Source organism: Brassica napus, chromosome C9 (genome assembly GCF_020379485.1).
Source record: "Brassica napus cultivar Da-Ae chromosome C9, Da-Ae, whole genome shotgun sequence".
Taxonomy (NCBI): Eukaryota; Viridiplantae; Streptophyta; class Magnoliopsida; order Brassicales; family Brassicaceae; genus Brassica; species Brassica napus.
In genome coordinates, this window is record NC_063452.1 from 60,984,698 (window position 1) to 61,226,050 (window position 241,353).

Genomic DNA, 241,353 nt, shown 5'->3' on the forward strand with positions numbered 1-241,353 from the left:
TAAAGATGGGGGTTTGGGTTTCGGGTTTCGAGTTTGGGCTTTCGGGTTTCGGGTTTGGGGGTTGGGGTTTGGGGTTTCGGGTATGAGGTTTCGGGTTTCGGGTTTCGGGTTTCGGGGTTGGGGTTTCGGGTTTCGGGTTTGGGTTTTCGGGTTTCGGGTTTCGGGTTTCGGATTTGGGGGTTGGGGTTTCGGGTTTCGGGTTTGGGCTTTCGGGTTTCGGGTTTCGGGTTTGGGGATTGGGGTTTGGGGTTTCGGGTATGGGGTTTCGGGTATGGGGTTTCGGGTTTCGGATTCTAGGGATTTAAACATAACACTCGTTAATTCCACGTAGGATGAAATCGTCGTAAATACCACGTAAGCATAAATCATCGTAAAGACCACGTAACCAGAAATCGTCGTAAAGACCACGTAAAAAGATTTAAACATAAAACACGTTAATTCCACGTAAGCATAAATCGTCGTAAATACCTCGTAGTGTAAAAACTAGAAAAAAAGGAAAATGATCAAAATACCAGAATAAAATGTGGCAAGACTTCCAGCAATTATAATACGTAAGTCTCGCCCACATGAATTCTAATATCTTATCCTTTTCCTATTTTTTTCAAATAATTATAATTTGAATATGATTTTGCTGAGGAATGTGATTTCAGATAGGTGTGTGATTTGGGAGTTTATGTGTGGTTTGAGAATGAGAGTTGTGGGTATATTTATAGGAAAGCAAGCCTCGTTAATTCCACGTAGGCAAAATCGTCGTTAATACCTCGTAAACAAAAACACGGACCTTTGTGATTCCTCGCAATTTCCTCGTAAAAAAAACACGGGCCTTTGTAACTGCTCGCTATTTCGTCGTAAACTTACGACGAATTTGCGACGATATGTAATCTTATATATACACCCGAGCGCTCACTCTTTCTTTCCTCTCTACTTCCTCTCTACTTCCTCTCCATTTCGTAGCAATGGTAAGCCTCTCTGATTCCTCTCTAATTTAGTTAGTTTAGGATATATTAGGTGGTTTGTATAGGGAATTTAGATAGGTTTGCGGATTTTATGTTATTTAGTGTTGATTAGGTGGATAATGTTGGGAAATATATTGTTGATGTTAATTTTAAAAATTTCATTTTTTTCCCAGGTTCGAAAAGGAAGACTTACTGCCCATTACAGAGAGATCTTCGGTGAGCCGGGTAGTCGTTTAGACCCGGCCTCTTCTTCTGCTCCAAGTTCTTCGGGCCAGGAGACTGTCCCCGAGACTCAGTACACTCAGAGAGTCTCTGGGTCTACTTCTTCTAGTGCACCATCGGCTCCTCATGTGCCTCCTCCGATGCCTCCTCCTGTGCCTCCTCCGATGGCACCTCCGATGGTCGCCGATATTCATCCTGATCTGATGGTGCCTCCGAGTGCTCCTTAGTCGCAGTACACTGTAGAGGACATTCTCAGTCTGCCAGGCAGAGAAGGTTTACCAGTCATCGACCCAGACCGACCGGACGGAACGTTGTGGTATGTTGCATTAATTTTTTTTTAATTCGTTTAAATTTCTTTTATAACATTAAAAATAATTTATATTTTAAATTTGTATTTTCCAGGTGGGGGGTTGACGGATGTCTTGCATCGGACGTAACCGACACGATCAACGGTTACTTCTCCATGGCACATCCAAACTGGAGTAAGACGCCTCACTACGTCAGAAAGACGTGGTTCAAAATTTACGCTGTAAGTTTCTATTAATTAATTATATATATTTTAATTTTTTCATGATTTATATATATACTTTCTTAAAAACTAATTGTTAATTTATTTTTTCCAACAGCAAAAATATAATTGGGCCTTGGGGATCACTGAGAGGGTGAGGAAGAAGTTTAACGCGAAAGCGAAAGTTCGCTTGTTGGACACGGTCTCCAACTGGAAGGGTGACTGGATCGTGAAGGGGTATGAGCGTGGCAAACCCGCTGAGCTCACCACGGATGTGTGGGATGGCCTCATCCGTTATTGGCGCCTTCCTGATTCCATTAGAATCGCCCAGGCTTGCTCTAACTCCCGTAACACGGTCGATGAGCACGGGAACGGGCCGATGCTTCACACTACGGGCCAAAAACCCCACGCCGGTGTCCGTTTGGAAATGGTAATTAAATATTTTATTAAATAATTTTTTTAATACATATATTAATTTATTCTAACTTTCTTAACTGTTTTTTAGGCCAAAGAGACGGGACATCTCCCGTCTCTTATGGAACTTTACGAGAGGACCCACAAGAACAAGGCGGGCGTATTTGTAGATGGCAAGTCCGAGCAAATCTACAACGACGTAGTTGCTCGGGTTGAAGACCGCCAGACTCAGCTGACCCAGCAGTCTACCGACGGATTACCCGTCACCTTATCCACACTTGAAGTGGATAAGATTTACGAGGAGGTAAATTTTCAAAAAAATTAATTTTTAATTATTCATTTAATTTAACTTTAAATTTTTACTTACAATATTTATTTTTTATTTTTAAGGTTGTCCCTAAAAAAAAGGGACGGACGTTGGGTATTGGTTCCGTCCACGATGTTCCGAGAGCGACATCGTCTTATGGTCAGCGACGGGATGATGAAGTCACGGAGCTGCGTAGAGAGTCCGCTCAGCTGCGTAACGAGTTGACCGCGACAAAATCTCGTATGGGTGGAGTCGAGGGCTTCTTGGACGTTATTGCGGCCACAAATCCGGAATGGGAGTCCATGTTGAGGAACATGCGACAACAACATCCCATTCAAGGCGAGTCATCCGACGTACATAACGAGGCGGATGTTACGAGGAGGAGTGATGAATTCTACCGGGCGATGAACGACCCTTAGTTTTTTTTTTGGTTGTTGTATTATATAAATTCAAAACTTATTTATATATAAAATATAAAATATTTTCATATTGATTTATTTTTATTTTGAATTTTAATTTATTATTAAATTAAATAATTTTAATTATTTTTTAATTATATTTTTAAATTCTGTAAAATAATAAAAACGAAGTAAATTCGTAGCCAATGTACGACCTCTTTACGTGGAAACCTTACGAGGAAATGACGAGAAACATTTAACGAGTAGTTTACGAGGAATCATTTACGAGGAAATAACGAGGAAAAGTTTACGACCATTTTACGAGGAAATCATTTCGTGGTTGTTACGTGTATTTTCCGAGGAAACTCTTTCAAGGTATTTACGTGTAGGTTACGAGGAACTATTTTCGAGGTATTTACGAGGTATTATAGCGACGTCCTTACGTGGAATATTGACGTGGTCTTTACGACAAATCGTCCTACTTCGTCTTTACGACGAAATATATTCCTCGCTAAGTTACGACGAATTAGCGAGGAAATATGTGTTACGACAGACGTGTAACGAGCTAACGCGTTTCCTCGCTAATTCGTCGTAAAGCCTTTTTTACGACGAATTAGCGAGAAAAACCGCCCTCGTTAAGATTATGTTTTCTTGTAGTGTTATTTCTCCATTAACCGATAATTCGAAACCTAATTACACATAGACCATGGTTTGGGCTGGTATATTATTAACCAAACAACTTTAACCGATTAAATGAATTAAACCAAATAAATATAATTTAAAATAAAAACCAGACTGAGAGACAATCCTACCGGGTTTCTTTCTTCTTCACCCGACTCAAGTTGTTTTTTTCTTTTTCAATTTCTTCTTCTTTAGCCAAAAAACAAGAATAATAATTTGACTCAACAATAATTCGAACTCTTTTTCTTTTCCTTTGAATCTAAACCCATTCAATCTATAAATGGAATTAGCCCGTGTAATAGACACATCAACACAATGATTGATCAAACATAGAAGAAAAATAATGGTAGATTAAGAGCACAAGATATAGCTCGTGAGTCGTGAATCACATATTAAAGATTTGAGAAAAATCTTCGAACTTTAGTTTTGCAATTGGGGCTAACAACGAGAGGTTGAAAAAAGTGTGAGTCGGGTGAAGAAGAAACAAACCGGATCAGACTGTTTTTGGGTAGTGTTTTCTATTTAAAATTGGTTTTTCTTTGGTTTAGTTAAATTTAACCGGTTAAATATTGTTTAGTTAATAATATACCGGTCCAAACCATGGTTTATGGTTAATTAAGTTTCGAATTATCAGTTAATAAAAAAATAAGTTTGTAACTTTCAATTCGGAGAGAAATAAGTTTACAATTTTTAGTTCATGGAGATCTTATACTAGGTGATAGGGTGATAGTTTGGTGGGGATCTGATCCTATATGATAGTTATGGTCGCCGACCCGTAACTAAACTATAGTATTCCAAAAAGTTAAAAAAAAAGCGAGTGAATATTGTCAATGATAAACTGCTCTGGACAGGGTTATAGAAAAGCTCGACCCTCAAAGCGGGGGCCGGTTCCCAAAACACACACGTGTGACAAATTTACGGGAGCTCCAGAAAATAAGACCAGCCCTCTTCTTCATTCTGACAACATGCAAGTTGTATATATTAAATAAAAATTTATTTAAATTGAAAAGGGTGAACAAGAAATAACAGAAAAATTTTCCCCTTTAACTCTTTTAAGGCTTTTGATTATGGACAAACCAATAATCGTTTAGATCTATTGATCAACTTTTGAGTGACCAACTCAGAAGATGCATTAAGAATACTCTACTAGCAAGGAACAAAAATGATCTACACTAAAACATCCTAGAACTAACCTAATCACCCTTAATCTCCCTAACTCATGAATTCAAAAGGTGATTACTCACTAATCTCCATGATTCCTCTTAAACCCATATTGGATTTCAGATTAATCATGTAGAGAAATAGATAAGAAATCAACAAGAACACAAGAACATAACAATCAAAAATCCAAGAGATGAACTTCTCTAGAGAGTTTTTGTGTATTTTTCAATAGATCCAAGATAGTCTGCCTGGTGGCTACAAAAGATGTTTAAAACATAGGTTTTTCCAAGTGCAAAACGTCCAAAATAAATTGCAAAAAGGTCCTCGAGAAATCATGATTTTCGGCAGCAAAATAACGCGGAGCGACTTGCAGGCGTCGCTCCGGAAGGTCGCTCCAGGGCCGATTTTTGGTGTCTCCGGGCGAGAGGTCCCGAGCGACTTTGGTGTGTCGCTCCAACGGGTCACTCTGGATCGGGAGCGACTTTGGTAGGTCGCTCTGAGAGGTCGCTCCAGGGTCATCTAAGACTGTTCGGAGTAACGAGAACGCGAGCGACTTCATGGCGTCGCTTTAGGAAGGTCGCTCTGAGAAGTGGGACACAGCGACTTCGTGATGTCGCTCCGGGAGGTCGCTCTGGGCAAGTCGCTTCACGGGGTGAGTATGGCGAGCGACTTCACGGGGTCGCTCCAGCTAGGTCGCTCTGAGAGGTGCTTTGGAGCTACCTCATGACGTCGCTGCGGAACCTCGCTCCCCTGCTCTGCTCGTCCAATGATCGCTTTAAACACTTCTTTTGAGCTCCAAATGCACCCAAATGCCTCCAAGAACTCCATGTGGTACTCCAATACCTGATAAAGACTCATGTATGCAAAATGCAACCTAAACATGGCTAAATCTTAGTCTATATGATCAAAATGCACATGGGTGAATGGATAAAACAATGTAAATAAGCAAGATATCACAAACCAATGTAGACAAAAATTAAAACCAAAACATTGTAACTCATCTATTTTTCTTCTTTTTTTTGGTTTAAACTAAAGCCAAGAAAAACTAATAAATTTATTGAAAACGATCACCAAAAATAATACATAATTAGAACCAAAAGTTTCAAAATAGTCAGAAACAAGCAATAAAAATATAAAAGATATATTTGCGTGAATAGTGAGAAACTCTGTAAAATAGAAAAAAATGAATGATGTAAAGCACAAATCTGAATTTATTTTTCCATCTTTAATTATCTAAAACATACTCCATTTATGTATTCAAAACATATAAATATATAACTTAAGTTGTTTTCGTTAATCAAGTAAACACGATGCTAATGAATGACAATAATTTAAAAGAGATGATATGAGAGCAATTTTTTGACAAAAAATTAAAAACAAATCACATCCATATAAAACATTTGTGAAATGATAAACTTAAATAATTAAATAAACTCTCACGAAACGTGGACACACCTCAAGAGAAAAAATGTTCAATAAGAACATTCATCATGCTTGATCATCCTAAGTAAATTTAGAGTAAAATTCACTTAGTGTTTGTATACTTCATTTGAAATGTTTTAACTCAATATAGTCTCAATAAAAATTCAAAATGCGGTAACTATTATGTACTATGCAGATGATACTTAATAGTTTATTTATGTTCTATAAATAAAATATTTATTCACTATGCAAACCATAACAAGCTCATCATCATCGTGGATGGCAAAATATTGGCTGCTAATTTCCATGAAATGTTAGGAATTGAAATCATGTTTGGTATAAATTCTTTATGGATTTTGAATATTTCGGGTTCTATCAAATATTCATTTAGATTCGGATTCGGTTCGGATAAAACTCATAACCCAAAATACCATAAAAGAATATCCATTCGGTATTTATGTAAGGTTCAGATCAATTCAGATTAATTTTATCGGATCGGATTCGGTTCGGATTTTCGGGTCCAATTTATTTTCACAACCCTATATTTTTCTTTTTCGAACATCAAATTTACTTTATGTTTAAAGTTCAACTATATTAATTTTATTACGACGATCAGCTATTTATTCTATTTTTATTGAATCGATCAATGAAAACTACTTATGCTATTCCTCTTTGACCTAACCAACTTCAAAACAAATTGATACACCACTATCACTATTCACTATCAAATGAATCGGAAAAGTTATCATTCTCTTTCAACATCTTTTCATCTTCATATATTTGAAAATATTTTATTTACTAAAACCATAAAATTAATTTAAAATTCATTAAAAAATAAAACATCCGACTACGCGCCGGAATAGCTCTAGTTATATATAAAGTATGAGATTTGTGGTGTGAAGAGTCTTAACGATCACCAATAATTGCGACTTGAAGGCTAAATCAAATCTATATATATAAAGTAGACTTTTATCTCTTCTTATGACATGTGGAATGAGGGTTTGTTGACATGTGTCCTTTTTTTTTTTTGTCTTTGTACATTTTAGATCCTTCTTCTTTTAAACTATTGCAATTTGGTTCATTATTTTCTAATTATGCACTATTTAATCCTAGTTACACTAACTATCATCATTTGAAATTTGATAATCTATTTTATTGTTTAAAAAATTGCAAAACGAATAAATAAATAAGTAAAAAAATATAAATGTATTTTAATATTTAATTTATTCACTGCTAAAATAACATAAACTTTCGCTATTTTATTATTTTTTACTATTTTCTATTATTTCATTTACAACTATATATTTATCTTAATATTAACCAAACTAAAGCAAAACACATAATCTAAACATAAAACCTTCATTGTCATAGAGAAAAAAATACCAAAGTAACACTAACTCAATAAAGAACCAGAGCTCAAAGGCGATCAAGAACGAAAATTAACTTACCCCACTTTATCATTGAGTGTCTTGGTCAGAACAATCAAAAGTCAGAAAAATGTATAAAGATAATCTTGAGATAAAGCAATCGCTCGAACACAAAGGAGCGTGATCAAAGACCAATGCAAAGAACCAAGAAAGCGGGTTAGAGGAAAAATAATCAACAGAAGGCTAAAATCACCACGAAGCAGGAAGAGATATACATAACGAATGATAAGGACAACCACCAGCTAAGAGGTAAGAATTACCTCACAAACTAAACAAGCACAAACAAGACGTCTATGCAAGTGAAGAACCACAAAACTCTGGATAGAATGAACCAAAACTCCAAGAGACAAATACCACACACTTATACTAAGGGAAGCAAGGGAAGAAGAGAACAACCTGAGTGAGGGAGAACGGAAACCAACCCCCGAGAAACCAGAGCCCAGACTTGAGACCAAAAACAATCTTCCAAATCTACAGAGCATATTCGGAGGAGAACACTATCCAAATCTGGAGTGGCAAACATGGCAAAAGGGAGAGTCACCGAGACGCAAGCAGCCATGAAAGTTGCAACGAGATGAGGGAACATAGATGGAAGGGTAGACAAAACGAAATCATTCAATCGCGGAGCTGTCCTCGAGCTGTAGAAGTCAGATCACCAAAAACCATATCTTGAAAACTAAGACGAGAAGGGACTATCGATGGTAAGCCAACGACGAGGAAAACAACTTCAAAGACGACTAAACTCTGACCCAACCCAAGGAGATGCAGTTCCTAACATGAGCCGAAATCTAAGGAAAAAGAGGAGAAAAAAGTGAGGAAAAACAAGAGCACATATGTGAGTCTTTTTCGGTGATGGCGAGAATCACATCATAACGGAAAGGTAAACGAAATGCATAGATGGTGACGGCTCAATGTAAAAATATAGGGAGAGAACACAAAACATCTTTAAAAAGTAATGTTCAAATAATTAGAAAAAATATTAATTTTTACCCTGAAACTATTAGCCTTAAATTCAACAAATGCCTAAATGTCAAATTATTGAAATTCAATATGCATTACATTACAAACTCACTCCACCACTAATAAGGTACTATTATACCTACACCAACACACTATTAAAAAAACAAACACATAATGTGTTAGCATATCACCTATTACTACATAACATAATAAAAATACCAAATAATGTTCTTAGCAAATAAAGACGATTACATAATTAGCTAGCTATATCATCCGAAAAATAATAATTAACAACAAAAAAATAATATTCCGATGCCCCTAGTAATTTTATAAAGTTAACAACTAACTAAATGTTAGCCTAGAGTGCTAAGTGTCATCCAATGAGAGTGATTGAAGAGAAAGCAAAGAGTGGAGTCCATCTTTCCACGTTCAAATAAAGCGAGGAAGTGAGTTTAGGTTGACAACACTCTGGAAATGTCTTGTTGTTTTATTGAAAATTATTTTTTCAAACGGTTCTCGAAAATTTTGTTTGGTTTTTAGGGCAGATTGGATTTTATATTGGTTTTCGGACATCGCGTTAAGAACCATCCGAGTATATGGACCAGGTCTGATAGAGTACGAGAATTTGATTTTCGGTTTGATTCCAAGTTGGGTTTTTTGGATACGAATATTTTTGACGAATTATGTTAGATAAATATTAAAAAAATATAATATATTGCAAAACTTTAGGATAAAACTTTAAAAATAATTTTTGAAATATATATGGTACAAATGTACAGTTATGCAACCTCAACAGAAACATGAGCTATTGATATAGTTGTGATCCAACTATTTTAATACAACTATTAAAATCTTTTATTAATCATTTAGGAAAAATATTATACAAAGAACATGAACATAACTGAAAAGATACAAATATTAAAATTAAATTTATATAAAAAAAAATATACCTAGACGGGTCCGAATCTGGGACCCTAATAGAAAAAAAGGAACCCCTTGCCCGAGGAAAGAAAAGTAGAAGTATATGGACACAAAAATAGAATGAAATAAAAGGAAAAAAGCAAAAAGAAAACATAAAACACTCAGTATCTCCGGCTAGTGGAAACCGGACCTCAAGATCAAATTAGGGCGCAAAGCCCTGTTGGAGACAGAAGCCATGGGGAGAAAGAAACTTGAAATCAAGCCGATTGAGAACAAAAGTAGCCGACAAGTTACCTTCTCCAAACGACGCAACGGTCTCATCGAGAAAGCTCGTCAGCTTTCCGTTCTCTGTGACGCATCCGTCGCTCTTCTTGTCGTCTCCGCCTCCAGAAAACTCTACAGCTTCTCCTCCGGTGATAAGTACGACTTTTCCTATTCTGGGTTTTCCATTATTATTGTTAATTACTAACTTTTTTTCAGAAAAAAATATAATTATTTTTAAAAAATATTTCCTGCGAATCTTGTGTGGTTTTCTTGGTTTGTGTGTTGCTAGATACATGAGACAACCAAATCAAAGGACGAACAATGTTACAACTTTTCTGCATGGATTTTTTTTTTATTTCAAAAAAAAATTGCATGTCCTTCAAGATCTTTGACACGCTGTGATGCATACTTGATGTTACTTCGTGAAGTTTATATCCATCTTTGATTGTTAGTTCATCAGCTTTTTAGCTTTAGGAACTCCTTATGTTGCAGAAGAGTTTTATGTCAAAATAATTGTTGATTCATGTTTCTCTTTGTAGAGTAATTAAATCCATTGGATCTCTCAGATTTGTATGCAATGAAATGCACTTGGGGGAGATCTGTAGAATCGCTGTGAGGTTGATGCTGAATAATAGATAGAGTGTAGATTATTGTAGATCGATTCTTTTTTTTTGCCAAAATAGTAGATCAATTCTTGTAATTTCTCTTTTTAACGTGAGGTTATTACTTGAAGCTTACATCCGTAACCCGAAATCCGAACCGAACCCGAACCGAAAAACCCGATCCGTATCCGGTCCAAAATGTAAAAAATATCCGAACGGATCTTGTAAGGTGGTACAAAACATATCCGAACCCGAAGTGTTATTAACCGAACCCGAACGGATAACCCGAAAAACCGAAAAAACCGATCCGAATGTCCAAAATAATATACAATATAATTATATGAAATATGAATATTTACTTCAAATATTCAATTTAATATTTATTTTGATATGTTATCTAGCAATAAGTATTTAAAATGTGGTTGGACTATACCTGTTGATGTTTTAATAGAATATATTAAATTAAGTTTTCTCTTGAATTTTCGTACAATACAAATATACAATTTAAACCCATGTAGATAAAGTTAGTGGGATTGATGGTATATTAATAGATCAACAAGTCTGGTTTAATTATAGGTATGCCAGTGTGCGACTATGGACTAAAATATTTTAGGTATAAATGATTTTCTAGAAGTTTTTCTCCCTTTTATTGATTTGTTGCTATAAGATTATCCCAAGCGTTTAGTTTCGCACTCTAGTAGTTACGGCACATGCATATGCTACATTATGTGATTGGATGATAGCTTTTAATCGAACTTTGTAGCTTTGTTCATTTGAATTGACAACCCACAACATTGTAGCTTTTTTTATGGAAATGGACGATCACACAACCTTGCATCTCGTTGTGTTTCTTGTTGTGGGCATTGACAATAACATAACGTATTTCCTTTGGTGCCTCTTGGAAACCAACCCACCTCACCAAAACCTTTCTTCATGGAGAAAATTCCAACCCCTTGTCAATTTTAAATTGGGTGAAGTGTTAGCTTAACCCTATAATATTAACCAACTGATTGTACAGGTTTGGCGATGTTAGTGAAGATCGCTGGTCATGTCTCAATTATTTAATACTTGTTCACTCCTCAACACTGAATATTAATTAGGTCCAGCCTTGGAATAGCTAATCGAGATTAGTTGTTGAGCAAAAGAAGAAAGGTTTTAGAACCTGGAATATGACCTTTAGTTACTCAATAACGCAATCAGGGCCGGCTCAAACATTTTACAGGCCCTGGGGCAAAATAAAAAAAGAGACCCTTTTATATATAAAATTGAAATGTTGATATTGTAGGTACAAGATAAAATAAAATCGTTTTTGTTTAAAAAGATAAGCACAAACCATAAAAATAAAATAAAAAACTCTTGCTCTTCCTATAGCTTCATTTTCTTGAGAATGAAATCATTTGTTTCAACAAAAACCATCACAGTATAACATCTTCCTGCAAATCTGAAAAAAAAAACAGTAGTCATCCTAAAAAGAAATGCAATCATAAGAAACGGTTTTTTCGAGCTTTACTTGATGCAAAATCATGTATAACAGTTTCAAAATCAATGCTTTCTAAGATGTTCTTTTCAATACATAAAATAGCTAAACCATTCAATCTTTCTTGAGACATTGAAGATCTTAAATAATTTTTCAACAACTTTAATTTTGAAAAGCTTCTCTCTGCTGAGGCTACCGTCACAGGTGTAGTCAAAAGAATTCTATAAGCAATTGAAACATTTGGATAACAGCCTACACTTTCAACAAACTCTAGAACTTCACTAGGTTCTATAGATACATCGGGTAAAGTCGTTTGCAGCATTCTCAATTCAGAAAAAAGATCATTCAAATCAACATCAGAAGAATCACCATTAGAAAAGGTATTGTAAAAGTTTGTGCAATGACTTCGAAGTTCACTTTCATCTAACACTTTTAATCTCAAAGAATCAAATAAAAACCCAAAAACACTTTTAAAATTCATCATTTGATCAAACCTGTTCTTCACCGAAGTTGTTGCCATGTCCACAACAACTAAAAAATAGTCAACTCTAAAAGCATCCTCACCTGATAATTGTACTTGTTCACCTGAATCAGTTTCATCAAACTGCTTTTTCCTAAAGACACGACGCTTATTTGGAAAAACAGGATCAACATCCATCTCATGAGCAATATTTTGAGCTATTTTCAAGCTAGAATTAAACCCTTCATTTCTATATTTCTCAAAAAACAGCAGAACACCTTCAAGTTGTTTTAAAGCATTGTCAATGCACATAGATTTAGACTGTAAGTTCTTACTGGCCGAGTTAATAGCAAACAAAATTTCATACCAAATGACCATGCCAAGTAAAAATTCAAAATTATCAAATGCCATAATTAAACTTTCAGCATCACTTTTTGTCATAGCATCTTCACATGATTCATACAATTCTAATAAAGCTGACCTTACTTGTAAAGCTTGAAATCTGATAGCTTTCACGCTATTAATCCGGCTTTCCCAACGAGTATTGGATAATGATTTCACTGTAAAAAAAGGAACATGGTCAAGCAAAATCTTCCATCTCTTTGTAGAACTAGAAAACAAAGTATATATGCGTTGCACAACTCCAAAGAAAGAAATAGCTTTCAAACATGAATGAGCCATATCACTAACCACAAGATTAAGACTATGACAAGCACATGGCATATACAAAGCTTTTGAGTTTATATCAAGCAATCGTCTTTGAACACCTTGATGTTTTCCTTTCATATTAGAACCATTGTCATAACTTTGACCCCTCACATTATCAACATCAAGAGTAAGAGACTTTAGAACATCTAATAATTTTTCAAAGAGCCCTAGACCAGATGTGTCATCTACCTTTAGAAACTCTAAAAAATACTCTTCTACTCTAACTTTTTTATCAGACATGTTCACACATCTTATTATTAGAGTCATTTGCTCTTGGTGGCTCACATCTGGTGTACAATCAAGAATCACTGAAAAGTATTTTGCCTCTTTGATATTAGCAACAATGGAAAACTGAACATTATGAGCCAAAAGAGAAATAAACTCATTCTGAATATTATGGCCAAGATAATGATGATGAATTTCATGATTTTGAATGCGCCTGATATGATCTTGGATTATCAAATCAAATTCTGCAATCATTTCAATAGCTCCTAAGAAATTACCATTGCTATCTTGGTAAAGTTTCTCATTTTTTCCTCTAAAAGCTAAGCACCTTTTAGAAAGAAATTTCACAATAGCAATTATTCTAGTTAAGACCAGCCTCCAACGTTCTTTTTCTCTAGCAATTTCTTTTTGGAGTTCTTTATCAATTGTTAGATCTTTTTCTAATCTAATTTTTAGTTCATTCCAAGTTTTCATATTAATCATGTGTTCTATACTTCTCTCATGATCTTTAAGCCTCTCACTAAGATGCTTCCAATCTTTAAATCCATCTTTTGCTAGCATATTTGAGCAGCCAATGGATTTAAACAATTTGCAACAAAAGCAATAGACTTTGTCCACATGTTTTGAATAAACCAACCAATTTCTATCACTAGTTTCTCCATTACTCAACTTTCGAGAATAATAACTATATGAGAAATGTCTAGAATACTTATCTAAAGGAAACACAAGATTCATTTCTCTTTTAGGCCCTTTTTCAATTAGCACATCTCTCATTTTGTTGTCAAGATTTTCCCAAGACCTAGGATCATAAACATCAAGATAAGAACTTGGTTCTTCACAAAAATTTGGACTTTCAACAGTAGATGCATTTATCACATTATCATGCTCACTTAAACGACTATTCCCATCACCAAAATGATCATTTGATTCATGAATATTATCCACACAATCAGATTTCAAATTTTCATCAGCATTTTTTTTTATCACAAATTTATCTAAAGAACCTCTTTGTGATTCAATAAACAATTCACGAAGTCTTTTTTTCTTCCTCTTTTGACATCCAGAATTAGTTCCATTCATGATGCAAGCAAAAAGTTAAGTAAAAGGAAAAGTACACCTGGATTTTAGAAGCAAAAACTGAATTGATGAAGCCTGGATGAAGCTGAAAGAGAAAGTGAAGAATCCAGGAAGAACCAGCGGTCTTGAAATCTTTTAAACTTGTATCGTCTCACCACTCACCAGAACTGATCGTCGCTGGAAATATCAAATATGCAGGGGAAATATGAACAGTCTTTTCAGAAGAGAAGAAGACGCTTTAGTGAATATACTCATATCCCTAAATAAACTCCCATTAACGGTAACTATTAATTATAATATTTTACTAGTTAATTATAATTTGGTAAAAAATTATACAGATTAACATAAATAAGATATTGTTTCCATAAATTTAGATTTATAAATTTCGTATTTATTAATTTCGTTTTACAAAAAACTTTAGGTTTATAGTTAAAAAAAAAAAAACCTATACTAGTACATTCAAAAAAAAAAAAAAATATGGGCCCCCTCCAGTAATGGGCCCTGGGCGGGTGCACTGCTTGCCCCTGGTCTTCAGCCGGCCCTGAACGCAATTGTGCATCCTTGATTTTGTTGCAAAGAGCTTAACTTCACGGTGGAATTGAAACCTTTTAACAAAACTGTTGAATTAGTGGAACTGTTTTTCAAATTTGCTGGGACTTCTATAAAGTCATAAATAGGATTTTTTTACTGTGTTCAGCTGTTGCTTCTATGGATTACCTCAAATTGTTTGTTTGCATTTACATTTACGATTGCGTTTCCATGTTCTAGTTTTCTAATTACTAAAATGTCGATGGACAATTTCCTTGAGTGACAATTTCTTTTTCGTTATATCAGTTTACAATTTACATGTAAAGCCATAAGATTCATGAGACAACCAAACTTAGGGTAATTCGTGGTAAATACTAGAGTTCCTTTTTTCCTTGGAAGAGGTTTTTTTTGGAACACGCCTTGGAAGAGATTAAAAGATCATCTGACCATTAAAATACTGCTTAGAAAGCATAAGAGTGAAAGTTATAAAATAAGAAATGGAAAACCAAATGTGGTTCTGCTTAAACGTAAATACTAATTTTTCTGGAATGTTAATGAAAACTATGTGTGTGAAAATTGAACTTTTGTCTCTAATTGTCTTCTGTGCCCTATACATGTTTCATAGTTTCCAGTTCATTCTTTCAAGGGTTAGCTGGTAGTTTTGATCCTAACATACTTTGATTTTTTCTCGTCTTCTCTCCAGCCTGGTCAAGATCCTTGATCGATACGGAAAGCAACATGGTGATGATCTTAAAGCCTTGGTAATACAGGCGACACTAATCTTCTATTTGATGTAGTTTCTTAGGATTAAATTTACCAAATGCCTATATAGTTTCTACTGATCAGTAGCAATTCATGTAGGTTTGATTTTTTTTTTGGGGGTGGTGGTGGGGGGGTTGTTAGAATGCATTGGCATGCCCGCACTTAACGGTACACATATAATTACTATTTTGGAGCTGTAGTTATCAAAAGTTTGTTTTCAAGATCATCAAATTGGTTATACAGAGATTGATGATCATCAAATTGGATAGGAGTGGGTAAAACACATGTTTAGCACCTTAAATTTGTGGAGATCTTGTTTTAGGAATTGCGGTATTAATCCATTTATTATCTATTAGTTCCCTTAGTGATCCCTATATATGAGATGATGGATCCTCGTGCACAACCAGATTTTTAAGCTTATATTACTTCTCCATGGACAGGATCGTCAGTCAAAAGCTTTGGACTCTGGTTCACACCATGAGCTGCTGGAACTTGTGGAAAGGTTAATACTAACTAAAACTCTTCTCTCTCTTTTGATCACAGAGGAATTAGGGTTTCTTGTCAATCTATGAATATATGCAGCAAGCTTGAGGAATCAAATGTCGATAATGTAAGTGTGGGTTCCCTGGTTCAGCTGGAGGAACACCTTGAGAACGCCCTCTCCGTAACAAGAGCTAGGAAGGTACGTTACTTCCGTGATGTCTTCTCTTTTCTTACTTTGTTTTTCAAGAACAACCGTGCGCTTATATTTAATTACTTTGTTGCAGACAGAACTAATGTTGAAGCTTGTCGAGAACCTTAAAGAAAAGGTTAGATATATGCTTCCAAGTTTATAGCTAGCACTTTAGTTATATTATGGTCGTGTTGTCTTAGTTTATCTAAGTCTGCTTCATGAGGTCGCAAGCCTATCTCTAACCTATTGCCAATGTATCCTAGTCTTTTCAGGACCATTAGAATGTTTTGAATTAAAAATCTGAAGTTAAGTCTATAAACTTTATATATGAGTAAATTGATGTGTTGATCTTTAAACCAGGAGAAGTTGCTGGAAGAGGAGAACCATGTTTTGGCTAGCCAGGTAACTAAAGTTTTTTTTTTGTTACGGTTTAAGTTTCGATCCGATTGGCACAGTTCAAGTATATAGTTCTTACTTTTACTTTCTCAAGGGTAATTATATAACTTGAAAAAGGGAAGATTACATTTTATCTGGGGAGCCTAAACCAAAGTGAAGCTTGTAGGCTAGTAGAGAATGCTATTTTGCAGGTTGAAACATGCTTGCAAACTTGAAGTTAAAAGGTCAAAAGTCAGAAACACAAATTATGAAAGCGAGATTCATATGTTATCAGTTTAAATTTGTGGTGGGAAAATAATATTCCTCGGGTAATTAAAAAATACTAATGATAGAGAGAGAGAAGTGAATAGTGTTGAATTATTTCTAAAGCGATAAAAAGTGGGTTTGACCTAATAATAATATGTATTTATGTTACAGATGGAGAAGAGTAATCTTGTGCGAGCCGAAGCTGATAATATGGAGGTGTCACCTGGACAAATCTCCGACATCAATCTTCTGGTAACGCTCCCACTGCTTAATTAGTTACCGTTAATCGGCGAATAAATAAAATCCAAAACATATAATTAAAACAAACAAGATGTGTAATTATCCCCTTGTAAAGGGTGTACGCTGTATAATCTTAATACTCTCTCCGGCTCGAGAGGCTTCGGGTGTAAAACTATTTCAGATTTATGTAAGATAGAAAATCTATGCAAGACACAGGGCCGGCTGAAGACCAGGGGCAAGCAGTGCACCCGCCCAGGGCCCATTACTGGAGGGGGCCCATTTTTTTTTTTTTTTTGAATGTACTAGTATAGGTTTTTTTTTTTTTAACTATAAACCTAAAGTTTTTTGTAAAACGAAATTAATAAATACGAAATTTATAAATCTAAATTTATGGAAACAATATCTTATTTATGTTAATCTGTATAATTTTTTACCAAATTATAATTAACTAGTAAAATATTATAATTAATAGTTACCGTTAATGGGAGTTTATTTAGGGATATGAGTATATTCACTAAAGCGTCTTCTTCTCTTCTGAAAAGACTGTTCATATTTCCCCTGCATATTTGATATTTCCAGCGACGATCAGTTCTGGTGAGTGGTGAGACGATACAAGTTTAAAAGATTTCAAGACCGCTGGTTCTTCCTGGATTCTTCACTTTCTCTTTCAGCTTCATCCAGGCTTCATCAATTCAGTTTTTGCTTCTAAAATCCAGGTGTACTTTTCCTTTTACTTAACTTTTTGCTTGCATCATGAATGGAACTAATTCTGGATGTCAAAAGAGGAAGAAAAAAAGACTTCGTGAATTGTTTATTGAATCACAAAGAGGTTCTTTAGATAAATTTGTGATAAAAAAAAATGCTGATGAAAATTTGAAATCTGATTGTGTGGATAATATTCATGAATCAAATGATCATTTTGGTGATGGGAATAGTCGTTTAAGTGAGCATGATAATGTGATAAATGCATCTACTGTTGAAAGTCCAAATTTTTGTGAAGAACCAAGTTCTTATCTTGATGTTTATGATCCTAGGTCTTGGGAAAATCTTGACAACAAAATGAGAGATGTGCTAATTGAAAAAGGGCCTAAAAGAGAAATGAATCTTGTGTTTCCTTTAGATAAGTATTCTAGACATTTCTCATATAGTTATTATTCTCGAAAGTTGAGTAATGGAGAAACTAGTGATAGAAATTGGTTGGTTTATTCAAAACATGTGGACAAAGTCTATTGCTTTTGTTGCAAATTGTTTAAATCCATTGGCTGCTCAAATATGCTAGCAAAAGATGGATTTAAAGATTGGAAGCATCTTAGTGAGAGGCTTAAAGATCATGAGAGAAGTATAGAACACATGATTAATATGAAAACTTGGAATGAACTAAAAATTAGATTAGAAAAAGATCTAACAATTGATAAAGAACTCCAAAAAGAAATTGCTAGAGAAAAAGAACGTTGGAGGCTGGTCTTAACTAGAATAATTGCTATTGTGAAATTTCTTTCTAAAAGGTGCTTAGCTTTTAGAGGAAAAAATGAGAAACTTTACCAAGATAGCAATGGTAATTTCTTAGGAGCTATTGAAATGATTGCAGAATTTGATTTGATAATCCAAGATCATATCAGGCGCATTCAAAATCATGAAATTCATCATCATTATCTTGGCCATAATATTCAGAATGAGTTTATTTCTCTTTTGGCTCATAATGTTCAGTTTTCCATTGTTGCTAATATCAAAGAGGCAAAATACTTTTCAGTGATTCTTGATTGTACACCAGATGTGAGCCACCAAGAGCAAATGACTCTAATAATAAGATGTGTGAACATGTCTGATAAAAAAGTTAGAGTAGAAGAGTATTTTTTAGAGTTTCTAAAGGTAGATGACACATCTGGTCTAGGGCTCTTTGAAAAATTATTAGATGTTCTAAAGTCTCTTACTCTTGATGTTGATAATGTGAGGGGTCAAAGTTATGACAATGGTTCTAATATGAAAGGAAAACATCAAGGTGTTCAAAGACGATTGCTTGATATAAACTCAAAAGCTTTGTATATGCCATGTGCTTGTCATAGTCTTAATCTTGTGGTTAGTGATATGGCTCATTCATGTTTGAAAGCTATTTCTTTCTTTGGAGTTGTGCAACGCATATATACTTTGTTTTCTAGTTCTACAAAGAGATGGAAGATTTTGCTTGACCATGTTCCTTTTTTTACAGTGAAATCATTATCCAATACTCGTTGGGAAAGCCGGATTAATAGCGTGAAAGCTATCAGATTTCAAGCTTTACAAGTAAGGTCAGCTTTATTAGAATTGTATGAATCATGTGAAGATGCTATGACAAAAAGTGATGCTGAAAGTTTAATTATGGCATTTGATAATTTTGAATTTTTACTTGGCATGGTCATTTGGTATGAAATTTTGTTTGCTATTAACTCGGCCAGTAAGAACTTACAGTCTAAATCTATGTGCATTGACAATGCTTTAAAACAACTTGAAGGTGTTCTGCTGTTTTTTGAGAAATATAGAAATGAAGGGTTTAATTCTAGCTTGAAAATAGCTCAAAATATTGCTCATGAGATGGATGTTGATCCTGTTTTTCCAAATAAGCGTCGTGTCTTTAGGAAAAAGCAGTTTGATGAAACTGATTCAGGTGAACAAGTACAATTATCAGGTGAGGATGCTTTTAGAGTTGACTATTTTTTAGTTGTTGTGGACATGGCAACAACTTCGGTGAAGAACAGGTTTGATCAAATGATGAATTTTAAAAGTGTTTTTGGGTTTTTATTTGATTCTTTGAGATTAAAAGTGTTAGATGAAAGTGAACTTCGAAGTCATTGCACAAACTTTTACAATACCTTTTCTAATGGTGATTCTTCTGATGTTGATTTGAATGATCTTTTTTCTGAATTGAGAATGCTGCAAACGACTTTACCCGATGTATCTATAGAACCTAGTGAAGTTCTAGAGTTTGTTGAAAGTGTAGGCTGTTATCCAAATGTTTCAATTGCTTATAGAATTCTTTTGACTACACCTGTGACGGTAGCCTCAGCAGAGAGAAGCTTTTCAAAATTAAAGTTGTTGAAAAATTATTTAAGATCTTCAATGTCTCAAGAAAGATTGAATGGTTTAGCTATTTTATGTATTGAAAAGAACATCTTAGAAAGCATTGATTTTGAAACTGTTATACATGATTTTGCATCAAGTAAAGCTCGAAAAAACCGTTTCTTATGATTGCATTTCTTTTTAGGATGACTACTGTTTTTTTTTTCAGATTTGCAGGAAGATGTTATACTGTGATGGTTTTTGTTGAAACAAATGATTTCATTCTCAAGAAAATGAAGCTATAGGAAGAGCAAGAGTTTTTTATTTTATTTTTATGGTTTGTGCTTATCTTTTTAAACAAAAACGATTTTATTTTATCTTGTACCTACAATATCAACATTTCAATTTTATATATAAAAGGGTCTCTTTTTTTATTTTGCCCCAGGGCCTGTAAAATGTTTGAGCCGGCCCTGGCAAGACACTTTCAAACTTTGTACCTTGCTTTGTCGACAGAGAATCACTTCGAGCTTGCTTGTGTATCCCTCTGTTCGGTTAAAATCTGTGTTTGCACTTTGACCCAAAACAACTTTGTTTGCTTCTAACATTTGCACCCAACAATAAAAAAACTGTGTTTGCTTCACGGCGAAGAAGAATACGGCTTACTTTGCAAAGGAGACTTGGGGACTCCTTCCCTAGAGGCATCCCTTCCATGTCCCACGCCTGCATCCTCATCTTCGTACTCCTCCCTCCTTAATCACATGTTCAAAGAATGTTTCTCACACGGCTTTCCAGACTTGGTGTCTCTCTGGCGCTTTCTCTTTTGTGGACTATTTTGTTTGTATTTAAGACGTGTAGTGGCTGTCATCGGTTTCTCTGGGCCCATTAAGTCTAGTTCGTAAGATCAATTGCTGCTAATGTGACCGACCATCAATTGGACAAGACTTACTAATCCAGCACTCACTTTCACCTTCCAAGTACCAACGTTTTTCCTGTTATTATAAGCCATGGTTAACGTCAAAACTGAATTTAATCAAGAAAAAATTAATTAGACATCACTATTTATAATTTTTATTTAAATTAAATAATACTGTACATAACCAACCTACGATACAAAATCATGGATCAACATGGTTACTCGCTAGTGTTAAAATGATCTCTTTCGTTAAGACGAAACAAAAGCACGTTGTGGATCGGACCGAAACAACAGCTATATCATCGCTCTATGTTACAAACTAAACACGTATCCTAATTACGGTATGGAAAAGCCATTACGCAATTTGAAGAGGAAATTTAATATTTTTTATCTAATAAAAACGTATTGTTTTCTTAGTCTTGTACTTAAAAATAAAAATCAATGCCTTTGATTCAGTCTAGAAAACTCTGTGAAAACGATTTTTTTTTTGTTATTTTTGAATGAATGTTAAATTTATTCTGATCAAAATTTTTTTTTACAACCTATGTAACTTTGTTTTGAGTTGTGTTTATAGAAACTATTTTAAAAACTGATTCTAAAGCTCCCATCTTCTCTCATCAGCTTGCAAACCAAGCCTGCAAGTGTGTGTCAAAGCTGCCATTTGCAGAGCCTCGGAATGAGTCAATGCGTCTAGAGATGTCAATTGGGCTGCCCAAGTCCAAATGGGTTGTCCAAATGGACACAACAGTCCAAATAGACATTATTTTTTTAAGCCCAAATTATACCAGACCAAATTGTCCAGACCAAATTGGCCCAAGTCCAAATGAGCATTCCACAAACCCCAAATACAATTTCTGCTTTAATATGCTAAATCCATAAAAAAAACATTTTTTTTGTGAAACATCCATAAAAAACATAAATTTCAAGTTTTACACATTAAGTTTCATAAGTTTTACATATCCAAAGCATAGAAAATTCATATATTAGTTCATACATAATGGTTCATACATAAAAATAAAAAATCCAAAGCATAAGTTTTGATTGCCCTTCTCTTCTTTATCTTCTCAGCCACTCCTATCAAATTAAAACACATAAGTTATCACACAACAGATAGTAAAATACATTGGTTTAAACATGACAGTAACATCAGTTCAAACAAAGTAACATGACAGTACATATCACACAAACATCAGTTCAATGTATAAAACACTACTCAACAAGGCATCAAACATTTTATAGATTCATATCACACAAAGTAACATGACAGTAATCAGTTTACACAGAGCGACAGAGAGAAGAGACATACGAGAGAGGCAGATCGGATCGAGAGTCGCGACTCGCGAGAAAGAGAGATGATCGAGACGCCGAGAGAGAGAGTGGTGGATCGAGACGCCGAGAGAGAGAGAGAGAGGGAGGATTAAGACGCCGAGGGGAGAGAGAACGGAGAGTCGCCGTGAGTCGACTTCATCGAGAGAGAACGGGAATCAGAGATGAGAGTCGTAGAGACGAGAACCGAAAAAAGAGAGTGATTTCATTGGAAACCCTAGGATTTTTTATACATTGGGCCGCCCATGTCCATTTGGTTTAAGCCCATTGGATTTGGAGTTTATTGGGTTTCGACCAACTGGACAGCTTTATTTATTGGTCTAATTTGGTTAGTCCAAATGGGCTTGGACATCGGTAACCAATAGACAGTGTGTCCAATTGACATTTCTAAATGCGTCAATGCGGTCCCTGACCAGTCTGTCTATGTAGTTACTAAGGCGGCCTTGATCTTGTAGATGTTCACCATGTTTCGTTCTTTTCACGTAGACAGAAGAAATGATAAACTAATAACTAGTGAAAATAATCCTGAAAATAACAATCTATACTTGTCAAAAAAATAAACTGTAGCTCGAAACGTAGAGGTTGTCAATGTTCACCTGTAACTATGTAGTTACTAAGGCGCCTCTATCTTGTGGATATTCACCATGTTTGGATTTTTGCATCTCTTGCCGGCCAAGCAATCATTGTCAATGCCTTCTCCTGACTTTGTTAACTGTTTTTCTTTAGAGGTTCTACCGTCGACGATTATGTGTGTAGTCCTATTCCGGCAATTTCTCTGCACTTCACTGTCACTGCAACGTCGGGAGATCCATGCATTTTCAGAGACGGTTTTCAACTGTTCTCAAAACCCATTGGTTGGGTTCTTCAACGTCAATTTCGACTTTGGTATGTTCTTTCGAACGCGGGCTTTTGGACATCAAGTGAAGATTTTCTACGGGTTTCTTTTCTCCTTAGCCACATCTATCTTTTTTTATGTTTTAGTTATGTTTGCTTATCATTTTACCGTCGAAAATCTCTTCGGTTGCAATCGACTTAACCCATTGGGCGTTTAATTTTAATATAAGCATTGGTTGTTCAAAAAAAAGCTTAAAACGTAGACTAGAATTAACAAGAACCGTACGAGTTGACATGCGGAGGAGGCAACACAAACTCTATCCCCATTTGCCGTAGACGGCGGAGGAAGACCCGCAAGTGGATCTAGCCGACACTAAGTAAGCTTTTTCTTTTAATTCGCACACGATGCGATACCCTTACATCTTTGATACATGTGCCTTTCAGCTTCCTTCTTATATATACTACGTAGCTCGCAAATAATTAATTGACAAAACCCCTTCACAAACAACAAACTCTCAAAAAAAAAAAAAACTCCAAAAATTATAGTATCATTCTTCAGTTGTTTATGGAGATGGCTAGATCATATGCACCTCTGCTCGCCGTGATGTGTGTTTTGCTACTGCCACTTGCGGCCATGGCGGCTGGAACGCCATTTCATATAGAAGGATGTGTTTACTACGACACTTGCCGCTTTGGATTTGAGACAATCGCCACCAAATATATCACCGGTGCGTATATTTTCATACTCGTTCGCCTCGTATTTTTCACTGCGTAATTATCAATTAATCATTTGGATCTGATAGTAACATGCAAAGTGACACAATATTGTATTTTACATGAAAATTACATTAATCCCAAATATATAGACTGGCGTTTGAAAGTAAGACTAACGATTATATTTTCGGCTACTTATATTTTCTTCTACTAATCATATACCTTGAGTCCTTACTCAGTTTTTTTGTTGTATGTTACATTGTTAGAAACACGGATTAAAACTTTGAATATTTGGGGGTGCTGTTTGAATAATAGGGGCAAAAGTGAAAATAGTGTGCAAAGACAGTGTGACATTGAAATCGGAGGTTGTGGGTGAGGCGGTGACAGGACGCCGAGGAAGATACAGAGTTGCCGTCGAAGGAGACCGACAGGACCAGCAATGTCTGGCGGTGCTCGTCAATAGTCCTATCTCCAACTGCCAATTCCCTGATCCTGGTCGCAACACTGCCACTGTAATCCTCACACGTTCTAACGGTATCGCCTCTACTCGCCACTTCGCCAACGCCATGGGCTTCTTCCGGGACTAGCCACTCCGTGGTTGTGCCACTCTCCGCAAACACTACCTCCGGTGATTATCGAGCTATTTGAGTCATTTGACTCACCTTATGTTCATGCAACAAAAACAAAATGTTTATTTTTTTTTGCGTAATACTCTAGTTGAGTCTCTAGACACATATAAGAAACTATATAAAATAAACTTGCAATTTTAACTTTTCTGTTGTGATGTTAATGAAGAAGAGAAATTTATAAACAATTTCATCGTCCTTGCCTGATGTTTGGCATTATTCATACTTCAGCTGTGATAGACTGATATCTATTTCTATGTTGGCTCTTTTCTCCTGCTTTTCTAACATCTACCTTTTTTGTTTGTATCTTTGGTTCGTGTTTAATTCCTATTAAACATTTTTTTCTTTCAAGTAAGTTTAACAAGGAAAAACTGTTGGTAAAGAAGAAAATTATTTGTTGTACATTTGTACATCATATTTTTACTTACAAGAGAATTATATAATGTTACAAAGCTTTCGTATGAGAGCTTACACAAGATTCTTACTGTAGGTAAAAGTTAGTGATAGAAGATGTTTATCAAGTTCACAAAAAAAACATATGATTAGATAAAATTTATAACATTTCTATCTTCCATCATTGTTTAAAGTTTCAGTTAACTAAGAAGTGTGAGTTGCACCAAGAAAAACTAAGAATTGTGAGAACTGTTGTGTGTTGACAATAAAAAAACAATATTAAGAATTTATGATACTTTTTGTTATTGATGAAATGTTTATAATAGGCCACTAATCTATTAATATAATGGGCTTGAATTTTTTAATAATATTGAGCTTCATTGAACTTCATATACATTGAGACCACACGTCGTTAGCCAAATCACGTTCGCAAAACTGAAGTTAAAAAAAAATAGAGAACGGAAAAAAAAATCCAGACGGTTTCCCGCCTCAACGAAATCAAAAACCCTAATTTCTCCACTCTTCAAATCTCCCACCGGGTGCTTATCATCTTAATACAATTCAACACAGTTTGATTTATTGAAAGTATCGATCTTTCCTTTTGTGTAAAATGAGTGAAGATAGCAGCAAATCAGTTTCCGAAGAAACCTCCGTCTCACTTTGTGTGATTTAACCAATCTTCCAAAGAAGAGAGATGATCTGTTTTGAACATGGTGACAGATACGTGGATCAGCAAACTTATGGTACTATTATAATAAGCAGTGATACCGAGATAAGGGAAGTATTTTCTCAATGTCATAATTTAACAGTGAAGACTTGCTAAAGTCTTGCTCTTGTTCTTTTTGCCTTGTAGCTGCTTCTTGGGCTTATGTGTAATCTATGTTGATTCAAGTAAAGTTATTTAACTATGGGATTTGTTTCAGCTGCTTGTATCTGGTCGGATCTTCATTACCAGGATATCAAAGGTTGATTATTCGGTAAGTCAGTTATAAACTATGTATAAGTCGCATGCTCATCAGGACACCTAGTAAGTAGGAGTGTCGAAATGAGCTAACTCGCTCAACTCAGCTCAGCTCATGGTAAGCTCGGCTATTTCACGAACTAGCTCGCTCAGCTCATTTAATAAATGACTTTCAATATGTAAACTCGAACTTAGATCACCAAGATCATGAGTTAAATGAGCTAACTCGTGATCTAATATAAAAATAAAATAAAATAGTGATAAAATTACTTATATAATATTGTTCAAAATTTAGATATTAAAAATATCCAAAACATAAATATTAAATACTAAATAAAAGTCAACACATACAAAAATAAAAAAAAACAACACATAATATAAATTAAATTAATGCAAAACCAATGATCCAAATCTCTATTCTTCATGAGAGTCTTGAGAAAATTCATCTTCAATGTTTTCATATGTTTAAATTATAAAATTAAAATAACATTTATAAATATTTTATGTTAAAGTAATAAAAAAGTATAAATAAATAATCTAAGATAGAAAATATTTTATCATTGTCGTCCGTCATAAAACAAAACAACCAAGATCAGGTGCAAACTTATATGTATGTTTTACATTTTAGTTTTAGAAGATAAATATGATAAATATATAAATTATTTTTTTTACATAATAAAAATAGAAGTTATCCAAATATATAACATATATATAATATATGTATTATATATAATTTTTAGTATAAAAATGAATAAGCTCATGATCATTAAAAATCGTTCATATAACTCGTGATCTAATTTAAGCTCGATCATTAAACTCATTTATTAAATTATCCTAAAATATAGAGATCATGCACGTGAAAAAATGAGCTGAGCTGAGCCTGAGCTACAGCTCATTTTGACACCCCTACTAGTAAGTACTCTTGATCAAACGTTGTATGGATTCAAATTCTCTTTAATGTTCGCAGCTCCTCGTGTGAAACTTATATATATGTAATATATCTCGATGTAATGTATATATGCTTAAAAGAAAAGAACTATGTATATGGACAGCTGCTCTTTGTATTAGTTCTTCCCTCAAACTCTTTGTATCAAGTGGAATATAAGGTTGCAATTAGTGAGATGTCGGCTCTTGCTGATAATCTACAAAGCTTAAACCACTGTTAAATAACAAAATAACAAATCTTTAACATTGATGAGCTGCATAGTCATTGGTTATTAGCCCTGTTCAAAAACGCGGCCGTCTAGGCGTTGTTCAGAGGTTGACCGCGGCGATTATGCCTAAATCGGTGTAGCCAGACGTTGACTCGCGTTGATCCGCGTAAAATCGCCTAATGTCCGCGTTGACCACCTAATTCCCGCCTAATCCCGCGTTGACCGCCTAAGTTTTCTTTCCCGTCCATGTAAATTAAAACACAGTTGATTATATTTTACTCATCATTGACTGATTTTGTGTAATTATTCATTACTAAATAATTATAATTAGCTATCAAACCCAAAACAAACACATACATACTATATTTAGGGATTTTTTTTCGTACCAAACCCACCATTTACGAATCAAAAAGAGATTGTTTAAAATTATATATAGAAAATTATATAATTATGTCTAAGAACTTGTATCATCATGTTTAAAATTAGCTAAATATATTATAAATATATTAAATTAAATTTAAAACTAGGTTCCGCGTAATCCCTGAACACTCCCTGATTTTTCGGTAACTCGCTAGGCCTGGAGTTACCGCCGGACTAGCGCCTAGCGTAGTTCCGAACAGGGTTATTAGTTATTACAAATTACATATATTTCTTGCTTTGACTTGAAAAGTCTATGTACTTTTGAGGTACATTGCACGTTTGTCAAATCTGAACGTTGTCAATATTGGTGATGGGCTCTTTAGAATTTTGTAAACAATAAGCTGACCCTATAAATTTGGCTTAAGGGTTAATCGACAAAAAAGCTTAGTAACATTAGTGAAGGTGAACCCAACACTTTTGGGCTTCTAATTGTTAATAATATGGATATATTTTCCGCCATCCCAAAATAAATATTTAAAATATCATTTCAACAAATTCCAGTAATATGGAAATATTTATCACCAAAACAATAATCATTCTATTTAATTAATAAAAAAAAGTTTAGAAAAACTATACAGTTATGTATCCTGCTGCTACTATCTAAATATTGTGAGAGTCTCATTAAGGTTTAAGCTGATATGTTTTTAATTTGCACATGGATGCATATGGCTATCAATACTGTAGACTGACTTATGATATATAGTTTTGGAGAAATTTTACTTTTACACTTTGTTTGGTACCATTATTCAATTTTACCACCAATCAAAGGACATTTTCATAAACACCACATTCATTAATGTGTAAAAGCTTAACTAACATTACTTTATCTTCAACGTATCTTCCTCTTTCTCTCTCGCTGAGATCCATAGTCTCCATCAAGCTTCGCCGTCGAGATTTCATCAAGTTTCGTCGTCGTCTTCATCGAACCTTTCCGCCGTCGTCGTCTTCATCAAACCTTTCCGTCGTCTTCATCAAGCTTTGCCGCCATCGTCTTCATCGAGCCTTGCCGCCGTCGTCTTCATTGCTGACTGTCCGAGAAGTGTTCTGCTGAGGTAAGAGAAAGTAGATGAGCTTCCGCCGTCGTCATCTTCATCGAGCTTTAATGTGTTGTTTCTGGTTTCTTAATGGATTGCTATGTGATCAAGCATATGATGGAAAATATCCAGAACCACTTTTTCATGACTAGCAGATTTTCAATCACACACGCGTTTGAATTGATGATGAGTTTCAGTCTTTCAATCACACACACATTTAGACGACCTTTCTTATTTGTTTAGTATTATCTAATCATATATAGATTCCTTAAAGTTTGGATATTTAATTGATGTGTTCGTTAATCCAATCAAATGTGTATATTTTCTTTTTATCACTCTCTATAAATCTTTGATTTTCCAGTTATTTTTTGCATGTTGGATAAGTTTGGGCAAGTTTTGTCTGCAAGATTCATGATTTTGAATGAAAGTTTATACTTTTTCTGATTTATGTTGATCTATGATGCTTTTGATTTGATTAGTATATGTTATAGCTTGGTCTCTTAAGGTTTGATTCTCTAGACATTGATTTGATTTAGACTATAATCAATAGATCACTTTTTATTGTGTGATTTTATATTGTTCGTCTGTTATGAAACTAATTTGATTTGTTAATACGGTGTGTTTTTAGATTCAAGAAGCAAAGCGAAAAAGAGAGTGGTGACGGTGTTAGTTCCTAGGAAAACTACAATAAAACATGAATTATTGAGAAAGATGCTCTCAGATTCTTATAAATCTGTTTTTATGATATTGTGCTAATACATTAAAACAATTTATAAGTTTTTATAAAGTGGTATTTGAATAACATATATAATGTTTATAAAACATAAAAGAATACCTTCACTTAGACAATTTATAAGGGTTTATAAAGAGATGCTCTCAGATTCTTATAAATCTGGGTTTTATGATATTGTGCTAATACATTAAAACAATTGATAAGCTTTTATAAAGTAGTATTTGAATAACATATATATATATATAAAGGTTTATAAAACATAAAAGAATATCTTCGCTTAGACAATTTATAAGCTTTTATAAAGTAGTATTTGAATAACACACACATATATATATACATTTATATAACATAAAAGAATATTTTCACTTAGACAATTTATAAGGGCTTATAAAGGTAAAATAAATCAATTAGAGAACTCTAAATCATTTAAAAAGTTTATAACCATTTAGAAAGTCTAATAAAAGAATTTATAAGGGTTTGTAGCATATTTTATAACGGGTTTTAAGGATATATAAATAATTTATAAGGGTTTATAAAACATTCACAAAGTTTATAAAAACAATTTATAAATTCTATACACCATTTATAAATAATTTATAAGGGTTTATTAAAAATTCATAAAGTTTATAAAAACAATTTATAAAGTTTATACACCAATTTATGAGGGGTTTATAAGGGTTTTTAAATGGTTTATAAATCAGTTTATAACACTTTTAAAACTAAAATTAGTTTATAAATAATGATAATTCAACTTAAAACCCCGAAAATTATCTTATAAACCCTAAATCAGTTTATAAAATAATAAATCAGTTTATAAACTCTTATAAATCAATTTATAAAATGTTATAAATGTATATAAACTGGTATTTCCTTTGTAAAAAATTAAAAGGTATTGTCTATCATTTATAAACTCTTATAAAAATGTACCCATCAATAAGAGTTTATAATTATTTATAAGTCTTTATAAATTGGTTAAAAGTAAATAATACTTTTATTTATATGTGTAATAGTAAGAGTTTATAACATTTTTTACAACGAATTTATAAGAGTTTATAAATCATAGAGAGTTAAAAATCATTTTATAAAGTTTCATAGATCAATTTAAGAGTATGTAAATCAGTTATAAATATTTATAAAAGCTTAAATATAAATACATGACATATGATGTAACCAATTATTGCACCATGAAGGATTGATCACAACATGATCACTTAAAAAATCTAACAAGTCCTTTAATATGGCGTTGAATATTCCATTCTCCGATTCTATGATTATCATATGATTATCAGGTAATCAACACATGAATACATTTTTTTATATTAAAAATAATCTCTAGATATAATGAAATGAATATTTTTACCAGTCCAGAAAGGTGAGACACCACATAAGATGATATACAATATGACACCAATACTTCAAATAACAGCTTCTGATTCATACTTCCTTTTCAAAGCCTCTAGTGCTATGTAATAAGCATCACCCACTATATCCTTGAACACATCTCCTGGCTTGTAGAAATCGGAGAGACCAAAGTCAATGGTTTTGAGAGGAGAGTTCTCATCTTCGTTCAGCAACAGAAAGTTTTGAGGCTTCAAATCCCTGTGAATAGCCCCATGTCATGACAAGTAAACACAATCTGAACAATGTTTCTCAACAAAAAAAAACAGCTGCTCTCTCCAAGTAATTACAATAATCCTATCGAACAACTCTCCACCTGTGGAAAATCCCATGACCAAATGCACATAATGCTTATCCTCATAAGCTTTTTTAAGCTCCACAATGTAAACAACTTGTTTCTTCATGCTTCTATAAAATTCCTAAAGTCCCTAAATCATTCATAAGAATCAATAACCATTTAGAAGGTTTATAAAATAATTTATAAGAGTTTGTAAAATAATCTATAAGGGTTTACAAGAATATGTAAATAATCAATAAGAGTAAATAAGAGTTTATAAATCTTTTATAAAGTTTATTGAAAACAGTTTATAAAGTTTGTAAATCATTTATAAATTTTTTAAATCATTTATAAATGTTTATAAATTATTTGTAAGAGTATATAAACCATTTATAAAGGCTTATAAAGAAGTTTAAAAAGTCTATAAATTGTTTATAAAATGGTTATAAAAGAAATCAGTTAGAAGGTCTTTAAATCATTTATAAGAGTCTATAACCATTTAAAAAGATTTATAAGTTATAAGACAATTTATAAGGTTTGTAAAATAATTTATAAGGTTTATAAAGGGGAAGCTTGTTGTGACCTTGATACTTAGGATCCTCTCTCAGAGTCGGTAATACACTAGTCAACGGCTCAGGTTTACAACGCAAAATGATGGCTAATGCAAGAAACATTCCCACCTACATATGAAGATGATGAAGGAGTAAAACGAATTAAACCATTGAATCACAACAACAAGCGAATTTGAGATAGATCACCTGAGATTTGGAGTCGTCACCACCCCTTGTTGTGCTTCCAAATCAAGGAGGATCTAATCAAAGGCACGCAGTATAAACACAGAGAAATGCAAAACTTCAACTGGAGGCAGGTTCATCCAATTGCGTGTTGTTTCGTATATAAATTGAGGAATATGAGACAAGGGAACCTACAAGAAGAGATGGGATGATCAGAGAGAATCAAATCAAAGACTGAGACTATTTTTTTAATTAAATCAAAGCAAATCTGGGGCTCACATCGATGAGAGTGGACAAATTAGGAGACTCGTTGAACATCTTCACACATGGGAACGATACTAAGAGTGCCTTTGCAAAGTAATCGGTATACCTCGATAACAGCTCATCCTCACGCCAACACTCTCTCTATTGAAAAAATAACAACAAACAAACAAACTTGAGGATAGCCGAATTCGTCGGAGATCGTCGGTCGAGTTCGTCGGAGATCGCAGAGTTCGCCGGAGATCTCGTTGGAGCTCGTCTCAATTCGGTCTCAATTTCATCTCGTGGCATATATTTGGAGAAGAAATGGATCTAGGTTAAATTAATGAAATGAAGGGTACAATGGTATTTTGCCTATTAAAAATCCCTTATATATTAAAGAAGAAACATTGTAATAAATGCGTTCACACTAAACTGGACACATGTCACGTGTAGAAGTATTGTAATAAATGCGTTCACACTAAAATGAACACATGTCACATGTAGAGAGCTTCTCGGTCAAACTCTACATAAATATGTTCACACTATGTATATTACGTTTTTTAATATAAAACTCACATTCATGATTCATTTTTACGTTATTTTTACTGTTTACGAATAGAGCTGAACAAATTATTCATAAATTTTGATTCGATTCGTTATCCGTTTTGATTCGAATCAAAAAATCCGGATATCCGTTACTCTACGAAGCAAATCAAATACTGAAATGCAATATCCGTAAAAAAAACAAATCACAAATATCAATATTTATAGGAACGAATATCCAATTTGATCTGTTATATGCATATATATATATATATATATACACATATATTTAAAGAATTACATATAAGCTATATATTATAGTTTATATAAATTTTACAATTTTTTTATTTAAAGAATTTTATTTTTCATGTATTATTTTGAAAACAAATGTCATTTAATTAACAGTATCTTTATATATTTATCAACCATCTTTATATACTTTTACATACACATACATGTACATATTGACGTGAGCACCTTATAACTAAGTATTTACCACAACTGAAATATCTAATTTTTTTGTAAGTTAAAATATTCTTTTTCTTAATGCTTCTTTCACTATCGACCAAATTGTAGTAAAATGATTTGTCTTAATAATTTTCTTTTCCTTTTTTAACCATTGGTTTGACATCACGACTATCTAAGATTCATAACATGAAAACAAACAAATAATATTAATTTTTGATTATCACTTGAAAAAAAAAACCAAAAACATCAAACATTTTGACCGAACAAACCAAATAAATATTGATTTAAAATGATAGTTATATTTTAGGAGATTAAAAACTAAAAAACAACATAAACCAAACCGATATCCAGATTAATGTATCTTTATTAAAAAATAATAAAACTAATAATCATATTTCGCGCAAGGCGCAGATTATTACATAGTTTAGTGGTATAGTTGGTTAAGGTATAATTGAAAAATGGTATAAAGAAAGTGGTATTTTTGACAATTCTCCTATAGTTTTCAATTTAATAAATATATATGCTTGGTTCTTACTCAATTCACGTTGAGATACTTTCGACAGACACGTCTACAGTAATTTGGCTCCCATGTGACACTAGTATTTACCTATATAAATTCATCGGAACACGAGTTAGGCAGAGATCCCATCTTTGTAAAGTATGCGTAATTTAGTCAAAACATAAGGAACATAGTCGCGTATAACAATAATAATAATCAGGATGCTCATACATATCAAATCTCCCAAACATGTTGAATATTGCATGTACACTCTCTTAATTAATGTATGCACTCATTAAGGATACTATCTATTTAATAATTCTTTTATATTTAGATTTCATAAACGTCTAAAACTATATGTATCTAGGATTCTGGAGCATAGTCCGTTTACTGTATATGTAAGTAAACTATAGTATTCCAAAAAGTTTTTTAAAAAAAGCGAGTGAATATTATCAATGATAAAATGCTCTAGACAGGGTTATAGAAAAGCTCGACCCTCAAAGCGGGGGCCGGTTCCCAAAACACACACGTGTAACAAAATTACGGGAGCTCCAGAAAATAGGACCAGCCCTCTTCTTTATTCTGACAACATGCAAGTGTACATATTAAATAAAAATTTATTTAAATTGAAAAAGGTGAACAAGAAATAACAGAAAAACCTTCCTCTTTTAACTCTTTCAAGGCTTTTGATTATGGACAAACCAATAATAGTTGTGACAAGCGAATAGAATATCGATAAACCTCTAGACTCTACATGAACCCCTTATATAAACAAGTCAATATTGAATCTGAGCTCCTCCACGTGATTCATTACTATCGCCAAGATCCACACAACTGATATTGTTTATACAATTCATTAAAAGTTTAAACCTATTGCATTTGATGTAAGCATCTACATATATAAGTAAACATGTTAATATTTTTTTAGATTAGTTTCCCTTTCAAATAAGCCATTTGTATATATATAGCTTTAGAAGACGTATCTCATTTAACGTGGCTAGTAATATTATACATAAAGTATGAGATTTGTGGTGTGAAGAGTCTTACCGATCACCAATAATTGCGACTTGAAGGCTAAATCAAATAATTTTATTAAGCTAACAACTAACTAAATGTTAGCCTAGAGTGCTAAGTGTCATCCAATGAAAGTGATTGAAGAGAAAGCAAAGAGTGGAGTCCATCTTTCCACGTTGAAATAAAGCGAGGAAGTGAGTTTAGATTGACAACACTTTGGAAATGTCTTGCTGTTTTATTGTTTTTTCCCTCACCCATGTGTTCGGTTTTTGTTTTCTTTTGCCCTTTTAGTTTTTTTGCCTCTATTTTTTTTTTTTGAAAACTGGCCCCCTATTTTGTTTTTAATAACATACTTTTTAACACACTGATACATATATAAGTGGAGTACAACTTGGCCACTCTTAACTCTTCTCATCGCCACGTTAGAATTGGAACTTTAACGTTTGATTCTGATTTCGTTTTAAAAGATTACAATATATCTCTATTATTTGCTAAATTTAGCAAAACTTATTTGAATTCATTGTTATACGTATATACATGAAACGGTGATGGCTTTCTAGTTCTTTGGATGATACTATCCTTGTAATGGTATATGGTCCATGTATGGACTTATGGGTTTCTAAGCTAATTTTGAAATTTCCGTTGTTTTTTTTTTCTGTAGGACATGGACAATGAGAATAGAATTATATAAAATAAAAATTGTGAATTTGTGAAATGTCTAAATCAAAAGTGTTTGAAAACACATTCAGCCTTACTTACTGTGAATCTGTGATAGTTAGTCGCATTATACATCCAAAAGCTATGGACAAAACGCTTTGACCATAGTGACCATCCGCTATTATTGATTTGCTATGACACTATACTTACAGTCACGACTCTCTCTCTCTCTCTCTCTCTCTCTCTCTCTCTCTCTCTCTCTCTCTCTCTCTCTCTCTCTCTCTCTCTCTCTCTCTATACACATCTCAGCTTTCACAGACATTTCGTGCATGCACCTGATGATGCTATTGCCATTCATATAGCTATATATATCCATAGTTATATACATAATATATGTATGTAACCGCATATGTCTATCTATATGCTATCTCCATTGTCAGATTCCAAATACGTAACTACTAATTCGAGTAGTAAACACCAACGTAGGAAAGTCGAGATTGGGCTTGGCATTACAACGTATATATGCGGATTAATTTGCCTAACTCTTTAATACTTTTATGGTTGAATATTGTGCGGACAACTGGAACACGACGGCATAGCCGCATAGGGTATTTATAGGTTACTTATAATTAAAAATACACTCCAAATATGTCACACATTCTAGTAGAAACGTTCTTCATAACGCGACTAATATGTGAAGAACGTGAAAGGTCATGTTTTACATCTTATTACATCAGGCTGTTCGTTGCTCTATTGTTGCAGTCGGTTCATCAATACATTTGAACTTTGTATAGTGAATGGCAAACGCATCGATCCTCAAAAATTACATAAAACTTCCCATCTAAAAATGCTTGATATAAGTACCTATGAATATACATAGTATGAAAATGCTTATGTATGAATTTTCTATTTTAGAACCGTTTATATGATCAAAATCAGTATAGTTTTTCACACTTTAATTTAGAAATTAAACAAAAACTTTTTCCATACATAATAATATACTTTAATTTGCATATAAGATGGGTGGCATTAAAGATCAATATTCATCTAATTTGTAGAAGTAAATTGAAAACTTCCTTGAGAACAATATTTATATTCTTTAGCCTATCTACGTACTATTCTCTCCGTTTCTTTTTGTATGATGTTTTAGAGAATATTTTTGTTTCAATTTGTATGATGTTTTGAAATTTTCTATGTAAAAATTATTAAATCAATTGATTAAAATATTAAAAGTCAATGTGTATTTTTGTCTTATTTGTTCTAATGATTAACTACTTTTAATTACTTTTTTTGTTGTAATCAAGTTTTTTGTATAATTTTTTTTTTAATGTGTGTGTTTAAAACATCATTAAAAAGGAAACAGAGGGAGGAGTATTATTTTATAGTTTAGTTAAGAGCCTAGCCTAAACTTCTTCTTTTGGGGTAAAATGATAAGAAAATGCAGCCACAATTATAAGTGTATGTAGCCTTTTTTTTTTGTCACAAATTTCATTAATTTAAATCTAAAAGGTCTCAACGATTACAAACCGGAGTAGTTTCGACGGTACAATGAACAAAAGAAGAAGCAGTAAAACAATAACACATGAGATAGAAGTGTTTAAAGGAGAGGCTTGCTCAAAGTAGAGAGATCGGAAAAAAATCTTCACTTGAATCCTTGAAGCCACAGCTCGGAAGAGCTTCAAATAGTCTGATACGACGTTGAAATACCCTAGTGAAAGGGATTTGGAGGAGTTCAATACTGGCTTGAACACCAAAAAAGATTCACCTCTCGTGGAGAGGGATGCAGGAGAGTCTATCTCAACCGCAATAGTATTAAAAGGCCTTAATTGCCTGGATTTATCATTGAAACGCACACGAACAGCTCTAAAAACTGCAAGACTACCCAAGAGACTAGGTGAATCTCTAACTCTAGCTTCACTTTCGAAGAGCTTAGGACAATGGAGTTTGGTGACGAAGTATACGGTTTAATCGGGTCAGAAGCTCGGACCTTGACATTACCGTGTCTAGGCCAACTTATTGTAACCGGAAGAAACTTGAGCAAACTGTCATCGTACTCGTTTCCGTTGAGCGTGAGTGAGTAAGCATCAGATAAGAGGCAGTGAGATTTGGAATAGTCGGGTTGAAGCCTTAACTTCTTGGATATTGAAATAAGGTTTCGATGAGATGCAGTAAGAGGAGACTCAAAGGATATGCGATCCTTCACAAAAGAGCTCCCGATTAGGGTTTCACCAGAGTCGGAGTGGAAGCTAAGGCCGCCGTGAGAGGAAGATGAACCATCGACTGATGGGGCATTGCGTTCACCGGAGCATACCAGAACCATAGCGGTGCTTGACGAAGGAGATACATGTACGATGGAGAGGAAAGCTCCTCCTCCGGTGAGACAGATCTGAGTTGTCTCTGTTCTTGACCCACAGTAGTAGATCTCGTGGAAGAAACATGATGCCCTAAATCCGGAGGTGAAGATGGAGGGAAGTGAAATAGGTGGGGAGGAGTGAGGCGGCGTCTGGTGAAGATCTCGAAGAGAGGATGAAGACGGTGGCTTTGATTGGGATGTAACCGTTGGGTCCGGTGGATCAGGTGGATCTGGAGGATCTCGTGGGTGAAGAGGATTTAACAGCACCGAAGCAAACATCCACCGAGGGCGAGCGAGAGAGAAGACCAGATCCTGGTTCATCGGCGCGGAGGGAGGTAGCGGGAGCAGAGCCATCGGAAAAACTCAAACGAACTCGACGTCGGTGAAAGGAGCACAATCGTCGGCCAGAGACAAGGACGAGGAGGAGCTTCAACTAGGAAGAGAACACACCAACCGTGCCGGAGAAACAACGGTAGAACGAGCTCATTTTTGCCGTTGCGGCTTCCTTGGTTTCGTGTCTGAGAGAGAACCTTCTCACACTTGAAATACAATAGTGTATGTAGCCTATATACGTCCATAACACGTATACAATGTTTAAAGAATCCAATCTTGGTTAGTCCGGCCAGTTGGAAGCTACTAACTAAATCTTGCCAGACCAGAGGCACCAGAGTGCATGTCGACGATACGTTCGTGGAGCGGCTCAATTGTCACCGAACATTTTTCTCTCCCGTAAAAATTTCACACAACTAATTATTAAAAAGAGAAACATTATCGTATTGGATGAATATGATTTCAACCAACTACAAAATCTGCTACTATACGATATAATAAATTTGTCTCGTACCAGAAAATAAATACTATATAGAGTGTTCGTAATCAGGGCCAAAGGACACGCACGAAGAGGAACACGACTTAACCCAAAACAACAATAAAAACAAAATAAGACTTCCATGTTTCCAGAGTTTGTCTTTCCTACAACGAGCAAGAATACAAGTTCTAACTTGGTTTGATCCGGATTAATTGGTTAGGTTTATTGTCTACACTAGTGAAAAGTACTTGACAGATTTGAGTTGATCATTTAGTTTCATTTGGACCCCGCGAGGCTATGTGTCAAAGTGTCAGTAGACAAGTACGCAAAGTGAGACAAATCTGGATACATCAAACTCATTCAAATTCCTCGCATTAAATCCATTATTGTTTGATACTATGTGGTACATAAAATTTACAAATCCTTTTACGTACTAAATAAACTTTTTTCATACTTTTTTTTTTTTGTAATCCAGGGTTCCCCGCTTCGCGGATCAATCTCTGGGCCCGGTCAGGCAGCATGCCAGCTTCACCCGGGAGGTTTTTCTCTGAGCCCGAAGACCCAGTACCCGCTTTGGTGTCCAGATGAGGCAGGGTAGTTTTCGCATGGGGGGATCGAACCCGGATGGTGGTTGCCACCACAGACCCGTCCTTCCACTTGGACTACCTCGTCCGGATAACTTTTTTTTTTTTTTTTCATACTTTGTCACGTCTTCAAATTAATTGTCACATTTTGTCAAGAATTTATGTACTTTGAAAGGATTTTCATAGAAAATCTCGATTTTAGATTAATGCATGTTAACATTATTTCTCAGTTCTTCTCACATAACAGAAAACCCCATAGAATAGTAATTAAGAAGAAGTCGTAGATAATAAATACAAATACTTTCTTAATTGACATGCGTCTGCATATGTTACATTTACGAAGATAATTAAAACTTAGTAGATTTAGTCGAAAACATTTTGCCACCTATAGTCTTGTTCATCTTTTTTTTCTTACAAAAACAAAATCCGATGAACAAGAACATTAGCCTTAGGGGGCATATAAAGAAAGATTTTTCCCCACCTTCTACAACGTTCCATGAAAGGTTAGCCATATACATATTGGTTGGCATTAAATATTTCGAACATTGTCACTAGCTCATTTATTATACATCCCCTTCATATTCTTGGCTGCATTTGTTTCCACTCCACCAATCGTCGCAAGAAATTCATCACCTATTGATTTTATTTTAGAGAGAGAGTTAGCACGTATAGAAAACCATGTACTGCGAAATACATAGACGGATACTATGGATATACATATTATAATATACGCGCGTGTGGACTTGCCTCGGACGGATCTTGCAGAGAATACGAAGCATCTGTATCCTTGGGAAATTTGGAGACAAGTATGCCAAAGCCTTCACCCCTGTCTCGTAGCATCTAATTTACATGGTACCAATGTTAATCAATATAATTAGCGCCGTAACTTAAGTATATGGATATTTTTTTTATATATTATGGAAATAGTTCGTATACCTTAAATGCATCTTCGTCGGTCCGATCGTCGCCGATGTAAACCGGGAAAACGTTGTTAGAGTTCCCAAACCCTGTCGTATTCAAAAGGTTCAAAATTACTTCAGTCTGTAAATTGATAGTATCCCATTATTTAAAGGTGAACTGAGAAGCATATTGATGATGAAAAATGATTAGTGGAGAAAAGTTGCTTTTAATAAAAAGACAGGACAAACTAATTATTGCTTTATTTTAATTATAGATTGAAAAAGAATATTTGTTTTTAGAAAAAGAGAGAGGGCTACTGAGCACTCACCAAGTGACTCTAACAAGAACTCAAGAGCTTTTCCTTTATCCCAATCGATCATAGGACGGATTTCGAAAACCTGTTGATTATATTCAAAACAAATTTAAATTTAAATCATTTACACTCACTGTTATGACAACAGAAAGCTATATTACAAATAGTTTTTTAAGTACTTCTTTAGTCAAATGAGAGAACGTCATGTCATACCTTCCGACCTTGGCTCAGTTTGAGCGTAGGATATTTCTCTAATACCGACCGAATCTGTAGAACCAGTTCGCTCCATTTCTGGATTATAATGTTTTCCATTTCTAATGTTAGTATTCTTTATTATTTAATAAAAGTATATTTTTAGTGTGGTTGCGATTTTACCTTCTCTTCCACGCAACGAAAGTGCACAGAAGCGGTAAACTTCTGGTTTTCTACTATGACTCCAGGAGTTGATTTAGTTTTCTCCAAGAGTTGTTTATAGACCTTTAAAATTCAAACACAACCAACAGTGTTAAATTATATAACCAAACATTGAAGAGCACGACGGGTATATTTGTCGTGATACAGGAAAACATATAATAATTTATTTATTAAGCCGAACATAATATGTCTTACTTCATCGATCATGAGAACATAGTCACTGGCTGGTTGGTACAACAGAGACTGTTTAACCTAGACGAAAGAGGAATTAAATAAACTTAAACGAAAATAATACAATGGTACTTTTTTTAATGAATTTAATTATATCACCCTCTTGTGTCTGGAGAAACCTTTTGCTGGACCTTTAATGTCCATGCCATGGCTGCCAGCATAATACAGCTCAGCCAGCTTCACAAAGTTATACACCTTTGAAAAAAACAAAATTATTAAAATAATTAATTATATAATAAAATTTTATATATAACGGTCAATAAATATGAGGAAAATGCCAAGAAACAATTAAAATACCTTGTCTATGCATCTACCGGTAACTATTGCAGTTGGGAAACATTTAGCCAGTTTTTTCACAGTTCTTCTCATCTGAGAACATCAATCAAAACGTGATTAATCACAGAGAATAAAATGATTAGGGGAAAACAATAACATGGATTTTAAGAAAAACCTTGCTTGACATGAAAGCTTTGTCTGGATCATCAACGATGGGAGAGAGAGTACCGTCATAATCAAGAAACATTACGATTTGTTTCCCTCCTGAAGCCTCTGTGATCTTCTCAAACATTTCTAATGCTGAAGGATGCCGCATCTGTCGGAAACACAATAAAAAGTTGTAAGAGGAAAGACTCTTCGAGAGTTTTGTGAAAGAGAGTTGTATATGGAGACTACTTACGATCCATGAGCTGAGATGTTTCTCTGAGCAGACAGAAGAAGACAGTGATTTGAGATGAGTAGGAGAAGAAGCCCGCATTGAATCGACCCAAGCGTTGACTCTTTGTCCACCATTGATGATCTCGAGGTTCTTGAGAAGCGTTTTCTGAGCAGAGGAAGAGTTGTTAGGGATGATACTTAACCTTGTGGTCTCTGATACGACACCGTTTGACATTCTCTGTGGTTTCTCCAGGACAAAGCTCACTGAGTAAAACAGAATATACATATTGGTTAATCAAAGTAGTAATGAGAGATATATACTAGCTTATGTTGAGATGAAACCTAGTAAAACAAGCCAATGCTTACCCATTTTAGAAAATTAGGGCTCAAGGTGAAATTAGTACTTGAATCAAAGTTAAACTGAGATTTAAGGGAGAGAAAAAAGAAAGAGATGGAGTGGATGATGAAGATGAGGAATTGTGTGTTTATTTCCACTCCTGCGAATTGGTTTATGTAGGAGAACAAAGGCAAAAACGTGGGACCTACTGGGCCTAATAATGGTTTCATGGGCCTACTTTTTGAAGGTCTTGGAACATCTCTAAGAGCATCTTTAGCGGTTTATTAGCATGGGTTTTTAGTGAATTTAAGATTTAAAAAAAAAAAGAAAAATTAAGCATTAATGCTGCATACGTCGTTTAATTAGGAAGCACAAGAAATGTATTCACTGAGACACGTGTCTCCCTTTCAAACATCTTTCTCTCTCCAAAGCAACGCGATTCGTCTCTCGTCTCTTTCCCTCTACTTCGACTACTCCGCAACTCCTCCGCAACTCTCTCTGCCAGATTTCTCTCTTGCTCTCGTGATCTCTACTCGACAAAGATATTTCACCGACGGAATCAATCGATGATCCCTCGTCGAAGCTCATCAATCGGTGTCTCTCTTGGTGGACTCCTCCCCGCCCTCGCTCTTCTCGACGATTCATCGTCTCGGCGTCTCTTTGGGTCTCCTACCCGACTCTGTCGAGTGCTCGGCGTCTCTATTGCTCTCACATCGAAGATGAATCTCTCGACGGCGACCTTTGTCTCTCTGGGTCTCCTTTCCTCTCCTCCCCGCCCTCGCTCTTCTCGACGAATCTTTGTCTCGGCGTCTCGTGGTTCGGGTAAACCAACAATCGTTTTAGAGGCGGTTGCTTCATATGATCTCTGGATATGACATGCATTTTTTGGACCTCCAGGTACCTTAAATGATTTTAATGTTCTTGATCGCTCACCTGTTTTCGATGACGTAATAAACGGTCAAGCTCCGCAAGTCACTTACTCTGTCAATGGAAGAGAATATCATATGGCTTACTATCTAACCGATGGTATTTACACGAAATGGGCAACTTTTATCCAATCTATTACAATGCCACTAGAGCCGAAAGCAGTTTTATTTGCTCAACGTCAAGAAGCTGTCAGAAAAGATGTCGAGCGTGCTTTCGGAGTCTTGCAAGCTCGCTTTGCCATTGTTAAAAATCCTGTACTTTTTTGGGATAAAGCCAAAATTGAGAAGATTATGAGAGCATGTATCATACTTCATAATATGATCGTAGAAAACGAACGAGATGGGTACACTCAATTTGATGTTTCGGAGTTCCAACAAGGAGATGAAACCGGAAATTCACATGTCGATCTCACGTATTCTACAGATATCCCTTCAAATATCGCCAATATGATGGGTGTTCGAACTAGAATTCGTGATAGACAAATGCATGAACAACTGAAAGTTGATTTGGTTGAACATGTGTGGCATAAATTTGGACACGATGAAGACAACAACTGAGCTCGGATGTTTCTTTCAAATTCTCGTTTATTTTAATAAACTTTGTTTTTATGTTTTATGTTTTAAAAAAAAAAAAATCTTTGTTTCAATTGTAATCCTTTACTATGTTTTAATTTTAAGTTTAATAAGAAAATTAAAAAAAAAATGTTTAATTAAAAAAAAATTATTTTTAAGAAACCTTAATTAAGAGACTTGCATTGGACTACGAAAATTAACGGGTCTCTTAATCCGGTCTCTTAATCCACTTTAACAACTAAAAAGTGTTAGATAAAAATTAAGAGACTCATTTCGAGTATTTGGGTTAATGGTGCTCTAATGGTCTCCATTGGAATCTTTAGAAAATGTATTTTTTGATTTTTTAATTATTCTTATTTTTTCTTTTTTAGATAAAAAGAAAGAAATATCAACCAATCGCGGGCTGCCAAATGTCGTGGGGGCCCACAAATAGTGCAAGAATTCACTTAGGGGGGGGGTTATTGGAAGATGAATTTGTGTAGAGTTTGTGAATTTTAAGAATCCATTGTTATTGGTTCATGGATTTCAAAAATCTTAGTAGAATCCATTATTATTGGTTTAAGAATTTTCAAAATCCATTCAAATCTCTTGTTATTCAAAAAGTTTAGTTACTATTGATTCTCTAATTCTAACTAAATCTAGTGTTATTGCGAGATGAATTCTATTCATTTTTACTCATAAGACTCAAATTTCAAAATATCATATGTATCGATGTGATTTTCAAAATCCTTGTGATAAATATACTAGAAAACAAAATAATTATTCTTACCAAATATCTATTGCACCTTAAATCGAAATTATATGTTCAAAACTATAATTCATTACATTTATATACTTTTACATTTTTGAATATATAATTATTTTTTTAAAAAAATTATGTTTTTAAATCAATAATAATAATTACATTTATAAATCTTAGTAATTTTAAAATATTTTTTTTAAAAAAAATAGTTTCAAAAAACATTTTTGAATTTCAAAAGGAAAATTTGAAAAAAATATTTTTTTATAAAATAGAAATATTATAAAAATGTTCGAATTTGAAAAAAAAAATATAAAAACAACTTTTTATTTTTTTTTATTTTTTATACATCTATACCGTAAGGGGTAAAATAGTCTTTTATATTTTTAATGAAACTTCTTTCGGTTATTTTCTTTTTTAAATGCTTTCTGTGACAAAATCTTATAAAATGGCTATTTAAGAAAATTATTCAATTTTGTATGTATCAGTATTATTTTCTTTTTAATTTGAAAGCAAAAAATAAATAATCATGCTATATGATTTAGAAAATAAATATATTCTATATTTATTTTACAAAAAATGATAGAAAATATGTAATACAAATTCATGAAAATCTATATCAATCTAAGAAAAGTTATGATCAAATTTCATAAGTCAATGTATATAAATTTTCACAATCCACATAACTTTTTTAAATCTATCAACTCTCAAAATTCACAAACTCTACACAAATTCATCTCCCAATAACCCCCAAAGAGTCCTTATTTAGAGATTTTAAAGATTTAATCATTAGCTTTTGGTGGGATCCACTAATTATTTAATTATTTTTCCCTAATGACTCCCCCTTAAGGATTGCTGTTGCGGATGCTCTTATTCGCCTACGTTGTAATATATTTGCGTGTCTATTGTCACCAGACCATAGGAGTCGTCGAATCCGCGTCTCCAACGTTTTATTAATTGGGACTCTAATATATATTATAATAATTGAGTTTTTGCTTTCTCCTCAGCGCGTCACGTCAGCGTTTTGTGGATCCCACTTTTAAAAAGTGTGAAAAAAAGTGTCAAGCACATTGTTCGAACCCGGGTTATTGAGATATAAACATCAACATTTATACCACTAAACTAAATGGTACTTTGTACATTGATGACCGAAACTAATATATATTTATGAATGTCGAAAATCCTTGCTTCTTCGGCTTTCTCTGTGGGCCGGGCCTACAAGTGTATTATGAGTTTCATTTTTAAATGAGATTTATCACGTTATATGAAAAAGAAAAAAAACAATTATCGTTTTTCCTTATTGTAATCTGTCTTTGTTTAATAAGAGTTAGGGTTCTTTTCATCATTGTCTTAGACAAGGATGAGCTACAGAATTGCGCCGTGTGTCTGTTCGTAATCTATTTTTTCACCGGCGAACTATTCATCTCCCCATCTTAAATCGTTTGATCATAAATATTCCTAATTTGTAGTCCTTCTCTAAACCTTATATATATGATTCTCATCTTTGATGAACCCAATTTGCATCTCCATAAAACTCATTGATTCCTCTTAGCTTTAACCATCTTCTAGAAAATGTCTCTTTCTGCCTCTCTAGTTCCTCAAACCGGCGTCCCCGGCGTCCGTCACTCAACCTTCGAGTCTCTCCGTCTTGGTCGTAGTAGTCAGAGCATAGCCTCTAACCTCCTCGCTTATGGGATTCTCTGAATTTCAAGAAAGACAGTGAGTTTATGGGAATCACAGTTCTCTTCCTTGATAAAAAGGTAAGTTAATCTTCAATTTATCACATTTATTTAATATAATTGTTTTTAATTGATTTTCTGATTCTTTGTTGAATAATATTATTTTCAGATTCCATGATTTATGGGTTTATTCCCGTAGGACGTGCTAATCATTACATGTTATCTTTGAAAGCCGGTTCCATTGTGAAAGTCGATCGTTTTGAGGTTGCTATGTACTCAAGCATGTACAAGATAACTGATAATCCATTCCTCATTCGTTTCATCTCACCAACTATTAATGATGAAGTCATCACGGGTGCTCCTGAGATCAATCTTCAATCATAACTAGATTGTTCGACAATTTCCAAGTGATTGCGAACACAAACCTATAACTCCCACGTATATTATCATATTGCAACTGAGTTTATATTATGTTTCGATATCATAACTGATATTTAAACTTGCAGATGTAGTTGAGCAAATCCGTTCTGTCCAGGGCTCTGACTTTACCAAAGAAACAACTCGAGTCCTTATTTGTCTCCTCATTGATCCGTAAGAAACAATCAACACACAATTCCCTTTATATTATTATCTATATTGTGTTAACATTAATAATCAAAAATATTTCCTATTTTGTGATCGTCTATTTATCCCCCTTACTTATCAAACTAATTTTACACAAACTTTTATTTTACAGCTTAAAAGAAACCACAACAACCCAAACAATCAAAACACCAAAAACTAGAATTCCAAAAAAAGACGAATCATTAATGATTACCTCTATTTTTTGTCTAATCTTAGAAATAAACTTCAAAACAAATATACCAAACCAATCACCTCAACTAAAATTCAACGACACATACATCAAACCAACTAAAAAAATACAAACTACACGGCCAGCTATTTAACAATTTACAAACTTACTTTCGCAACGAAGAAGACGAAGACGACAACCAAAATCAGTGAATTTACCTAAACAAAAAGCATAGTAAATTACTAACAATGGTTTTTGTTTACATATTACCCATCAAATAAAAGATAAACAAACACAACTACACCAAGAAATACAAGAGACAATCCCGATATACACAAAGGCAGCAACAACATCTCCATCTGCTCACTACTCTTGTCTTATAAAAATAGCTTACATGCCCAATGTCAACATGCTAATGCTATTGTATTCTTTTGAGAAATGCATAAATTCGTTTAAAACCCGTTAAAGCCCAAATACTCAGAATTGTCACTCATTTTATAGTTATTTCTACAAGTCTTCATGTATTTATTTTAAAGGTTCGGTAAAAGCAACAAGTTTAAAAATAAAATAAAAACATATAACAAACATAATAAGGATAATAAAAATTATTACTTAATACACACAACTAAACGGGAGAAAAAATATCTAGAAACAAAAGGTACTCTCAACAACTTTAATATAATTTATGTATCCTCAACAGTACAAGAAATAAATTAAAAAGACAAACAAACAATAAGTCTCAGTAACACAGCAAACAACACCACGAACTATATCAATCACATTATTAACACAACTTAGTCATTCATAAGTAGAGAACAATGCATACACAGTTCATCATACAACTCTAACCCTATAACAATAAAAAAAACTTGAAAAACAAATCAAAACACAAAATGCACAACCACAATAATCCTAGCAAATATTGAGATGAAACAAGAACTTTGTTCACAACACTGCGCTTGCGCGGGGGCAATGCCCTAGTTAACTTAAACGTGTAACTTATAAAAACACTAAGTTCTATATATACTATCTGATTTGAATTTCATCCCACATAAATCTTTGACTTTGAAAAGTAACCTTTTTTTCGCAGTCTCCTCGCTCATATATATGAAATGAAGCTTTTTTTTTGTTCTCAAACATATATTCATATATAAGATCAATTTACTAGTTTACTTGATGTTTTCAGTTAACTTATACGCATTCTATTTCCTTTACAGATTTGAGATTATATTAGCTTCAGTTTCTGTAAAAATATTTGCAATTTACATTTTTGTAGAACATCTACATTTACCGTTAGAAGGATTATTTCACTAATTCAGATGTAAATCACATTCTTATTTATTCAGAAAAACATAACTGGTGCGGTTTACAGTCGCGGAGACAGGTTATAGGGCATGGGGGCATGTGCACCCTCAATTATATTAAAATTTAAAATTTTGTATGTAAAACATCAAAAAATTGATAGCTTATATCGTAAAAAGTAGTTTGTGCATCCTCACTTTCCAAGGTTCAATCTTTTCCATATGTAATTTTATTATTTCATCACCAATAGTGCACCCATCGTTTAAATTGTCTAGATTTGCCCTGGCGGTTTATATATTATATATATCGGCCAAAGCTAAACCCATGCGTTCAACCGAAAGAGACTTAAAAAGAAGATAATAATACGGGCTTATGTTAATACCATTTCGCAAATGTATCAAGATTCAGTTTCATATTAAATACTTGAGTTGGAAACAAAAAAAAAAAGAGAAAGACAAATTGGAAAGTTTTGAATTAATATAGACTTGACATTGTGGCACCACTACTCTATGTTCTTTTTCATAAAGAATTAAGAATTTTTATACATTTTGTTAAGGTTGCTATGTATACTTGTCAAGTCACGTTACAGGTTGCTACACACCTAAAAGATAGAGTAGTTATTGTCAAATTATGAAAATTTTAAATTAATGACACTGTGTTCACATGTTTGTTAATCTATTACTATGAACTTTTCGTGGCTCGCGTGGGATTATGAAATTATACCTTCAATAATAGTATATTGCACAATACTAGCGTTTGATATGGTAAATATTAAAAAAAAATCTAGATTAGAAATACGTTCATAATATCCCCCCCCCCCCCCCCCCCTCCTAAATCCTAAAAGATAGAGTGGCTATGTATACTTGTCAAGTCACGTTACAGGTTGCTACACACCTAAAAGATAGAGTAGTTATTGTCAAATTATGAAAATTTTAAATTAATGACACTGTGTTCACATGTTTGTTAATCTATTACTATGAACTTTTCGTGGCTCGCGTGGGATTATGAAATTATACCTTCAATAATAGTATATTGCACAATACTAGCGTTTGATATGATAAATATTAAAAAAAAATCTAGATTAGAAAAACGTTCATAATTCCCCCCCCCCCCCCCCCCCCCCCCCCCTCTCTAAATCCGCAGATTATGTATGCATAGAAACATAAAACAGTGGATTCATCAATTTACATGCCAGTTTTTAGTTACATTTATGCTTTTAGCTATTGCTAAAAAAAAGAAGCTATTTCAGACTATATATAGATATAGTATATAGTCAAGGGGTCGATCGACACCTATAATTTTTACTTGTTTAACTATATATACGTGGGTACCGAGCCTAAAGCAACGTTTTGACAAACATATTACGGAATTGAACAAATTATTGGTTCTACGTAATTTGTCCTAACAATGAGAATAAGAGATTCTCGATATATGGTTCAATAAATAATTCCTTCACATATGATGTTTTTCTTCTTCTTCTTTTTTTCCATCTACTTATAAATATTTTTTTGGGTAAAATTCTACTATATAAAAGTGCAGATATAATTATTTCTATATTCTTCTAAATAATTATATCTGCACTTTAGTTTCAAAAAAAAATTATACCTGCACTTTAAATATATAGTATATATGTCTAAGCATATTTCTCAAACTTTTAGATTTTTTTGAAAATTTCTACTTTTAGTTTTTTGGTCAAACCTTCGTTTCATTAACTTAAACTTAAGCTTAAACCAGAACATTGTTAGCAATCTCTACGAGATTGTTTGAGAACTGAAACAGAGAGTCTTTTGCTGGCCTATCGGCCGACTCATTACATATTCTAGAAATAAAACATAACACGCCAATGTCAGGGAGTACCACAGATTTGTTTCATGTGATTAGGTAGATGAGACTTATATACGAAGAATTTCTACTTTAAGTAAGATCGTATAATTTTGAATAAAATTCAACAATGGTTTCGTTGCTATATATATATATATATATATGTGTGTGTGTGTGTGTAGTAGCTGTGCTAGCTATACTCAAACCGGGTTGACAAAATAGTTTCAAACGGAAACCCAACTGATACAATTTTACTTTTGATAGCCACCACGAAGAATTTTACCAGAATTTTACCGAAAATGTATTCATATATTTTGGGTGTATTTTCTCTTCTTTTTTTGGGGTCAAAGTGCATGGGTGTAGTTTCTCGATTCGTAGTACGTTGGACGGGAATTCAGTCTGACGTGAACGTGCGATCTAGTATAGTTAACGTCCACTAAAACCATACTTATACGTTTCGTTTAAACATCGGTCTTATACAAAGTTCGTACATAATTGTTTGCATATTTTTAATAGCACAAATCATATTCGGTTTGCAGCTCACTAATTGATAAAACAAAGTGTTCTGCGTCTAAAGAGTTTTGGCAGATCTTGAACGAAGAAACAAAAGAAAGAACAGTGTACAACAGTACATGTATGTAAATAAGAATCAAGAAGGTTAGACCACAGTAAATTGAACCCGTATTTTTCGGCAAAACAACGACTTTGTCCTCTTCATTCTCGTCATCTTGTGTCAATTATTATGGTCATTATTGGTTCTTTTGTAAATTTAAGGCGATGCAAGCACGCGTGGTAATCATTTTAGTATTCATATTTCGCAGTAATTATGAAATTCTATCGACTTTGAGTTTTTTTTCTTGATTCATAATTTAACAAGTGCGCAAAAAGTAATGTGCCAATTAGTATTTACTCCAATTTAACCAGTCCCTCGTGCATGCACCTCGAAGATGTTTGATTAAAAATAGTAAACACACCACTTCTTACTTTCTTAGAATGGCATCATAACGTCTTTAGATTAAATACATAGGGAATTAAGTATCTCAATTCACGATCTACAAACTTTGGAAGATACGTAACTAGATTACCTTTTTCGAAAGAATTATGTCAAGAATAAAACGGTCAATTAATCTGAAAATTACTTCTGAAGATGAGATACTAATGTATACATTCTAGTTTCGTTCTTAATTAATCGTTGATTAAGCGGCTGCTAATTTCCTAAGTATGGTAAAGCCTGAATACCATGGTCCGTGTCCAACGGATGATGATAGCTATAATGAAAAAGCTGCCTAAGTGAAGAACCGGTAGAATGCCAGGCTACTTAGCCAGCCAATCAACCGGAGAGGAGCATAAGAGATCAAAAGGACCCCTACACTTGTCCAGGCCCGTTCCTTCTTTAAGGCACATAAAGCATTAGCTTTAGGCCACATATCTTTAGAAAACAATTTTTTTTTTCTTTTTTTTTTCTTTAGAAAACAATTTGGTCACATACATTCATATTGATGTAGCTTAAATGGTCAAATGATAAGATATATATCTCTCATGCATCCCCGGTTCACACTACCATTTTGATATTCGTTTTTTTTTTCTGTTTTATTAAAGAGTTTTCATTGAACTTTGATGTTAAAAAATTTAATCAATTTAGCATTGAACTTTGATGTCAAATAAATTTCATGTGTTCACCATTAGCAAAGCTTATGAAAATAATTCTTACCTTATTTTATATAAGGGCCACATATTTCCAAATGTTTTAAGCCACATAAATACACGGGACGGCACTGCACTTGTCCCTCGCTACCTAAAACTATAATGTGATATGACTCGTCTCTGAATCTTGTCGTGCTTCGAGCCAAACACCGCACGTATGGTCTACTTCAGTGCGTGTCGACCCTTTTGAAACATAAACGGATAAAGCTCCTTCTCTGGTAAGTCGGCAGATTCTGTTTCTCTTGAACCCAAAAGGGAACAAGAACATGTATTATAATTTAGTAACACAAGGGAAAAACTATGAATACATATAACATATTAGCTCATTATACGTGTTTACACGAAGCCCACAAGTTTTGCTTTTCCACTAATGAATGATCCGAGCCATGCCGTTTGTTTTTGTTTGATAGTACTATTGCTCATTCAGTTTCATTTTAATTATCGTTCTAGGTTTATGCAAACTGATTAATAAAATATATAATTTTGTATATTTCCAAAATAAAAACACAATTACCAATACACTTTACCATATTTCAACCAATAGAATAAAAAAAACTGGAGAATCTTATTAACAAATTTTATATTAAAACTCTAAAACGACATTTATTTTGAAACGAAAATTTTTTTCTACAACCACAACTAAATCGAAACGGAATGAGTATTAGGTTTTTGTTTTCTTCCTGTTGTTTGCTTAAGGGTTAACGTAATTCGCTAATCCACCATTAGTTTTATGAATTGTTAATTGCTAAGATCATGTTATTAGTTTCGATTTCGAGGTAGTGTTAGTACTAATTACTTTATTTGACATTTTGTATTCATCTTAAACTAGGTTCGCTCATCCCGGATTCTAGGTTTTGATTAATTATTCAATACGTGTACTAGTTTTACGATACTTCTTCCATTTTAATAAATATCACTTTGACACTTTTCACATAGATTAAGAAAGTAGCGAAAATATATGTAAGTTGTTATTAATTATATTTTTCTGACCAATAATATTTTAGATAAATAAAATTATTTATGAAACCAATGCAATTTTAATTTTCAGTTGAAAATAAGTATAATTTGCATTGAAATTGTAAAGTAACACTTTTTGTGTAACAAAAAAAAAACTAGAATGACATTTATTATGAAACGGAAAGATTATTAGATCTAGTTCATTAAAACTTTGGTTCTGATGTCAGATATTGTACTACTAGTCAGCACTTTACATTAAAATATTTATTTATTTTAATTACATATAATGTAGAGCTTGATGTCACTATTGACTTATAAATTTGAAAGTAGTTCATTCAACAAAGCCTCCTTAATTAGATTTTTTATTTATTTGCTGAGTCCACAAAAAAATTAGAGTTTATGGGGAATAACATACGTCATTGCAAACACCTTATTTTACATGGCAGGTTAAAAAAGCCATTCATCAAAAATAGAATTGGGTCGAGAAAAACTCGGACATTTGTTTTCTTTTCGACAAAGTCCCACAATTTCTTTCTAAATATTGACTAAAAAATCTAAGGTTCATTTTTCCCTCTCTCTTAGAAAACCAGGTCAACATAGCCTAGCCATAGAAAAAAAAAAAAAGAGAGAAGACAAACGACGAACCAAAAAAAATCAAGTATTGACAGAAGACGAACCCACCAACCACGTCTATTGACAATTATACATCGATTTGAGAAGAGACAACAACAACATTTCATGCATCTCTTCTTTTTTACTGTAAATTTTAGCCTAGTTTGATCATAATGCCATTGTGTGCAAAGTTATTGATTCAAGGAGAGGGCATGCAACAAAACAAGCTTTCCTGAGGTTGGTTTAGCTGACTGTTCCTCGACGGGGTTTAGGTTCTCTCTAGCAGCGAAAGGATGGCAGAAAATCAGGCAGAGAAAAGGTCGCGTCGTGGGTTGTTAGGTTTCGTGTTTGGTAGACGTGGCTTGTGGTCCAAGAAATGTACTGCGGACAATGGTAATAAAACCCCAATGCGTAGCAGCAACGCCTCCGCACCTTGCACCTCTAATATTCAGTTCACCAAATCTCCTGGTAACGAATTAAACTCCAAAAAGCTACAAGAATATAAAGTTTCACCTGAACCGATCCAGAACCAGACTCAGACCCAAATACAAAGACCTATTTCAAAACCCTTATCGAATCAATACCCTAATAATAATCCAGGACCGGTCCAACAACAAGCCAGGAAGGTGGTGCCTAGGGAATCTATCGGTTTATCAGGTGAGCTTGAGAGTATGATCATGGACAATCAGAAAGCCAAAGGGATGATGTTTGGTAGCCTCGGGAACTTGAAGCAGCCAGGAACAACAGCGGTTGGGAATCAAACCACTGTTCAAAACAGTGGATACGGTAGGAAGACAATGGAAGGTGAAAGGCAAACACCGGTTAGGCCAATATCGGTTTCAAATAACCAGGACCAGTCAGGGTCTTTGTGTAGGGCGATATCCACTCGAATGGATCCTGAAACGTTAAAGATAATGGGGAATGAAGATTACAAGAACGGCAACTTCGTAGAGGCTTTAGCATTGTATGATGCTGCGATAGCCATCGATCCGAAAAAGGCTGCTTATCGTAGCAACAAAAGCGCAGCATTAACAGCATTGGGGAGAATCCTTGAAGCAGTGTTTGAGTGTAGGGAAGCAATCAGAATGGAGCCTCATTACCATAGAGCTCATCACCGGTTAGCTAACTTGTACCTCAGGTAATCTCATCAAAGCCCTACCTTGTAACTCAAGTAATGTAATCCCATCAATAATATAATAAAAACTTAATAATAGGTTAGGAGAGGTGGAGAATTCAATATATCATATCAAACGTTCGGGTCCAGAAGCAGACCAAGAAGACATTTTGAAGGCCAAAACGGTACAGATGCATCTCAACAAATGCACAGAAGCCAAAAGATTGCGAGATTGGAACAATCTGATTAAAGAAACGAAAAACACCATAGCTTCAGGGGCTGATGCAGCTACCCAAGTATATGCATTGCAAGCAGAAGCGTTTTTAAAGAGTTACAGACATCAAGAGGCCGATGATGCTTTGTCTAGATGTCCAGTTTTTGATGTGGAAATGAATACTAAATATTATGGACCGATCGGTTATGCCGGTTTCTTGGTCGTATGGGCTCAGGTTCACATGTCTTTGGGCAGGTTTGGTCCCTCTGATTTTCTGGTTTTCAATCCACATTTAGGAGATAGGACTAGACATAAAACTAAAACGTTTCCTGATTTAACCGGCTTGAATGAGAAACGTATATTTTATTTTTTTGTCAAATCAGATTTGGAGAAGCGGTTGAGGCGATTCAACTAGCAGCCAAGCTGGACAGGAACAACAGGGAAGTAAGTATGGTTCTCCGGCGTGTACAGGCCGTTACCCCGGCGCGGTCCAAAGGCAACGATTTCTTCAAAGCGGGACGATTTCAAGAAGCTAGCGCAGCTTATGGGGAAGTACTAGAGCACGACTCAAGAAACTCAGTCCTGCTATGTAACCGAGCGGCTTGTCTGTTCAAAATGGGCCAGTTTGATAGAGCCATAGGAGATTCCACGGCAGCACTTGCAGTCCGTCCTGCCTACGCCAAGGCTAGGCTGAGAAGAGCAGACTGTAACGCTAAGGTAGTATGTGTTTAAAAATAAAAAAGTGTGTTGAGTTGTAACATTAATGGATGAATTAATGAAAGTTTTCTTTATGAATCACTTCGGAAACATTTTGTTGTGGTTGCAGCTTGGGAACTGGGAGTTAGCGGTTGGAGACTACGAGATATTGAGAAAAGAGACACCGGAAGACGACCAAGTGATCAGAGGATTGATGGAGGCTCAGAATCATCTCGTGAAACGCCGTGGACATGAGAATCTTTAACCAATCATACACCGTTACATTTGTGTTTTATAATAATCTAGAACAAAGATTTAAACTTTTGCTAATATGTTTATAGTCTGAGTAGATGGAGATAACATGTAAGACTTTATAAAATGAACTCTTCTTATATATATGCAAAGGCAAAATAGTTATGTTTTTTTCTTCTGATAATACAATGTTTCTCTCTACATATAAGAGACAACTCCAAGTAGTAGAAGGAGAAGAAGAAGAGAGTTGAATAATAATCTCATGGAAGAGAAGCGGCATGATGCTGATGATGTTTTGAAGGAGTTTTACCTGCAATTGCTGGTGAAACCGCATGGCTTCTGCTTTGCTGCTCCTCTGTTGGCAATGGATTTGGTGACGAAGGGCTTCCTGGTGAAGCCTCCTGAGGTGGCGCTATCTTATCCTCTTGACCTGCCAAAATATACGATGTTCTTTGGATCATTTACAGGTCTTAATCAGTACTAATGTTCTGTTTAAATCGAGGTCTCTCACATTTGGAAGATGACCAGCCAAGCTTCATGTTTTCTCTATCGAAAACTATTCGGTACCCTCTCATGTAGTTCTCTACAAAAAAAAAGAAAGAATGATAGTATCTTTTTCATGAAGACATTGGTCTGAGTATGCGTGAGAAAAAGTGAATAAGGTATATAACATACGTCCTATGACTCCTCCAGTGCCTTCTTCAGTAGCACTGATAGGCAAGCAACACTGAACAAGCCCCTGAAAAAAATGGTTTCAACCAAGTCTAAATCGTTGTTTCAAGCATGAATCATAAATGTACACTTTATGGAAATGATCTTACCTGACTTCGTTGGAGTACAAACAAAGGTTTGTGAATCAGGAATGAGTTATTGGACGAGAACTTGAGTTTGATCGCTGGCACCTTTGGCTTAACACTGATCCATCAAACAAACAAAATCGACAGAAAAAAAAACATGAGGAAAATCAACATAAAACCAAGCTTTGTTCTCTATGTTGTGTACCTAGTTTCATAGCAGTACTCCCATGGACCACCATCGATCTTCTTAACAGTAGCGTTTATATGACTATCAATCTCAAGTGCAACTTCTCTGTATATTACTTCAGGTAGAAAAGTAAATGACTGTCCACTGTCGATAAGTGTTGTGAAATTCGTCTGCTTTAGACACGAATTGCCTATACAACAAGCCTCCACACCAACAATGTAAGCCACACTGTAAAACAAAAAATCAACAGAACTTGCTTAGTATAAAGTAAAAAGCTGTCTTAAAGCATAGAAAGATTCCATTTGGTCATTACAAGTCATTGTTGTACGGAAGGAAACGTGTTGACTGCTGCGTGGACGGTCCCATATCACCAAAGTAAATCCTCCCCGAGTCCTCCTCATCAAAGCACATGGAGAAAGAGTTCCGCATGAGTCCCGCTTTGGCAAGAAAACTAGGAACCGAGATCTCTCCAGGTCCTAAACCCATCACACCATCTGGAGCAATCCCCTCCAAGAACTCACCACTCTGCTTCTTACCACATCTACAACATCAAAACACACACATACTCAAAAACCACAAACATAGAATACTCAAAAAAAGTAAAAAGAAGCTCACCCTACAACAATTCGAGCCTTGACAGAAGAAGAAGCTTTGGCACTATACGCAAGATGCAAGACGTCCTCAACGAGCAACCCCGAGCTGGAGGTGTTGTAGCTAGCGTAGCTAACGGTATAAGGACATTGCTCCTTCGGACTGTCACAGGCTGGAGCTGACTCACAGAGCTTATGGCTGCAGGGGAACACCTTGCTGGTGGTTGAAGCTGAGGGATTATACTCGTTAAGATCTTTAGTAGCCTGCAGAAGAATATATGTAGCGAGGAAGAAGAAGAAGCATCTGCCAATCAATCAACTTGGAAAAATAAGCGCACTAACTAACTAACTGTGTACACCTAAGCATCATACTCTTATCATTACATCTCAACGTACCAAGCTGCTGTAGTAAGTGGAAGCTAAAGGAGCGCACTGCACACAGTTGCAAGGAATCCAAAGGAGGTCACTTCCGGAATCTAACGCCCCAAGAAACGATACACTCGGTGTCCCAATGTCGAACCACGTGTAGTCAAAAACACATAAAAATACAAACTTTAACATTTGAAAACATCAAAAGAAGAAAAAGATAACTTTTTTTATAATTTACCATCCAAAGTCGTTTCCAGAAGAAATCGTTTTGCTTCCTTCTGATGGAACAAGGGATTGAGACTTGGCGGCGAGATTCATCCTCTGTCTTCTCAAATCGATGCTCGCGAGCAACCGATAATACTCGAAGCTCCGCTTCGATGGAAAGGACTCGGGAGACTTAATCGAAGCTCTGCATTCGTCGGAGAAGCGGTGGATCAGTCTCGAGGAGAAGACGGGGGCTACACTCTTCTCTGCGGCTAGAGAGAGTATAAAGAAGTAATAAACCCGGGTTCGAAACTCGGTACTTGTCAAATTTCGCGTTATTTTTATTAATGAAGCGTGGGTGGAAAGACATGCTCGTCATCAACCTCAAAGAATTATCGATCCCTCCATGGATCTCTAGCTACACTCCATCCTATATACAAAATCTAATCGAACAAAATTTGAATTATCTATACAATTTTTTTTTTGGTGTTGTATCAAACTCCACTGCCACGTCGCTATTTTGTAATGAGCATCCTAGCTCCGTGAAAACCTGTGCCGCTAGTATCATCCCCCGGATTGGATTGGCTCGGCGGAGGGGATTGGATCGGCGGAGGGGATTGGGTCGCCTGATCGACAGTCAAAGGAAGTCCAACTTCTGGCTTCTTCTCGATCTTGGAGAGGAAAAGCTGCATGTTTGAGCGAAGAAAAGACTTGAATACGCAGAGAAACACACAAGTCGCGTGTACAAAGAAATGCCTGATCTTTCTCTGATTCTCGTTTATCATGAGCCCGTAGCAGGCGAAGACGAAGTTGTCGCATAGCTCGATCACTTCCTCGAAGTCGTAAAGAAAGTCCAGAGTCAGTAGAAAGAAGGTGAAACTGACTGTGGCGTGGATCAAACAAGGATCGGTTATGATCTGCAAGAAGGTGCCGAGGTAGTTCGAGCCGTAGTAACATGCAATGGCGCCCCCTCCTTTCACCAAATCGTATAGAATAGATCGAAACCACGGCTTCTGGCTCATGTTTACGCACCACTCTTCGAGCTTCTTCTTCATAGGCCATGGTCTTGGGCAGAAAGGGAAGATCAGCAGGCCTGGCGCAATGACAACTGACCTCGCGAGCCACTTGTATCCATCGCTAAGAGTATCGACGAAGGCCGAGCTGTGCACCAGTGCCAGAGTTATCACGAGCATCAAGAAGCCAAACCAACGGACCAGCGCCAGACCGAAGAAGAGATGAGCGAAGAGCGAATACAGCCCCTGCACCACGCTGTTGTAGTACCACTTGAGCCCAGTGTTGCTCAATTTGGTGACCATCTCAGGAGACAGCATGATTGACGCGAGAGAGATTGAGTTATTGACTAGAGATAAAGAGAGAGAAAGAGAGAGTTCTTGAGTAATTCGATTTAATCACTCCCTCTCTCGAAGTAGATGTTGACGACTATTTATATAGTGGGGGTTACAATTCGGTTACGATTCCGTTACTTCTTCTGTTTTCGATTTTTTTTTTGTGTAAATCTTGATAAATTTCGGTTTAGTTTTATTATAAGCGGCAATTTCACTGAGTGATTTGGTTCACACTTCAGCTTGAGAGGCCAAATTAGAGTTTCAGACTAAAGGAGGAAGGTGGGGATATTATGGTAATTTCAACCCGATTAATTAGAAACGAGAAATTATTAAAAAAAACAAATTAAAAAAGAGCGTTCGAACCCGGGGCGAAGCGAGATACAACAAGAGCACAAGCCACTACACTACGTTCGCTTCACTGATCTGTCTTACATGTAAACATATATCGTGAAGTATTTGTCAATTTTGGTTTTGAGTGTTTCGAAGTTTAATTTTTATTAGTATGAGTATGTTGGTGGTTTAAAATTTAGCTCTGTAAATATTATTGAGAATTCGGCCAAAAAAAACTTCAACTTTGTACGAATTGCCAAAAGAAACATGAACTTTTGAGAAACATGAACTTTTGAGCTGACCAAAAAAACACCAAACTTTCATTGACTTTATAATTAATTAACAATGTTTTCGCTGACTTGCCAATTTAGCACGCCGTCAACAAATTTAACAGAAATATTTGACATCGTTTATTGTTGGCGTTAAGTGAAACGACGTCGTTTTCAAATGAGATGAAACGACGTTGTTTTATATGATTTGAAATTAAAAAATATGTAGACCCCTGGATTTGAACCCATGTTGGTTGGTCAAATGGCAAGGTATTTTACCACTAGGCTACTCACACTTTCAATGTACTTGCTAACATGTTTACTTTTATTTGGTACATATTAAATATAAAAAATTCTCTCAAAACTTAATAAGATCTTTAAAATTCCAAAAAATTAAAAAATAAAGAAGATTTTTATAAAAAAAAATTATTTTTCTTTTTAAAAAATAAAATTTTATTTTTCTTTTTAAAAAATAAAAACTCTTTCAAAATTTTCTAAAAACTTAAAAAGATCTTTAAAATTCCAAAAAAATTGAAAAAATAAAGAATTTTTTTATAAAATTAATTTTGAAATTAAAATAGAAAATAAAATTTTATTTTTTCTTTTCATAAAATAAAAAATCTTCCAAAATTTTCAATTTTTTAATACATTTGCTAAAAGTTGAAATTAATTATACACACATAAAAAGTTGATAATTGTAACTTTAATTTTTTGCATTTTATTATAATTTTTAAAAAATTTGGATTTTTTTTAAAAAAATGAAATTTTGGAAACTTTTTGACTTTTTAAAGAAAAAAAATATTTTAATTTTAATTCAAAATTAATTTTATGAAAATTTTGGGAGATTTTTTTTTAAGAAATATAAAATTTTATTTTTTTAAAGAAAAATAAAATTTTATTTTCAATTTTAATTTCAAAATTAATTTTATAAAAAATTTCTTTATTTTTTTCAATTTTTTGGAATTTAAAGTTCGTTTTAATTTTATAGAAAATTTTGGAAGAGTTTTTATTTTTTAAAAAGAAAAATAAAATTTATTTTCAATTTTAATTTCAAAATTGATTTTATAAAAAATTTCTTATTTTTCAATTTTTTGGAATTTTAAAGATCTTTTTAAGTTTTTAGAGAATATTTTTATATTCAATCAGTACCAAATAAAAGTAAACATGTTAGTAAGTACATTGAAAGTTCCACTAGCGTAGTGGTAAAAGACCTTGCCATTTGACCAAACAACATGGGTTCGAATCTAGGTGTCTACATATTTTTAATTTCAAATCATGTAAAACGACGTCGTTTCATCTCATTTGAAAACGACGTCGTTTCACTTAACGCCAACAATAAACGACGTCAAATATTTCTGTTAAATTTGTTGACGGCGTGCTAAATTGGCAAGTCAGCGAAAACATTGTTAATTAATTCTAAAGTCAATGAAAGTTTGGTGTTTTTTTGGTCAGCCCAAAAGTTCATGTTTCTTTTGGCAATTCGTGCAAAGTTAAGGTTTTTTTTGGCCGAATTCTCAAATATTATTTTACACCAAAAAAAGATTAACATTTATTTGTTATTATCGTTTTAAACTAAAATGTTATAGTACTTTAAAAAATGGTATCCAATTAATGGTATTGACAAGATTTTTTCTAAAAAAAAATTGATGTCCAAATATGGATGAAAAACTTATCATATTGAATTCTTTTCCCGTAAAACTAGTAAAAGAATAAATCAGAATATATATATATATTTTCTTATTGAAAAAACAAGGATAAGTCAGAATATATAATGGGACCCACAATTACTGACGCCAGGAGAAAGTGGAGAGACGTATCTACTCTACGAAACAGAATCTACCGATTCTTCGACTTTTCTCAATCTTTGGCATCGCTCTGGTACTCTTGCTCTCGCATCACGGTGAAGCTGTGCTTGATCGCTTTTCCTCCTGCGAACTGATCTGATCCGAAGGTGAATCCCTACTTCTCTCCTCTTCTTCGTTGTACTAATCTCACTACTTGGTGCGGAGCCAACTTGGCTCGTTTGCGATATCGATTGGATTAGGTTTTTGCTTTTGCGCTACTCTGTCAACATTGTGATCTTGTTTTTGTGTAGAGCTGTTTCATAATGTTGATCAAATTGGATATAAAGAGTGACCGAGTCAATGGCCTAAGCTTCCACCGTAAAAGACCATGGATTCTCTTCAGTTTACACAGTGGTGTTATCCAGCTCTGGGATTATCGGTTGCGTACTATGATCCGTAGATTCGTCGAGCACGAGGGACCTGTTCGCGGTGTTCACATCCATAATTCACGGCCTTGGTTCGTCTCGGGAGGTATATGCATTCTTCTTTTCATGCGCTAACTATTAGCTCTTAGTGTGATAGGATTCTATTGGTGGAGGATTGTTTCATAGATTTGTCCCATCCTTGGTTTACTTGACTCTAGCACTGAACTGGTACAAAGTTAGAATTTATGTTTTGGCGTCCATTGAAAGCAGATCCCATGTAGACTGCTTTTTCATACTCTTCCAAAACATTATTTGTGTTGCAGGGGATGATTACAAGATTATAGTGTGGAACTACAACACACACATGTGCCTTTTCACTCTTCTCGGCCATCTCGATCGTATCCGCACTGTTCAATTTCACCACGAAAAACCTTGGATCGTGAGTGCTAGTGACGATCAGACTATCCGCATTTGGAACTGGCAGTCACGGACTTGTATTTCCGTCTTGACTGGTCACAATCATAATGCTATGTGTGCTTCTTTCCATCCTAAGGAAGACCTTGTCGTATCAGCATCCTCGGATCACACTGTCCGTGTGTGGGATATTACTTCTCTTGGGAACAAGACAGCATCTCCTGCTGATGACGCTATAGTTAAGTACGTCCTTGAAGGTCATGATAGAGGAGTTAACTGGGCTTCTTTTCATCCCACCCTTCCTCTCATCGTCTCTGGTTCTGATGACCAGCAAATAAAGCTGTGGCGTATGAATGGTATTTATTTCCTCCTCCTTCGTTAGTTCATTGAATTATTGTAATATTGGCGCGCTGAGGTAAGACATATTTTCTTTTCAATTTTATTGCAGAAACTAAAGCGTGGGAGGTGGTGGATACACTGCGAGGTCATATTAATAACGTTTCATCCGTCATATTTCATGCAAAACAGGACATGATTATATCGAGCTCCGAGGATAAGCGCATCTGTGTTTGGGATGCTACCAAGAGAACAAAATTCCATACTTATCAATGTGAACGTTTCCGGACATGGGTTCTTGCTGTTCATCCTGAAATCAATCTACTGGCAGCGGGACACGACAGTGGCATGGCGGTGTTCAAATTTGAAAGAGAACGTCCTGCATTTGCTTTCAGTGGTGATTCTTTGTTCTATGCCAAGGATGGATTTTTGAGTTACTACGAATATTCATCTCAGAAAGATTCCCAGGTTATCCCTATTCAGCGTCCTGATTCTCGACGCTTGAATCAAAATCCAAGGACTCTATCTTACAGCCCGACGGAAAATGCAGTTTTGATCTGCTCAGATCTGGATGGTGGTTCTTACGAGCTGTACATCACACCGAAAGATAAGGTTGGTAGGGGTGGCATTGTGCAAGGCGCAAAGAAGGGGACATGTGGTTCTGCGGTATTCCTTACCCGTAATAAATTTGCTGTTCTTGAGAAAAGCACCGGCCAGGAGGTGCTAGTGAAGAATCTAAAGAATGAGGTGATTGAAAAGAGTTCTCTGCCTATTCCCACGGATGGTATCTTTTACGCTGGCGCTGGAAAACTGCTTTGTAAGTCTGAGGATAAATTGGTTATATTTGACCTCCAGCGAAGGCTTGTTCTTGGTGAACTTCAGACACCTTTTGTTAGGTACGTCGTTTGGTCTGATGATATGGAGAGTGTTGCTTTGCTCAGCAAAGATACCATCGTTTTTGCCAGCAAAAAACTCGTCTTCCAGTGCACGCTTCATGAGACTGTAGGTGTGAAAAGTGGAGCTTGGGACGACAATGGTGCCTTCATTTACACAACTCTGAATCACATCAAGTACTGTCTTCCAAATGGAGAGAGTGGAATCATCCGGTCCCTAGATGTCCCTATCTATATCACCAAGGTGTCTGGCAATACAATCTTTTGCTTGGATCGGGATGGGAAAAACAGGGTTATCACCATTAATGCAACTGAGCATCTATTCAAGCTTTCACTACTAAGAAAGAGATATGGTCATGTCATGAGCATGCTAAATACCTCCCCGCTATGTGGACAGGCTACGATTGCTTACCTGCAGCAGAAAGGATTCCCTGAAGTTGCCCTCCATTTTTCGGAAGACGAGAGGATCCGATTCAACCTGGCTCTTGAAAGTGGCAACCTCCGCTCAGCTTTTGCATCTGCCACACAGATTAACGAGAAAGACCACTGGTATAGACTTGGGGTGGAAGCTCTTCGCCAGGGTAACTCTGGAATTGCTGAGTTTGCATACCAGCAGACAGAGAACTTTGAGAAGCTATCTTTTCTTTATCTCATTACTGGCAATATAGACAAGCTTTCAAAGTTGATGAAGACTGCGGAAGTGAAGAACAATGTGATGAGTCAGTTTCACAATGCTCTCTACGTAGGAGATGTTAAGGAGCGTGTTAAAGTACTTGAGAATGCTGGTCATTTGCCTCTAGCTTATATCACGGCTTCGGTTCATGGTTTAAATGACATTGCTGAGCGACTGGCGACTGAGCTAGGAGATAACGTGCCTGTATTGCCTGAAGGGAAAACTCCGTCGCTTCTAATGCCACCATCTCCCGTCATGTGTGGTGGTGACTGGCCTCTTCTAAGAGCAATTAAAGGAATATTTGAAAGTGCAGCCAGAGGAGGGGCTGTTGATGGCGATTGGGGTAAGAGACTTGACATGATCGATATTGATGAAATGGAGATCAGAGACATCGACGGCATCTTGGAGGAAGCAGAAGAAGAAAACTTCGAGGGCGGTGAATGGGTGCTAGTTGCTCACCAACCAGAGCGTGACACTCCTAAAGTCTCTGCCAACGCACGTTCATCTATCTCTGTAACACCTAGTCAAGGTATGCCCGTAAAAGGAGAACTAAGGAGAAGAAGGAGATTCCAAGTTGTAGATATCGAACCATAGTGTAAATACATTTGTTATTATCAATAGAATGCTCATTTTCTACACAATATCTGTTTTATTCATGGTTTCCGCGGGAAAGTTTGCCCTTTTTTGAAGCCCTCTTGACTCAAAAAGACGAGAAGAAGGTTCTGCCTTCGGATTGGGATCTCTGTTTTTCCTCCTTTGATTTTATGGATTAGGTTAGGTTTTATTGTCGTCAACTGCAACTCTGAATATTTGCTTGTGTATCTCTTCTTCTGAGAGATGCCTTGAATGAAAATTGGGTGATGGAAAATGGCTTAAAGCTTTTTTCTTCTTCTTTTTGCTGCAACTCCCTTGCATAACTCTCAACTTGTGATCTTTGTTGCAATTCTCGAGGTTTTTGCTTAATGAAGTTTTTGTATGTATCTCTTGCTAACATGAATACAACTTCCTCGCATTTTGTTCAACCGACAAGGTTTGAAATCTACTGACCCTCTCAACCAAATTGGTATGTGGGAAGAAATCTTCAAGAACAATGGAGGCTTCTATACTCCCAACTCTCGTAATCCCAACAAACGAAAAACCAGACAGCTTGGTACACTTCCTATTTGTTATTTGTCTCTGATACGTTCTCTCAGAAACTAATGGTTGCCTTTTCATCTTTGTTCAGCCTGATAATGGAACAGAAGGAACTCCTCAGAAACTAAAGCTCTTTTTTCTCTCCACTTGATTTAGTATTTTGGAAGAAACCTAAAAACAAACATATTGGTATGACTCAGTTGGCAGATATTGAACTTACAAGCAAGCAGAAGGCAGTCTTTGAGAGCTTAAAGCAAGTTAACAGTGCGATGAAGGCGATTCAGAGCGAAGTCAACCTTGATGATGTTCAAAAACTAATGGATGACACTGCCGAGGCCAAGGCTTATCAGAATGTGAGTTACCTATAGCTATAAAGATGAGTATTCGTTTGCTTTGTCTAACTTGTTAAACTACTTGGGGGTGTTAGGAGCTGAGTGCTATATTGGGGGAGAAACTATCAGAAGAAGATGAAGAAGAGATATCTTAGTAGAATTCGACAACCTCGAAAGTCAGGTATCACAATCATGGTTTCTCTCGTATTACACATTCTGTCCTTGTTGATGTTTCTTCTGGTACAATTTACTCTCTTTTTTATAATCTTCTTGAATGGAGCCAAAGTGGTGATATATAATGTTTTAATGTTTGTTGAAAGCTCAATGTTGAAGACATGCCTGAGGTGCCTACAACAGAGCCAGTGCGTGAAGAAGACGAGATATTGGATCTCCCTGATGTGCCGACAAAACAACCACTCGCTCCCAATGCAGAAATGTCTTCAACAAAAGAGAGAAGGTTTTTTGGTCTTCTTGAAGTAAGAATTGGTTCATAGAAAGAACCTTATAGGCACGTTCTCTCAGAGATGTCAAGTCCCACATTGGAAGTTTAGACAATGAGTGTCTAATATATAAAGAGATATCCAACTCTAACTAGTACGTGGCCTTTTGGGAAGGAGCTCAAAAGTAAATTCATACTGGCCAGCCAATTAGGCCCAATGTGGACAATATCGTACTAATCGGACAATATTGAGTTGGACATGAGATTGTGAAATCCCAACAATTGGTATCAGAGCTGTTTGACGAAAATCTGCGAGAAGACCAAAATACCCTATTAGAGTACGAGGCCTTTTGGGAAGGAGCCCAAAAGTAAATCCATGTGGGCCAGCCAATTAGACCCAAAGTGGACAATATCGTACTAATCGGACAATATAGAGTTGGACATGGGCTTTAACAAGCCCAACATTCTCTTTGTTTTGAGTGCAGTACTTGAAGAACCTTTGGAAGCTTGATTCATGAAGAGAAGAACATGATTGAACTATATAGCCATTCTTTCTTTGGACACTTTTTTCTTCTTCTGTGTGTTCTTGAAGCTGCTCATTGTGTAAAGCTTGCAAAAGAACAAAGTTCTTGTAATTTCCTGTGTGACATGAAAAAAGAAAATGTTGATCATTTTGGTTTATGTATGTTTTGGTTGGTTTCTAAAAATTAAGAGTGTGTGACATGAACAAGCAACAAAATCGATGGATAACAATTAACAAGGATCTAACCTATACTAAAAGGGGAATATGGTCAAAGGAGAGCATGTCCACGTTGGATTAAATAATCAACCAATCAGAAGACATTAATTTGCCATGTCACAACATCTTTGTCGAGTTATTGGACCTTCCGTGTTGTTTCCAAAAATTAAATCATGGCCCAGCTGCCAAAAACCTATCTCCTAAGCATCTATCAATACGACTCTTCCACGTCTCCGTCTACTGTAAAAGGCGTAACAGACCCCCCTGATCAATCAGTGATACTCTTCAATCCCCCTTTGATGGTTTCGTTCCACCTCCCCTTCATTCTCCACCTATATAAATCACTACATCTAAACCTAAATTCAGACAAAATCGGAAACTTCCACAGAAAGAGATCACGCTATAACCATGAACTCTGCTAAATCAAACGGAAAGGTAGGAGTATACAATATTTTGTGCTCTATATTGATTATATGACTTGATTTTTATTGCATTTGTATATAGAAAATTCTTCTGTCTACTATTATTGTTTGTTTCTGATGGCTGTGGATATTGGGTTATGCAGTGTGTTCACGAAGGAGAAGATAAATTGAGTTATATTTAGTTTTGTACAACATCATCTTTTACAGTGCCTTGAACAAGACCTGAACCAAGATCGCTTGATCTCATGGAGCCAACATAACCAAACTGATAAAGAAGGAAGAAGGCTGATCATACAGGCATGCGCAATTGCCTCCGGCGCCGTCGTCTTCTCTGAGTCCTCCTTATCGACTTGGGAGGACAAGGATTCATCTTTAGGTATGCGTCGGTGGCGTAAGGCATCAGCTTATTTTCTCTCTTAAATGCTTCAAAGATCTCCTTGGCTCTCATAAATTTGGTTCATTTGATCATTTCCATTGATGGGTCTGCCTTCGCTCACAGATTCCTGTTGTGTTGGAGTTTATGCCTTTTGAAACTTCCTCTAAGCATCTCTTCCACTGCAAGTATTTTCTCATCTTTTAAGAGATTAGCAATAATCTTAATGTTTGATCTGATTTTGTTTGACATATCTCAGTGATGATATAACTCATTCTGATGTTATATATGAACTATTCTTGGTAAATTGTGATGATATATGCACAGGGGATATCAAGCCAATGAAGTGGGCGAGGAGGGTGAGAGCGGATTGCGGCAACACAGATCGCGTTTGTTTTCTCCTTTCAATTTGCTCTTCCTTCTCTATTTTGTTTGTTCTCCCTTCCTTCTTTCGGTTTGGTCAATTATGTTGTTGTTTCTTTTGAGATTTTCGAGTTTATCACTATCTTCGAAAGTGGTTGTGTTGCTAACCATGGCGTACGTCTTTCTTCGAGTGTACAGCGAAGGCAGCAGTGGTAGGGTTTACCAGTGTGGAATTCCAGAAAGGCCTCTCGATTGTGAACCTTTATATGTAAGTGAAATACCTTTGTTCCTTATAATCTCTAACTTCAAGTATTTGATTTGTGTTGTTTTGGGAATGAGATTTTTCCATTGGTTTGATTAGTAAACAACATTATGTTGATATTGTTCTGTGCAATAATATCAATTTGGTTTTATATTTTTATGTGTAGAGAGGATAAAGTTGCTCATGATTTCTGAAACAACACACACTTCTTCTTCTTAATCCTCAAAGATGAATCTACCAAGTCTCCTCTCCAGGTTAATGGACTCTAAACAGAGCACTTGAAAGTTGATTTTTTTTGGTGTGTCATGTGTGCAACAGCAGTTTTTATCGTTTCACACTAGGCTTATTATCCTTTAGTAAAGAGCTAACTGATATGAATTAGCTTACTATAAGAAATGTTAATGGAATTAACTTAACAGCAAATTGCATTTGAAAAACGTAGACCTTCAAACATATATATGGATTGAACATAGATTCTGTAGATATAAAGGTTGTAGAGTTTCTTTTAAATGCACTTATCATTCATCATTTTAATGTTTCTACTTATCTTATGGATTATTTGATTGCCAAGTTCAGTAAGTAAATTTTGTATGACTTTGTTAATGTTACAAACCCATTATCTCTATCGAACTAACATACTTTTTTTTATCTTGATTACCACTGCTCAGATATGTGATGTTTGATCGATCACCAATCACCAATCACCATCCTATTCTCCAGGTGGGCGTGCTTGATGGCCATTAGTGAAACTCTGTCAAGAACGACTGTAGTGGAAAATGAATTTTTGAATGAGTACGAAGGTGGTGGAAAATATAGCATCGGTGATCATGGTTATTGCTACAGCTGTGGTGGTGGTTGATACGCGAAATCATATATAACTATATATACTTCAAATGTATTTATTTTTAGTTTTATCTATGTTCTAAGTTTAGTTATCTAATTATTTAATTTTATTGTGTATATCATGCTTATCTGGCATGTTTGATGGCTTGGAACACAGTTTTGTTTATTTGTTATATTTAATTTTTCTCATTGATCATATATAAAAAAATACATAATTTCTCAAAAAATGATAAAGCCTGGTCAAAAGTTAACTTAAAAGTATTTTTTGTGTAACATAGGAGATAATTTTTTTTTTTTTTGTAATGTGACAGAGAAGATAATTGATATTTTGTGTGTATAAAGCCTAGATTAACTTATTTTTTGACTAAAATTTGAGATATTTTACATTTACTATAGCGTTTAATTTTGGGTCTGTAAGACACCTACATTTAGCAAATTAACACGACTAATTTTTTTATTTTTCCGTGATACCAAACATAGCGTTTTATGAATGAAATTAGAAGTTGCACATATATAACAAAGTAAGATTAATTTAACAGTTTAGTAAGAAAACAATTTTACAAATTAAGGACGTTAGTTTATATATACCACATATAAAATATGTAGATGTTACATCATTTGTAATAAAAAAATGAAATCTAAAGTGTAATAAGTGTTTTTACAAGCTGACCAAACATCTATACATATTTGAATTCCATCAAAATTAAGCATGAACAACGTAAATATTCCGCACAAGAAACGGATGCCCCTTTAATCCAATAGGAAACATAAAAAATATATCCACAAGTGGAAGTGGTTTACTAATGGTTCATTAATAATTTTACACCAAAAGTCCCAATTCGAAACCAAAAAAAAATTATGTAAATTAGTAGAATTTTTTTTTACATGAGATCTTCAACGTGGTTCAAGAAGTATTAGTAGACGTGAATCTATATGACAATTCAAAATGATATAATCAGACATGACTTTTCATAAATTAGGTAGCATTGTCGGATATAAAAATCATCTATATATATCCACAGATGTAAAAAATATCTCTATTTTACACTCTCTGTTTTTAATAGACGACTCTTTGAAGTTTTTTTTTTAAATTACAAGACGTTTTAAATTTACAATATAAATTTTTATTCTTTTATACTATATAACATTTTATATTTTACAGATTATCTTTCTGTTGATTGAATTACGTTTAAATAACATTTTTGTTTAGAAAATATATAACATTAAATATTTTTAATATGTGTGCAAAATTTCAATGCTTTAAATGAAAAAATAGTAATTTTGATTTGGTATTAGAAATCCAGCGGCTTATTATCTACAACTTATTTAACATGTTATATTATTAAAAGTTTTGGACATCGGTAAGTTAGTAAGTTTTAAAGTACATATGTGCTCACAAAGAAGTATATAATAACTTCTTACCAAAAAAAAAGAAATATATAATAACTTAAACTGACACAAATTATAGGATATTGTGGGAATGATTAGGTTTTGTGCCTAGCCAAACTGAAAAATCTATAACCTCAATGATTTTAACTGGAACGACATATGTTTGTTTTGCTTATTTAGATTTGAATCCAATGTCTTATAACTTTAAAGGTAAATAGAATTCGATTTTATACATTTATTCGAGTTTACATTTAAAAAAGCAATAAAATAATTATAAAATAATTTAGAAAATATATGCTCATATAATTTTTTGTTACCAATGAACAAAAAAATATAAACAGCTCTGAAAGATAATTACAGTTGATTAGCAAAAACAAAATAATTTCAATATGCAGAATATTAAGGATATTTAATAAAACATTAATAAAGACATATACTAATATAACCATTAGATACTAAGTTGAAAAACCAATTTATAAATCTTTGTTGATACTCAATGCGAAAATTTGTTATAATATACTCCCTCCGTTTTATAATTTAAGTGCTTTTGCCTAAAAGCACAAAGATTAAGAAAATTATTATGTTTTAAAAAATATTGTATAATAAAATAGGTTAGATATAATTTAACCAATCAAAAATAAGTCTATTTAATTTGATTGATTACACTATATTCAATTAATGTAAAAGTTACCTAAAAATACGAAAACTACTTACATTTTAAAACAAAAATATTTCCCTAAAATTATTTACAATATGAAACGGAGGGAATAATAAATAAAATACATTAAGTAAAATAAATTATAAACTCCAAAACAAAACAATTTTTTTTTAATTCACATAATTTATCATAATTTTAAATTGTAGAAAAGAAAATTGTTCTTAATTTTTAAGTGTATGATACAAATGATAAATACATTAGTAGAAGTGACACTAAAATTATTACTAAACTATCAAATAATAAAATTAAATACAGAAAATAGAACAAAATTATTTACATAGTAATAAAATTGAAAATAAATTTAAACGCACATAATCCGCGCGTAGCGCGGAAAATGGACTAGTATTTGTAAAATGGGAAAATGTCATTCTAATACCATTTTTGTTTTCAGATTTCAAAATATAAACATTCTTTTTGTTTTACACAAATTGAATTAAATAAATGGAAGATGAATAGATGATTGATGCTAGTTGTTATGTTAAAAAGACTAAAGAGTGGTGTATATGTTAAACCAAACCGCAATTTAATTTAGCCAAGAAAACCAACAAACCATACCGTGAGGGAAAAGGATTATAACTGTCATCAGCTGTCGATCAATCTCTCTCGATCTGGTTGGGGGGTTTTATAGGGTTTAAGCAGCGATGGCTCTCTGAGCTTATTTCATTTGGAAATCCTCATCGCTCTTATACGACAACTTATTCAGCGCTTCTTCTTACTCAAAGGTGATCCTATGTATGACTCTAACGAATATAGAGAAAGGGATTTCATTTTGGTGATTTCTCTCTATACACCTCCTAGATGCATAGAAAGTGTTTGTGAAAATGCCTCAGAGATTGTTGATTTTTATAATTGTATTGCATTCCCATTTAATACATCTCCTGGTTTTGTAGGAGCAATTGAAAAACAATACAAGAAACACAGAGATCACACAAAGTAGATGGAGATAACATGTAAGACTTTAAAATGAACTCTTCTTATATTATATATATGCAAAGGCAAAATAGTTATGTTTTTAATCAGACAAATATTATCTCTACATATAAGAGACAACTAGTAGAAGTACAAGAAGAAGAGAGCTTAACAATCTCAAGGAAGAGAAACAGCATGATGCTGATGATGTTTTGGAAGGAGTTTTACCTGCAATTGCTGGTGAAACCGCATGGGTTCTGCTTTGCTGCTCCTCTGTTGGCAATGGAATTGGTGATGAAGTGCTTCCTGGTGAAGCCTCCTGAGGTGGCGCTATCTTATCCTCTTGACCTGCCAAAAGACACGATATTCTTTGGATCCTGTAGAAGTCTTAATCAGTAGTAATGTTCTGTTTAAAATCCAAATCTTACATTTGGAAGCTGACCAGCCAAGCTTCATGTTCTCTCTGTTGAAAACTATTCGATACCCTGCCATGTAGTTCTCTACAGAAAAAAATAGTAGAAAGATGAAAGTCTTTTTCCAGGGATACATTGGTCTGAGGATGTGTGTGAGAAAAAGTGAATAAGTTTATGTAACCTACGTCCTATGACTCCTCCAGTGCCTTCTTCACTAGCACTGATAGGCAAACAAAACTGAACAAGCCCCTGAAAGAAAAAAAAGGTTTCAACTCAAGTCTAGTAGTTTCAAGCATGAGGCGAACTTATGTGAAAATTATCTAACCTCACTTCGCTGGAGTACAAACAAAGGTTTGTGAATCACAAACGTGTTATTGGACGAGAACTTGAGTTTGATCGCTGGTACCTTTGGCTCAAAACTAATCCATCACACAAAAAGAGAATCAACAACATAAAACCGAGTACTTAAGACTCTTTCTATATGTTGTGTACCTAGTTTCATAGCAGTACTCCCAAGGGGCACCTTCAAACTTCTTAACAGTAGCGTTTATATGACTATCAATCTCAACTGCAACTTCTCTGTATATTACTTCCGGCAGAAAAGTAAATGACTGTCCACTGTCAATAAGTGTTGTGAAATTCGTCTGCTTTAGACACGAATTGCCAACACAACAAGCCTCCACACCCACAAAGTAAGCCACACTGTAAAACCAAAATCAACATTACTAATTTACTATTTAAGTAAAAAGCTGTCTTAAAGCATAGAAAGATTCCATTTGGTCATTACAAGTCATTGTTGTACGGAAGGAAACGTGTTGACTGCTGCGTGGACGGTCCCATATCACCAAAGTAAATCCTCCCCGAGTCCTCCTCATCAAAGCACATGGAGAAAGAGTTCCGCATGAGTCCCGCTTTGGCAAGAAAACTAGGAACCGAGATCTCTCCAGGTCCTAAACCCATCACACCATCTGGAGCAATCCCCTCCAAGAACTCACCACTCTGCTTCTTACCACATCTACAACATCAAAAAACACACACATTCAAAACCACAAACATAGAATACTCAAAAAAGTAAAAAAAAAAAAAAAAGCCTCACCCTACAACAACTCGAGCCTTGACAGAAGACGAAGCGTTGGCGCTATACGCAAGATGCAAGACGTCTTCAACGAGCAACCCAGAGCTGGTGGTGTTGTAGCTAGCGTAGGTAACGGTATAAGGACATTGCTCCTTCGGACTCTCACAGCTTGGAGCTGACTCGCAGAGGTTATGGCTGCAGGGGAACACCTTGCTGGTGGTTGAAGCTGAGGGATTGTACTCGTTAAGATCTTTAGTAGCCTGCAGAAGAATATATGTGGCGAGGAAGAAGAAGAAGAAGAAGCATCTGCCAATCAATCAACTTGGAAAAATAAGCGCACTAACTAACTAACTAACTCTGTACACCTAAGCATCATACTCTTATCATTACATCAACGTACGTACCAGGCTGGTGTAGTAAGTGGAAGATAAAGGAGCGCACTGCACACAGTTGCAAGGAATCCAAAGAAGGTCACTTCCGGAATCTAACGCCACAAGAAAGGACACGCTCGGTGTCCCAATGTCGATCCACGTGTAATGCAGCCTGAGTCAGAAAACACAAACGTTAGAAACATTGTAAATAAAGAAAGATAACTTTTTTTTTTTTAATAATTTACCATCCAAAGTCGTTTCCGGAAGAAATCGTTTTGCTTCCTTCAGATGGAACAAGGGATTGAGACTTGGCGCCGAGATTCATCCTCTGTCTTCTCAAATCGATGCTCGCGAGCAACCGGTAGTACTCGAAGCTCCGCTTCGATGGAAAGGACGTCGCCGGAGACTTAATCGACGCTCTGCCTTCGTTGGAGAAGCGGTGGATCAGCCTTGAGGAGAAGACGGAGGCTAAGCTCTTCTCCGAGGCTAGAGAGAGTATGAAGAAGAGTAAAAAAGCAGATCGTGACGACATTTAGGTTTTTTTGCTGAAACAAGAGCCAAGCTTTGAGATTGCAAAAGACCTTAGCAAGAGCCGTTACACAAGAGCTAACCAATGGCTTTAGAATTGGATTTTTTTTTTTTAGTTCAAACGATGCATACACAGAGATATTTGTTGGTCGGGAGCTGTGACTGACTGTGAAAGAGAGAGAGGAGAAGCTTAACGGGAAGAAAGCGTAGTTATGAAATGACATAATTACCCCTGGCTATGTGTACTTTACACGTGTACTCAATCATTTGTCCGGTTTGGTTTCAACGTAATTACGGTTAGACAGCAACTCGGGAAGAAAGCTGTTAGCGAAATGACGTGATTACCCCGACCCTACACGTGGTCTCAATCATCATCCGGTTTAGGTTTAATGAATACGGTTAACGTTGATTTTCCCTGAGCAATCGTTCGTCCGGTTTGATTTCGAACATTGGTTCCGGTATACTTGGTTTGGTTTGGTTTACTGTCTTTTAGAAGCCCTAATCAACCATATAAATCTTACAAAAGCCGATTCAAAACCCTGCACTTTTGTCGGAAAAAATCGCTGGAAGATATGGGTTACGGTAAGCATAGGCGATCGAGAGGTGGCAATTCGAATCCAGGCCAAACGAGTAGGACTGAGAATCTCGGAAGGTATTATAAAGCTTCTTCCTTTAGCGTCGTGGTTTATTCTCTGGTCGGCTGATTACTGTTTTCGTTGATCTTGTAGGGAAGATGAGTCGCTTCCTCATGATCCAGGTACTGAAAGAAACGGTGGAGTATCGTTGTTAGTGTTCTTTATTTTTGTGATTTTTTTTTATTCCTGTAGGATCTGAGGATGAAGCACCAGTTCCAAATGTTCAATTGGCAATGTGGGTATGCATGTTTTCCTTTGGTTTTTTAAGAAGAAAAAGTTTAATCCAAATTCAATTCGAGTTGTTTCAGATGTAACTATTGTTGTCTTTTGTTAGGACTTTGGTCAGTGTGATGCAAAGAGGTGCACTGGTCGTAAGCTTGCTAGATTCAACTTGTTAAAAGTAATTATATCATGGAACTGATGATCGATGAAACATGTATCTGTCTTCTTTCTTTTCTTAATATTTTAATTCCCTGCTTCATTGGTTTTGTAGGAATTACGGGTTAACACTGGCTTTGGAGGTGTTGTTTTAAGGTATCTTTGACAGTACTAAATGTAGAGGACCCATTCTTAATCCTATGTTTTAAAAAAAAAAAACATAATCTGTGTTTTATGTGTTTTGACAGTCCAGTAGGTAGACAATGTGTTTCCAAGGAAGACTATAGTTTGATCAAAAGTAGAGGATTAGCTGTAGTTGATTGTTCTTGGGCACGCTTAACCGATGTCCCCTTTGCTAAGCTGCGTTGCACCGCTCCTCGTCTCTGTAAGAAGTTGCAATCAGTTCTGCTGAAAATATATCAGGATTTTTTAGCTAAATCTGTAAATTAAAAATCGTTTTGCGTCATGGTTGCAGTACCATGGTTAGTAGCAGCTAACCCCGTGAATTATGGAAGGCCTTGTGAGCTTTCTTGTGTGGAGGCTTTATCTGCAGCTTTAATTCTGTGGTAAGTCAAAAAAACTCATCTCATGGATTGTGGTCAATATATTATATTGGTTTTTCTGAGTATGTCTTGCATCCTGTATGTTATTAACCAGTGGAGAGGAGGAGACTGCAAATCTTTTGCTAGGGAAATTCAAATGGGGTCATGCCTTTTTGTCTCTTAACAAGTAACAAACGGAAACTAGCAACACATACTTCTTTTTTCCCTCTTTTTGCCCGGGTAGTAACATTTGGACTATGCAGGGATATTCTGAAGGAGTACTCGAAATGCGAGAACAGTGCTGAGATCATCTCAGTGCAAAATTCTTGGCTTACTCAGCAAACTCAGATCTCAAAACAACCAGCTCCCCTCAAAGAACGTTAGTCACATGTTTCTTTATTTCTCTTCTCTGTCACTATTACATACCATCATATGATGAATTTCATCATGAATGAGTTCTTGCTTTTGTTTGTAGATGTAAGAAAAGAAGGTGATGAATCTGAGGATGATGATGATGGTCTCCCTCCTCTAGAGAGGAACATGAACCATGTCATTTCGGAAGACAGTGAAGAAGAAGATGAGGAGGAGGAGGAGGAAGAGGAAGATGATGGTCTCCCTCCTCTAGAGAGGAACATGAACCATGTCAAGTTGGAAGACAGTGAGGAAGATGATGACAACAGCGAGTGAAGAAGACAGTGAGGGATTAGTCTTACACCTGGAGCAGTGTTGTTGAATACCATGTATTATTATTATGTTCTTTTTCTATTAATAAAAACAAATTTTAATATTTTTCAATGTCCAACATTTTTTATTAGGTCAAACAAAATGAAAATCTGAAATTGAAAAAAAAGACACTAGACAACGGAGGTTTCTTTTTTTCTCCTTTTATTGATATATCAGTTAAATATCATTAGAGTCATCAGCATATCAGTTGGTTGTTGCTGAAAACTCAATTCAAGAGTCTGAGATGAAGAAATGCAAGTCTGCTGTTAAACGGATCATGATGTTGAAGAAGCCTGCTCTACTGGTAACAATCTGTTTAATACTCATCACATGTGCTTCAGTGAATTCATATGTTTTACGCCTCTCCAGCTAAAGACAACCCGGTGAGACAATCACTGGCGAAAGAATTGGAAGAGGAAGTAAACTCTTTGAGGCAATGTATTGAGAAACTTAAACCTGTTCAAGGAAGTAGAAGTTCCCTTGCAAGCCAGCTTAAAGACGCACTAAGTCCAAATTACAATAAATATATGTTGTTAGAGTATTTTTTTTTTTAAATACAACATATATGTCATTGTTATAAGGGCAATTCTCTCGGATGGTTCTTTTTAAATTTTTGTTATAACTATATAATTGATTAAATGTCTCCGCCACTGGCGTAGTTGTCTTTCGTTGTCAAAGATGAAAAATTGACATATATGTTGAACGGACTTATGATTATGACGTCGTCGATCTCTTAATACTCTTGATATTCTAAAGAATAAAAACTTCTCTGTTTTGTAATTATCCCCACAAGATTCTGAAAGTAGCATTTCTCCTCTAAACATTGGACATCAGACAACTGTATTAATTTACAAGTCGGTTACACACATAGCCAACGAGTTTGTAGAAGAAAAGAAACATGTATATATAAGTATATATATCGTTAAGCAGAAAAGAAGCCGTTAGAGACGGCAAGAGCAAACTGAGATTTGGCTTCAGATTTCCTCTTCAAACTCTCCATCTTCTTTTCCTGATCACTCCCAAACATCTTCATCCTCGCCGGAAAATCATCCCACCCACCGATCTCCGCCGAGTTTGATGCTTTCTCCGACGTTAGCTTCAGCCTCCGCTCGTATTCCTCCACCACTAGTAGTGCTATGTCAGCCATTGTATCAGTCTCTCTCTATTGGTTATCTTCCAATCTTTATGATGAAACATACATTCAACACGTAAGAGCTATTTATATTTGCTTTAACGTGCGGTTTCGGATAAGGATCATCCCATTATTTTATTTATATTTACTAGGTTATTTTACCGCGCTACGCGCGGATTTGGTTGATCAAATTAAATAGGTACATATATAATATGCTTAAGAAAATTATGTTTAAAAGTAATAAATTAAGAGTCATATTTTGATTTTCTTAGTGATCTTCACGTATTTGTATCTTTAGATATTGTGTTATGTTGTTGCTAAAAAAAGGTTTTGTGTTGTTTTTTGTTCTTAGAGACAAAAAAAAACTTAGTCAATTATTTTGTGGTAAATAATTTACATAAAGATTATTTTAAGGGAAAATTCTACAAAATACTTCAACTAAATTTCATTAATTGGTTTAATTATTTTTGTACTATTAGTTTAATACTTCAAATATTTTTTTTGGTTCATATATATATTCATTAATTTTTAATATTGTGCTCATTTTAATATTCAAACTATGTTACTTGAATAAAAAATATTAATAAGTTTCAAATGAAATTTATAAAATTTTCTAAATTCAAACCAAATATTAAAAAAATTCTATTTTGAATTTTAGCAATAAAATCAACTAAATTTGGATAAATTTAAGAAAAATTAGAAAAAAAATATTTTGATTGGAAAATAAATGAATAATATTCATTTTTTAAGTTTCAGTATACACATTAAAGTTGATATTAACTAAAATTAAAAAAGTATAAGATTATCCTCAATTTAGTTTATTTTCCTATAAATTAACATAAAATTACAAATTTTAAGATTTGGTTTTGAATTTTGTAGAGTTTTTTTTTTTAGTTTTGTTTGAGACTTTTTAATAATTTTCTTTAAAATGAGCATATCTTGAATATTAAAGTGGACATAATTTTAAAGTTAGTGTATTAAAATGAACAAAATAATTAATTGAAGTATTAAACTTGGTTGAAAATAATTCGAGTATTAAAAATGTAACAAAGTTTACTTAAGATACTTTTATAGAATTTCTCTTATTTTAAATCTTTTACAGTTGCAGACTTACATTTTAGTCTTTACGATCAAAATAGAAATTAAAATTTATGAGAACAGTAATCAAAATATATAGTTGTGGATACAGGAATTCGTTTTATGTAAATTTTTTTTATAGAAATATAAAATTATATATATTTTCCGTGCAGATAATATTTTATTTAAATCATTTAAAAATTGAAAATCTGTGAATGTTTTGTATTTAAATTCTGTCAATCAAAATTATGTTTTCTCATTTTTGATATATAAAAGCCAATTATATTAATAGTTTTGATATTTCTAGAAGATTGACTTTTCTTTTGGTAAAAAAAAATGAAGAAATGTATTTAAAGCATCTTATTCTAAACAGTATATATTAGTTTTATGAAGGTTTTGTTAGCTAGCTAGTTATTGTAATCTTCCTAACCACATAACTATAACACTTAGAAGATAAGTGATAATATAAGATGCTATTAGAATCCTCAGGTTCATCGAAGGTTTTCTTTTAAGAAACGAACCTTGAAAGTGTAAAATATAAATGAACATTTGATCTAATAAAGTTCCATTACTAATTTTGTTTAGGGTAATAATTGTAAATTACAATAAAATAGAAAAGTTTAATGTTCGTAGTATTTTGTAGTTATAGGATATTAATTGCTAATAAGGCTAAAAGAAAAATAAAATTAAACTAATATCTCTAAGCATTACATATTGCAGTATAATGATAATAGATTCATACTGTTTTTTTTTTCTTATTAAGATAAGCCATAAACTGTATTAATTAGCCAACACATATATGATCCTAGAAAGCACATACAATAAACGATATATGATTGTTGTAAAAATAATGCATAAGTGTATTAAAATCATTAGAATCTTGTTTTACATTCACCAAGCTTTATCTTACATCCACCAAGCCTCTCAAATCTCAGTGCATCAGTTGAACAACATTCTCCAGACTTCATCATATTCCCAATCTCCCGCCTCGGTTCACCACTCTCCAGATGTCGATACCCCTCTGTATATATACTGCCAAAAAGACTGGTTTCAGCCCCTTTCAAGCATCGCTTGTAACTGAGTTCGAGCTTCAGCAGAAACACAAAACCTTCACCATCCTCTGAGGTTGTTGAGGTCTGTCGGAACTGAGGAGAAGCAGATGACCACAATGTCACAGTGTTTGATAAATTGAGCCACGTGCTTCTTTCCCAAGTTCCATCACACTCACTGCATTCTGAGTAAAACCATATCTCAACCAACACCACTGACTAATATCTATACTGGTCTTGGAGATATGAATCGTACTCCGTGTTGTTGCTTCCACTATGAGCCACCAAAAATCAGCCTATAGAGACTCACTTGTTTTCAAGGAGGGAAGCATGTTAAACTTGAGAAAGATTGTGTTCAACTCCAATGTCATTATGTCAAGAAGATGATCCAAAGAGTGCGTGCTTGAATAAAACGCCAAGCGCCTTGCAGTGGATGCCACTCATCTTTGTCTCAATGAGTTGGTGTGAACGGTGCCAATGCCCTTTCCATCTTAAAAAAGTTCAGTACTCGCATCAAACGTACGATAGCTAGGTCATGTGTGAACACAAACTCGTATGTTTGACCATCACATTGGCGTGGTCTAGCTATACATGACAACCCAAATCCCTACATTAAAAAGGTATAAGATATAACTCAGTTCTATATAACAACTTAGATTTAAGACATAGAATGGCAAGGTTTTTCAAGGATCATACCAAATCAATTGCATATCAATATATCCAGAACAATACTCTCTCACCAGAATTCGTGAAAATTTGGAAACATTATCTGCTCAATTGATCAAAACAGGTCCGCTGCAAAATATTGATATTGACGGGTTAAGAGAAGCTCAAAGAAGTGGTGTCTAAGAAATAAGAAAACACATACTCATGCGATTGCACATGAACCAAAAGATGCCGCATAGTTGCTATCTCCGCTTCGTTAAGGATGGGACGCTCTCATGTCCATTGACCAGCTTCATGTGTCCAACAACATCTATTACATTGTTCACAAAGAGTATAAGTTAGATGGCTCCAAAATAAAATGTCTAAGTTTTTATCATCACATGAAATTGAAACAGAAATCCTATTTATGCTAAGCTACGCTTTGATGCTCGACAAAATCAAAGGGTGAAGGTTAATAAGTTGTGCTAGTTAACAATACAAACCATACTTCATTCATCGACAGGTTTCTCTTCCAAGAGTTACTTCAGAGAATGATTATAAATAATATTAAGACAAACCAAAACTCTTTAAAAACTTGAACAAATTACTTCACTCTACTTTAAAAAGAATAGAGATTTAATTATATAAGCAGGAAGAAAAGCTAAAAACTGCACCCAATCATAAAACCATGGAACTCAGAGATGTATTGAAAATTTAGAGATCTCACCGTAGAGGTCACATTTGAGATCACATTTAGCTTCAAAATCCTCATATGAATGGAAGCGTAAACGGTCTTCGTCAAAGGGGACGGGACTGTCATTAAGAACCGACATGATAGAGTTCTATGAGAAAGAAACGGTTACGCTATAATAAGCAACCCGGTGCACCGTTTTGTTTTTGGATCCGTAGAAGGTCAAGAGACTGTAAACTGATCCTTGTTTCATGTCAGGCAAATATTTTTTAACACATCCTGATGGAATGAATCCTTGAATAACAGTTCCTTGAAGAAGATGTAAAAATTAACATAACACAGAAGGAAAATATATAAGACAACCATGTTTAACAATATATTAAATCAGTGGAAACACGACCATGTTTAACGATATATAAAATCAGTGGAAAATATAGGAAACTAAATTTTGGAGGATTCACGAACCTGTTCGTCGATGAGGAGAATTTCCAGACCAATAAATGTTTTTTTTTCAGTGGGTTTCGGAGCTCCCAGAAATGGATTAGACGGTAGCATATCTGGGTTTCGTGGGGACCTAGTGATATAGCTCTGAAGAACATAACTTCCTGATCATTGGCCATGCTAGAGCTTGAGATCGATTTGAGGAGATTTGAGTGTTTTGGTTTGTAGCAAAAGAAAGAAAAAACAGTAGTATATAAAGAATGAGAAAGGGAGGGATGCGAAACGAAATCATAAAGAGTGAAGTTAACAAAACTATTGATTGATAAGAAGTGAGATTGCGGTAACGGAGGTCGCAAGAACTCGAAGCGGAGAAGACGAAGTGTCTGAGGGGAAGGCGATAGAAGCTATCATCGTTTCAGAAGTTAGGGCTATTGAAGTGGGCTCTTTTTTGGGCCAGAGCTAAGTAGTTTAAAGCCATAGAAGAAACTCAGAATTGAATAAACAATGTGTAAAATAGCTTATCCCTAATTGGATGATTTTTTAAGCTTACGTGTCATAGCTCTCCTTTGAGCTTATTTTGCTTTTAATATTGTAAGATTCCAAGGGAAAATGTTTGATTATTTGTTATTCTTATCGTAATTGATTTCTATTGGCTTTTGGTAGTTTCTGGAAAAGGTTGGCGACGGTCGGTTTCTTGATACCATGTGCACCGATCGATGTGAGTCAGTAAGTGTAATAATAGTATTTACCATCAAACCTTTTTGCAAGTGAAAGCTAGATCACTGTGATCAGAAGGTCTATAGTACCAGATCAGTACATTAAGGCTGTTCGTTTGGTTGCCGCAGGTACTTGCGGCTGCGGCGACTATTTTTAAAAATTTTGTTCGTTTGATTGACGCCGAGACATGCGTCTAACCGCTGCGTCTGACGCCGAGACCTGCGTTTGACGCCGTAAAATCTCGCGGTCGCGACGTAAATTGTGCGTCTATTTAACATATTTACAATTATATCCTTAACCTAATTAATTATTTACGAAAAAACCTAAATCTAATTGACGCAGCCGCAGGTCTTCTCCCATCGACGCAACTCTCTCCCATCTCTCTCAATCTCTTTCTCCATCTCTCGATCTCTCTCTCGATCTCTCTCAATCTCGAGCCCTCTCTCCATCACGAGCCCTCTATCCATCTCAAGTCCTCTCTCCATCTCAAGCTCTCTCTCCATCTGCAAGTGTGAGATGAAGTGATGGTGCAATGCGAGGATTCGAGCTCTGTATCCATCACACAAACCCATCTCAAGCTATCTCTTGATCTCTGACACTAACCCATCTCCGAGTTCTCTCGGTCTCTCAATCTCCGACCTCGAGCTCTCTCTCTCTCTTTGAGGTAATTATTTCATCCTTTTGAAAACTTTGGATCAATTCGTTAAGATTTGGACTAGTATTTGACTTGAAAGTTTCAGATTTTTTCTTTGCTCTGTTATTGAACAAACCCATCTCAAGCTCTCTCTTGATCTCTGACACTAACCCATCATGTCTTGTTTATGCTTAGGTTTGTGTAAAGCTGAGCTCTCTCTCACGAGCTCTCTCTCACGAGCTCTCTCTTCTCCGAGCTCTCTCTCACGAGCTCTCTCTTCTCCGAGCTCTCTCTCACGATCTCTCTCTCTCGAACTCTCTCTTTTCCGAGGTAACTGTCTCTGATACCACATATTGATTTGAGTCTTATGGGTTTTTGGGTTGATGAAGTGATGATAGCATTAGGTTTTTGATGCTTAGGTTTGTGTAAAGCCGTTGCTCCTCTCAAGTCACTCTCTCGAGACCTTCTCAAGCTCACTCTCTCAAGGTATGATGTCTTTGATTTATTAGTTATGTTCTGTGACTACACTAGTTGATCGTATAGATTGCCAAAAATTGCCTTCTTCTTCTTTTTAATCTCTTACGTATTGTTATGACGTTCTGTGTATATTTGTGATGCATTTGTTTTACTCTCATCAGTGAGTCTGTGATTAATTAGATGAATTACATCACCAATACGTCCTTGCATGTATATTTGAGCATTTGAGCTCTCTTTCCAAGTGGTTTTAAGTCACAAAACATGTACTGTCATTTGCCAGCTTCTAAAGGTCTGTTATTTTTTTTGCAGGTCGCAGGCTCTCTCAAGTTCAAACCCTCTCCAAGCTCAGGCTCTCTCAAGTTCAAACCCTCTCAAGCTCAGAATCTCTTTAGTAAGGTTTGTTTCCTGAGTTACTTCACTTGAGGAATAAAACTTGAGTGATCTGGTTTGAGTCTGATGCTCTGGTTCTAAAGGTCTGTTATTTTTTTTTTCGGACCAAGCTCTTTGAGATTAACACTCTTTCTCCATCTCTCTGTCTTTTTTGCAGGTACTCTTCTCAAGCTCGCACTCTCCAGCTCTCTCTCTTCTATGACGCCTCTCCAGCTCTCTCTCTTGTAAGCATTGTACATCTTAAGCTCAATTGTCTCTTTCTTAGGTTTGTGTTATGGGTTTCTCTGATGGGTTTGTATAAGATCTTCTGTGTTCTGGTTATTGACTCTACTCGGTTTCTCTCTTAGTTACAAACCCATACGTTTGCTAGCTTGTCTGTGATCGGCAAGTAGTAGCTTGCTAGCGTTTGTTGCTTGTTATAGCCAATCAATCTAATGTTTATACGTTTCACAGCCTTTGGCTTTGCTTATTGTATTTGATGTTCTGACTATTAATGTTTATACGTTCACCAATCAATCTGAGCTTGTCTGTCTTTTTTGCAGGCTCTCTCATCTCAAGCTCACTCTCTACCGCTGTTCCTCTCACTTGTTAAGATGACAAAAGATGTAAGGCTCTCTCACACTAGTCTTGTTTGTTATATGTATGGAACTGTCTTGTCGTGTGGAACTGTCTTACTTGTTATATGTATGGAACTTTCTTGCTTTAGGTCAGTATAGAACTTGAGTAGTGTATGGAACTGAACTGTCGTTAGGTCAGTATAGAACTTGAGTTTATTTGTTTCTATGATTTAGACTTGGACTCCTGAAGAAGTTAGGTATTTTTTCGAACTCTACGCGGAAGAGAGAAGAAAAGGAAATAGGACGACATCAATGAATAAAATAGGGAAACGAGAGGTTTAAGAAAGTGTATCCCGATTGGCCTGTGTTCAAGAACAAGTACGACACAAGTAGAAAGAAGTACACCAAATTTAGGAAGTTGATTAAGAATAAGATAGGTCTTGGGTTTGACAGCATGGGAAGGGTTGATATGTCAGATGATTGGTGGAGTGAGCGCGAAAATGTCTGTTTCTTTTATCTCTTCTGTGTATTTTTTTTTCTTATATTTGCTTCATGATTGCTTCATGATTCCTCATTGACTTACTCTTTTTTTTTGTTATATAGGAGTGTGCTGGGATTAGAAGATCCATATGGAAAGAGGAATTTAATATGGATCTGTTTGAAGAGGAGTTTTGTGCTGTAGTAGTAACTGGAGCAGAAGGATGGAGTGCTCAACATGGAGAAGCAAGCTTGAATTCTAGAGTGGGTGTAGATGATGGTGATGAAGCCGATTCTCAGCCAGCAGCAGAGACAGAAACTTAGCCACAAGCTCAGATACAAACCCAGCGCCAAACTCAGACTCATTCTGGAAGTTCGAGAGGAAAAAGAAAGCGTAAGGAGAAGGATATGGTTGTAGAAGCTTGTGACAAACGTACTGAAGCTCTTATGGTGAAGAATAGGATAGCCGAACGGATGTTGGAGCGTCAAGAAGCTTCTAGTGTTGAGAATGTGTTAGAGATTCTGTACACATTGCCTGGAGTGAGAGAGTGGTCTCCATTATATGAAACAGCAATGGAACATCTTATAGACAGTGAAGGGAGCAGAAGGGCGTTTATAACAATGAAGACAGATGAAGCTAAGATCATGTTTCTTGAGCTTAGGACCAAGATAAAACGTGACTATGAAGCTTAGGACTATTATGGAACTTAAGACTAGTATGGAGCTCAGGACTATTATGGAACTTATGACTAGTATGGAACTTAGAACTAGTATGGAACTTTTGCTTTTGGTCTGATCTTTGTATGAAACTGCCTTTTGTCATGTATCCTCATGTCTACCTTGAGGAATCTGTTGCGATGTTTCTCGAGACTGTTGGTCAAGATAAGACTAAGCGGGATATTGCTGCAAGGTATCAAAGATCATTGGATACGATCCAAAGGAAGCTTGATGATGTTTTGAGTGCTATTCTGAAGTTTGCGGAGGATACATTAAGACCACAAGAAGGCGAGTTTGGAAGAGTGATATTTGAAATATTTGTTTTATTTATTTAAGACTTGATGTATTATTTAGCTTTTGTTTATGATAAAAAAATGTTGTTAAATTTATTTAAAATACAATTTTACAAATTTAAATCTACATTTTATTTATTTAAAATACAATTTACAAATTTAAACTACATTTTATTTATTTAAAATACAATTTTCCAAATTCATAAAATTCATAAATTTAAAATATGAAATAAATGAAAATTGCGTCTGCGGCAACCAAACGAACAGAACTAAATCTATTTTCTGCGGTTACGGATACGGCAATGTCCTGCGTCTTCGAAACGAACAACAAGCTGCGCAGCCGCAGACTCAGCCGCAGGAATCTGCGGGCACCAAACGAACAGACCTATTGTTAGATTACATTGGAAGGGCATATAAAAGAAAAAAAGAGTAATTTGTTCAGAATAAAGAAACAAAAGTTCAGCCTTATTCACTGCTGTTTTATATAGCTATACATATAGAAACTAGAACGTTAACGTTAGTTAAAAAAATATTTACAAAAATAAATATTCCGCTGCCGGGATTCGAACCCGGAATATTCACCTCATTCGAGAAGACTTAGCCAGTGTGCTACAGCGAATCTTGTGATAATCCATTATAAGTTTAATATATATAATGTAAATTCGTCCGTTTAGAAGAATAATAGGTAAATAAAGAAAACTTCTTTTTATAGTTCGATGAATTTTGAAATCAGTCTTCTCCACGGCTTTTTACTTTACAAATATATAATATGTTTTTTTTTTGAAAAAGTAAATATAGAATTATGTAATATGTTTATCATTTTATGATTCATGATGGCTTTTGACTGGAAACTAGGGGTGGGAGTTCGGATATCCATTCGGTTCAGATCTATTTGGGTTTCGGATTTTCGGGTTCAAATATTTTAGCCCCAATCGGGTATTTCTAAATTTTGGTTCGGGTTCGGTTCGGATCTTTGCGGATTCAGTTCGGGTTCGGATAACCCATTTAAATTATTTTAATTTTTTTTTGAATTTTTTTTAAAATTCATTATATACTTTAAATTTCTCAAAATCTATAAACAAAACAATATATTACATATAAATTTGAATAGCATATGTCAAAGTACCTAAAATTAACATATAAATTGGTTTGGTTTGAATATTTGGATTGGGAATCCTTAGATATTTTTAAGTATTGTTGGTGTTTTGAGTATACTTTAGCTATTTTAGACATGTACTTTTGACTATTTGTATATATTTATAAGTATTTTGGACAACTTAAAAGTATGTTATATATTTTGATGTTTTTAATATATATTAAATCTAAAAATAATTAATATATATATAGGTATATAAATCAATTTCGGATATAATCGGGTACCCGAAATACTTCATTTTGGATCGGGTTCGGTTTCGGTTCTCTAAATACCAAAATTCTGAACCTATTTGGATATTTAATCAATTTCGGTTCGGGTTCGATACTACTTTTCGGATATGGTTCGGTTCGGTTTTTCGGATACGAGTTTTTTTGCCCAGCCCTACCGAAAAGTATTGCGAATGGTGGTAAATAAAAAAGAGCAGAATTTGTTTTACTCTTAAACAAAAGAAATTATCGCATCTTTAGCAGAGAACTTTAGCATCAAAAGCTTTTGCAAGTGAAAGCTAGAGCATTAATGTGATCAGAAGTAGTATACCAGACCAGGACACTGTGAGATACATTGGAAAACCGGTTCGTGCGCAAAAGGAAAAAAAGGGTGAAAATAGTTAGAAACTTAGAAAATAGCACACCAGTGGCAGGTGAACCGAATATTTGCCAAACAATACGTATCCTGATCTTATTTTAGTCATTACAATTGATGAGTCATTAGTGGATCGCGTTAGCCAAACAAAAAAAAAGTGTAAAAGCTGTGAAGTATTTAAAATCATTTCAAACCCGAAATCCATTCACAGTACTTTATTGGGCCTGATATCATTGATGGGTTTATGATAAAAGCCCAATAGTTGATAGAGAGAAATAGCTCCTTTTCCCTGGATCCACCAGGGCCACACTCTATAGTCCACGACAATCCTAATAGTACGGTTTCCGATAATTGATCTTTTAATTCAACTAAAACTGCCATTATACACACAAAGAACTGATGATGAGCAGAAGACGGCCCCGTCCGTAAAAGTTCTGGATACAAATATTTCATTTTATTTTTTAAAGATAATCAATAGGGGATGAGAAGGAAGAAAACAAAAGTAATAGAAGATAAAGAAAATGTAGTCAAAGGAACCAAAAGGAAAGAGAAGAAAAAGGAAGGTAATCTTAAAATAATGATAGTTCCCATTTGTCTTAGGAGAATGTCGCAAATACATCCTCAACTTTCTTCTTTGCGTTCTTTCTTTGGTTCCAACAAAAAAAATATTTTTCCTTCTGATTTGTATGTTATTATCATGATATATCATCTGATCCAAACTCTAGTAAGAATGCAAAATAGATACGTTATACGTTGATTATTTAATCTAACTGGCGATGAGACTCTTAGGAATATAACTTCAATACATAAACAACAATATACTCAGTAGCTAGCAACACTTAGCAACTCTAAGTTTTTAAAGTGTCACTATATATATTTCATAAGAGCACTTGAGAATAATTCCACAAATAGGCAAACGCACAAGCAAATTAAAGAGTTTGTGCGTTATGTCTCATTAATTCATCTTTCTTCGAAATTCTTTGTTTTCATTGTATTCGAATATGATATATTAACATATCGTTCTTTTTGTTGAAATTATAACAATATCATGTAATACGTCGACAGTATGTTAAAAGAAAATTCACAAATCAATCATTCAACGGATAAAACCTCTTAAGTGGAACGAGTGGATACGTCCACTATCACGTGAATGGTATCACTTTAACACATGGCATGTATACTATTGGTACGAATGTCTGTAACACACGAGTTTATAAAATATTATATTACTTTTGTTTACTGGTGTTTTGTGTTCGGAGAGCATATTGGAAAGTAAACCTCACATCATGGTGTATGAGGACATGATCAATCATATGATGTCAGGCAAACAATGGAATACGTGAACATGATTTATAAAACGCATGAAATCTTATGCACCAAATCACATATTGTGATTAGAATAAAAAAGCAAAGAGGCAAGTGGCCAGAAGAAGTTGGGTCACACAAATGTCTCCTATGCGACTTGAAGAGCCAATCTTTTCTAAATCATATATATTGTAATATTTCTTTATCAGCTGATTCCTTCGCAAAATGAAGTTCGTTTCTTTTTCAGTATATTATCAAATACGAACAAGACGAATATGTGATTTTTTTTAAAAAAGTTGTGGCAATTTTTTAAATAATAATACATCAATGTTTTTGTTCGAGCTACAAGCCATTAATTTCCTTCTGTGAGCATAAACAAAATATCATGCCTTAAAAAATTAAAAGAAATACTAAAGAAACTACATTACACAAGCATTGCTTGGCAGAGCTAAAACCTTCAAATATTACATGATTGATCGAAATAAATGATTATGAACATATAATCACTTATCTTTTGGTCTAAATATAAGTGGTACTTTTGTTTGGATGGTGTTTTATAAAGTCCAAAAATAAGAGAAGACTATACAGTAAATAGAATAAAACATATATATTAAACCTAAACATGTTAAAAAAATATTCAATATTGTAGTAAGTATATTCGGTTGTTTGCTAATTGCGTAAAGACAAAAGTCACCGAAGAACCAACCAAACATAAAGAGACGAAAATTTTAAAACTTCTGTCTAAATGTCTCTCTCTTTTTAAGTTGTCGTCTTCTCGCATATGATTCTTCCTCCTCCTCGAGATGACAAGACTAGAGAAAGAGATTCTATCAGACCGATCATAACTGCTGTTTTTCTGGGCTTTTCCGTCAGGTTTCGTCGCTGAAAGTGAAAAAGCTCCATTGCTTTTGGTTTCATTTCATGGTTTCCGCGGGAAAAGTTCGCCTTCCCTTTTGACGCAAAAGACGAGAAAGAAGGTTCGATCGTTAAAACTCTAAATGATTTTCTTCTCCTTTGCTTAGGGTTTATTGCAAAACTCTAACTGTTTCGTATCTATGTGATATTTTTGCTTGTGTATCTCTCTTCTTCTCCGAGCTACCTTTTAATCTAATCTTGACTTTTATGTGCAAGAAACAAATGTTAAATCAAATCACTGAGAAGAGTAATGGAACTTCTTTTATTTTCCTTATTGGGAGGTGTTGAAGATGGTCCACCGTTAGGTAGCTAAAAGAAAGAGTTACAGTGAGATCCAATGACTGACTGTAGTTTGGTATTGAAATTTTTCTTCATTATACCTTTTTAAACAACACTAGTAAGAACAGGGTCTTTCTGGTGTATAGCATTAGTCCGATGTAGAGCTTGTGGTAACAAGTAGGAGAGATAGCGTTGACTATTTGGATGATGGTAAATGACTTAAAGCCACATCCTTCCTTTTTTTTCTTTTTTTTATTGTCATTTCTTTATATGTAACCTTGTTGCAGTTCTTGATTTTGTTCTTGAGTTTTTTTTTTTTTGACTAATGAAGTTTTGTATGTATCTATTGTTTTTTTGCCAGTTGAGGAAACATGAATACAACAACTTCGTCACATTTTGTTCCACCGACAAGGTTTGAAATCTTCGACCCTCTCAACCAAATAAGTACTATGTGGGAAGAAAGCTTCAAGAACAATGGAGGAGGCTTCTATACTCCCAACTCTATCATCATCCCCACAAACCAAAAACCATACAGCTTGGTAACACTTCATATTTGTTTAAGTTCTCTCGTATTTTTTTTTAATTCAGAAACTAATGGTTGCCTTTGTTTTCAGAGTGAGGATGGAACAGAAGGAACTCCTCACAAGTTTGACCAAGAGGCTTCCACATCTAGACATCCTGATAAGGTCAGTTGTATAATAGCTCATCTTAACTTCTTTGGTGCTCTTTGTGAATTTATAATCTTTTTATATCCACAGACACAGAGACGGCTTGCACAGAATCGTGAGGCAGCTAAGAAAAGTCGTCTTCGCAAGAAAGTATGATACTTTTATGTTCCATTGCAGCAACTCATGAAGTATTTATGTTTTTGTTTTGTTAAAACTGAGTTTTGGAGTCTTGTCTTGTCAGGCTTATGTTCAGCAGCTAGAGACAAGCCGGTTGAAGCTAATTCGCTTAGAGCAAGAACTTGATCGTGCTAGACAACAGGTTTTGTTATCTTTATTTTTCTTCCTAAAGTATCTTGTGGATATAATGATGTATGATAATATAATGTTACAGGGTTTCTATGCGAGTAAACGTGTAGATACTAATGCCCTTAGTTTCTCAGATAACATGTGCTCAGGTTTGAATCATTTCACCTTTTTTTTGACAAATCATTTCAAAATTTCATTTGTTTTTTTTTTTTGTTGATGTTAGGTATAGTTGCATTTGAGATGGAGTATGGACACTGGGTGGAAGAACAGAACATGCAGATACACGAGCTAAGAACTGTTCTAAACGGACAAGTCAGCGATGTTGAGATTCGTTTGCTAGTTGACAATGCCATGAAACATTACTTTCAACTCTTCCTAATGAAGTCAGCCGCTGCAAAACTAGATGTCTTCTACATCATGTCTGGAATGTGGAAAACTTCAGCAGAGCGGTTTTTCTTGTGGATAGGCGGGTTTAGACCCTCTGAGCTTCTCAAGGTACTCAGAAAAAAACTCAAGTTAAATGCCTTTTTTCTACAATGGTTTTGGATATAGATTTTCCTTTTTTGTTGTTCTGGTTAGGTTCTGGTACCGCATTTTGATCCTATGATGGATCAACAAGTGTTGGATGTATGTAACTTGAGGCAATCATGTCAACAAGCTGAAGATGCAGTATCTCAAGGTATGGAGAAACTGCAACATACATTAGCAGAGAGTGTAGCAGCTGGGGAACTCGGTGAAGGAAGTTATGTTCCTCAAATAACTTCTGCTATGGAGAGACTGGAGGCTTTGGTCAGCTTTGTTGATCAGGTAAATAAAGAAAGAATTAAAACAGTAATGACTAATGAGAGATTATTAGGACTACGAACTGTTTTATTAAACTGTGTTTTTTTGTAGGCTGATCATCTGAGACATGAGACATTGCAACAGATGCATCGGATCTTAACCACGAGACAAGCGGCCAGAGGATTGTTAGCATTAGGTGAATATTTCCAACGGCTTAGAGCTTTAAGCTCGAGTTGGGAAACTCGGCAACGTGAACCAACTTAAGCAAGGAGATTAAATTTCAAGAACAAGAACATAAGCTTGTGTTTGATGATAGTATAATAATTATTCTTCTCTTGCGGCTTTGAGGAAAGTTGTAAATATGATCAGCAACGTAAAGCTTGTGGCTTTAGAAACCCAAGCCGTAAATATGTAGATCATGTATGATTTGCTTGTGGTAATATTATACGTTATAGTGTGATGTTTATAATAATTACGGAATCATATAATATCACAAATAGGAGGAAAGAAAAATTGATCAGAAGATATATGTTGAATGGCCGCATAGGATCTTTAATTTATATTACTTTACTGGACAATATAAGAGGAAGTAGAACGTTGCTAAAAAAAGTAAAAAAGAGGAAGCAGATCAGAAGATAAAAGACTAGTAAACATAATGGATTTCACCCGTTGAGATAAGTATACTTTCTAAGCAAATTCTCTCTAAGAAACTCAATTATCTGGACAACTCTTTGGATGCTTTTCTTTGAGTTTGAACAAAAGCTTGAAGCCTCACAACACGATGCAAGTCATTGAACACTTGCCATACTTGAAATTGAATGTGTTCTTATTGTTGTTCACTTTACCCATACTCATAAGATGATCCATACCCAGTGTGTGTTTTTCAAAGTATATGCAGTTTTATCAAGTTTTATGTGCTAGTACAATCATAGTACATCATTATGTATGTTATATGTTTCCCTACATATATGAAACTTAGTTGGTATCTAAATATTGTATGGTCATGAGATACATGAATGAGTAGTTGAATTAACTGACAAATGTGAGCATTAAAAAGACAAGGCAAAAGACTTGCAATCTCTTATAATCTCCATCATGTTATAACGAAAATAAATCAAATAAATAGAACATAAATTAATCTTATATTTTAGTCTTTCATTACTTTTGAGATATTATTCTTTTCTCAGATTTTTCTAATGTTTCTTTTTTTAATTAGTAAAACTAGATACTAACCCGCGCTGTGGACGGATATTTTTGACAAATCTTCCAAATTGTTACTGAGATTAGAATATATAATCTTTAGAAATCATGATTTTTGGGACTATATTTTTTTCTATATATATTTTGTTTATAATATAAGACGTGGATACAATATACTATTGTTTTGTTTTTGACATTTATATAATATATTGGATGTTTGTTTGCTAAAACCCAAAATTTAAACAAATATGGCCCGGATCAAAAATAATTGATAGGCGTTAAGACCCATTAACTTGCAAAGTAACAATACTTTTCGTCTATGAAATTGACCCATTAATTAAAAACATTATAGTTTGATCAAAATAAAATTAAAGATTTTTTTCCGGGAAGGTCAACTATTTGTAAGTTGTAACGTGTAACCTCGAAAGTTTAAAAACTTTATTTTCTTTGTCTTCTCTTTCGGTGGTTCTGGAGCAAATCGTTCTTCTCGATAAACATAAAAAAAAAATCATTTCAATCTAAACCAAATTGTTCACTCTATCACCAAAGTCAATCGATCTGAGTACTTTAAGGTTAGACTCTTTAATTTTTGTTTGTAAACCTTCTTTGTAAATGATTACAAATTTTTACCAACAATTAGATTCGATATTTTTCTCATGTTGATAGATCTCTCACCTATACTTCTAGATCGACCATCATTATCATCTTTGAAGAAATGATTTTTTCTGGTTCGACCATCACCAATGGCCGGTCAGACGTTTTGACCGAAAGTCATACTTTGGAGTCTTTGAAAATAGATAACTGTGACAGAAATAATTTATACACTCCACGTTTTATCCGTTTGTACCGGAAAAGATTTTAAATTTCTTATACTTAAGCTAATTGACCTTTTTTAAATCTGTTTCGGCCAGCTTCATACAAATCTCTTTGAGAGATTGTTGTGTCATATATGGATATCTCGAAGAAACAGAGAAAAAAAAGAGAATTTCATATACCAAAGGTTAGTAGTTAGTACAAACTTATCTGTACGAACTTATCAAACACACATACAATTTTATCTGCGAGTATGAACTCAAAAGAGTCTCCACCCGAATAATTTGAGTTTTGTGTCCATGAATGAAGAACTTTGACTTCAACCTTCCAAGTAGTTTTAAATGGCTTGACATTGTTCAAACGGTTTGACATTGTTCAAATGGCTTGACATTGTTCAAGCCAGTGATTTCGTTGGATGTAACCATAGCCATATCAGTCTCTCTTTGCTTTTTTTTTTGTGAGGTGTAGAGAAATGTTTAGGTGGCGGAAGATTATTTATAGTGATTTGGTACTAAATGTTAAGTATAATGAGGATCGAAAGATATATTCCGATTTCCATAATCTATTGACTTGTTAGCTCCCTATGAAATTCTCTTTTTTTGAAGTTAAGATATGAGATATAATGAATGTAGATGGGAAGCTGATTAATAGGGAGCTTGTTGGTTTGATCAAAAAAAAGGGAGCTTGTTGGTAAGGAAGAAAATCATATAAAAATATATTCAGTTTTCAAAAGAATAAGGAAAATATAGTAACCGAGTTATGTTTTTCAAATAGATATAATTAGATATACATATACATATACAACTATTTATTTAAAAGCTAATATATAAATGAACATATTAATATCTCTACATATACGTGTATGATTTCTACGTTTAGGTATGATAATCAAAAGACAAAACTTATCTAATCTATAATGGTGAAACGGTTCTAATCTCCATATTATAAAAGCTTATATGCTTGACAATATTGTGTTCATAATGGGAGGACAATATTGTGTTCATAATTGCAGGTTTCTGAAATTTTATAATATAAGAAAGTGATTTCAGATCATATGCCATATTACAGATACAAATGTACGATAGATATCATGAAAAAGTGTATCAAATGTTTGGCTGTTTAGTAAGATTAAGATAGACAATATATTAATTAATTTGAATTTGTTATGTTGCAGTTAATGATCTGAACAGAAGCAAACACAGAAGAATTTGTTATGTTACATCTTACGTACAGACTTTTCTTGGACAGCAAGATAGTCTAGACACCAGGTTTGCTTATGTACGTAAGATGTAATCTATAGATAAGAGTTTTGTATTGTATATTTATTTTAATATATTACACAACCAACGGTTAATTATTAATTTAATTTAGACTTACAACAGCGGTTTTGTTCTATAACCCGGTGTTGGTCTGATTTAAAAATATTTCGGTTAAATCATTACGTAGCATGTATGTAATATTATTGTAACACTCTAGAAAAGTTCCAAAAGTTAATGACAACTTTCAATGGTAGATAAAAAATAGGACTCTATTTTAATAGATTAGATATCAATTGAGTATCTTTCAATGAAAGTGCTCTAAGAAGCTAATTGAGATACAATAAGTTCAAATATCCACTAAACTAATTACATATTTCATCCACTAAAATGATCCACATGATCCATTGTATCAAGAGTTGTTAGGATCAAAAGCTTCCCCTCGTGATGTGCTACTACAGTTTTAACAATCTTGGCTCTTTTAGGAGATCTTCAACGACCTCCAACTCGTTCACGCCTCCCTCAGTTTCACGTTCTTCCTCTTTTTGATCGTTATGGATTTTCTCTATGATTTTGAAGACGTTATTGAGGTGTGTGATAATTACATGTTTGATGGGTACATGATGAAGATGAATGATCATAAGATTGTGAACCTCTTTTATGTTCACTCAATGTGTGCCATCTTTTGTATTCTGAAAACCTACATGAGATTGTAAACTGTTCAACCAATAAGATTTTACGGCATTTTTTATAATCGATTGAACGATTTTAAACTTATATCTTTAAAACTTATATTCCCCGGGATCCTCATATTGCCTATCTTCCCCAGGCGATGGAGAATCAAAGAGGCTCTTGAATGGTGTTGCGGATACGTGTGGGACAAACCTTGGTTCAAATCGGTCTTGTATGACATTATCAAGGGAGGTGGAGCGATAGCGTGTTTCTATGGAGCCAACCATCTGCGGTCCTTCTTCAACGATACTCTAGCCGATGGGAGGATAATTCATGCTTCTCTAACTTACGTACTCTTTCTCCTTGCACTTGACTTCTTGTATGATTTTGAAGAGGTTTTCGAGATTTGCGATAACTCTGTTCTTGCGGGATATGGATTGATGATAAACGCGAAGCAGACCATCATTGTCATTGCCATTGGCGTAGTGCATACCACTTGCGTGATTCTTTGCGTTCTGAAGACATTTCTCAGGTCAAATCTCAGGCTTTTTCACAGAATGATCGAGTGTGAAGAGAATGAACAAGATCAGCTTCCGACGACCAATACCGCTACTTTCGATCCTCACCAAGCAGGTTCGGTGGTCTAAGTGACTTGGATGTGGGGTGATGGGGTGGGGGGTGACTAAAGATTGACGATTGAACGATTTTAAACTTATATTTTTTAAAATGTTTTATAGAAGAATGAAATTTTCTTTATTTTTGTGGTCTAATCCAAAATATCATATATTATGAAACAGAGACAATATAATTCTTAGAATTGTTTCTAAATTTGTAAATAGCATTCTGTGAACAGTGGCTTTTTGGAATAAAAACTCACTTATAATAATCAGAATAAACCGGAGTATTTCTAAGTTTGTTTTACCATAAACTTTGTTTATTTAAATATATTTGTGTCTTTAACCACCTCAAGCGTAATAATCATTATATTTTGGAAGTTCAAATCCATGGTTAGATAGGGAGAGACCTTATTAATCGCGAAGCAGCAAAATTGGTAACAAAGAGTTCTGCCTAGAAATCTCAAAGTGTGGTAGCCTCCATGGATTCAGTTGATGAGTAGAAAGAGTCCATGATAAAGTATAAAGCAAAACCATAAAAAAAAAAATGTGGTGTTGTTGTGTTTTGTGCATAGATTAAAAGCGTTAGTAGCAATACCAAAGGTGTAGCCAGTATACATAATACATCCCTTCTTAATGTTTATAAGGATCCTAACAAATCGAAACATGAGAAGGAGTTGCTTCTAAAGGACTTAAATTTAGAAGGGTTAACAGGGTAGACAGAAACTTGGGAAAAAGGTGGTTCTAAGCCGATTACACACTTCTCATGTCTACGTTTGGAGCACTTAAGACTGATGAAGTGGAGTTAAGACTAATGAAGTGGAGAACGGTCCTTCGCAGATTTATTCTCCACATGACTTGGACTAGAGCTTTGTCAGACAAAACAGTAGACATTCGTAGTTAAGGAGATTAGATTGTTGGTGAGTGGATTTTAAACAAGAACATAAGCCTGGTGTTTTATATGGGTAATAAGATGATGATGATTCTTTTCTTGTGGCTTTGAGGAATGTTGTAAATATGATCAGCAACGTGAAGGTTGTTGCTTTGGAAACCAAGTTCTCTACAGTTGTTTTTTATGTAATATTATATAGAATTGCTTGTGATATACTATAGAAAAAATTACACTAGAAGACACATTCCAAGTTTCCAATTACCCATAAAGACACATTAGACTTATAGAGCACTTTCTCTTGTTGAATTGTCCAATCTAGCCCTCAACTAAGTGAAAGTGGGTTTCATTGAATTTTCTAACTAGAACAAACAGATTATTTTAAAAACAATAAATTTAATTTTCTTTTTCCTAAAATAAAGTAACCTCTCACGAACAAAATCTCAATCTCTTTCTCTCTGTTTCCACTTTCTCGATCCAAATTTGGATCGTCTAAGCTTCTCTAATCAAGAATCCGATTCATCAGTTGCAACATGTGTTCGATTCCGCCGCTTTGCTTCGGTTTCAATATTTAGCAGGGAATGTTAGTTTTTGATTTCACAAACAATTACATAAGTCCAATTTTTCTTATCTGCCTAAAACAAAAATCGCAGTCTTTTTTTTAATGATTTTGCAGAGAATGGAAAAGACCTCCGCCTTCCCGAGAGCGGGAAGCTTTTCGCAACAGATAGGAGACTGGTAGAAGATGAGTTTCGATGTATTTGGAGACATCTTGTGGTCTTGTGGATGGGCATTTGGTGGATGAGAGATTGGTGAAGGGGAGTTGCATGGATTGGAGACTGGTAGAAGGTGAGTTTCGATGTGTATGAAGATGGATGGACAAGAGTTTTGTGGACAGGAGATCGGTGGATATGATAGTCGTAGACATGAGATACGTGGACAACAGCTTTGTGGATAGCAAACAACAACATGAGTTAAGGGTAGTTGCATGGATTGGAGACTGGTAGAAGATGAGTTTTGATGTGTATGAAGATGGATGGACAAGAGTTTCGTGGACAGGAGATCGGTGGATATGATAGTCGTGGACATGAGATACGTGGACAACAACTCTGTGGATAGCAAACAACAACATGAGTTAAGGGGAGTTGCGTGGATTGGAGACTGGTAGAAGATGAGTTTCGATGTGTATGAAGATGGATGGATAGGAGATCGGTGGATATGATAGTCGTGGACGTGAGATACGTGGACAACAACTCTGTGGATAGCAAACAACAACATGAGTTTCGATAGTCGTGGATGTGAGATACGTGGACAACAGCTTTGTGGATAGCAAACAACAACATGAGTTTCGATGTGTAGAAGATGGATGGACATGAGTTTCTTGGACAAGAAATTCGGTGGATAGGATAGTGGTGGACATGAGATACGTGAACAACAGATCTGTGGATATCATGAGTGATATTTTGTCGTGACAATAAGAAATTAGCATATGAAATTATATTATGATAATAGTTCTCGGTTAGTTTCCATATGAAAATTAAAAATCAAAACTACAATAAGAAGTATTTAAAAGTAAAAATCAAATTTTGTATATCGAAGGATGAGAGTTTCTCAGCCATTAAGGATGAAAGTTTCTCAACCATTAGATCTTCTTACTAAAAGTTAATCCAACGTCCCGAAAACAATCTCCGAAACCTACCTTTGTTTTTAAAACTTTTTCATTTATTGCAACCAAAAAAGAATTTGGTTCCTTACGGTTACATGCTTAAAAGCAACATTCTCTTACTTACACAAGTGGAAGCTTATTTTCGTCCAGATTTATACAGCTGTCACAACAAAGTGTCTCATCTTTACAATGTGTCTTCTAGTGAAAACAAAACAGTCTTCTAGTGAAAACAAAACTCATAATGTGTCCTTCAATGTACTATACTATATGATAGTGTGATGATGTTTATAATAACTACTGTATCATATAATCCACACAATAGGAGGAAAGAAAAAATGATTTAAATTTAAGAAAATCAATAAACCAAACCCAAACTTTGTTCTGTCAGAATCAATGGGATTAGTTTTTCTTCTACCTTTACAAAGGGAGGGAAAAATAATCAACAAAAAATATAAAAATGTAAGAACACCTGAGGATCTGAATCATCTGATCAAACTACTAAAGAAACATAAAACCAGGAAAAAAAAATGAGATGATGGATGAAGATATATCCATGGAGATATACAAAAGAACCCAAAAAAAAAACAAATCTCAAGAAGATAATGAGCTAAGAAGATCAAGAACTTGTCTGATGTTAGGCCTTTCATTTACAGAGGCAATGCACCTGATTGCAATAGCAAGTGCATCCTCCATTGCCTTTGAGAATTCTTCCCCACCTGCAATGTCCCTGTCTATGCAATCCATTATCCTACCTTCTTGATCACACAACCGCACCCAATCCGTCAGATCAACGGCTCCTGATTGGCCTGAGATTATGTCACCTGCGCTCCGTCTAGTCAAAAGCTCCATAAGAATCACTCCAAACGCATAGACATCGGATTTTAGCGTTGGAACTGGTTTTGAAGCTGATGCAAGTTCAGGAGCTGAGTAACCGAGCGCACTCATGTTTAGTATCTGCTCCGCTACACCAGATGAACTCATCAGACGGTGAATGCAGTAATCTGTTATTCTCACAGTGTTCTCAGGACTCGTGAGGATTATGTTTGTTGGCTTTAAGTTCCCGTGTGGCATCGCCCTATCGTGAAGGTAAAGAAGACATTGCGCCACTTGAACCGCAACTTTTAGTCTTTGGGTGAAAGACATTGGAGAATACCTCCGAGGAGTAGTCTCTGCAGAGAAAGGCGATTTACTTTTAGAGACAGTAAAGAAGCAAAAGAGACTTTGATTAAAAAGAGCTCCTAACCGTATAGATGCATGGCCAAGCTTTCTCCTCCCATGTAATCAGAGAGAAGAAGCCTTTCTTGCTCTCTGGGACCCCAATAGTATGCTCGCAGTGGGACAATGTTTGGATGTTTTAGCGACCCTATTTTTTTAGCTTCCTTGGCAAAATCTTTCTTATGCCTCACGAGTCCAACTCTCAACCATTTCACGGTTAACATATGCCCGTTATCCAGAGTTGCTTTGTATAGCGTCCCGTGGCTGCTTCTACCTAGAACTTCTGCAGGAGCTCGTGATAACTCCTCCGCCGTTAGTTTTAGTGAGACATCTAAAAAGAAGAGTTCTCCAGCCAGACGATCGGGTGAGTACACATCTAACATCACAGGCTGGTCGCTAAAACGGGGCGAGGATAGAGGGGAGCCTCCTGGAGAAGACTTCCGTCCAGATGTGGCCGGGTAATCATCAAGGAGGTTGGGGATTGAAGTAGCTGGTAAAGCCTGCTCAGTTATTTCAGGTTCGGATCCTGGTATCCCGGATAACGACCTTGAATTTGCGGTGAGCAAGTGGTCGTTTGAGAAGCTCAAAGATGATGACTGGTGTTCAGCGTTTGAGGTGAAGTTGAGAAAAGAGGGGCGAGAAGAGCGTCCAAATTTGGTGTCTCTATTCGTGGCTTGGTTCCTCACATGAAAGTCCTTGAGCTGTGTTCGATGGTAGACAAACAAAACAAAAAGAACCATAACAGCTGCTCCAACTGAAGCAACAATGATAGCTATTTTTATGCTAAGCCTCCAACGATGATCATGTGCTTTCTCATGCACAGCCAGCACACCATTAGAAGAACCCAATGGAGTCCCACCTGGGAGACGTAGCTTGGAGTTACCAGGATAAAACGATGAATGTGGGTAGCTTCTGAGGTTCTCCGGAATGGTCCCTGATAGATCGTTGTATGACACATTGAATCTCGCCATTCCGGAAGGAAGCTTCTCAGGAATTTGACCCTTGAAATCATTGTTTGACAAGTCAAGAAACTCAAGGCTAGTAAGCTTGTTGAGTTCGCTTGGAAGTTCCCCAGACAGCTTATTATTAGCAACATTCAGCACTCTGATTCTCTCCATTGTACCTATATCTCCGGGTAACGCACCGGTCAAAGAGTTAGTCGAGAGATCAAGCAACTCCATCTGAGGATCAGAACTTATAGCCATAAGCTCACTAGCACGCGAGCCACGAGAAGGAATCGGCCCTTCCAAGCTATTCATAGAAAGATTCAAACTTCTCAAGCTTGCAAGAGCGAAGAAGCTTTGCGGGATCGAGCCGCTGAACTTATTTGAACTGAGATTAATCACAGAGAACTGAGAAGCCCCTGAATCGTCCCACAGAGAAGGCAAGGTGCCAGAGACAGAGTTATTCCTGATGCTCAACACACTTAATCTTGAAAACGCAGTAGTGAAGTTCGGCAAGGCTCCTGACAAGCTGTTTGAGCTCAGATCAAGAAACTCTGGAGTAGCTTCCCACTTTCCAACAACAGACACATCTCCTGAGAAGGTGTTCCTACTCAGATCTATCACTAAGCAGCTTTTAAAACTCGATGGAAGCTCCCCAGACAAGCCGTTAGAAGAAAGATTCAACAAATTCAAAGTCGTCGAATTGATTTCACTAATTGATCCTGCACTTGAATAAGAAATTACAGTCAAGGAATTATAATTTCCCTAAAAAATCAAATTTTTTTTTCAATTCACCTGTAAAGCCATTTTGACTAAGATCAAGCTCTCGCAACGGAATCGAACTCTGCAGCAGCTCTTCAGGCACCGTACCGAACAGCTCGTTACGCGCGAGCTTCAAGATCTTCAACCCCGGCTGCGATCCGAAACTCGGCAACTCGCCGTTGATCTGATTGTTCTCCAGATCAACAACCTCGAGGCTCTTGAACGAACCAATCGACTCACCGCCGAAGAATCCTCCGTTCAACGCGTTGTGGCTCAGATTCAAGTGACGGAGAGTGTTGGAGATGCTGGAGACGTTGTCAATTGATAAAGCTAAGAAGCCGCCGTGGAAGCGGTTAGAGCTCAAGTCAACGAACTCAACGTTCCTCAGCTCCGCGAAAATCTCGCCAACGTCTCCCCAGAACTCGTTCCCGCGCAAATCGAGAGATCTCAGCTGCTGGAGGTTACGGAACCCGCCCGGGAACCCGCCCGCGAACTTGTTAACAGACAAATTGAGGTAATTCAAGTTCCAGAGATCCGAGATCCGACCCGGGATAGGCCCGTAGAATCCGTTATCCGACAGATCTAACCGCTGGAGCGACGAGATGGCTCCGAGGGAAGGGACGACCCGACCCGAGAAGTTGTTTCCGGATAGAGTGAGGTTGCGAAGCGAGGTGAGACCGGTTAGCGTGCTGAATTTAAGTTCTCCGGATAAACCGAGCCGGTCGAGATTAATTGCGACGATCGAACCGGTTTCCGCGTCGCAGGAGATACCGGACCAGTTCTCGGGGCAAGTGGAGGGGTCGGTGAGGCTGCTCGTGGCGGACCATGAGATGCGCTGGTTAGAGGCCTCGTCGCGGATGCCTTTGCGGAACTCGAGTAGAGATCGGAGCTCGGGCTCGGTCACGGCGTTGGCACCGAGGAGGAGGAGGAGAGAGATGAAGCAGAGAGCGAGAGTAGTGTGGAGAGGAGGACTCATTTTAGCCCGGAGAGAATGTGAACGGAGGACGTAAACCTTATAGATTCATGACAGTGAGACGGAGATTTAGGGATTGAAACTCGGAACCCTAGATTCTGGAAAATTGGAAGAGGGAAGAAGAAAGAGAGAGAGAGAGAGTGTGAGTATGTGTGTGTGGAGAGAGAGAGAGTGTTCGAGGTTTTACAGAATTTTTTATATTAATTAAATTTTGTTATTTATTATGGTATGTCTTTCTTTCTCCCCAAACGCAATTATGGATGAGATTACTTTACATTTTCTGTCAATCAAATCAATTAATAATTTCCGATTATAGTTTCATATTTTAATTATTTTTTACCAATTATGAGTTTTCTCATTTGATCTTCTTCCTAAACTAACTAAACCAAAACACTACTAATTCATAACGTACTCAGTGGACTAGAATTACGGATAAAGGTATACCGAATATGTTAGTTAAAAATATCTTCAGTATAAATTAAAATATATATATATATATATATATGGAAGAAAAAGAAGAAGTGGTGGAAGGAATATGATTAGTTTGCAGATAAGTGAAAAAAACAGACTGGAAAAGACAATGGCATGTCGTTGAGTCGTTCTGTCTTTTTTTTTTCTTTTCTTGAGAAAATTCGCACCAACCCACCTTCTTCACATGATGCAATCGATACGTGACGGAGAAGTGCAACGCGGGAATACCGTCGTAAAACGGGACGGGGAGACAAGAACGGGGTGTGTCATTCTGCGATTCTTATGAACCAACATGTCAAATTTTGTTTGCTGTTTTAAAACTCTTAGAGCTAATTTCTGTTTAGAAGAATTGGTTGATCCGAATTGCATAAATTTATATAAGACAAATTAGCTACATATAAACATCATTTTGATGATCTTAAATTTATAATTAACAAAAATATTAATGAACAAGTGTTAGATTGTTTTGACTAAAAATTACATTTTACATTTCATCCAACCCAGTGAAATGAATTTTTACAAGTAAGAAAAGTTCATTATTGTTAGCTGGAGGTTGATGAAGATCCATGGTCATTTGGTATACTTAACTTACAATATATGCTCGGATTGAAATTAATCATTTTCTTTTAAAAATTTATTGGCACTGTTTGACTGATTGATAATATATTCCCACTTGGAATATGTATACATCAATCAAATTTGTCGCGACAAAATTTTTGATATGCAGAATATGAACATAGATCTCGAAGAGTCAATTTATTTGGTCCTTTTTAGAATGTCATTTTCTCTAATCATGAAATGAAAGATGCCAAAGTTATTCCACTTATACATGTACACATTTTTATATGTTAATCTCTCTTTCAACATCATATTGGGTCCATCAAAATAAATATCATTTTGTTATTGTCGAAACTTGACAACAAGCTGGAATACCATTATTAAATACTCTGCTTTTCCTAGCATGTAGTAGTATTAAACTAATCATCTAGAATAATTAGAACATGCCATTGCATACTAACAAAAAAAATTCAAGGATAATATTATAAATTGTTGTGTCCAAATTTCCACCGAAAAAGGTTGGTTCCCGTGACTCTTCTAAGATCTCAAGTATTTTTAGGAGGAGAATACAAACTCATAAATGTAAAAAGTACATTTTGTCGTCCAAACTTGCCTTTTTATAAATATAAATAAAGCTCAAGAAGTTTCTGAGAGGCACCTGTGATAAAAAAAATATAAGTTTTGATTTCTATTGAAGCTGCCAAGAAAAGCTATTCCGGGGTTCTCAAGATTTGAGATATCAAAGGACTTGATGAGCCTTTCCATAGTATCTGTTGATGAACGGCGACTGCAAAAAGGGCAAACAAGTAAACCACATTTTACATATTAACTCGACTTTGTAACAATTTACAAGCCACACACAAAACTGTTTGATGAACAATTTTTGTTCTTACCTTGACGCCACTGACATCTGGTGTTTCTGGTGAAGGCTGAGGGTAGAATTTGTAGAACTTCATGCTTTGAAAGGCTTGCTTAGTCTCTTCGCTCATATCTTCTATTGCTTTCTTTCGAGCCTCTCTGGCCTGCAAGGATCATTCCGTATGCAAAACAGTGTTATACAATCTACAGCACATAATATATATATCATTCATCTTGGCGTGATTATACGTTACCTCTCGATTAGCTTTCTTTGCAGCTCGAACTTGCTCTTTGACATACTCCTGAGATATAAAACCAAAAGAGCTTAGACAACTCTTCAACCGTCATGAACTGGCTATTGAGTTATATATACAGCTCCACTTACTTTGAACTCATCCTTTTGTTCTGCAGATAAGGCTTCCTCTTCAATCAGTTTATCCACAAATTCCTGAAATACATGCACAAAAATCCATATAATGAATGCAAGAACACACAAGGACGAAGCAGTGCTAAGATGTTTTCAAGTTTCATCGTTACAGAAAAGCCAAAGGCACACACCTCAAGTTCGTCAAACTCCCAGTCAAACTCACATACAACCTGCACAAACAGAACATTAAAGCTTGATTACTAGAAGAAAAATAATACATTTTGTGTAAACTGCCACTTCCAAGTTCCAACACATTCATTACTCGCGAGGAGACTTACCGGTGGTTCAGAGGGAAACATTATTTGGACCTCAGTACTCTGTTCGAGTTCATCTTCCTTGAATGGCTGATAGAAATCTGCAAAGCAAATAGGAGAAAAAAAAAGAGAAAAAACGACAGATCAGATATTATTTACTTACCACATGCATAACAATTAATATACCAAAAGCATGCCATGTATTATAAATGATTCTCTGAAAATGTTAGCTAATATCAGTAGTGAGAAACAAAACTCACATGGAAGGCAGTACTCGTACTTCTTAACACGATCTTCCTTCATATGTCTGAGAGCAGTTCTGCAGATAATATAAAGCTAAATTGAGTACACCAAAACTCGCAGATTCAAACAATACATCTGCTTGAGAATAAAGATTTGCAATATAAAATCCTGCGCCCCTACGACAAATTACTAGGCAGAAATGGCGAAACAAACGATGCAACGTGAAGCCATGTTTCATGTTCTAATGAAAATATCATATGTAATGTAACTCAAAAATCATTACACAGCAAGTAGACATTCATCTTTTTAACTCTATAAGTGATAAGAGAAGACAAAAGAATAGACATGTTACTTACCTCCTCTGCGTACAGGTCATGACAAAAATCTGAAAGTTCATCCTATCAACTTGTCTACCTCTGCAGGAAGAAAAAAAGCAAAGGTAATTAGCAAATGCTAGTAAACATTCGAAAAAGAATAGTAAACAAATGTGTTCAGATGCAAGTGGAACTCATGGACTAAGTACCTTTTGTCAAACGGAATGTAAGGAAGCCAGTCCATTTTCATCGTCTTCATCGGAAGGATTTCCTCCACTTCTCTCTGAACCGAGGTGACTCCTATCTTATCAGAAGGTGGAAAAGGTGATTCAACCTGCAAATATAGAAAGGATAAATTCACCACAAGATCATAAAACATGATATTGAATCCAGTGACCGACGATAGCAAGCAAAGGTTGGCAGAGATTTAAACAAGAACTTACAGCCACAACGGCCGGGACAAGGACAATCTTGTTTGCGCCTTTGTAGGGGACTAACTGAGCTGTAATGATGAAATGAGAAAATTAAACAGGAATTATAAGCAAATGTTCAAGAAAATATAGAGAGTATACTGCACAGCCTGGTAGAGCTTTAAGCACTTCAAAAGAGCCAGATGCTATAAACAAGTCTAAGGACAAGGACCCCAACTATCAATAATCAATACAAGAACAGGAGCAAGAGAGACAGCTTACGTTCTGTGCACCCAAAAACAAAGACTTTCTTCCCGTGGAGCAAACCACCTTCTTCCAATGCTTCCTGACATACAAATGAAGAAACACAAATATCAGAATCTCATCAACCCTGGAAAACTTGTCGACTCAACAATACACATCGGAACTGGAGAATGTAATCCAAACATGAAAAAACTTACCTCAAGATTCTTGAAATCCCAATTGAATTCATAAACTGCATCCAATTTGTCCCACTGCCATCACAATTTAACAAACATAAGCACAAAAACAAACTGAATTCTCAATAGAGACAGCAACTCCAACGTTGAAGTCAAGTTCTTCAAAACAATATACCTCAGTTCCCACTGGAAATGCTGCCTTCCACAAACCCTCCTGCAAAAAAAAAAAAGAAAGGCACATGCAGCATTAAGAAAACTTCAAGATATCATGGGAATTAGATATACCACAGCATTCCATACGAAAGCTTCCCCCAAGCAACTTAAACCTACCATGACATACCATATATGGAACTAAGATAACTTAAACCCACTCATCTTCCTAGCAACTAAGAGCAAGATATTATAGCTTATATGCAAGTTAAACGAGAAGCCTAATCCAAGCGGTAGATCTTAAATGATATTAAGGACTATAAAGCATTACCAGATTACGCTCATCCTCGAAGTACTCAGGCTCCTCCTGTGGTTTAGCCACTCGAGCTTTCTTAGCTCTCGCAGCAGGTTTCTTCTCTTCTTTCACTTCGGTGTCCTTCTTCGTCGTGGCCCTCTTTCGCTTACCAACACCGCGACCAGCAGGCTTCTTCTTATCTCCATCTCCATCCTCCTCCTCCTTAACGTCCTCCTTTGGCTCGGAAGACGAAGCGACATCGACCTGATTCTCCTCCGCCTTAACTTCCTCTTCCTCTTTTACTCCCTTGGCCTCTTCCCCGTTCTCCTCAGCGACTGCTTCCGTAGGCTGTTGCTGACTCTCTTCCTGCGTCGACGCCTCGAGAGACTCGGCAACCACCTCGTCGTTCTGACTCTCCGCGACGGCTCCTTTGCGACCCGCTTTTGAAGCTCCCTTTCTCTTCGCTCCTTTCTTCATTGTGACCACTACAGACTGAGAATCGAAACTGAGATTGAGAAGAAACGCTACGCCGTCGAAGGGAGAGAAAGCTAGGGATGGCGGTGGATTCGAATTTCAGATTTAGGGGTTTCTTTGTTTATTTAACTTATATTTATCTATTTCATCAACGTTGTCTTTGTCCTGCGTCAAATCAACGCCTCTTCAAGAAAATAGGGTTTTTAATTTTATTTGCTTTTTCCAAAATTAAATAAGGTGCCGGTTTGCTAAAAAAATGTATGGCCCAAACCTAAAATAACATTTTATTTTGCCGGGATTATTTTAATTGTTTTCAAATTTGGACCGGCGGAAGTTTGATGAACCATGTGGAAAGGCTTCTTTCTCATGTCGACTGAACCAAATAAAAATAATGGTATGAAATCTTTCAGATTTATTTATTTCTCTAATATTATTTTCGTCTCTATAGTTTTTTTTTTCTTTTTTTGTTAGTCAACAACTCGCATCTGCATATAATTTATTCTATTAAATGATAATTCAACTTCCAGCCATATAATTTTACATTGTTTTTAACGATTTTTGTTTGTTTTCTCAATATCATATCTATTTCTGTTATTTATGTTTGCAAATCCTTCTCTCGTTATCCTTCGTAGACTCACTTCACGAGCTACTATTTTTCATCTATGGAAGCAGCGCAACAACGTCATTCACAACCAAATCTCCATCTCCACAGTTGTGGTATTCCGGCTTATCGACAGAGACATCCGGACTATAATCACTGCCAGGAAGAAAATGAAGCATTTCAGCTCTCTTATGTCTCTTTAGCTTAGATAATGATTTTTTTAGGTCTTCTCTTTAGCTCCACTATGTTTTTTCACCTTTTTTTTGTCATGGTAGTAGTGCTGTTGAAGATTTTGTAAATCTAACTCTCTCGTCAATATGAATATTAACCTTTTAGCAAAAAAAAAATAAAGATGAAAATGTAAGCGTACCTAAAAATATTAGAAAAAATCCAGAGTCACACACAGAAGATATTTAAATAAAAGTCCAACGGTATTCATCCATATGTGCAACTGGACAAAACCCCATATTATTCCATTTCTTTGTGGGCTTTAACAAACGGGCCTTTATATTGAGGACCAATATGTCATAGTGTGTGACTCAGTAGAGATCGGTTTGCTTGTGGGTGTAGACGACACAGTACTCTAGTGGTTGAGCGATGCACGTGAGGACGTAACCCTTCTGGATTTGCTCTTCATCGAGGAAAGAACCTAGTGACTGATCCACTTTCCCGGACACTATCTTCCCGCAACAAGTCCCACACGTCCCTGACCTACAAGAGTATGGCAGTTCCATCCCCGCGTTCTCCGCGGATTCAAGTATGCAACTATCTTCGTTTACTTCGATCTCCTTCTCCTCTCCCTCCGGATCAATCAGCTTCACCCTTCTAGACGCCGTTGCAAACACCTTCACACTACTACCTAATCTCAACGACGGCGAAAAAGACAAGACATAAGGCTTCTTGAGCGTGGTCATAAGCTGAGCACGTGATGGTGATATTAGAGGAGGTTTGATGCTCCATGAGAGCACTAATTGATCCATTATATGCATTCGCTTTGGTTAAAAACTTAAAATTGTGTACGAACAATGAATATACACAAAACTTATATTTTAAAGCTTATACATGGTACACATCAGCGCGAAGATCATGCATGTAACACGTGCATAGAGTGATGCTACGTGTATAGCTCACAAGAGGCTTCCCAAACCAACGTGGTGCGGTCCGATTTCGGCCTCGGCAAAATAACCGGAACCGATCCCAAATATCCGAAACTTGAACCGGACCAATACTCTCAAATACCCGAATGGTTCCTATATTTATATATCCGAAATAATCGAACCGAGAACCGAACGAATACTAATATATAAAAATATTAATTATATATACATATAACATAGCTAAATATATATTTTAATTTAAAAATCTATTAAAAGTATATAAAAATAGTTGAGGATAACTAACTTATTATAAAGTATCCGAACTATCCGAAACCGGATAGCTTTATCCAAAATATCCAAAAAAATTATTTAAATCATCTAAATTATTGATATTTTGCCCTAAATAACCAATATTTTATCCAAAGTATCTGAACTACCCGAATTATCCGAATCCGAGTCGGATCCAAATGAGAACCAGATTTTTTCGAGTATTTTTTGGTTCTTAATTTTGCTATCTGAATCGAACCGAACCTGAAACTATCTGGACCGAACCGAACCGAAAATAAGTTAAGTAGTAAATAGATCCTCTGTCCATTTACCCGAACTACCAGAAACCCCAAATATCTGAACTGAACCGATATCCGAAATGCCCAGGCCTAGTCCGATTCACTCATAGTGCAAATCAGGTTGAATTAGTCCAAGTAGTAGTATGAGGTATTTTAGCTAATTAAATAATTATCTGAGGACTTCTTGTACAAATTTATTATTTCTAAAACTTGTCCTCCATTGTTATCGTCTCGAATCGGAAGCTCAAAACAATGGATTCTCACGAGTAGAACGAAAGCATTTATTCACTATGCTCTCCTCTTCGAAATTGCAACCGCCCAAACCTGCAATCTTCGCGAATCCGATTTTCAAACAACCATTCATCGATAAAAGTCATCCGTTTCGCCGCCGGTACACTCCCCGTCAAGCTTCTCTGCGATTCGCCACGGTTTCGGACTCAATCGCGTCTCCATTGCACTCGAACCCGCAGGAATCATCCGGTCTAACTTCTTCCGTGGGACAGCCTCCTCTCCAACTCTCTCCATTGACACTCACGCAGAAACACTTCGTCTTGCTCAACGTCGTCGCTTGCGTGGTAACTCTCTCTCTCTCTCTGTACTCATCTTCGAGATCTCCGCCTTAATTGCATCCTCCGTACATTGATTTAGCTCGTGGATCTAGGTCAAAAACAATTTTGTTTGATTCTTCGCGAATTCAATTTTAGCTGACGATACATCATCACCATTGCTATACACTTGCAGACAGCGATCTCAGCATCATGGCTATTCTTAGCTGCGATTCCTACGCTTCTGGTTAGTTAGTTATTGAACATTTAGCTTTTAAAGATTCTACAGACTCTTGGGGGTTGAATCTCTATGTGATTGTTTTACTTTGACAAGGCTTTCAAGAAAGCAGCAGAGTCTCTTGAGAAGCTTTTGGATTTAACCAGAGAAGAGTTACCAGATACAATGGCTGCTCTTCGCTTATCGGGGATGGAGATCAGTGACTTAACTATGGAGCTTAGTGATTTAGGGTTCGTTTGATTTCTGTTCTTGCCTCGCATCTATCTTCGTTTCGTGTGTAAGTGTGTTGTGTTTGTTTTTGTAGCCAAGGTATCACTCAAGGTGTTAAAAGCTCAACACGGGCTATTCGCGTGGCTGAAGATAGACTAAGGCGGTTAACTAACATGAATCCAGGTTTAAGCCAGCATTATTTTCAAGCTTTTGTTTTTTTTTTCCGATAGGGATACTTCATGGTTAACTTCCATGTTTACTTCATCAGTAGCTTCAATGCAGGAGGTGATGCATCAGACCAAGAGAAAGGAAACAGAACCAGTGGTGGCTAAAGCGGCGAGGAACTTGAAGGAAGGGATCGTTAAGGGACGTTCTTTATGGCAATTGTACTTCACAATCACTCGCTTCTCCAAAACTGCCGCAAGTTATTTTGCAAAGCGAGTTAAGCAGTAGAAGGTTTATAATCACATCCCATCTCTTCCTCGTTTTTTCACTTGCCCTTTTCCAGAAACCGAGCCTATCTAGTGTTTGTAGCTTAAGAATACTCTAGTTTGATTATTATGAAACTATGAAGATGATCTTGAATCTCGAGACGCAAATCAAGTTTCTTTTAAGAGTTTACTGGTACACAAGATTACCCAATTTTACAACGTAACAAAGTTAAAAAAAAGACTTGTAACTACATGTCGTGGTTGTTAACTCCGCCTCTTTTCCCTGAGCTCACCGGCAGTTTCCTTGTCAATTTACTCGACACGTTTAGACTCCTATCAGAAGTTTCGACAGATGAAGCTACCTCTGCCTCCTACCTCACAAAAACAGAAGCTAAGCAGAAAACAAAAGAAAAGAAAACACTCGTTTAGTTAAACGAAAGAGAAGAGAATCATCAGTTTACATTTCTTGCTTTAGCTTTCACCATGTCTGAAGAAGAAGATGAGTGTCTGACATTCAGACAGTCTTTTTTTTTTTTTTTTTTTTTTGGTCAAAACATTCAGACAGTCTAGGAAAGCCATCACACTTTGAGTGATGAGCTTGCACCTATGTCTTTTCTTATCGCTCTCTTTCTGCATCTTCTGTCTTCTAATTTTTCTCTCTCTCTCAAACAGAAAGATCAATCACCCTTCTAAACGTTCCAACTCAACTTTTTGTTCCTCATTTCTATACAGGGGTATCTATGTCTTTGTAGAAGCTGCTAGAAGAAAACCAAAAAAAAAAAAATTATAGGTCCGATAAGCAGTCCAATATTCACTGAGATTTGTTCGAAAAAAGAAACTCAAGTGTCCATGTACCGGATCGTATTTTCTCCCAAATTATGCAGTGAAAATATCGGTTTTTAATTTAAAAAAATTGTGACAATTTCGAAACTTCAAGCCTCCTACCATTTAATATATTTATTTTCTCTTTTTCCCTTTGTGTAGAGTGAAGAAGTGGAGGACTTCTCGCTCTCTTCGCATCCTTCTTCGTCTCATCTCATGGGTGTTCGATCGGTTTTTTGATTTCCGTTTTGTTGGACTTTTGCTTCTGGGAAGCCGTTGCTCCTTAAGCAGGCTTTGCCGGCTGTTGTATCCGGGAGAAGGTAACTCCCTTAGCATCTTTCTCGCCGGCTCCTTCTCGCATCGTACGATACTCTCGTTTTGATGACGGCTCTGTTTTTGGCTCCTTTGGTTTTCCCGAGTGGTGACTCGGTTGATTTCGTAGTTGATGGCTTGATGAGACGGATGAGATCTCGATATTGATCGATTGATGTTCTCCGATGATCTGAAATTAAGCGATGTTGGTGTATGAAGAGTGAGTGAGGGATTTCTAATCGTGTGTGTGGTGGCTTCGTTTCTGGATGAGTTCTCGAATTTTCGATTGACGCTCTCCGGTGAAAGAAGCAAAGGTGATGAAGCGGTACGTTGGGTAAGCGCTTGTTCCCGGCGAGGTTCGATGAAATGCCGTTCAGTTTCCGGCGTGATTTTCTTTGGTGGTGGCGGTGTGGGCTTTCGTGACGTGTGTCGTGCCTCATTGTTGAGGCTTCAACACATCTCTTTCGGCGTGACAAAAATGGTATCACGCGTTATGGTTTGGACCAATTTTGGGCTCGTTTGTAAGTTGGGCCAGTGTGTGGACCTTTAAGTTTTAGTTTATGTTTGGGTGTATGTTTGGAATCCTATCTCTGGGCTTTTGTTTTGTGTTTGGTCTTTTGTTCCTTTAATAATAATATTATTAGAAGGCAAAAAAAAAAGAGTGGAGAAATGGAATTTATTTACTTATATTGTTTTTCGTGGAGAAGTGGAAAATTGCTAATCCATATATAGAACCCCTTGGCGTTAAGTCAACTTTCTTTCATATTTCCAATGTGAGATCTTTATCCCAACATCGTTCTTCGAGATAATGGTGCGTATAAACATTAATTTCGCAGAATCCATCATGCCCTTTTCGAGACCATGCTTTATTTTCTAGCTATTTCGGTGGAACTGAACCTTCTATCGGCCATCAGCTAATAGGATGATCGGGCTACTGTCCGGGCTGGATTAATGTGTCAGGATGTTGGATCCACTCTGATACCATGACAATTTTCCTGAGTTTCCAATTTAAAACCAATTGACAATTAATATAATGGTCCAAGTCTCTTAAATATTATTTAAATTTCTTTTATATTGCCGACGTGGGATGTTTATCCCAAAGGTGTTCGACAAGTTCAGACTTATATTTCAAACCAAGTGTGTTTGGTTCTAAAATAAAATATACTTTTCTTCATTTCTTGACTTTATCTACAAGGTCAGTAGTCAGCCTAGACAGTCTATGATATAGGCCGCATATACGCATCAATAGATTGTTTATGCATCAAAGCTGCCAGGTAACACGACACAAACGTTGACTATTGAATGAAATAATTAGGTAAATGTTTATTCTGTAGCATACAATAATAAGAGGAAAAGGATCGAAGGCGCAACTATATAATAAGATACGTCAGAGATGTTTCGATTAGGGGAATTATGTGTTATAAACAGCGGAAAATGATTACACATTTTGATTCTAATCAGGTTTATACAATTGTTGTGGCTTTAGCTCTGAAAATAAAAAATTAGCCCACGAGCAAACATAAAAAATGATGTTGATTATCAATATATTTTATACACTTGTAGCTAGGTCTAAAAACTAAGATCACTTAATAGTGCACTTGTAATTTATTTAAAATTTTGTAACCTTTGGTCACAGTCGGCTGTCGTCCAATTACCACAGACGCTTGAATATGATAATAATAATAATAATAACAGCTTTTATATCATATTAGAACCTTTTGAAACTTCATGAAATGCAACGGTAATTAGCAGAAACAATATATAAACACATGAAACGATGTTTATGAATGAACGTGAAATTGCATGGACTTGTAATCCGTTTTGCCACGTGTATGGGTGATAGGAAAAGAACAAATCCAATCCTTAGTTGTGGCGGCCAGGCCTACCAGAGCTAGGTGTCTCTCTCCCCCTTTGCTTTAACCTGACTATCATTCCCCTTGTTGTCGCGATGCCGTTTGGAGCCTCCTACATGCATTTGTAAACTCCTTGTTAGAAATAGTTTGAACATCCAATTTGGTCATATCGATATAAAACAAAAGGTAAAACTCCTTTTGAAAAACTTTGAGATTAAAAAAAAAAGTTCTATTATATATAGCAAACTATACGACCAAGCATATCAAATTATACATGCATATGATATATATAGTTATATACTGATAATATATGCAGAACACCTTGATTCTCTTTAGCTTCTTTGCTTATAAATTTATAATAGATTACCGAAGATGCTGAATAATATGGAGGAGGAGAGATATGAAGACCAAGACACTCCATGAAGCTCTTGATAGCTTCGTTAAGGAATTGAAAAGGACGATGATGAGAGGTTTCTTCTTCGCTTCGTCTCTCTTCCTCCATTGAAATCCAAGTCACTCTAATTTATTTCTTGTGCGTATGTGTGAATAGATGTTTGAGTAAATATAGAGGTTATGCTTTGTCTCAGATGGTCTCGACCCTTTTTATAACACTGACACAGCGAAGAATACCATGTGTGTCTCTACAACTTGGTATTAGCAGGCCGGTTTAGTAGGGATGGAAGGAGCAACGTCCAACTTTGGTTCCAATAAAAAAAACAACTCGTTGTGCATCCCTTTTTTATTATTTGAGGAGCATTGTATATAACTAACCTTTCGTTCATGTGTTTATTACACGTGTGTCATTTTCTACGTGTCAGCACCACAAGTTCTTTCACCTCATATATTCAAAAACTCTTTCTTAACTAGACTAATTACAAAATTTACCATTGAACATTACATTAAAAATTGGGTATATACTATAAGCTTATTGACTAACAAAAAAAATAAACCCGCGCCCTGCTTGCTACGCTTCAATTACAAACGGTTGGATCTTTAAATATGCCGAGATTTTATTGCCATAACCTGAGATTCTTCATAATGATCGATTTCGTTATATAGTCTGACTTAAATATTAATGCCTTTCTATATAGTTAGACTACATAAAATCCATTGTCTACGTATGTATCTACATATCTACTTATATATATGTTGCTGCAACTCTTCTCCATATTAGATAAAGATACCAATCACAATCGCAATGTTCAAGAATTACTACATAATGGCAAAATGTAATAGATATATACGTACACTTTTTTTTTAAATGACATAAAACGATCCAATAAATTATATTTTTAAGAGCTAATAATAGTTTCAAATCTCCTCCATTGCATGCTAACTAGGCCTGGGACGGATCGGATATCCGGACAATTTTGAGGTATCCGGATCCGGATCCTTATCCGGCGGATCCATAATTTTATTATCCTTATCCGGATCCTGGGTTCTCGGATATCCGGGTGTCGGATATCCTTCTAAAAATTGTAATATCCGGCGGATATCCGGATCCGGATTTGGATCCTTAAAATAAATAAAATAATAATAATAATATATATAAAATATTAAACATAATTTAAAAATAAAAAATATATAATGTTTTTAATTATTTCTATGTATAATATTACAAAATTTACATAAAATTTACATATACTATTATAAAAATGAAAATATATTAAATAAAGTTAGTTTTTATATATAGTCTATTACTATTTTGAAATAGTTATTAATAAAACTTACGGATCCGGATATCCGGACTAAAAAATTAAGATATCCGGATCCGGCTTTGACGGATCCAACATTTTATTATCCGGATCCGGATTCGGCACCTCCGGATATCCGGATTTTCGGATCGGATCCGGATCGAATCTCGGATCGAATCCGGATCTCGGATAAAAGTCTCAGGCCTAATGCTAACCATGTTTATTGTTTACATAATTATCAATGCAATTGTAGTCGACGATCATTTTATGATAGTTTAGATTCATGGCAACACAATTTAATACATTAACATTTCAATTTTTCTCATAATATATGATTCAAATTTGAATTGTCAATCACATGATCAAATAAATTATTGTCAATGGCAATGTTAGTGATAATGGAAACAAAATTGACGTGAAAAGAGGAGTTTCCTATATAAGGGATTTAACGGATATTGCATCGTTGTTATTTGAATACAGTTTCATCATGTCAAAGTTATTACAAATACATGATTGTCCATCGTTGATTTATACATATTTTTGCAATGGAGGGTATTTTTACATTAAATTTGCGTGACCAGATCATATATTGCTTTACAAAAATATATATAACAGATTTATGAAGTGAACAATATTTAATTCAATACTCTTTTTCAAAATAGTGTGATAAATATTCGTTGAAGAGATCGTTTGATTTTGTGACAGACTAAGTGCAACCGTTTTACATCAGATTCGAAAAAATAATTCTCAAACATGTAATATATTGCTTTAAAAATATTTATAACAAAGCTATGAAGTGAACAATATTAAACTAAGAATTCTTTAAAATCAATTTGTTTTTTTAAATATTTTAATACTTCGAAGATCATGATCAAATTATGCATAAATCTATGCAATATTTTGACCAATCATAAAATTATGCAATATTTGAAACTACATATATGTTCAAAATTATTAATCTTGGTTAGAAAAACAATTAAGATCGACAGTAATTTAGGAAAATACATTAAATTTTCGTAAACAATTCATTATATTTGATTATGTCTTTCTTCCGATGATTAATTATCATTTCCGTAAACAATGCATAATTGATACAATCAAATTATTAATTATCAAAATCATCGGAAGAAAATCAAGGATTTGACCAGTTTAGATTTTATAAACGTATCAAATAGATCTTAAATTTTGGAGTCAAGTGTGGAATCAATTCATAATTGATTTTCTTTCGATGATTTTGAAAATCAAGTCAATATTTTTCCCTTGGCCTACAAACAGTTTAATGCTTAGATTGACAAGGTCTACTTCCTCAGATTTCCTTATTTTATACGTCCCAAATTTAAGCTATTTTTATATGGTTTGAATTAATTCCTTATTTATGGTATAAATATTTGTAATTTATAAGCTATAGGGAATGTGAATATTTGGTCATATACTACAAACATATTAATGCCATCGGCTAACTTTATTTCCTCAGATTTCTTTATTTTACAAATTAAATTTATTTGGGATTACCTAAGAATATGGATACTGAATATTCTCTTTCGCCATAATGCAAACTTTGCTGTACAATACTATTTATCAAGTTTATAATCAATTCATAATCTTCACTAAATGAATTTTTAAAACCATCAAGTAATTTACCTCAATTATAGTCGTTGAGAAACACGTTTCCATGTACAATCCAAGATCCAATTTTTGCCTAATTTGAAAGCTGCGTTTTTTAAAGCAACATATGAAAAGACCAGTTTTAAAGTAAATTTTACGGCAAGTATGAAAATATTAATTAGTAAATATTTGCTACTATAATTTTAGCTATTTGTTTTCATCATTAAAACTCTATATAAATACGCAGTGTCTGCAACACAACTCCTCACCACATCACTCTTTCTGAATCATCATTAATAAAACGAGAAGTACACCAATGGCGGACTTTATAGGATTGTAAACGAAGAGTTTTGAAGATACTTTTCACAGCAGTCGTAGTTTTCTTAGTTTTTTTATTTATTTTGTTTCCTTATTATATAGGATATGCTTTCACATTTTATTTTATTTTATCGCCTATGTTTCGTTTTATCTTTATTTCATAATTAATTTTATATAAGTTTTGTTTACTCTTATAGATTCATTTTCACGAACTATACTTCAATCACACAAAACAAATAACACAAGTTTTAAAAAACTTTGAACCTTACTTTATTTACATATCCACAATTTCGTTGAATCCCTTAACATAAATAACATGTAATATTTGTGTCTATGAATTTTACATTTCTAATATCTATATATTCAAACTTATAATTTTTTTAAGTTTCCTCACCCTGCGCAGGGCGCGGGTGATCACCTAGTTTTATGTTAAAAGAATTCCAATTTTAAAACAGAAGTCAAACAAAATTTATAACATTAGCTAGTAATTATTTATTAAAAACCAGGTATAAAAGATAATTTATTTGTTTGTTGATAAATAATTTTTAAATTGTTTGTTTGGAATGTTGACCTTGCCATGGGGCCTGGATATTAGTTGTCTTCGGTCCATTTGCATATTTTTTGGAATGGTGTCCATTTGCATATGCTTTTCAATAATTCTAATCTTTCTCAAACTCCAAAAACTTTCCAATGCATTATTGGTGACCTTTTCTCGAGTTTTCAATTCATTTTCATATAAGCAAAACATGTGCATTCATGGCTGTTACTATAATGTTAATATTAAGGATTAGCCATACAAAAGATGAACAATGTTAAAGCACTAGTCAGTATAACAAAAGCTATTCGTGATTTAATGGTATTATTCTTCTATTCGTGATTTAATGGTATTATTCTTTATATGATAATAGTTTAATCAAACATGTTTCTTCGTGAGGTATACTCACTAGTAGTCACTACCATTACTAACAGATCGCAATGGAGTGAGTATTAAGAGAATTCTTGGTTATGTTTTTTTATTTACTCATATGTTTCTTGATGGACATGCCACAATATTTACTCATCGGTTTAATCAAAGTAAATAAATAAAGCCCATGAACAATGCCCAAATACGGTTTTGAGACTTAGAAATGGGCAACCTTATAAATCTGGCATTCCTCAATCAAATAAAAAATTATGTGTTGACAGTGGGATTTGAAACCACGCCCTTTCGGACCAGAACCTTAATCTGGCGCCTTAGACCAACTCGGCCATATCAACTTGTTGTATGAACTCATATATTTTAATATTATAAACATTATTTTAGGATGTAAATATTGAATGAGAATAGGAAAATATAAACCATAAATAAAAAAGGATGGGTCAATGTCACCTGAAGAATTGTCGACTGCCCCCAGCCACTAAGTCAGTGTTACATTGAAGCAGTGATAAGTCAGTGTCTTGAAATGAAATGAAATGAAATGAATAGTGAAGAGACAAAGACACGAGCCTAGTTTCAGAATGCAGAGATACGACTCCATGCACAGGTTTCCATGTCTTTAATTTATAAACTAGACCATCAGTCTAAGCGACGAAACCTATGACTTCTTCACCTCCGGTCCTCCACATTAACTCTCTGTTTTCTCCACTCTTTTTATCTTTCTTTTTTTTGAGCAACCCACTCTTTTTATCTTAAGTGGCAACCCACTCTTTTTATCTTTCTTTTTTTTGAGCAACCCACTCTTTTTTTTAGCTCTTAACCTTCAACTCTTTTGACCAAAAAAAAAAAAAAACCTTCAACTCCAAAAGACGAAAAAACAGTTTTGGATTTGAGTACTGGTAGATATCTCAAGTGGCAATACGATTAAATATATGAATTATTTTGCTACCTCTCAGGCTCTCACCAACTTTAAAATTACAGAAACACCTTTTTAGCTCAGCGCTGAAATCACATTATTTTAATACAATACTATGATCTTATTCCAAATATGATAAAATACTATTTACCAGGGTAAATACTATTTATTTTTATTAATAAAAATTATAATTAAATAAATAATAAAAGAAAATATTTATAAAATAATAAATTAAATATTTACAATAAAAGATTATATGTATTAAATATTTAAATCTGTTATTTAAATATTATTATATTGAAATAGAAAATACTTTATTTAAAAATGTGTTTATTTTAATGTGTTTTATGTAATATAAAACACACAATAATAATTATTTTGTATTTAAAATATTTAATAATAAATTATAATAATAAAAAATAGGTTAGTGTAAAGTTGGTGTTGTGGTTGGAAAAAACCAAATTTTAAATATTGAAATTACAGTAAAATAGTGTGATTTCGCACTGACATAGTGTTATAAATTGGAAATGTTTTTATTAGACTATGTTTTGATTTTATATCTGGAATCTCCATTTGATATTTCGTTCGATTTTAACTTTTCTAAAACATCCCAAAACTCAGTTATACTTTTTTTTATAACACTGATTTATTATGACATTACATTTATAAGAAATATTACATAGACGATTCAACAACCGACAATACTATCTGTCTTATGAAGATCTACGTCTAACTGCATCATTTTAAGCCGTCCTATGAAGATCCACTCCAGACCAAATTTACTTGCATCATGTTGAAGATCTCTTGTAAGCCTTTCGTTTGTAGTCTTCATTAATAAATCGGTCTCTCCGGGACTTGAAACCTGGATTTCCCGTAATCCGCAAAAAAATTGCATAGTCTGGAATTTGAACCCCAAACTTGGTTGTAGAAACCTTTAAGCCTTAACTAGTAGGGTACGGTGATTCCACAAGTTAGTTATACTTTAGTATCAATATTTATATTTTAAAAAACCCAGTTATACTTAGGCGAGTCGGTGTTAATTCCCCTAAACCCAGGTTCAGCTATTGTTAATATCTAGATTTGACCTAAACAACCATTCTCAATGGAATCAAACTAACAGCACAATGGAATCAATTCCAAACACTAAACTATAGTCCAATACACTATCGGTTAATAAATATATCTTTCTGATCAAATCTAAGTACTTAGTCGTTAGATCATCGGGTTATATATTTAACCATTAGGCCTACTAACCATCATATGTGTCTACACTGTGCTCTGTTCGCACGACAACAAATCTTATATCAATATATTATGTCATGTAAATATCTATTCATTTAGAAAAAAAACAAGGTAACGTCACCTCCTTTGGGATCGATCACCATCATCTTATAGCTTTCTAAGAGCCTATTTATTTTTGTCCAGCAATGTTAACAGAATCTGTCTTGATTTGAGATGAATATGACAAAGTGTAATCAGTTCACTGATTTTTCTCTTCCAAATTATTTTCCCACCGACAGATCAAACACAGTTAAACACCAAAAGCATGTGTGTGTGTGTGGCTCCATCCATGAACTAGAGTGTGGTGCCACTGCTCCGTACTCTCCCTCTGTGTGCTGTGTTTTTTAAGAATTATCCGAGATAGATAACGGATACTGTTAATTACTCTATCTAATTAATGGATGCAATCGACTGATTCTAATCAACATAAATTTTTAAAACTGCTAATTTAAAATGTATTTTGCATTAACCAGAGAATATATCGACTTCGAATTGGTTTCAAATAGGTTCTCTGCCCATATAGACACAGCTTCTCCTTTTTTTTGTCTCCGACCTTTATTTCCCGGCAGGTCTTTAAATTATGAATGAGAGCACAAACTTTGATAAATAGTTAAGTAAAAATACTCGTGTCTAAATACAATAATGACATGATACCACTTGAATTACATACTTCTCCTCACTTATTACAAAATGACAACGTATCTGTCGGTTATAACTTACCAAGCAGGTGCACCAAATTGATCAAAATCGTCCAAATTACAATTAAAACACAACCATCTCAGTGTTTTGTCCACGTCCCACCCAGTTTGTTTCTTCTGATTCTGAAAATATCTCGTTATCGCAAGCAAACAAGTGCAACTATTTCGACTTTTAGAGAAATATACAGGTGTTAAGTGCGTACGTAGGCTAGCCAAAGTCATAACAAGGACAACTGACCAAAACAGCAAAACCGATAGTATGAACTAGTCGTTACTGATCCATTTATTTAAACCCATATACTAATTAAGGATCATGATACTACGTTCGTACATAACAAACCGAGTTGCTAAATCAACTAATTGTAAACAAAAGAAAACCACACGACAAGCAATCCAAACCTCTCTCGACAAAACAAAGCAAAAACGTAACAAATATAGAAAATAACATAAGGTTGACAAAGGTCAAAAACCCTAATTTAATATATTTCCGTTACAACGGCACGTAACGGATGCTCCATCTCACAAGAAAGCTTCAAGACCTCGCTAAGATTAACCGGCTTTGTCTGATCTTGACTCCACTCGAACCGTCGCACTAGCTCAGCCACCCAACGAGTCACAGTAGCTAAACCCATGTTCTTCCCCGGACACACCCTCCTCCCAGCTCCAAACGGAGCAAGCCTTAGATCCCCACCACGTATGTCCACGTCTGCATTCCCAATGAACCTCTCCGGGTTAAATTGTAACGGGTCGGACCATACCGTCGGGTCGTGAGTGATGGCCCACATGTTGACCATCGCTGTAGTACCCTTTGGAATCACCATACCGTTGCTGAGCTGGACATCTGACGTGGAAAGACGAGCCCACGATAGCAGTGGTCCAGGAGGATGCAGCCTTAGAGTTTCCTTCAACACTGCGTTCAAGTAGGGGAGTTTTGTCAGGTCAGCATCTGACACCTCTGCTCGGTCGCTCACGACCGTTTTTATCTCGTCCCTTAGCTTAGCTTGCACGTTAGGGTGCAGTACTAACTCAGCCATGGTCCACTCCGTTAATAACGCCGTTGTATCTGTCCCTCTAAAAATCATCTCCTATACATATGTAAACATTTTAAGAGAATAAGATAACATTACAACGTACGAGACCGTTACATATATAAACCGTTATAAGATAACGTGACTATAATTTTCAATTTCATACGGACTTACCCATAAGACGGCGATCATGTCATCTTCTTGAAGCTTCTCGTCACCTTCTAAAGACAACAAGACATCAACGAAATCTCCAATATCTCCTTTATTTTTCGAGTTAGTACTTCCTCGATGTTCCTCAATAATTTTCTTAACGAGGGTTTTGATTCGAGGAACAAGTTCTGAGCAACGTTGCTTTAAACGAACCGGATCATAGAAATAACTCAACCATGAAAGATGATCGGACCAATTAAAAGCACCCAAGAGTTCGAACCCTTCTCTAACCATTGAAGTAAGCTCATCAAGAGCCTCTTTCTGAGCCAGAGGGTCGTATCTTCTCCCAAACACGCTCCCCATGATGTTGTTCAAGGCCGCTAGCTGCAAGTGTTTCCTCAAAACGACGGATCCAGCGCCGTTTTGCTCTTCCGACACAGCTTTCACCATTTCGGCGCAGTCTAGCTGACGTCCAGCTTCATGTGCTAAAATACGCTTTGGGGCGAATAGATGAGTCGAGGCAATCCTTCTTAACGTGCGCCAATAAGCCCCGTTGGGCGCGAAACCTATGGCTCGGCTGAACATGAGGCTCTTAGCCGACTGCTTAACCGGCCGGTCCGCAAAGTGAGGCGACATCAGAATCTCACGAGCCGTGTTCGGCTCAGAAGCCACGATAACAGGCGTGGTGCCCAGGCTGAAAGCCATAATCTGAGTATTGGCTCGGCTCCAAGCCATTGCGGCTAACGACCGATGAGCTAAGCCGCGGCTTAGAGTGAAAAGACTTCCGAATACTGGTATGCCTCGAGGACCAGGAATCGCGACACGACCAATACGGTTACGGCCGTTCTTCCATGCAACACCACCGCCTCCGGCGAAAGCCCACGTCAGTAGAGAGAGAGAAACGACGGCGAGGATTAGATAGCCGAAGATGGAAACATCGTACATGTTTTGGGTTCCAAAAACGGCGGGTAGTGCGATCATCCAATAACTTGTTTCTTTTGACGCCATATTCATCAGCTCCATTTTTTTCTTTTTTGTACTTTTGATCTTGTATCTTTTCAAAAAGTGCTTTTATTTTGGTTTAAGAGAGGAACAATGGTGAAGGTAGAAGGTATATATATATACCCACATGCATTTTTTGGCAGCGTTGATTAAATGCCCAATGCATGGGACGAGAGACGTCTGTTTTAAAATGTTTATTTTATACTCCCTCCATTTCATATTAAGTGTCACACAAAATAATGGTCGTTTTCGATTTTCAATGCAAAAGTTATTAATTTTATTATGCAATTTATTTTTTTATTGGTTGAAATATGGTTAGATGTATAGGTAATTGTGTTTTTATATAGAAAATATACAAAATTAATTGTTTCATTAATTCGTGTGCAGAAAGCTAAATTGACACTTATAATGAAACAGATAGAGTATATGAATAAATAATCTTAATGTAAATTTGATTAATGTAGGGAAATTGAAATGGTAAGGTTAAATTGAGAGAGAATCACGTGGATGGAGGTGGTGAGTCGCATGAATTGGTTTGGTGTTGAAATGAAAATGAAAGATATGTGTGTGTGAGAGGGCGTTATGACAATGAATTCTGCATTTTTATTGTTCTCTTGAAAAATCATTTAATTTTGTTTGCACCGTTTTATTTCTTGGTTTTATTGTATGCATCGATGTGAGATACAATAGAATTTAATGAGGTTCGTTAAACCGAAAGAGAATTTAATGAGTCAAATATTATTTCGGCTTAGGGAATACGAAAGGAGGAACTAATTAATGTATATGTTTTTCAGAAATAATAGTACTAATCGGTTATATAGTGGGCTTCAAGAGAGCTGTGACGTGCAGCGAGTGGCTTGCCCTACTTCATTTCTTCTATTTCATAATTATCCTTATCTTTATTTTATTTTCTACAGAATTGCAAAATCACGAGTTTGAGTTAGTAAACCGAAATCACGTATTTCTATGAGAGTAAAATTAAGTTTTCAACCATCGTACGTAGTTTTAAAATTAAGTGTTCATATTACTGCACCGTTTTTTAGTCATTGTTCTAGATTTCATGCTCAATCTAGTTCCAAATAATCAGGACGGTATAAATATACATTTCTTTATAAGTTATGCACTATTATTTTCACAGAGGTATGACTAAAGTATAATGAGCAATTTAATATCTTGTCATTATTCTGTTACGATTGATATAAATATCAATGGTTTGTTAGAAGTTATTTGATCGCAACTCGCAAGAATTTATGCAGAGAGAAAAAAGCAACCAATTCGTATACCACGAGATCCAAGTCTTTGTATCTCTACGACGAGAAGTCGTTGTATCAAATTAAGATGTAAACTAATGGTGGAGTTGTCTTCTTTTCTTTTCTTCGAATTCTATCACTATTTATCATATTCTCGCGTATTTAATTTATACGTTCACAACTCACTAAGTATTAGAGAGAGGGTGGCATACGGCTCAATGTTCAACAGAACTTGTAAAAGACAGATGGCTCAACCTATAAAATACATCCATAATATGCAACTTTATGAGAATGGATCGTGTACAAACTTAGTTTGGAACATATCTATTATTTTTTTTAGTATCTTATTAGAAATCGTTAACCAAACGTTGTTGTATATGTTGAGAATCTTAACGAGCTTTTCAATGAGAATCTTATATGTTTCTATATTGTAAAATCTCCAGCAGAATTTTAAGATAACGTAAGATTATTTTCCTAATAAGATTTGATTGTTTTACTTATTGTATAAGATTCTCAATAGAAAGCTGGCTATATTTTGTCATTGTAAAGATGCATTCATGAGTGTAAACAATCTTAAATTGTACGAACAAGGAGGACAGTCAAATCTCATCGAAAAGCTGGTTAACTATAATAAAGGTCTCATGCAATTTGTATGTTGCTTATTTCTAGCTCGCCGTTTACCGTTTTTTATCAGATAATGTTTGTGAATATTAAAATAAAATAAAAACCCTAACAAATTAGTGAAATTTAAATGAACCTGTTGTGGAATCTCAGAGGCTGGGGCTGGCAGGCACCGAATCATCCATTATCCATGTTAAATATATTAGGTAACAGGTTCAAAATATCGGCATATGTATGTCCAAACACACAAAAATACATAACCGAAATGGAATTGTAGTTTTCAATTTATTTAGTTACACATTATGAAATAATTTTAAAATCGTTTAAGAAAAAAAAAGGTGTGAATGGTGAAGAAGGGAGGTTTGGCAGGGAATGGGGCTCGTGGACAAAGAAGAGTAAATGATAGGAGACATGAACCATCCCAATGTCCCCAAGTACTCAAAGTACATTGTACCCTTTCTATTTATATATACTACAAATTCGATGTTTGTTTCATAATCTTTTGAGATTCAGGTACAAGAATTTGATAATACAAGTAAAATTTGAAATATGTTAGTCACGATAAGACTAAAACATTGAATGCATTCACTGGATTGAGCTAACCATACTTGATCATATATTGAATTGTCGTCTAACTTCTCAGTAGCGACGTTGGGTAAGTCTGACAACATGCATGTTTACAGTGATCAAACTGAGCGTTTTTACTACGAACATTTTTGGGTATCCCCGGTTTGTCTTTTGTCCTACAATAGCATATTTAAAAAGAGCCAGAAGAGATACAAATTACAAACTCTCGTTTTGAACATTTACACCAAAAAAACAAAAAAAAACTCTCGTTCTGATGATAGTGAAAATCCGCAACGGTGAGAAATTTCTGCATTTCACATATCACGGATATAAACCATATAGTGTTCATTTATTTTATAAGAATCGAATTCCGGGACACAAAGCGTAACGATATAGTAGTTTATTTTATAAAAAAAAAGTACTTTGTTGACAAAAAAAAAAGTACTTTAAGAATGTTTACCAAAGAAATTTGTGCTGAATGAATCTTAACAAGCCCCAGATCGTCTACTTAGTGGCACAGGTAAATCATAAATATCGTGACGTGAAATATACTCAAGGAAACAAAAGTTATCTTATTATATACAATGATATACGCTTTGGCCTCACCGACAAGTCTCTACAATGTATCTTAAGGTGTAAGTGAAATAGCAATAAGGTCTGAACGAGACACCGTCTGATTTGGTTGACAATTTAGAACGATTCAGCCCTTCTGACATCTCGGAAGACAGAATTGCAAATAGATTTGGTCGTCCACATTTATGTACTGTGTATGCCAGGGAAAAAATGTAGAAACATGCATGATCAACTATGAGTTCTCTCATCAAATACACAGCTTTTAATAAAAGAATTACGAGTACGTATAAATCTATATCATTCATATTTCGTTCATCATTCTTTCTTCATGTGTAACATAAAATAGTTACGAAGTACACTAGTACAAAATCTTGTGGTGGTGTTTTAATCGGCTAATCCTAAAATCTTCGGATCCTGAAACCACTATCCAACAAGGCAGAGGCTAGTGGGGGCCATCAATAATAGTTTTTTTTTTTTTTTTTTGTCAACCATCAATAATAGTTATTAGTTAATTATTATTTGTTAACATGTATTTCATATTTCACCATATTTGCAGCACAGTTTTATACTTTTATTCACCATTGTCATCAATTTTTTTTGTTTTCATAAATGTAACGAGAAATAAACCTAGAGGCAGGTAGGGAGGGACATGGGAGTTGGCCCGTAAACAAGACTAAACATATGATGTTGACCGTTGACAGATTCGTCCTCGCTGCCAGGTTTCCTGATTGTGGGGCCATCCTTTCATAACACTGTCTTCAGCGCGTGAAGGTACTTGTTGGGCTATATATAAAGCCCATTTTAGAATCAAACAATGGCCACTTTATTTCCTTTTTTTCACAGGCCCAAACCAGGAAATGCATAATTGTTATCAAATTAATACGAATAGTTTATTTACTAGCAAGTTTAGACCAATGGGCCTTAATGTTTCTGAAACTTGCCAATTGCCATGAGAATCGGAAAAATTCGAGTTCGGACCAGTGTCTATGTTTTGCATTAGGCTAAGCAATTAGCTTGATTTTTAGCCTAATCTTTTTTTCTTGTAATAAATTCGGAATGGATTCAAACATATATGAGTCTCATGATCACATTACATTTTCCACATTGGAATGACATAAGTCAATATATAAAAACAGCTCCATTGCTAGAGAAGAATCCTTCAAGCTTTGACGCAGCAGTTGAAGCAGCTGAAGATGCTTCTCCTCGTCTGTTTCCAAACAACCACAAACCAAATTCTCATATTACTCAAGATCATGATCAATACCAACTTAATAAAACTATAGATTCAAATAAGAATAATGATAGTAATGCAAATCAAAATAATCATGTTTAACCAAACTCTCATCTTACAGAAGGGGAGTGTGGTTGGTGATGGTGGGCTGGAGAGAAGTGATGTTGGTTCTCACTATGGACCGTGGTGAGCTTAGCGGTTGCTGTAGTAGCTGACTCGGGTGGCTTGACGAGTTCATCCTCGTTGCCAAGACTGGCTCGAGAAGGGTCTCTCTTGTTCTGTTTCCTCATCTCTCGAATCTTGGTGAAATCCATGGAGTAATCAGGAATAGTTCCTCCTCCTTTCTGGTCCCAATCACCAAACTGTGGCACTGATAGCCATGGAGAGTTCTTCTGCAAACCCCAACAAAAAAAAAATCCAAACAATTATAAATAAAAAAATTAACTAATCAAAGTGGTTTCATACTTTAAAAAAAAAAAAATACAGAGCTATTTACAAAGCGATGCATATCGTGAGAAAGGGCAGAGTTCTTGACTTTATTGAACTGTTTCTAAGCTTTGGAATGCAACTGAGTTTAATAGAGAGATTGTCGCTGATGATCGAGAAAAAATCTGAGTAAAAGTAGGATCTTCTTATGAACCCAATAAAGGTAAACACAGAGTTTGACAAGAGTTCTGCTTCCAAGAATTGGAAAAGGAGAGAAGCTTTACTCGATTTTTGTTACCGAGACGCAATCAAATTCGTGTCATCGCTGTAACAATATCAGCAGTGTTTTCTTTAAGTGTAAAGACCCATGTTCGATTCCCGACAGAAGCACAACAAAGCAAGCAGATCTTCGATTTCATAGTTTAAAACAAAATATCTCGGGAAACAAACAAACAGACAAGAGAAGAGACGTAAAACAGATATGAAGATGGTTTGTACCTCTTTTCGATCATCCTCCATTTGATTAAAACCTGTAGAAGATATGGTTTTAGATAAAGATATATTAGTCCTTCTGAATCCTTCTGAGCCAAATCAAAAGTGAAGCTAGAGAGACGACTCACTTGTAAGAAAATTAAAGACTTGTGTATTTATTACAGCAAAGAAAAAAAAACAGCTCGATTTATCAATCAAATTTACTTTTATTTCATGGCCAATACTAATATATAGTAATTAATAAACAATTACGGAAAGTCTGAGGTAGCGTGTAATAATCACGAGAATTATGACTTTTTATCCCCCCTCTCTCTCTCTCTCTCCTTTCGGCGTTGGTCAAATTAAAGAATCTGATGTCAGGGGGGGCATTAAAGTATTTTAGGTAGAAAATATTACAAATGTTGACCTAAGTTATTTCTTCTTCTCCCAACAATTTATAATTAATATTTTGGTCCACAGTCATGATAATTCCAGTTATGACTAGAAAGTCGGTTTGAAATAATTTTAATCTATATTAAATGGGTAAATTAACTAATTGATAACTTCATTTAGCCTGTCAACATTTCAGGGTTAGAGGATATGATCTCATTGATTTTTGAAGGTGTATTATGATTTATGAATTAACTAGATAAATAAAATAAAATAAAATAAACGATAACTTTAATATTTGATTGGATCAAATAATATCTTTATCGACAAAATAATTTAGAACATTACATGTAACCGAACCGAATAAATTTCATGCGGACATCAAACTGAAGCGTGACACCGGTTTTGGAAACCCGAACCAAACTCCAAACCACCGTAATTCCAATTCCCAGTGATATGACTACTTAGAACCGGAGGATTTATCCATTTCGGAACCGGACCGGCTACGAACAATGACTCAACCAACGATCCAGCTTCACTAACAGCTAGCAAAAACTTACCGTTTTCCGGCAACACTCCTCCGATCATCTCCAGCACAACGGTTTCGTAATCTCTCATATTCTCAACCACAAAACGCATCTGATTCGACAGAACGCTGAGATCCAACGGACATGAATTCACACTAAAGTTCGACGGAGATTCGCCGGGAAAAAGATTGTAACTATAGCTTTGACGACCGGTAGATTCATCTGCGGCTTCTAGGTAGTAACTGCGTATTTTTTCTTTAGACAACAGTACAGTGTTGAGGAGCTCCCGTAACTGAGAGAGTTCGGCGAGTGAATGCATCAGTTGCTCTCTTGCTTCGTCTCTTTCTTGGACAGCAAGTCTCCACAGCTGATAAAGCTGCTGAGTTTCTTGGTACATGTTTATACACCCTTTGTGAAAATTGTGAACTGAGAAAGAAGATTTAAGAAACGTGAGATAGCTTTTATAAGAGCTTAAATATATAGCAAATAAATAAATAACGAGTTTAATTATACATAATTTTTGTAGTGTGATCTTCTTTAATGCCCTAAATGATGATGGAAAGCTTAGTTGTTCTTTCCGAGCTAGTTGATTATTGCAGAATATCCTACTGATTTACTTGCATTATACAGCGGTTAAATAAGGTGATTTAGACATTATAATTAGGGAAATATAATATTTTATATTGATGAAGGGTATGTTTATCGGGGAGTTCTTAGGGTAGAGTTTTTAGCGTAATATAAGAACCGTCTCTTAACTTTTAACTAAAAAAATACTAAGAACCGACTCTTAAATAAGAATTTTAAGAGAAGGTTCTTAAATTTTTTTAGTTAAAGTTAAGAAACGGTTATTATATTACGGTAATAACCTCGTCCCAAGAACCTCCACAAACATGTCGTGAACACTTCCATTGAGATTCTAAAAATATATATATCTGTATATGTATATATTAATATTTAATTATGGTGTTATTAATTTTATGGAAAACTAATGTTTTTAGAAATTCTGGTTTGGATTTTCCACAAAATTAATAACCCCACAATTAAATATTAGTATTAATGTATATATACACATACATATATATTTTTTAGAACCTCAATTAGGCCTGTCCAATAAGGTAAAACCGAACCGTACCAAACCGAACCGAACCGAAATGGACAATATAGTGTGGTTTTGGTATATACCATATATACCGAAAGGATATGATTTTATAAAAACCGTAGGATTTGGATATGGTTTGGTTTATAACCGATTAAACCGAATAAACCGAACAAAACCGATCAAAAGTAGTTTTATAACGTCACATGAAAATCTATTTGTTACATAAGTTATTTTTTTGTTAATAATTATTACCATATTTTTCTATAGTAATAAAGATTCCTAATTTGAAAACACTTAAAATATAATTAAATAATAATTCATCGCAATTGAGGTTTCTTATTTTCTTAGTCTTCTTGTTTTAATCATTTTTATTTCTTTTAGCATTGATTAAATTGAAGTGAAGGTTATAAATTTGATTGATAATAACTAGAAAAAAAAAATTCACAACTTTTTTCTTATTTTTAAACGAACAGAGTTTCACTTGAAGAAACATGACTTTGATGAACACTAAATATGAAAGAGTTTTTATTTTCAAAATTTCGAGCTTTGATTTTAATTCTAGATTTGATTATTTCATCTGAAGGTATAAGCGTTTTTATTTTTTTGTTCTTTTATTTGAAAATATAATATTTTTTTAATAAATGACTGTGATGACAATATGACTCTAAAATTTATATAATAATGATTCCAAACTAAATAATTATGTTTTGGTATAAAACCGAATAAACCGAAAACCGACGGTATAAAAACCGAACCGAACTGAAGTAAATATGGATTTAGAATGATAGTTATATTTTACTAACCGAAAAAACCGAAAAAACCGAACCGAAACCGAACCGATATCCGGATTGAACACCCCTAACCTCAATGATAAAACTCTTCATTGGTGTGTTCTAAGATCTATTGATATTTGTTTGTTCCTCTTTATAAAAAGAATGAGATGTTCTAAACAATTTTGAGCTCTCTGAATGGTTGATGATTTGACACGTGGCAATTTATAAGCCTTGAGTTAAAATGAATACGTGTGTGTTCGTAAGACTTTTAGCACACGCTATAGAAAACTCCAGAGTCTTTGATTACTATTGGGACTCTTGTTCTGTTCTGTTGTCAAAAAAAAAAACATTTTTAATCGTTTGATCCTTTTGATATCTACAGTAGACTAATTTATCCACAATGGATTTAACGATGAACCTCCATAGCTTAAACCTTCGTTCCACGTTATTCACTAGTCCTCTTCCTTGCCCTACACGATTCACCCTCAAACTCTCCTCTGTTTCTAAACCTAGACGAGTAATTTTCAATATCAGAGCGACGAATGAGCTCGAGTCGCTCTCCTTGGCAGAAGATCACGATCGTAAACCGATCGTTAAGCATTTAAACGACGGTGCTTCAGCGATTTCTTCCGGAGTGAGACTTGAAAACATAAGCAAGAGCTACGAAGGCGTGACGGTGCTCAAGGACGTAAACTGGGAAGTGAAGAGAGGCGAAAAGGTAGGGTTGATCGGTGTCAACGGTGCGGGCAAGACGACACAGCTAAAGATAATCACGGGACAAGACGAACCCGATTCGGGGAACGTCATTAGAGCAAAACCCAATATGAAAGTCTGTTTCTTGAGTCAGGAGTTCGAGGTTTCGATGGGGAAGACAGTGAAGGAAGAGTTCATGAGTGCTTTTAACGAAGAGATGAATATCTCGAGGAAGCTTGAGAAGCTGCAGAAGGGGATAGAGGGAGCTGTTGATGATTTAGAGCTAATGGGAAGGTTGCTAGACGAGTTTGATTCCTTGCAGAGACGAGCTCAAGAGATGGGTTTGGATTCTGTCGATGCGAAAGTCAGTAAGCTGATGCCGGAGGTAGGGTTTTGTGCAGAGGATGCAGATCGGCTTGTGGCTTCTTTTAGCAGTGGGTGGCAAATGAGAATGTCACTTGGGAAGATACTGCTTCAGGTATATCAATGAATTAATGATTCTTGATACTGTTAGAGCAGGTCCTGAGATTTTGTGGGCTATTGACATGTTTGGGTCCGAGTGGCAACATGCGGAACAAGTGTAGTGCGATCCTAATAACAACAAAATATGAAGATAGATAGGTATAACAGAGATTTTTGTTACTAGTAACTGTAACTGCGGTTACGGGTGTTAACATTCAGAGTTTTTGTAAGAGTTTAAAATATTTTTTTTTTACAATTTGGAAGTCTATTTATAATTTCTTTTTAAAATGGGATTAGGGGTCATAGACCAATGCTTCACTAGCCTATGCTTATGACCGGCCATTTACTGAACCTATATAGCTAATGTGTGAGTATTGTGTATAGGACCCAGATTTGCTGCTTTTGGATGAGCCAACGAATCATTTGGATCTTGAAACCATTGAGTGGCTTGAAGGCTACTTGAGTAAGCAAGATGTGCCAATGGTTATAATATCTCACGACAGAGCATTTCTTGATCAGCTATGTACCAAGATTGTGGAAACCGAGATGGGTGTGTCCAGGACTTTTGTGGGTAACTACTCTCAGTATGTGATTTCGAAGGCAGAGTGGGTCGAAGCTCAGTATGCTGCTTGGGAGAAGCAGCAGAAAGAGATTGAAGCAACGAAGGATTTGATCGGTAGGCTAAGTAATGGAGCAAACTCTGGTCGAGGTTCTTCAGCAGAGAAGGTAAATAAATAAACTAGCAGCAACATTTTACTTACTACTTATGAAGCAGATGGTGTATGACTTTGTGTGATGAACAGAAACTAGAGAAGCTCCAAGAAGGAGAGCAGATAGAGAAGCCTTTCCAGCGGAAACAGATGAAGATTAGGTTTCCTGAATGTGGATTAAGCGGGAGATCTGTTGTCACTATCAAGAATCTTGAATTTGGTTTTGAGGATGAGGTAATATGATAAAATATACGGTTCGAGTGATCCCTGGAAGAAACTAATATTATGGAAGATTACGAGTTTCAGCCCGGAACTTTTTGTATTAAAGAAAAAAAAAAGGTTTAGAAAATGCTGTTGGATATACCTTTTACTACTTGTGTCTGGTCTCATGGTTTGATCTGTGTCTGATGCAAGCAGATGCTATTCAACAAGGCAAATCTTGTGATAGAAAGAGGAGAGAAGATAGCTATTATTGGTCCAAACGGGTGCGGTAAAAGCACTTTATTGAAACTGATTATGGGTTTGGAGAAGCCTATGAGAGGTGAAGTGGTTCTTGGGGAACACAATGTGTTGCCAAACTACTTCGAGCAGAATCAGGTTTGTTCTAACTTAAAGAAAAGGGCTTGATAGAGGGGATCAGGAATGTGGTTTTACTCACTTGTTGGTTTATAGGCAGAGGCTCTAGATTTGGATAAAACTGTGATTGAGACGGTTGTTGAAGCTGCTGTAGATTGGAGAATTGATGATATAAAAGGCCTTCTTGGTCGCTGCAACTTCAAAGCTGACATGTTTGATAGAAAGGTCTCTCTCTTGAGTGGTGGTGAGAAGGTAGTTTCGTGTTTTTATTGTTTTGCACTCACAATAGTACTTCTATTTGATGTGTACTTCATGACCGTTTCTCTCTTAGGCACGCCTTGCTTTCTGCAAATTCATGGTGAAACCATCCACTCTACTCGTGTTGGACGAACCCACCAATCACTTGGACATACCTTCAAAAGAGATGCTTGAGGTTTCTTCTAATCATATTCTTTCTCTATCTGTTGAACTTATCTTGAAGGTTGATTAAGTTCTGATGCTTTCATTACTTCTTCTCCAGGAGGCGATAAATGAGTACAAAGGCACCGTCATCACAGTCTCTCACGATCGATACTTCATTAAACAAATCGTCAACAGAGTTATTGAAGTCAGAGATGGTGGTTTAAAGGACTATGCAGGAGATTACAATGTAACAATACATCTCCTTAGTTTCTGTGTTATACATATTTGTTAAATTTGTTTCATTCTAGAGTTGTGTGACATGAGATGTTTCTCAGTATTACCTGGAGAAGAATATTGAAGCTAGAGCCAAGGAGCTGGAGAGAGAAGCAGAATTGGAAGAAAAAGCTCCAAAAGTTAAGGCAAAGTCAAAGATGTCAAAGGCTGAGAGAGAAGCACGGAAGAAGCAGAAGATGAGAGCGTTTCAAGCTTCCAAAAAGAAGCCAAAGTCCAGCAAAAATGCCAAGAGATGGAATTAAAGAAACGTTTTACACTTCTAGCCTTAGGTGTATGTATAGTTCATCCATTCTTGATTCCGTGTAAAGATATGGTTTAGTTTCTTTGAAAACTTAGACCATTCTTTGTAAACTATAGTATTTAACATGAACACTCGAGGCGACGAGGACTATTCATGAGAATACAATGTTAGAGATGTGTAAATTGAATATGTTTCTCAGTAATTGCCTATGAACGTTGAAGCTGGAGAGCTGGGAAAGAACGGAAGAAGATGAAGTGAAAACATGTACAACCTCCAAAGAGAAGTCATTTCCAATAAAAGTGCCAAAGAAATGGAGTTGAAGCTTCACAAGTAAGCTTTAGGCACGTCATATTCATATATCATGGCAAGCTTGGATCATCATCCCATTGCAAATTACATTCATAATCATCCATTGTAAATTACATTCATTTAACATGAAGGCATAATTCCGGAGACACTTAAAAGCTTTATAATTTCAGACATGAAAAATAAACTCCAGACATCATCAGCTAAAAGGCACGCGGATGTATGTTTCTAATCTTCAATCTTGAGAATGTTTTGCACTACTACTCGAATCTCTTGACAAGGGAGAGATCATTGAGCATCTTCTCAATTGCTTCATCACTATGAGCTCTTCCTTTCGTCTACAAAAAAGAAGAATGCTTACATCATCTCACAAGGCGACAGACATAACAAGGCTATCTGATCTCCACTGAACAGAAGAAGGTAGATTATTTTTTTATACCTTGAGAGAAGGAACCATTGCCACTGCTTCTTCAGCAGTTTCAGGACAGAGATTGCCAAGAACACAGAGCTGTTCAATGCAATTTTTTCAAAGTCTTTGTGTCAAAAAAACGACTTAGCTGATGACAAAAAAAATCGAATCTCAAAAAGATTTAAACATCTTACCTCAAACTCAGTGAGTTGATGTCTACTCAGTATTCTGTGGAATTTGAGTTAAGGTAAACCATGTTGCAATCAAAATCATAAGCCATTCTCACAAAACTAAAGAAAAGCAGAATCAAAGCATTTTAAAGAAGATGCAAGCATGACAAAGCACAACACTGGGTTAAACACTATGAAACAACTAATTAAGGAAGAGGATACTCTCGAACTTGTCGTACAGCATCTGGATTCTTGTAGCGGCTAAAACGCTTCACATACTGCAACGACTTCTCAAACACTCTGCAAGGACAAAACATATATAAGTTCCTCACCGAGAAAATATTGATTCTTTCAATTCTTAGCCTCCAAGATCGAAGGTTCTCTGATAGTGTACAGTGAATAATTATGAAAGACAAAACTTACTGAGAGACTTGGTTCATAGGATCCTCGGAGACCAGCTGAAGCTGTTCATACTTGTGCTCAAGGATCAAAGACACTTCACAGTTCATTAAACACTTCGCCTTCAAAAACTCTATTGCCAAAACAACGAAACCCATTAATTTCCAGTGCAAAGCTCAATGAGAATTCATAAAAGACGATACTTTTCAATCGTATTGCACTAAGAAAATAAAGCCCTAATTTTTGCGGACATGGAGAGGCAAATAGAGAGGTACCGTCTCCGATCTTGAGCTCGGCGGCGTTCTCTTCTTCTTCTTCTCCGGACATGGCGAGTGAACCGAGATCGAACCCTAAGCTTTTTTTCTCTCGTTCTGACAGCGAAACAAGCAACTCTATTTTTTCTTTAGGTAGCAAAATTATTTATACAAAAAAAAAAAAGTTAATTAGCAAAAGCTAAAAATTTAAATAAAATAAAATAAGAGAAAAAGACAAAAATAGCAGTAAATCAAGTTTTTGTTCCCAAACTAGCACTCAAGGTCAAAAGTCACAAAAATAACACTTAATGTTCTATCAAAAGTCACAAACTTAGGGTTTAGAGTTAAAGGGTGGAATTTAGGGTTTAGGGTTTAGGGTTTAGAGTTTAGAGTTTAGGGTTTAGGGTTTAGAGTTTAGAGTTTAGGGTTTAGGGTTTATGGTTTATGGTTTATGGTTTAGGGTTTCGGGTTTAAGGTTTCGGGTTTAGGGTTTAGAGTTTAGAGTTTAGGATTTAGAGTTGAGAAATGAGGTTTTGGGGATAAGATTTCAAATTTTGAAATATAAAAAAATTAAAATTTTCAAAAGATAAAATGCTATTTTGGTCATTTTAGTTTTTGAGTGCTATTTTTGTGATATAAACTTAGAAATGTGTTATTTTGGAGATTTGCCCATAAAATAAATTGTAATGATGTAATTTTAGATAAATAATTTTAAAAATTCCTGACTAACGGGTGTTATTTTGGCTAATGTATAACCATAATTTTTTCTTGACGTATAAATTTATACGATTCCAAAAATAAAATGATACACTATGTTTATAATATAAACTTTATATGATGTAAAATATAATTTTTTTTTGGCGGATAAAAATGTTTTTTTTTTTTTTTTGTCACGGGCGGTCTCCGGAATCCCAGAGGATTCGAACCCAGGTGCCTTGGGATCCCGTTCACTCTAGTGTTACCACTAGGCTATTCTGTCCCGACAGATAAAAATATGTTAAATCAGCAAATTGCTTACCAAACCGGATTTTAATACCAAACCAAACCGAAACCATAATATATGAGCGGAAAGCAAATTACTTTAATTGCCCAACAGTGGCCCATTAAGGATTATCGGCCGAAGAATCTGAGATTTCTTGTTGAAGGGGTTGGGGACTTTGCGATTTCTCTCTGCTCGGCAACTCCATAAGCTCTCTCTCTCTATCGCCTCCTTTCTCCGTTCCGTCACCACAACCTCCACTATTCTTGATTTGACTTGATTCATTGTGGTTTCGCGATGGCGAGTTCTCGAATTCTCAGATCTGTCATTAGCTTTTTTTATCGATGAATTGTACATCTCATTCGGTTTTATAGTTTGAATCTCAGGGAGACAGTGGGAACCTCGAGGCGTCGATAGATCGGCTTCTGAACGAAGAGAAGCAGATGAGGCTCGCGGAGAACGTCGCCGGGACGAGGAAAGCCGCGACTGAGATTCTCCAGCTTTGTTTCGAAGCCAAGGACTGGAAGCTTCTCAACGAGCAGATCCTCAATCTCTCCAAGAAACGTGGCCAGCTTAAACAGGTACGCTTCGATTTCGTTAGGATTAGGTTATCGATTGAGTTCGTGAACAATACAGAGTAAAAAGTAGATATTAGTGATTTTTTTTCTTTTATGAACTTCTTCGTTTGCAGGCTGTGCAATCGATGGTGCAGCAAGCTATGCAGTATATCGACCAGACTCCAGATATTGAAACTCGGATTGAGCTTATTAAGACGTTGAACAATGTGGCTGCTGGAAAGGTGCGGAGCTGAGGAACTGATGTTGTTTATTATCTTCATCATATCTTCATCGTTTTGTGTAATTGTTTTGCATTTTAACTCCACGTGTGTAGATATATGTTGAAATTGAGAGGGCTCGTCTGACAAGGAAGCTTGCTAAGATTAAGGAAGACCAGGGTCAGATCGCTGAGGCTGCAGATCTTATGCAAGAAGTTGCTGTAAGTTTTTTTACTACTTAATCCAGTAGAAATCCATTTTATTAAGTTAATCTCTGCAATGTGATGCTTTATAACAGGTGGAGACATTTGGCGCCATGGCCAAAACTGAGAAAATTGCATTTATCCTTGAACAAGTAAGGACTTGCGCTATATTGCTATTTAATATTATCTACTGGTGTTTTCATGTGTGGTGCTAACTACTTTTGGTAAACTTTTAAGGTCCGCTTGTGCTTGGATCGTCAAGATTATGTGCGTGCACAGATCTTGTCTAGGAAGATCAATCCTAGAGTGTTTGATGCTGATACGAAAAAAGATAAGAAGAAACCCAAGGAAGGTGAGAACATTGTTGAGGAGGCTCCTGCTGGTATACCTACTCTGTTGGAGCTCAAGAGAATCTACTATGAGCTAATGATTCGGTAAGGCTTCTCTATCACATTTTTTTCTTGATTCGTTTTGTCATGACCAATGACATGAATTGCATTTATGTTTCCACTGACCTCTTATGTACTATGATTGATATCCGTGGCATTCTCGTCTTTCTATAAATAACCATTTACTAACTCAACCGTGTAGGTATTATTCTCATAACAATGAGTACCTTGAAATCTGCCGTAGCTACAAGGCAATATATGACATACCTTCTGTAAAAGAAACGCCAGAGCAGTGGATTCCAGTAAGCATCATACCATTGGTTCGGTGTTTAGGTATATAATATACGTTCTATGGTTGTTTTAAGAGTTACTTCTATTTGATCTTCAAACAATAGGTCCTGAGGAAGATCTGCTGGTTCTTGGTCTTGGCACCTCATGATCCAATGCAATCAAGCTTGCTCAATGCGACTTTGGAAGATAAGAACCTATCAGAAATTCCTGATTTCAAGTACTTTTCTTTCTCCATAAACTTCGTTTTTTAAATTGATGTGGTAGTTTCATATGAGTAGTCTCTTATCTTTTATATTGTTTGATCCAGGATGCTTCTAAAACAGGTAGTGACAATGGAAGTTATTCAATGGACAGCTCTCTGGAACAAATACAAAGGCGAGTTTGAGAACGAGAAAAGCATGGTTGGAGGCTCTTTGGGTGACAAAGCTGGCGAAGATCTGAAGCTGAGAATCATTGAACATGTAAGTCTCTCCTTGAGAATCATTATTTTTGGCTCTGTAATTGATTTTCTGAATTCCTCTTTGTAATAATCAGAATATTCTCGTTGTCTCAAAGTACTACTCAAGGATAACCTTAAAGAGACTTTCAGAGCTTTTATGTCTAAGCATTGAGGTAATTGAGCTGTTCTCTCTTGTTGTATCATATCCTCCTCACTGCTTAAGCTCTTTATACAATTGGATTCTGTTGGAATAACTTCAGGAGGCGGAGAAGCATCTCTCAGAGATGGTTGTGTCGAAAGCTCTGATTGCAAAAATAGACAGACCATCAGGAATCGTGTGCTTCCAGATCGCAAAGGACAGCAACGAGATTCTCAACTCGTGGGCAGTTAATTTGGAGAAGCTCTTGGATCTTGTTGAAAAGAGTTGCCACCAGATCCACAAGGAAACCATGGTTCACAAAGCTGTACTGAGATCTTGAGCATGTCGTTTATTGGTTTTCGTGAAACCTTTTTTAAGGATCTTCGTTGACTTATTAGCGTCTTTGTTGTGAAAGCAAAAAAAAAAACTCAGAAAAAGTTGTTTCCTTGGCAAGACTTAAAAAAATGTAGCATGGTTCTGTACACTAGTGGAGTTTTTGCCACTTCTTGGTTTTATCAGTCATCTGTTTTCTTCAGAGCATTTGATTGTTGGTGCATTATTCTTGTTAAAAATTAATTAACATATCTATCAATGTTATTATACTAATTAAGAATATTTCGTTTATAATTTTTAAATTATTTACATAGCTAGTTTATTTTATGAAAACTTTCCAACTATTGTGGACTTTTTCCTTGGTTTAATAGATGGTTCTTAAGAAAACATAACCGAGCGACTTGAAATCCGAAATAATCGTACCGAACTCGACCGGATACTAGAGAACCACACATGTGCAAAAAAACAATATAGATAAATGGGCCTATTGGGTTACTGCCACAACTATTAAGGCCCATCATTAACATTGATACCTTTATAACCTCGCAATTGCTTAAGAAATACGTATAACCCACCACCGTCGTCTAGATATCAATCTAACGGAGCTAATTCAATTATTCCAATCCCTCGTTTCAATTCGAAGCCCTAACAAAAAATCCCTAATTGACGAAATCGCCGAATCGTTGATGAGGATGGAGTTTGACGAATACGAGTACCTGGAGAAGACGGTAGAGGAAGGAGATGGATTGGATAGGAAGAAGGAAGAGAGCGAGAGGAGTTACAGGAAGAGGGAAGGAGAGAGGCGTGACGTTGAAGAAGGTGACGAAGAGCGAAGGAGCAGTCGGAGTAAGAAGTCTCGTGGAGACGGCGAAGAGAACGGTGAAGGTAGGAGAAGGGATCGGGAGAAAGAGAGGCATAGGAGCAGCCGAGACAAGGAAAGAGAAAGAGAGAGGGATAAGATTAGGGTTAGGGGAGGATCGAGAGATAGAGAGAGCGATCGTGAGAGGAGTAGCAAAGAGAGAGATAGGGGCGATAGGGGCAAAAGCCGAGAGAGAGAGAGGGAGAAGGATAGAGAGAGGAGAAGCAAAGAGAGAGAGAGGAGAAGCAGCAGTAGATCACGGAGGGAAGAGAAGGAACGCGAAGTAGTTGAAAGAGGAAGCAGGTTAGTTTAGCAAAACGTTGTTGACACATGTTTATAAGAATGATGCAAAGCTCCCCCATTATACTGACTGAAAGTTTTTTTTTTTATATATGATTTCACGATTGCACAGGAGAAACAAGGACAAGAAAGATGAGCCTGAAGCTGATCCAGAGAGAGACCAAAGAACTGTTTTTGCATATCAGGTAGAACTTTGATTTAGTAATGATAGGTGGATAAAGAACTCAGGTGGTTAAGTTTTACTGATTAAGCCAACCTAAATTGTTTTGTGGTTCACAGATGCCTCTTAAAGCTACCGAGAGAGATGTTTATGAGTTCTTCTCCAAAGCTGGCAAGGTCAGTTTACTTTGTTCCTTTTGTACTTTGTTAATTGTATTACCCGTTGTAGTTTGATTAGGCCATAGAAATGTGTTAATATTACTCCATCAGTCTCAGTTATCAGGTTTTTGTTCTTATTTCCTTTGTTCCTTATGATTTCAGGTTAGGGACGTGAGGCTGATTATGGATAGAAATTCAAGACGATCAAAAGGAGTCGGGTATGTTTCTCTTTTCGGCTTCTAGCAAACTAAGTTTTGTGTATGTGCACGTGGTTCGTGATATTCTGCATTATTCAGTTTTCTTTCCAATTTCAAGAGCTCGGTTTAACTGTATTCTTAGATGCACTATCAATGCGATAATGATGAGGATGATGGCACTTGTTTAATCAATTCTGCCTGCTCAAGGTAGATGTCAGAATACCTGAATCCTGTTTCAGTTGTTAGTTGTTACTTTCCATTGCAAAAACTATCGGGAAGGAGGGATCCCATTAATTAGCCTATCACTCTTATTTAGATTCTTCCTCTCTTTTTTTATGCTTCATCCTCTTACTCTTTGGTGATTTTCCCGTTCTCTGTTTGGGATATGTACTAATGGAGGAGCTTGCTTCTATCTTCATTGCTTATTAGATTTAGTTATTGTTCATTTTATCATGATGGGCTAACATTTTCTATTAATCTAGGCCTCTAACCCACCAAGAGAGACTCAGCTTGCTTCCCCGCACTAAAGTTTTTTTGTTTACAACTTCTCTTTGCTACGTTTTTTCTGATATATTCATTGACGTGTAAGTCAAATATCTCTCTCTTGTTGACTTGCAGGTATATTGAGTTTTATGATGTGATGTCTGTTCCAATGGCCATAGCTATGTCTGGACATATGTTTCTTGGGCAACCTGTGATGGTTAAGCCCTCTGAAGCTGAAAAGAATCTGGCGCAATCCAATACCACTACAAGCGTTGTAGGTGGTACTGGCCCTGTTGATCGAAAGCTCTACGTGGGGAACTTGCATTACAACATGACAGAGTTGCAACTTAGACAGGTATTGTCATATCCACCTCCTTAATAGTATAAAAAAGAAGATAAATGGCTATTCCTGCTCACATATTTTGTTTTCATTGTTAGATTTTTGAGCAATTTGGTCCTATTGAGCTTGTTCAGATGCCATATGACCTTGTAAGTGGTCAGTGCAAAGGTTATGGATTCATCCAGGTTAGTAGAACTCTTTTTCAAATTAGTTTGTGCTGTTTTTCTTCGGGATTCCTCACACATATTTTTTCTGCTTCCATAGTTTGCCCAATTTGAACATTCAAAGGCAGCACAAACTGCCTTAAACGGACAATTAGAGATTGCTGGTAGAACAATCAAGGTGAGTTTTGAACTCCTTAGTAGAAAAATGATCAGTTGATGGACTTGCTTGTTATTCACTGTGATAATTATATTTTCTTTTTTTCTCTATCAGGTTTCGTTTGTCTCTGAGCATATAGGCACACAAGACGCTAATCCAAAATCCGCTGATTTTGATGATGATGATGGAAATGGGCTGGTAAGCTAGAGAACATTCTTCTTGTACACCCTTAGTCTCCTTTCTATTTATTACTTGTTCTTTAACGACTCTCTCGCAGGCTTTAAATGCACAAACGAGGGTTCAGCTTATGCAGAAGCTGGATCGTACAGGTGTCGCAGCAAAGTATGTCTCTCTTGTATGCATTATTACTCCTTTAGTCCACAGATTTCTTTTACATTTAGTGAGTCTCTAATTTAATGTAATTTGCACAGCATTGTGGGACCTTTTGGAGTACCAGCGCTAAATGGAACAGCTCTGAATCAACCAGGCATGAATCCTGGTTTCCCCACATCAGTGCTTCCGACAACAGCTATCCCTGCTTTTGTCACAGAGCCTATTGGTCAACCAAGTCAATGCCTTCTATTGAAAAACATGTTTGATCCTGCAACCGAGGTTGGTTCTTGGCTCTTTCTTTTCTTCGCGTATAGCTGTAAAAGAAAAAAGTCTCAGCCTACTGGCTTCAAAGCATTATTAACCTTAAAACATAATTTTGTTGCAGACGGAATTGGATTTTGATGAAGAAATTAAAGACGACGTTGGTCAAGAATGCTCCAAGTATGGGCAGGTCAACCATATTTATGTAGACAAGTAAGTATCATCCCATGAGTTTCAATAAAAATGTCTTTGCATCTATAATGTTTATAGATATGTGATGTTGGTCTAAAACTTGGTGAAATGCAGGAAGAGCGCAGGTTTTGTGTATCTGCGGTTTGAATCGGTGCAGGCTGCAGCGGCAGCTCAAAGAGCAATGCACATGAGATGGTTTGCACAAAAGATGATATCTGCAACTTTCATGGTAAGATAGATCATTTTCCTACTCTTGGATTCATTTCTAAGGTTTACTGAATAAGTATCTCTATAATTGCAGCCTCCAAATGAATATGAAGCCAAAGCTAAGGCGTGAAGTGCAGGCAAGATTGATTCGCTTGTTCAGACTGGGTATTAAACCTAAACCGGACTGCGATCCATATTCAGTCTCCTGTCTGAAACATGTTTTATATATAAATGAAAAGATTATTGGAGACCTCTCCTTCCGTTCAACAGTGTTACTATTTGTTTACAGTTTTGAAATTGGCTTGGTGTTTCTAAACGATGATATGGGATCGTAAAGATTTTTACTGATACTTAAGCCAGCTATCTAAATATTTACTAGCTTTCTTGAAGGTTTGTGCAGGAAATATATTTAGCTATCCGGTTTAATCGATACTTGTTTTTGATGATTACATATGTATTCCGCTAGAAGTAAACCGGTTCCAAACACTTTATGCAGGCCTTTTGGCTATTCTGAGAAATCAATCAATTACAATTTAACTTCTTCTCCAAGTTCTTTTTCTCTCTTTCATCACCAGCACCTATTATCAAAAAAAATCCAGCTTCTTTGAGATTCTCTCTCTTCCATTTTAGATCATCTCCTAGACCTGTATTCACCAATCTTCGCGGTGGATTTCTAGATTGGAACTTATCTAAACTAGTTTTCATGTTTCAAAGTCGAAACATGAAACCTTAAAGTTTACATGGAATTTGGCAGTGCGAGCACACATTATCATATGACATATTCATAGTACGATACAAAAAGCTTATCACTTTTTAAATCATTTAGCATTCATTCATATGCTTTAAACCATTTACAAAATTCTCAAATAAGATCATAATGTCTCGGTCTCGTCGCCATGTAAATGCTCAAACAAGACAACTATAATGTGATAACAACAGAAACCTAATTAAAATCTCGAACCTAAGAAAGTTGTATCATCATCTTATCACGACCCCCTGATAGGTCGTGTCGCCATGTAAATGCTCTCGAGCGTCCTAAACTTTTTCTCCTTCTTCTTCCACTTCTTCGATGATGACGTTACTCTCACGATCACCATTTCTTTCCTGCATTGGTCTTCATGAGTATCATCTTCACCGAATAACTCTTCGATCTTCTTCTTCTTGATTATTTTGAAACTAATCTCTTCGTCGCTTAGCTGCATCAGCTCTTGAGCTGCCGTCTCTATCTCCTCTCGTCTCCTCTTCTCCATAACGAGACGAAAGAATTTCAGATTGAAGATAAATATTAAGTTATCTTCTGAAAATAGTTTTCTCTCTCGCAGATATGGTGTTTTGATCGGTTTTTAAGAAAAATAAAATTATTTGTAGTAAATTTCTTGGATGCTTACGTAAATGTTAAAAGAGTTTTAAAGGCAACAGGAAACTACGACGTTGTTGCTAAGAAATCTATCTTTCCCCTATCATCCTTTTAACTATATTTCGCAAGCTAGTCCCTTTACTTTTGATTTATTCAACAAATCGCCACCTCATTTTCTATAATTGTTTTTTCAATCATAGATGTGATCAGGTTATAGAAATTCACTATTGATTTTTATCTGCAAATATACCTTTTTCTTCAATAAGCAATATATGTTTTTAACTGAATAAGCAATATATGTTGTTGCATGAAATATAGATACATCTTAAATGATTTTAACGGTGATAAATAACTAATGAGCTATTGTCATCATATTGTAACTTACGGGCAACCATGTTATCTTAGCAAGGGTTTACAGTGTAATATTTATAAAGTTATGTGGCATGGCTATGATTCCGGCAATATGTTGGGGGGGTTGTGGTTAATGCTTAGCCTTAAACAGCAAATGTAGAGGTATCAGGTACACGGTTGTGGTGCTTTATTTATGACAATCCCAAATCTGTACCGTCGGATGATGGAAATATAGAAAATCCTACGACTAAGAGCACGATTGTTTCTTAAGTCTTAACTAATAAGAAAATTGAAAGCTAATAGATTATCCTTTCGGTGGGCCCCCTACCTATTTTGACTTCTTTCCGTGGTCACAAAACGCGTATCTAACTTGGTTGGTAAGCTTTTTCTTTTCGCTGACTTGCTCTTATATTAGTATTGTAATTATATTGTTATTTAACGAATTTAAAACACCTGGAATTTTCAGTGAGACTTGGGAGGGTTTTATTAACTTATTATTACTTCCCGGTCGTCCTAAAGAAAATTTTCTCATTTTAGTGCATAATTTATTAACTTTTTTTTTTTATTTTAGTTTTTTTTATTAGTTGAAATATGGTCAGATGTATGGTTAATAATATTTTTATATAGAAAATATACAAAATTAAATGTCTTCTTAATCTATATGTACAAATCTAAAGTGATATTTAATATAAAACGGATGGAATATGTAATTAGATACTCCATTTTTTTTGGATCAACACTCCATTTTTCTTTTTTACTTTGATTAAATGCACATTGGCTAAAAATAGGATCACGTATTGGTTGGTTTCTGAATAAAATAAAAGTTCTCTATATTCTCCACTTCTCGTTGAGTTCACTGGACAACGACGCTCCATGACTTGAATGCCTCCAAACGTTTCCAGTCAAAAAAGTCACGTTGACTTTGACTCATTCGTGCTTACCAAAAAGTCTCAGAGAGAGTTCGTACAACAAAGAGAATCACATTCAAACATTTTCTTCTCAACAAATTACAGATGAAACCATCCTTTTTAGCAATTGTTTTCAAAAACCGGACCAGTCCAACCGAGAATCGTTAGATTCACTTTGTAGGGCCCATTAACTAAAGTATGTAAAACATTCATTTCGTTTCAGCTTCCGTTTTGTCTCCACTTACTTTGGGCCTAACGTAGGCCCAATAACCAAAGTGTGAACATCGTGTAGTTATTTTTTTTTTAATTTCCGTTTTCTCTTCCAAAAGTAAACGCCATTATTGATAACTTTCTCTGTCTCTCTCTCTCCATAAGCTGTTCATCTCCCCCAACCACAACAAACCAACTAGCTTTGCTTTGGTTTCTGTCCAGGACAAGAGCATCATCCTTAATCCCCTTTGTTTTTTTTTTTTGCAATTGGTTTTTCTGAAGAATATTTTAGGAAAAAAAAAAAAAAAAAACTTTGGAGAAGAATGAATGAAAAGGAATAAACAAATTCTAAAGCCTCAAATTTGGAATATTCCAATTTCTCATCTTCCTTTCTTCCTTACTGATTCGTGACCTCTGTTTCATTTTTTCTTTTTGTTTTTTCAATCTCTCTGTTCCTCGTAACAGTAAAGCTTCAAGGCTCTCCCTTTGATCGGATGATTCTCATCACTTTCTCAATCTGAATCTTTCGATTCTCAAATCGTATTGGATTTTTAGATCTGGTGCTGTAATAACAACAAACCAGCTGCTCTGTTTTTTTTTTTTTTTTAATTAAAGTTTCAAAATTTGGGAGCTTTGTTTGCGAATTGCTGTAATGGATTTGGATGATTTCCGGACGGTTATGGACAACGCCGGCGTCGATGTTTGGACATTTATAGATACTGCGATCCTCGTGGCGTCGCTTGATTACGGTCACGAGCTGAAGCAGAGGAGAGATAACATCGTCGAGCGTCTCTACGCGACCTCCATGGCTAACAAGTGTAGAAACTGCGACTATGGCGGCGGAGGAACCGTTGCGGCTGGTGCTAGGGCTAATGGGAGGGTTCACGAGGAGACGGAGGAAGAAGAAGAAGAAGTAAGAGAGAAATCAGTTAATGGTGATGACGAGGAGGATGATGATGACGACGATGAGGATCCGTTTGCTGGTTTGTTTGATGATGAGCAGAAGAGTATTCTTGAAATCAAGGAGAAGCTTGAAGAACCTAATCTGGTCTTCTCTCTTTCTTGAATCTCAAAGATTGATTCTTTTTATGTTTTTTAAAAAAGGATTTTAATTAGTTTTGGTGGTTTCAGAGTGAAGAAGCTTTGGTGGAGTTGCTTCAGAATCTGGAAGATATGGAGATAACATTCCAAGCTCTTCAGGTTGAGATCAAATTCGAATACAACACACTCTTTGCTTCTTCAACTGTTTCATAGTTTCTTGTTTGGTCAAATTTTAGGAAACTGATATTGGGAGGTATGTGAATCGAGATCGAGTTCGGAAGCATCCATCCAACGAAGTTCGGAGATTAGCTAAACAACTTGTCAAGTAAAAAACTTTTTTCTCTCTTCTCAATATTCATTAGTAAACCACTCTCTTTGATTTCTACTGTTGTCTCTCATTGCAGAAAATGGAAAGAAACAGTGGACGAATGGGTCAAATTCAACCAGCCTGGTGATCTCCATCCTCCTAGTTTAATAGCTGATGAGGACTCACCGCAGCAGAGAGCTGTCCACCAACAGGTAAAACCAAAAACCCTTTTTGTTTTATTGGTTTTTATCATTGAGTTTCTTCAACTCTTTGTCTTGTCTTTCTTCTGTGTGCAGGTTCCTGACTTTGGGTATTCGCCAGCTCCTCAAGCAAGCAAGCATAGTAACATCACTAAGCCAGAGAGGAAGCCTAGACCTGTTGCTCCTCCTCCTAGGAGAGAAACTCCTTCTCCTGCTAAACCTTCTCGTCCTTCTCCTTCTCAACAACAACCCATTCAGGTACATTTTGCCAAACAAGGATCTTAGTTATGGGTGTTCCAAGTCTCTCTAATGCTTAATGCCAGTTTGGTTTTTGGGGAATTACAGAGGGAGAAGGAGCATAAAGAAATTGATTTTGACTCTGCTCGGAAAAGACTACAACAAAACTACAGACAGGCTGAGAATGGTTTAGTTTAAAATCTCTACTAAGTTAATAGATTGTTTTGTGAACTGAACTGACTTTGTTGGGTTGTTATGTTTTGAATGCAGCTAAAAAGCAAAGGACTATACAGGTGATGGACATTCATGAGATCCCTAAACCCAAGAAGGGTGGGTTTTTTCCAAGAAAAGGAGGGAGTTCTCAGGGAGGTGGTAGACACTGGTAGACTAAATGAAGAAGATGATGAAGAGAATTGAGTGAACCGAGTTAGTAGAGGAATGTAAAAGACAGAGAACAAAGCTCTGTTTTTTTGAGACAGGCACAAGAGGAAAGACAGTGAAATCTAAAAAAAATGTTTGGAATTAAGTTGGTGGGTACACTTGTTTTCCATTTTGTTATTATATTTTTTATTTGCTGATTAAGAACATAACTTTGTTGGATTTTATGAATAATATATTCTCAAAATCATGTTTACCATATTTGTGTGTTTACACAATGATGCTTGTATCTAATTCTTTTCTTAAGAATTGATTCTTTTGCTTAATGCCAATTTATATCTAAATAACTGATGTTTTTATTGTTTATTTTTGTGCAGATTCACAGTTTGCTGGAATTTTTTTTATTCAGTTGCTGTCAATGTAAATAAATGTCTAATAAACGGGTCAATGTAAAGTGAGGATTGTAATCTTTGTTTAGCTTATCTTTTAGTTTGAGGGTTGTAAAAAATTGTTTTAGATTTAATAATCGAAACACAACAACAACAACAACAAAAAAAAACGTTTTTCGTTTTGTTTTTGACTTTATGCTATAGCCTTGAGACCCGCCGTGATGAATGAGACACATTTTTATTATGTTTTTGACTGAGACATTGTGGATAAGGAATGAGCTGTATTCTTTAACTATGGTTTATATCATCTATACTCGGAATTGATAATAACTAATGTTCGCATACTTTAAGGGAACAAGACAAAATTACGATTAATTAATTAGATCAATCTCTTTTGTTTATCTATTGTTAAGTGTCCACTGAGAAGACTCAAGTGGCAAAGATAATCCACCAAGCAACTCCACATGGACGCCACAATTTCATTTGAAACTTTATTAGATTAAGTACTAATTTTAAACAGGGTTTCGTTGACGTGTTTAACACCTACTTATCAATATTATATACTTCGTGGATACTAGGCATGCAACTTTTATCCGAGATCCGGATTCGATCCGAGATCCGATCCGATCCGAAAATCAGGATATCCGGAGCGGCCGAATCCGGATCCGGATAGTAAAATGTTGGATCCATCAAAGGCGGATCCAGATATCTTGATTTTTCAGTCTGTATATCCGGATCCGTAAGTTTTATTAAAAACTATTTCAAAAATAGTAATATTTATATACAAAAACTAATTTTATTTAGTATATTTTCATTTTTATAATAGTATGTATAAATATCATGTAAATTTTGTAATACTATACATAGAAATAATCAAAACATTATATATTTTTTATTTTTAAATTATTTTTAATATTTTATATATATTAATATTATTTTTTATTTATTTTAAGGATCCAAATCTGAATCCGGATATCCGCCGGATATTACAATTTTTAGAAGGATATCCGACACCCGGATATCCGAGAACTCCGAATTCGGATAAAAATAGTAAAATTATGAATCCGCCGGATAAAGATTCGGATCCGGATAAAGATCCGGATCCGGATATATTAAAATTGTCCGGATACCCGATCCGTCTCAGGCCTTATGGATACCACGTGATATTTAAATTAAGAAAATAGAAAAATATAAACCACCAATTAATGCAAGCAACTGTGTATTAGATAATGGAATCTTCATAGACACTAAACTACACTTTAAACTTTAAAGTTTGTATCAATATGACCTTATTCCCCTAAACAGGGTTCGGTTTACCATAGACCAAATCTCAAACCGGCTTTATACAAAACTAAATTTCCCGGGAGATTCTTCACTATAAACCACACTCTTGTACTCACTGGACTTCTGAATCTTTAACAAAAGAATATGTCTTTGAAGGCTTTGGCTTCCTAATGTTGTTCACGATCTTCCTCTCCTCTGGTTTATCCATCTTAACCTCCCCATTGCTTTTGTAATAAGAATCCAGAATCTGCAATAACGAGCTATCTTTATCATTTTCACTCATCACCTGCCTCTTCTTCCTCGGGATGTCTCTCTCTGAACCAGAATCTTCATCCTCCGAGAGAGATGGTTCATACACTGAAAGCTTTCTGGTCGTCTTGTCATTACTCGTTGCTTCAGAAACTGGACCTAGCTCCTCGAATGATGAGTCAGACTCATCTTCTTTTGTAGTAGACTTACCACTAGAAGCTGAAGGAAGAGCGTATCCAGATGATATTCTCACTCCAGGCATCACTTGTATCAGCGACTGTAGATTCTTGTAACCGAGCTTCTCAACAGCTAGATGGTACCCGTACTCCTCTAAAAAGTCTTTCCTGAAACGAATCAAGCTGTACCCTTCAGGGGTTTTCTCTGTCATCTTCTTTATCAGCTTCTCACAATCAGCAAGGGCGTTGCTTCTGCAACCAACAGAGACTCCAGCATGAGCGACGTTCTTGGACTTTTTCTCACCGTCTTGTGATTTTGCACAATCCGAGAATATTGAGATCAAACCGTTTGAAGCATGACCGTGGTGGCTAGGGCTAGAGGCTTTGATGACGCTGAACGGTGGGGAAGAAGAGGGGTTTTCTTCAATCCATTTCTTATGAGATATCAATAAGGTAACTAAATGAAGCATGGTTGACTCATCAAGCTGTTTAAGGCACGATGGCCCTTCCCTCTGAAGATTTTTAGCTATCATTTCCCTGAAAGGTTGAAAAAAGAACATAATGTGAGCCAAATACTTTTCTTCCCTGAAAGACAACAATGGCTAATGCAAGAACCAAAAGGAAGAATGGGTAAGAACCTTGTCCTTGAGTGAGAAACAATGATAAAGCCTCTTGGAGAATGAATGAAAGATTCAACATCATCCCAGGAAGACTCGTTTGCGAAAATGTCATGTACTTGGACTAGCTTCTGATTCTCACTCGAGTCTGTGTCTCTTCCCCAGAACTTGAAACTCTTCAGAAGCTGACTGAGAAAGCCTGGACTTGCATTTTTAACACTACTGCCTACTTCATCAGTTCCTGTTTTAACACCCTCTACAGATTCACTGACAAAAGAAGGTGAGATTTGGGACGAGGAATCAGTTCCCTGACTCGATGATCTCAAGTCCTTATCCTCAGACTTGCCATCATTAACAACCCCTTCGTCCTTGTCTCCACTTTTGTTTTCTGTCATACGCTCTGATTCCATCTCAGGTGAACCAGACCATACTCTTTTCAGCTTCTGAAAAAATCCATCTTCTACGGAATCTTCACTTCCCGCTATAACAGGGACTTGATTCGTCTCCACAGCTTTGTCGTCTGCCTTACCGTCCTTCTGGCCGACCAGAACAGACTCTTGAGAACTCTCCGTCGCTTTCTCCTTGACATTCTTATCATTCTCCTGCTTCTTTCCAAGCGAGACATCTCTTCCTTTTCTTTCATCACCACCAACTTCTACCTCAGTCATTAACTTAGGAGTCGAAGCATTAGCAGACACCTTCTCTTTAATCTTCTCATCAACGGCAGAACTTGAATCAACCCGCTTAGGAATCGCCTTCTCAGCGACAGCACGAACAACAAACAAACCATCATTTCCCCTATTAACCTGAAACACATCAGGCATGGACTGCAGAAACCGAACAAAAGACTTATATCCATAAAACTCTTTATCTAACGCCACATTACTCTTAACCAACTCACCACGCAGCTCAGAAACAGAAACCCCCTTGGGATACAACCTCAACACCACACGAATCTTATCAACAACTTCTTTAGGAACAAAACGAGCTTTAACAACAGAACTAAACTCAGATACTTCTTTTTCAGTAGTAGCTGCAAAGGGATCAAGAAGAGGAACCCTATAGTGACCATACCAAGAGTTATAAGGACCATCAGGAGGCTGGTTAAAATACTTAACATTAACATTATTATCTCCTTTAATCAAACCCTCCCAATCCCACATAATGGAAGCAGCACTACACAAAACACCAGATGATTTACTCGCGAGGAGAACGTTATAGTTACTCATCCTCAACCTATGCAACACGCTCGCGAACCCCTCGTCGTTTGAGATTAGAAAGACGTGAGCTGGAGGTGGATTCTGAGAGATCCAGCACATCAGATCCGTGATCAGAGCCCTATCCGCACTGTTCTTCCCACCTGAATGATTTTTTTTTTTTAAAAAGCTAGATTTATTATGATATTACAATTACAAGAAAAGATTAATAGACGAAAACCTTGAGGGACGTGGGCGAGGGTGATTCCGGTGGAGGAGAGAGCTTCTTGGTTCGACCTGGGGAGGTTGAGGACGTCTCCGAAGGCTGTGATCGTGACGGGACCTTTGATTCCGCTGCTTCTGATGGCGGAGGTGATGGATTGGGATAGCTTGAAGGCGTTGGCGGTCGCCGGGAGGGTGCATTTGTCGAAGTCCCACCAGACGGCGACTCTGACGGAACGGGAGTCTTCGTCGTGGTGGTGGCGCCGAGAGGAGGAAGAGAGGGTGGATCCGGAGGGGGAGCTTGCGGTGGTGGAAAATGAATTAGCGACGGAAACGGCGATGGCTCGACGGGGAGGGAGAAGAGAGAGACGGAAGAGGAGGGATTTTGACGGTAGAGATCGAAATCTCATGGTCGGAGGAGTGAATAGAGGTCGCGGAGGGGTTTAGGAGTGAGGGAGACGATGCTTAAACCCTATTTTCTATCCGTCGTTAACCAAAATCGAATCCCAATTGAAACTTAAACCGAACTAAACCGAATTTAAACTAAACCACTCATTATTCTAATTTTATAAGACGCAATTAGGGTTGTGAAACATTCATTGATATCAGAGCGAGAGAGAGAGAGAGAGGATGGTGACGAAGGAACAGGTCGAAGCTTCGCTGACTTCGAAACTCAAGCCTATTCATCTCGTTAGTTTTCTTCTTCTTCCAGTTTTAATCTCTTGATTGCTTCTTCTTTCAGTTTTTTTTTTCTCTGTGCATACATATATACATATGTTTCTGCTTTTTTCTATAAACTTGAAATAGTTGGATCAAAAGGATGTTCGTAGTTCTATGTTGTCTCTGGTTTTTTTTTATTTATTATGTATTGTAGTCTAAGCATCTGGAGATGGTTTCTGCTATGAAACATAAGATACAAAAAAAAAACGTGTTTGTTTGCGTAGTTAGGAGTGATTTGATATGAACTTAGATTCTGACAATGGAGAGTGTTATATATGAGAAAATTAGGAGCTGAGTGTTTTTTTTGTATGTGGTTACTTGTTTGTGAATTCGAGCTCAGAACCAAATGAATTATGTATAGGGGTGTGTAGTTAGTTTCTTTACCTTACAACTTCTGAAGATTGAAGTTGAGAGTATTAATATGTGTGAACTGTGAAGGTTTACCTTCTTTTGAAGTTTTTTTACTGACATTATCTCATTTTATTGTTGTACCAGGAAGTCAATGACATATCAGGAGGGTAAGTTTAGGATTCCCAGTATCCAATATCTTTAATTCTCTGGCTTAAAGAATAGGTATCATGTTCTTAATCTTAAAGCTAAATGTTTTTTTTGCAGTTGCGGTTCGAGTTTTGAAGTGGAGGTTGTCTCTGAGCAATTCGAAGGGAAGAGATTGCTAGAGAGGCACCGTATGGTGAATGCTGCACTTGAAGAAGAAATGAAGGAGATTCATGCTCTCTCTATTAAGAAAGCTCAGACCCCACAACAATGGAAGCCTTCACAAGACTCTGCTACTCAAGCCAAAGACGCTTGAAACTCTGTTTTTAAGGTTTTGTGAAAAAAAAACAAGAGCATGATGACTATGTTTGATCCTTTTCGTGGTTACTTGCAAAATCTGCAAGACTATTTTTATGCGAGTTTCAGTTTAATTTCTTGTAAAACGGTTTCAGTTGGGCTCAGATCAGTTTAACAGTACTATTGGACATCCATAACTTGAGTTTATGAATTAGCAGACACCATTATTACACTGTCTACTTTGGCACAAAGCCCATTGATGAGCAAGACAACTACTCGATTTTGTGTGTGTGTGTATATGAGTTGTTCAATCGATTTTATTTCAAAGTATCGATTAAAGTTGTTGGGTGATTTGGTTGGACCGACCATTTCAAGTATTTCAAATGGTGGGGTCAAATTAATTATAACTCTGTAGAAAGACAAACAGATTGTGATGTATTAGACATTTTGTGATTTGGAAAGAAATTATATATGGAAAAATCCAAAAGCGTAACCATTAATATACGCTTTTACACCAATAAAAACGATGGCTAAGCTAGTCTCCAAACGTAGCAAACTGGGTTGAAAAGACGTTACCAAAGTTGACAGGAGGGCGGTGCTTCCACCGCTGTGGAACGTTGAAACGAAGCGGTTTTGCGAATTTCACATTCAATCCAACGCGAACTTTCGTTGTGGTTTTTTTTTTGGAACGCGAACTTTCGTTATGGTTTAAGTGACAATTTGATACAAAAATTTGTGTCGCACACAAATAAAAGTGTTCTCAATGACGAATAAAAAAATCAAAACATCGACCAAATAGAATATGATATTTTTTGCTTAATAAGGACAAAAAAACCAGGATCATCACAAAGCATCCTAAGAAAATAATAAACAGAGGTAAAACTAAAGTACACAGAGACTCGAGAGAAGGTTTTTAAAAGAGACCCAAGAAAACAACAACCACATAACAACAGATAGTTTCACTTCCCATCTCCAACTTAGGGGAAATAGATTTGTAACCAACACTCACCACCACGAACAAGAGACAAGAAACCACTTAGAAGCATTTCCTGTGGACAATCGACGGACCAGACTCATCGTACTCTCCCTTCGAGATCCACATCTGTTTCACACACACACAAAGCAAAACATGTTTCAATATCAATGCTTTTTAAAAAAAAGAGGTACAATCGTTTTGTTTTTGTTTACCTGTTGGAAAGTGCTGAGAGATGCAAGGATGGATCCTCCAATCCAGACACTGTATTTCCTCTCAGGCGGTGCGACCACCTTGATCTTCATGCTGCTAGGCGCGAGTGCCGTGATCTCTTTGCTCATACGGTCAGCGATTCCTGGGAACATGGTTGAACCACCACTGAGGACGATGTTTCCATATAGATCCTTCCTGATATCCACGTCACACTTCATGATGGAGTTGTAAGTTGTTTCGTGGATTCCAGGGGCTTCCATTCCGATGAGCGATGGCTGGAAGAGTACTTCAGGGCAACGGAATCTTTCAGCTCCGATGGTGATGACTTGTCCATCAGGTAGCTCGTAGTTCTTCTCCACCGAAGAACTGCTCTTAGCTGTCTCCAGCTCTTGCTCGAAGTCTAGAGCGACGTAAGCAAGTTTCTCTTTGATGTCACGGACAATTTCTCGCTCGGCGGTGGTGGTGAACATGTAACCTCTCTCGGTGAGAATCTTCATAAGAGAATCTGTGAGATCCCGACCCGCAAGATCGAGACGAAGGATGGCATGTGGAAGAGCATAACCCTCGTAGATTGGCACAGTGTGGGACACACCATCACCAGAATCGAGCACAATACCTATACAAAACATCAAAAGAGACAAAATTAAGCAATTACAATTACGAGTGAGGTATTCAGATTCACATGTTTAAAGTCGAACACTAACCTGTAGTACGCCCACTGGCGTAAAGAGAAAGAACGGCCTGAATAGCAACATACATGGCAGGGACATTGAACGTCTCGAACATGATCTGAGTCATCTTTTCTCTGTTGGCTTTAGGGTTAAGAGGCGCCTCGGTGAGAAGAACCGGGTGCTCCTCAGGGGCTACACGGAGCTCGTTGTAGAAAGTGTGATGCCAGATCTTTTCCATGTCATCCCAGTTGCTCACAATACCATGCTCGATTGGATACTTCAAGGTGAGAATACCTCTTTTGGACTGAGCTTCATCACCAACGTAAGCATCTTTCTGACCCATCCCAACCATGACACCAGTGTGCCTGGGGCGACCAACGATACTTGGGAACACAGCCCTGGGGGCATCGTCACCAGCAAAACCAGCCTGTGCATATAATATAAAATGATGATCAGAAGGTTATACAAATACAACAGGTTGTAGCTATATAAACAAAATCTTCTTAACTCACCTTCACCATTCCAGTTCCATTGTCACAGACCAGGGGCTGAATGTCCTCACCATCGGCCATCTCTCACTAAGCTATAGATAATGAAACCAAGGCAATCAGATAAGCTCAAGACGTAAATGCTATTTCTTATGAGAAACAACAACACTCAATACATGCCTAAGAAGCACATCACAACTTTGTTCAACAACAACACTGAATATTCACCGATTGATCAAATCAAGCATGGAGTTTAGTGAACTTCGTAGATCTCAAACTTAGAACAGTCGAAGTTCACTGATAAACATCAACCCCGTTACAGATCGAAGAAGATCAATCAACAATATAATCAAAGCACGAAATCATCTCAGAAATTCACAGATCTAACGTATAAACCCTAAGAAATCAACGAATGATTCAGATAGATCCAGCTAACATCGATTGAATCAACATCAAACAAAGATATCAACAACTTTCTCGTAAAACTCAACGCATGCTTGACAGATCTAGCAAATCAGCAATAACCAAAAGGAAATCGATCGATGAATGGAGCAAAAAGCAGATCTAAGCTCACCTTAAAGGAAGAAGATGATAGACGATTCGAGAGCTTTGGGATAGAGAGAGATGAAGCAGAGAAACAACAGTAGCGGCCAGCAGCTCGTGAGTAAAGTGAAACGAGTATACATGTGCGAATATATAGCTAGGATTTTCCCTTCTTTTCACTCTTTCATTTCTTTGTTTATTTTTATTATTTATTCTCTAAATTAAATTAAGAAAAAGAAGCTATGCTGACCTGGCTTGACGCTTGTTTTAGCTCACCGACGCCTGTACGGCACCCGTTAGATTGATTACCATTTGATCTCAGCCGTTGATTCTGCTATTCACTTCAAATAAATTAGCCCGCGAGCCGTGCCTGATCACCACGGCTTGGCTAGGCTCAGCTGTTGTGGTTTGGACAGCGTTCAAATTTTTATTCTCGATCATTGCATAAACTTAGCAATAATTTAAATTTAAATATTTTCCCGTGACTGTTTTTGAATATCTATCGAATTTTAAATTTGTATCATTTATGTTTATTTTATTGAGCATTCGTCTTTGGATAGTATTGTATCAAAATGTGGCATGAAGCCAAGCTATCCCTATAAATAAAGAGCGAGGTGCCAAAATATGACGGAAGCTTTTTACAAGTGTTGCATGTGAATGTTGAATATTATTTGAGAAGGCAAGGGTCACACACATTGTATATTTTATGAGGAATTTGTAAGCAGTATAGTCTCACAATATGTTCTGTCTACATATATATACTATTTGCCTATTTGGTAGACATGTCCAAAATTAAATTAGTTCAATATTCCGAATTATAATCAGCTTTTGGAATCATTTAATTTACAACAAAACTAATCTTTTTGAAAACAAAGTTCATCCCCCGTGTTGGAAGCATGTGCTAAGTGGTTATATACACTTTGCCAATTTAAAAAAGCTGGAAAGTGGTCTCGTTTGTTTGAATGCTTAAATAATCAAAATAGTTTTTGGGAGTTTTCTGATTTGAATTTCTTTACACTTTTGGTAAATAACCTCACATAAAATATATAATTTCTAATGTTCAAAAAAAAAAAATTCTAACTGTTTTAAGCAGAGATGTAAAAAGGTAAATTCAAAGGGAAGCCAAAGCCGTCATCATTTGTAAATTGTATTCTAAGAAAAGATAAGTTGAGCGACCATTCTTCCCACTTCCACTTTTACAGTGGTTGCAAATTTTGGATAGCATCTTATTCTTATCCGTATTATTTTTTGAGGTTAAAATTCTTATCCGTATTTAAACATGAAAATATCATTACTCAAATCATTCGAAAAAAAAAAAAAAAAAACTTTGTTTTCGATGGGAAACAAATAGGTGACTTCATTTCCTTGGGTACATCAAAACAAACGGGCCGAATTATAATGGACTCAAAGAATATCAATAACATAATTGGGCTTAGAAATGTAGTTTTTTGGCCCAGTAGTAAATGTTTTAGATCTTTTATGACCTGGCTTGAATTCAAACTTCAGAAATACAAATTCTCAGTTCAAATTTTCCATCCCGAAAATAAGATATAGATCTAACGAAATATATCTCGTGTGAATAAGTCACTGTTTATATATTATGTTTTCTCATTATATACGATTGCATGTCTTCAGAGAAATATACGTTGAATCTGAATTACACCGAAACACATGTTTTATGTGATCGCGGTACCGTTGTTTTGTTTTGTTTGTTTATTTGCTTAAGCTAATTGTAGTTAGGTTTTATTCATGGTCGTTGAGGTTGTCACCTGTCAGAGTTTTGACGGTGATTCATCGGAATGAAACATATATCGTTATCTCAAACTGGTATGAGATCAAATAGTTTTTCGAAGATATAGTACAATCATAAATAAGTTATGTACGTGAATATTTGTATTTGTTTTCGAGTACAAGACGTTTTTAAAAACTGGATGATTAGTTTTAGACTAGACAGAGACGTGCACACAAAAAAATGGACTTGACAGAGAAAGCACCAATTTCAAAGCGTAATCAACCAACATCACAAAACATATAGGATGCTAGCTATACGTCGATATTGTTTTTTGGTAAACGCTATACGTCGATATTTTCAATACATAATGTATAATACAATTAATAATGTTGAATCACTAATCAAAATATCGAGTTTTTGGTACGAATATGTTTGTCGATGCTTTTATTATGGATAGGTTATCGATTTGTAGGTATTATGTAATAATAATTCCCCTTAATATATACTCACTCAGTTTCATAATATTTGATGTTTTGTCTTAGTGCACAAAGATTAAGAAAATTAATTTTTTTGTTAAAAAAAACATTTTAAAAATATTATATATTAAAACAGAAGTCACAACCTTGATTCATGTGTGATTTTTTAAGAAATTGACCTAATAGACATATTCCTAAAAAGTCATGATACATTTAATTTCTAATTTTATCATTTAAATTCTAGGTCAATCAAAAAATTTTATTAGACTATCAATAATTAGATTTAAACAATAAATAATCTATTGGATTTATAGATAGTATAAATTAAATAGATTAATTTAATGTTGTAATACTATTCCTGCATATGTTAATTATTTAAATATTTGTTGATGTTAACTTTTAAAATTATAAAAAAAAAATTTAAATAACAAAAATCATATTATCTAACAATGATTAATCTTTACTACCTTAAACCACTGAAAACAAATTTAAAACTATATAATTTATTTTAAAAATTAAAAAAAAAACTAAATGTTTAATTATTTACTCGATAATATAAATCTATAAAGCGAGAAGTTTAATTTTCTAAAAACTTTCTAAATTTGTGAAATGTTTCAATATCTTTGAATATGACAATAAAACAATATTTTACTAATCTTAATCTATATAGTTACGATTTTAATATGAAATAATAATCCGAATATATATATATATATAAGAAGATACAAATACATGTGAAAGTTTGAAACAATCTATTCAATGGAAAAAATATACCGTAAACTTTTTATGTTTTAAAAATTGATAGACACGTATATATTATAATATATACCAATTTAGAATTTAAAACAAAATGTTTATATAAAAATAATGAAAACAAAAACCCGTGCGGTTGCACGGATCGAGATCTAGTATAATTTTAAAATCAATGAACCAATTATAAAAAAACTTTAAAATCTAATTGGTTGAACAGTTTCCTCGGAAACAAACAAACAACACATGCAACAACAGAGATAGGCTTTCAATCGTGTAAATTGAAACAAAATAATCTTTTTAAAACATCATTTATATTGAAACGGGGGAGTATCATTCAAAATAATAGAGACCCTCCCTCTCTAGGCGGGGTTCACCGCACGTGTACGTAAACGTGGACAGGGGTACACATGAACGCGTCAACACATCACATGCTGCATATCCATCGTAATATATAGACTCTAGCATTTGTCACATCGATCGTGTGAGCCAATTTTGCTTATTAATTTATTCATTGGCACACGCATGCTTTGATTAATACAGCATTGCTGCAGGTCACCAAGTTATAGTATCTAAACTAAACTCAATATTACAACAAGACATCCAATACCAAACAAAAGATAGAAGCCATGTACTAGTAAGTACTGATATTATATACATTCTTTGTAGTAAGACCAGGGCAGTGAGTCACTGACGTTATGTAAAGGAAAAAAAAAGTTGCATTTTGGGAAATCTTTGGTTTTATATCAGACAAATTCTTTTACCGTTTGTGGACTTTCTTTATTAACTTTTAACTAATCTATATCCCACGCCTAAATAAATGTAAATGACTTAAACTAAAGTCGTAATAGAGAGACAAGGAATTAGAGTTGAGTCAAGGGACCTTTATGTTCGTGAAAAGTATATATCATCACATGGAAGTCCAATAAAGCTATCCCAAAGTTTGAATAATAAACAAGTGAATATAATTGATCATTTAAAAAAAAAATCAGAACAATGCACGAACCCAATAACAGTTCACTAACCCCAAAAAAACGTTCAAAGAACATCTAAAAATCCTTTTTTTTTTTAACTTTAACATCTAAAAATCTTAGGAGATATCACATCAAATCCTCCAATTAGAATCTGGATCCGTTGCTCCATCGCATTCACAACGACTCCTCAGTGACATTATTCGCTACAACTAAACAAAGAGGATAGTTCCAAAGTAATCAATTATGTATATATAAGTCCAATCTTAATCACACGTTTTAGTTTTAATTGATATATGCTGTTAGCAACTGATGCACGAACACGGATTATTAGCATCTCGTCAAGAAGTCTATTGTATGCTTGTTTTTTATTTGACTTATATGCCAAGCACATTGTCGTCTTGTTTATTTTTTGACATAAGAAACTATTTTATTACTTAAATTTAAAGTAGTTTAAATAACTAAACCGGAATATAATAAACAACGAACAAAAAACCGTTTGAAAAGACCAAACAATTCTAATTAAGAAACCATCAGTTTCATCGTAGTTAATTTAGACATGTTAATATCTTTTTCACCTCTGTCGAGAAAATCGTCCATGAGGCTCTTTTATCATCTCTATCAAGTCTTTATAATCTGTCACAAAATCTTAACATGTCTAATAATGAAACATGTTGTCAATTATTCATCCTGGCGCTTCTAGCTCCGAATCCGAATGCAAAGCGGATTTTAATTCCAATTTATACTTTATGGTATATGCAGTATATAAATAGATTAAACAACGCACTGTATTTGCTTTCTTTTGATCCTTTTCTAATTGTTTAAAACTCTTATAATATTTTCAAATATATACATGGAAGAAGATAAGAAGAATAAATATATATGTGATATACAATCTAAACTATTAAAACAGAAGTATATTTATTACTTAGCCCTGAGTTTTTCTAAATAATTACTACTGAATGCTACTGACCTATTAAACTGTCGTATTAGACTTCACCTTAAATTACGTGTATCTTAAACTTAAAATCAAATTAGGGGGCATAAGTCGCATCTTTCTCTCTGATCACATCTCTATCTTTCAAAGAGAGAGAAAAAGAGAACGATTCTGGTACATCGGAATTTCTTCTGACCATAGCCCGACTGTTTTTTCTTTTATATATTTCGATCTATGATCGACTTTATGTTGTGATTTTCAATATTCCGATCAGTTCCTTCAAGTTTATATTTCTTTCATCTGTTGAAGTTGATTAAATAAAGTTTCAGTTTTTTTTCGACTAAAGTTTCAGTATTTCAGGATGGGTTTTGTTTGTAATATATTTCTCTCGGTTAAGACTGATTTTTAATTCCGATCTTAGATTGGATTTAATGGCGTCTCACCGGTTTCAATTGATTTTATTCCTTCACTTACTTTTCTTGGTGAATCTCTTCTGTTTCTAGGGAGTAATATCAGCAATATCCTTTTGCCATCAGTCCTGAGTGGGCGGTCTTAATATCCTCGTGCTGGTTTTCCGATGAAGAGGGGGTTGTGCTTCTCTAGCAGCTGAGCATAACCGATGAAGAGAAAGATTAAGGCGACAAAGGTGAAACAACCGGAGTTTTGGATCAAAATCAGATGCATGAGATTTGAACGGCGGACATTGACGGTGGTGATCGTCGGAGTCGAAGACTGTTCGGAGCGGTGGGTGACGTATCCAACTTGCTTCCTCACGAAGACATGAATGTATTTATGTTTTCGTTTTGGGCATTGGTCCAATTGTGGTATAATTGACCCAACACATTAATAAAACTTCTATTGCCGGTATAAAAAAAAAAACAAAAAAAAAACCAAAATCACATCATTCTCTCCACAACACTTTCTAAGCGAACCAATAGAAAGTAAACATGTTTCTGTTTTTTTTTTCCAGAAAAAAAACAATATACGGGCTTGAGTCTATTATCCACAAAGTAATTGTAAATTATGATGTACAAGATTTTAAATCAAAACAAAATGGCCCAAGTCACTTAATTAAATTAGGCTTGCTAAATTAATTTTTCAACAAGCTGTACTTATTTTTGAATGTTTTTTTTTTGCTAACTTGCTTTTTACTATTTTATTTATGTTTCTGTTTAAGTAATGTATTTGTTTTTAAAAAATCTCTATTTAAATTTTGAACTTTATATTCAACTTTACATCAAAATATTTATAGTATAATTAAATAAAAACTCACAAGTATAATTAAAACTCTAATATTTGACATTTTAATATATATTTTACCAAATAAAATGAATATGAGCACAATAAAAAAACAATCTCATAGTTTATAAATAGAGATTAAACACATTGAACAAGACACACCAATAACCTAATAACCTATGAATCTATAACAAGAATTTAAACAATTAAATTTATGGTATTTGTCAAAATTAAAAATATATAATTATGAAAAACAAAATCCGCGCGCACCTATTGTCAAAAATTAAAAACATATAATTATGAAAAACAAAACACGCGCGGGTCAAAGGCTAGTTGAGATTTAATTTGTTAGATTTCCAAAATTATCAATCGTAATAGTATACAAAATTATTCTGCTTAACAAGTCGGTGACTGTACGTAACCTATATTGAGTGTGACATGATACAGTATCATCATCATCATTCGGGTTAATTGACGACTAGGACATTGTATCCAAGTTTTATGAGAACGAACTTTCCTTATAGGAAGATCCAAATGAGTAATAATTGTTTATTTAGACAAAGACCCTTATTATGTCTCCTCCTTTACACTTACGTACGTGCAATAATTCAATGGATCTAACAAACTCCAATATTAAAAACAAAAAAAGATAATCTTCCCACAACATTTCCCAGAAATAAATCAAATTAATATTTTATTTACATCAGTTTAGACCAAAATTAAACCAGAAAACTTACAGAAATAAAAAGTGAGAATGATAAATAAAATCTTTTGAACATCAAGGAGAAGGAGTCCTAGTAGTACTACTTAAACCGATGTCATTGTGTTTTCTTGAAGGACCAGAAGCTGGAACCGGAAACTGACGTGGCAAGAACCCCAAAAACTGTACATTTTTGTGATCTTCTACTTGATGATGGTGATGATGAGGTGGTGAAACTATGTCGGGTTGTTTGGGTGGTGAACTCGTGTAGAACATGTTCGTAGTTCTAGCTCCATTGCAGCAACTCAAAATAACAAGAAGAAGACCGAGTATAAGGATTGTTCTCCTGAGTTGGTTGGTTCTTGATCTGCGATTTCGAGAAGACATTTTGAAGAATTAAAGATTGGAGGAGACGATGAGAGAAAGTGAGCGCGAGAGAGAGAGAGAGAGTGGGAAAATATTTTGTTTGTTTGAAGGGGTTTTGGGTGGAATTATTTAATATTTAAAGGGGTTTTCTTGGTTGATGGTGATGAATGAAAAAAGGAGGTTGTGAATTGTTGACAGCAAGAAATATGGGCACATCAAGAGACAGAGATAGAATGTGATTGAAAGATTTTGACTTGTGGTTCTATTCGTATATATATATATATTTTTGGTTTAAATATTCGTATATTTTGTTATTTACTTATGGTTCAATTCGTATGTTCTTTTTATTTACTTAAGGTCTTATTTCGTACGTGTGTTTCTTTTTTATGTAAGGAAACTACAGAACTTAAATCCAAACTGATCATGTTTTTGGTAGTTAAGCAAGAAAGCTTACTAATCTGAACAGTCTATTAGGTTTAGCGTTCTTTATAGCTGTCTTTAATTAGGGTTAACGAGTATTGTTTATCACATAGTTCTGAATTTTCTGAATTTCTTTTAACGGGTATCGTCATTGTTGCTTGTTTTTTTATTTGTGTCAATAAGTAAATATATTACCATATAAGCGAAATAAAAAAGAAAGAGGCGTCAAAGAAAGAAGAAAGTGACATAACACTACAAGAAAAACGCGTTTTTATAGCGGACGAATAACGCTATCTAACGATAGGATAGCGGTTTGTTAAGCGCTGTATCATCGCCCGTCATAATAGGTCGAAGACATTAAATAGCGGTATTTCGTTGTGCCATCTTTTCTTCCGCTACGATAGCGCTTTTATTTCTGCAATTAAATATTATTTAATAGCGTCTTTTTACTGCTATTACTAATTTTATAAATAGCATTTTCTGTTTGTTTTAGTTAATTCTACTATAGCAGTTAAAATAAAAAATTAAAAAATTAAAATATAAATCGAAATTGCAACTTATAATTAAATTTTATTTATAAATCAAAATTTATTTATAAATTATAAAATTGTATTACAGAAGACTACACCAAAAAAAATTTAAAAAGCCTAAACCCAAATTTAAAAAAAAACCCTTAAAAAAAAACCCTAGATCTAATTTTCTCAGCCGCCTGTTTGTCTTCTCCGTCAAAGCTGGCGAGGTGAGCAGCGGAAGCGTCGGAGGCGTGACTGGAGTCGCAGTGGAGAGAGCTCGGATCTGCCAACAATGTCTTCCTCTTCCTCTGTCTTCTCCGTGTCAGCGAAGAGAAGCTCGGGATTGTCCTTTACCTCAGGCGCTGCTCTGCTACGGCTACTGGATCTGTTTACCATACAAGCAAATTGACAAAGGCCATTTTGTAGAAACCATATGTTATTTATAGAGTCCGTCGAAGTACCATACCTTCAATCCACCGTCCTCGGCTCAGCCCACAATTGTCATATATCGTTATCCTCCTCAAGAACCGTCTGATTTGACTTTCCCTTAAAGAGGATGAGGTCTGACCTCGATTGGATCATTTAATCGATTCGCTTGTTGATGTCGTCGCCGGAAGGGTGAGATTCATCGCCGCAGGTAGAAGAGGAGGAGTAAGAGCAAGGCTTGATATATAAGCGTGGAGGGAGTAGCCGTGGCGGAGGAGAAGTCGGAATCGTTGTGAGTGGTGAAGAAGGAGAAAACGTCGTAGAGAGGATCTGGAAAGACTTGATCTGTTTCGTAAAGGAGAAGATAAATGAGAAAGAGAGAGATTGAATTGTGGTCATTTGATTATATTTCATCAATGGCTAAAAATTGCGATCCTCGAAAAAAAAAGTCAACCAATAAAAGAGAAAGGTTGAAAATTGATAAAAAAAATAATTTTAACCTTTAGACTATACTCAATCAATGGCCATAAAAAAAGGGCAAAAAAAATTGTTTTACATTTCCTTTTAATTCTTTTAAAATTTGCCTAAATTTAAAGATTATGTAAATTAGATTTGAATTTTGTGGATTTATGATTTTTAAAATTTTCATGATAGGGTTTGAATAATTAGAGTTATGTTAAGTATTTTTTATATACAAACTTAAGAGTTATATTTTTGATTTTGAATTTATTATTTTGTTATATGCTTTAGAGTTTATATGTTTATGATTTAGAAGTTGGTGATTTAAAATTTTTACTGTTTGAAAGTTAAGATTTATGTTTATGATTTAAGGTTTAGTGTTGAGATTTTTTTTATTACTTGTAGATTTTAGAATAAATGTATGAGTATAGGGTTTAAAACTTAATGGTTTGGGATATTGATTTTAAGATTTGAGATAAATTTTTGGAAAAAGATTAATTTTTGAATTTATATCTAACATTTGAAGTTAAATTTATGATTTGATGTTAAAATAGAGTTTAAAGTTTGTATTTAGAGTTTAGGGCTTAAAAACTTGTTTTAGGGTTTAGGGATTCAAAAACCAAACATAGCATTTTTAATCATGTTTTGCTATTAAACACGAGTGTTACATATAAAAAACCATATGTTATCATAGCGTTTCCAAATATACCACTTTATCATAGCGTTTCTAAATATACAAACGCTATCTAAGACTAATGGGTATGTCAAACATAGCACAATCGTAAAAAACGCTATTTCGGTATGCTATTAAAACCCATTTTTCTTGTAGTGTAAGAAATAGTTAGTGGTGGGTCAAGGCAAAGTTTTTTTCACTTTGTATTGTCCAAAACTTATTTTATTTACTTTAGTGCAATATTGCATGTAAATTACAATTCGAGGGAGAGGAAAGTGAGGTCGCGCGACGTAGTTCCTATCACTAGATATTAGTCATGTTCTTTTGGTTACGGCCAGCGGCTGATAAACATAAAAGAAATTAAATAATTAATAGCATCGTTTTTATAGTTTTGGTCGCCGGCTTTTCAAAAACATCTGCATCCTTTCACTTCTTTGACGTTAAATTTAATGGCGTCACAAAATTCATACAATTTTCAGTTACTGTGTTGGGCCGGCTTCGAGGGGAAGCCACCCAAGCCAAGGATTAGGGCATCCAAATTAGTGGGGCATATTTTAAAAAAAAATTATTAGTATATACATAAAAAGAAAATCTATAGATTATTTTGTTAAAATATTATCTATTGGGCATATTTAGTTATAATAAGATTTGTCAAACTTTTTAAATATATTAGTAAATTTATATTTTAGATAATAGTTAAAACCCTAATTCTAAAATAGAAACATAACAATTGAGACTGCTATGGTCGAAAAACTTGACTATAGGAGTTTAATGGATGATTTTGCAGGGAAAAATGCAAGAAGATCTATATTTCAGCAATAAGTGTTTTTATATCAATGTTTTTTATGAACATATTATGAAATTTGATTTTTTTAATGAAAATTTAAGTTATTTTTTATACTGTTTTGTGATCTTGATAAAACATGTATGAAGGCATAGTTTTAAATTTTGATTGGGGCAATATAAAAGGTTGGTCCGGCGCTGTGTGTTCTTAGCGTCCATTAACAACAATAAAAGAAAGGATGAATTTACTATATAGTGTATTTTCTGAATCGCTGAACGCTGCCAGAGCATAAACCAAAAGAACAAGGCTATTACCGACAAGATGTTAGAAGAGAAGAAGCAAACAGAAAATAGAAGGCAACAACAGTAGTTATGCAGAAGAACAACAAATAATAAAAGCTTGTCCTATTCAAATTCCTAAGCACTACTGTGTATCCACACTGTCGAATTCTACTGTTCCAACCCGCAACGTTCGGTCACACGTTTTCTTCAATGCATCACTCTCGTTGAAGTTCTTTCTTTGTTGTTATGTCTACCCTGAGCTCAAAGTATGTAACCAATTGAAATTTTATAATTAGTGTTGCTGTCGCAGGTCGGGCCAGAACGTTTTCAATCTACCCATTTAAACATCAATTTTCTCCTTGGTTCAGTCAAACCAAATCAACGTTTGTTAATTTTTAGTCCCTTAAACCAAATCTCTAATGGGCCGGATTAAATAACCCACTAAGTATTTTTCTTTCCTCTTCACCCTTTTATTAATTTGTGTTAGCTTTCATGCACAGCAATGTCCACAACTTGTAAACATTCCAAGTTGGTACCTAAGAGACATCATCTTAGTGTGATTTATATAAATTTCTACGATTAATGAATACACTATTTATTTTGAATTTTAAAAGACTATTAATCGCTAACAGGCCTTTTAAAATGTTTATATTTTTTTATTTTCCTATTATTTTTTCAACATTTTATGTGAGAAATAAAACAATAAAACACAAGAAAATATATAGAAAATCACCCCAAATTTTTTTAATATATTTTTATATACGAGTTAAATTATATATTCATATAAAAAATTAAAAATATAATTAAAAAAAGTTATAATCAATAAATTTGTTTTCTTGATAGTTGTTTTGTAAATCAGAACACTACAAGAAAACAGCGACATACTGAGGGAAAAAATCGTCGGTATGTCGTCGGAATAACGTTATTCCGACGACATACCGACGAAACAAGTCCTCGGAAATAACTCTTCGGAAATTCATTTTTCCTCGGAAATCCCTCGGAATTTTCCGACGGAATTCCGAGGAAACAAATTTCCGAGGAAATTCTGAGGACCACCAGTTCGTCGGAAAGCTCTTCGGAATATACCGAGGGAGAACTTCGTCGGGATATTTCGATGGACTTTCCGATGGTCCAATCCTCGGAAGTTCCGACGAAATATTCCTCGGAATTTTCATCGGAAAATTTCGAGGAACGGGACCCTCTGAAAATTCCGAGGAACGTGGTCCCTCGGAATATATCGAGGGACATATATTCCGAGGAACATGTCCCTCGGTATATTCCGAGGAACGGGGTCCCTCGGTATATTCTGAGGAAGATGTCCCTTGGTATATTCCGAAGGTTCATTTCCTCGGAATGTAAAAAATATTAATTTTTTTTTAAAAAATAAATTTTTTGAAATTTAAATTCGAAAATATAAAATTAAAATTAAAATTGAAATCATATTAATTAATATTCAAAGTTTCACAAATAAAAATAAAACATTTCGAGTTTTTGGAAAAAAAAAAACTACGGGTCTGGCACGTCTGGGAACACCTCGTTCGGGTACATCCTCTGCATCATCTCCATCATTTGCTGGTTCAGCCTCCTATGTGTCTCATAGCCCGCCTGTTGAGCCGCCATCTGGGTCTCCAACAAAGATATGCGATCATCCTTGCCCTTCAACTAAGCCATAAGTACTTCACGATCAACAAAGGGCGGTGGTGCATAAGAAGGAGGAACCGACCGGGTGCGACGACCCAAACCGAGCAAACGTCCCTTCTTCTTTGGAACCGACTGAAATAGAAAATAGCCAAATTTACAAATTTAAATCAAGAAATAAATAAATTGAACTTAAAAAAAAAGAACTTACGGATTCAACGATTTCGTTGATTCGAAACCGAGATAAGTTGGTCGAAGCCGTCGAAGCGTCATCCTCGGTTTGAAGCTGAGACACTTCGTCTTGCACCTGAGTTTGGACCAGGCTGACCACTTCCCTCACAAGACCGTCATCAATCTGGCCGGTCTTCTTGTTGGTATACGCCCTCTTCATTAGGGCGAGATCATCAACCGGCTCGCCATCATTTTCTCCCGCCTTGAAAAAAAACATAAATTAAATAAACATTAGAAATTAGAAGAAATGGACAAAAAATAAAATTTCAAAACTTAAATAATTGAAGAAAAAGCGGCTGAACTTACCATGCGATCTCCCAGAGAGGCAATAGATTGAGCACCCAAGTTATGCTTGAAGACGCCCTTCCCTTTACGGTCGCTCCTGCGGTTGGTGGAGTTGGTGGAAGAAGTTTCTTTCGTCTCTTCCTTATCCCAATGCGCACACAACTCCGTCCAGACCGTCTTGTTTATCGACTTTGGGACCTTTTAATAAAAAAAAAAAGTTTAATAAATTAAAAAAATACTTTAATAAATTAAAAATTGTTTAATAAATTAAATCGAACCTTATTGATTTCCCACTTCTTCTTCCACTCGTGGATCTGCTTCCCGTAGTTGTCCATAACTTTATGGACGAAGTGGTGATAGATAAAGAGCGTCTCATCGGAATTGCAGGTGAATTCTTGCTGAAAAAAAAAACACAATTAGTAGAAAATTTATATTAAAGATTAAAAATATAAGTAAAAAATTAGAATACTTACCGCAAACTGACGAAACCACATATGCTGCTTGTCGGTAGGGAAGTCAGTGAAAGTCGGATGTCCCTTGTCGAGGGCCGAGTATATCATACGGTTGATCCATGCGCTGATCCAGTTCCCGGATCGGTTGAACCTAATAAAAAGAACAAACGCTTAATAATGAATCAAATTTTAATGACAATAAAAATATGTTTAGTTACCATGTTTGACCCCGTCCATGTGGATACGGAGTGAGATAGGGAAGATGGTCACGACCGGGCTGTCAAACCAACTTCGCAACACTCATCACGCCCGGAGGACCCGGAGGAGCAGGAGCGGGTGCAGCAGCGGGAGCGAGAAGAGCAGGAGCGGGTGCAGCAGAGGGAGATGTATGGTAGGAGCTGTGGGGCGAAGGGGAATTCTGAAAAAGGCTGGAATCCCAAGACTGGCTCCCCGTACCACCACGACCACGACGCTGATCATCATGCGACCTGTAAATTATAAAAAATATATTTAATAAATATAGAAATATATAAATTAATTTTTTTTTAAAAAAAAAATCCCAAATAATAGTTTTTAATCACAAAAAAAGTTTTATAGACATTAAAAATGTTTAATAAATATATAAAAATAGTTCTAATAAACAAAAAATAGTTTTAATAAATAAAAATAGTTTAATAATTACAAAAAATAGTTTTAATAATATTAAAAATGTTTAATAAATATAGAAATTTATATAATATAAATATAATTTTTTTTTTAAATCCCAAATAATAGTTTTTAATCACAAAAAAGTTTTATAGACATTAGAAATGTTTAATAAATATATAAAAATAGTTCTAATAAACAAAAAATAGTTTTAATAAATAAAAAATAGTTTAATAATTACAAAAAATAGTTTTAATAATATTAAAAATGATTAATAAATATAGAAATTTATATAATATAAATATAAGAAAATTAATTTTTTTAAAAAAAATCCCAAATAATAGTTTTTAATCACAAAAAGGTTTTAAAGATATTAAAAATGTTTTGTAAAATCCAAAAAATCGAATTTATATACAAAAAACGTTTTGTAAAATCCAAAAAATGAATTTATATACAAAAATCATTTTGTAAAATACAAAAATCGAATTTATACACAAAAATCAAATTTATAAATACAAAAAAATAAAAAATTTATAAAAAAATTCTAAATCAATTCAACAAAACAAATTATTCAACCAAATCACAATTCTAAACCTATTATACAACCAAATCACAATCCTAACCAATCACCCTAACAAAAATCTATCAAATCTACACAAAAACCTAACAAATAGAACCTAAGAGAGTGGGATAGAGTCCTTACATGACTTGTGTAAGAGAAAGGGGAGATCGGCGGAGATATCGTCGGAGAGAAGGGGTAAATCGCCGGAGAAGAGGGAGAGGAGGCGCAGAGGAAGAAGAGAGAAATGGGGAAGAAGAAGCGGCACGTGGTTATAAAACCTAGGGTCCGACGGATAGTATCCGTCGGAATTCCAATTTCAATTTTCGCGAAATATTTGCCCGGTTAAATGAAAATATTCCGAGGAAATTCCGACGGATACTTAAATATCCCTCGGAATTCCGTCGGAATATTCCGAGGGAATTCCGAGGAACTAGTGTTTGGGGTTTCAAAACATCAGTTTTTTTGCCGTATTTCATTTCTTATACAATTGTAATGCATACCATTGAAGATTCTTTGTATATATGATCATAAACCATGAAATAACAAATTTCAAAACGAATTGAAAGAATTCCCTTTACCGTTCATTAAAGTGTATAAGTGTTTCTCTTACGTTGTGGGGATTTCGTTCATACAATCGGAAAAGTGTTTATTATAGGGTAAGGAACAAATGTTTGACTTCATAATCACTCTAAGACACTTAATAAGGGTTATATAAGTGTTATTAAAACCGCAAAACGTTGTTTTCGGTTTAAAAACCCTATTTCCTCGGAATTTCCTCGGAATATTCCGAGGAAATTCCGAGGAAACCCTTATCTTCCTCGGAATTCCGTCGGAATATTCCGAGGGAATTCCGAGGAACTAGTGTTTGGGGTTTCAAAAGATCAATTTTTTTTGCCGTATTTCATTTCTTATACAATTGTAATGCACATCATTGAGGATTCTTTGTATAGATGATCATAAACCATGAAATAACAAATTTCAAAACGAATTGAAAGTATACCCTTTACCGTTCATTAAAGTGTATAAGTGTTTCTCTTAGGTTGTGGGGATTTCGTTCATACAATCGGAAAAGTGTTTATTATAGGGTAAGGAACAAATGCTTGACTTCATAATCAGTCTAAGACACTTAATAAGGGTTATATAAGTGTTATTCAAACTGTAAAACGTTGTTTTCGGTTTAAAAATCCTATTTCCTCGGAATATTCCGAGGAAATTCCGAGGAAACCCTTATCTTCCTCGAAATTCCGAGGAAACTCTTATCTTGTAACAGTAACCCATGGATCATCTCTGTTCCTTACCCGGGGGTACTTGATATAACAAACCTGTAACATTTAAAAAATTATTAGTAAAATTATAAATTAATACACATGATGATGAATCATTCTAAATAATTAACATTTAATTACCTGATCGGCATGGGAAGCAAGAATGAAAGGATCATAATATTGCAGCTTTCGCCTCGAATTTACTGATGTAACACCAAATGCATCTGTTCTTACACCTCGATCTAGAGTGTTGTCGTGCCAATCACAATAGAAAACAGTACAGCGCAATCCAACCATGCCCAAATACTTGATTTCCAAAATCTCATGTATGTGTCCGTAGTATACATCATCTCCTGATGCAGAACAAACGCCAGCATCATAAGTTGTACTCGAATGTCTCCTCTTCTGAGTTGTGAATGCATATCCTCGAGTACAAAATCTCGGATATGACTTCACAACAAATTTTGGTCCAACGACCATCTCGCGTATCCAATCGTCAAATGTTTCACCTCTGGCCAAACCAGCAGACACCTATATATCAATAAATGTGAATTAGTATAAATATGTGATAAATAATATTTTAATTTATTTAAAGCACTCACATAAGTAAACATCCATCCAGAAAATTCTCTCTGCTTCATTTCTTCTAGTTCGTCCTCTGTGGCGTATCTATATTCGAACCTATTTTATGCCATGAAAATCCTGTACATATGATGACAATAATGTAATTAATTAAGATTTAAATTTCAACTTGTTAAAATAAAAATTTGTAAGCTTATTTATTTACCTCTCATATTGAAGAACATCTTCGCAGTTGGTGAGCAAATATGTTTGCAAATTACTGCCCTCCTGCTCAGTAAGTCGACGGTCCTTTGGTTTTCCGCTAAGTCGTCCAATGTCTGTGAAAATGTCTGGAACCGTAACATGATATGTTGCCCGTTCGCCTCTATCATCATGCCGAGCAGGTCTTCTGTTTTTGGTCTGAACTTCTGCTGGAAAGTAGTACTCGACAAACTTTGAAGTTTCTTCATTGATCATCTGTGCGACTATAGAACCTTCCACCCTACTTAAATTTTTCACCATCTTGTTCAAATGGAACATATACCGCTCATACAGATACATCCATCTATACTGCACATGACCACCAAGTTTCAATTCTCTTGCCAGGTGAATAACAAGATGCTCCATAACATCAAAAAATGAGGGAGGAAATATCTTCTCAAGGTTGCACTGAATCACGGCTATGTTAGTCTTCAAATTTTCAATACCTTCAAGAGTCACTGATCTCGTGCATAAATTGCGGAAGAAACCACTTATCCCTGCAATTGCTTCATGAACATTTAGTGGTAATAGTTCCTTGAAGGCAAACGGAAGGAGGCGCTGCATCATTACATGGCAATCGTGGCTTTTCAAGCCAGTAAACTTTCCTTCCTTTCTGTCGATACAGTTACGCAAATTAGATGCATAACCGTCTGAAAATTCTACATCGTTTGAAATCCAATCAAAGAACGCATCTTTTCCCTCTGCATCAAGTCAGTATATGGGAATAGGAGCCCTACCATTCTCATCAACATGAAGTTCTAAACGAGCACATATATCGACTAAATCCAGTCTTGACTTCAAATTATCCTTTGTTTTACCTTGAACATTAAGGATCGTGTTCATGAGATTGTCAAAAAAGTTCTTCTCAATATGCATGACATCTAGATCATGCCTTGGCAGATGATCCTCCCAGTATGGCAGATCCCAGAAAATACTTTTTTTGTGCCTGTTATGTAGGTCTCCAACAACATCTACCGGAAAACGCTCATGTCCACCGACGTCTGGCGTCCTTTCTGCACCAAAATATCTTAGTTGTGTCTTCAAATCTTTCCCACAAATTTCCGGAGGTGGACTGTCAAACACCCTCTTGTTCTTCGTAAACAAATTCCTACTCCTACGATATGGATGATCAGGTGGTAGGAATCTCCTGTGACAGTCAAACCAACACGTTTTCCTTCCGTGTTTTAGTTGGAAAGCATCAGTGTTTTCTTGACAATATGGACATGATAGCCTTCCATGTGTTGTCCATCCAGATAACATACCATATGCTGGAAAATCACTTATTGTCCACATTAGTACTGCCCGCATTTGAAAGTTTTCTTTACACGAAACATCGTATGTTTCAGCACCTTGAGCCCATAGTTGTTGCAACTCATATATTAGTGGCTGAAGAAACACATCAAGTGATCTCTTAGGATGCTCTGGTCCAGGAACGAGAATCGAGAGAAATAAAAACTCTCGTCGCAAGCACAAGTTTGGGGGTAGGTTGTATGGTGTAAGAATGACTGGCCATAGAGAATACTGTCTTCCACTCTTGCCAAACGGGCTGAAACCATCAGTACATAATCCAAGGTAGACATTTCTTCTCTCATACGCAAACTCGGGATATTTTGATTGGAAATGCTTCCACGCTTTTGCATCTGAAGGATGTCTGATCTCACCATCTGTTGAGTGCTCCGCATGCCATCTTATTGGTTGCGCTGTGCGTTCAGACAGATACAACCTCTGCAACATTTCCGTCAAAGGCAAATACCACATCCTTTTATATGGCACTGGAACTCTTCCACTCGTATCTTTATAACGAGGCTTTCCACAAAATTTGCATGTAACCCGCTGTTCATCCGCCCTCCAATAAATCATGCAGTTGTCGCTGCATACATCTATTACCTGATACGATAAACCAAGACCAACTACGAGTTTCTGAACCTCGTAGTATGAATCAGGAGCTACATTATCCTCGGGTAGAATACCTTTTACAAAATCAGCAATCATAAAATCTCTTACCTTGTGCATTGGGTAAATCTTCCCCTCTAAAATGATCATTTACCATCTCCTCAATACCTACACCATAATCTACATTCGTTCTAATTGGTTCTTCTAATCTAACCGCTGGCTGAGGTTCGCTAGTAGTACCATGTTCATAATCAGTTTCCCCATGATGATACCAAATTTTGTAACTTCGTGTAAACCCACTCAAATATAGATGAGTCCAAACATCCCACTCTTTAATAACCTTTCTATTTTTACAATTAGAGCAAGGACATCTTAACATACCTGTTTTTGCTTCCGGTTGTCGGTGAACTAACCCCATGAATTCGGTTATACCTCGTTAGTATTCTTCCGTAAGCAATCTCGTGTTCGGATCCAAATGAGGTCGATCGATCCAAGAATGAAAATAATTTGAAGAAGACATGTTTTTTATGAATCAAATTCGTGTGTAAATAGAGTAAGAGGGAGGATGAAGATATGGAGTGAATGAAGAGGAAGAGGAGTGCTTGTATTTATAGTTGAAATCTTGCCGACAGACCGAGGAAATTCCGACGGAATTCCGACGCCAACGGCTAGTTCGTCGGAATTTCCTCGGAATTTTTAAAATCCCCCAACGGCTCTCCAACGGCTATAATATATCCTCGGAATTCATCGGTTTTTTCCGAGGAATACATTTTTCCTCGGTATTTCATAAGAATATTCCGACGGATTGATATTTCCTCGGAATTCCGTCGGTATATTCTGAGGAAATTCCGAGGAAACCAAATTTTGGGTTTCCTCGGAATATCTTCGGAAATTCCTCGGGAAATTCCGAGGATTTCATTTTCCGTCGGAATGTCCGTCAGAATACCGCTGTTTTCTTGTAGTGGAAACAGAAGTATATAAGATTTATTAAGAAAAGATTTGATCCTTGTAAACTTATCTCTTGCAATGTGTGTTTAAGACGAGCACAATCTGCACTTCTGCAGCCTACCATCAATGTTTGAATTTGTCAAAGGTTTAAAAATAATTAAAAACCCCGAAAAAAAGGGAAATTACAAAGAAAGAACCCAAATAACACTCCAGGTGATGCGCACATCAGTTTTCAATGCTCACACGCGGTGCACATTAGCTCCAACCAATCAAAACCCATCTCCGGCGAGACTGACCCTTCCTCGTCAAACCATCATGGCCACGTGGAAAGCCTCCTCCTCCTCCTCCTCCCCAGCAGCGTCTCCTTCCCGTCGTTTCATCCCCTATAGGAGAAGAACCAAGGCTTCACCACCGAGACGACCCTCATCCGAATCTCCACCGAGGAAGATGAGATCAATCGCCGATGTAATGGCGAAATCTCCGCCCGTCGTCGAGCAGGAGCAAGACGACGGCTACGGTGACGTCACCTGCGAGAAATGCGACTTGGGAGAAAGAGACGATGAGCTTCTTTTATGCGATAAATGCGATAAAGGGTTTCACATGAAATGTCTCCGACCGATCGTGGTTCGTGTCCCTGTCGGACCGTGGGTCTGTGTCGATTGTTCCGACCAACGACCTGTAAGAAGTAGGGATTTTTTTTTTTGTCTTTTGTCAAAGTTTGTAACTTTCGTATGTTCTTTTATTCAATTTTTGATCTTTTGAATGTTTTTAGGGTTGTCTCAGAAGAAGATTATGCATTTCTTTCGGATCGAAAAGCAAATTGATCAAACGGAGAGATCACAGCTGAGTCAAGGTAAAGGATCTTGAAGAGATGTTTCACTTGATTAACAGTTTAATGAGGATGAAAGAGCTGATCTTTATGGTGCAGCATTGATGAGAATTACTAATGCATAGATGCTTCATTGATTAATGCATTAGTAAGTGTGTAAACTCAGTTTTAATGGCGTCACTTTGTTGTTTTGAAGAAGAGAGTAGAAAGCACCGGAGACGATCTTGCTCCTTGACTGTGAAGAAGAGGAGGAGAAAGCTATTACCTATGGTTCCATCTGAAGATCCTGAACAGAGATTTGCACAAATGGGCACACTTGCGTCTGCTTTAACAGCATTGGGTATCAAATACAGCGACGACTTGACTTATGTTCCTGGAATGGCTCCTCGGTCTGCTAATCGATCCAAGTTCGAGAAAGGTGGGATGCAGGTAAAAGGACAAGACTATAACTCTCTTATTTAAAGTTACTTCCTTAGTAGCTGTTTCTCACGGTTTTTGTTTTCTGCAGGTGCTTTCGAAAGAAGATTTAGAGACATTGGAACTATGTCGAGCTATGTATAGACGAGGAGAATGCCCTCCTCTTGTTGTGGTATTCGATCCACTTGAAGGGTATCTCTAGATTTCATTCGATCAAATCTTCCCTTAATGTCAAAGTATAGCTATAAACATTTTTTTTGTATCCGTGTAATACAGTTACACAGTTGAAGCAGATGGTCCAATTAAGGACTTAACATTCATAGCTGAATATACAGGGGACGTTGATTACTTAAAGAACCGCGAAAATGACGATTGTGACAGCATCATGACTCTCCTTCTATCTGAGGATCCATCAAAAACTCTTGTTATCTGCCCTGACAAGTATGGAAACATATCTCGCTTCATCAGTGGCATCAACAATCACAATAGGTAAAACCAAGATTTAGTATCTTTATACAACCTTTTGGAAATCATCATCTTCATGACATCATTGATGGTTTGCAGGTTTGGTAAGAAGAAGCAGAACTGTAAATGCGTGAGGTACAGCGTGAATGGCGAGTGTCGGGTTCTTCTAGTGGCTACACGTGATATAGCGAAAGGGGAGAGGCTCTATTATGACTACAATGGTTATGAGCATGAGTATCCTACTCACCTTTTCCTCTGATCTTTTTCACTTCAAACAGTTTCACAAGAGTCTCTGGATCAATTGGTCTTTATTTTGTTGCAAATTTACAGATCAAAATTAGAATACTTAGATTTAAACCGCATGGCCGTTACAGAGGTTATGCATTCTTGATTATGAATGTTAGTTATAGACTAATTATAACTTCTATTCCGTTTCAAAATGAAAATTTTAACTATTTTTCGTTGGAGAACTTTGCAAAATGATATTTTATTTATTCTATGCTTCATCACTATGAAATTTTCATAATATTGAGATTCATAGATATGGTATTACCTCATAGGATCATAAGACCAAACCTATGGTGATTGATCTAAAGCAAGTTTAGACAAGCTCACAAACCAATGGACAAAGATGAGATGCATATTCTGACTTTATACAAAACGGCAATCAAGCAATATTATCCAGCTAAGTTCTAAGGTTATAGATCCATTTTCTGCTCATAAGGAATGCTCACAATTCTCAGAACCAATTATAAAATTATACAGTCTGCCCAAACAGGATTGTTACCTAGAAAGCTATTTGGTATCATGAACATTTTATTACGTCATCTATCTAGGAGTAAAGTAAATGTATTGAGAAAAAAATGGATTGACTACTACCAGTGGTAGGCAAGGGCATTCGGGGTTCCAATCGGGTTTTGGTTTTTCGGGTTTATCAAAATCAGCCTCATTCGGGACTGGTTCGGGTTCTATCGAATTCGGGTCGGGGTTAGTAAATCTCCAAACAACCGGTATAACCCATTGTACTTTCGGGTTCGGGTCCCAATCGGTTCTTCAATTTAAAAATACATGATTTGTACCTATTTTGTAACTAAAACTTAAATGAAATCGGTTCTTCGGATTTAAAATACATAATTTGTACATATTTTAATAGCCAAAACATAAGTAAAATCGATTCAAAAATAAGAAAAAAACATCAAACGTGATTATTCACAATCAAGCGCAAGATAAACATAGTTAGTGATAGAAAGAAAACCAAATAAATAAAATCATAAAACAAAAACTAAGTTCTCATTAACATTATTCAATGAAAACAAAACCAAAATCTAAAAAACTTCAGGTTTCAACCGCCACATTCCACCATCAACCTTCATGTAATAGATAATTATTTTAGAAGTTCAATAATATCTTAAAGTATTTTGGATACATATTAAGAATTAATATCATATTTGGTAGCGAAGAAGCTAATCCCACTTTTACCCTGTGGGGACGGCAAGACATTCTTCTCTACAGCTCCATCATGGGATCCATCGAGGTTGCTCACCAGCCTCTAATCGCAACAGCTACAGCAGAGCTTCAAGCTTGGAACCTGCTTGCGTCGACATATGTCAAGCGGTCATATCAAGCAGCTCAAACTTTGAGATCAACTATAGTTTTTGTTTTTTTATTCTATTTTCATGGGCTTTGATCTTGTTTTTTGTTCAGACGAATGAAGATTTGTTCTTCTTTGTCTTCTTGAAAGCTTTGAGACAATAGTGTTTGCCCAACTACTTCAGTTATCTATTTACTTCTATTATAAATGCATCTATATTGTGCAAGTCTGATTGAACATATGGACTTTGTATCAATTATCAACATACTCTATTTCTCAAAAAATTAATCAACATACGCTAAATGAAACTTTCGACGATAATGAGCTTAGAGTGAGAGAAGATAAAAATCTCGAGGAAGCAAGCGGGGAAAGAGCATGACTGGTAAAGTAAACAAAACTTAGAGCAAAGAATAAAACATGCATGCACGAAAAAAATTGAAATCCAAACAACTTGAAAAGGAGAAGAAATATAAAGTATCAGATAACAATATGTGAGAGCGTTTTCAACACACTTATTACATAAACTCCAAATTCTCCACATAGCCTATCAGTGTGCTTTTAAAATGATTCTTCTCACCCTCTTCAACTTCAAGTCCCTCAACTTTGACTCTTCTAAAAGTCTTACTCTCCACATTGTAGAAGACAACGAAGTACCGGTTTACAGGGTGGAACGGGCGTGGCGAGTATACAATTTCACCTCTACCAGTCACTCCAACAAACTTGATATGCCTGACCATCTTTTCATCTAAAGGAGAAAATACGTAGACATTAATTCTTGGACCACTTATGATTTCCAGCATCTTCTAGAACCCACAGCACAAGTCTTTTCCCATATAAATCATTCTCCTTATTGTGTATACCTAATTTACCTTTGTAATTAAAAAAGTCCAAAGATTTCAACTCACATACAAGCCCTTGTTCCATGTCTTCATTTGTGTTAATAAAGCCGAACTTCTCAGACCTGACGTCGAAGCAAACTATAACAGTAGATTTCCCCAACTTAGCTTTAAAATACAAAACACCGTTTATACATATATGAGTAGCTAAAGCAAGGGTCGGCACAAAATGGAACTTGCATTCGACCATTCTCCATAAAAGCTTTCCAGATTCCAACGTCAAGACCTGACGAGTATTGGATCTTCCATCACGTGACGGGGTCATACGCAACACTTTAAACCGTTTTCCGATCCGATCATACCCAAGGTACGTTGCTGCGATCACTGCGGGGTTACCATTGGGTAAGATGTTTTCTTTAAGAACATTGGGTAAGGTTAGAAACTCTCCAGTGGCAGGGTTACAAATCACCCGCATCTGCCGAAGTAATACCAACCCACAGAGTGTTCTAGGGTTATCAAATCCAATATATTCTGGAAAGATAAGCGTTTGATAAGGGGTGGCTACAAGAGAAGAGTTATCGTTTGGATTATGAGGCTGAGGTGCAGAGTATAAGAACAACGTTTTATCAGCTTCTAAGGCGAAAAGGAACCGTGGACGAGTCAAAGACATAGTCAAAAACAAGTCAGTAAAATCAGGACGGCAAAATATGGATGCCAAGAATTTCGAAACGCAACGAAACCTAGCTATAGACTTTGCCGGGACTCTGGAGAATATCTCCATAAGTAGATCATCAGGGATTGGGGGACCTGAGTATTCTCTTACCGAGTTTGCTGATTGTGTTTCATGTCCGGATGGGGTTAATACTAGACCCTTCGAGGACTGCTGCTCCATATTTTTCATCGCTGATGGATTTTACAAACCCTAGAATAGCTTCAGTGCTTAAGACGAATGAAACCGTAGAATTGACTAAACTTTATATGCAACATTCCTAAATGGGCTTTATTGGGGCCGAAACATAGTCGGTGAGCTATTAGAATCTTTTCACTAAACAAGTTCCTAAACATTTCTTTTGTTTCGGTCTAATATAGTTACACAGTTGAAGCAGATGGTCCAATTAAGGACTTAACATTCATAGCTGAATATACAGGGGATGTTGACTACTTAAAGAACCGTGAAAATGACGATTGTGACAGCATCATGACTCTCCTTCTATCTGAAGATCCATCGAAAACTCTCGTTATTTGTCCTGACAAGTATGGATACATATCTCGATTCATCAGTGGCATCAACAATCACAACAGGTAAATCAAGATTTAGTATCTTTATACAACCTTTTGGAAATCATCATCATCATCATCACATCACTTGATGATGGTTGCAGGTTTGGTAAGAAGAAGCAGAACTGTAAATGCGTGAGGTACAGCGTGAATGGAGAGTGTCGGGTTCTTCTAGTGGCTACACGCGATATATCGAAAAGGGGAGAGGCTCTATTATGACTACAATGGTTATGAGCATGAGTATCCTGATAGAATATGCAAGAATATAGGAGGCATATTCTATCATATCCTACTCACCATTTCTTCTGATCTTCTCCACTTCAAAGAGTTTGACAAGACTCTCTGGATCAATTGGTCTTTATTTAGAATACGTAGATTTGAACTGCACAGCCTTTGAAGAGGTTATGCATTCTTGATTATGGAAGTTAGTTATAGACTAATTAGAACTTCTTTGGCAGTACTTCTATTCAATTTCAAAATGAAAATTTTAACTTATTTTTCTTTGGAGAACTTTGCAAAATAATATTTTATTTATTATATACTTCTTACTATGAATTTCCCATAATCTTTGTTTGCACAATGTAAAGCTAAAGAAAATTAAATCTCTGAGACTTGTAGATGAAAGCTTATAATATCAACACATTAACTACCTATTAAATTAATTGGTTTGTCTAAACCAACAAAATTAGTCAAAAATTGGTTTGTCTAAACCAACAAAGTCACTAAAAAGGTATGGGTATACTTACAGGCCCAAATATCAGCCCAATACTAAGTTGGGTCAACAACAAGTGCCGTTGGCACTCATAAGCAAAATCTCATATCAAGAAGCATTTTCCTACTTTCCATTTTCTGCTATAATGGGTGCACCTAAAATGCATTTTTCTACAATAAAAATTTTCTAAATACTCAATTCCTTCTCATTCCGTAAATTGTTTACCAGTTGCAATGAAAAAGAAAATGAGTATTCCATCTCATTATATATTATTTTTTTTCCATTCTAAAAAAATATTAACATTCTTTTAAAAAATCATTCCACGTAAAAATAGTTTTGGAACAACTGAAATACTAATTTCATTCAATTGGATTTCACTAATTATCTTTCATTTAATTTCACTTATTCTTTTTATAAACATCCAGTTACCACCAATATGTTTGACAGAGGCAAACAATAGAGGTTGACCAAAAAAGAGGTAAACAATATAGTCCATGTTCGAAAACGCGGCCGCCTAGCCGCGTAGACGGTCCGCCTAGGCGCTGATATGCCCAAAAATCGGTGTAGTTAGGCGTTGACCTGTGTTGACCCGCGTTGGATCGTCTAATTCTCGCGTTGACCGCCTAATTTCCGCGTTAACCGCCTAAATTTTTTTTTTTAGTTCGTGTATAGTTGAAACACCGTTGATTGTTTTTTACTCATTATTAACAGATTTTGTGTAATTATTCATTACTAAATAATTACAATTAGCTATAAAACCCAAAACAAACACATACATATTACATTTAGAGATTTTTTCGTATCAAACACACCATAATCTAAATGTTCGACGAATAAAAAAGAAACTGTTTAAAATTATATATAAAAAAAATATAATTATGTCTAAGAACTTATGTCATTATGTTTAAAATTAGCTAAATATATTAGACCGCCTCTATCGGGACTTCTTAAGTGGAGTTCCAAACAAAGGAAAGAAAAAAAAATAAATGAAAAAGAAAAAGAAAGCACAGAACCGCTGTTTAAATTGGGATTTTTAGGATTGGTATGAACCCTTACGTGTCACATTCTTATTTGACCATCCATTTATCTCTCTCCTTCGTCGTCGGGGTTTTCATCTGAAATCCCATTTTCTCTCTTCCTCCTCCAAGCTCGATCTCTCCATCTTCTATGTCGATTGATGTCGATTTCCCTCTCTGTCGTTTCTCTATCGATTCAGATGTCCATATCTCTGTTGATTCTGATGTCCATTGAGAAGATATATTATCTCCTCCTCTGAGATTCTTTCGTTTTAAAGTGAAAAGATGACAGCTAATAGATCCAAGTCGGAAAAGAAGGATGCGGAGAAGCAGCTCCGGCGGTACCCTTACGAGGTTCTAGGAGTCTTGAAGAACTCTACGGATCAGGAGATTAAGAGCACTTATCGGAAACTATCTCTCAAGTAAGCTTCTTTTAATTGGTTCTCTCTGTCACTCTTCGGTTTGAAGTTTTGAAATTTAGGGTTAGGCAACAAAGAAGAAGACCCTTGAATTCAATCTGTTTAGCCTAAAAGATGAGTCTTTATTTGAATTCATCCGTAAGTCTCGGCTACTTGTTAATGGCTACTTGTTCATCTGTGAATTGCTACTTGGTTTGGATTAGGCTAATTCTCTCTTTGGAGGTTACGTTTCTCTACACAAACATTTAGTACTCGTCCTGCTCAAGCCTTGTTCCCAAAATCAATGTTTGGTGTTTCAGGTACCATCCTGATAAGACTGCAAATGACCCGGTTGCGGCCGACATGTTTAAGGAGGTCACCTTTTCCTACAACATCTTGTCTGACCCGGAGAAACGCTGCCAGTATGATACTGCTGGTTTTGAGGTGAGGTTTTGTTGTTGTCTTATGTATTATCATATCATAGATATGATGCCATTAGTAGAGCTTAAGATAAGATAGGATCCTTGTCTCTATAAATAATGTTGTTCTCTGGGGACGTTCTTCATGTCTGAAAATGCTTACTTTCAGCAACTAATGTTTTGCCAACGTGAAATTTGAGACTTTGCTAATTGCAAATCCCTTCTCTTTCAGAGGCCGTTGAAGTAGAAGGCCAAGAGCTGGAGCAGTGGAGCTGGATCTCTCAAGTTTAGGAGCTGTTTTGCCAACGTAATACCTCTCCTCTCTTGCTAAGTCTTTGAACTTTATAAGATCATATTCATAGCATCTGGAACATGAGTAATGTCAAATCAGTGCCTGCGTTTGTTTAGCATCTCGATCACAAGAGCACATGAGTTTGTTTCTATTTTATCAGTGTCTGCATTTGTTTAGATACATTGTCAATTTGATCGTTTCTTATGTGTGAGTTTGTGTTACCTTTCATTGGTTTACATAAACATGTTATGAAATCCAAACATTCAACTTCTAAAAAAAAAAAAAAAAATTTTAAAAACCTCAAAGAGGTTCTCCCATTAGATCATAAAAAAATTAATTACACTAACAAAGGTTCTAAACTTCTCAAATCATAAAATTAACTATTAAATTATTCATTAGAATCCATAATGAGTTCTAACCATTGGACTTGCTCTTGTAAATATATTAAATTGTATTTAAAACCAGGTCCCGCGTAATTTCCGAGTACTTCCCGATTTTTCGGTAACTTGCTAGGCCCGGGATTGCCGCCCGATTAGCGTCTAGCCTAGTTTCGAGCAGGGAATATAGTTAGCTTTTTTTATTGGTTATGTACGTGATCAACTGGTCTCGGGAGGCTTGTTATGTCCAACAGTAAAAGTTTCTCTCTTCCTAGCTTCTACAAGATTGGGTTAGAGTTTGTGACCGCTCATCTCTTAATGTGTGGCCATATGACCGACCAAAACACTAGAATTTAGTGCCTAATGCATGGACACCTACCCAGTTGCATGCCTTTAGGTGAACCACTTAGAAAGAACCCAAATTGGTTTTACGATTCAAACCTACTCTTCCTTGAAATTAATAACGGTTTTTTACCTGCTCTTTACCGGTTTCTGCAACCGATCCATCCCCCTCCTGACTTTTAAGGCCCACTCTCAAAGACATTCAAATGATGATGATGTTGTCTCCTTCGTTGAAAACTTACAACAACAAACTCTTCTCTAACGTCAAGCAAAAACCATCATACAGTTCCCCGATCGTCACTAGAAATTCTCCTCCATACTTATTTATAATTTCAACCCAGCATGCTAAACTTTGATAGCTAGATTCAATGATAACTAAGCAAAAAAGCTGCTTTCTTCTATAGTTTGTAATTTTATTATTTTACCTTAATTAGTCATAAAGATCTGAAACTTCAATTGATACAAAGTAATACGAATGCAAGTTTGGATATCTTTGTTTTAAAAACTTTATCAACTAACAAACAACCCTTTTTTAGTCTTGACTTGATTCAACCAGACATCTTCCACTCATCCCCTTGAATAAAGTTAGCCACCGAGTACATATCGACATGCTCGTCCGGAATCACACTGCTCCATGAAACCCTTTCTGACCTATCAGATCCCGGACCCGTGTTCTCAGATTCACCGTAATAAAGCGTCTTGAGCGACAAATCCCCGCTCCAAGGTAACCACCCATCGGAATTAATCAAAGCCTCTAAATTACACCCAATAAACACAGTCCTCGAGTAATCTTTCCACGGCCTTCCCAAGTAGCTCTTATGCACCTTAGGGTTGGCCTTATAAAGCTTCATGTACTCATCCGTTCCGGTTATCGAACAGTTCAAGAACACGAACCCCGTGGACTGCGCCGGGTCAACTCTTCCTTGGGCAGTGACGGCGTTATTCTCACCTTTCTCGGGTTTAAGTTGACGCGGCGCGATTAGGATCTCGCAGTCTTGGAAGATAGACGCTGCGTTTCCGAAAATGAAGTCAACGTTTCCTTGGATACGGCATTTTTTGTAGAACTGACGAAGGCCATGGACATAGAGTGTGTCTTGGTTCCCAAGGAACTCACAGTTCTCGAGCAGAGAAAAATCGCTGTCTGATCTAAACGCAACCGCTTGGTGAGTGTCTGGTCCCGCCGTGTTCTGAAACGTTATATCACGTGCCATGAATCCATCTCCTACCACTCCTATCAAACCAAACATGTAACAGTATGTTATAAGTTTTTTAAACTATCATTTTTTTTGTTGTTTTTAACATCAAGAAGATGTTTACTCATAATCCATTGGCTTATAATAAGAAAAACTTACCAACAGTTGCAGTGTTGTATGTGGTGATACCAGGCATACCGGCGTTTAAAGATCCTGTAATGACCGTTTTGCCCATACCGTCTCCGATGAAGACAACGTTCTTCTTCTCAAACGGAACCGTAACTGTCTCCTCATACACTCCTTCGTTAATCTTTATAACAAACTTACGCGCTCCGTTGTTATCAGGCGCGGCGTTTACGGCATCCTGCACCGTCTTGTAACGGCATTTTCCGTTTTTACACACCGTAACGTCTTCTTTTAAACCGGAAGGGAAGCCCAAACTCGGCCCAGCACCCACCTTAGGCCCACCAGTCTTATCCCAGAACCCGTCTCGTTCCGTTGCCGGAGGAGTCCACGAGGCGACGTTGTCACCGAAGTTATCGTACGATACCATCATGCTAAGAGCGTTACTGGTGACGTTGATGAGCCCGTTGAGAAACGACATCGTTTCAGCGACTTGGTTCGTGTCGTTGACGTATTTGAGCGCGGACCATGAGTCGTACTGGTAGACGAGAGCAGCGCTCATCCAAGCGCGAGCGTCTTTAATTTTGCCACGTGTCAGAGCTTGATCCGTCGAGTTGGTGCGGCGCTCGGAGTAAGTGAGTAGCTGGAGGCACGTCTTCGCGGCGTTGGTGCGGTTTAGATTGCCTGCGGAGGCGTCCAGGATAGACTTCACTTTCGACTGAGCGGTTTTGAGGTTTTCTAAAGAGACGGAGATCGCTGAGTGGATGATCTGTGATGGGTTAGGACTCGAAGGGACTAGACCCGGTTTGGATAGAGAAGAGACGCAGAGGTCTGGGTAGCGAGTGGCGTTGCATGCGAGACGGATCTGTGCGGAGGGAGTGAGCGGGGGAGTTTGGTGTTGACGGGAGGAGGAAGATGGAGAGGCGAAGAGGAAGAGGGAGAAGAGAAGGGTGAGAATGGGTGACATGATGGCGATGATGGAGTAGTTTCGAATAAGCCATTAGAGAACCCCGTGTGTATATATGTGTTTATGGGAATGATCAAAAAAATATATATTGTTTTCTTAAATTGGAAAAACATATCAGAAAATTAAATATTGATTACAGTTACAGATTAGAATGAATTATATCGTTTTCTGAAATTGGAAAAGAATGTCAGAAAATAAATATTGATTATAGTCACACATACCATTTTTGATTAGTCACACATACCATTAGAGTTATGGAGATGATAGAGATTGGAATTTTGTGGGTTGACCTTCTTTTAAAGTACGGTTTAATTAGGAAGGAAAGGTGATGAGGTTATCCGGGTTGGTATTTGGTTATCATCTGTTTAATGTTGATGTCTACTGTTGAGCTCTATTGAACTGATTTTGGGGTTGTTATGTATTGTTGTTTTTCTTCGTTCATTTTTCTACATTTCTCTAACTTTGAAATTGTAGACTAGTTTTGGACAATTTTAACATGAATAGTAGCATCCCCTAAACATTATTTGAGAACTTATTTGCCACATATCTTTTTTACAATTACTTTCACAAAAAATGTGATATGTCTACTAAAATTAATGACATTATTATAACTAAACATGACATGAAAAATTACATCTAATGTCAATTTATATTTTCGCTAAACTTTTTATAATATGGTAATAATTCATATATTATATTTAATGTTGATTTATATTTTTAGTAAACTTTTAAAATATGATAATAACTCATACATTATCATTAATATATATATATATATATATATATATATATTCAAATATGACATTACAAATTTAAAATATTATTTAATTCTATTTTTATACTTATACAATATTTATCAATAAAAAATTTCAAAAATTTCTACATTTTTTTTTAAATTATAAAATTTTAATTGTAATATTATTAGTTTATTTTATATATCAACAAATTTTATAAATACTGTTTAGTTTAATTTTTGATAATTATACAATTTATATATCAAATTTTTTTATTAGTGTTATACAAGTTGACTTAATATCTTTAACCAAAATAAATAGATTAAAGACTAATTGGTCATTTTATTAACAGATAGAACGAGCTTAGGCAATCGAATCCAGCACACCTCAACTACCACACTCCACAACGAGTGCCGTTGGAACCATAAGCAAAATCATATCAAGATGCAGTTTCCCTACCATCCTTGTTTTTTTGCTATACATAATATGTTGGACATGATCAACCGGTCTCGAGAGGCTATTTATGCCCAACAGTAAAAGTTTTTGTCGTCCTCTTTCTTGTACAAGATTAGGTTAGAGTTCGTGATCAATCATCTCTTATATGCATGGCCCTATGATTCACCAAACATTAGAATTATGTGCCTAATGCATGGACACCTACCCGAAATGCATGTCTTTAGGTGAACCACTTAAAAAGAACCCTAACAGACTAAATCTAAACTGGTTTACCACTGTAACCTACTCTTCTTTGAAATTAAACGGTCAACTCTCAAAAACATTCAAATGATGATGTCTACTTCCTTGAAAACTTACAACAACAAACTCTTCTTTAATGTCAAGCAAAAATCCATCATACGCTTCCCCGGTCGTCACTAGAAATTATCCTCCATACTCTCATTTAATTACAATCCACATGCTAAACGTTGATAGCTAGATTTAGTGATAACTACGCAAAAGCTGCTTCCTTCTATAGTTTGTAACTTTATTATTTTACCGCAATAAGAGCAACCCCAACGGTAAATCTCTTACTTTTGGGTTTTCTTTTTTTTTTAACGTCGAAAGGCTCAAGGCCAAAGCAATAATGTCTGGAAACAAAACCAAAACAACAAACATACGAGCAACCAACAATAACTCGATCTTAAAGGAAATTAAAGACCTACTAATCAATGACCGGAATCTCTAAGCGAAATTTTATCTATATTTTAATGTTAATGAATTATTGAATTTATGTTTTAGTGGTTTTGGGGAATTCAGCCATTTAAAAGCAAACATGTGGCATGTAGGTTTTATGTTAGTATCTAAAGTTTAGTGTTAAAAAAACTATTGTGCCTCTCTCTTATTTTTTTTTTAATTTGTAGTAGTTGATCTCCCGCACCTTGTGCGGATTAATATATCAATACATCTAACAATTTTTATTTCTAATTTTTTTAAATAAAATAATAATAATTAAATTAGATACAAATCTATACTATTATTTATGAAGTGATTTAGCTTATTTGTCATGATTTCCATGATTTTAGGTAATTTTGCTTATTTGTCATGTTTTAATTAGGTTTAACCTGAGTCATTAATTTATTAATAGTTTTTAGTTGAGTGCATAATTTATTAATTTAAATAATATAACTTAAAATATGTAATTAGATATATAATTATTTTAATTTTGCTTATTTATCATGTTTTCCATGATTTTAGTCAATTTTACTTATTTGCATGTTTTTATTAGGTTTTAGCTTAATCATTGATTTATTAATAATATTTTAGCTGAATCACTAATTTATTAATTTAAAAAATATCTGTAATGAATTTTATATACAATTAAATGGAATTTTGATTTTATAATATTTAAATCTATATGTTATATTAAAATTCTTATTTTCTTATTAGTCATATTTTATTAGGTTTTAAGCTTTTATATAGGTCACTAATTTATTATTAGTTTCTAACTGAGTATTTATTAATTTTCACAAAACCCGTAATGAATTTTATATATAATAAAACACGCATTTTATTTTAATAATATTAAATTGATATGTTATATTAAATAACTAATTATAAACTAATATAATAAAATTGTGAAAATATATTTAAAAATTAAGAGAATTCTTATATCTATTGTGTTGCTATTTGAAAGTAATATTTTTTATTATAAAGTTAAAAAACTAAGATATAAAACAATTTATAATTAAATATTAGTCAAACAAAAATATTTTTATAAAGATATTTTCTAAACTATTTCTAATATATGAGTGTTTTAAAACTTTTAACACAATAATAAGTACATAGTTTGATGAACGTTTTTTTGACATATATAAATAATTTGATGTTTGATTTAACTATTTAAAATCATAAATAATAACTTAACTTGTGACTGAGTTCAAAATAAATTTTCTTGCTTTTACTTTAAACCAGTTTAAGTTTAATCCGTGAAACACCATAGGTTCAGTTGGTGACCACTGGGATAATGAAAAAATGAACAAAATAAAAAATAAAATTTCATTTGAGGAATTGAAAAAAAAATATGATTTTTTTGTTCAATTTGTTCCTTATCAAATTGCATAGGGAATTTTTTTCTTATAAATTCATTCCTCCATGGGGAATTTAGAGAAAAAAGTGGGATCCACCTTTCAATAATTTGACTAAAATTTCAACATAACTGATATAAATTTTGAGGAACAAAGAATTGACTATAATTTTTTTCGTTCAACATGTTCACCGATTAGAGTATTATAATGCTGATTTTTGGATTAATAAGACATAAAATAATAAACATTCGTAAGACGATTATGCCCGCATGTGGAGGCAAAACACATAGTTTTAAATTATTATAAATTATAAAATTTAAATATTCATATTGGTAATCAATTTATTAAATTGTATTATTTTGTTTCATATTTTTATTTATGTGATGCAGATTTTGGATCAAAATCTTTTTTATAGTAATAACTAAATTAGGAAATTTTGTATGTGAAATTAACACATATTGTATTTGGACTGAAAAGAAATCACGTGGTACTATAATGATTATAAAAAATCACAAATATAAAACGTTAACAAATAACAATAGTTTAGGAGTGTTCAATCTGGTAAAACCAAACTATTCAAAACCGAACCAAATCGAAATAGAGAAAATTGTCTGGATTTGGAAGTACCGATGATGTTATGTTTAGAAAACATCAATATATGAATATGGTTCAATATATTAAGGGATCAAACCGAATAAACAAAAGAAACCGATTAATTTGGATATATTAGTATACTTATATATAAATTTTATAATAATATGTATTTGATCAATATTTTCAGTAAAAATAAGAAAAATTGGCTATAATATTAGTCATTAAAATTATAAAATGAAAAGAAAGTAATGATGATATTATCAGTAGATATTGTTAATATCTATTTATTAATCATGATAATTATATATTAAAATATATTTTTTAAAAAATATTAGTATATATATTGGTAAAATATGTTAATGTTATTAATTATTTTAAATATCATGATAAATATATAGATATCAAAATAAATAAATTAAATAATAGTATTAATTAAACTAATGATTTATCATATAACTATGGAAAAGATGAAAAATAAGCAAATTAACTAAATAAACTGATTAATTTAGATATATTAGTATACTTATATATAAATTTTATAATAATTTGTATTTGATCAATGTTTTCAGTAAAAATCAGGAAAATTAGCTATTAGCTAAAATATTAGTCATTAAAATTATAAATGAGAAAAAAGTAATGATGGTATTATCGATATATATTATTAATATCTATTTATTAATTAAATATCCTAAATATCATGTTTATTATATATTAAAATATATTTTTAAAAAATATTAATATATATATCGGTAAAATAGGTATCATGATTTTAAATATCATGATAAATATATAGATATAAAAAAAACTAATGATTTATTCTAAAATCATGAAAAATATGACAAGTAAGCAAATTAACTAAAATTATGGAGAAGATGACAAATAAACCAAATCACTTCATAAATAATAATATAGATTTTCTTTTAATGCTTAGAGATCCAATAAACATCTCCTGTTGGAGATGCTCTAAGTCATAAAGATCTGAAACTTCAATTGATACAACTAAAACGAATGCAAAAGTTTGGATATCTTTGTTTTAAAAACTTTATCAACTAACGAACAACCCTTTTTAGTCTTGACTTGATTCAACCAGACCTTGAATAAAGTTAGCCACCGAGTACTTATCAACATGCTCGTCTGGAATCTCACTGCTCCATGAAACCCTTTTTGACCTATCAGATCCCGGACCCGTGTTCTTAGATTCACCGTAATAAAGTGTCTTAAGCGACAAATCCCCGCTCCAAGGTAACCACCCATCAGGATTAATCAAAGCCCCTAAATTGCAGCCTATAAACACAGTCCTAGAGTAATCTTTCCATGGCCTTCCCAAGTAGCTCTTATGCACCTTAGGGTTAGCTTTATACAGCTTCATATACTCATCCGTTCCGGTTATCGAACAGTTCAAAAACACGAACCCCGTGGACTGCGCCGGGTCGATTCTTCCTTGGGCAGTGACGGCATTATTCTCACCCTTCTCGGGTTGAAGCTGACGCGGTGCGATTAGAATCTCGCAGTCTTGGAAGACAGACGCTGCGTTTCCGAAAATGAAGTCAACGTTTCCTTGGATACGACATTTTTTGTAGAACTGACGAAGGCCATGGACATAGAGTGTGTCTTGGTTCCCGAGGAAATCACAGTTCTCGAGCAGAGAAAAGTCGCTGTCGGATCTAAACGCAACCGCTTGGTGTGTGTCTGGTCCCGCCGTGTTTTGGAACGTTATGTCACGTGCCATGAATCCATCTCCTAACACTCCTATCAAACCAAACACGTAACACTGTTAATAAAAATATCAAAAGTGAATATTTTTTAAAAAATTTATTTAGTATACAAATACAGAAACGCATATATATTAGCAATAAATTCCGAATACTTATTGAACGTAAAATTCATTTGATACATATTCTTTCACGTGCCATGTGATAATATTTATCAATGTAGCTTATTTTATGTACAAGTATATTTCAACGTTTATTGTCAATACATATATTATGTTACTTACCGACAGTTGCGGTGTCGAACGTGGTGATCCCCAGCATACCGGCGTTCAAAGATCCTGTAATAACCGTTTTGCCTATACCGTCTCCGATGAAGACAACGTTCTTCTTGTCAAACGGAACCGTGACGGTCTCCTCATACACTCCTTCGTTAATCTTTATAACAAACTTACGCACTCCGTTGTTATCAGGCGCCGCGTTAACTGCATCCTGCACCGTCTGGTAACGGCATTTTCCGTTTTTGCACACCGTAACGTCTTCTTTTAAACCCGAAGGGAAGCCCAAAGTCGGCCCAGCACCCACCTTTGGCCCACCAGTCTTATCCCAGAACCCGTCTCTTTCCGTTGCCGGAGGAGTCCACGAGGAGACGTTGTCTCCGAAGTTATCGTACGATACCATCATGCTAAGAGCGTTACTGGTGACGTTGATGAATTCGTTGAGAGACGACATCGTTTCAACGACTTCCTTCGTGCCGTTGACGTATTTGAGAGGGGACCGTGAGACGAGAGCAGCGCTCATCCAAGCGCGAGCGTCTTTGATTTTTCCACGTGTCAGAGCTTGATACGTAGCTCGGGTGCGGTGCAGAGAGTAAGAGAGTTGCTGGAGGTACTTGTTCGCGGCGTTGGTGCGGTTCAGATTACCTACGGACGCGTCCAGGATAGACTTCACTTCAGATTGAGCGGTTTTGAGGTTTTCTAAAGAGACGGAGATCGCTGAGTGGATGATCTGTGATGGGTTAGGGTTCGAAGGGACTTGACCCGGTTTAGATAGAGAAGAGACGCAGACGTCAGGGTAGCGAGTGGCTTTGCATGCGAGACGTATCCGTGCGGCGGGAGGGGGCGAGGGACTGAGGGGAGAAGGAGTTTGGTGGTGACCTGAGGAGGTAGATGGAGAGGTGAAGAGCAAGAGAGAGAAGAGAAGGATGATAATGGATGACATGATGGCGATGATGACTAAGAGGTAGTTTCGAATAAGCCATTAGAGAACCGTGTGTTTATATACTTTTTTGGGTTCACCAACCACTAGGATTGTGTTATTTCATATTTGATATCTTTTAAAAAGGAAACAAAATATTGTCAAATTATATTATCTTTTTTAAACTAATAGGTAAAAAAAAAAAATAGTAGTAATTACAAAAAAAATATTTTTAACATCGTCAGCGAAACATTAAACCCTAAATCCTAATCCCTAAATCCTAATCCCTAAACCCTAAATCCTAAACCCTAAACCCTTGGGTAAACCCTAAACTCTAAGATAAATCTTAAACTCTAAATCAAAATCACTAAACACTAAAACACTCAAAGGTTTAGGGTTTAGAGTTTTAGGGTTTAGTGTTTTTATTTAGAGTTTACGATTTATCCAAGGGTTTAGGGTTTACCCAATAGTTTAGAGTTTACCCAAGGGTTTAGGGTTTACCCAAGGGTTTAGGGTTTAGGATTTAGGGTTTAGGGATTAGGATTTAGGGTTTAGTGTTTTGCTGACGACGTTAAAAATATTTTTTTTAATTTTTTGTTTCTGTAACTACTATTTTTTTTTCACTTTTTATTTTTAAAATATAATATAACTTGACAATATTTTGTTTCTTTTTTTAAAAGATATCGAATTTGAAATAATGAAATCCTATTGGTTGGTGAATCTAGAAGTTCATCCTAGAGGGTGAACCCAAGAATAACTCATGAAATCCTATTGGTTGATGACTAATTGGTTGATGACTAAGAGGTAGTTTCGAATAAGCCATTAGAGAACGGTGTGTTTATATATGTGAGAATATGTGTGTTTATGGGAATGAATCATATTGATCTCTGAAATTGGAAAGAAATATCAGAAAATTAAATATTGATTACAGCCGGACACACACCACTAGAGTCACGGTTTGACCTTTTTTAAATCGAGCATTAGAGTCACGGAGAGGATAGAGATTGGCATTTTGTGGGTTGACCACCTTCTTTTAAAGTAAACTGGATATATATATACTGACTTTATATTGAAAAAAACCATTTATTAAGCAAAACACACACACTCAGCACTCAGGCGGCCTCTGACGTAGATGAACAAACCATTTGGGCTATGATTTTTCTGAACTTTTTTTTAATAACCGTGTGATCCCACTAGACCAATACCACTTGGTTAATTTGTTTTCTGAATTTTTCTCTCGGACCACCCGACAAATTAGGGGTGGCCGTACGGGTACCCGTTCAGGTTCAGATCGAGTATTTCGGATTTTCGGGTATTTCGGTATAGAGGTATAGAACCCGTTCGGATATTTATGTACTTCGGGTCGGGTTCGAGTATTTTTAGTTCTGGTTCGGTTATTTCGGATCGGATTCGGATATTTAGATTTTGAAAAAAAAAATTAATTTTTTCATTTCTCAAATTTTTTGTATTTAAAAATATAACTTTCAGTTAACTATTTTTTTTATTTTTAATAGATTGAATAGTTAATAGATTTGAATATAACATTTTGAAACAAAAAAAGACATTAATTTGGTTATTGTTTCTAAATTTTGGATCTAACTTTTTGTTAATTCTTGAAAGTTATAAATTAGACATTAATAGATTGAGTAGCAAATCATTTTCTCGGTGATTCAATATATATCATATGAACTTAAAGTATGTGTAGCATCAATCCAAAAATTTTATATAAAACGAGAGATGTAAACTAGAAATATATGGTTAATTATAAATATGTTCGGTTATCTTCGGATATCCATTCGGGTTCGGATATTACCCGTTCGGGTTCGGATATCTAATCTCCTAATTCAATACCCGTTCGAATATTTTGCTACTTCAGTTCGGATTTTAGTTCGGGATTTTCGGATCGGGTTCAGGTGCGGTTTCGGATATTGGGTAAAGTGCCCACCCCTACCACAAATAAACAAATACCTGCTAAGGCACAAATTATAAAACACTTAATTGTGTTTAAAATAAGTTTTTTACTATGGATTCGACTGGTGACCATTCTGGAAAAAAAAGAAACGAATAAGAAATGAATGTAGAGGAATAAAATTGCAGAAATGAAAATGAATGGTTGTTTCATCCCATATTTGACAAGGAATAACCTTGTTCTTCATTTCTCTTAAAAAAAGGAATGGTAGGGAATAAGAAGGAAAAATTATTCCTTATGAATGGTGATTTTTTTTTAAGAATGTTAGGAAATGCATTATTCCTCGTCGTTCCTTGATCACCATTCATACCCGTGTATGTTTTTGATCTTAAAAACATAATTCCATATGTTTATTCATTTTTCTTTGTTTATATTTTTGTAATACTATTTCATATTGTATGAAGTATCCTGAGCCGTGCTAATAGCATTAGCAAAACGACATTAGCCTCAGGCCTCACATAATTTGGGGCCCAAAATCTGAAAAATTTATCTTTGTTTACTAGCTTAAAATTTTTTTGTTTCTTGTTTAGTCTCAACGAAACACCAACAAGAGATATACCTTTTTCTTATTTATTTATTCGAGTTTAAAAATTCTAGTTTTTTTTTTTGTTTTCTTCTCCAAATTCTTTACACTTCTTACATTTGCATTTTATAATTAGTTTGTCATATTTAGTGGTTAACATGTTATATTTTGATATATATGCAAAGCATATATTTGTTAAGTCTTTTTTCATATGAATATTGGTTTTCTGATCTTGTGAGAAAATTAAAAAGTAATTTCATAACTTGATATGAATATGATTTATAGTAAAAAAACTAAAAAAATAGAATCATCTAAACACGATCATTTTTATTTTATAAAAATATTTTATTATCATTTAAAAATTGTATTATAATTATTATCAGCATATATATTTAATAATACATTTATAACTAGCCTTAGCCCTAAGGCCCCAAAAATGGCTCGCACCGCACTGGAAATACCCATAGGCCATAGCAACATATATTGAAAAATAAAGCTTGCAATTGGTTTAATTTCGTCTATTTATTTATCTCCGCCCCAATGATAAATAACAATTAAGGCTGTTGTTAAAAAAAACAATTAAAGTGAAAAATCATTAAAGAGCTTTCCATATCACAACACTTTTGGACCAAACAAGAGAGTTCTTCACTTTCTATACAGTATCTGCCCATGCCTTCTAACCACTTTTCTAGACGCCAAGAAAATAACAGAAAGAAGTCAGTTTTATTGTTTTTACCATCTTTTATCAAATTTACTTATCAACTACAAGCTAAGCAAGCATTGGCTTGGGATCTTTTTCATATTAATTAATTTAGGCGCCAAATTTATTCAAAAATTCTATTTGTAGTTTGGTGGTATTTACATTTTCTTCTCACATCTTAACGTCATAGGTTCAAACTTTCCCCCAAGCTTTCTTTTTTATTGTTACTCAACATATTAATTATTGGACTAGATATTTTTGGCTTGGGGCCCATCAATCTTCAGGCACAATCTGTATTATAGAAACGAATGTGCTGCGATTATACAGTTTATAGACCGTTTAACGTAAAACTCAATATTTTCGTAGGGGTTAAAACATAGATTTTGAGATAAATTCAAAATATATAACAATATTGCTTTAATGCATAGTTGTCTCCTGTACTAATATATGATGATGATCAATGAGTTTTGGATCATTTGTTGTCTCTATTTCTCTAGAGAATAGCGATTTTACAATGGTTAATCCACTAATTTAGGGAGTATATAAAATTTTACTAATTTTTTTTTTTTAAAAATCTGAACGATGCTCATGTATCATGAAAGAGAGTTTATCATACATGAATACAAATGTAGAATGTGGTTAGAAATTTTAAAACAACACTAAGATTATAAGGTTCAGTATATAAAGCATTTACTGAAATTCAATATTTTTGTAGGGGTTATCACATAGATTTTGAGAAAATTTCAAAAAATATGACAATATTGTGTTAATGCATAGTTGCATCCTACACTAACGTATGATGATGTTGAAAGAGGTTTAGTGCCTTTGTTGTCTTTGTTTTTCAAGAAATTAGGGATTTTATAGTGGTTATTCCACCGAATTAAGGAGTATTATGAAGTTTTACTAAATTAATTGATAAAAAATTATAACGATTCTCATATACCATAAAAGAGTGTTTAACATACATTAATACAAATGTAGAATGTGGTTAGAAATTTTAAAACAACAATAAAAATTTTAGGCTTCAGTGTATATAGCGTTTAACGTAAAACTCAATATTTTCGTATGGGTTAAACACATAGATTTTGAGATAAATTCAAAAAATATAAAAATATTGCTTTAATGCATAGTTGCCTCCTGTACTAATATATAATGATGGTCAATGAGTTCTGGATCCTTTGTTGTCTCTATTTCTCTAGAGAATAGCGATTTTTCAACGGTTAGTCCACTAATTTAGAGAGTATATGAAATTTTACTAAGTTATTTTTTAAAAAAATTGAACGATGCTCATGTACCATGAAAGAGAGTTTAGCATACATGAATACAAATATAGAATGTGGTTAGAAATTTTAAAACAACACTAAGATTATAGGGTTCAGTATATAAAGCATTTACTGAAATTCAATATTTTTGTAGGGGTTAGCAAATAGATTTTGAGAAAATTTCAAAAAATATGACAATATTGTTTTAATGCATAGTTGCATCCTACACTAACGTATGATGATGTTGAAAGAAGTTTGGAGCCTTTGTTGTCTTTGTTTTTCAAGAAAATAGGGATTTTATAGTGGTTATTCCACCGAATTAAGGAGTATTATGAAGTTTTATTAAATTAATTGATTAAAAATTATAACAATTCTCATATACCATAAAAGAGTGGTTAACATACATTAATACAAATGTAGAATGTGGTTAGAAATTTTAAAAGAACACTAAAAAATTTAGGCTTCAGTTTATAGAGCGTTTAACGTAAAACTCAATATTTTCGTAGGGTTAACACATAGATTTTGAGAAAAATTTAAAAAATTTAAAAAATATAACAATATTGCTTTAATGCATATTTGCCTCCTATACTAATATATGATGATGGTCAAAGAGGTTTATTGCCTTTGTTGTCTCCATTTCTCTAGAGAATAGCGATTTTATAAATGTTAGTCCACTAATTTATGGAGTATATGAAATTTTAATAAATTATTTTTTTTAAAAAATTGAACGATGCTCATGTACCGTGAAAGATAGTTTATCATACATGAATACAAATGTAGAATGTGGTTAGAAAGTTTAAAACAACACTAAAGATTATAAGGTTCAGTATATAAAGCATTTACTGAAATTCAATATTTTTGTAGGGGTGCACATAGATTTTGAGAAAATTTCAAAAAATATGACAATATTGTTTTAATGCATAGTTGCATCCTACACTAACGTATGATGATGTTGAAAGAGGTTCGGAACCTTTGTTGTTTTTGTTTTTCAAGAAAATAGAGATTTTATAGTGGTTATTCCACCGAATTAAAAAATATTATAAAATTTTATTAAATTAATTGATTAAAAATTATATTGATTCTCATATACCATAAAAGAGTGGTTAACATACATTAATACAAATGTAGAATGTGGTTAGAAATTTTAAAACAACACTAAAAATTTTAGGCTTCAGTTTATAGAGCGTTTAACGTAAAACTCAATAATTTCGTAGGGGTTAGTTAACCCATAGATTTTGAGAAATATTTAAAAAATATAACAATATTGCTTTAATGCATATTTTCCTCCTATACTAATATATGATGATGGTCATAGAGGTTTAGAGCCTTTGTTGTCTTCATTTCTCTAGAGAATAGCGATTTTATAACGGTTAGTCCATTAATTTAGAGAGTATATGAAATTTTAATAAATTTTTTTTTTAAATAGAGTTTATCATACATGAATACAAATGTAGAATGTGGTTAGAATGTTTAAAAAAACATTAAAGATTATAGGGTTCAGTATATAAAGCATTTACTGAAACTAGATCGTTTTCCGCGCTTCGCGCGGATTATTGCTTTTAAAATTTTACAATTAGTTTTGTTATTTAATTATAGAATATTGCAGAATTTCCATATGTACATAAACTATGATTATTTTTGTGTTTTCTCTGTAGTTAATTTTAGAGAGTGTATATTTTTGATAGATATTAAGTGTATTTATTAATTTTCTTCAACATTTTTTAAGGAATTAATACAACTATTAAATGCAGTTTTTCATATGTTGCTTTATGTTCTTTTAGTTTCTCTTTAATTTTTACCACTATCTTCATTTTTATATTGAGTATAGGTTTTATTTAATAAACAAATTTAATTATTTGTGATTTTAAATATATTCAGAGTAATTTGTGGCAATAAATTTGCCGTTTTTGTTTGAAAATCTCTTTCTTATGTTAGTTTAAATATTGGCCTATTGAATGTTTAAGATGGGACTGGTGGAATCTTTTTGATGACTAATAAAAGAGGTCTCTAATTTTGGGAATTTGAGTTACTTTATAGAGTTTGAAATTTAAATCAATTAACGTAATTTAATTTTCAGGTTATGAAGTATATACAGTCATTGCAAATTGTTATGATTGAATTGATTTTAGATTTAATATTCAATGGGTTTCTTATATTCATTAATTTGTTTTTGTGTTCCTAATATTATCTCAAGAACACGGATTTCATATATTCGTTAATTTGTTTTTCTGTGTTCGTAATATTGTCTCAGAACACTGAAGAGATCAAAGTTAATGGCTGAAATCATATGGAGCTGCCAAGAGATAACATTATTGTTTCGAGAAAATTAGTGAAATGATTTATTTCAAAATCATGTAAAGTTTCGATTGAGTATGGTCTTCTAACCACAACAACCTATTGACATGAACTCATAGTCCCATTTCTCTGACTTCCTTTCTAGCTACTTGCCTACTACCAAAAACAAAATTATGTATTTAGTTATTTTTATAAGCTATTGTTTATTTTGGTGTAAACTAAATGTTGCAACAGAAAACATATTCTTCATTAAAAAGCATATTCTTCATAAACCTAAATCTTTCATCTTCCGACCACCAACTCGAGCATGTTTTTTGTTGGGTAGTGCCGGTAATAGAAACACTGTAGTACGTTTGTTTTTCTCTTCTGCAAAAAACTTAATATTAATATTAATTTTGACAAAAAAAACTTAATATGAAGCAAAATCTTCTATTCCACAAATCCAAGTATTCTTTTAGCATCTTTGGGTGGTACTCAAGAGCAGTCTCAAGATACTATATATGAGCTCTGGCATGGCCTCTTTTGTGATCTTCAGCCTCTCAAACTCGAATTCCAGCTTGGTGACAGGTTGAACAGAGGGATCTCTTTGAGAGCTCATATATAGTCTCTTTCTTAGCTACACCCTTGAAGTACTCCACAAGTGTCAGGACTAACCCCTAAACAATAATTTTAGTTGAATACAACCAAATAGATCATAAGGAATGTAGTAAAATAATTTTGTGAAGCACCTCTTCAAATGTAGGCCGTTCATTGAGCTCAAAAGACAACAACTTTTGTAGAATACGAAGATCGAGAGGATCGTCATGTGGAAGCTTATGTGAAAAACGAATAGACTTCTTCAACCTCATGCTCCTCAAGTATCTTCCAGCTTTCTCGTTCCTCACCTGTCACATTCAGTGAAAGCAGTTCAGCCAAGAAAAGTAACAATGCAGTTGTTGTAAGCATTGTGGAGAGAGGTAAGGGACACTGACCCTTCCAATAGTTTCACAAATGGAGTTCCCAACAGATCATTCATCATATCCAATTGATGGACTATATTTTTCCCGGGGAAAAGAGGATTCCCTGTTAAGAGCATCAAGAAAGATGTTAAGTTTCTTTGAGTTTTAGATCCGATGATAGACATTAGTATCTTCAGAAAGATCATCCAACCTTATCCTAAACAGTGAAATGTAGCTATCTTAACCTGAACTGACCAATATAGATGCTGGTTGTTAAGGATTATAAACAATGGGCAAAAAATACTTGAATAATTATCTTAATCAATCAAATACTTATAAGTTAATACCTAGGTGATCATATGAACTTCAAAATGAGAGAAACTGAGGAGAAAGAAAGCATTGTGGACGGCGGGAGACGACAAAGTTTGCGTGAAGGCAGAGCTAGGGGATGTGTTTTTCAGAGAAGAAATAGGTGACGGAGAAGCATTCCACTTTCACATTGTCACTGAAAAAGAAAGTTGATTTCTTCTGTGAAACATATACTTCAAAAACTTTAAGCAGGGAATCCTGAAAGAATATATATATGTATTACACACGAGTAATTTTTATACACAAATGATCAAGACCCATAAATCAGAAAGTTCATTAATGTAATTTAAGAAAAAGACAGACAGAATAATGGTAAAGCTAATTTGGAAGGATTTTTTCAATAAGCTTTATACTTTCACTACTAACAAAGCATACACACCTTATAACCATAAATAATAAGACAATTCTCTCAAATAGATTTTTTAAAGTTTTGTGTCACAAAAATAGACTTAAAAAAATAAAATGACCAAAATAATTTTTTTTTATTTTGAAAATTTTAATATTTTTTAAGTTTTTAAAATTTGAAATCATACCCCCAAAACCTCATCCGTTAACTCTAAACCCTAAATCATAAACTTTAAACCCTAAATTCTAAACCATAAACCCAAAAACACATCCTTTAATACAATATTTTGGTCATTTTGATCCTTAAAGGCTATATTTGTGACAAAAACTATAGAGAATTTCTCTAAATAATATACTCTTCCAAGAGTACTATAGGTGGGAGAAAAAAAAATTAAGCCAAAGTATTTTCAAACCTCACCTTCGAATCATTGAGAAACCCACAAAGTTTCTTGCAAAAATCAAATCCGGTATACACAGCTCCTGGTTTGGAAAAGATAACAAATTATAACCAACTGAATAAGCTAACTCCACTACTCTGCATGGCATCTAAGAAACTGCATAAACTATGTCAATGCTCAGACATACTCCTCTCGTACCTGTTGGAGTGACTACTTATTTCTTAGTGAACGGCAAATGAACAAAAACATGCTCCACGACCTGAAATAAAACCCGATAATAGTTAGATAGGAGATCCTGAAATCTGAGTGGCGTTAAAAGAAAAAACATGGAATACCAAGACGAATGAATCTCTCCAACACGATGAACCTGCCATGGATTGAAGCCTAGGGATTTGGTGTAAGGTTATCTCATTTATTTTCTTAAGAATGTCAATTGGCGCAATCACCTAGTCCACTAAACCCGAGACAGAAAGTGCTTGATATTTCTTCCTATTCGATCTTTACATATATCTGTCAAGTGAGAAACACCACACCCATGTCACACCTTAAAAAATTATAAATAAAAGATTATTAACAAAATGGTTCATTCTTCAATATTATTAGTGGCATACAATCGTAAGATTGGAAACGGAGAAAGAACATACCTCCAATGATCCTAGGCTTCACGGTGGCCATGTATAAAAACTTTCTTGAAAATCAGTCAGCAAAAGAAGCCAATTAAGATCTGTCCCTAATGGAATGATCTGATACCTCGGAGCACTCACTCTGCAACAACACCAAACAAACGAAAAGCTTCAAAAGAAGTGAAAGAAAACGAAACATGAGATTTAACTTACGTTGCCGGAGACGGTAAAAGAGTTGATAGCGAGAGTTGGAAATGATTGATCGGCGAGAACATGGATGGGGCCGCAGGGGAAACCAATCCGTTTCGACGCGACGATCGCCATCGCTCTGGCGCATTGCAACTTTGCAAGTCTCTCGAATTCTCTTTGTTCACCTTGGCAAAAGTCTTGAGTTGTGAGAGAAAGGGCAAAGGTCTATCGACATTTTGAAGGAAGAGGAAAGGTATTCTCAATAAATTAAGATTGCCATAAGGTAATGTGATTCATAAATTACGTTGACATAAAATAATGTGGTGATTCATATATTATGTGGCCAACCGCGCATATAAAAAACAGACAAAGCCCAAGTGGAAAATTTATCGGATGAAGCCCACATTGTCAGATGCTCGACTCTGGACGAAACTAACACAGGAGGCCTGTCTGACATGTCCGATTAACTGTTTTTTATTGGTTGATTATTTTGGGTGACGTGGCAGCCTATAATCTCAGCATATAGGGCTTTTAGTATTGTGATTCAATATTTCAAAAAATTTCAGAAAATTTCAAAAAATATGACAATATTGTTTTAATGCATAGTTGCATCCTACACTAACGTATAATGATGTTGAAAGAGATTTAGTGCCTTTGTTGTCTTTGTTTTTTCAAGAAATTAGGGATTTTATAGTGGTTATTCCACCGAATTAAGGAGTATTATGAAGTTTTACTAAATTAATTGAGAAAAAATTATAACGATTCTCATATACCATAAAAGAGTGTTTAACATACATTAATACAAATGTAGAATGTGGTTAGAAATTTTTAAAAAACAATAAAAATTTTAGGCTTCAGTGTATATAGCGTTTAACGTAAAACTCAATATTTTCGTATGGGTTAAACACATAGATTTTGAGATAAATTCAAAAAATATAACAATATTGCATTAATGCATAGTTGCCTCCTGTACTAATATATAATTATGGTCAATGAGTTTTGGATCCTTTGTTGTCTCTATTTCTCTAGAGAATATCGATTTTTCAATGGTTAGTCCACTAATTTAGAGAGTATATGAAATTTTACTAAGTTATTTTTTTAAAAAATTGAACGATGCTCATGTACCATGAAAGAGAGTTTAGCATGCATGAATACAAATGTATAACATGGTTATAAATTTTAAAACAACACTAAGATTATAGGGTTCAGTATATAAAACATTCACTGAAATTCAATATTTTTGTAGGGGTTAGCAAATAGATTTTGAGAAAATTTCAAAAAATATAAAAATATTGTTTTAATGCATAGTTGCATCCTACACTAACGTATGATGATGTTGAAAGAAGTTTGGAGCTTTTGTTGTCTTTGTTTTTCAAGAAAATAGGGATTTTATAGTGGTTATTCCACCGAATTAAAGAATCTTACGAAGTTTTATTAAATTAATTGATTAAAAATTATAACAATTCTCATATACCATAAAAGAGTGGTTAACATACATTAATACAAATGTAGAATGTGGTTATAAATTTTAAAACAACACTAAAAATTTTAGGCTTCAGTTTATAGAGCGTTTAACGTAAAACTCAATATTTTCGTAGGGGTTAACACATAGATTTTGAGAATTTTTTTAAAAATATAACAATATTGCTTTAATGCATATTTTCCTCCTATACTAATATATGATGATGGTCAAAGAGGTTTATTGCCTTTGTTGTCTCCATTTCTCTAGAGAATAGCGATTTTATAACGGTTAGTCCACTAATTTAGGGAGTATATGAAATTTTAATAAATTATTTTTTAAAAAAAATTGAATGATGCTCATGTACCGTGAAAGAGTGTTTATCATACATGAATACAAATGTAGAATGTGGTTAGAATGTTTAAAACAACACCAAAGATTATAGAGTTCAGTATATAAAGCATTTACTGAAATTCAATATTTCAAAAAATTTGAGAAAATTTCAAAAAAATTGACAATATTGTTCTAATGCATAGTTGCATCTTACACTAACGTATGATGATGTTGAAAGAGGTTTAGTGCCTTTGTTGTCTTTGTTTTTCAAGAAATTAGGTTTTTTATAGTGGTTATTCCACCGAATTAAGGAGTATTATGAAGTTTTACTAAATTAATTGACAAAAAATTACAATGATTCTCATATAACATAAAAGAGTGTTTAGCATACATTAATACAAATGTAGAATGTGGTTAGAAATTTTAAAACAACAATAAAAATTTTAGGCTTCAGTGTATATAGCGTTTAACGTAAAACTAAATATTTTCGTATGGGTTAAACACATAGATTTTGAGATAAATTCAAAAAATATAACAATATTGCTGTAATGCATAGTTGCCTCCTGTACTAATATATAATGATGGTCATTGAGTTTTGGATCCTTTGTTGTCTATATTTCTCTAGAGAATAGCGATTTTTCAATGGTTAGTCCACTAATTTAGAGAGTATATGAAATTTTACTAAGTTATTTTAAAAAAAAATTGAACGATGCTCATGTACCATGAAAGAGAGTTTGGCATACATGAATACAAATGTAGAATGTGGTTAGAAATTTTAAAACAACACTAAGATTATAGGGTTCAGTATATAAAGCATTTACTGAAATTCAATATTTTTGTAGGGGTTAGCAAATAAATTTTGAGAAAATTTCAAAAAATATGACAATATTGTTTTAATGCATAGTTGCATCATACACTAACGTATGATAATGTTGAAAGAAGTTTGGAGCCTTTGTTGTCTTTGTTTTTCAAGAAAATAGGGATTTTATAGTGGTTATTCCAGCGAATTAAAGAGTATTATGAAGTTTTATTAAATTAATTGATTAAAAATTATAACAATTCTCATACACCATAAAAGAGTGGTTAACATACATTAATACAAATGTAGAATGTGGTTATAAATTTTAAAACAACACTAAAAATTTTAGGCTTCAGTTTATAGAGCGTTTAACGTAAAACTCAATATTTTCGTAGGGGTTAACACATAGATTTTGAGAAAAATTTAAAAAACATAACAATATTGCTTTAATGCATATTTGCCTCCTATACTAATATATGATGATGGTCAAAGAGGTTTATTGCCTTTCTTGTCTCCATTTCTCTAGAGAAAAGCGATTTTATAAAGCTTAGTCCACTAATTTAGGGAGTATATGGAATTTTAATAAATTATTTTTTAAAAAAATTGAATGATTCTCATGTACCGTGAAAGAGAGTTTATCATACATGAATACAAATGTAGAATGTGGTTAGAATGTTTAAAACAACACCAAAGATTATAGGGTTCAATATATAAAGCATTTACTGAAATTCAATATTTCAAAAATTTTGAGAAAATTTCAAAAAATATGACAATATTGTTTTAATGCATAGTTGCATCCTACACTAACATATGATGATGTTGAAAGAGGTTTAGTGCCTTTGTTTTCTTTGTTTTTCACGAAATTAGGGATTTTATAGTGGTTATTCCACCGAATTAAGGAGTATTATGAAGTTTTACTAAATTAATTGATAAAAAATTATAACGATTCTTATATACCATAAAAGAGTGTTTAACATACATTAATACAAATGTAGAATGTGGTTAGAAATTTTAAAACAACAATAAAAATTTTAGGCTTCAGTGTATATAGCGTTTAACGTAAAACTCAATATTTTCGTATGGGTTAAACACATAGATTTTGAGATAAATTCAAAAAATATTACAATATTGCTTTAATGCATAGTTGCCTCCTGTAGTAATATATAATGATGTTCAATGAGTTTTGGATCCTTTGTTGTCTCTATTTCTCTAGAGAATAGCGATTTTTCAATAGTTAGTCCACTAATTTAGAGAGTAAATGAAATTTTACTTAGTTATTTTTTAAAAAAATTGAACGATGCTCATGTACCATGAATACAAATGTAGAATGTGGTTAGAAATTTTAAAACAACACTAAGATTATAGGGTTCAGTATATAAAGCATTTACTGAAATTCAATATTTTTGTAGGGGTTAGCAAATAGATTTTGAGAAAATTTCAAAAAATATGAAAATATTGTTTTAATGCATAGTTGCATCCTACACTAACGTATGATGATGTTGAAAGAAGTTTGGAGCCTTTGTTGTCTTTGTTTTTCAAGAAAATAGGGATTTCATAGTGGTTATTCCACCGAATTAAGGAGTATTGTGAAGTTTTATTAAATTAATTGAATTAAAAATTATAACGATTCTCATATACCATAAATGAGTGGTTAACATACATTAATACAAATGTAGAATGTGGTTAGAAATTTTAAAACAACACTAAAAATTTTAGGCTTCAATTTATAGAGCGTTTAACGTAAAACTAGATATTTTCGTAGGGGGTTAACACATAGATTTTGAGAAAAATTTTAAAAATATAACAATATTGCTTTAATGCATATTTGCCTCCTATACTAATATATGATGATGGTCAAAGAGGTTTTGAGCCTTTGTTGTCTTCATTTCTCTAGAGAATAGCGATTTTATAATGGTTAGTCCACTAATTTAGGGAGTATATGAAATTTTAATAAATTATTTTTTTAAAAAAAATTGTGCGATGCTCATGTACCGTGAAAGAGAGTTTATCATACATGTATACAAATGTATAATGTAGTTAGAAAGTTTAAAACAACACTAAAGATTATAATGTTCAGTATATAAAGCATTTACTGAAATTCAATATTTTTGTAGGGGTGCACATAGATTTTGATAAAATTTCAAAAAATATGACAATATTGTTTTAATGCATAGTTTTATCCTACACTAACGTATGTTGATGTTGAAAGAGGTTTAGTGCCTTTGTCGTCTTTGTTTTTCAAGAAATTAGGGATTTTATAGTGGTTATTCCACCAAATTAAGGAGTATTATGAAGTTTTACTAAATTAATTGATAAAAAATTATAACGATTCTCATATACCATAAAAGAGTGTTTAACATACATTAATACAATTGTAGAATGTGGTTAGAAATTTTAAAACAACAATAAAAATTTTAGGCTTCAGTGTATATAGCGTTTAACGTAAAACTCAATATTTTCGTATGGGTTAAACACATAGATTTTGAGATAAATTCAAAAAATATAACAATATTGCTTTAATGCATAGTTGCCTCCTTTACTAATATATGATGATGGTCAATGAGTTTTGGATCCTTTGTTGTCTCTATTTTTCTAGATAATAGCGATTTTTCAATGGTTTGTCCACTAATTTAGAGAGTATATGAAATTTTACTAAGTTATTTTTAAAAAAAATTGAACGATGCTCATGTACCATGAAAGAGAGTTTAGCATACATGAATACAAATGTAGAATGTGGTTAGAAATTTTAAAACAACACTAAGATTATAGGGTTCAGTATATAAAGCATTTACTGAAATTCAATATTTTTGTAGGGGTTAGTAAATAGATTTTGAGAAAATTTCAAAAAATATGACAATATTTTTTTAATGCATAGTTTCTTCCTACACTAACGTATGATGATGTTGAAAGAAGTTTGGAGCCTTTGTTGTCTTTGTTTTTCAAGAAAATAGGGATTTTATAGTGGTTATTCCACCGAATTAAGGAGTATTATGAAGTTTTATTAAATTAATTGATTAAAAATTATAACAATTCTCATATACCATAAAAGAGTGGTTAACATACATTAATACAAATGTAGAATGTGGTTAGAAATTTTAAAACAACAATAAAAATTTTAGGCTTCAGTTTATAGAGCGTTTAACGTAAAACTCAATATTTTCGTAGGGGACACATAGATTTTGAGAAATTTTTTTAAAAATATAACAATATTGCTTTAATGCATATTTGCCTGCTATACTAATATATGATGATGGTAAAAGAGGTTTTGAGCCTTTGTTGTCTCCATTTTTCTAGAGAATAACGATTTTATAATGGTTAGTCAACTAATTTAGGGAGTATATGAAATTTTAATAAATTATTTTTTTAAAAAAATTGAACGATGCTCATGTATCGTGAAAGAGAGTTTATCATACATGAATACAAATGTAGAATGTGGTTAGAAAGTTTAAAACAACACTAAAGATTATGAGGTTCAGTATATAAAGCATTTACTGAAATTCAATATTTTTGTAGGGTTAGCACATAGATTTTGAGAAAATTTCAAAAAATATGACAATATTGTTTTAATGCATAGTTTTATCCTACACTAACGTATGATGATGTTGAAAGAGGTTTAGTGCCTTTTTTATCTTTGTTTTTCATGAAATTGGGGATTTTATAGTGGTTATTCTACATAATTAAGGAGTATTATGAAGTTTTACTAAATTACTTGATAAAAAATTATAAAGATACTCATATACCATAAAATAGTGTTAAAAATATATTAATGTAGAATGTGGTTAGAAATTTTAAAACAGCACCAAATTTTTTAGGCTTCAGTGTATAAAGCGTTTAACGTAAAACTCAATATTTTCGTAGGGTTTATTACATAGATTTTGAGATAAATCAAAAATATAACAATGTTGCTTTAATGCAAAGTTGCCTCCTGTACTAATATATGATGATGGTCAATCAGTTTTGGAACCTTTGTTGTCTCCATTTCTCTAGAGAATAGCGATTTTACAATGGTTAGTCCACTAATTTAGGGAGTATATGAAATTTTACTAAATTATTTTTTTTAAAAATTGTCCGATGCTCATGTACCAGGAAAGTGAGTTTAGCATACATGAATAAAAATGTAGAATGTGGTTAGAAATTTTAAAACAACACTAAGATTATAGGGTTCAGTATATAAAGCATTTATTGAAATTCAATATTTTTGTTGGGGTTAGCACATAGATTTTGAGAAAATTTCAAAAAATATGAAAATATTGTTTTAATGCATAGTTGCATCCTACACTAGCGTATGATGATGTTGAAAGAGGTTTGGAGCATCTCTTGTCTTTGTTTTTCAAGAAAATAGGGATTTTATAGTGATTATTCCACCGAATTAAGGAGTATTATGAAGTTTTACTAAATTAACTAGTGGCTTTCCGGCGCGTAGCGCCGGATTCTATGTTTTATTTTTAAATGAATTTCCAATTTGTTTTATGGTTTTAATAAAGAAAATATGTTAAAAATGTGAAGATAAAAATATGTCAAAAATAGAATGGTATCTTTTTCCAATCTTTTTGATAGTGGTTATAGTGACCGTAGTGTAGTAGTACTTTGTTTTGAAGTTGTTTAGGTCAAAGTGGAATAACATAAGTGCATTCCTAAAATTTTATAAAGTGAAATAACATAAGTGTATTCCTAAATTTGAAACTTTTTTCATGGTATTTTAGCATAAAATATTTATTGAAGATATTTAGTATGGTTATATGGTATTTAGCGTAAGATATTTAAAACTGCCGGTGTTTTGATACATCATGAATACCTGATTTAAAGCTCGAGTTGATAACATATTATAAATATATGGAAACTTGATCGTCTAAATATTTAGATATTATTTCAAACGGTATAAATATTTAGGGGAAGTTTTGTTTTAAATGTTCAGTAAATTTCTAAATATTTTTGTGGCCAAAAATTAAATATTTTATGGATACTCCTTTTTAAATATAATAAATCGACATAATTTCTTTAAATATTCTTGAATCTTGTTAGTATTATTGTTAGGAAGTATTATTGTAACTAACATAAATAACATTAACTAAAAGAATTTTGTGGAGTTGTTTTAGGGAATCTTGTTGGTTAATTTAAATAATAAGCAATATAACTTACTAAAATGCAGTAGAATAGTTGTAAATACTTGCAAAAACAAAGAAGACTTAAAAATATCATTTTTAATAAAATAAATAAGACTATTTTATAAATTTGCACTATTACTTTTCGTATATCCAACCATTTCTTTTTCCGAAAGGGCCAAGACAATCTATCTAGAATCCAACTCAAGATAAATATAAATATAATAAAATCAAAGAAATATAAATATATATTCATTTTTTTATAAAAGATTTTCATATAGTCATTGTACTTATGTCGGTGCATCCTTGATTATTGGAAATTTTATAAAAAACATCACATACCCGATTTCAGCTATGGTGAAGATGGAAGCTTTATTTGTCATACTTGCTAACTTACAAAGAAGGAATCACGATAAACTAAACATCACATTACAATTATGCAAGTAAACTCCTGTTCAACAAAATCAAATAATCAGCACCATCAAATAATTAATCATAGAATACTCGTCTCACAGTTTCCACAAATTTTACCAAAGAGTAAAGGAGAAGCCAATATCTCGCATAAATGAGTGCGTGAGTACTCTAGGAGTTCTGGCATATCGAAAGGGGTTCAAAGAAACATTTCTCATTCAAAAGAAATTGCAGGAGGCCAGCAGTGAGAGCTTGGGAAACGTTAACAGGCTTAATGTTGCTGTTTCCAGTGAGTGATATAGTCATCGGAGAGCGGTACAGTGTAAATAAGACACCACCAAGATGATCGACCGTCGGTAGGATGAGGAGGGGTCGACGGCTTTTCCTTGCAAGCAGATTTATGACTGAGTCATGATGGAGAAACACAGGCGATACCAATCTCTTGTTGGTTGTGTTCAACAAATGCAAACCTGTTTAGAAGAAAAACAAATTGATAGGAGAGTATGCGATAGAAATAATACTTACATAACGTTAGGAAAAACTTTGGTAGATTTGAGCGATAAGAGTATATGCTTCTCCACATCGAAAGAACAAAAGTATTGTATCTACAAAGAACAGAGTCAAAGAGCTAATATAATGCAACATAAAACAAAACTTTCATGTTCCAACAATAGGTTTTCACAGTAATTAGAGCAATTCAACTCTTACCAGTCCAAAGAACAAATACATGAAATCAGAAAAGCATATGTTCATGAAATATCCAGTGGGAATCTGAAATGGAGCATTAAGAACAGAAGGGCGTACACAAACATCATCGCATCGTTTACGGGATGGTGTAGAGAGACTGAAAAACCAAATAGAACGCACCAGAATCACAAATTTAATGTCCCCACCAAAGGTTCTTACAGTGATTACCAATCCAAAAACAAATATATGAAATCAAGCACGTATAAGGATCATTGAGAACTGAAAGAGAAAATCAAGAACATATGGAGGTACACACACATCATTGCATCATTTTTAATCACACAGCAGAGTATTTACATAATCCAAAAAAAAAATTCAGATCCAACTTTCTGAGCTAAAACACAGTAATTAAAAACTGATCTGAGAATTTAAATCCAGCTTTAGTATCAGCAAGTGGAATACACACAAAAGAAAAGAAATAACTAACCCCATTTACGGAGCTGAATAGTAAGCTCGATGAAGAGCTCGTACATCTGAAAAATATCAGCAGCATTTCCATGTGAATATAGAAGTGTTGTGACGGCCATAGGGTACCTGATGTACATAGAGACATTGGTGCCTCAACGCTTGAGCAAAGGCTCCGTTGCAGATTATCTTATAAGTGAATATATTCGACGGAAGAGCGCAAACTTCGCCGCCTCGAAGAAGTCACGCCTCACATCTCTATCTTAGCAGACTCCACTCTCTGAACTATCTCTCTATCTGCCTGTATATGGGAATCGAATTGGTAAGAGTGCAAAGTGGTTGCTGGAATTTCAAGAAGAAGACGAACCTGGTGACGATTATTGCGAGGAAGGCAAATTAAATAGCTAATAGTGTAGACTGAGGGAAGAAAAAAAATATTCATAAATCGTACGCAAAAAAATGTAATTGCTTAGAGAGTTAGTATTAGACAATGGATCTTACGTTTTCATCGATGAGCAACATGTCAACACTCATCAGTTCTCCGCCTTTGTTGATGTTTCTCGCCTCCAAAACCCTCAACAGATGGACCTTGGCAGTGTTAGAGCATCGCCCTACTCTCAGATCGGCAAGGAGCGTGTACGAAGTTGCCATCGAAATCGCTTGGTATGAAAATAATTGCTTTTGGAAATAGTTTGAGTTGTACTCAACATAGAAGAAAGGAGAACCATTTATAGGTGAAGATTCAACCAGTTACTGGAGAAAACGAAGAGGTATATTGATTGATTCATGTGGACGGAGTGGATTAATTAAGAAAACTCAGAGTAAAGAAAAGATTTAAGGATGAGGAAACGTTTCAGAGTTTGGAATCGACGTTTTCAGATGGTTAATCACATCTTCGCGGCCGCTTCTGAAAGAGGAAGACGACGACAAACCTAATTCCTAAATTTGATTGGGTCTCTAAACATACTAAAATACGGGCCTAACATATTCATTAAAATTAAAGCCCAGCTCTCAAACAATCATTTACGGAACAGAAAAAAAATCGAAAGCCTGCCTGACGTGGCAAAAAGAAATGTTTTGGTTGGATGATTATTTTAAGTGACGTGGCAGCATAGATTTTCAGTATTGTGATATTGTGATATTGTGATATTTTAAGTATTGTGATATTGATAAAAAATTATAACGATTCTCATATACCGTAAAATGGTATTATACATTAATAAAATGTAGAATGTGGTTAGAAATTTTAAAACAACACTAAAAATTTTAACACATAGATTTTGAGATAAATTAAAAAAATATAACAATATTGCTTTAATGCAGAGTTGTCTCCTGTACTAATATATGATGATGGTCAATCAGTTTTGGAACCTTTGTTGTCTCCATTTCTCTAGAGAATAGCGATTTTACAATGGTTAGTCCTCTAATTTAGGGAGTATATGAAATTTTACTAAATTATTTTTTTAAAAAAATTGAACGATGTTCATGTACCATGAAAGAAAGTTTAACATGCATTAATGCAAATTTAGAATGTGGTTAGAAATTTTAAAACAACACTAAAGATTATTGGGTTCAGTATATGAAGCATTTACTAAAATTCAATATTTTTGTAGGGGGTTGGTTAACACATAGATTTTGAGAAAATTTCAAAAAATATGACAATATTGTTTTAATGCATAGTTGTATCCTACACTAACGTATGATGATGTTGAAAGAGGTTTGGAGCCTTTGTTTTTCAAGAAAATAGGGATTTTATAGTGGTTATTCCACAAATTTAGGGAGTATTATGAAGTTTTACTAAATTAATTGATAAAAAATTATAACGATTCTCATATACCATAAAAGAGTGTTTAAAATACATTAATACAAATGTAGAATGTGGCTAGAAATTTTAAAACAACACTAAAAAGTTTAAGCTTCAGTGTATAGAGCGTTTAACGTAAAACTCAATATTTTCGTAGAAACACATAGATTTTGAGAAAAATTCAAAAAATATAACAATATTGCTTTAATGCATAGTTTCCTGCTGTACTAATATATGGTGATGGTCAAAGAGGTCTGGAACCTTTATTGTCTCCATTTCTCTAGAGAATAGCGATTTTATAACGGTTAGTCCACTAATTTATGGAGTATATGAAATTTTGCTAAATTATTTTTAAAAAAAATTGAACGATGTTCATGTACCATGAAAGAAATTTTAGCATACATTAATTCAAATTTAGAATGTGGTTAGAAATTTTAAAACAACACTAAAGATTATAGGGTTCAGTATATAAAGCATTTACTGAAATTCAATTTTTTTGTAGGGGTTATCACATAGATTTTGAGAAAATTTCAAAAAATATGAGAATATTGTTTTAATGCATAGTTGTATCATACACTAACATATGATGATGTTGAAAGACGTTTGGAGCCTTTGTTATCTTTGTTTTTCAAGAAAATAGAGATTTTAGAGTGGTTATTCCACCGAATTAAGGAGTATTATGAAGTTTTACTTGCAATCTCTGATGACTTTGTGGACGTCCCAAATGGACTTGTTTCAAACCAACGCAGGATCTCGCCAACTCATTCCAGGGATATGAGTGGTAGCAACTGTCTGTCCCCGAATGGGTTCCAGGCTCATCAAGATATCTGTGAGGAAGGTGAGATTGAGGATGAGGAAATGGAGGAGGAGGGAAAAATTCAGAAGAGGAAGTCTATGCAGAGGACAAAACAAAAAAGACTTCGGTTGCAGTACACAGACAAGGTACAACTCAGTGTAGCAAAGGGAAAAGTTTGAGGAGGGCAATAGTAAACTCACGCGATCTGGTTCAGGCTGTTACTCAGCAGCATAAGGGGCAACAAAATAGCAAGAAAGCTTCCCTCCGGAAGCATTGATGTCATCTATCTTCGCTTGGAACATGCGTGGGTTCAATCAGCCACGCAAACGCAAAGCTGTAAAGTACTGGATTACGGCTGCGAAACTCTCCTTTGGTTGTTTACTGGAGACGAAGGTTCAAGTAGGAAGTTTTAAAAAAATCTTTGATGAAACATTCCCAGGCTGGAGTTGTCTACACAACTACACTCATCACCGCTTGGGAAGGATTTGGGTTGTTTGGTCGGAGGAGATGGAGGTTTGTTATGTCTTGAAAAGTGCTCAGATGATAACTGTGTGGGTAAAATATAAGTCAACAAGAGATACGTTTCTCTGTTCTTTCATTTATGCATCCAACTGTGCCATCGAGCGACGTGAACGGTGGAGAGAAATGGAGACGATGTCAAACACAGTGGCGGGCAGTTCAAACCCCTGGATTATCCATGGAGATTTCAATGTGGCTTTGACCGAGCAGGAACATTCCCGCTTTACAGAGACTAGATCAGACCGCAGCTCAATCCGAGACTTTCAGAATGCAGTCCTCCAGTGTGATATGTTGGATTTAGCTCAGGTTGGTCCTTTTTTCACATGGACTAACTGCCAAGATGAAAACCCAATCAGCAAGAAACTTGATCGGGTTATGATCAATAGCTGTTGGTTAAGTGCTTTCCCTCAGTCTTATGCAACCTTTGAATCTGGAGGTGTGTCAGATCATCTTCGTATGCACATTCAGCTCTGGGCTGCCCCTCAGGGAAACATGAAACCTTTCAAATGTTTCAATCACACGGCTTCTCACCCGAGATTTCTTGAGGTAGTTGCAAGTGTTTGGAATGAGTCTGCCCCTCTCTATCACTCACGGTCAGCTCTAAAGTTTTTCCAAGAGAAGCTCAAGTGTCTGAAGTCGGTGTTGCGTGGACTTAATAGGGATATGTTTGGTGATTTGCCTGGGCGTGTAAAACAGGCCTATGATGATCTGTGTGCAAAGCAAAATGAAGCTATGCAGGATCCACAAACTGCGACGTTTGAAGCAGCTTCTGATGCATGGGAACATTGGCATCACATCTCGGGGATTGAGGAACAATTTTTCTTTCAGAAGTCTTGGGTGCAGTGGCTGGTGCTTGGTGATAGAAACTCTAGGTTTTTTCACAAAGTGGCTCAGAGCAGAAATGTGAGGAACACCATAAGACGGATAGTTACAGCAGATGGTCGGATTCTAACCTCGTTACCGGACATTAAATCAGAGGCAGTCTCTCACTTTGCGACTTTCCTTAATGGGTCGAATAGTGATCTCCAAGGTACTTCGCAAGAAGAGCTTCGGGAACTATTGGACTATAGGTGCTCTTCTGACGATGCAGCGCTCCTAATGAGACCAGTATCTGCAAATGAGATCAAAGATACTCTTTCTCCATGCCAGCTAATAAAGCTCCTGGACCAGACGGTTTTCCTATGGAATTCTACAAAGCAGCATGGCCAGTGATTGGTAAGGATGTTATTACTTCAGTCCAGTCCTTCTTTATCTTTGGGTTTATGCCACGTAGCATTAACGCCACCCTGCTGTCTTTGGTACCAAAGACGACGAATGCGGAGAAGTTCAGTGATTACAAACCCATAGCTTGTTGTAACGTCATCTACAAGGTGATATCAAAGATTCTAGCATCGGAATTAAAGGCCACTCTACCGCAGGCAATTGAGCTAAATCAGTGTGCATTTGTGGAAGGGAGATTACTTTTGGAAAATGTCACTACAAGAAATATCGGTATTAATAGCACCCGATAAACGCTATCATATCGTTTTCATAGCGTTTCGAAGAACGCCGTGACAGCCGCAGCTATAATAGACCCCCCCCCTAGCGTAGCGTTTTTCGCGTGCTGTAACAATATACAGATATTATAGCGTTGGTTATGTGTTATATTATACCTATTTATAGCGATTTCTTTTCGCTATTTAAATATTTTATGTGGCATTTTTCGTGTGCCATAAAATATTTTGTTATGACATTTGTTTTTTGTCATGGAATACCTTTTTGTAACTTAGTTTTTTTTGGATTTTTGAACATTTAATAGCAATTTTTTTGTGCCATTGAATATTATAATACAGCGTTTTACTTGTGGTATGACGTTTATATTCTAGGTAATACTGAATAGCTAATATTTTAAACCGGTTTATAAATGATTTTGGTTTATATTAAAATTTTGGTTTACAATCGGTTTATAAATTAAACCAGATTACAAAAAATTTCGGTTTACAAACTAAACCAGTTTACATACAAACCAGGTTTAAAAAAAAAATCTAAAAAAAAACCTAGCTGCAGTTGAGTGTATACATTCTCAACCCCCTGAATTTTTTTTTTCAACAAGTCAGCAACATGACATATATTGGGAGATATACGAAGTTCCTCGAGAGGTATAATCTCAGATACAGACCTTAATTCCACGAGCCACCATTGCAAGCCAAGTCCTGCTCTGTTTGTGAAACCAGCATCAGTTTCCTTGCTTCAACTAGCTTGCTCATTTCAGTAACCAGGGTTACATGCTTTGACACGTTGCCTTGCATTTTTTTGTACTCAGGGTAGCTGTCAACAAATCTGGCCATGTCCTCTGTAAAATCAACGCATTCACAAATTATAATCATTACTAGCACCAGAAACAGAATGTCTTTGCAGGAGCAAGACTAACCATATATTTACCTACTGTCTGGATATTTTTGTTACTCTTGGCCACCTGCTGAAAGTGATCGACCAATCGCTTGATGTTCATTCCGATATCCCCAAAATTTTCATACATGTTAGCTTTGAAGAATGCATCTTGTTCTGATGATAAAACCAACTCCTGCTGGGACAAGAGAATTATTAGCTTAGCTGTGAGGTTTTCAACTAATAAGATCGGTATTGGAGAAGACTCACAACTTGCTGATCTTTTGAAAGACTTCCAATGGCTCTCACGTCAACTTTATTATCCTCAAGTCCTATGAGTTCGTGCACCATTGCCTACAGAAAAAATTCTTTAATGAGAAATTCTTATTCTTACAAAAAAGTACGACATCTGGAGGCACATCTCATATACTAGAGAGTAGCACAATAAAAAAAAATGTTAGGCAAGTTGACCTGATATGTCCACTGATTAAGCAATGGGGTAACCGGGTCATCTCTTTTGTCAATTACAAGCAGCAACGGAGAGCTTTCAGTCCGTCTAAAATCGAAAAGACCGCTTTCATGCTGATACATCAATTTCTGAAACACAAAAGTATCTCTCAGTTCAAATGAACACAGGACACACGAAATTCTCAGACTAAAAGCAAGTTGGAGACAAGTTCCCATCACAGTCATAGCCGCCATCTCCATCACTACAACTCTTCTCTCTTCTCTCCGTCTCCTGATGTTCTTCATCTTCTGTTTATCCCTGGAACCCAGATTTCAAAACACAAACATAAAAAAGATTCAAACTTTCATGGGAAATCCTTTCCATCAGCTTTCTATACCAAAAACGGTGACAAAACCAGAATCAAGAGAGAGAGAGAGAGAGAGAGAGAGAGAGAGAGAGAGAGAGAGAGAGAGAGAGAGAGAGAGAGAGAGAGAGAGAGAGAGAGAGAGAGAGAGAGAGAGAGAGAGAGAGAGAGAGAGAGAGAGAGAGAGAGAGAGAGAGAGAGAGACTAGACGATATTCTAACTGAAACAAGGTGGAGATGGAGACAGGTGACGAAGTTTTGTTTCTTGTTTCTGTGTCTCCGGAGAGGAGAGAGGGTAACGATGGATATGTGAGCAGAGGCATTGATGTGTTTTTGTGACGACGTAATGGTTCCAAAAGGAGCGTGGTGGTGAAGCTTATCAACGGTGGTTGGAGAGACAGAGGGGTTTCTTAGAAGAAGATGTGAGGAGCCCACCAGAGAAAAGAAGATTGCAGATGACCAGATATGAGAGATGAAGAGACGAGACATGAGAGGATTCTGAGAAAATTGATAATTTAGTTTGAGATATGTGAAAAAGAATTGCAGAGGTCGTGAGAGAAAGAGAAAATAAAAAAATATTAATAATTATATACCGTTGGATTGAAACCTATCAACGGTAGAGATTGATATCTTAGCTATCCTCGCCATTCTTTCCTCTTGGTCAGATCTGTTTCCTCTTATTATTTTTTAAACACACTCTATTTCCTCTTTATTTTTTTCTTAATTATACTCTGTTTAAAAAAAATTTATATAAATCTAGTTTATAAATTTGTTTTATAAATTTAGTATCTTTTATATTTTGGTATTTTGTTATTAAAGTTTATTTGGAGTCTTAGGTTTGGGGTTTAGAGTAAAATTTGAGAATACAATTTGAAATTTTTTGATTAGTATCTATGTTTAGGTTTTGGTGTTTAAATTTGAAAAGGTTAAATTTGATGTTTGGATTTTATGATTTGGTGTATAAGATTTAGAGTTATTGTATATGGTTTGGAATATATACTCAAAGTCTAAATTCCAAAACCTATATTTAAATTTTTGAAATTTGTAAATTAGGATTTATGATGTAGGTTAATATGAAGTATGTGGTTTAGGGTTAAGATTTATAATTAAGTATATGGTTTGAGTTTTAGAATATATTTGGAGTCTAAGTTTAAAATTTATATTATAAATTAAAAAAATAGATTTATGACTTTGTATGTAAGATTTAAGTTTGGGGTTTAGGGTATTATATTTAGGGTATAGATTTAAGATTTAATGTTTGAGGGTTATAATTTAAATTTTAGATTCTATTTTTAAAATTATTAAACTTTAAATTTAAATTTAAGATCGAAATTATATTATGAAAATATTGAAATTTTAGTGTTTATGTTTAGGGTAAGGGTTTAAACCCCAAATTAAAGTATATATTTAGAGTTTGGGGGATGATTGTTTAAAGTATATATTTAGAATATGAAATTAATCTTTTAAAAAATAAGATTTTAACTATTAAATTTTTTTATATATTGGATATAAGTTCTATTAGGTACATGGTTAAGATTTAGGATCAAGTATATGGTTTGAGTTTTTGAATATAATTGGAGTTTGGTTTTTAAAATGATCTAATTTGAGTTTAAGTTTAAGATTTATATTATAAGTTTGAAAATATTAGATGAAAGGTTTATGTTTGGAGTGTAGGGTATTAGATTTAGGGTGTAGATTTAAGATTTAGTGTTTGAGGTTTATAATTTAAATTTGAGATTATATTTTTAAAATGATATTATGAAAATATTAAAATTTTAAAATTTATGTTTAGGGGTTAGGGTTTAAACCCCAAATTAATCATATACCCAACAATAACTAAAAATTTTATAACTTTTTTTTCATTATTTAATTTCAAGTCTTAAACTTAATCTAAAAGTATAATTATCATTTTTATCCTTTGATTTAATCAAACATATAAATTAAAATACAAAACTTTTTTATCTAATTAAAATATAAATTAAAATACACTCAGACTTTAATTTTACACTCAGACATAATAATTACAAACTCTAATTATCATTATGAACCATATAAATTCTCTTGTTTTTTCACCGTGTCAACAAGAAAATCAAACATGAACTTTTCTCTAATCTGTTAAAGCCTTTGAATCACAGCAAGCCTCTCTGTCTTCTTACTGCACTTCATCATGAGAGACAGTGCTAGATAAGAAAAGGATCTCCAACATCATAAAGTGGACGAGCCAACCGCATCACACCCATTTAGTACCAAGATCATACAATAACTACCTTTACGTTGTAATCTGGTTGCAGGAACCATGACCAAAAATGTTTATAAAACCAATGACCTGACAGCTTATAAGTTGATGAGATAGCTCATAAGTTGGTCCATCTCTTGATCTCAATGTTGTCTATGAGCCTAGCCGTTCCAAACCAGACAGCAACAGTAACACAAACCGCTACTCCACTCTTTATCTCTACTACTCCTTCAAGAGTTTCTTGATCAACAATCAGCAGGTCTAGTTTCTACGGCAACAGCAGCTCCACTGCAAGCGCCAGCAGGAATACGAGGAGGAGCAGTAGGGGGACTCCGTAACGCTTGTTTTCTCTAATGATACTGGCAAACTTCAAAAACCAAAATAACAAGTTCTTTGTAACCTTAGCATCATTATGAACACATGACTGAAAGTAAAAACTTCACACAAGAGAATGAAAGTGAAGCATAAACATGTCAACACTTTAACGAGCTCATCCTCTGTTTCTCTCAGATCCGCTTTGGATCATACCCTAATCTTGAAAGACACCTACAACATCAGAGTCAGAGACACTCATAAGAACACTAATAAACGCCATGATTATAGACTCTCATTCCGCAACATAAGAGTTAGTTACAAAGAACATAGATTTACCCAAAGAGACAAAGTAAAAGAAGAAATAAAAACACAGAGACTTAACCCAGAATCGATTGTGAAGTGTTCCTATAATGATTGAAAACGCACAGAGACAACAAGAACCATGAATCGATTTTCGAAAGTTTTTAAAAGTCAAGCCTTTTGCCGAAACGCCATTGTTGCTCTTCTCCACTTTGATTCTGACGGTGTGAGGCATGATTCCGGTGACGACGAGAACGAAACAAGACGGAGATGTTATCGTGGTGTGGTTTGGTCACGGACTCAGGCGCCACCGTGTTCGATTGCGGGTGAGTGGAGACCACAGAGTGGTGGTCGGAGCTCGAGATCGAGCAAAGAGGAAACGCATAGATGAGACTCGAGAAGGACAGAGACGACGACGAGAGATAAGATTTTTTATTTTTTTTTAATCGAAGAGATAATGAAAAGAGAATTGTTCTTTTTTTGGTTCATAAGAAGTAAAGGAAAACCCAAAAAATTGGTTAAGTGTTGGCTCCAAAATAATTTTTCAGCTATAGTAGTGATTTTTGCTTTCCCGCTTAATGAAATTTTATCTTAGCGCGAATTTAGTGCTACGAAAGAATTGAGATCTGATTTTGGGATTTTTGGTAGCAGTTGGTGAATTCGTGCTACTGCGAACTGCTACCAATACTCATATTTCTTGTAGTGTGTGCTTCTGGCCACCGAGCTTGTCAAAGATTATCACAAGCTTTCAGTCTCCTCCAGAGCTGCTGTTAAGCTGGATATTTCTAAAGCATTCGATACGGTGAGCTGGTCCTTTATAGAAGTTACACTGAGAGCTATGAATTATCCTGATTTATTTTACATCTGGATTATGAGATGTATTGACATAGCAGCTTTCTCGGTGTCTGTCAATGGTGAATTAGAGGGTTTTTTCACTAGCTCTAGAGGCATTAGGCAGGGCTTCTCTTTGTCTCCATACCTCTACGTGATTATTAGCAACGTTCTCTCCAAACTCCTGAACAAGGCTGTTGCTGAAGAGAAGATTGGTTACCATCCTCTGTCTCACCTGAGCTTTGCTGACGATATTGTTGTATTTATGGATGGAACGCCAGAATCTTTTCGTGGTGTTCTTTCTGTGTTTGATGATTTCGGGGAAAAATCAGGTTTAAAGATAAATGTAGCTAAGTCAACAGTGTTTGTTGCAGGTAGAGGGAAGCAGGAGTGGTAGGCCTCTCTGTCTCTGCTCTACCTATTAAGTACCTTGGGCTGCCTCTGACTACGAAGATTATGACAAGAAGCGACTATGAGCCTTTGATTGTGAAGATTCGCAACAGATTACTCAGTTGGATGAGCAGGGCTCTTTCTTACGCAGAGAGGCTGCAGCTTATTAAGTCGGTCATTGCCAGCATCACTAACTTCTGGTGTTCTGCATTCTGTCTACCTCAATCTTGCATCGACGAAATTGAAAGCATGTGCTCGGCCTTCCTATGGAGTGGTTCTCCAAACATTACTACTCGCGCAAAGATTGCTTGGGAAGATGTGTGCTGTCCTTATGAGGAAGGAGGCCTGGGTATTAGAAGAATAAAGGATGTTAGTACTGTCTTTGTGCTGAAGCTCATCTGGAGGCTTTTCCCTCAGGCTTCTTCGCTCTGGGTGACTTGGGTACATCATTATCTACTCAGACAGGAGGTCCTTTGGGACGCAAGAGATACTGTGATAGGGTCGTGGGTTTGGAGGAAGCTGTTACGGTTTCGTCCTCTTGCAAAAGGTTTCATTCGTATGAAGATCCAGGACGGTTGTAGTGTGAGATTCTGGACAGATTTGTGGCACCCAAAGGGCCGACTGATTGACCTAGCGGGTGAAATAGAGACTCAGAAACTGGGTATTGGAATGAGTGCTAGGATCTGTGACGTGTTCGTTGATGGCGAGTGGAGGTTTCGTAGATGTCGTGACCATTTCCTTCAAGATCTGGTTCATGACATTCGAGAGCTCCCCCTAATTTTGACTGCAAACGTGCCAAACGGGGTGTTATGGAGAGATGGAGACGACACCTATAGCAGCAGGTTTAACTCCAAGAACACTTGGAGTAATATTAGAAAGAAGAAGGATCAAGTAATGTGGAGTAGGCTAATTTGGTTTCAGCAAGGAGTGCTGAGGTTTGCTTTCATCACGTGGTTGGCTGTAAGAGACAGGCTATCAACTGGACATCGCACTGCACAGTGGGGTCAAGCACAATATTGTCTCTACTGTGGGGAGCAAGACGAAACACGAGATCATCTATTCTTTGCTTGTCCGTACACGTTCACACTTTGGCTCAAAGTGGCAGGAAACTTATTTGGCATGGACCCGGATCCTGATTGGGATACTACCATCACGAGGCTCTTGACAGGTCACTATGATCGGCTTACATTTATTCTGCTCAGACTTGTGCTGCAGGTTACTATCTACTACATTTGGAGAGAACGGAATGAGAGACTCCACAACCATGTTTCGAAGCCGGTTGAGCACATTGCTAGATTGGTGGACAAGATGGTTCGTAACCGCATCATGTCTACGCGTTATTACTTAAGGCCAAGGTTGCAAGGTCTGATGCAAAGGTGGTTTGGAGCTCATGATACTTAGTTTGGCTGTTTGCTCTTATTATTCAATTGTAACCACATAGGCTTGTACATATATTCTTTCTAGTATGATCAATAAATTTGAAATTTCATCAAAAAAAAATTATGAAGTTTTACTAAATTAATTGATAAAAAATTATAACGATTCTCATATATCATAAAATAGTGTTTAACATACATTAATACAAATGTAGAATGTGGTTAGAAATTTTAAAACAACACTAAAAAATTTAGGCTTCAGTGTATAGAGCGTTTAACGTAAAAGTCAATATTTTCGTAGAGGTTAACGCATAGATTTTGAGAAAAATTCAAAAATATAACAATATTGCTTTAATGCATAGTTGCCTCATGTACTAATATATGGTGATGGTCGAAGAGGTTTGGAACCTTTGTTGTCTCCATTTCTCTAGAGAATAGCGATTTTATAATGGTTAGTCCACTAATTTAGGGAGTATATGAAATTTTACTAAATTAATTTTTAAAAAATAAACGATGCTCATGTACCATGAAGGAGACTTTAGCATACATTAATACAAATATAGAATGTGGTTAGAAATTTTAAAACAACACTAAAGATTATAGGGTTCAGTATATAAATTAATTTACTGAAATTCAATATTTTGTAGGGTTAGCGCATAGATTTTGAGAAAATTTCAAAAAATATGTCAATATTGTTTTAATGCATAGTTGAATCATGCACTAACATATGATGATGTTGAAAGAGTTTTGGAGCTTTTGTTGTCTCCGTTTTACAAGAAAATAGCGATCTATAGTGGTTATTCCATCGATTTAGGGAGTATTATGAAGTTTTACTAAATTAATTGATAAAAAATTATAATGATTCTTATACACCATAAAAGAGTATTTAACATACATTAATACAAATGTAGAATGTGGTTAGAAATTTTAAAACAAAACTAAAAAGTTTAGGCTTCAGTGTATAGAGCGCTTAACGTAAAAGTCAATATTTTCGTAGGGGTTAACACTTAGACTTTGAGAAAAATTCATAAAATATAACAATATTGCTTTAATGCAGAGTTGCCTCCTGTACTAATATATGATGATGGTCAAAGAGGTTTGAAGCCTTTGTTGTCTCCATTTCTCTAGAGAATAGCGATTTTATAATGGTTACTCTAATAATTTAGGGAGTATATGAAATTTTACTAATTTTTTTTAAAAAAAAAATTTGAACGATGCTCATGTACCATGAAAGAGATTTTAACATACATGAATACAAATGTAGAATGTGGTTAGAAATTTTAAAACAACACTAAAGATTATAGGGTTCAGTATATAAAGCATTTACTGAAATCCAATATTTTGTAGGGGTTAGCACATAGATTTTGAGAAAATTTCAAAAAATATGACAATATTGTTTTAATACATTGTTGCATCCTACTCTAACGTATGATGGTGTTGAAAGAGGTTTGGAGTCTTTGTTGTCTTTGTTTTTCAAGAAAATAGAGATTTTATAGTGGTTATTCCACCGAATTAAGGAGTATTATGAAGTTTTACTAAATTAATTGATAAATAATTATAACGATTCTCATATACCATAAAAGAGTGTTTAACATACATTAATACAAATGTAGAATGTTGTTAGAAATTAAAAAAAAAACACTAAAAATTTAGGCTTCAGTGTATAAAGCGTTTAACGTAAAACTCAATATTTTCGTAGGGGGTTGGTTAACACATAGTTTTGAGAAAAATTCAAAAAATATAACAATATTGCTTTAATGCATAGTTGTCTCCTGTACTAATATATGATGATGGTCAATGAGGTTTAGAACCTTTTTTGTCTCATGTACCATGAAAGAAAGTTTAGCATATATTAATGCAAATTTAGAATCTGGTTAGAAATTTTAATACAACACTAAAGATTATAGGGTTCAGTTTTTTTTTTTTTTAAACAGGAGGTTCAAAGGCGACCCGTAATCCGCACGTGGTTTCCGTTTGCCCAAAGGCCCGTAATCCGCACGTGGTTTCCGATTGCCAACCATCTAATCCCCCTGGCCCGGAACCAGCCGGCACTAATACCCATTACCCAAGGACCCGACACCAACACCGCGTTAACTTTAAACTTGTGGTGGGCGTAAAGCATTCCGTGGCCACATGGGGTATCGAACTCGGGTCCGTATCGGTTGTGGTAACTACCTCAAGACCACTAGCCCACCACCCCGTGGTTAATTATAGGGTTCAGTATATAAAGCATACAAATTTTTAAAAAATTTTTTAAAAATATGACAATATTATTTTAATGTATAGTTGCATCTTACGGTAACAACTATACACGTGAGTTGTGGAGGAAAAGCAAGTTCATACAGCGTTGCGAGTCTCGCACATTTGCATTCAATAATGGACTGTTTTGAGAGGGAGGGAGAGAGCTAACAATGACCGTTGATTGGGATGTGAGCATACGATCAACCAAATGTGCTATTTAGTGAAGAGACAAGGGAATGAGAGAAAACTTATCAATATATCCTATTTTGAGATGAATGTGATTTGTAAAGAGAGAAGAAGATAAAGAGATTGAGAACCGAGAAGTCAGAATAAGAGCACACAAGTGGTGACATCTTTTGAGAATCAAAGAGAAACTCATGTTCATAAAAAGCAATTCACATCTTATTCGTTATTACTTTGGTGAAAGCCACTTTCTCGATCTACCCTAATTTCAAGTCTCAATGTGAGAGAACCCTAGCCATGTTTATTATCTAATTAAACCTTTTTCTATGTAAAATTTGTTAAGGAGTGAAAGAGCTTGTGAATCATACATCTTTAAGATTAGCTTCAGAAACAATAGTGTCACTGCCAGTTTGCGAGGAGCTTCTTTTTTATTAGAAAGCTTTCTTGAGTGCAAAAGTGAACTATACTTATTGACATAATTTATATTGAACGACGATATATAGATATCTTATAGCATTTGAGGGTCTTCTTATTCTACTATAAACATTTGAATTTATTGTAGCGGCTAGTGACGTCCACTTATTGAAAAAACAGATGTACAATTCCTAAAATAAATATTTTTCGATCCACACCAAAAACATCCTTATTGCATCACCAACCTAACCCCTCATCATATGATGATCACCTTTATTTTTCCCTTTAAAATATACGCACATCTACACACACACACACACATATACACGTGCATATATATATGTTTATATATCTGCCACAATGACATTGAAATTTTCACATATCAAACAAACACAGAGTATGAATAATAATAATATGAACCCATCTCTCGACCAAAATTACACTTGGAACAACATCATCATGAACAACAAGAATGACCATCATCATAACGATCCGATCGATATGGCCATGAACCAACACACTCAACTCCACATCTTCAATCCTTTCACTTCATCATCTTCTTCTTTTCATTTCCCGCCTCTCTCTTCTTCCCTCACAACCACCACGTTTTTCTCCGGAGATCAAGAAGAAGAGGAAGACGAAGAAGAGCCTGTAGAGGAACTCAGTGCTATGAAAGAGATGATGTACAAGATCGCAGCCATGCAGCCCGTCGACATTGATCCAGCAACCGTCAAGAAACCCAAACGCCGTAACGTTAGAATCTCCGACGACCCTCAGAGCGTGGCGGCGAGGCAACGCCGCGAGAGAATCAGCGAGAGGATCAGAATCCTCCAGAGACTCGTGCCGGGTGGCACCAAGATGGATACAGCTTCAATGCTGGACGAAGCCATACGCTACGTCAAGTTCTTGAAACGGCAGATACGGCTTCTTAATAATCCTCCGCCGCCGCAAGATCAAGCTTCTCAAGTGGTGACGACGTCATGGGTTTCGCAGCCACCACCGCCAGATTTCGGCGGTGGTGGAGGAGGAGATTGGTATAAATCAGGTGAAAATTCCATTAATAGTAACTAAACTTATGTTATAAACTATAAACTGTGAGTTATGGTTCAATCAGGAAAGCGTTTATATATAAAAACGGACACGAAGTAAGAGTTTGTTAGGATGTCATATAATAAATTGTTGTTGACCGAGAAAAGGTTGTGGAATAATCATAACGGTTAGCTTGAGCTGTGTACCACCATATATATAAATTTATAATTATCATTTCGTAAATATAAAAATAAGGTCTTGATGATTTGTAGTTTGGTTGTATACAAGTTTTGGCCGAGCGTTTTTCGGGAACAAGAACCATGACGCCATGAAAAGACCTTATTTAACTAGTGTTATCATTGCTGTGTTCAAAAAAAAAAAAAACTAGTGTTATCATTGCTGTGGACTTTTGTCTTTGTATACACACAATGTATAAGTTTGTAATATACTATATTATTTATATGCATCATGGATAAACTCCAGTGATGCATTTCTCACTTATATGCACGTTATTCATAGTGTCGCGAGATATAAATAAGTAGATACACCATGTTACAAAAGAGCACATTGACATATTTGTATAGAGGATATATGGAGCAGAGAAAATGTACTTTCTCGTTTGTCTATCGAATTAATGAATCGAAGTTCAGTTTCAATCTCTTTTTACTTCCCAAGAATAAAAAGAAAACCTTGACAACAAACAAACTTAAAATGAAACCAGAGCTTTGTTCCACACTTGTTGGTCAGAAAAAAAAAACACTCAGAAGAGAGAGTGAGCAAAACGTATGCTCTTTGTTGACTTCAGTTCGATATTTCCACTGACTTTTGTGTCTCCACACATTCATAGGTTTTAATAAAGACACAACGAAGTGTCAGTGATATTCAAGGAAACCCATCCATCTTTCTTAGACGATGATTAATCCGAATTCTTAGGATGAAATTCTTAGGGCACCAGCATCGATTGATTTTTGAAGTACGTATCTGAAGAAATATTAATAAAAAATAGTAAAAGTTAGAAAGAGAAAATAGCAAGTGCGAAGACGATTCTTTATAAAGAATCTATCAAGCTTATTGAGAGGTACTATTCTCCAAGTGTCAACTTTTTATTTGAACATCATTTTAGAAAAACATAAATATTAATTACATAACAAATTACATTTACAAATATTAATTAACTAATGTTTAGGTACTCACATAACTTGTCACTAAAGATGCTCTTAACTTCGACTAAGAACCGTTTCTTAACTTTTAACTAAGAAAAGCTAAGAATCATCTTTTAAATAAGAGATATAAAAATTGGTTCTTAGCCGAAAAATCTTAAAAAAAGTGTCAAATCATGAATTAAAAACCTCAAATTAAGAAGCCGGGTTAATCATGCTCTTACGGAGTCAATTCATTTTCTTTTAGAAACATAATCAATACTATTAAAACTGAAGACCCTTTTTAGGTGCCCTTTAGTTTTCAAAATAATTACTATACATTGCCGTTGGCTTTATTTAAACATATGTTTTTAATTAAATTCAGTATTTTCAAAATCTATTCTATTAATACGTAAGCAACACCTAAACTGACGTTAAACTCTTAATGCTGATTTTTTCTTCCTAATGTAACATAACGTATCATTAGATAACAAAGTAACATCCACATTTTAAATAAACTTCAATTGCATCAACACTGATTTTCTTTTCTTATAGATTAGATGTACCATCTCTTTGTATATTGATAATGATGTTCCAGCGATACCAAGCTTGAAAGTTTATTGGATTCTGCAAACTTCAAAATAAAAACAATACCTATCTGTTAATATCATTGTTTTTACCATTCGTCACTTCCAAACATAATTTTTTTCTTACAAACGATTGCACCAGAAAACCTATATGTTGCATTATTCAAATATAGTCCACCAAAATATTTAATTCCCAAACTTTCTCGAATCAAATACCAAAAATATAATCCACTAAATCAAAACCTCAAAACTTGGCAAATAAACTTGATTTCCGGAAGAAACTACCTAACAATATCGAATATACTAAATCGTTTGTACCAATCTTTTAAGAAAAATATCTAAATTTTCGGAGGTTCCTTAAATAACAATAAAGAATATACCAAAGCATGACTACCAGGTCGAATTATTTATTTTCATATCTTCAAAATATAAATAACAACCAATCAAAACAAGATTAATGATTTTACTAAACTCACGCAACATATACTCTAACAGTATTGATTTGGACTATCCAGGGCACTTGATTTCCTATATATACAGCATATTAACCTCAGTCAAACACGCAGATTACAAAACAATTCTCATATAATGTCTTCTAAGAAAAAACTTGTGTACCTTGATGAGATTAGGCCATGGAAAACAACTTGGTTGATTGAAACCAAAGTCATACACACCTGGAAACCATCCAATGCCGGTTTTGGTGAGACTTTAGAGATCATTCTCTTTGACGAGAAGGTAAACGATTTTGAGCTGCTTTATGTCTGTAATATACAATATATATGGCGTTTTTGTAACTTAGCATTATTGACTTATTAACTCTGTTTTTTTTTTCATTATTGCAAGGGATCAAAAATTGATGCATCATGGAAGAAAAACTACTTGCTTAGTTTGGGCAGCAGGACTTCCGTGTGGGTGATTGGAAAAACATAGAATTTTTTTCACTAAGTGCAGCAGCTGGTGGATACCGACCTACCACTCACGTTTATAAAATGGGTTTATAAAGTTCACCTCCATTACTCCATAAGAATACAGTAATAATGATATTTTCGAACCCTATAGAGAAGAAACACAATTAGGAGTGCTTGTAAATTTAGATTTGTTACTTTATTTTGTTACTTTATCACAGTTATAGTCTGGTCTAAAATCATTTTCGTTTTTTTTGTTTGTAGGTAAACTTCAAATCTCAAATGTTTTGATACATCTCAATTACTGATCAATCCACCAATAGATCAGGCTTTGGCATTGAAAGAAACGCGAGTTATGTTGAAAAAAATCTATCCTTTATATAAATTTCAGATTGGTGTGTATATAATGTTTTCTCATATTTTTTTTTTGTCAACAACATTACAGACTCATATTGACTCTGTAAACCACTCTGTAAACCACACCGGAAGATATTGATCCATGTGAATGACGAAAGCACTGCGTGCTCATATTTTTTTTAATCAAAATGTCGACTGGTCTAGATTCAAGTATGATCCAGCAAGCATTTCCATTGTTGAATCAAATGAAGGAGAGTTAATGAGTACCTGGTAAGAAGATTCCCGTGCTTTAAGTAGTTGAAACGAGCTCGTGCTTAAAACGAACCCTGTTTTTGACCATACAGAAGGGGGTCATCCTGAAGGTAAGTAAACTATTCTTAATTCTTTGATTTTTTTAATGAGGTAACTTCTTATCTTTCTTTGTGCTATGTTCTATCTTATATCAACATTCGCCAAGGATAAATGTCTCATTCTTTATCCTAAAGAAGATTGAAAACAATTATATTAGAAAAAATACAATTACACAATAAGAAACAGTCATCATACTGTTCCACTCCTTGACTAATTCATTTCCATGCACCTCAATATTTAACTACAAGTCTGTAAGAACAATGTATCGTAGCATTAGAAACTGTATAAGCAAAAAAAAAATTTACTTATCTTCGTTCACAGTTTTTTGAAGTTACTATCCATTAAACATCTATAAAGCAACAATATAGACTATAGAGTAATTCAATATAGAATGAAGTAGCGACTAGCGAGAGAGTAATTCAAAAGGGAACAAGTAGAAAAAATGCAGTGAACAAATTAGTCTACGTATTTACTTTGATGAAAACAAAAATAGTATCATAGATTACAAAACATAAGCTTAACAGTATATATGTCACTACACTATATAACCTAAGAATCATCAAGCGTGCAAGGTTATCTAATTATCAGTACATGAATGATAAATATTGATGGCTTGCATGTATATACCGCACATAAATATAGAAATCATGTAATGCAGGATAAATAATTGGTGTTAGAACAAGAACAAAGAGTAAGCAAAGATTTGTTAAATAATTCATATAATGCAGAATAAAAAAATAATTTTTCCATTACGGTACATAGTTCAACTAAAGAAAAAAGAAACCATCGGTAAGTAAAGACTTTACTTTGTTTTGTCGGCTCTTTGAAAAAGTTTTTGATCCTTCGAGAGTCAACAACGAATCTGATCGGAGATGCCAGAAATTTACCCCCAGTACTGACTATACGGTCCAATGGGATGACACTGTGAGGCTGATTACCGCAAGAAACATGGAGAAGAAAGCTCTGTTCTGTATCAGGTACTCCTTACAAGCTTCCATCCACACATTATGGCGGGAGAGAAATAAGATAAGATATGGAGAAAAGACCATCCCCTTATTGAGTTTGAAGAAGTTGATTGAGAAAGGAGTAAAAAATAAGCTTAGTCTAATGAGAGGGAAAGGTGGGAAGAAATTGGAGGGTATTATTCAATTTTGGTTTACAAGAATGTGAATATCCTTATAATCTATAGTGATCTCTAAAGAAGTTATATGTACAGAGGTCACACATGTAAAAGGCTTTTTTGAATAAGAATTTAACATTCGTTCAAAAAAAAAAAAAAAAAATTTACCCCCAGTTTAACAACGATCGTGTACTGCATGTTTCAAAAAAGCATCAAGGATCAAAGGAGCAGATACTTTGAATAATATATGAAGGAAAAAGAAAACTTACTTTATTTGGATGAATAATAAAAACCAACCCGATCCTCTCAATTTTTGGAACTCTCTTCAAATCGGTCAGGGAGGGAATGACTCTAGCGCTTCCTATAAATCGATTGCCTATTCTAGATTTGGAGATTTGATGAAGATGAACTTTCGACAGAGACTTTTTTAAACCTTTTTTTTTTGTAAATTGAACAGTAAAATTTTTGGTCTTTTTTATTTAAAAATAATGTAGATTTTTTTATGTTTTTGAGCCGGATCTTTTTGCTGTCGGAAGCACATTTAAACATGTTGAAAATTTTTGTATTAAATTGACTAAATTGTTTGGCCTTATTGACTTTATTATATAGTTTACAGTCTAAAAACCACATTTCAAGCCCATTTAATATATTAATAAAACAAATTATAATAAAACTTTGAACAAAGTATAAAAATTGTTAAAGTTTATAAATCATTTCATAATTTCAATAACGCAGTATGCGAATACTTCTTATTACACACACACATATATATATATATATATATATATATATATATATATATATATATATATATATATTATATTTTACAATAAAAATAATAACACTAATAAAGATTGTATGTATAGTTATATTTTATATGCTACCAGAAACACATTTCATAAATTACATTTTATTTCATAAACACATTAAATAATTTTATGTAATTAATCCTCACCCAAACATATGAAACCACTACTACAAATCTACACACACATACATCATAATAATAACAATTTTCATAAATAAAAGTATACTATAAAATTTATATGTTATAAAATCTAATTTCTACAAATAACAATTCCGCGCTTTGAGTGCGGGTCAAAATCTAGTTATTTTTTAAAACCTAAAACTTGCATTTATTGACACCAGAGGATTACAAAGTTTGGGAACCTAAGCCGGCTGTAACCCGGAGACTAGAGCCAACAAGAATTATAAAATTTCTATTTGAACCAAGAGACAGCAGAATCAAATGATTCTCTGATGCCAAAAACATAATATAGAACAAAAACTCAGAACTTACCAGAAAAAAAAAATATCATAACTAGAAATAAATACAAGATGGTCGACAACATTAAGATGAATTATTTTATTATTACAGCCCATTAAGCCCAAATAGGGTGAAAAGTGACTAATGGGCTTACGTTATCTGAGTCTAGAGTGAAAGTCGAAGAAATATGCTTTCTGAAAATGCAATTTCTATTTCTTGTTTTTTAAGCTTTTACAATGTCTCAGTACAATCTTATATAGTAAATGATGAAAGCCTTAGTTCTCTATTGACGTGTCATCATCTTTCTTTTCTCCTAGACATTCAAGGGTTTGAAATGAGTTGTACAGTTCAGGACCACTTCTCAGTTAGTACACTCAGTCGCTATCCTTTTTTTCTCTTCTCTTCTCTTCGCCAGCTCTGATTTTGTCTTCATATGTTATGACCGTTGAAGAGTTTTGTTGACTAGTCTGAGTTTGAATTTTATTGGTTTTGGGTTGGGCCTGAACTGACTTCGTGGGCTCTGTGATTTTCTCAATGAAAACTGCATCGTTTTGAGCTTTAGGTTGTGACTTGTTGTTTACGTTGATACCCCCCCTTCAAACTATGCGTGGGATGATGATCAACGCCTAGTTTGTACCTTAAGCTCTGAAACGCAGCCGTGGGAAGGAACTTTGTAAATATGGCGCCAGCTAACTGGAGCCGAGCAGGAATGTGTCTGACTACTGATATCTCTTGATTTTGATGGGTTTAAGATCCATATTTTAGCTTATTATGTTCATTCTAGGTTACATATAGGTCTTTATGTTGCATTTGCATCAATATTTGCATATCATAGGGTATGGAGTGCACAATTAGAAGTTTGGGATGAAATTCGAGGGTCAAATTGTATCTTTTGGAAGTTTTGGGTCCAATCTGATGTTAACAAGAAGTCAGGCATCAATGCTGCAAATTCAAAACTCTCGGTTGGGTTAAATTGCACAATCAAAAGTCCAGGGGCCAATTCGAGAGGATGTTTCTGACTATTCAAGAGTGTTGGGGTTAAATCGTAAATATGCAAAAGAAGAAGGACCAGATGTGCAAAAACCAAAGAGATCTCCATTGATGGAGATGCACGAGCTCGACTCCGGAGCTGGACGACGATGGCTGCGGCGGTGGAGGAGCTCGCCGTGTTTGGTCCGGTGATGTCGTGGCGATGGAGGAGAAGCTCGGGATGATCTTTTCACGACGGAGAATCTTGATTCCACGGTGGAGACTTCGGCTCGGGCTTGATTCGGCGAGAAAGAAGGAGTCTTGAGCTCGAGTATGTGCAGGTTTGGAGCGGTTTACGGCAACGACACATCGACGTCATCGGGAAATTCTACTTCAAAGATCAAGCGTTGCAGCGGCCGAGTGGAGCGGTCAAGTGAACCCGCTGGAAAAAGACCCATGTCCCTGTCCAATATCGACTTGATGGAGCGGTCAAAGGTAACCGCTGTGGTCTCGGAGCGGTTTTGTGGAGCGGGAAAAAGAAGCCGCTCAGTAAATCCATTTGCGAAATTAAATTATTGACCGGTTTAGTCCGGTTTGACTTTGGTTTGTGAGGTCAAACCAGCTCGAGTTTAACCACTCTATAAATAGATTTAGACCTAAAAATCTTGGACTTATCTCACTTTCTCTCAAGACTTTGTCTAAACTTGTAAAAGCTTGAATCTTTCTATAATCTAAGGAAGTACTTCATCTTATAATAATTGTGTTTCTCTTGCTCATTAACATGATTAGCCTTGATCCTTACATGGGTTTAAGGTTTCTCATGGAGATTATTGAGTAGACATATTTTGGATTCATGGGTTAAGGTAGATTAGGGTGATTAAGCTAGATCTAAGGTGTTTTAGTATAGATCCATCTTGTTCTTTGCTAGTAGAGTGCTTTTAATGCAACTCTAGAGTTGGCCTCTCTAAAGTTGAGCTCTAGGCATTTCATACCCGGAAGGTGTTTGATGAAATGTCTGAACCAACTCTCCTAAGCTTTTAACATTCTTTACCAAAGGAATTTGTTGTTAAAGGTGTTAAGATGGCTAGTAGACTTGAGATTAATGATTACTTAGATAACATTCAACCAAAGGAATTTGATGCTTGAGTTATCTAGGTAAATGAGCATTCATCTAGGGATAGAGTTTGTTTATTATTGTGTCTAGGCCTAAGGTAAATAGATTGATTGAAATTTGATACCTTTAGATTGAAACTTGATCACTTTATATCAATTATCCTTACCCATGAATCCATCCTTAGTATTTGAAAGTTCTTGCACTTATTTCTTGATTGGATTTGAGATCACCTTGTTTATATTTATAGGATATTAGCTTGTTACAAATCATCCATCTTCTTGTTTGCTTAGATTATGAAAGCTTGTGTATTCTTGGTGTTATAGGTCACTAGTTCCTTGTGGATTCGATCCTAAAATGCTACAATGACATACCATTCGATTGTGGTATTGTTGGCACATTAGGTTAATTGGTGTGTGCGTAAACGCGTAATCAATTTGGCGCCGTTGCCGGGGAACTAGTAGATTTATCATTAGGATTTCAATCTTTCTTGAGACTTAGCTTTATTTTCTTGCTTTGTTTTTCTTTTGTATAGTTACTAACCTTTACTTCTAGCTTTTGTTCTTGAGTGATGGCTTCAAGCTGTTTTGAGAAGCCACAAGAAGAAGAAGATCACATCGAAGATGAGCCATATGTGTATGTGGAGCCACCACCCTTTGATGCAAGTATACTCACACCAGCACAGCTTGTGACGTTAAATGAGCTTCAGAAGAAGTACCCGGGGTCAGCAAAGACATCCCTAGCACGAAGGATCCGGGTGGAGCTTATTAGGGATCAAGCAGAGCTTGAAGGAAGGGAGGTTACACAGTATGAGTTCAATGTTGCTTATGACCTTAAAGAGGTAATGTATTGGGTTCCACCACCCCAGCTGGAAGGTACAAGAATTTCCACTCTAGAACTTCAACTTGAGGAACTTTGCTTGCCTTGTGGTGAGAATATTGCCCATGATCTTGATTCTCTTGTGCTCATAAATGAATGTCTTGATCTAATATGTGAAACTAGGAAGCTAGATGAGTTGAGAAAAGAAAAGCTTGCTAGAGATAATATTGAAGTTTGTTTTGACAAGAACTATCTTTGTGCTTCAATTGATCTTGAGTATGAGTTTTTGATGCTTAATGAACCTAGACCTCTTCTTGAACTTGCTGATTTAGGGGATGAACTTGATGTGGATATGCTCTTGCTTAGGATAGAAAACTCCCTTGTCAAAAATTATCATGAGAATGTGAGCATTGTGTATTACTTGATTGATGGAGATAGAGTTGACTACTTTGTTAAACCCTTGTTTGAGCCTGTAGTTGACTGTGTGTTTCCACCATATGCATTTGATTCTCATGACCATCTGAACCTCAAGGAGCATTTCATAATTCATGTCACATCTTTAGTGAAGCTCTTTGAGGAAAAATCTGTCTATTTTCTATGGATAGTAGTGTGCTCCTTTGCATATTTGGTTCCTTGTTCTTGTAGGAGAAGGACCAAAGGTGCATTGGCTCAACCTTTTGATACCTATGATTAACAAGCACACAAAGTCAAGCTAGAGACTTAAAACAAGCTCACTTGGGAAGAAATCTCATGTTTATCCATTGTATATATATATATTTTTTTTTATCTTTTCTTTTTAGGTTATTTAATAAGCATGGTTGAGGTTTTTTAGGTCAAGTCTTACTTACCATGGCTGATGTGAAGCATTGTGACTCTAGACACTTGCCTTCTCCGCTTCAGCCCATGTCTACAAGTGAAATAAATCTGAGGCCAAGGGTCCTCTACCACCCAATTCAGCCAATAACTTCAAGTAAGTGTCACTCCAACCTTGTACATATTTAGTTTTCATGTTTATTTCTTTCCCTTGGATCTCTTCTTTGAGCTTACTTTCACACAAGAGACTGTGTGAAGTAAGTTTGGGGGAGAGTCTACTATCTCACATCATTTTCTGTTTTGTTTACTTGTCATGAGTCTCATGCATTGCATTGTGAATACTTATTTGCATAGAAAATCCATAAAATTTTGATTTTTTTTTTTTTCGAAAATCCATAAAATTTTGATTTTTTTCGAAAATATTCATGTAGTTTCACTTGATCCATTTGCATCTTTAGGATTGAGTCTAGAAGCATTTAGATTGAATTTATGCATTGAGAGAAACCTTGTAAAGAACACATGTCTAGAACTCAATTTGACATCCTAGCTAAACATATCAAGTAGCTTAAGCATCTCTTGAAAAAGCTTGTAAGCTTCGAGCCTTGAAAACTCTTCTTGAAACATGTTGTTTGCTTGATGATTGACATTGTTCTTGAAACCAACTCCAAATGAACTATGGTTTAATGAACTTAATCTCTCTTGCATATCGGCATTTGCATACTTGATCATGGATATTATACACATTTGAGTTATCTTTCTCTCTTTGTACCAATCTTTGTTAACCCAAATGGCACTTCATACCCATTAACCCTCACCATTCTTTGAAACCAACATTAATTTGCTTGAGTGAGGTATTTTATTGATAGCATGTCATGTGCAAAATTTTGAGAGTATTAGGAGCGACAATGAGTTGTTCTCATCTTTGGCTAGCATTAGGACCTCATTTAGGCTAGCCTTTAGGATGGTTGTTGGGTTTGTGAACTTAAATTCTTTTGATCTTGGGATTGGATGTGAGTAAAAGTGAAAAGAAATGAACCAAAAAAGAGTGAGAAAATGAAAGAAAGCCACTAGGGATTTTTTTTTTTTTTTTTTTTAAAGGGCTCTTGTGTCTATAAATAGAATCCCCTTTAGAATTAAAAAAAAAACATGAAAAGAGTGGGAAAAAGAAAAAATAAAAGAGCTGAGTGAATAAAAAGAAAAAGAAAAAGAAAAAAAAAATCCCTAGTCGGCTAAAATAAGAAATGAGAATGTGTTCATTGGGTGAAAGATGAAAGTGAGTGTATCTTTGGGTTTTGGGATGATGAAAAGAAGAAGGGTAGAGCTTGAAATCATTTAGGAAATGGGTAGAATGATGAGAACAAGTCATTGTATGCATGAATTGCTCATTTTCTTAGATAAATTTTGCATAATGTTCTTGCTCCTATTCTTGAGTGCGAGTCACCATAAAAGATACATTTGAAAATCCTTGCTTCACATTAGACCATTTTCACTCACCAAGCCAAATGATTGAGATCATGTGCCCATTTGCAAGAACTCACCTTGTATGCTTGTTTTAATAAATGTGAGAGTTGGCTAAAGAACTTGTTGATTGATTCGTAAATGACTTGTGTTGAGGTATAAGAGTCTTGATAGGTCTTGAGAAGCTAGAGTGTATTAAGAGAGTTGCTCATGCTTTTTACTATGTTTCTTTATGATGTTAAGTTGAAAGCTATAAAGTGTTCTTTGGGTTATAAGCTCTCAATTTTAAACTTCTTCTCTTTAATTGATATTGAATGTTTACTTGTGGACAAGTAAAGGACTTGAGTAGAGGCATAAGAGTATGAATAGGCCTAGAGAAGCTAGAGTATAATAAGGGAGTTGCTCATGCTATTTGCTATGTTTTCTTTGGGATGTCGTATTGAAGGCTAGAAAGTGTTTCTTTTGGTTATAAGTTCCCAATTTTAAATATCTCTCTCTTGATTGTTTTTAAAGTTTACTTGTGGACAAGTAAATGTCTAGTTTGAGGGAGTTGATATCTCTTGATTTTGATGGGTTTAAGATCCATATTTTAGCTTATTATGTTCATTCTAGGTTGCATATAGGTCTTTATGTTGCATTTGCATCAATATTTGCATATCATAGGGTATGGAGTGCACAATTAGAAGTTTGGGATGAAATTCGAGGGTCAAATTGTATCTTTTGGAAGTTTTGGGTCCAATCTGATGTTAACAAGAAGTCAGGCATCAATGCTGCAAATTCAAAACTATCGGTTGGGTTAAATTGCACAATCAAAAGTCCAGGGGCCAATTCGAGAGGATGTTTCTGACTATTCAAGAGTGTTGGGGTTAAATCGTAAATATGCAAAAGAAGAAGGACCAGATGTGCAAAAACCGAAGAGATCTCCATTGATGGAGATGCACGAGCTCGACTCCGGAGCTGGACGACGATGGCTGCGGCGGTGGAGGAGCTCGCCGTGTTTGGTCTGGTGACGTCGTGGCGATGGAGGAGAAGCTCGGGATGATCTTTTCACGACGGAGAATCTTGATTCCACGGTGGAGACTTCGGCTCGGGCTTGATTCGGCGAGAAAGAAG

The 241,353-nt window shown here is 35.0% G+C and overlaps 33 protein-coding genes, 4 long non-coding RNA genes and 1 other non-coding gene across 75 annotated transcripts; 15 read left to right on the plus strand and 23 right to left on the minus strand.

Moving 5' to 3' along the window:
* The first annotated feature begins 9,488 nt into the window (after positions 1-9,488).
* LOC106358318 (MADS-box protein FLOWERING LOCUS C) lies at positions 9,489-17,248 on the plus strand. 2 transcript variants are annotated; one of them, XM_048769393.1, is made up of 7 exons: positions 9,494-9,797; positions 15,422-15,479; positions 15,921-15,982; positions 16,063-16,162; positions 16,248-16,289; positions 16,514-16,555; positions 16,967-17,248. In XM_048769393.1, exons 1-7 carry the CDS (start codon positions 9,613-9,615, stop codon positions 17,069-17,071), a joined length of 594 nt encoding a protein of 197 aa, XP_048625350.1. In that variant the 5' UTR covers positions 9,494-9,612; the 3' UTR covers positions 17,072-17,248. The 2 variants fall into 2 exon arrangements, with proteins under 2 accessions (XP_048625351.1, XP_048625350.1); XM_048769394.1 differs by lacking the exon at positions 16,514-16,555 and having other exon boundaries at positions 9,489-9,797.
* A 6,464-nt stretch (positions 17,249-23,712) lies between these two features.
* Positions 23,713-24,442, plus strand: LOC106356482 (protein DOWNSTREAM OF FLC-like). Its single transcript, XM_013796232.3, has 2 exons — positions 23,713-23,869; positions 24,171-24,442. Exons 1-2 carry the CDS (start codon positions 23,713-23,715, stop codon positions 24,440-24,442), a joined length of 429 nt encoding a protein of 142 aa, XP_013651686.2.
* A 14,573-nt stretch (positions 24,443-39,015) lies between these two features.
* On the minus strand, positions 39,016-41,785 carry LOC106358316 (probable trehalose-phosphate phosphatase I). 2 transcript variants are annotated; one of them, XM_013798067.3, is made up of 12 exons: positions 41,633-41,785; positions 41,289-41,530; positions 41,064-41,204; positions 40,910-40,981; positions 40,712-40,807; positions 40,577-40,624; positions 40,343-40,444; positions 40,181-40,258; positions 39,983-40,052; positions 39,691-39,761; positions 39,502-39,594; positions 39,016-39,387 (listed from the first exon to the last, which is right to left on the minus strand). In XM_013798067.3, the coding sequence occupies exons 1-12, from the start codon at positions 41,634-41,636 to the stop codon at positions 39,331-39,333; spliced, it is 1,074 nt and encodes a 357-aa protein (XP_013653521.1). In that variant the 5' UTR covers positions 41,637-41,785; the 3' UTR covers positions 39,016-39,330. The 2 variants fall into 2 exon arrangements, with proteins under 2 accessions (XP_013653521.1, XP_013653520.1); XM_013798066.3 differs by having other exon boundaries at positions 40,577-40,633.
* A 7,612-nt stretch (positions 41,786-49,397) lies between these two features.
* On the plus strand, positions 49,398-55,137 carry LOC106355291 (inactive TPR repeat-containing thioredoxin TTL3). The gene is made up of 4 exons (XM_013795267.3): positions 49,398-53,847; positions 53,924-54,292; positions 54,421-54,754; positions 54,864-55,137. Exons 1-4 carry the CDS (start codon positions 53,003-53,005, stop codon positions 54,996-54,998), a joined length of 1,683 nt encoding a protein of 560 aa, XP_013650721.1. The 5' UTR covers positions 49,398-53,002; the 3' UTR covers positions 54,999-55,137.
* Positions 55,101-57,442, minus strand: LOC106356481 (aspartic proteinase-like protein 1). The gene is made up of 8 exons (XM_013796231.3): positions 56,956-57,442; positions 56,585-56,823; positions 56,283-56,510; positions 55,988-56,197; positions 55,807-55,900; positions 55,661-55,724; positions 55,497-55,568; positions 55,101-55,415 (listed from the first exon to the last, which is right to left on the minus strand). Exons 1-8 carry the CDS (start codon positions 57,118-57,120, stop codon positions 55,246-55,248), a joined length of 1,242 nt encoding a protein of 413 aa, XP_013651685.1. The 5' UTR covers positions 57,121-57,442; the 3' UTR covers positions 55,101-55,245.
* A 3,424-nt stretch (positions 57,443-60,866) lies between these two features.
* On the plus strand, positions 60,867-64,243 carry LOC125593172 (coatomer subunit alpha-1-like). The gene is made up of 4 exons (XM_048769396.1): positions 60,867-61,028; positions 61,173-61,392; positions 61,610-62,056; positions 62,149-64,243. Exons 2-4 carry the CDS (start codon positions 61,185-61,187, stop codon positions 64,194-64,196), a joined length of 2,703 nt encoding a protein of 900 aa, XP_048625353.1. The 5' UTR covers positions 60,867-61,028; positions 61,173-61,184; the 3' UTR covers positions 64,197-64,243.
* Positions 64,244-71,573: 7,330 nt separating this feature from the next.
* On the minus strand, positions 71,574-74,084 carry LOC106426698 (aspartic proteinase-like protein 1). The gene is made up of 9 exons (XM_013867434.3): positions 73,630-74,084; positions 73,418-73,556; positions 73,035-73,273; positions 72,726-72,953; positions 72,431-72,640; positions 72,264-72,357; positions 72,124-72,187; positions 71,954-72,025; positions 71,574-71,873 (listed from the first exon to the last, which is right to left on the minus strand). Exons 1-9 carry the CDS (start codon positions 73,914-73,916, stop codon positions 71,650-71,652), a joined length of 1,557 nt encoding a protein of 518 aa, XP_013722888.1. The 5' UTR covers positions 73,917-74,084; the 3' UTR covers positions 71,574-71,649.
* Positions 74,085-74,422: 338 nt separating this feature from the next.
* On the plus strand, positions 74,423-76,254 carry LOC106426714 (18S rRNA aminocarboxypropyltransferase). The gene is made up of 10 exons (XM_013867451.3): positions 74,423-74,564; positions 74,641-74,669; positions 74,740-74,786; positions 74,882-74,947; positions 75,041-75,081; positions 75,174-75,310; positions 75,401-75,491; positions 75,583-75,654; positions 75,731-75,846; positions 75,943-76,254. The coding sequence occupies exons 1-10, from the start codon at positions 74,485-74,487 to the stop codon at positions 76,152-76,154; spliced, it is 891 nt and encodes a 296-aa protein (XP_013722905.1). The 5' UTR covers positions 74,423-74,484; the 3' UTR covers positions 76,155-76,254.
* A 730-nt stretch (positions 76,255-76,984) lies between these two features.
* Positions 76,985-82,916, minus strand: LOC106426729. Of its 3 annotated transcripts, none has more exons than XR_007329108.1 (4): positions 80,821-82,916; positions 80,317-80,424; positions 80,145-80,243; positions 76,985-80,055 (listed from the first exon to the last, which is right to left on the minus strand). It is a non-coding gene; the product is annotated as an uncharacterized LOC106426729 (long non-coding RNA). The 3 variants fall into 3 exon arrangements; XR_007329107.1 differs by having other exon boundaries at positions 76,985-80,243; positions 80,821-81,093; positions 81,250-82,906; XR_007329106.1 differs by having other exon boundaries at positions 76,985-80,243; positions 80,821-82,912.
* A 6,318-nt stretch (positions 82,917-89,234) lies between these two features.
* LOC106426689 (transcription factor TGA4-like) lies at positions 89,235-91,964 on the plus strand. 7 transcript variants are annotated; one of them, XM_013867417.3, is made up of 10 exons: positions 89,235-89,507; positions 89,871-89,934; positions 90,086-90,263; positions 90,339-90,410; positions 90,483-90,542; positions 90,634-90,711; positions 90,784-90,847; positions 90,922-91,193; positions 91,278-91,505; positions 91,593-91,964. In XM_013867417.3, the coding sequence occupies exons 3-10, from the start codon at positions 90,096-90,098 to the stop codon at positions 91,743-91,745; spliced, it is 1,095 nt and encodes a 364-aa protein (XP_013722871.1). In that variant the 5' UTR covers positions 89,235-89,507; positions 89,871-89,934; positions 90,086-90,095; the 3' UTR covers positions 91,746-91,964. The 7 variants fall into 7 exon arrangements, with proteins under 7 accessions (XP_013722871.1, XP_048625356.1, XP_048625354.1 ...); XM_013867420.3 differs by lacking the exon at positions 89,871-89,934 and having other exon boundaries at positions 89,249-89,507; XM_048769399.1 differs by having other exon boundaries at positions 89,237-89,507; positions 90,339-90,542; positions 90,634-90,847.
* Positions 91,965-98,916: 6,952 nt separating this feature from the next.
* Positions 98,917-102,684, minus strand: LOC106426776 (probable inactive receptor kinase At5g10020). Its single transcript, XM_013867507.3, has 3 exons — positions 101,546-102,684; positions 99,835-101,472; positions 98,917-99,760 (listed from the first exon to the last, which is right to left on the minus strand). The coding sequence occupies exons 1-3, from the start codon at positions 102,486-102,488 to the stop codon at positions 99,183-99,185; spliced, it is 3,159 nt and encodes a 1,052-aa protein (XP_013722961.2). The 5' UTR covers positions 102,489-102,684; the 3' UTR covers positions 98,917-99,182.
* A 1,297-nt stretch (positions 102,685-103,981) lies between these two features.
* On the minus strand, positions 103,982-107,559 carry LOC106419478 (protein HEAT INTOLERANT 4-like). The gene is made up of 14 exons (XM_013860273.2): positions 106,942-107,559; positions 106,636-106,674; positions 106,482-106,535; positions 106,303-106,366; positions 106,054-106,112; positions 105,820-105,944; positions 105,653-105,712; positions 105,314-105,372; positions 105,078-105,154; positions 104,931-104,969; positions 104,758-104,820; positions 104,627-104,674; positions 104,408-104,536; positions 103,982-104,301 (listed from the first exon to the last, which is right to left on the minus strand). Exons 1-14 carry the CDS (start codon positions 107,380-107,382, stop codon positions 104,254-104,256), a joined length of 1,305 nt encoding a protein of 434 aa, XP_013715727.2. The 5' UTR covers positions 107,383-107,559; the 3' UTR covers positions 103,982-104,253.
* An 817-nt stretch (positions 107,560-108,376) lies between these two features.
* On the minus strand, positions 108,377-109,003 carry LOC106426733 (probable ferredoxin-4, chloroplastic). The gene has a single exon (XM_013867466.3). It carries the CDS (start codon positions 108,967-108,969, stop codon positions 108,520-108,522), a length of 450 nt encoding a protein of 149 aa, XP_013722920.2. The 5' UTR covers positions 108,970-109,003; the 3' UTR covers positions 108,377-108,519.
* An 832-nt stretch (positions 109,004-109,835) lies between these two features.
* LOC106426692 lies at positions 109,836-111,255 on the plus strand. 3 transcript variants are annotated; one of them, XM_013867425.3, is made up of 5 exons: positions 109,836-110,218; positions 110,385-110,435; positions 110,523-110,656; positions 110,731-110,819; positions 110,919-111,255. In XM_013867425.3, the coding sequence occupies exons 1-5, from the start codon at positions 109,934-109,936 to the stop codon at positions 110,966-110,968; spliced, it is 609 nt and encodes a 202-aa protein (XP_013722879.1). In that variant the 5' UTR covers positions 109,836-109,933; the 3' UTR covers positions 110,969-111,255. The 3 variants fall into 3 exon arrangements, with proteins under 3 accessions (XP_013722879.1, XP_013722877.1, XP_013722878.1); XM_013867423.3 differs by having other exon boundaries at positions 109,849-110,218; positions 110,905-111,255; XM_013867424.3 differs by having other exon boundaries at positions 109,863-110,218; positions 110,908-111,255.
* LOC111209330 lies at positions 111,224-113,723 on the minus strand. The gene is made up of 2 exons (XR_007329109.1): positions 111,529-113,723; positions 111,224-111,438 (listed from the first exon to the last, which is right to left on the minus strand). It is a non-coding gene; the product is annotated as an uncharacterized LOC111209330 (long non-coding RNA).
* A 161-nt stretch (positions 113,724-113,884) lies between these two features.
* LOC106426735 (elicitor peptide 1-like) lies at positions 113,885-115,380 on the minus strand. The gene is made up of 2 exons (XM_022709780.2): positions 114,422-115,380; positions 113,885-114,166 (listed from the first exon to the last, which is right to left on the minus strand). The coding sequence occupies exons 1-2, from the start codon at positions 114,554-114,556 to the stop codon at positions 114,065-114,067; spliced, it is 237 nt and encodes a 78-aa protein (XP_022565501.1). The 5' UTR covers positions 114,557-115,380; the 3' UTR covers positions 113,885-114,064.
* Positions 115,381-118,847: 3,467 nt separating this feature from the next.
* Positions 118,848-118,928, minus strand: TRNAL-AAG. Its single transcript has one exon. It is a non-coding gene; the product is annotated as a tRNA-Leu (tRNA).
* Positions 118,929-121,737: 2,809 nt separating this feature from the next.
* LOC106426715 (cytochrome P450 78A7-like) lies at positions 121,738-123,784 on the minus strand. Its single transcript, XM_013867452.3, has 2 exons — positions 122,685-123,784; positions 121,738-122,567 (listed from the first exon to the last, which is right to left on the minus strand). The coding sequence occupies exons 1-2, from the start codon at positions 123,681-123,683 to the stop codon at positions 121,959-121,961; spliced, it is 1,608 nt and encodes a 535-aa protein (XP_013722906.2). The 5' UTR covers positions 123,684-123,784; the 3' UTR covers positions 121,738-121,958.
* A 3,907-nt stretch (positions 123,785-127,691) lies between these two features.
* LOC106426719 lies at positions 127,692-129,149 on the minus strand. 3 transcript variants are annotated; one of them, XM_013867455.3, is made up of 4 exons: positions 128,951-129,149; positions 128,829-128,860; positions 128,024-128,296; positions 127,692-127,880 (listed from the first exon to the last, which is right to left on the minus strand). In XM_013867455.3, exons 2-4 carry the CDS (start codon positions 128,847-128,849, stop codon positions 127,833-127,835), a joined length of 342 nt encoding a protein of 113 aa, XP_013722909.1. In that variant the 5' UTR covers positions 128,850-128,860; positions 128,951-129,149; the 3' UTR covers positions 127,692-127,832. The 3 variants fall into 3 exon arrangements, with proteins under 3 accessions (XP_013722909.1, XP_048625361.1, XP_013722910.1); XM_048769404.1 differs by having other exon boundaries at positions 128,829-129,059; XM_013867456.3 differs by lacking the exons at positions 128,829-128,860; positions 128,951-129,149 and adding an exon at positions 128,401-128,760.
* Positions 129,150-129,293: 144 nt separating this feature from the next.
* On the minus strand, positions 129,294-130,771 carry BNAC09G46760D. Its single transcript, XM_048769403.1, has one exon. It carries the CDS (start codon positions 130,113-130,115, stop codon positions 129,573-129,575), a length of 543 nt encoding a protein of 180 aa, XP_048625360.1. The 5' UTR covers positions 130,116-130,771; the 3' UTR covers positions 129,294-129,572.
* Positions 130,772-131,892: 1,121 nt separating this feature from the next.
* On the plus strand, positions 131,893-135,170 carry LOC106426684 (ABC transporter F family member 2). The gene is made up of 8 exons (XM_013867408.3): positions 131,893-132,761; positions 133,130-133,471; positions 133,549-133,689; positions 133,873-134,052; positions 134,128-134,283; positions 134,363-134,464; positions 134,552-134,680; positions 134,769-135,170. The coding sequence occupies exons 1-8, from the start codon at positions 131,991-131,993 to the stop codon at positions 134,967-134,969; spliced, it is 2,022 nt and encodes a 673-aa protein (XP_013722862.1). The 5' UTR covers positions 131,893-131,990; the 3' UTR covers positions 134,970-135,170.
* A 173-nt stretch (positions 135,171-135,343) lies between these two features.
* Positions 135,344-136,670, minus strand: LOC106426685 (DNA-directed RNA polymerase II subunit 4-like). The gene is made up of 6 exons (XM_013867409.3): positions 136,528-136,670; positions 136,277-136,385; positions 136,076-136,153; positions 135,878-135,911; positions 135,714-135,782; positions 135,344-135,612 (listed from the first exon to the last, which is right to left on the minus strand). The coding sequence occupies exons 1-6, from the start codon at positions 136,577-136,579 to the stop codon at positions 135,535-135,537; spliced, it is 420 nt and encodes a 139-aa protein (XP_013722863.1). The 5' UTR covers positions 136,580-136,670; the 3' UTR covers positions 135,344-135,534.
* An 886-nt stretch (positions 136,671-137,556) lies between these two features.
* LOC106426768 (26S proteasome non-ATPase regulatory subunit 12 homolog A-like) lies at positions 137,557-140,261 on the plus strand. Of its 2 annotated transcripts, none has more exons than XM_022710212.2 (11): positions 137,557-137,785; positions 137,872-138,066; positions 138,177-138,284; positions 138,377-138,481; positions 138,559-138,615; positions 138,701-138,897; positions 139,055-139,154; positions 139,248-139,360; positions 139,451-139,604; positions 139,699-139,755; positions 139,843-140,261. In XM_022710212.2, the coding sequence occupies exons 1-11, from the start codon at positions 137,783-137,785 to the stop codon at positions 140,059-140,061; spliced, it is 1,308 nt and encodes a 435-aa protein (XP_022565933.1). In that variant the 5' UTR covers positions 137,557-137,782; the 3' UTR covers positions 140,062-140,261. The 2 variants fall into 2 exon arrangements, with proteins under 2 accessions (XP_022565933.1, XP_013722952.1); XM_013867498.2 differs by having other exon boundaries at positions 137,558-137,785; positions 139,678-139,755.
* Positions 140,262-140,606: 345 nt separating this feature from the next.
* Positions 140,607-144,254, plus strand: LOC106426773 (RNA-binding protein 39). Its single transcript, XM_013867503.3, has 13 exons — positions 140,607-141,216; positions 141,326-141,398; positions 141,493-141,549; positions 141,694-141,749; positions 142,347-142,566; positions 142,650-142,736; positions 142,816-142,893; positions 142,987-143,070; positions 143,150-143,214; positions 143,304-143,484; positions 143,591-143,679; positions 143,773-143,887; positions 143,960-144,254. The coding sequence occupies exons 1-13, from the start codon at positions 140,741-140,743 to the stop codon at positions 143,993-143,995; spliced, it is 1,617 nt and encodes a 538-aa protein (XP_013722957.1). The 5' UTR covers positions 140,607-140,740; the 3' UTR covers positions 143,996-144,254.
* Positions 144,255-146,816: 2,562 nt separating this feature from the next.
* Positions 146,817-149,439, plus strand: LOC106426691 (probable mediator of RNA polymerase II transcription subunit 26c). Of its 2 annotated transcripts, XR_001285349.3 has the most exons (8): positions 146,817-147,739; positions 147,823-147,891; positions 147,969-148,057; positions 148,137-148,251; positions 148,336-148,497; positions 148,585-148,663; positions 148,747-149,006; positions 149,232-149,439. XR_001285349.3 is itself a non-coding variant. In XM_013867422.3 (7 exons), exons 1-7 carry the CDS (start codon positions 147,344-147,346, stop codon positions 148,860-148,862), a joined length of 1,026 nt encoding a protein of 341 aa, XP_013722876.1. In that variant the 5' UTR covers positions 146,817-147,343; the 3' UTR covers positions 148,863-149,115. The 2 variants fall into 2 exon arrangements, 1 of the variants encoding a protein (XP_013722876.1); XM_013867422.3 differs by lacking the exon at positions 149,232-149,439 and having other exon boundaries at positions 148,747-149,115.
* Positions 149,440-150,429: 990 nt separating this feature from the next.
* On the minus strand, positions 150,430-153,540 carry LOC106426705. Its single transcript, XM_013867442.3, has 3 exons — positions 153,007-153,540; positions 151,591-152,929; positions 150,430-151,489 (listed from the first exon to the last, which is right to left on the minus strand). The coding sequence occupies exons 1-3, from the start codon at positions 153,395-153,397 to the stop codon at positions 150,640-150,642; spliced, it is 2,580 nt and encodes an 859-aa protein (XP_013722896.2). The 5' UTR covers positions 153,398-153,540; the 3' UTR covers positions 150,430-150,639.
* LOC111213326 (protein BOLA2) lies at positions 153,539-154,693 on the plus strand. Its single transcript, XM_022715052.2, has 3 exons — positions 153,539-153,677; positions 154,203-154,225; positions 154,323-154,693. Exons 1-3 carry the CDS (start codon positions 153,618-153,620, stop codon positions 154,516-154,518), a joined length of 279 nt encoding a protein of 92 aa, XP_022570773.1. The 5' UTR covers positions 153,539-153,617; the 3' UTR covers positions 154,519-154,693.
* Positions 154,694-155,295: 602 nt separating this feature from the next.
* Positions 155,296-157,608, minus strand: LOC111213324 (actin-7-like). The gene is made up of 5 exons (XM_022715049.2): positions 157,419-157,608; positions 156,869-156,939; positions 156,390-156,783; positions 155,688-156,301; positions 155,296-155,601 (listed from the first exon to the last, which is right to left on the minus strand). The coding sequence occupies exons 2-5, from the start codon at positions 156,926-156,928 to the stop codon at positions 155,536-155,538; spliced, it is 1,134 nt and encodes a 377-aa protein (XP_022570770.1). The 5' UTR covers positions 156,929-156,939; positions 157,419-157,608; the 3' UTR covers positions 155,296-155,535.
* Positions 157,609-164,158: 6,550 nt separating this feature from the next.
* On the minus strand, positions 164,159-165,167 carry LOC106426730 (protein IDA-LIKE 3-like). Its single transcript, XM_013867463.3, has one exon. It carries the CDS (start codon positions 164,577-164,579, stop codon positions 164,271-164,273), a length of 309 nt encoding a protein of 102 aa, XP_013722917.1. The 5' UTR covers positions 164,580-165,167; the 3' UTR covers positions 164,159-164,270.
* An 11,808-nt stretch (positions 165,168-176,975) lies between these two features.
* Positions 176,976-179,022, plus strand: LOC106440400 (histone-lysine N-methyltransferase ATXR5). 2 transcript variants are annotated; one of them, XM_013882054.3, is made up of 6 exons: positions 176,976-177,539; positions 177,627-177,707; positions 177,880-178,112; positions 178,192-178,292; positions 178,377-178,589; positions 178,665-179,022. In XM_013882054.3, the coding sequence occupies exons 1-6, from the start codon at positions 176,981-176,983 to the stop codon at positions 178,822-178,824; spliced, it is 1,347 nt and encodes a 448-aa protein (XP_013737508.2). In that variant the 5' UTR covers positions 176,976-176,980; the 3' UTR covers positions 178,825-179,022. The 2 variants fall into 2 exon arrangements, with proteins under 2 accessions (XP_013737508.2, XP_013737509.2); XM_013882055.3 differs by having other exon boundaries at positions 176,981-177,539; positions 177,883-178,112.
* Positions 179,023-179,231: 209 nt separating this feature from the next.
* On the minus strand, positions 179,232-181,925 carry LOC106426712 (putative F-box protein At1g53360). Of its 2 annotated transcripts, none has more exons than XM_022710365.2 (2): positions 181,062-181,925; positions 179,232-180,901 (listed from the first exon to the last, which is right to left on the minus strand). In XM_022710365.2, exons 1-2 carry the CDS (start codon positions 181,891-181,893, stop codon positions 180,672-180,674), a joined length of 1,062 nt encoding a protein of 353 aa, XP_022566086.2. In that variant the 5' UTR covers positions 181,894-181,925; the 3' UTR covers positions 179,232-180,671. The 2 variants fall into 2 exon arrangements, with proteins under 2 accessions (XP_022566086.2, XP_013722904.2); XM_013867450.3 differs by having other exon boundaries at positions 181,026-181,925.
* Positions 181,926-184,013: 2,088 nt separating this feature from the next.
* Positions 184,014-185,367, plus strand: LOC106444472 (chaperone protein dnaJ 16-like). Its single transcript, XM_013885939.3, has 3 exons — positions 184,014-184,420; positions 184,717-184,840; positions 185,048-185,367. Exons 1-3 carry the CDS (start codon positions 184,284-184,286, stop codon positions 185,060-185,062), a joined length of 276 nt encoding a protein of 91 aa, XP_013741393.1. The 5' UTR covers positions 184,014-184,283; the 3' UTR covers positions 185,063-185,367.
* Positions 185,368-186,215: 848 nt separating this feature from the next.
* LOC106426725 (probable pectinesterase/pectinesterase inhibitor 51) lies at positions 186,216-188,132 on the minus strand. Its single transcript, XM_048769406.1, has 2 exons — positions 187,179-188,132; positions 186,216-187,057 (listed from the first exon to the last, which is right to left on the minus strand). Exons 1-2 carry the CDS (start codon positions 188,107-188,109, stop codon positions 186,375-186,377), a joined length of 1,614 nt encoding a protein of 537 aa, XP_048625363.1. The 5' UTR covers positions 188,110-188,132; the 3' UTR covers positions 186,216-186,374.
* A 4,720-nt stretch (positions 188,133-192,852) lies between these two features.
* On the minus strand, positions 192,853-195,030 carry LOC106444470 (probable pectinesterase/pectinesterase inhibitor 51). The gene is made up of 2 exons (XM_013885936.3): positions 193,956-195,030; positions 192,853-193,708 (listed from the first exon to the last, which is right to left on the minus strand). The coding sequence occupies exons 1-2, from the start codon at positions 194,887-194,889 to the stop codon at positions 193,026-193,028; spliced, it is 1,617 nt and encodes a 538-aa protein (XP_013741390.1). The 5' UTR covers positions 194,890-195,030; the 3' UTR covers positions 192,853-193,025.
* A 6,608-nt stretch (positions 195,031-201,638) lies between these two features.
* LOC106351627 lies at positions 201,639-204,957 on the minus strand. 3 transcript variants are annotated; one of them, XR_007329112.1, is made up of 9 exons: positions 204,501-204,957; positions 204,309-204,429; positions 204,000-204,174; positions 203,863-203,923; positions 203,685-203,746; positions 202,900-203,119; positions 202,586-202,797; positions 202,343-202,498; positions 201,639-202,270 (listed from the first exon to the last, which is right to left on the minus strand). It is a non-coding gene; the product is annotated as an uncharacterized LOC106351627 (long non-coding RNA). The 3 variants fall into 3 exon arrangements; XR_007329110.1 differs by having other exon boundaries at positions 201,639-201,980; positions 204,501-204,952; XR_007329111.1 differs by having other exon boundaries at positions 201,639-201,980; positions 202,900-203,057; positions 204,501-204,951.
* A 13,787-nt stretch (positions 204,958-218,744) lies between these two features.
* Positions 218,745-220,565, minus strand: LOC106440398 (vacuolar protein sorting-associated protein 45 homolog). 10 transcript variants are annotated; one of them, XM_013882052.3, is made up of 5 exons: positions 220,252-220,565; positions 219,690-219,984; positions 219,489-219,572; positions 219,262-219,417; positions 218,745-219,170 (listed from the first exon to the last, which is right to left on the minus strand). In XM_013882052.3, exons 1-5 carry the CDS (start codon positions 220,350-220,352, stop codon positions 219,162-219,164), a joined length of 645 nt encoding a protein of 214 aa, XP_013737506.1. In that variant the 5' UTR covers positions 220,353-220,565; the 3' UTR covers positions 218,745-219,161. The 10 variants fall into 10 exon arrangements, with proteins under 10 accessions (XP_013737506.1, XP_013737501.1, XP_013737500.1 ...); XM_013882047.3 differs by having other exon boundaries at positions 218,745-219,183; XM_013882046.3 differs by having other exon boundaries at positions 218,745-219,183; positions 219,273-219,417; positions 219,723-219,984; positions 220,252-220,564.
* A 6,847-nt stretch (positions 220,566-227,412) lies between these two features.
* LOC106442596 (transcription factor HEC3-like) lies at positions 227,413-230,178 on the plus strand. The gene has a single exon (XM_048769411.1). The coding sequence runs from the start codon at positions 228,676-228,678 to the stop codon at positions 229,384-229,386; it is 711 nt and encodes a 236-aa protein (XP_048625368.1). The 5' UTR covers positions 227,413-228,675; the 3' UTR covers positions 229,387-230,178.
* Positions 230,179-230,912: 734 nt separating this feature from the next.
* On the minus strand, positions 230,913-234,484 carry LOC106440397. Of its 9 annotated transcripts, XR_007329121.1 has the most exons (5): positions 233,490-234,478; positions 232,600-232,811; positions 231,950-232,039; positions 231,686-231,831; positions 230,913-231,117 (listed from the first exon to the last, which is right to left on the minus strand). It is a non-coding gene; the product is annotated as an uncharacterized LOC106440397 (long non-coding RNA). The 9 variants fall into 9 exon arrangements; XR_007329115.1 differs by having other exon boundaries at positions 231,950-232,811; positions 233,490-234,482; XR_007329120.1 differs by having other exon boundaries at positions 231,686-232,811; positions 233,490-233,674; positions 234,073-234,481.
* Between the last annotated feature and the right edge of the window lie 6,869 nt (positions 234,485-241,353).

Coding starts and splice junctions, on each gene's coding strand:
- LOC106426725 (XM_048769406.1), bottom strand. CDS start 188,109: ATGTCACCCATTCTCACCCTTCTCTTCTCCCTCTTCCTCTTCGCCTCT. Junction 187,058..187,178: donor ATACAACACTGCAACTGTTG/GTAAGTTTTTCT, acceptor TTGGTTTGATAG/GAGTGGTAGGAGATGGATTC.
- LOC106444470 (XM_013885936.3), bottom strand. CDS start 194,889: ATGTCATCCATTATCATCCTTCTCTTCTCTCTCTTGCTCTTCACCTCT. Junction 193,709..193,955: donor GTTCGACACCGCAACTGTCG/GTAAGTAACATA, acceptor TTGGTTTGATAG/GAGTGTTAGGAGATGGATTC.
- LOC106426685 (XM_013867409.3), bottom strand. CDS start 136,579: ATGTCCGGAGAAGAAGAAGAAGAGAACGCCGCCGAGCTCAAGATCGGA. Junction 136,386..136,527: donor CGAGCTCAAGATCGGAGACG/GTACCTCTCTAT, acceptor TTTTGGCAATAG/AGTTTTTGAAGGCGAAGTGT. Junction 135,613..135,713: donor CAATGGTTCCTTCTCTCAAG/GTATAAAAAAAT, acceptor TCTTTTTTGTAG/ACGAAAGGAAGAGCTCATAG.
- LOC106426773 (XM_013867503.3), top strand. CDS start 140,741: ATGAGGATGGAGTTTGACGAATACGAGTACCTGGAGAAGACGGTAGAG. Junction 141,399..141,492: donor GAACTGTTTTTGCATATCAG/GTAGAACTTTGA, acceptor TGTGGTTCACAG/ATGCCTCTTAAAGCTACCGA. Junction 142,737..142,815: donor AAGGTTATGGATTCATCCAG/GTTAGTAGAACT, acceptor CTGCTTCCATAG/TTTGCCCAATTTGAACATTC.
- LOC106440398 (XM_013882044.3), bottom strand. CDS start 220,352: ATGCCTCTGCTCACATATCCATCGTTACCCTCTCTCCTCTCCGGAGAC. Junction 219,985..220,251: donor TCCATCTCCACCTTGTTTCA/GTTAGAATATCG, acceptor TCTGGGTTCCAG/GGATAAACAGAAGATGAAGA. Junction 219,573..219,689: donor TTAATCAGTGGACATATCAG/GTCAACTTGCCT, acceptor TTTTTTCTGTAG/GCAATGGTGCACGAACTCAT.
- LOC106355291 (XM_013795267.3), top strand. CDS start 53,003: ATGGCAGAAAATCAGGCAGAGAAAAGGTCGCGTCGTGGGTTGTTAGGT. Junction 54,293..54,420: donor GTTCACATGTCTTTGGGCAG/GTTTGGTCCCTC, acceptor TTGTCAAATCAG/ATTTGGAGAAGCGGTTGAGG. Junction 54,755..54,863: donor GAGCAGACTGTAACGCTAAG/GTAGTATGTGTT, acceptor TTGTGGTTGCAG/CTTGGGAACTGGGAGTTAGC.
- LOC106426684 (XM_013867408.3), top strand. CDS start 131,991: ATGGATTTAACGATGAACCTCCATAGCTTAAACCTTCGTTCCACGTTA. Junction 133,472..133,548: donor GAGGTTCTTCAGCAGAGAAG/GTAAATAAATAA, acceptor TGTGATGAACAG/AAACTAGAGAAGCTCCAAGA. Junction 134,465..134,551: donor CTTCAAAAGAGATGCTTGAG/GTTTCTTCTAAT, acceptor CTTCTTCTCCAG/GAGGCGATAAATGAGTACAA.
- LOC106426719 (XM_013867455.3), bottom strand. CDS start 128,849: ATGGAGGATGATCGAAAAGAG. Junction 128,297..128,828: donor TGGAGGATGATCGAAAAGAG/GTACAAACCATC, acceptor TGGGGTTTGCAG/AAGAACTCTCCATGGCTATC. Junction 127,881..128,023: donor ACCAACCACACTCCCCTTCT/GTAAGATGAGAG, acceptor GTTTGGAAACAG/ACGAGGAGAAGCATCTTCAG.
- LOC106358316 (XM_013798066.3), bottom strand. Junction 39,762..39,982: donor GTTCTTGTTAGAGTCACTTG/GTGAGTGCTCAG, acceptor TGAATACGACAG/GGTTTGGGAACTCTAACAAC. Junction 39,388..39,501: donor CTCTGCAAGATCCGTCCGAG/GCAAGTCCACAC, acceptor TAAAATCAATAG/GTGATGAATTTCTTGCGACG.
- LOC106426698 (XM_013867434.3), bottom strand. CDS start 73,916: ATGTCGTCACGATCTGCTTTTTTACTCTTCTTCATACTCTCTCTAGCC. Junction 72,188..72,263: donor TTGTACTCCAGCGAAGTGAG/GTTAGATAATTT, acceptor TTTTTCTTTCAG/GGGCTTGTTCAGTTTTGTTT. Junction 71,874..71,953: donor TGGCTGGTCAGCTTCCAAAT/GTAAGATTTGGA, acceptor GTCTTTTGGCAG/GTCAAGAGGATAAGATAGCG.
- LOC125593172 (XM_048769396.1), top strand. CDS start 61,185: ATGTTGATCAAATTGGATATAAAGAGTGACCGAGTCAATGGCCTAAGC. Junction 61,393..61,609: donor GCCTTGGTTCGTCTCGGGAG/GTATATGCATTC, acceptor TTTGTGTTGCAG/GGGATGATTACAAGATTATA. Junction 62,057..62,148: donor AAAGCTGTGGCGTATGAATG/GTATTTATTTCC, acceptor ATTTTATTGCAG/AAACTAAAGCGTGGGAGGTG.
- LOC106426768 (XM_013867498.2), top strand. Junction 138,067..138,176: donor AACGTGGCCAGCTTAAACAG/GTACGCTTCGAT, acceptor CTTCGTTTGCAG/GCTGTGCAATCGATGGTGCA. Junction 139,756..139,842: donor TTTTATGTCTAAGCATTGAG/GTAATTGAGCTG, acceptor GAATAACTTCAG/GAGGCGGAGAAGCATCTCTC.
- LOC106426730 (XM_013867463.3), bottom strand. CDS start 164,579: ATGTCTTCTCGAAATCGCAGATCAAGAACCAACCAACTCAGGAGAACA.
- LOC106358318 (XM_048769393.1), top strand. CDS start 9,613: ATGGGGAGAAAGAAACTTGAAATCAAGCCGATTGAGAACAAAAGTAGC. Junction 9,798..15,421: donor AGCTTCTCCTCCGGTGATAA/GTACGACTTTTC, acceptor TCTTCTCTCCAG/CCTGGTCAAGATCCTTGATC. Junction 15,480..15,920: donor GTGATGATCTTAAAGCCTTG/GTAATACAGGCG, acceptor CTCCATGGACAG/GATCGTCAGTCAAAAGCTTT.
- LOC106442596 (XM_048769411.1), top strand. CDS start 228,676: ATGACATTGAAATTTTCACATATCAAACAAACACAGAGTATGAATAAT.
- LOC106356481 (XM_013796231.3), bottom strand. CDS start 57,120: ATGTTAAAGTTTGTATTTTTATGTGTTTTTGACTACACGTGGTTCGAC. Junction 56,511..56,584: donor AAGGCTCGAATTGTTGTAGG/GTGAGCTTCTTT, acceptor TTGATGTTGTAG/ATGTGGTAAGAAGCAGAGTG. Junction 55,569..55,660: donor CACTGGAGGAGTCATAGGAC/GTATGTTATATA, acceptor TTTTTTTTGTAG/AGAACTACATGAGAGGGTAC.
- LOC106426714 (XM_013867451.3), top strand. CDS start 74,485: ATGGGTTACGGTAAGCATAGGCGATCGAGAGGTGGCAATTCGAATCCA. Junction 74,670..74,739: donor GTCGCTTCCTCATGATCCAG/GTACTGAAAGAA, acceptor TTATTCCTGTAG/GATCTGAGGATGAAGCACCA. Junction 75,311..75,400: donor TTGCACCGCTCCTCGTCTCT/GTAAGAAGTTGC, acceptor TCATGGTTGCAG/TACCATGGTTAGTAGCAGCT.
- LOC106426689 (XM_048769399.1), top strand. CDS start 90,096: ATGAATACAACAACTTCGTCACATTTTGTTCCACCGACAAGGTTTGAA. Junction 90,543..90,633: donor AAAGTCGTCTTCGCAAGAAA/GTATGATACTTT, acceptor TTGTCTTGTCAG/GCTTATGTTCAGCAGCTAGA. Junction 90,848..90,921: donor CTCAGATAACATGTGCTCAG/GTTTGAATCATT, acceptor TGTTGATGTTAG/GTATAGTTGCATTTGAGATG.
- LOC106426712 (XM_013867450.3), bottom strand. CDS start 181,893: ATGAAAAATATGGAGCAGCAGTCCTCGAAGGGTCTAGTATTAACCCCA. Junction 180,902..181,025: donor GGACTTTTTTAATTACAAAG/GTAAATTAGGTA, acceptor TTTCTCCTTTAG/ATGAAAAGATGGTCAGGCAT.
- LOC106426715 (XM_013867452.3), bottom strand. CDS start 123,683: ATGGAGCTGATGAATATGGCGTCAAAAGAAACAAGTTATTGGATGATC. Junction 122,568..122,684: donor ACATGATCGCCGTCTTATGG/GTAAGTCCGTAT, acceptor ACATATGTATAG/GAGATGATTTTTAGAGGGAC.
- LOC111213324 (XM_022715049.2), bottom strand. CDS start 156,928: ATGGCCGATGGTGAGGACATTCAGCCCCTGGTCTGTGACAATGGAACT. Junction 156,784..156,868: donor ATGGAACTGGAATGGTGAAG/GTGAGTTAAGAA, acceptor TTATATGCACAG/GCTGGTTTTGCTGGTGACGA. Junction 156,302..156,389: donor CGCCAGTGGGCGTACTACAG/GTTAGTGTTCGA, acceptor TGTTTTGTATAG/GTATTGTGCTCGATTCTGGT.
- LOC106419478 (XM_013860273.2), bottom strand. CDS start 107,382: ATGAAGAAAGGAGCGAAGAGAAAGGGAGCTTCAAAAGCGGGTCGCAAA. Junction 106,675..106,941: donor TCGAGGATGAGCGTAATCTG/GTAATGCTTTAT, acceptor TTTTTTTTGCAG/GAGGGTTTGTGGAAGGCAGC. Junction 104,675..104,757: donor AACAAAAGGATGAGTTCAAA/GTAAGTGGAGCT, acceptor TTTATATCTCAG/GAGTATGTCAAAGAGCAAGT.
- LOC106426776 (XM_013867507.3), bottom strand. CDS start 102,488: ATGAGTCCTCCTCTCCACACTACTCTCGCTCTCTGCTTCATCTCTCTC. Junction 101,473..101,545: donor TAGTCAAAATGGCTTTACAG/GTGAATTGAAAA, acceptor ATTCAAGTGCAG/GATCAATTAGTGAAATCAAT. Junction 99,761..99,834: donor CTTGGCCATGCATCTATACG/GTTAGGAGCTCT, acceptor CTTTCTCTGCAG/AGACTACTCCTCGGAGGTAT.
- LOC106356482 (XM_013796232.3), top strand. CDS start 23,713: ATGGCTAGATCATATGCACCTCTGCTCGCCGTGATGTGTGTTTTGCTA. Junction 23,870..24,170: donor CGCCACCAAATATATCACCG/GTGCGTATATTT, acceptor TTTGAATAATAG/GGGCAAAAGTGAAAATAGTG.
- LOC106440400 (XM_013882054.3), top strand. CDS start 176,981: ATGTTTGAATTTGTCAAAGGTTTAAAAATAATTAAAAACCCCGAAAAA. Junction 178,113..178,191: donor TCGAGAAAGGTGGGATGCAG/GTAAAAGGACAA, acceptor TGTTTTCTGCAG/GTGCTTTCGAAAGAAGATTT. Junction 178,590..178,664: donor GGCATCAACAATCACAATAG/GTAAAACCAAGA, acceptor GATGGTTTGCAG/GTTTGGTAAGAAGAAGCAGA.
- BNAC09G46760D (XM_048769403.1), bottom strand. CDS start 130,115: ATGTACCAAGAAACTCAGCAGCTTTATCAGCTGTGGAGACTTGCTGTC.
- LOC106426705 (XM_013867442.3), bottom strand. CDS start 153,397: ATGAGATTTCGATCTCTACCGTCAAAATCCCTCCTCTTCCGTCTCTCT. Junction 152,930..153,006: donor CCTCGCCCACGTCCCTCAAG/GTTTTCGTCTAT, acceptor AAAATCATTCAG/GTGGGAAGAACAGTGCGGAT. Junction 151,490..151,590: donor GTTTCTCACTCAAGGACAAG/GTTCTTACCCAT, acceptor TCAACCTTTCAG/GGAAATGATAGCTAAAAATC.
- LOC106426733 (XM_013867466.3), bottom strand. CDS start 108,969: ATGCATATAATGGATCAATTAGTGCTCTCATGGAGCATCAAACCTCCT.
- LOC106426692 (XM_013867423.3), top strand. CDS start 109,934: ATGCTCTCCTCTTCGAAATTGCAACCGCCCAAACCTGCAATCTTCGCG. Junction 110,219..110,384: donor TCAACGTCGTCGCTTGCGTG/GTAACTCTCTCT, acceptor ATACACTTGCAG/ACAGCGATCTCAGCATCATG. Junction 110,820..110,904: donor GTTAACTAACATGAATCCAG/GTTTAAGCCAGC, acceptor TTACTTCATCAG/TAGCTTCAATGCAGGAGGTG.
- LOC106426735 (XM_022709780.2), bottom strand. CDS start 114,556: ATGGAGGAAGAGAGACGAAGCGAAGAAGAAACCTCTCATCATCGTCCT. Junction 114,167..114,421: donor CATATTATTCAGCATCTTCG/GTAATCTATTAT, acceptor AAATGCATGTAG/GAGGCTCCAAACGGCATCGC.
- LOC106426691 (XM_013867422.3), top strand. CDS start 147,344: ATGGATTTGGATGATTTCCGGACGGTTATGGACAACGCCGGCGTCGAT. Junction 148,058..148,136: donor TTAGCTAAACAACTTGTCAA/GTAAAAAACTTT, acceptor CTCTCATTGCAG/AAAATGGAAAGAAACAGTGG. Junction 148,498..148,584: donor CTCAACAACAACCCATTCAG/GTACATTTTGCC, acceptor GGGGAATTACAG/AGGGAGAAGGAGCATAAAGA.
- LOC106444472 (XM_013885939.3), top strand. CDS start 184,284: ATGACAGCTAATAGATCCAAGTCGGAAAAGAAGGATGCGGAGAAGCAG. Junction 184,421..184,716: donor TATCGGAAACTATCTCTCAA/GTAAGCTTCTTT, acceptor TTGGTGTTTCAG/GTACCATCCTGATAAGACTG.
- LOC111213326 (XM_022715052.2), top strand. CDS start 153,618: ATGGTGACGAAGGAACAGGTCGAAGCTTCGCTGACTTCGAAACTCAAG. Junction 153,678..154,202: donor AACTCAAGCCTATTCATCTC/GTTAGTTTTCTT, acceptor TTGTTGTACCAG/GAAGTCAATGACATATCAGG. Junction 154,226..154,322: donor GTCAATGACATATCAGGAGG/GTAAGTTTAGGA, acceptor TTTTTTTTGCAG/TTGCGGTTCGAGTTTTGAAG.